Here is a 243,899-nt window from a genome sequence, read left to right as displayed (position 1 = left end):
AGCAATTTTGAGTGTGGCATGGTTTTTGGTGCCAGATGGGCCAGAACTGAGTATTTCACAATCTGCTCAGTTACTGGGATTCAAGCTGATAGAAGAGCAACTTTGACTGAAATAACCACTCGTTACAACCGAGGTATGCAGCAAAGCATTTGTGAAGCCACAACACGCACAACCTTGAGGCGGATGGGCTACAACAGCAGAAGACCCCACCAGGTACCATTCATCTCCACTACAAATAGGAAAAAAAGGCTACAATTTGCACAAGCTCACCAAAATTGGACATATGAAGACTGGAAGAATGTTGCCTGGTCTGATGAGTCTCGATTTCTGTTGAGACATTCAGAGGGTAGAGTCAGAATTTGGCGTAAACAGAATGAGAACCTGGATCCATCATGCCTTGTTACCACTGTGCAGGCTGGTGGTGGTGGTGTAATGGTGTGGGGGATGTTTTCTTCGCACACTATTAGGCCCCTTAGTGCCAATTGGGCATCGTTTAAATGTCCGGCCTACCTGAGTATTGTTTCTGACGCACGTCCATCCCTTTATGACCTCCATGTACCCCTCCTCTGATGGCTACATCCAGCAGGATAATGCACCATGTCACAAAGCTTGAATCATTTCAAATTGGTTTCTTGAACATGACAATGAGTTCACTGTACTGAAATGGCCCCCCACAGTCACTCAACCCAATAGAGCATATTTGGGATGTGTGGAACAGGAGCTTCGATGCCCTGGATGTGCATCCCAAAATCTCCATCAAACTGCGAGATGCTATCTTCCTATCAATATGGGCCAACATTTCTAAAGTATGCTTTCAGCACCTTGTTGAATCAATGCCACGTATAAATAAGGCAGTTCTGAAGGCGAAGGGGGTCATACACAGTATTAGTATGGTGTTCCTAATAATCCTTTAGGTGAGTGTATATATGTGAACTGCACTGCCTGCCTTTACAGAACTTAGGAGGCGTCCCCAAAAAGACTCACACCTTTACTTTCTGAAAAATATGTTTAAGATGTATGGACTCTTGAGACTATTATTACCGTTAGATTTTTTTTATTAATTGTTGTATTTGTCACTTTTACATTAGTTTTTTTGTTGGTATTTAACCAAGAAAAATACATTTAAAACAACTACTTTGTAGCAATAGGTAAATAAATTTCAATTTATGATATGCATTGTATTACAATATATCAAATGATAAATATTGATTGGGAATTTTTATTTTGGTACACCAAGCTCAGTTTGAGAAATCAAATAGATTTAAGTATAATCCTAGATAACCTAGGATCTAGGACTCTTGTTTTTCTTGCTTTTGACTCATGAGCTAGCAACCACATTTGTTGTGGGGCTACTCACAATTATGAATATAAAATACACAAAATTAGAAACACAAGGTGAAAAAGAATACAATCATTTATAGAATAAGCAAACCTCTTCATACCAAAGCAGTTTATAATTTATGTACCAAAGATAGGCTAACACACAAAAAGCATTCCTCAGAATTATTGCATTCAGAGGGCAAATATTTTTGGCATTGTGATGCAGTTGATGAAATATACAGCTGCCAATTGTTAAGAGTTCATTTATTAAACCAGGCCTGCGTTGAGTTTGGTTTTAAGTACATCAGATACTAAATACACTGAACAAAAATATAGATGCACTTTCAATATGCAAACACTTCTTAGATTTTACTGAGTTACAGTATATATAAAAGAAAAACAACTTACCAACAAAGATGTAAACACGTTTGAGAGAAATATGCTTTCTTTGCATATTAAAAGGTTCTGCCCTTTTATTTTAGCTCATGAAACATAGAACCAAAACATAACATGCTGCATTTATATGTTTGTTCAGTATAATGGAAATACAAGTACAATGGAATTAGTTGCCAGTTGAGAACAATGGTGGGCTGTCAATATCCCACAAACTCTTCCATTTGGATTAGAAGATTTATCTTATTTGAGTACTTGAGTAATAATGGATAAGAGGTTCACTTCAACTGACAGTATAAAATGGAGAATGAGATGCCTGGCAGGCCTTGTGAATGAAGACTGTATCTTGAATATCACCATGAGAAAACTCAGGGTTTAAAAAACTTATTAGACCAAACAAATATTTCTTTAGCCAAAATAAGAAAATATGTTCTTGAATTTTGGCAGATTTTGGGCATGGTAAACTCTCGATTTGAGTAAACAAAAAGAAAAACAGTTTTTGTGACAAATGTACACATTTCATACCTCATTGAGGTGGTAGTCTATATCCAACCAAAATACATATGCTGAAAAATGCATGTTTTTGTAATAAATGTGTATGTTGTTATTTGAGGATTACAATAGCATGCATATAGAGTAGCGTACAGCAAACATGCCAACAGAGCAAGTGTGCTTACCACTTTAAATTATTACATCACATAAATTCATTTAAAGGTGAAATCTTAGGCTTAAAAGCAATCTGGCTCAGACACTGCCACTGATCAGCGATGTGCCTTTGAGGAACAAAAGTGAACCTCAACAAACTCACTTTCAATACATGCAAAAATATATGTTTCTGATTAATGCATGGCCACTAAGTCAATATAAAGTATAATACATGTACAATTTACAATACATTTTCAACAACAAAGTCAAACAGTCTGAGTCATTAACCAACATAAGAGAAATGATCCCATCAACCCTGGTTAACAGTTACTCATACGGTTCAGTTTATACGACACAGGTGCAAAGTTAGTGGTTTCTGGGATATTAAATGCATTTCACTCCACACTAAATTATCAGAGACTTGGATAATTTGCAAGGGATATTACTCTGAAAAAGAATAGTAAAAAATATGTAATTAATGTTTTAACTTATTCCAGTTTCCAGACACTTCTGAAATCTACACTTTGGCATGTACGACAACAACTGTAGCAGCCACAAAAATATGCATTTCAGGAAAAAAATTCTGTCCATTAATGAATTTGGCATTGGCATTAAGTAATGTATTAAGATGGGTAGTATTTACTTCTAAACAGTTTAATTTTGCCATAACTCATAAACAGTCCAACATAACTGATGTCCCTAATAAAGATGAGCAAAAATGACACTATACACAATAAAATACACTATACAACTATTGAGCTAGTATCAGGTAAGTAGTAGTATTTTTTCCGCTTTATGGCATCCAAACACTACTTCACCTTCTGGGGATAATGGCACCGAGACTTTTTCTAAAATATTTCATAAGTTGGAGAACAAACTGGGAGGGAACTTAGACCACTACTCCACACACAATCTTTCCAGATATGGACACTGAGTTAGGTAAATGTTTACAATGTAGCCAGGGGTTAAATTGGGATTTGAGAAGTGGGGAGCACAACTTTCCAGTTCTATCTAACCTGTTAAATTGCTTGCCAGTGGAAGTACAGGAGCTCAGCTCCCCTTAGATCTAATTTTGACCATATGTGCAGGAGCTCAGCTCCTGCTGGCCCCTGCCCAATTTAACCTGATTGTAGGCATTTCCTTGCACATTTTAATATTTATTTTATCACTGTTGATCTGAAAGGCCATACTACGAGTGGAAGCCATAAGACCACATAACATCACTGATCCAACACCATACTGCAGGTATGGAGTTCTTTTCCACTTTCCCACTGTTGGGTTGTATATTGCCAAAGAGCCATATTTTAATGCAACTGAAAAGAATTAGCACCTTGACTGGATACCTGTACTTTGGTCAGATGACATGAAAACTGAGTCCTCTGCCACACACACAGCTGATGGGTTTGGGGTGAAAATAAGAATGAATTAGCAGAAAAGAAACCCATTTCATATCTACAGTAAAATATAGTGTATCACTGATGTTATTCATACAACCTTTACAAAATGTAAGAAATTAAGATTATGTTTGAGTTTTTTCACCATTTGAGTTTCTTTTGACCCCTAAGCTGTTTAAATTTAAGTTAAATAGCAGCTTTGAGTAATTACATTAGTATACACGTATAATGTCAAATTCTTTGAGCATACAATACTGCTCAGTATTTTACATTTTTAGACAGAAATTGTTGCAAATCTTTATCAAGGGTTTGAATTATTTTAGACCCCTCCGTATACATATTGCACACGTGACTACATTCTAGTGGCATGGCTCTCAAAGCTGTCTTGACGATTTGGCAGGAGAAGTATTATAAAAAAACAACAACTTAACAAGAGTAAATGCAAGAAATATCTGCAAATTACAAACAATATTATTAAAAGAAAATGTTGATAACATTTACGAACATAAGCAATTTTTTTGCATTTTTACCCTGCAAATGAATATCATACTACTGAATAATAGATGCCTGCATTTGATTAAGCAATTTAAAACATGTTAATACATTTCTCCCCATGGAGTATTTTAAGACCTATAAAAGCCACAGTAGAAATATCAATCACTGTAACAGTACATACCAGTATAAAACAACATTTAAACAAACCATACATTCTCCTGTGACAACATGTGGCCTAGCACCTTTGTTAGTTGTTTCAATTAATCACTTAATCAATTTACAATATGCTCTAATGGCACAATCACATACAACATCATATGAATCAAACACCAAATAATTTCAAATTAAGCCAAAAGACATTTACATTATAGTAAATGTTTAGAATTCAAAGACAAGTTTGAAGGAAAAATTATTTTCATTGTTACAAAAACATGTGCTTTTGACCTATTAACCTATGGCATTTCCTAATGAATGTTGATTGCAGAGTTTACAATCCAGACTAAATGACAATTGTTATCTCTACAGAGTTGATAACAGCGATTAGCATATGTTATAAGTGCTATGTGTTATGCATACTTTAACACACTCATACAAAGTGATTGTTCTTATAGTAAGTCAACTTTGCTGATTTGTTGTCTTGCCTCTTAAAGACCAGCTTTGCCTCCTGAGCTTGAAATAAAAGTGATTTCAACAAATTTACAATTCTACTAGCTAAGTTTCCAAGTGATGCTGATCAGGCCATCTTAGCAGCAGGGCCATTGCACACTATTATGGCCAATCACACGATAGCCCAGATCAACCCCGCCCACCCCCAACCCGGATGGCTTTTGGAATAAAGTGGAGCAAAGCCTGGGCCCTCATCATTCAAATATCAGGGTAAAACTCTGTGTTCACATCCATGCTGTGCAGAACTGACTTTTGTTCAGTAGCCGACATTCTATTCAGCATTTCAGCTGAAAGTGAATAACTGTTGCCAGACTTCTCTTCAAACCAGCTGTCCAATGGTCGTTTGCCATCAAAGTTGGCTATGGGTGGCCCGTTAACCGCAAGTGTCAGTAGGTCATTCATCTGGTCCAGCGTCAGCCTTGAGCGGTTGTTCTTCCGCACTTTCTTTAGGGATTCCCGGCCCTTGTCACAACAGGCGGTGGAAGTGGGCAAGACCCTGACAACTTGGAGGATGCGGTTAAGCATAGGGAAGCGCTGCTTGTACCTGGAGATTTGACTGACCACCTCCTTGAAGCCATTCATGCTGTAGTAGTCGGCTTTCAGGTCCCTCCACTCTACGAGTAGACTGCCCCGAGCGTCAGTTCGGTCCCGCAAAGACTCATGGCCAGCCGTAGGGATCACTTCCAGGTGATCAAAGATTTGTAGGATCTCTTCCTCACCGAAGGCTCGCATGTCTTCCCTGTTCCTTGGCCAGGTGGTCAGGTCGAGCACCCGGGACGCCTTGACCACAGTGCGGCTGTGCATGTCGAGTCGCTGGGACAAGATGCTCTGGCTCTTTTGGCAGATCTTTTCTCGGATGGATTGGAACTTTGATTCGGCAACGCGCAAGTTCTTAAGGTCTACGCCATTGAAGCTTTCACGGAAGTTTTCCTCAAACTCCTGCAGGTACTCCCCAGGGCAGTCCACCAGCTGACCGATCTCATGGATGGCCTCCTCAATTTTGGCATCTACTTGAGACACCAGCAGGTAGTCCCCCTGGAAGATGAAAGCTAGGCGTGAAAGGACAGCGATGACATCCAGGAGAAAATATATTAACTTGACAGACTGGTAGTCCATGAGGAACTGAAGCAGGGTTAAGGCGATGGCTGCTGCATCTGCCCTCTGTGTTTGGCTGCTGATTTCCTTTAGGTGAGCTACCACCTCCAGGTAATCTTTGATAAGAGCATTTAGTACATTTGGCTCTCCTATAATCCAGCGGACGGCTCGTATGTCTCCCAGAAACTCAGTCTCCTCAGACAGCGTGGGGGCAGTAGTCCTGAGCTCAGCCATCATGCGAGGGGAGTACCGGTAAAAGCTCAGGAGCTGCTTCAGGTTGTTCTCCAGGTCCTCCAAACAGGACAGTTCCTTCCCACTGATAGCATCCAGCACCTCCAGATGAGGACGATGGATCATGACTGGCAAGCAGAGGATCCAGGGTAGTGTTTTTCGTACAGCAATGTACAGATTTGCTCTTAAACTGGAGGAGATGTTAGCGCCATCGACCCCAAGACCAGCCACTAGCATGTCCTGGAGTCTAAGGCCAAGCACAGCAAAGGCCCGATCGATGGCCTGGAGGTAGCCATCCACAGTGCCAACGCTTAGCCTCTGCAAGGAGAGGAACTCTGTGGCAGGCGGTCCCTCGCTGGTAATGAACTGCACATACACAGCAACAGTGTCTGACAGCAAATCATCATTCTGCCCGTCCATGATGACACTCAGGAAGGGTGAAAGTCGAATTCTCTCTGCCAGGTCTTCCTTCAGAGCTCTGGCGATATGGTGGATAAGGATCTGGCAGTCACCTTCGTTCATGTACTGGTCAACAACCTTGAGCTCGCATTTCTTAAGCAACTCAGCTAGAGCTCGAAGGTCCGAGAAGGGTCTGCACTCAAGAGCTAGATGGTATGCAGCGTTGAACAGCAGCATCATGTTCCGGCACATCTCCTCAGTTTTCTCAGGGTGCATCCGGAGCTTGTAAAGCTGCAGGCATTTCTTGTGCAGGTTGCTTTGGCTGTGCAGCTTGATGGTGTGGATCTTAAACTGCTTGGAGCCGATGATGAAGGCGGAAGTGCGTGAGGACTGGACGGTGTACTGGCGGCAGACATGACACCACATCTCATTGAGCGTTGGCGAGTAACGCAGGAACCAGAATTTCTTGAGCCATTCCTGCTTGAAGCGGCGTATCCGTCGGCCAGGCCCAGCCAACAGCTTTGAGGCATCCTCGGGAGCCACCATGAGTTCAGCAGTGATAGACTCATCTGCAGAGTCCACGTCTTGATCATCCTCATCCAGAACCACAGGAACCGGGGTCATGGCCTCAGCTGCAGAAAAGATCATAGCAAATCAATATCATAAAAGACAACCTTAGATGCACAAAAGTGTATTTAAAAAGAACTATTGTCTTAAACACATGAGGATAAATGCATTATTTTCATCCCATTATGAATTCAACAGAATATTTGAAACTTCCAAAAAGTAGCAAGAAATTAAAAATTTTAATAATTGGATGTAAATACACAAAAAACTACATAATTCTAAACACTAAAACAGACAACTCAGTTTTTTATTGTTTTGTTGTGATTTTAATGAGACAAAGTAAAAAGACAAACTAGTGCAAAATGTTTTATTTTATACCTAAATGATATTTACAAAATCAAACAATCACCAATGCAAAATCCAAAGCAAGAAAGCACAGTGACAAATATTTGAACACGTTTCATATTAACTTTGTTGCGACTGTATCATAACCCAATTAGAAATCTGGTTTTAGTTAACCTAAGCAAAACAAAACATGCTTATCTACTGGCAAATATGAAGAAGTTATGTGGGGCAACCAACATTTGAACTGAAGGTGAATAGGGAATGTACAGCAATATCCACATTTCAAATCAAGTCACCATTCAAATGTTATGCTACATAGCAAAGGATCACAGTCACCAAATAACCATTGCCACCTTGCTTTATTTCTCTTTGTCACTTACCTTGGAGATCCTCAATTGGGGCCAGCTCTGGGTGGGGAGGTACCTCCACCTGTTCCCCTCCCCTCAGACGAAACACTTCTTCTTCAAGCTCCCGAATCCTCTTTTTTAGCTTCACACAGTTGGGGCAGAATGAAGTGGAAGGCCCATCATTAGTCTGACCAATGTCATCTTCTGAATCCTCAATCTTCAAACACCCAATGTCAAAGCCCCCCTCTAAGTGCTCTGATTGGTGATGACCAAGACCAGGCTGTTTGCATTCCTCCAGGGGTATATAATACTCCCCACTCTGGGAGGATAGCGGGGTTGAATGGCTGTAGCGGTGGCTGACCTGCTGTGCTTTGATGCGCCTCAGAGAGAAGGTACTGTTTAGGGGATTGACCTGGCTTTTTGAGGCCTCTAGAGATGCTTCCAGGACATCCTTAAATATCATATCGATCTTCTTTTTCTTTGCCTGTGGTTGGCCTTCCCCCTCCTCGCTGGTGTGCTTGCTGAGGCTGCGCCTGCCCTGCAGAGCTGACCTGAGCACAGGTCCTCTGGTGTCCTGCTGTACCTCAGATTTTCCAACAGTCGACATGCCTACCAAACAAATTCTGAGTTAGCGTGTGAGGGTACAGTTGTGTATAATATAGTCTAATGACATGATATAAAATACCAAGCAGAAAAAGAGAAGTAACCTTAAAAAAAGACAATCACTAATTCCCTGTTGTATAATTAAACATTTAGGGCCGATTTAACGGACACAGTTTAAGCCTAGTCTAGAATATATATTTTTTAATTAAAGACAATGGAGTACTCTAATAACCTTGATTTCCCTCCCTAGAATAGGCCTAATGTGTGTCCACAAAACTGTCCCATTAACAGCAAAAGAAAAATTAGAACCTACTTTGCTTACCTGCAGAACCTATGCAGGTAAATGATCAGGAACATTTTTCCTCTTGGAGAGTTTATTGTTGCTGGTTAAAAATGCCAAAGGTCTAAACAACCAAATGGACCTTAGGCCCAAAAGACACTGTTTTAAAATCCCGAAGGTCAAAGGAAATGTGAATAAAATGTAAACCAATTTGAGCCCATTGATGTTGCTTTTGCTTGTGGTCCCATTTCATGATCAGTGTCAAATCCTGTGAACATATATTTGGGTATCAAATTGAACTGAGTGTTTCAACCGTGCACAGACTTGAGAAGGCTAGAGAAGGCCTGAACCCCACTTCTCAGAATAGCAATGTCATTTTTTTCTTTTGTCAAACAGCAGACGCTTCATAAAAACAACATACACTAAAGTTTGGGGTAATTTAGAAATGTCCTTGAAAACATACATGGAATTAGTTTGAATAGGAAATACTGCAAAATGTATAGGAAATAGTAATTGACAAGGTTAAATTGATAAGGAAATAATGATTTTAAACTGAAATAATAATTGTATTCTTCAAACTTTGCTTTCATCTAAGAATCCTCCATTTGCACCAATTGCAGCCTTGCAGACCTTTGGCATTCTAGTTCTCAATTTGTTGAGGTAATCTGAAGAAACTTCACCCAATGCTTCCTGAACCACTTCCCACAAATTGGATTGGCTTGATGGGCACTTCTTAGATACAATACATCCAAGCTGCTCCCACAATAGCGCAATAGGGACCAGTTGCAGGATTTTGTTCTTGGCTTAGTTGCACTTCAGCTACACTATGGGTTTTGCTGCATCGTAGAAATTAGAAATTCTACCTGCTACATCAGAAAAACAACCAAATGATCTCTTCTCTTATTATTTCAATTCCCAAGAGAGAATAAATGCACATACAAACCAAGACTTTGCCAATTGTGGTTGATGGCAAAGCCTGAAACCACAGGTTGTAGTGATGAAAAGCCGTTAGAAATAACGAGTTGCAAAGACCACACCCTTGCAAAAGGAAACTTACGGCAACCCCCCCCTTCACTAATTTCACTGCACAAACAAAGCACACAGTTGGTATGTTTTCTCACCCATTTCCAGGTTACGGTCAATGCTGTTCTGCGAGATGCTGTGCAGTCTTTTCATATAGTCGTTGCTGTACCACACACGGAGCTTCTCTCCTGCTGACAACTGTCGGCAAACCCTGAAATAAATGTGTTCTCTGTGCTGGAAAGCTGTCAAGTTCCTCTCACTCTCATCCGACGAATTCCGGATGTACCTGGTGGCAGCATGAATCAACAAAGTTGCATAAGGTCTTAACACAACATAAACATTTATTTGCCTCCTTCCTGAATTCTTCTTTTATTGCAAATTTGTCACAACTGAATGGTATCAGATCTTAATACAACATGTAATATAAGACAAGAGAAGTTCAGTAAACACAAAATTCAGTGTTCAAATAAGTTTTTTTTTTTTTTATTAAATAAAAAGTAATCCAACACCAGATGGCTCTGTGTAAAAAAATCCACTGCCCATCTGAACTTAACTGCTTGTGTCAACTTAACATCAACAAATGCAACCGAATGCTTCCTATAACTGGAGATTGGTCTTTCACATTGTTGTGGAGTAATCTTGGCCCACTATTCTTTGCACAATTGCTGTAATTCAGTGACATTGGAGAGTTTTGCGAGCTTAACTGCTCGTTTAAGGTCCTGCCACAGAATCTCGATGGGTTTCATGTCAGGACTTTGAATAGGCCTGTCCAAAACCTTTATTTTGTTTCTTCTGAGTGGGACTTCCTCCATGTTTAAGATCACTGTCCTGCTGCATAACCCTATCATGCTTCAGAACAGACAGGTGAACAGGCATTCTCCAGGCTTTGATGCAGCAAATCACCCCCACACCATCATTCTACCACCACGTTTGACTGTTCAGATGATGTTCTTATTGTGAAATGCTGCATTTGCTTTACACCAGACATAACAGGACATGTGTCTTGCAAGAAGTTTCACTTTTGACTCCTCTGGCCACAGAACATTATCCCAAATGGCATGGGTCTATGAATGCTTTACTGCAGATGTCAGATGAGCACTTAGGTTTATCTTAGTTAGAAATGGTTTGCACCTTGCAATTCTCCCTTGAACTCCATTTTTGCCCGGTCTCTTCTTGTTAAATAATGAATGCTGACCTTAGCTGAGAATAGAGAGGCCTTAAGTTCCTTAGATGTTGCCCAGGGTGTTTTTCTCCATTTGGAGATAATGGCTCTAACTGTGATTCGCCTGAGTCCTAGAGCCTTAGAAATGGCTTTGTAATCCTTTCCAGACAAATATATCTCTATAACTTCTCATATACTTCGGGAATATCTTTCAATCACAGAACGGTGTGCTGCTTGTGGAGACCTTGTAGCCTACTTCATATTGATGGTAAGGTTCTATATAAGTCATGTTTAGAGTGAACAGGGCTGGCATTAATCAAGCCTGGGTGTGTCTGCCCTAATTCAATCCAATAATCAACTGAATTTGATTGATTGAGAAACAAAGGGGGTAGTCACTTTTTCACACAGGGGCAGTTGGTGTTGGATAATATTTTTAAATTAAGGAAAAATGATATAATTTAACACAGAATTTTGTTTAAATCAGGTTCTCTTTGTCTTATATTAAGTATGAAGATCTGAAACAATTCAGTGTGACCGATAGGAGGAAATCCAGAAGGGGACAGACGTTTTCATGGCACTGTAGATTTCAGCATCAAAATATGGAAAGACAACATGAAATTATGCCTTATCAATCCTGTATTTGGTCCCCTCACATTACTTCTAATCATTACATGCTCATTGTGGACTTCACCATTTTACAGATGATTAATAATTCATACATTTTTGGTCACTGGTTGTAAAAGTGGTGCTGGTAAGCCAAAACAGCTTGTATACTGTGCCTTGACATGTATGTGCAGATGTGCCCCATGTCATCAAATGCATTTGCTTTAAAACATGGCATTGTATGACTAAATGGAGGTACAATGGTAATTCTATAAATAGATTATGCAAATATAAACAAGATATTACAAATCCAAACAAAATGTTATTTGCAAAAGTCCCACACCGCTTGTTAGTTACTCAATTCCAGTTCAATAATAATTCATATTAATGATAAACAATATAAATAAATGATACCTCATCCAGTTGGCTTTTGTTTCATCGCTGCCATCAATGGATTTGTAAGTGTTGTTCTCATCAACAATCTAAAAACATTGAGAGGAAAGATAAAGAATAATGTTGTTGATGGATGAGTGCTAAAGGATGACATCCATGTCCTAAAGAATAATACACTGATCCTTTCTCTCACTGATTCTGGGAAAGTTCCCAACCAACATGCTGCCTCATAGCGAAGGATTCAGCTCGACTAAACTCACCATCCAGGAGAAGAACCCAGAGGAATTGTCCTTAGACACGAGCTCTCCCTGGTATGGGCCGAAGAGCGCTCCTTTAGGTATGTCCGCATCTATGCAGCACACATCAACCTCCTCCTCCTCCCGGACAATCTGTATTCCAGAGGGCACTGTGAGGGCAGCCCGGTTGGGTATACCCAGCGCCACAGGCGTGTCTGGCACAAACACCGGAGGACCATGGGCAGGGCATTTCTCCAAGAAATATTCCTTGCACTCCTCACAGACTGTAGTACAAAAAGTGGATACTTTTTTTTTAAGCATATTGCTTGTTCAGAATCAGAAGAATTTGAATAAAAATGACACTTACACCAAAAGTCTACTTTATGTGGGCTCTTTTCTGCATCCTGGTCATGATCAACCTTGAGTCTCTTGCTTGGTTCTTCCGATTCACACTCGTCTTTGATTCGGCTGTGGTTTGAAAAGATTCTCTTCAGCATTGCATGTAAAGAACAGTACAAAACAGCATAACTGGATTGTTGTCAACTTGCTTGTTTCCAATTCTCAAGACGTTTGCGATTTGCATAACTTGTGAAGTGGCTGTCAAAGGAATTGTAATGTAACTTATGAAGTGGCTGTCGATGGAATTGTAATGTACAGTTACTCAGTTTATGCTAACGGGGATAATATGAAAAACAGGATCTCTTGTACCAACAACTAAGGCTCAGGGTGCCAGTTGAAGAGCATCAGCCCATACCTGGTACTGCTGTTGGGTCCGGATTCTGAGGATGTCTCGTTTTGATAGGCAGATGACGCTGCCATATTTAAGGGAAGGAGGGGAGAGGCACTGAGTGCAGTCAGTCCAACATTATCAACCTGGGAAAAGAATAAGGAAAACATGGTAATCTACGGCTACAACATGATTTATTTTAAACCATTCAAAGGTAGTTAATGAAAATATATGATATCTTTTGGCACCTTTAGTTATCTGAGCATACTGCTGCAGAAATCTGATTTAAAGTGAGTGATATTGTACTATATGAATAAATAACAAAAGCAATCTAAGAACAATCCACACATCGGAGTATGCAGCACTTGCAAATCCAATGCAAATGTATACGCCAGTGGGGAGCGAAACTCACTTAAAATGCAGATAAAGTGTTGACAATATATTTCAATCATAGTACAATAATGCAACCTGCTCTCACAACGGCCACCAGTATTACCAACGCGTTTGCCTTGTAACATCTTATAATGCAGAGCGTATTAACTCAGACGTTAAAATGCAACCACAGGGAAAACTGGATACCAAACGTTCGAAGTGACCGCGAGAACCCCGTATCTTTCCGAGCCACATAGTTGATGACGCTTCGGGAAGAAATCCAGAATTTCAAAATATTTCGGCAACAAATCCACAGTGCTGATTGGTCAGCAAAACTGCCGATCTTAGGGCGATTGAGCCATGTCAGTAGAGACACGGAAAACAAACGGGACCACAATGACACTCAAAAAACAAACTTGCATTTCACATATCGCGAAAGTTTGCTATTCCTACAACACACAATAACAAGGTAAAACACCACAGCATAGTTCTACAATGTGACCGACTCGTGTCGTGCACTGCGTTGTTTCTAGATATTTCCTCGATTCCCGTCTGCAGGCAATTGGCAATTTGCCTAACGCTTTCGGAAGCCATTTTCATTGCATTGGCCACATTGGCTAGTAAGACATACTCACCTTCTACAGAATCTGCAGCGCTTCGAGGGTCTGCGATGATCTCCCGACCCCCACTCTAGCCTCAGTGGTCCCGGCCGTTGACACACCGCCACTCTTTTATTTCACTAGTCCTGGGCAATGCAAAGTTTTTCTATTAGAAATAATTGCTACGAGTCACCCGCTTCTCTCAGCTTTGACCACCATCTTTTTATTACAGGAAATGACATGGAAAACGGAAGAAAGCTACTTGAGTTCAGAGATGAAAGACGCAGTATAAAAATAAAAATATTCTCAGGTGAAAAATTACCATAACTCGAGCTGCTGCGGGCGCTAAAGAAACACAGAGACAAACTCAGAAAGAAACCTATAGTATATTTCCGAGTGAAAAGGGATGTTTAAAACTATTTAGGATCGATTAAAATGTTTAACATTTATGTTCCTAAAATATCAGTGTCAAAATATATTTAGTCATTTGGAAAATAGACAACTATGATATCCTCATCATTTACAGTCAAATAAACATGCACGTGTTATTATAATTGAGTAAATAGTTAAGTTGTGGAAAATGCTGCTAAAAATAAGATGATTGGTGTTAATGAGTACAGACTAAATGACAAGGCAAGCTGCTTTTGACAATTTATTAACAAAATGATAAAATAAATAAATACAAATTGATCAAATGCTCCTAATATCAACTTCTTCCCATGTTCCCTACAGTATTTTCTAAACACTGCATACAAATAATTCATCACAGAATAGGCTCAATACAGGAGAGAGGTAAGAAACCCACCGGATCACTCACAATGTCAGTCGAACAAAACAAGAGAGATCTGTAACAGAAGAGAAGTCAAAAAATAAACACACTCCTTTTAAAATTATTATGAAAAATACAAACAATTTTACAAATATTCAGATCTGTGTAATTAACAATTTACACATAATTCAGCACACCAGGTGAACCGTTTCTTTTATTCATATCGCTACAATGCATCATCTTTCACCAAAAGGAAGCTTCTTTTTTAAATGACACTTTTTGCACTCTTAAAGTACAAGCTCCTCCAATTGAATTTACAGTGGATGAGGTAAGAAGCTCAAGGTGCCACAACAACAGGGAAGTCACAACATTTGAATGATGAGGATTATGAATGATGAAATGTATCAACAATACTAGAAGGCCACAATCATGACTTGGTAACGTTATCATAAAAGAGAAATGAAAAAACCCTGACTATATTAATAAGCCATTGACAGAATATAATGCACTGGTGAGAATGTAGAAGTGAGTTACTCTACAGGGGTGTACTGTGAAGATTCAATCTGGAATGAACTGGAAATGCCATTTTTTTAATTCATAAAACAAACTACTTTCACTTTTCAACCCTTTAGCCCAATAACATACATCTGAGAGCTGCCAACTACTGTGAACACTATACTGAAGCAGAAATTAACCTAGCCTTAAAAATTATGAACTGATATGTATCAAATGCATAAAGGCTTCCAAATATAAATGCACATTTGCAATATTCTTTGGGTATATTGGTTTTAGAGCATGAGTGCTCTAACTGAATGTGTCTTTTTTTTTTTACAGGACAAAAGCACAGAACAATTTTAGACAAGACCATTTTTTACCACTTCCCACTAGCGCACCCCATGTCCAGAAGTAACAACATTCAGCATGGTGCATTAGCGAAAGGCAAAAATGTAATAAACACAACCTTGAGAAGAACGAGCCAAGAGACTCTTCTGTCTCACCTTCATATCATGTCCCCCCCTCAATTACAGAGACTTCACAGTTAATGGCATTGAAACATTGCCATTAGATAATCCAAATATACTCTAACACACTATTGCTAGAGGTGTCACATCAAATGATTTTTCATTGTATGAACCTTACATTTTTTGTTGAGATGTGTAATGTATGACTTTGACATTAATAACATTTTGAAAATAAACCCAAGATTAATGCATATTCAAAAAGACTTTTGTTGGACTGATCAGAAAGATTGTGTCGAGGGTGGGGGGGCTGTATTGTCTGTTTAACAATATGCCCAGGCCAAGGCTTGATTCACATGGCACTATTTGATCAAACTTATTGCGAGTAATAGACAAAAGAGAGGGGACGAGAAAAGAAGAAAGGTGCACAAGCAAGCAACACAAAAGGACATATAATGGTCACTGGCACTGTACTGACTTCTAATGCTGGCTAGACTACCATAAAACCCCTCTGTAGAATCTCAACAAAAGGGAGGTCAATTCAGAGCATGAGGACATAATCCAAAATGTTTATATCATATTATATACACATCACATCTTCGGGTGGGGGAGGCTGTATAAAAATAATACTTGGTGGAAATTCAACTAAAAGTGCATCACAACAAAACGTATCATGTATCAACAGTCCTGCCTGTTCAATTTCCTATACAAGAGCTTGTGAATTACACTTCACACATATATTGTACCAGTTCCTGTGGCACTTGAACAAACTACCAAGTGGTGTACCTGTATGAACAAACCACTGATAGATTTGCACAGATTTTACAGGTGATCCCCAATTAAAGACAATTCAAAAACTAAATGCACCTTTTAAGGATGCAACAAAAATGACTAAAATTAAACAATGTTAACCTCACATACATGACAACTTAAAGCCCTAGGTATTACATCTTTAGCTCCATTATTCAGATTCAATTGTGCTCTATATAATATAGTTCTGATACACCGTTCGCTGAAGATTCTGAAGCCTACACAGGGATGACGAAGGACAAAAGACTGACCAGTGTGTTTGAGTAGCAACATAATAATACAAGTCACAGTGCAAGTCAGGAGCCAAAATATGCTGTTGGAATAAAGGCACTCAAGGTACCTAAAGAAAGGGGCAAAGGTCAAGTTGCTGTGTAATGTACGTTTACATGGACAAATCAAGGTTTGAATGTCTGAATACTTTGTTCTATTCAAGAGACTCTTCTAAAAACATGGGGGGTCCAATTTATCAATGCTGTTTTCTTGATGAAGGTATGGTCGTACCATGTAGTACCATGTGAGACTTGGAAGGAAGAAATCCCTTTCAGTCAATCAAAAAGACAGTATGGCCATTACAGTGTGAGCATCGAATTCAAACTTCCCTTTTCCTTGCAAATAAAAAATGGATTAAAAAAAATTATACAAAAACAATCTGTATAACAACTCACCACTAATCATTTGTTTCTTCGTTGTCATTTGTTTTACATAGCCAAGAATAAAAAAATTCCTACATTACGAAAATTCTGTTTCTTAATGTTTTTTGTCTGTATGGAATTTTTTTGTGTGTGGAATTTATAATCCCTGTTATCAAAACCGCAAACATTCTCCAAAGATATGTAGATTGGTTATGAATTGAAGTAAACATGATATGCATGTTGCCATCTGTGCATTCTATACAATGCAACAGCCCAGCATTAAAAAATATTTGTAGTCCAGTCATGAGGCACACTGAAAACATCTACCACAGATCAAGTGCAAATGTTGACAAACAGTCTTGCAAAATTCATGATCAACTTTTTGAGAAAAAACCCCAGAAAAACCTGGGTAATTGCCTAACAAATGATAAAATGTTGGACAGATATGTTGATGTGTTTTAAAATAAATACCAGAGGAAGCACAAATCTAGAGTATTTTGGAATAAGTTTGTTAGTCAATTTTATCATCCAAGCATGTTTCTAGACTAGTAGAGGAGGAGCAATTGTTCTGCACAAGGCCTCAATCACACCCTATAATTGGGGTAATACAAAAATATTGGCAAGTTAGGGATAAATTACATGACAACCAACAAAATGCATACTCTGTTCAGTTCCCTGTGTAACATACAAAAAATGCTTCATGACTTATTGTTATGCAGCAAGCTTGTGCTTTAATCAAATAATTTGAGGCGTTTTCCTTACCACAACCTAAATGGGCTTATGCAACAAACCCTCCGGTTTCCAGAATTTTTTAAAATATCTTTACTAGATTGTTGAATAAGCACTAGTGCTTATTTACCGGGGATTGCCAAGATGGTGTTGAATATTACATTGTTTTACTTGATCTTGATACGGTAATAGGACATGTCCCTGCTATATATATTTGGATACAATAGCATTTTGGCAGTTCAGAAATAAAAATGTATTTAATAATTCACAATATGCAAAGGTCATCTCTTTTGAAGGAGAATTACTCACAAATGTACACCATTCAAACATTTAATAACAAACCACTGTTTTATGAAAGAGAAATGCACTTATTTTTGAAGACTAGGAAGACCTGAATATCTTTTCCTATAAAAAAAACACACCGTATTTATGTGTTTTCTGTTTTTTAGACATTGCAATATTATTGCAATTTCACATTTAGTGATCAGAGTTGACACACTGACTCATGAATGATTCTCAAATCACTGCACTGGACCTAAACCATTTTTGAAAACTTCAGGCATGATGACTGTCTTTGTTACCAGGTCTTCCTCAGCAAGCCCCTGACCAGTCGGTTCCATAAACAGTCTGCCTCCCCCTTCTGAAACCTGCAGACGTAGATTTATTTTTGCCTGAGGTGTAAATGGGTCCGTAGTTATTGGTCATGGATGGGGAGGAATGGAAAAGGGAAGGTATTGGGATAACTGAAGCCTCTCTCATATCACCTGTTTGACTTTGAACGACGCTCAACCAACGCCTCAGTGTTCACGAATACTGATGCTTTGGAACTTAAAGCCCTGTCCCTTCAGCTGGTTCGCCAACAGTTTGGTTCTATGTTGACTCTTGGTTAATGCCAGAGAAATGCATTCTCAGTTCAGGGAGCAGTCCTTGACCTCTAACCTGCATCCCCAGGAACAGACAACAACCTAACAAACAAGCCCTGACGTGAGGGCAGCTGCTGTAGGCACTCACTGGTTTTGATGTCACAACTATCATACTTGTACCGTTACTACCATTCTTTTCTATCCCTAATTGGCATGACACTGGTACAACAGCCAACGTTTCACCCACATTTCAGGAGTAATAGACCACAGATGCTGAAGAGCAGTCTCAGAATCGGCCTGTATATCCACTAACAGTCTGACAATACATTTGAAACAAGTAACATTTACATAGATTGGCAATGTCGGACACCTTTCAAAGGTGAAAGCAAAAATAATTTCGATGTTCTGGGGAGTGGTGGTGGTGGTGGTGGGGGGGGGGGGGGGGTTGTTTCAATAGACACAACATTACTCTCTACTGTCCAACCTGTCAAGAAGAGCTGGCAAAGATTGCTGGGGTGGTTCTGAGGTTTTGCTGTTGTTGGTGCTGATGCGGTCATTGTTCATGCTGTCTTGCTGTGGCTCTCCTACCGCCACCTCTGTGCTGTTAGTGTTGGTGACCGTGTTCTCAGGGTTGGTGTTAGTGTGGTAAATACAGCTCTCGTCCCTGTTGGAGCACCTCTCCGTCGCGCTCTCGACAGTACATGCGAGGCCGGTGGTGCCGTTTGTGGCGGCGTTCTCGGCACTGACCGTCACTGTAGACTCCGTCACGGCCTCCGTCACTTCCTCTGCATTGCCGACCTTGGCCGTGGATTGTAGACTGATGTCTGCCACAGTGCCGACCTCAGCGGTAGGCCCAGCGCTGCCGTCAACTGCGGCCTCGGTGCCGAGTCCTGCTACTGCTTCCGCGGTGACATCCTTCCTGGCTTCGATGTTGCTGCCGTCCTGCGCTATGGCCTCGGCCTTCGGCACAGCCACGGGCTTGGTAATGACTTGGGCTCCAGCCTTGGCGTTGACCGCGTCCCTGGCGGTGTCCGCGGGGACGTTTGCCTCCCTGGCCACCGTGAGGTCCGCCATGAGAGCACCTGTATCCTCTGCCTCCGCGGTCGGACTAAAACGGAATGCCTGAATGAGGCGGACCAAGTGTTTGACCTTCTCCAACGAAGCCTGCATTTCTTTCTGTCGAGACAGGATGGCATTTTTGGTCTCCATGCATTTCTGTTGGGAGGGGGCGGAAACAGGGTTAAGAACGTCCGTGTTATAGTTATTTGTTAATGACACCACAGAAATGCGTTACATGGATGGGATGCTATAGGAAGCTTCTGGCACTTTTTGGAGGTTTATTTCAATTTTGGGAAGTGTCAAAACCAACTACTTGCATCCTCTCCCTAGTCATTAAGCAGCCCAGGGGCTCAAAAAGACCACTTAAACACACCTGTGAACATGTGTCAAATCCTGAACATCGGTCAAGGTTCAGAAATCACTGAGTTATTGTTTGAATGTCTGTCCAAGCTTGGCGCTCTCAGAGAGACTGGGGGTTGAGCTAATGTGAGAGCTATGAATATAACTTTGTGGAATAACAAAAACGTACAGGAAAAACAAAAGTTCCATTATAAGTAATACATTTCAATTTCGGATCCATGCCAAGAAAAGTAGCAGACTCACAGTGGCCTTTATGTAATCTCAATTCCCACATACAGGACTATATGCAGTTTTCATGTGTTTCAATACAAATCTACTAAATCTCAGGTGTAAACACTGCAGTCTCCCAGCTACGAATTATTCAAACCCACTCTGGTTTAGACATTATTGGCTTCAAAGCAAAACACAACATTTGGCAAACATTTTCAGCACGCTGCATGTTCTGTCTGTGATGCTCAGGGTTAACCATCAGCTGAAAGGAGATACTCTGCTTGAGGCCATAGACGTTACCTCAGAGCAGTAGTTGTATCTGCTACACCGCAAACAAACAGTTAGAACCTCATTTGGATCTGTTTGTTACTGGTATAAAAGAGCAGCAGCAGTCAGCTACATTCATCAAAGCCCAACACATAGTTCTTTTAGATAGAAGCCAATGACTGGGCCAGATTCGCTATTAACGGACAATTACACTGGGAAACAAATTGACCCTATAGAGGTCATTACATTAAATAACATAATTACACGGTTATTCTACAGCCCAGTCACTTGTGTCTATTCCAGCAGGACCATAGAGAAACCACTCGTGTGTGAAACAGGACAAATAAAAACAGGGTACTAGTGAATGATCCTTTGGTGCTTACCGTTATGGAGCCGCTTAGTTGTTTAACGGTTTGCTCCAGCTGTTCCCGCTCCAGTTTCAGCTCTGCACTCCACTTCATTAGCTTTTGTTTTTCCTCCTCTTTAGCTGTCAGGGAACAGAAATAACACAGACAACAGTGAGACTTTGAAGCAATCTTTCTGTGAGACACTGGGAATGGAACTGTTCCATCTCCCACCGCCTCTGCTGACCGATGCAGAACCACACAGTTTGTGGAGACACATGGTGCTCTAGCAATACCTTCTTTATAGGCGATGTAGGAATGAACAATAGCCAGCGTTCCAGGCCATTGAATCGCATCTTCTTTTTTCAAAATCTGGAGAGGAGAGCACAACGTTGTTGTATTGGGAATAACTATTCGTAGAAAAGCACACTGCTGTGCAGTCACCCTCTGGTGACGTCACGGCGGACAAACCAAACAAATTAGATGGGAGTGTAAGATGCCATCCTCCACAGACAATGAGTGGCGAAGAATTACATAAAACAATACAGAATCACGTTCAAGCTTACAAAGGAAGGAACAGCCATATCTAAAAATCTTTGAAAAAGGGGAGAAAAAAGGGCTATCTGAGGAACGCCTACGGCAAAGATTAAGTTTCTGCGGAACCAGTGGAATATTCTGGGCCAACTGCCCTGTGCTGAATAAAGTAACCAATTGATCTAGATCATTAAAGCACTGGACTGCTGGGCCGTGCCTTCCCCCTGATCAGTACGTCGGGTGCTGCTTTTACCTGGTCTTGACATTTGGGACAGATCCACATGCCTTTAGGAATGGTTTTCAGGGGTGGGTCCAGGCAGTCCAGGTGATAGACCCGTGAGCATGTGTCACACATGAGCAACTGGCCACTGCGTCTGCACACAGTGCAGAAATCCTCATGGATGTCTCCCTGTCAGGAAGAATTGCACCAATCAGTTTCACTGCCCGTCTAGGCCTGACCAATCAGGTGTGCAGAGGCAGGGCAGAGGGGGAGGGGCAATGTTTGCTCATTTGAGGTGTATCCAATCATATTAGGGCCTTTTTTTTTTACTTACAAAAGAAAACATAAGTAGACCTTGTGTGCAATGCCTGTTTTAAAAGCAACTGGGGATGGTTGTCTCATTTACATACGTACACTACGTCTTAGACTGCAGAAACAGTGCAGCACGTTTAATGGCATTTAAAAGGAGTGCCAACCTGTCTTATCAAACTTGAAAAGAAAAGTGTTGAAGTACCAATTTGACACAGGCTGTGTCAGGGCGAGAGGGCGTTTAGGGGTACTGAATTTGAGGAGAGGGGTACTGTTCACTTTGTAAGACTGCATCAAACATGGAAATAAAAGATGGATGATGGATCAGACAGTGTGGAAGTGTCTACTCTGGTCTTTCTAGCTGAGGTACCGCAACATTAAGACCACTAAAGTACTTCTGTGTGATGGCGGGGAGGTTACAGCCTCTGGACATTACATCCGGTACAAAATAGGGAAGGCTGGAGGGGGGCGAGAGTACGTGAGGTCAGTAAAATGGAGGGGAAAACACCCCAGAAAGTCCAAGCTGCTGTTCTGCTCAACTAGCTGCTACTTACATCCCCAGAAGTGGGGTTGGGCAGGGGGAGGGTGTGGTGGGGTTGGACATGGAAGGGGAAGCTCCCCCCAGTGTTGAGCCGCTCGGGGGCCAGGGAAGCAGTGTGACAGCTGAAGGGGGGGGTCGGGGGGTGGCTGCCCAGATCCGGAACGTTGCTGTATTTGGGTGGGCGACCTGGGTTGAAATGAGACAGACGAAAAACAAAAACAAAAGAAACACAAACAAAAAAAGATGGAGGCGGGAGGAAGGAAAAAAAACACACAAACAAACCGTCTGTCCGACATACCTTTGACAGGGGGTCCTCGTTGGCTAGCGTGAAAAGGGGGGTGGGGGGTGTTGAGTTGAGGGCGGAGGAGTAGGAGAAGCACAGAAAGCGGAGTTAGTGCACTAAGAGAAAGAAGCTACATGCAAGCAGAAGAAGCAGCAGCCCAGTCAGTGGGTGGCTGGAGGCAAGAGGACAGTCAGTGGGTGGCTGGAGCCAAAAGGACAGTCAGTGGGTGGCTGGAGCCAAGAGGACAGTCAGTGGGTGGCTGGAGGCAAGAGGACAGTCAGTGGGTGGCTGGAGGCAAGAGGACAGTCAGTGGGTGGCTGGAGGCAAGAGGACAGTCAGTGGGTGGCTGGAGGCAAGAGGACAGTCAGTGGGTGGCTGGAGGCAAGAGGACAGTCAGTGGGTGGCTGGAGGCAAGAGGACAGTCAGTGGGTGGCTGGAGGCAAGAGGACAGTCAGTGGGTGGCTGGAGGCAAGAGGACAGTCAGTGGGTGGCTGGAGGCAAGAGGACAGTCAGTGGGTGGCTGGAGGCAAGAGGACAGTCAGTGGGTGGCTGGAGGCAAGAGGACAGTCAGTGGGTGGCTGGAGGCAAGAGGACAGTCAGTGGGTGGCTGGAGGCAAGAGGACAGTCAGTGGGTGGCTGGAGGCAAGAGGACAGTCGAAGGGAGAAAGCCATCCATACAGGTGCTGGTCATAAAATTAGAATATAATCAAAAAGTTGATTTGTCAGTAATTCCATTCAAAAAGTGAAACTTGTATATCATATTCATTCATTACACACACACTGATATATTTCAAATGTTTATTTCGTTTAATTGTGATGATTATAACTGACAACTAATGAAAATCCCATATTCAGTATCTCAGAAAATGTGAATATTACTTGCATGTGGCCACTCACACATTGGATAATACTGGTGTGGGGTGGGGGGGGGGGGGGGTTAGGGGGCAGACCAATACCAAAAAGGGATTTTTAGAAATGTTGGCCAACTGATAAGTATGAACATGAAAAGTATGAGCATGTACAGCACTCAATACTTAGTTGTGGCTCCTTTTGCCTGAATTACTGCAGCAACGCGGCATGGAGTCGATCAGTCTGTGGCACTGCTCAGGTGTTGTGAGAGCCCAGGTTGCTCTGATAGTGGCCTTCAGCTCTTCTGCATTGTTGGGTCTGGCATATCGCATCTTCCTCTTCACAATACCTCATAGATTTTCTATAGGGTTAAGGTCAGCCGAGTTTGCTGGCCAATTAAGAACAGGGATACCATGGTCCTTAAACCAGGTACTGGTAGCTTTGGTACTGTGTGCTGGTGCCAAGTCCTGTTGGAAAATGAAATCTGCATCTCCATAAAGTTGGTCAGCAGCAGGAAGCATGAAGTGCTCTAAAACTTCCTTGTAGATGGCTGCATTGACCTTGGACCTCAGAAAACACAGTGGACCAACACCAGTAGATGACATGGCACCTCAAACCATTACTGACTGTGGAAACTTTACACTGGACTTCAAGCAAAGTGGATTATGTGCCTCTCCTCTCTTCCTCCAGACTCTGGACATTGATTTCCAAAGGAAATGCAAAATGTACTTTCATCAGAGAACATAACTCAGCAGCAGTCCAGTCCTTTTTGTCTTTAACTCAGGCGAGACGCTTCTGGCGCTGTGTCTTGTTCAAGAGTGGCTTTACACAAGGAATGTGACAGCTGAAACCCATGTCTTGCATAAGTCTGTGCGTGGTGGTTCTTGAAGCACTGACTCCAGCTGCAGTCCACTCTTTGTGAATCTCCTCCACATTTTTGAATGGATTTTGTTTCACAATCCTCTCCAGGATGCGGTTATCCCTATTGCTTGTACGCTTGTACATCTTTTCCTTCCCTTCGCCTCTCTATTAATGTGCTTGGACACAGAGCTCTGTGAACTGCCAGCCTCTTTAGCTATGAACTTTTGTGTCTTGCCCTCCTTGTGCAAGGTGTCAATGGTCGTCTTTTGGACAGCTGTCAAGTCAGCAGTCTTCCCCATGATTGTGTTGCCTACAGAACTAGACTGAGAGACCAATTAAAGGCCTTTGCAGGTGTTTTGGGTTAATTAGCTGATTAGAGTGTGGCACCAGGTGTCTTCAATATTGAACCTTTTCACAATATAAACATTTTCTGAGATACTGTATTTGGGGCTTTCATTAGTTGTCAGTTATAATCATCAAAATTAAAAGAAATAAACACTTCAAATATATCAGTCTGCGTGGAATGAATGTATACATTATACAAGTTTTACTTTTTGAATGGAATTACTGAAATAAAAAGTTTTGATGATATTCTAATTTGATGACCAGCACCTGTACACCTGTTCACTAGGACCTCTAAAGGCTACAGTCAACCTCAGAGGAAATAACTTGTCAGATGCTTCCATTCAGCTAAAAGTTGCTGGGAAAGGGACACTAGATAAAGCCAATCTGTTTACTGCAAGGATCAACAAATGAACACAGTTTAAAAACTAATTTCAAATAAAAACATCTGCCAAAAGTTATATTGTGACACAAACTATTATTCTTTTCACCAGAATCTTGTGGTTTCCACAAAATCGTTGAAATGAATACAAAGAATTGGTAGTTAGAGAAAAGGAAGTCTTTGTCGTCAAGTCTTCAAGGTCAGAAGAGCAGTCTTCAGCCAGCAAGCACAGATGGGTCAGCAGAGCAAGTTTAGTGTGTAAGAGCCATTCACCACATTTAGTCCCATTTACATTGAGTACATTAGAACAAACAAGCATCAAATATAGACCAACTGTGCAATCTATACAGCCAGGTCCAAAAATTACTCGCACCTCACCATGAAGATAAGCAAAAATGAATCATTTTCTTTATGCTATTACAATTGCTCAGAGAAAGAGATAATTACTCCTGAATTATTATGAAACAATGTAAGTCTATTATTACCAAAACAATTCAGGCAAAAACCTGGAGGCTATACTTGGCCAGAAGTAGATCGCCCAATAAAACGACAACCCTAAGCACACATCGAAATCCACAGACTAGAATTGGCACCAACATCTAAATATCAGTCTCTCTACATGCAACCAATTGAAAATGTCTGTTGAATTGATAAGGGTAGTCTATATGGTCATTAAAAATACAGTATCAAGTGTCGAAGATCCCTCTGAGTTCTCTAATCTCAAAAAACTTCTTCAAACATGTCATCCTCACAAAAGTGTGGTGGTACATTGAAAACTGGGGTGCCAATTTGTTATTTATACTACTAAAAAAAATCTCTGTGGCCAAGAGAATTTCAAATAATATAAATTCCAGAATGTTTGAAGTTAACAACACACTGTAGCTAAGTATTTTTGATTCATTTTATACATTTTTTTATTTTTTGCTCAACTTTAAAAATGTATGCTTTTGGACCAGTCTGTAAATTTTCTGCCCCTGGGCATTGGAACAGATGTACGTGCAGGTGTTTACAGCATGTTGAGTGAATACTGGAGAACGTGTTGAGCGAATTCTGACAGTGTGTTGAGTGAATACTGACCTCTCTTCCTGGTGCCCTGGTGCAGGGGAGTGTTTAGGTAGGTCACTGCGCTCTTCTTCCTCTGCAGGCCGTATGAGCAGGAACAAGTATGGGGGGGAGAAATCCAACTGTGAATCGGCTGCCCAGTCTATTGCGTTGCTAGCTCACACAACCTACTTGTCATAAGCTCCGTTCAGACGTTCACATGCTGGCAGAACGGTGCACGCTATGGTCACGTTACACAGTGTGTTTTGTTTGATCTGCACGCCACTGAAGCGTACAGAGTAATATGAAACACTTCCGTCAGTCCATACCTCCGGCTCAAACACAGCTCCACTGTACACCGGATTCGCCGTTGTTCGTCTCTTACGCTCCTGCCTCCTGCTCTGAATTTCTATAATAAAAGAGCAGCTTTTCAACACAGGCATTGGAGAAAAAAACATCTAGGTAATGCAGGCGAAGCAGGATTTACTTCAGGCCTAACTGGCGGTGCTCACCTTCCAAATGGTCATGGGTGACAAGCCCAAGGGACACCATGAAGGCGAGTTTCTGGAGGGGACAATAAAAAGGATATTTTAGGTCCACACTCCACGGTCCACCGTCAGACAGGGTCGTTCTAACATGACAAAAGCTCCTAACCTTTGAAAGTAACTCCGCTGTCCCAAGACAACCTGTGCTAACAAACACAGACAGGTCTACTGGCTACTTTGACAAACTGCCGCGGAGGAAACTTGTTCCAAACCATGAATAAAACAGCAATAATGCTGAAGATTTACAGAGGTTTTGCACCTCTGTAATATACTGTATCTATTTATGTATTCTAGGCAAAAAGGTTTTGATGTATCCCATGAAGGTTTCAGAGTTCTCAAGACATAGCAGCACAAACAGCCCTTGCTCTCTGACTAGGCCAATGAACAAACCCTGCAGAAATGATTCCCCATGTTAGAACTCCTAACATCTTGATCAACATAAACTTTATACATCATAAACGTACATGTTCATAGTGTTTCTTCAGGTACATCTGATTATTTGACTGACACTGACAAACAGTAAAATGGTATTGTATTTGTTATGTAGGTTCAAGTCCAGGTTTGCTCTGAAGCCTGATCTTCGGCTCCCACAGTACCTGGGGATTGTCCTCTCTCTTGGGCCTTGGGGCTGGAGATGGAGGAGGAGTGCTGCTCGCCAACTTCTTCTGTCCCGACCCCCCGTGAGCTTTAACAGTCTGGAAACAAGCGGAAGGAAAACAAAGCTAATACACCCCTGACTGACAGAGTTCCCGTGTAGCATGCCACCACTTTCATTTGGAGAAAGGTCACTTTCCTAACCCCTGGAAATGAAAATCCATGAAAAGGGACAAACCACTGACCTTGGCGTCTGAGGCTAGGCCGCTGATCTGCAGTGTCTGCGTGGGGGTGGCCAGGCACGCAGAGGCCGGGGCCGTGATGACGATGCCCGTCACGGTGGCGGTGGGCTGGCCGCTCTTGGTGCCCAGGGCTGCGCAGGGCTGGCCATTGACGATGCGCACCTGGTGGATGGGCCCGGCGCTGGAGGGAAGCGAGGAGGAGCTCAGCTTGGTGGTCAGCATCACAGAGCCCCGCTGGAGCAGCTGGGGGGCCGCCATCATCGGTGGTGGGGGCGCTGGGGCAATGGCCACGTTGTTGTTGGGAGCAGTAGGCTTTGGCCGGACCTGAGTCGGGAAGGATGGGTCAGGGGTCAGACAGTCGGTCGAAAAGCCAACAGGGGGCATATTGGGGCACGGGTGTCTTGACAAGAGCATGTGAGCGGGACTGTCCAAGGAAAAGTAATGCCAATGTGGTGCTCTGAGATATCACGGTAGATGGAGGAAACTATCGTTACCGAACAAGGAACACTTAACAAGTTGCAAGTAAAAGTGACAGGTTACCAAATATTAGCCGTCATTCATTTCTTAAAAGGAACACCGGCAAAGCCAGCAAATATACTGGCGACCTAGATGGTTTTGCTGGTGTTCCTTCAGCTTTGCTGGTGTTCCCAGACTATACAAAGTATACCGCGTTCTTCGTAGCTTCCCGGGAGTACAACACACCATACCCAACCACGTGTGTTTTGGGTCGAATCCCTGGTTGGATTGACTTATAGAACTCTAAGAATGAGACCAATGTAAAGACCCGGAGCTCCCAGTGGCATTACACGCCTCATTAACAGGATCTTACTTCTCACGTTCACACCCAGGGATAAAAACAGGTGACCATACCAACAGCCAAAACAAAAAAGACTCAGAAGCTGCAGGACAACAAGTGTTTCACCACAAAGGAAAAGAAAAGCGGCAGATGACGGTATTAACACAGACAAACGCAACGACATAAGCACACATCATTCTGAAAGCGGTAGAACACGAGGAAAGGGTATGAACGGAACCACAATAGTTGAGGTCTATGTAGCCAAGACTACAACTAGCTCGTGTCCTACAACCACACTGTTGTCCTCTACTGACAGCTCAGTGGAGGCCTTCTTGCATGTGGCCACTCACACATTGGATAATACTGGTGTAGGGTGGGGGTGGGGGGTTAGGGGGCAGGTCTTACTGGGACGCACCTGTGGTTGAAAGGTGGGTCGAGGCGTCAGTCTAGGAGGAGGGACAAACTGAGGAACTTTGATTGGCTGTGCTGAGGTGGGGGTGGTGGTGGCCTGCACCTGAGACAAAACCACAGCAAATACTGTATTCTCTCTATTGAGCTGCAGACAACCGTTTTAACTGAAATTCGGACTTCGCAGAGAGAAATAACTGCAAAGGGCCACCTCGCACCACCGCCTCAAAGCGCCTCCTCATTAAGAGACACGGTTTTCAACAAAGAAAATGATAACAGTTCTACCCAGTTTGCTCTAAGACACTAGGTCAGCATTTAATCAGGCACCCCAATTCTTGCTTTATCATCTAGTTCATCTTTTGACCAATCTGATCAGCTCTTTCTCAAAGCTGATCTGATTGGTCAAAGACTAGACAGTAAAAACCTCAGAAATTGACTGCCTGTGTAAAAGCCTTGTCTTCATTTGAAGAAAAAGAAAACATGTTGGGGTTTCCTAAACCGTCATCAAGTTAAAAGAAAACAACTTGAAAGAATCACAGTGACACTACAATGTACAGGAAGTTAAACAACCCGTACCACAACAGCATTCTTCGACACCAATCGAACGGGCTCGGAAACCTGACCGGTCGACTTGATAGCCACCTGAAGGTTCACCGGGGTGTTCTGGGAGTTCGAGATGACGTCAGAGTTGACGGCGCCGGGCTTGGAGTGGCTGAGAGCAGTCACCATGGCGACAGTGGCAGGGCGTGGTGCCATGACCGAGGCAGGCATGCTGTGAGTGGCAGCTTTCAGCACTAGAGGTAGAGTCTTAGTGGTGAGGACAGGGGTGACAGCCGGTGTCTTCTGAGAGAAAGAAAGAGGAAAAGAGGAAATAGGTGATACATCGAGGCATGGAGGGAAAAGGGAGAACGGTGGAAATGTGTGTCATCGGATGGTCCAACAGTCCACAGAGCTGCATCGTGGGCCTGAATCACACCCAATGATTTTTCAGCAAAAACCTCTCTTTTCCCTGTCTCAATGCTGAATTAAATTATTAAAATGCCTGACAACATAGTTTCTTGAAAAAAAGTTTAAAAAGAGGAAAAGTAAGCATTCTGATAATAGAAAGTGAATTATTTCTACTTCTTGGTCTGTTGACCGAAATTATTCTTAAGTCTCTTTTGCATGTATTTTAGTACAGAACTTTTGTATGAGTAGATTGGTTTGGAACTATAACGATCCGGTTAATGTAATACTTGACTATAAATGTATTAGCCTATTATGCATATAAAGATGGGTGAAAAATGCAAGGAAAAACATTGTAATGAGGGGCTTATGCACTGCAATCCTACCAAAATACCCCCCTGTGTGTAGTTCTCGATGGACTGCTTTTCCTGACAGTCTGATCATGTCCTGAATTGACATTCTCAGTCACCTCGGAAAGAGTTGCTCTTCTGTTTTTCCTTAGTAATTCACGAGCATCATGGTCCTCAAATTTGTGCTTTCAACCACAATTTCCGACCCCATTTACTGATGTCTGTCCCACTGATCTAAATGTAGATGTAACTTTAGACACAGTTTCGAGTGAAACACTAGCTAATTGAGCAGTCTTTGTGACTGAAGCTCCTGCCATCCATGCCCCAACATTGAATCCTCTCTAAAAGTCAATAAGATCCTTTCCTCTTGCCATCTTGATTTCAAATCGAGGTCAACTAGGCCTGCTCAGCATTTTCAACAGGCTACAGAGCATGACAGGATGTTAAATTGCTTAGCTGTATCATGCTTACCTGTTTGGAAGCATCAGTATTCGTTATGTTTCTCCACACATTTATTCAGGTTTTTCCTTTAATTTGTGACCCGTCTTTATATTAGTCGCTTTTGATCAAGAATTTAAAATGATTAGAATTAGATGCTGGGAGATTTAGGTGCTAAGTTTCTAGGGTTGAAATCTAAAGTGATAGAATCCCCACAGTCTCCAAGCCCCTCTTTTCCAGATATCAAACAAACAGTAGGTCTGTTAGGACTTGTGCCTCAAACACACACACATCATCATCGCAGGAAATGTACATTAGTTTCCAATGGAAACGCCACGTTGCTGAGGCAGTGGCATTGCGTTTTGTGTGTTGGATTCACATGCATCAAATTCCATGCGTAAATGGCTTGACAGAAATTGTAGCAAAGGGCGAATGAACAAAGTACTACTAGGGCCAACTTCAATAAAAAGGTCCCTGGAGGATGGGGGGCATCCTCCCGTCAACAGGACCCATATGTTACCCCACTCTACTAACACACCCCTACCACAACCTCTTCCCAACTGGCAAGTAGGTCAGAAGAACAGGGCCCAGTCAGCAATTCTACCAGCCAAGTCGTTTCCAATTGCCATCAGGGCCTGGGCCAGAGAAACGCTGCAGACGTCTGTAACTCTGATTATATCAAACACCACAGGAAACCTGCCAGCCGAGCACTTCCCATCTCGCTAAGAGCTGGAGATAAATCTACAGAGCAAAGAAGGACAGAGTTAACAGGCTGTGTCCATCCGTCTGGTGAAGCCTGGGACCCGTGAGGTCTGACAACAGAGAAGTACTGCCGAGAATGACAAATAACTGGCATTGTTTAGGATTATAACGTATCTAATGCCATCTAGAAAAGAAGCAACTTCTTTTAAAACTCCCTATTTAGGATTTTAAGTTGTGCTGAACACAGGAATGCAAAAAAACACTCAAAAATATAATAATGTTTTGGGATTTGGGGAATTTTGGGAACCAAAACTACACCAAAGTACACGACAACTCTTTGGGCGGCGTGACAAATGGCTGAGAAAGGGCGGAGGACAGGATGCGTAGTGGCTTACCTGCTGCAGGGCCTGGCTGTGTGTTGTCTGATGCAGGGCCTGCAGGGTGGCGGACGAAGGAATCTGCAGAACGTGTTTGTCCACAGCCGGCACCTGCGCCTTGACTTCCGGCTCCTGCTTCACCAGCAGGTCCTTCCTCAGCTGCTCCACCACCTTTTTCTGGAGAACAGGAGGGAGAGAACCAGGGTTAGGTGATATTTGGAGACGAGGGGGAAAAGAAGGAGAGGAGTGAGGACATCTAGAGAAGGGGGAGGAGTTGTCAGTATGAGTATCTGTTTGGAATACTCCAGTCCAGTTGATAGTGTCTACGTTTTGTGTGTGTAAAACCAGAAAAATTACAATTATTTACAACAGTGTTGCAACAGGTACGCCAGCTTCACCTGGGTATCAAGGCCTTTTTTTGTGTGTGCCACGACACTGCCAACGATTCACAACGTATTATGTTAACTACATTAATCTCATGTAAAAGCTTGGGAACAACTGGGTGACAAAATCAAGACTGCAAAAAGCACATCTAGATCTTTAGTCTATCGTTGACAAAGTGTGTTAACTCAGGCTGGGAGCACTTAAGTCTAACGCCAGTTTCTTGGAGTTAAGATCAAACAGACTTCTGTGACTTCAATTTGAAGGGGCTCTGACCTTTAGATGCGACAGCTCTCACAAGTGCACAAGAGCAAATAGGAATCCGCTGCACTGCCAAGTCATTTCCATGGCTAATTCGGCTACAGCGCAGACACAAAACAGTCTTTTCCGACACAGTGAATTAGGCCTGCTCTGAAGAGGGGCAGAGACTAGGGAGCGGAGGAGCAGACCATTCTGGAGTACTGTGGCAGTGCACACTCGTTCCTTCTTGTAAATAGTTATCCAAGGAACAGAGCCATTGAATATTCATTTACTGTGTTTGCCCAGGAGCAAGCCAGTGCCCCATCTCATCCTTTGGGGGGAATTATATACTTCTAGCTTCTTAGGTTTACTTTGCTCATCATTTTACCTGCTGTCTGCATAGATCGAGCAGTCTTTCATTTTGCAAGGTCTTGCTTGAAGAAAACGAAGTGGGATATTCCTTATGAGGTTTTGCAGAGCCACTCCGACAGAAGAGGATTGTGGAATATTCTGCAGAAACTCACCATAGCCTTTCAGGCTTCAGTCCATCATTTTTTACAAGGCTTTCCTAGGGAGATATGCTTTTCTTGCCAAGAAGCCAATTTCTATGTAAATCAATCAATCCGTCGTTTTAAACAGCTGCAGAGGGAAATAAAATGAAAAGGACGATGTCCTGTTTACAGGACCAGGCGGTGGGCAGCCCTTAGTTCAGTTAATCAAACAGGGTTACACAGAAGTATAAGACTGACATCCATTGTTAACCGTGTTACCTGAATTGCCAGCAAGAGAAGTTCTAGGAGAATCATGGGAAAAGAGCATCTTTCCGATTGGCTGAGATTAAATGCTAGAACGTCAAAGAGCAAGAGGTGACATTCAAATGGACTGGTGCCATGGACACTTCAGAGCCACACTTGATCTTCTAGTACCTTTTGTTAGACCCTACAGGGAAACGAACAAGCTGAGAGGCCACAGCTGGCGGCAGATGGAGGGAAATGGGGGTAAAAACGCACAAATGGTCCAAACAGTACAGAGCTTCATCTCAGACGATAGCCCTTTTATGATGTCATGGCCTGCTCAAGTTCTCACGTTTTACAGGACTGTGTCTAAAAGGGCAGTGGGTTTAAACGGGTGTGTATTTGTGAACGTCAGTACAACACACTTCTGGACTGTAACGCATCAGAATACACCCAAGCAGTAACAGGTCAGCCGGGCCACAAGCCTTAACAGCATGCACTGACTCAGTTCTTGAAACACTGTTTGTTGCTTAGTAACAACGCATTCCAGGGCAGCGTTGGTGTAAACCGTACTGTTATTTCCCATGAGACTAAGAAAAGTTGTATGGGGAAGGTAAACTCAACAACATTTTTGAGATGAGATCCTTAACACACCAGGCAAAAGAGGAGGACAAAAGGCTTTACAGAACACAACATACCCAGCATGTATGAGAGATGCCGATTTCACCAGTTGGATGTTTGAGCATGTCTTGCGGAATTGTGAGTTGGCGTTGGCCTCTTTCTTCGCTAAACTGCCACTCCCAAGTCTCAGCAAATAACTCCAAAATCCTATCAAGTCTCACATGTCAAAACATGCCTATTTTGGGGGGTTTGTCATCAAACATCCTCAAGTCTATATGCCACTACTGCATTTGGCATGCCCTTACTGAACACCTCGGCAAACAGCTGACCAACAGAGAAGGTCAAAGCCTTGAAGCATACATGTACTAAAGATGTTTAAATTGCATACATAATTCAAAACCCGTATTTTCCGACACCCAGCTGCTCCAAAAGAACACGAAACAGGTCGTTAACCAAAACAGCAGCCACTTCCAATATCCGGAATATATCCCAGGCTCCTTGATACGTCCCGGACAACATGCCGGCAGTCAGTAACTACGCTGATTACTCAAGCTCCCTGGACTGGAAAGACAAAGCAGTGGGAGAGCGAATCCTCGTCAAAGTCACACTGGGTCTCACAGCAGGAAGAATAATGCAAAAAAAGGAGCATGCTGGGATTAGAAAAAAGGGTCTGCCTGACAGCATCCATCACAAGACATCAGAAGGGTAAACAGTGTGTGTGTTGTGTTTACATGCCCAGTCACACGGCGCAGGACAGCGGGAGAAACAAAAGACTCTTTGGCATTTATGAAGTCCTATAAGATAAAGGTAACATTCAAAGATTACATTTGTGTGCATCTGCTAAAGTGAAATTTAAAGCAAGAATTTAGTCAAAGTCAAAAACAACCACCAAGTTTTTTGATGTTTTGATCTCATGTATCCAAGCCATCAGTATTAGTAGCTGGGCGCAGTATTATGTTACTAATACGCAGTATTATGTTACTGATATAGCTGGGCGCAGTATTAGTAACTCCCCACATAACTCCCAGCAACAAGCAGATTCTGTTAAGACAGAATACGGACGCTCAAACACATTAAGCAATGTAGCACACCGTAACACGTTGAGACATACTTTAACTTTGTAACCACACGCCTTTAATATCTCATAGCAGATCTACTAAAATGGGAGTATCAATGTTATAAATTATTCTGTCACACATAGAATCTGCAGCATTTTTATTCAAAACTGTTAGGTGCTAGTGGTCTAAACACTGTTCTGGAAATGCAAAAACAGCATGTAGAAACCATTCACATGAGGAATTGACAGCCTTGAAAGCCATACTAGTGAATATTACACAAAAATAAAATATATTAGTGGGTGTTATTGTTGTGGAAGGCTTCATTTCAGATTACCTATAAATTTACCAGCCCTGAAATCATCATTTTTGACTCTGAAATGCAGTTTATCAGAAAAGGTTAATTAAAGAAAAGAAAAAAGATATTGAGATATTATGAACGTGTAAAAAAATATATATCATTTGAATTTATTTTTAAGGCCATATCACCCAGCACAAAGGACTGAGCTCCACATAGAGCAGTGTGGGAGCCTTGTGTTGTGTCAGCATACTGTCCAGATAGATACCTGCTTCTCGCTAAGGGCTGTGATCTTAGCCTGAAGTTCGTGGAGCTGCTTCTTCAGATCAGCATTCTGGAAAACAAGGCAAAGATCGACACTTTCATGTCAAATTCCAATAATTTACATCCATTGACAATGGATGTGTTTTAAAGGGTTACTGGTTTACTTCAACCATGTCAATTAAACCTAACTGAATTTCAATACTTGTCTCAGTCACTACACAGATGTTTCCTATGGACAATACATCTATAAATGAACCAATTATCTTAATGGTATTGGAATGTATTGCCTCAAAACAACCAGGTGATAAAACACCATTTAGAACTTGGAACTTATTAGTCTCCCAAAAACAAACATTTTTACCTGTGGGTCCTGCTTCATTTGGGCAACCAATTTCTGAAAAAAGGAATAGGAAATGAAAAGATTAACAGCGACACCTAAAGGTCAAATACTGAAGTGCGTTAAACCAAGAGCACCTATCCCATACCAAGTGTGACAGAGGCCACTGATCAGCCTGAGCAGGGCTAAAACCAAATTGCATAAATTAACAACCCTCTAGTACTGCCATCATTACAGTATTAAGACTATTAAGATTCAAATATGGAGATGATACACATACATACATACATACACATATATATATATATAGTGAACTGTCACACCTACCCTCATATTTACACTTAAATGTATTTGAAGACAGGGATATTCAAATTGCCTACTCATCCTGCAAAATACCTGAAAACAAATTAACAAAAACTAAAATAAGGCTTGTTCAATAAGGACTGTACTCACCATGGACCATAAAAACGGCAAAAAAAAAAAAAAGCTTAAACATCAAGGAACCATGACCTTCATATTGTTGTTAGGTGACCGGGAGAATCAAATGTAAAGAACCTTACTAAGCTGGCCTATATGAAACTGCTGAGGTCACATCCACACCTCTGGGAGATGTCTTTTCAATGTGCTGAGTGTAGCTTATAGAACACTGGGGAGTTAGCTCACTAGAAGATGCTGGCCTGTCCTCTGGTGTTCAACACCAAGGAGGCTGAAGACCTGGCCGTCTTTGCAAGTTATAGTGTAACATCTCTGAACAAAGCCTATAAAACTCCATCATTGCTTAACCCTAAAAATCACTATGCTTTTTGGCCAAGCTAAATCGAGATGTTATCAGACTGTCAAACAAAACCTAATATTAGATAAAGGGACTGTGGATATGTATGTTGCTTAAGACTTGCTTGGTGTTTTGGATAATTGTCTTCCTACATGACCTAGCTGTGCTTGGCAGACACGGCCTGACATTCTCTGTGCAATTGTCTGATACAGTACAGGATTTGTGGTTCCATTAGTGACGGCAAGGCATTCAGGTCCAGATGGTGCAAAACATCCGTAAACTATGACACTACCAACCAGGGTTGCCAGATTTTATTGACATTAGAAGGCAAAAATCACCTGCAGACTCCACAAAAATAAGCAGAATGTATTATGATTTTGGCATGGTGTGACTAGAGCTGGAAATGTCACTGATGACGAGGGCCAAAGTTACTCCCATTTATATTGGCAGGGCCAGCCCAGGTCAGGCCTGGTAGTTAAGCAAATTACTCAGCATTGAGTTAACTAGCGGGATGCAATAACGTTTTTACACCTGATGATTGCATGTTAGATTACCTTGCAAGTTGAAAAAAAACCCGAAAGAACCACCCAACCTTCACTTAATTTATTCTCTGTCTCAAAAATAAATTCAAACGGTGGGCAAATTCACTCACCTACCATTTATTAGGTACACCTACTTAGTATTAGTTTGGACTCCCTTTTGTCTCCATCCTCTTCAATTTGATGTGTTGTGCATTCAGAAATGCCCTTCAGCACACCACTATTGTAAAGCGTGTTTATTTGTGGCCTTTCTATCAGCTTGAACAACTCTGACCATTTTCTTGTGCCCTTCTTATTGACAAGGTGTTTTTTTGCCCACAAAACTACTGTTTACTATATGTTTTTTGTCAACAGCACCATTCTTTGTAAACTGTAGAGAGTGTAGTATGTAAAAATCCCAGGAGGCCAGCTGTTTCGGAGATGCTGGAACCACAACGTCTGGCACCAACAAACTTATTACAATTTTTGGTTGAACAACAACTGAGCCTCGTAACTATATCTGCCTCCTTTATATATTGCGTTATAGTCACATAATTCATTGTTTGGCTAAACTGTGTTAAATTGCAGGGGCATCTATTAACGTTTCTGCTTCGTGTACTGCAGATTGGATAGCGGTACATACATGCTGGAGCCAGCCCGTTCCACCTCATCTTAAAGATGCTCTATTTGACTGACATCCAGGCATCAAACAAACTACTTAAGTAGTTAACTTGCTGTCATGTTCCAGGAAGCATTCTGAGACAATACATGCTTTGCGTATTTATCCTTCTGGAAGTATCCATGTGATGAAGGGTAACTTGAGCCATGACGGAAAGCACCGGGTCAGCGACAGCATTCTGACACTCTGTGGCATTCAAACATTGCTCAGTTGGTATAAAAGGGAACCACTGTGGTAAAATTACCCACACATTTACACCACCGCAACCGGCATTTACCGTTGTCTAAGAGTGGTGTGGGTTCACACAACGCTTGTGTACTTCACCAGTTATCAGCGTAGGAATTTCATGACTCTGACAGTGAAGCCCCGAAAATCATTGTACGCTCTACGGCCACCGCGGCCTTGTGCCTCTGCTACTGTAAAAATCTCATGGGTCAGCAATCGGTTTGTTTGTTTCTAAGTTTGTTTGTAGTTTGCAACCACAAGAACGGACAACCACAAGAACAGACTACATGCAGGTAAGCAAGCTAGCAAGTTATCGATTGATAGATCTGTTTAGATTATTTAGGGCTTAACTGAATCAAACCTCTATGTTTTGGAAGGCGTTTTCATGAGCAACTGGGAAGTGGGATACTCTGAGTGGGAGAATACACCTGAATGCTTTTTGTGAGCTCTGAGAAGTAACGGTAGTTTGACATCACTCGACACTGCAGCGTTTGTGGTAAAAAAATGTTTATGACTTGCGGCACCCCCAAATAAGTCACTACATTTGTTTATTAGGTCGTACACATTTGCGCAGGTGATTGTGATGTAAAATGACACTTCGCAGTTTACTTTTGGGTAACTGAGGTAATGTTAGCCTTCTTGCTAGTTAGCCTTAACGTTACTTAACTGTCAATACAGTTGCCTGTTTGGTGTCGACATGTGAATGCTCTCTACTAAACCTGAAATGAAACAAATTCCAGAATCGATAAAAATGTTGAGCAAGGAGTAGATGTAATTTCAAGGATAAAAAACATGATAACTGAACTTTATATCAAATAATTATATTAAAAAAGTGAATAATGCCTCTTTTTATGTCATGTATGTTTTTTCTTTTCTTATCAGCAATTCAAATCCTCCTATTCTACTCAATGGCCTGTGTGCCCTGGCATTTGTGCCCTAAACATTTTAGTGACACTGAAGGCCAAATTGCCACGCCCCTAAAATGACGAAATTCCAAGTCTGCCTGTTATTATAACCGGGCTTGTTTGACAACCCTTCTGCTAGCTTGCACGATTCTTGCCAATCCACCTCTCATATCAACAAGCCATTTTTGCCAACAGGACTTTAAACCCTAGACACTGTTGAATGTGAAAGCCCAGGAGAGCAGCAGTTTCTCAAATACTGGAACTGGCACACTTGGGACTGACAGTCAGACACACTCTACACAAGTCTAATAGGTCACTCGTTTTGATCATTCTGCCGTTCAATCAAACAGTCACTGAATGCCATGGTGTCTGTCTGTCTGCCTGCTTTATATAGCAAACCAGGGCCACACTGTCTGTAGGAGTGAAGCATTTATATGAACGGGGTGCTGTAACCAAAACTGACCACCAAGTGAGTTTATATGTATAATGCAGAGCTCTCTCAGACCAAAAACACCACATATGCCTAGTTAAGTTACTTACAGATTAAGTCGATTTTACAGAAAGAGCTTGAGGTAAGAAAAGGTTTAAACATAACCTGTAGAATAGCCTAGCACGCCAGCTAGCGTGTGTCATGTTAAATTTGTGAAATAGGATAACCTTTAGAGTTCTTATGCAGCAGATTGGCTGATGGTGGGACATGCCTGGCATCTACTCTGCACTGCTCATACTGGGAAATGTTGGCCAGAAAGTATGAAAGATTATTAATACCAATAGGTGGGAAACACTCATACAATTACCTCAAAGTATTGTTTAACATTAAGCACGCATTATTTGTAGGCACCAACAGGAGCCTGAACAAAGAGAGATGATGAACAACGGAACAAAAACAACGGAACACTAAGGGATGTTTCCTCCTACCTGATGGACTTGTATTTCCACTTTCAGGGCTTCCTGTAATGTTTGTAATTCCATCATTGAGCCAGTTAGTGTGCCAGTCAGTCCGAGGAAACGTTCAGCCTATAGGGAGGGAGGGAGAGGAAACAGCAGACATCACCACTACCTTAAATTCTGCTACTTCGTTTAGTTACATGGTGAATATCTGAAACAGTCAATTTGGTGGTTTTAAACTGGCAGTCAAAGTAAATAAGAAAGATTAAACATGCGTAATGCAGTCACAAATTCCACACCCGCAACCGTTTTTGTTGGGGAGTACTAAGAAACACATTGTCTGATCAAGTGACACAATACTTAGGACATGGTAATCATGGCTTGGTTTTGAACTCCACATCAGGGAAGGACAATTTTGTAGGACTCGATTCATTTCCCTCAAAACATACTGAAACTCAGAATACACAGAGAGCTATTATAAAAATATGGTTGTGATTCCACAGGGTTTTTCTTGTTATGTCAGTCACTGACAATTGCTCAATTAGCCCGTCAGCTAAAATGTTTTAGATTGGTAAGTAAGTCTAGCGTCTGGTTTCTAAACGCAGTAATAATGGTTGGAATAATGACAGACGGGCCAGTGTTGGATTTGTTAGACACACTTGAATATCAAATTAGACTGCAAGCATGCAGAATTACAGGAAATTATCTGTGAAACTGAAAATGTTTTTCCCTGCCCCATGTCCAAAATGTTTGTTTGCTTAAGACAATTCCCCCATCTCCTCTATGACCCATAATGTGGAACTCCAGAAAATGTGCTTTAAAACAGCAAAAAAGTATTAGTTTGTGGAAACCAACTGAAGATTGACAAATGGCCTGAGGTGTACAAGACATCCTTACCTTCACGCCGTCACCGGGTTGAATACCATCCGACTGAAGCATTAAAGAGCCGCTGTATGGAAAACGGAAAACAACAAGGTTACTCGCTTTCCCTCCAACCGTACGGAGACAATTCAGTAGCAAAATAAATAGGTTGTTTCTATTAGGCCACTTGCAGCGATGTACCATAAGAACACAAAATAAGTGGCAAGCACAGATCGCTGTTCATGGTGACAGGTAGCCAAAAACCACATTTCATGTTTTTTTCTGCCAGAAAAAGTAGGTTAACAATTCAGCAAAATAAACAGGCCTGAAAATGCCATTGGCCCTACACGATACCATAGGGAACAACACGTCCCTGAAAAAGAGGAGTCAGTAACTTGTGTTGTGTTTACTGCTGTTCGGAGCCAGGATTTAACTGCCCTCTGATCAAAGTGGGCTGTAATGATGATATGCATCTGCGTTAAGCTCATTGATTCAAAGGCCCATATTACAAGTAGAAGGGCTGTCAGTGTATATAAGAAGTTGATCTTAATTGAACTACTTGCCAAAAGAAAAGTAAAGAAAAGGAGACCAACTCAAGAACACATATTAATAGAAACAAAGACAGTTCTGTTTCCTGAAATGGGACTTTAGTTCTAAACATGACAGGATTATTATTGTATCAACTTGGAGATGACATTTGCGCGGCACTGACTAAAGCCAAGCTCACAAAAGCATCCATTTGGCTGGTTTCATGGCACAACAATTAATAAACAGTGAGAACCGGGAAACCGGCGAGTCGGCCCGAGGCGATGTTACAGCCGTCCAGTCCGATTGATTTCCGGGCCAAGACTGCGTGCCAAGATAACAATTACAACAGGAGCGGTTTCAGGACTCACCACCTGGCAGTGTGACTGGTCTCCACTGACTCTCACTCACTCCCTGCAAGCCAGGAGAAGCAGAGCCCATCAGGCCTACATGAGAATCCCCCACAGCCACAAATGGGGCTTTGGGGATGGCTAAGTCACCACAACTTTGGAAAACGACCAGAGCAACCAAGCCAAGGTCACTTGTAAGGTGACCGCATTACAGCGATGCCGTATGTAAGACTGTCATGCTAAATATCAGCAGACAACCAGGAAAATTTACAATTAGGCTAACCTTGGTTTGACTGAACAACCAGGACAATTCACAACTAGGCTAAAATTGGTTTGACCAAACGTGAATTCTAATGTATGGTTGAGCTCATAACACGTATGATTCTGGTCAGGCCAAACAAAATTCCATAATAGCAAAAATCAACATATTATGCAAAGGCTTGCATATTGGACCAACCACAGCTCAACTTCCTCATAAACCGGTAATCTTGTTAGATTTGCATAAATCCAACACATCTCTGCAGTACAAAAATAGTGCAATTTCAGCCTATCAGTGCACATTTTCTGAAAAACACAGTTCAATCAAGCCACATGCCAACCAAGTGTTTACCACTTCAGTGCATTATGTGGTGAGAAATGGGACAAAATTAATCGCATGTTACCATGCAATGTCATAATTGCAGCAGAAAAATCATGCTTTTTAGACTGCAGATTTACAAATAAAATCTCAGGAATCCTAGAGGGACTGATCAGTAACAGCTGATAATACTGGGCATAGAGACCCTACTTCTGATCCAAACCTGCACCCATGCGTCCTAATGATTCAGATTGCTTAGAAACCTACTAGCGTTCAGTGGGTCAGTTAAAGTTACTGTACATGACACAAAGTCTTTCCTTTCCTATAGAGGTTGATCCTAGACAGCTAGAAGAGCTGAGTAAGTAACAGTGTAGGCCTATGTGTAATTTAAAGCTTGCATCACTTCATTAAAATTCCAGTGGTCAGTCTACAAGCCAAGCCAACAGAGCAGAAGACCAATGTTGATATAAAAACATAATGGAGACTAATGTTCAGAAAATGATATCTTTGAGACCATCTATATCAGAGTAATGGCATATAATTAATCAGCCCAGGCCAAACACACAGGTGGACTGCACCCTCAACTCTTGTACTGAGTGAAAGAAACAACCATGCGCTCTCCTATTCAAAACTATTTCCGTTCATTAACGCTAGAGATTACAATCTAACAGTATTGTTTTTCTGGTTTTAGGTTATTTTTAAAGACAGCATACTGTAGAGGATTGATCCAAATACAGGCAGACACACAGACCTAGGCCTACACACACCCACTCATAAAGGGACAATCCACTTTTGTTCAGTTCTGTGAGGAGAAAGGATTTGGAAGAGCCTGCCCATCTCACCCATCATCTTAGAGCTCTGATGAGGACCTCAGCATTTTTTCTGTTACTTAAAGCAGTAAAAAGGCTCCACTCCAGTGTCCACATTTTTGTGCTACCAAAAACTAAAAGATTATAAAACGTAAACTGTTGTGTCATAGATACAGCTAGACACATGCCAACAGACAAACTTGATGCAAAGGAGCATTGCGGTCTCGATTTTACAGAACCTTGAGTCAGACAATGTGGGCTAAATGTTTTATGAATATTAATATCGCGTACAGTCTATTACATTACTCCATCTGCATGACTTGATTCGTTTGTATTACATAACCATAACGGCACAAACTTAGATGTAGCACTAGCACTATTTACCCCATGCACATGATGCACGGTTTTCTTGTCTAAAAAATACTTTAACATTCTGTCTTGTTACAATACCAGACAAACTCAATAAAGACTGCTTTCAATGCGGAAAGTGTAGTCTATGGATCTGAATAAGTTCAGTTGGGTAAACTTTAGGCCTATACAACGGTATGTGAAGGTGCCTAGGTATGTTTTTTTTAAGGTAAATTACATTTGATTCTTAACGAAGACAAAGGTAATTGCAAGGTTTTCATAGAGTGCTAATGTGTTATTTAGTACATATGAGCGTCAACAATTCTATAACTTTAATTTAGCTACAAAACAAGTGCACAAATAGCCATCTTGGGCTCGCGCACGTTTAATTCGCCTTCGTAGCCAGGTAGCCAGCTAAGGGCTTGGTTATATAGCTAGCCAGTTGGTGCCAGCTAGAGAGCGCAACATCATGTTATTACCTAACTAATGGGATGGAGTAAGACTTTATTACCTAGGTAACTTTCCGGGTTTAAAACTCACTTAAAATTAAGATATCGCTACCAAGTAAGTATTACAACCTCGGCATCCTCGTCAGCGTTAGCAAGCCTCTTAGCAATCAGAAATAACCGGCTAACAGAGCGAGCTTTTACTGCAGACAGTCACTAGACTAGAGCAAGCTAGCTAAGCTAGATAGCTACGGTTAGCAACTACCGTTAGCAATAGCTAGCTCAATAAGCCACAAAACTGTCACCGCTAACTGCAGCAAACAAGCAAGCTAGCTGTCAACCTAGGTAGCTAACTAGCTAAGTAAATATAATATTAAAAAAACACTAGTAACTTAACAATAAGAACAATATTTTGAGGATAGCTTCTAAGATAACTAGAATTTTACAAAATTGTCAGAAATAGGCACGCGCTAGTGGTTACAAGTTAGAATCGGCCCCTTTCCAGCCATGTCCGCTGCCCTCCAATAGCAGTGCACTTCGCTAGCTAGAGAATATCATCCAACTCCTATAATAAGAAATAGCTATGAACAAAAACGGAATCCGTGAAATCGTCTCACCTATCCCAAAACACGATGGATTACGGGTATATGGACCTAAAGCATGTGAAAACAACCAAAGTTTATAAACAATGAAAATTAAACTTAATAATAATTTAAAAAAAGATCCCAATGTGCACTTACCCTCCCTCCACTCTACTCACTTGAGCAGCAGCAGTCCTCCTCTCCTCAGAAATTAATTAAATAAATATTTACAAACAACCCAATACCTCTCTACCGAATCTCCGACACAATTATATGATGTAAATATTCAAATATGCTCCATTGATTCGAGTCTGAGATCTCCGTAATATTTTTTAATTTGTTTAAATTCAATTTGTCCAAAAAGAGAGAAACTGAGATACAAAACAAGAACTCTTCTTCAATCTCATTCACCACAGCCTGAGCACAACAGTTATCAATGCGCTCAAGAGGAGGGAGAAGAAGGGGTAGGAAAACTATTTTTAAAAGGTGACAATTCTAGTCTTTGCATACCAAATTGCTTCATTGATGAATAGTATATTGTTAAAGTTGAACATTTCGAGTCGATGGTCGTTTCAAGTTGAAACGAAAATCTGTTTGAAAAGCGAACTACTTTTTGTCACGGTGCGGCGAATTTATTTCACTTTGCCTAAGGAACATAGGTACTACGCCTTCCATTGCCTAGGGAAAAAACCCGGATGTAAACTCGGTGAAACTCATCTGGAGAGAAGTAGCACTCGGAGCAACTCGGTGGAAAGAAATACGCGGAGCAATTTGTTGCTGATTTCGACTTGCCACTGCCCCTATCCTGAGCCCTTTACACTTACCGTATATTGCTTGAAATGCACGTCTTTCTTTGTACCATTATCTCTTTTATTCAATCTCCGTTAATTTGTAGTGTTAAGGGGGCGCTCGACATAATGAAACGGTAACGCCAAGTATCAAACATTGATGCAGTTGTAGAACCCGTTATACATGATTTCTGGTGATGGCTGGTTGTGGTAGATGTGAGCTTCGTCGTGAGGCGTGGGCAAGCGGCTCTAAACAAGTGCGCCATGTTTTTATGATACTTTGAGATAATAGTTGTTTTATGATGCGTCAAGTCACATTATACTGAGTATAACGAATTATAGATAATTGATGGTATTACTGTAAATTGGGTTTAGCAGAATGTAAGCGAGGTACTTCTAAAAATAAATAGTACTGATGTATAGTTTCTCCTTGGCCTATCACTGGTTTATAATTAAATAAATAATTAATAACTGGTTAAGCAAACAGATATAACGAGTGTAAATATTTTATGCACGAATATTCCTTAACTGTCAACTACCACACGAGGCACCATCTATTCCAGAACACAAGTGACTCCTTTACAACGTTCTAACGGGTGGGTTAAACTACTTTCATCAAGGGTTCTCAACGGTTTTGTCCCCCAGGGGGCCAACTTTTTCACATACAATATCAGCATATTTTATAGGGAACTAGGAACATTTTGTTTTTAAGTTAATTCGCTGCAATTGTACCCATTATTCATGTGATTATTTATAGACTGTCTGTTATTCCTCAACCAAATATATTTTATGATAATGTAAATGGAACCTCAATTATAGATGTTTTATTTTACACAAAGTGATTTAATAATTTATATGAAACCTCAATTTTGGTTTTATACAGATTTTCATAGAATGTGATAGGATCAATTGATATCAACAGTCACACATTGTATCAAATTTGTTTGATTCCCTTACTTAAGAATTTTTTAGCTCACTCTTAGCCTAAACCATAGCAGATAGATTAGTATATATTGCACCTTTCTACCCCACAAATCAAGGAAGGTCCCATTTCCCTCCCTGAAACTCTGGCACCCCATTTTCCTCAAAAGTTGGGAAGCCAGTTGTAGCTCTTGAACTAATGCTTTCAATTCTTTCTTGAACCATATTTTCCAGAATCTACTTAATTGACTAAGGTCTACTTACTATTCCTGAGTTTGTTGATGTGGTTATCCCACCGAGCTATCTTAAAATGTCTGCATTAACAGTCTCTTGATAAGATCGTCTGCTAAATGACTATAAATCTTAAAGTTTGTGGATTGAGCCTTCTGCGGAATATGTTTACTGCATGTTCCTAACATAACTTCATTCAATATGGCATTTATTATTTTAAAAAGTGTCTGTTTCAAGTAGCCGGTGGTGAGAAAAACTCACAGTATGCAATGGTTGAGGAGGTCTGTTAACTAATTATCTAATATCTTTGCTGAATATTTGAAAATGTATTTTAAAAAATGTAATCTATGGTTCTCCCAAACCAATTTCGTAATGTCAAATTTGTGATTTTAGCTTTACCTCACCACAACACTCAAGACATGTCCTCCAATGCACATATTACAAAGACGCTCGGTTTCATCACATTACTCACTCAAGCAGGATGTTTTTGCTGGCACACACATTCTGCTAACATGCTAATAAGCTTCTTGTGCCTTTAGTCATTACTGTCTTTAGCTCATATTATAATGATGTGCTCCTGGAAATCTCATTTGTGATTAAATAAAAAAACATCTCAATTGACAATGTAAGTCAACTAGACAGTTGTGTTTACTTACTCAACCCTATGGGAGATTGAAACACATAGTCTCCTCTATGAAAAGATAGTGGGGGTCAACTAAGATATATGTTCCTATTTAAATTGGTGTGATAGGGAGTCACTCATTTTTTCTTATTATAAATATTGAGTGGTGAATATGCTTAGAGTTGCTAGTCAAATGTTAATTATTTTTACCATTGTAAAAAATGTGGTTTTAGCTATATGTTGAACTGCTGTTGTATTGATGGGAACTGAGAAGAGAGGTGTCAAAATGGATCCCTATACTGTGTCATATTGATTAGTTGGGCAAATAACAACTCACCAATCCTAATTACATTTTTAAACACTCCCAGAAGATTCTAAGAGCAGGTCATGACCTTTGAGCCTATGGTCCCTCAATGGTCCCTCATCCAGGAAATGCATTTCAATTTGTTACAATGTTACAATACATGCATCAAGTTTATCCCAAATAATACATCTGTCATTGAAAGCACAATACTATCTGACAAAATGTTTATACACTTTGGCAGACACATTTTTTAATGTTTTGTGTGTACATACATTTTTCATGTGGGTTAGAATCAAAAGCACAGACATGATGTTACAAGTGCAATGCGTTTTAACTGAGACATACAGGAGTATTACAAGTTTAACTTCATTTTAGATGTAATCCTGCTATCTTTGAACTTTTACTGTTGAAAAGGAATATCCCAAGTTTAGTAAAGTAAAGTACACATCTTAAAGTACACTAAGTGCTAGGTTTCAATCCCTGTATAACAACCCCGTAACTCTGATCCTAACCTTAACCTGTTTACTGTCTACTACTTATTATTTCAATAAAAGTTATTCAAATGTATTTATAAAGCCCTTTTTACATTAGCAGTTGTCACAAAGTGCTTTTACAAAACACCCAGCCTTAAACCCCAAGGAGGAAACAACAGTAATGTTGAATTTCAGTGGCTAGGAAAAACTCCCCAAGAATGGTGACATTTAGAGAGGAACCAAGCTCAGAGGGGTGACCAGTCCTCTTCTGGCTGTGCCGGGTGAACAAATTAAGAGTACAAATTTTAATAATTAATAAATGCATGCGGGCTGTGTCCAGAGTGCATTTAAACATAGTCCAGGTTGGAAACATGACCAGATGGACAAGGACAGAGACAACGGGGGGGGGGGGGGGGGGGGGTATCTTGATCTGCAACACAACAAGGAGGAGTTTGGACAGGGGCAGCCACGAATCTTTCAAGCCTGGTACTCTGGAGGTGTGGGCCAATACCTCATGGTTCTAGTATAAAACAGGTGACAGAGAAAATTTTGAAAATGCATTCCTTAGATCCACAAGGATTTATAGTGGAGAAGGAGAACTGACCCTACTCCCACGGCACAATAATATAGCAGTGTAAGACCTTGGGGATGAGACAGGGGGGTCCAGTGACACTGTGGCCCTATCTGGGGGAGGCCCTGGACAGGGCCCAACAGGCAAAAAAAATTAATCCACGCATATTGCCAAGCATCAACCAAAGTGACACCCACCAACCGCAACCACACTGAATGAGGGCTGAGTATTGCCAGCAGAGTACTGCCCAATTGCAAAATTTATTTATTTGTCATCCCGTAATTCAGTGCTGTTCATACTGTATATATACAGTGGGGTGAACAAGTATTTGTTACATTGCCGATTTTGCAGGTTTTCCCACAAAGCATGTAGAGGTCTGTAATTTTTATCATAGGTACAGTTCAACTGTGAGAGATGGAATCTAAAACATAAATCCAGAAAATCACATTGTAGGATTTTTAAATAATTAATTTGCATTTTATTGCATGACAAGTATTTGATCACTTCCCAACCAGTAAGAATTCCGGCTCTCACAGACCTGTTCGTTTTTCTTTAAGAAGCCCTCCTGTTCTCCACTCATTACCTGTATTAACTGCACCTGTTTGAACTTGTTACCTGTATAAAAGACACCTGTCCACACACTCAATCAAACAGATGCCAACCTCTCAACAATGGCCAAGACCAGAGACCTGTGTAAGGACATCAGGGATAAAATTGTAGAACTGCACAAGGCTGGGATGGGCTACAGGACAATAGGCAAGCAGCTTGGTGAGAAGGCAACAACTGTTGGGACAATTATTAGAAAATGTAAGAAGGTCAGTCTCTTGGTCTGGGGCTCCATGCAAGATCTCACCTCATGGGGCATCAATGATCGTGAGGAAGGTGAGGGATCAGCCCAGAACTACACGGCAGGACCTGGTCAATGACCTGAAGAAAGCTGGCACCACAGTCTCAAAGAAAACCATTAGTAACACACTACTCCGTCATGGATTAAAATCCTGCAGCGGACACAAGGTCCCCCTGCTCAAGCCAGCGCATGTCCAGGCCCGTCTGAAGTTTGCCAATGACCATCTGGATGATCCAGAGGAGGAATGGGAGAAGGTCATGTGGTCTGATGAGAAAAAATAGAGCTTTTTGGTCTAAACTCCACTCGTGTTTGGAGGAAGAAGAAAGGTGAGTACAACCCCAAGAACACCATCCCAACTGTGAAGCATGGAGGTGGAAACATCATTCTTTGGGGATGGAGAGTCTGTATGAAGGAGTGGGCCAAAATCCCTGCTGCAGTGTGCGCAAACCTGGTCCAGAACTACAGGAAACGTATGATCTCTGTAATTGCAAACAAAGGTCTGTATTAATTTCTGCTTTTCTGATGTATCAAATACTTATGTCATGCAATAAAATGCAAATTAATTACTTAAATCATACAATGTTATTTTCTGGCTTTTTGTTTTAGATTGTCACTCACAGTTGAAGAGTACCTATGATAAAAATGACAGACTTCTACATGCTTTGTAAGTGGAAAAACCTGCAAAATCGGCAGTGTATCAAATATTTGGTCTCCCCACTGTATATACACAGTATCTCACAAAAGTGAGCACGCCCCTCACATCTTTGCAAATATTTGATTATATCTTTTCATATGACAACACTGAAGAAATGACCATTTGCTACAATGTAAAGTAGTGAGTGTACAGCTTGTATAACAGTGTAAATTTGCAGTCCCCTCAAAATAACACACACAGCCATTTATGTCTAAACCACTGGCAACAAGTGAGTACACCCCTAAGTGAAAATGTCTAAATTGGTGTGTCAATATTTTGTGTGGCCACCATTATTTTCCAGCACAGCCTTAACCCTCTTGGGCTTGGAGTTCACCAGAGCTTCAGAGGTTGCCACTGGAGTCCTCTTCCACTCCTCCATGATGACATCACAGAGCTAGTGGATGTTTTGAGATCTTCCGCTTCTCCACCTTCCGTTTGTGGATGCCCCACAGATGCTCAATAGGGTTTAGGTCTGGAGACATGCATGGCCAGTCCATCACCTTTACCCTCAGCTTCTTTACCAAGGCAGTGGTAATCTTAGAGGTGTTTTGGGGGTCGTTATCATGTTGGAATGCTGCCCTGCGGCCCAGTCTCCGAAGGGATGGGATCATGCTCTTCTTCAGTATGTCACAGTACATGTTGGCATTCATGGTTCCCTCAATGAACTGTAGCTTCCCTGTGCCGGCAGCACTCATGCAGCCCCAGACCATGACACTCCCACCACCATGCTTGACTGTAGGTTCTAGTAATCCATGTCCTTAGTCTGCTTGTCTTCAGCAAATTGTTTGCAGGCTTCCTTGTACATAATCTTTAGAAGAGTCTTCCTTCTGGGATGACAGCCATGCAGACCAATTTGATGCAGTGTGCGGCGTATGGTCTGAGTACTCACAGGCGGACCCCCCACCTCTGCAGCAATGCTGGCAGCACTCATATGTCTATTTCCCAAAGACAACCTCTGGATATGATGCTGAGCATGTGCACTCAACGTCTTTGGTCGACCATGGCAAGGTCTGTTCTAAATGGAACCTGTCCTGTTAAACCACTGTATGGTCTTGGCCACCATGCTGTAGCTAAAGGTCTTGGCAATCTTCTTATAGCTTAGACCATCTTTATGTAGAGCAACAATTCTTTTTTTCAGATCCTCAGAGAGGTCTTTGCCATGATGTGCCATGTTGAACTTCCAGTGACCAGTATGAGAGTGTGAGAGCGATAACACCAAATTTAACACACCTGCTCCCCATTCACACCTGAGACCTTGTAACACTAACGAGTCACATGACACCGGGGAGGGAAAATGGCTTATTAGTCCCAATTTGGACATTTTCACTTAGGGGTGTACTCACTTTGGTTGCCAGCGGTTTAGACATTAATAGCTGTGTGAGTTATTTTGAGGGGACAGCAAATTTACACTGTTATGCAAGCTGTACACTCACTACTTTACATTGTAGCAAAGTGTTGTCACATGAAAAGATATAATCAAATATTTGCAAAAATGTGAGGGGTGTACTCACTTATGTGGGATACTGTATATTGTCGAAGCCCCAGGATATATTTAGTGTAATGGAGCATATATACAGTGGATATAAAAAGTCTACACACCCCTGTTAAAATGCCAGGTTTATGTGATGTAAAAGAATGAGACAGATAAATCATGTCAGGAATTTTTTCACTTTTAATGTGACCTATAATGTTAACATTAACCAATTCAGAATTAACCAATCAAATTTAAACTCATGTTAAATAGAAGTCATTACACACCTGCCATCATTTAAAGTGACTCTGATTAATCACAAATGTCAGCTGTTCTAGTAGGATTTTCCTGAAATTTTCTTTGTTGCATCTCAGAGTAAAAGCCATGGTCCGCAGAGAGCTTCCAAAGCATCAGAGGGATCTCATTGTTGAAAGATATCAGTCAGGAGAAGGGTACAAAAGTATTTCCAAAGCATTAGATATACCATAGAACACAGTGAAGACAGTCATCATCAAGTGGAGAAAATATGGCACAACAGAGACATTACCAAGAACTGGATGTCCTTCCAAAATTTATGAAAAGACCAGAAGACAAATGGTCAGGGAGGCTTCCAAGAGGCCTACAGCAACATTAAAGGAACTGCCGGAATTTCTGGCAAGTACTGTCTATGTGCTACATGTGACAACAATCTCCCGTATTCTTCATATGAATGGGCTATGGGGTAGACTGGTAAAACAGAGGCCTTTTCTTACAAAGAAAAACATCCAAACCCAGCTGAAGTTTGCAAAAACAAACATCAAGTCCCCCAAAAGCACGTGGGAAAATGTGTTGTGGTCTGATGAAACCAAGGTTGAACTTTTTAGCCATAATTCCAAAAGGTATGTTTGGCGCAAAAACAACACTGCACATCACCAAAATAACACCATACCCACAGTGAAGCATGGTGGTGGCAGCATCATGCTTTTGGGCTGTTTTTCCTCTGCTGGAACCAGGGCCTTAGTCAGGGTGGAGGGAATTATGAACAGTTCCAAATACCAGGAAAGTTTGGCACAAAACTTTCAGGCGTCCGTTAGAAAGATGAAGAGGAAGTTCACCTTTCAGCATGAGAACGACCCAAAGCACACATCCAAATCCACAAAAGCATGGCTTCACCAGAAGAAGATTAATGTTTTGGAAGGGCCCAGCCAAATCCCAGACCTGAATCCAATTCTGTGGGGTGATCTGAAGAGGGCTTTGCATAGGAGATGTCCTCGCAATCTGACAGATTTGGAGTGCTTTTGCAAAGAAGAGTGGGCAAATATTGCCACATCAAGATGTGCCATGCTAATAGACTCCTGCCCAAAAAGACTGAGTGCTGTAATAAAATCAAAAGGTGCTTCAACAAAGTATTAGTTTAAGGGTGTGCACACTAATGCAACCAGGTTATTGTGAGTTTTTATTTTTCCCCCTCAAAGATTTCAGTTTGTTTTTCAATTGAATTGTTCACGTTATAGGTCATATTAAAAGTGAAAAAGTTTGGACATGATTTATCTTAGTCTCATTCTTTTACATCACAAGAACCTGGCATTTGAACAGGGGTGTGTAGACTTTTTATATCCACTGTATATCCACTGTATATACACTCACCTAAAGGATTATTAGGAACACCTGTTCAATTTCTCAGTAATGCAATTATCTAATCAACCAATCACATAGCAGTTTCTTCAATGCATTTATGGGTGTGGTCCTGGTCAAGACAATCTCCTGAACTCCAAACTGAATGTCAGAATGGGAAAGGAAGGTGATTTAAGCAATTTTGAGCGTGGCATGGTTGTTGGTACCAGACGGGCCGGTCTGAGTATTTCACAATGTGCTCAGTTACTTGGATTTTCACGCACAACCATTTCTAGGGTTTACAAAGAATGGTGTGAAAAGGGAAAAACATCCAGTATGCGGCAGTCCTGTGGGCGAAAATACCTTGTTGATGCTAGAGGTCAGAGGAGAATGGGCCGACTGATTCAAGCTGATAGAAGAGCAACTTTGACTGAAATAACCACTCGTTACAACCAAGGTATGCAGCAAAGCATTTGTGAAGCCACAACACGCACAACCTTGAGGCAGATGGGCTACAACAGCAGAAGACCCCACCGGGTACCACTCATTTCCACTACAAATAGGAAAAAGAGGCTACAATTTGCACGAGCTCACCAAAATTGGACAGTTGAAGACTGGAAGAATGTTGCCTGGTCTGATGAGTCTCGTTGAGACATTCAGATGGTAGAGTCAGAATTTGGCGTAAACAGAATGAGAACATGGATCCATCATGCCTTGTTACCACTGTGCAGGCTGGTGGTGGTGGTGTAATGGTGTGGGGGATGTTTTCTTGGCACACTTTAGGCCCCTTAGTGCCAATTGGGCATTGGTTAAATGCCACGGCCTACCTGAGCATTGTTTCTGACCATGTCCATCCCTTTATGACCACCATGTACCCATCCTCTGATGGCTACTTCCAGCAGGATAATGCACCAGGTCACAAAGCTCGAATCATTTCAAATTGGTTTCTTGAACATGACAATGAGTTCACTGTACTGAAATGGCCCCCACAGTCACCAGATCTCAACCCAATAGAGCATCTTTGGGATGTGGTGGAACGGGAGCTTTGTGCCCTGGATGTGCATCCCACAAATCTCCATCAACTGCAAGATGCTATCCTATCAATATGGGCCAACATTTCTAAAGAATGCTTTCAGCACCTTCAATGCCACGTAGAATTAAGGCAGTTCTGAAGGCAAAAGGGGGTCAAACAGTATTAGTATGGTGTTCCTAATAATCCTTTAGGTGAGTGTATATCTGCCCACTGACGAAGAATTGATCAGTCTATAATTTTAATGGTAGGTTTATTTGAACACTGATAGACAGAAAAACAACCAAAGAGTCCAGAAAAATGTTTATAAATTGATTTTAATTTTAATGAGTGAAATAGTGAACTGTATATATAAATCACATCCACCGTCATAATGTACTTAATAATACATGCACAAAAAGATTTACTCCAGCATCCTTTGCACCCTGCTCATTGCACTATTGTCTCATCTGTCTTACTATGTTGTTGTTTTGGTTTATTATGTGTATTTATGTGTACTGTATATTGCAGTCGGTGACTTTTGCTGAGTGTTCTTTGTTTACGTTTTTTTATGAGTAAGCACATCATGTGCCTGTATAATCCAGAGTCAAATTCCTCATATGGGTACACATACCTGGCAAATGAAGCTAATTCTGATCTTGAATTCGCATTATGACTTCATGATCTGGACTAAATTGCATCCCACCTAAACAAGCTCAAATGCCTTTGTTGGGCCTCAATGCTTCCTGTACTGAACTTCAGCTGTTACTCTTCTGTTCTTCAGAAATTCCTCTACTGCTCTTCTACTGTTCCTCTACTGTTCATGTACTGTCCTTTTGCTGTTCTTCTATTGATCCTGTACTGTTCTTCTGCTTATTCCTAACTGGTTCTTCTGCTGCTCCTATAATGTTCCTGTATTGTTTAACCGTTCCTCTATTTTTTTCTCTACATTTTTCTACAATGTTCCTTTATTTGTTTTTTAATTGTATTTCTACCTTTTCTCTTCTTTATTGTTTCATAAGCAAGAGTGACATCATTTCTTATGAAACATCATGGATTCCTATACAATGCCCTATACAATGAGGAAACTGTGAAAAAAATATGAATTTGGACAATGCTAAAAATTATAATTCCAGGCTAGGACAGAGGTGGATAATGGCTTGTCATGAAAAATAACTCCACAGGCTTTCAAGAATATCTCAGGGTTAGCATTATGACTTACCCTGGTCAAACTATCACTGTAAGTTCACCTAAGTGATTCTGAACACAAGTGATAAGCCATGACTTCCTGTTTCACCGGAGGTGTAAATATGAGGTGACACACTGGCCAAATTCCCAAAGTCATCCATCGCTATGATAAAGTCCAGAGAATACAGTAATGATGTTGATAGATATTGGGCATGGAAAGTAAATAAATTAAGCTTGAGACAATGTATGAGAGTACTAACTATCTCTGTACGAAGGACACTAGGTAGGACATGTGATGTCCCATTACTGATGGGTCCCAAACACCCTGTCCATACCACCTGTTAGGAACTGTGTATGTGACTGTCATAGGACTCTCTGAACAGACCCTTGGGTCATAGGTTGGAATATGCATTACACAGGTATTGTAGGAAAAATCTTTCTTATAATAGTCTGTGTAATGGTTTGCTATGAACACTGACCGCCTCCTATCTGTCCTGGCATAAAAGATAGTGTTAACTTTGTAATCATTGGAGAACATATAAGAACTATAGAAGATCAACATTTTGGACTCTTGCTAATTAAAGATTCTCCCCTGACTTGTTTGTTTAAAACATCTGTTCATGGATCAAAAGTGGACAGAAGCTAACAATATGCAACAAAAGGCTGTGACCTGCACAAATCAGGAATATAGCTTATTTTCACTATCAGGACAATAACTAAGAAAATGGGGAAGTTAACAATCAGCCTAGAAGAGGATGTGTACTGACCCACATATTGTGAGGAGGATGGTTTGAATGGCCAAAGAATCTCCTAGGATCACAGCTGGAGAATTGCAGACATTAGTTGGGTCTTGGTGTCAGAAGGTCTACAGAAGTACAAACAGATGCCACCTACATAACCACTAGTTGTTTCAAAGCGTTGCCATAAAAAAGCTTCTGTTGTCATCAAACAACAAATTAAAGTGCTTACAGTTTCTCAGATGTTACTGGAACTATCAAGGGGACAAGGTTTTATGGTAGATCAGACCCAAATTGAGCTATTTGGAGGTGGGTTTGGCATTCACAGAGTCATAGCCATGCAGAAAAGTACCTCATCCCCACTGAAGTATGGTGCTGGATCTTACATTTTGTGAGGCTGTTGATGAAACTACGATCAACCTGTACCAGAATGATGGGAAGAAAAAAAATATGTAGAAGACTTGGAACGGCTCATGATCCGAAGCATACCACATCATCTGTAAAACACGGTGGAGGCAGTGTGATGGCATGGGCAAGAATGGCTTCCAATGGCACTGGGTCACTAGTGTTTATTGATGATGTGACAGAAGACAGAAGCAGCCAGATTAATTTAGAAGTGTATAGGAACATATTTTCTCCTCAGATTCGGCCAAATTCAGCAAAGTCGATTGAATGGCGCTTCACTTTACGGATGGACAATGACCCAAAACATACTGGAAAATAGCAAAGAAGTGGAATATTCTGCAATGGTTGAGTCAATCACCTGATCTTAACCTGATTGAGCATGCACTTCTCTTGCTGAAGACAAAACTTAAGGGAGAAAGACCCACGAACAAACAACAACTGAAGACATCACAAAGGAGGGAACCCAACGTTTGGTGATGTCCATGCGTTCCAGACTTCAAGCAGTCATTGCCTGCAAAAAAATCTCTACACATTATTAAAAATGCACATTTTATCTATGATTGTGTTAATTTGTCCAATTACATTTGAGCCCCTGAAATAAGGGGACTGTGTATGAAAATGGTTGCAATTCCTAAAGGTTTCATACATTAGTCTTGTTCAACCCCTTGAATTAAAGCTGGAAGTCTGAACTTCAATTGCAACTCTGTTTCATTTAAAATCCATTCTGGTGGCGTACAGAGCCATAATTATGAAAATTATGTCAGTGTCCAAATATTTAACTTGAATAAATGGTGCTCAGCTCCCAACCATCATAGACTTCTAGGGTAAGTGGTGTCTGCGTAGTGCGTGCGGCATCATCAGAGACCCTTCACACCCATGCCACAAACTGTTTGCCCTCCTACCATCAGGCAGGCGGTACAGGTCTCTTTGTTCCCTCAGGAACATATTCTTCCCTGCTAATGCAACCCTGCTGAACTCTTTAAGCAACACTAATCATACCCACTCACCAATCGCTTAGTACTGTCTCTCAGGGATCTTGTTGCACTACTCTCCTTGTACTACTGGACTCTGACAGTGCTTTGCAAAGTAAGATAAGGACGTTTTCTGTTGCTACATGTACACATCTACCTTGGGAACCTCACTGATGCTTTCCCTGGATTTCAGTTGGACGTGCACCTTCAATTTCCTTTCTTGCACATTTAGAATTGTCATTTGTTCTTGCTTTTGCCTTCATTGCACATCTATATATCCCATTTGTAAAATACACTATACTTAATACTTGTAAATACATGTAAATTGCTGCCCTCTTCTATTTGCAATTTGGTTAGATGCTAACTGCATGTCATTGTGCTGTACTGTTCAATAACAAAAAAGTTGAATCTTATCTGTTACTCACCCATTGAGACTAAAAACTGTTTGCAACACTCTGACAAACCACAAGAGGTCTCTGTTTGATTGAAAATGTTGCTGATTGAGTGCTGAACCTAGGCCATGCTTTTTATATTAGGTAATAAGTGTAATCTTAGGAGTTGTTTTATTTATTTGGCAGCCCAATATACTTAACCCAAATGTCTAATTTGCTAAGTTTGACATATTACACATATTATGCTCTCCATTAATCAAATGTTTGTATCTAGTATATAGGACTTCATATTTGAATTTCTTCATCTTAAATGCAGGAATTTTATGAATCACTGGCCTTTGATAAATAACTGCATTGTTTTTTGGGAGTGACCTAAGTCATGGGGTTAAGTGCATGTGTGTGACTTCAAAGATCCTTCTCTCTACACCGTGACCACAATTTTCTAGACGCCAGCAGCAGTCTTCACACATAGATTTCAAAGAATAAGTGAAAGTGAATTTACTTTCTTCCTCCAAATACTATGAAGCAAAACACCTAGCAGGTTTTCCTCAGTGTCTTCCTCTAATGCTGCCATGTCTGGTATATTGTCTGTTTTGTCTGTTCTCTGTGTTAGTTTTTCTGTTTTGAGAAGCGGTCTTTATCATGTTGTACATGTTTAGTTTCGAACCCTGAATGGACAGTGCAGTTTGTTTGCAGTTTTACAACGATATAAATATTTAACATGCGGACAATTACTGTGGTATTATTGTGTACATACTTTTTCCACTATCTCGCAACTGGGGTAAAAAAAACTGGCCAGCCAGAGCTTGCATACAGAGAGCAGTATTGGTTTGGTAGTCAACAGGAGTCTAAACAGTTTTAACATGTTGGTTGCTAATTCATTAAAAATTTCACAATTTATTTTGCTGTCATATATTTTGATTATTTGACGATGTAGAATTATGTATCACTGAACGAGTCCACATTAGGATGCGCGCCCTCTACTGTTGATGTGCCTAGAGGTTGTGGTTGCCACTTTTAGAATCGTTTTTTATTGTTATCACCGAAGTGTCAGTCCACACACACTGAATGCTGAACAGATGGCGACCACGAGGTTAGAGGAGATTATCGAAGGACAGCATATTTTCCTGAACGACAAAAGCCAAATTAGTCTCTTCAATACAGAGAGTTCCGTGGAAAAGGTGTCCGAGAAAGTACGGAAGGGAATTGTCAATATGACGGAAAACCAGCTGGAGAACGAGTTCATGAACCTCGCGCTAAGAAAACAGCTATCCTACAGGTACCCGTTTATCTATAAAATAATGTATATAGCACAGCACAATCCTACCTCTTTCAATCAACTTTGGACCCGAGTGATGTCCATACTATTTTCCTCCCGTTCCTACGACTATCACGAATTCAGTTATCTACGCTGGGAAATATACAGCATTGTGAATATATTTACGTCATAAATGTGGAATACCCTAAATACGATTAGGCTAGAGAGGGCTAAATGTTAGCCTACAATATAATGCTACTTGTTGGTAATCCCAACAACCATATACTTCTCAATCATGCATACTCACACAGGTTGTCTAAAACAGAAGTTGCTATAGTCCAACTTGGCAGTTCTATTTTATAACAGTGGTACTTGCTGTTTCTCAATGCGAAATATGTTTTGAGATCCATGTACGAAAAACCGATGATCATTCCCTCCTTCCAATTCATTTCCTGAAAAGGACGGGTTAGGTATGTTTGTATATACAGTATATGTTTTATATACATTTGTTTGTATGTATATTCGTGTGCTTGGTTTTTACTGACTTGGGATGAATCTAATGAGACTTAGTGTCCTGGAAACATAACTTTGATCTGCTATAAACTGTACAAAGCGACCTGTCTCGTCTCCCCTGTCATTTCCTGTTCTTGTTCACACATTAACCCAATTAGGAGGCATCTGTCTGGGTTTTCTGTTCCATAGCTGTCATCAGGGATACAGTCCCATATCCATCATCTCCCCACTTAGCCAATAATATCCTTTGAAAGTCCTACACAGGGCTTATTTAAAAATCCTAATGATATTAAAACCGGAGTGCTCCTTTTCACAGGACTGTGACTCACCTACCTGTTTGCTTCTTAATTGTATTTATAATTGTCTTGGTGTCTTTTGAAAATGGACTGTGTTGTCAGTGCGGTCGTGTATCCTTAGATCTGATTATCAAGCGTGTGTTCTCATTTTAGGCACTCCTGGCTTCTTTCATTATGCCATCTGTGTGCTTCTTCCTGTGTTGATGGGCCTATGGGTATGTGGTAGCAGGATGTCTGGCATGCTTTGCACAGAACACACCTGGCGTGTGTTAAGACAGTGCATGGATTTAATGCCTGATTTGTGGTCAATCTTTTGTTTTGCTGAAAATATAAGGGAGAAACTGGTCAGGAGTAGGTCTCCCCCTAACAAAGACACAATACTGCTCAAAGGAGATGAGGGGTTTAACGCTCTCTCTCACGATTCTGTCATTTTGTTGCAGTGTCTGTCTGTCTGTCTGTCTGTCTCTTTCAGTCTTTGTCTGTGAGGAAGTCTCTCCTGATGACTCCTCTCCCTGTGGGAGGAAGTCATGCGTTATCATGTTTTCTGAGATTCCAACCCGAGTGTGGGGGTTATCACACTGGTGAGATACTTGATGTCAGTCAAGTGACCCATAAAGAACAATGAGACATTGTTTCCTCCCTTTTTCTTTCGATTTCTTCAAGATGTAATATTATTAATTTGGAGTTATTTACTGTAGTTTGGTTAAAATGAGTAAATGTGTGGCTTGACATCCACGTAGATTGTCATAAGTACACTAGGTGTCATGAGACAATGACCCTTCTCATTGCCATTCCTCACCTCCTCTCTCCTTGCCTTTTTCTCAAAACCAAAAAAGGCTTTTGACTTTTCTTCTACAACTGCTTATTCCACATGGTTATTGAAACTCAAGACTGGCACACTGCCTGCAAGAATGAAGGCTTACAGCTCAGAAACATCTATAGCCCAACTGGCCCCTGTTGCCTGTGGAAAGATATGCTTTAACCAGGGCCTATATGATTCCATTTCAGACACCTTAATTGAGTCAGGCAGCCTGTTTGCATGTCACCTGAACAGTAGTTTGAGTGAATCACGTCAGGGTGATGCGTTTGTTCGCAGAGAGAGGGCTGGCATTGGGCAGGACCAGCACATCAAACCATTGCCTTTAAATTAATTTAATGAATCAGAGAAATGGAGCAGTCTGGGATCCAGCAGATATAATCCTCAAAGGGCAGATTTCTCTTTCAGACATTAAAGGGAATGATGCATTAAAGGAAATAAGCTCATCACCGATGCTCCCAAGCTGGCAGGTGTCATGCTGAATTGGTGCGTTCAATCATCAAATTTTTAGACTACTTACTATAACTGGAAAACAGAGTAGTTACAATGACTGTATTGGCTGTCATCATTTTACCTAACGTTGTACTGTACTGTAAGTGATTGTTTTTTAATGCTTGTATCATAGTCAGCTAGTGTCTACCATAATGTCTATAACCCACCTGGGTTAAAATACATGCATTGTAAAATACCTATTTTCATTGTGAATATGAATAAGTGCAATCATGTGAAAAAGTAAGTACTGAGAAGTTTTCTTGATGTATTTGGATACATTGATATTTGATCTCAATTCCAACCCCATTTACTGACAAAGGTAATCCAATTGCACACAGTAAGAAGTTGCACACAGTAAGTACACTTTTAATCAATGTATGCAACTAAAATAAACTATGGAAAAATGATGTACACCGCTACCATCACAAAAAATTGCTTAAATTAAAATCAGGTGACTAGCTGACATATGCCAAGATCAAAAGACCTGTTCGAGGCTCTCAGATGAACATTTTTGATACCTGAGTCTTGGGGAGGTAACAAAGCTATTTTCAAACAATTAAAGGTACATATTTCATCTGTCCGATGGATCATATACAAATGGAGAAAATTCCAGACAACTTGACAAGCTACATTAGACAATTCAGACCAAGAGCTGACCAAAAAACTTTTAGCTGTCACCCCCAGGATAACATAGAGATCTACATGCCTCTTTTGCCACAGTCAATGTGATAGTGCATCAGTCAACTGACCCAAAAAGACTGCACAAACATGGCCTACACGGGAAGTCAGAAAGGAAGGGAAGTCTCAAAAAAGAATATCAAGACACGACTGACGTTTGTCAGACAACATCTGGCTAAAGACCAAAACTAGTAGAACAATTTGCTCTGGACAGATGATATTTGCAAAAAGACGCACTGCTATTGAAGGAAGAAGAATCTCATACCATCCATAAAGCATGGAGGTGGTGGCAATATACTGTATGGTTTGGGGCTGCTTTGCTGCCTCAGTGCCTGATCAACTTGCCATTGTTGAGTGAGCATGGATTCCATGTTACACCAGATAATTCTTGACAACGTGAGGCCATCTGTTAAAAAGCTGAAGCTGAAGTGAACATGGAACTTGCAACAGGACAATGATGCAAAACACAAGCAAAGCTAAAACAGAATGTCTCAAAAAGAAATTGAGGCTTATGGAATGGCCGAGTTCCAATCAAAGCCCAGATCTCAAACCTGTCAATGATGTAGTGTACTTGAGGCAGGCATGGAAGAAAGACCCCGAATATGACAATGTAGAAGATGTACTGTCAAGAAAAGTGAGGTAAATTTGAAAAGGCAGGCAACATCATCTATTGAAGTTAGGGGTGTACATATTTTTTCTGCCCAATGAAATTTCATTTCAGTAAATTTTTGGTGAGTAAATGTTTGCAAAATATAATCTTGTATCTGTCAATAGTGTTGAAATGAAGATTACATATCCATATGTCAAAGTATGTTAGGGTTACTTTCTAGGGGGTGTCCAAATTCACATTACTATTATCATTACAAATAAATTATTGCAAAAATAAATTTAATGCTGGATTAATGCTACTTAAATTAATATTTGAAGCCAAATCTGTTAGATTGAGATTGCCTATGAGCGTGATCAAACACAAGGCAACAGGATGTTCAATCTGCCCATTCCTGTTTGGAAACGTGCAGAGTGAGGAAATTGAAGGACCCTTTTCGATACATGAAGTAACAGATGAAATGTGAATATATTGTATGAGTACTGGTTCCGGCATATACATGTGTTTTCTACAGTGTGGCTGTGTATATCTTATGCAAATCAGCATCACGGCTCTACTGGTAGTGCAAGTAACTTCTTATCATGTCACACTACTTGTTGTGTTTACCAAGTATGAACACTTGCTTTTATACATTTTTCAGGCATCTCCTCAACCCCCTCCGCCATAACTAGGATGGCCTCTCTAGCTATCTCATTCCCTTTAGCTCTATGACAATGCTTTGAAACATAAAAAGCAAAATGGTGACTGAACTGGCATGAGAAGGATCAAAACATGGTCAGTTTGTTTGTCTGATGGAGTCTGTGTTCTCTGATGCAGGATAACTTTATAGTTGGTATCTGGACTCTTGGCTTTGCGTCAAACCTCTGGTTCATATTGCACTTTTGTTTCCTCACTGAGGCCAAGTCGGTGAACGAGGTGGTGGTGTCACGGGCAGACAGAGCCTGGTTCTAGCCCCAGCATGAGTGAGGTGGTGGTGTCACGGGCAGACAGAGCCTGGTTCTAGCCCCAGCATGAGTGAGGTGGTGGTGTCATGGGCAGACAGAGCCTGGTTCTAGCCCCAGCATGAGTGAGGTGGTGGTGTCACGGGCAGACAGAGCCTGGTTCTAGCCCCAGCATGAGTGAGGTGGTGGTGTCACAGGCAGACAGAGCCTGGTTCTAGCCCCAGCATGAGTGAGGTGGTGGTGTCACAGGCAGATAGAGCCTGGTTCTAGCCCTATACACTGCATGGTGTCAGTATCAGTCTATAGACTTGCACAAGTGTGCAAATACCACTTTGAGAAGACAAAATGTAGTTGCACTTACAGAAACTTAAGTCAAGAGAGCATTTCGAGAAGGCAAAGTCTGTACCTTTTCAAAATCCACCTGTGCTCACTTGGCAGATGTAGTTGCCTGAGCAAAAAATTGCATGTTGCTAAATACAGTGGGGCAAAACATTTATTCAGCCACTAATTGTGCAAGTTCTCCCACTTAAAAATATGAGAGAGGCCTGTAATTTTCATCATAGGTGCACTTCAACTATGAGAGACAAAATGAGAAAATCCAGAAAATCACATTGTAGGATTTTTAATGAATTAATTGGTAAATTCCTTGGTAAAATAAGTATTTGGTCACCTACAAACAAGCAAGATTTCTGGCTCTCACAGACCTGTATCTTCTTCTTTAAGAAGATACAGGTCCTCTGTCCTCCACTCGTTACCTGTATTAATGGCACCTGTTTGAACTTGTTATCAGTATAAAAGACACCTATCCACAACATCAAACAGTCACACTCCAAACTCCACTATTGCCAAGACCAAAGAGCTGTCAAAGGACACCAGAAATAAAATTGTAGACCTGCACCAGGCTTGGGAAGACTGAATCTGCAATAGGTAAGCAGCTTGGTGTGAAGAAATCAACTGTGGGAGCAATTATGAGAAAATGGAAGACATACAAGACCACTGATAATATCCCTCGATCCGGGGCTCCACGCAAGATCTCACCCCGTGGGGTCAAAATGATCACAAGAACAGTGAGCAAAAATCCCAGAACCACACGGGGAGACCTAGTGAATGACCTGCAGAGAGCTGGGACCAAAGTAACAAAGGCTACCATCAGTAACACACTACACTACCAGGGACTCAAATCCTGCAGTGCCAGACATGTCCCTCTGCTTAAGCCAGTACATGTCCAGGCCGTCTGAGGTTTGCTAGAGAGCATTTGGATGGTCCAGAAGAGGATTGGGAGAATGTGATATGGTCAGATGAAACCAAAATAGAACTTTTTGGTAAAAACTCAACTCATCGTGTTTGGAGGAGAAAGAATGCTTAGTTGCACCCAAAGAACACCATACCTACTGTGAAGCATGGGGGTGGAAACATCATGCTTTGGGGCTGTTTTTCTGCAAAGGGACCATGACGACTGATCCGTGTAAAGGAAAGAATGAATGGGGCCATGTATCGTGATATTTTGAGTGAAAACCTCCTTTCATCAGCAAGGCCATTGAAGATGAAACATGGCTGGGTCTTTCAGCATGACAGTGATCCCAAACACACCGCCCGGGCAATGAAGGAGTGGCTTCGTAAGAAGCATCTCAAGGTCCTGGAGTGGCCTAGCCAGTCACCAGATCTCAACCCCATAGAAAATCTTTGGAGGGAGTTGAAAGTCTGTATTGCCCAGCGACAGCCCCAAAACATCAAGCTCTAGAGGAGATCTGCATGGAGGAATGGGCCAAAATACCAGCAACAGTGTGTGAAAACCTTGTGAAGACTTACAGAAAACATTTGACCTCTGTCATTGCCAACAAAGTGTATATAACAAAGTTTTCAGTTGAACTTTTATTATTGACCAAATACTTATTTTCCACCAAAAATTACCAATAAAATCATAAAAAATCCTACAATGTGATTTTCTTTTCTCATTTTGTCTCTCATAGTTGAAGTGTACCTATGATGAAGATTACAGGCCTCTCTCATCTTTTTAAGTGGGAGAACTTGCACAATTGGTGGCTGACTAAATACTTTTTTGCCCCACTGTATGATTTGTAGCTCTTTTTGTGAATCACAAGTCAGCTTTTTTGGTACAATGCCGATGATTGTCTTGTTTTAAATGCCTGGGACCCATACTACGTCTCCCAGCTGACAATTGCAAATAGTGAAACCTGGCTCAAATGGTAGGAATGTTGTCACTGAGGGCATTCACGGATCAGGGTTTCTCGCCCAGTGTGGTTATGCATTTTCACAATTTTCACAATTCAGGAGTGAATTGCACAAAGCAGGTGATCTGACCACCTGTGCAGACTGAGGAGCTAATGTAACCCTGTGGTGAAGATGTCAGTGCCTTCTTGTATGTCCCAAGTCTTAGAGACCGGCAATTGAGATAAAGGTGCCAAATAATTTTTCTTGGACAGATGTATAAACACAACCTCAGCAGCTTGACCAGAACTGGAAACTTTGTAGTGTTTGTGCAACTGAAGACAGCAGTTGAAAATAAAAGCATTGTGAATGGCATTCAGGCTTTAAAACATTTAACCACGCTTGTGGGTCCACAGCATGTCTAGATTTAGTCCTAATTTTAACAAGTATAGAATATGTCCGAGAAAGATTAGTAGTATTACGTTTGCTGTGTATTTTCATGTTGTTTCCTGGAAGCTATTTTGCTTCCAGGATGTTGAATCCTACCTTAGTATCCTATTCTGTCTCAGTATCTCTGTGCTTTCATGTGTGCTAACTATCTCTGCCCTATTAGCTGCCCTTCGTCAAAGCAGTCATACCAGTCAGGCAGGCAGGAGAGAAGTTGACTGGAAGTTGCTCCACTCCAAAATAGAAACAATCAATTTTTCAAATTAATGAGCAACTAAATGTCAAACCATAACAACAACTGTGAGCACGTCCATGCACGTAACAAGGCAAACTGCATCCCTGTTGGGCAAGATATTATATTGTTGTTGATTTTAATTTTTTTCTAATCAAAAGGAAGGCACCACATGTCCTCTTTCCCTCTTTTTTTGTCTTTGTCGGTGGCTCTTTCCAATCTCCCTCTTTCTCAACCTGTCTTTTTTTCAGTCACTTTCTCACTAGTTTTCTAGTTTTCTTGCTTGCTCTCTCTCTTGCTAGCTCTCTCGCTCGCTAGCACTCTCTCGCTAGCTAGCTCACTCTCTTGCTAGCTCTCCCTTGCTAGCGCTTGCTCTTTGTCTCTCGCTCGCTAGCTAGCTCTCTCTCACTTATCTCATCTCTCCCTCATCTCTCTTGCTTCTTCCTTCTTGCTCTCTCCACTTGCTCTGTAGCCCTGGGGCTGGTAGGATTGTTCTTGCATAAATAGTAGAAAGACTGCACAGCCTGGCCAAAGGACTTGTCATGCACAAACATGCCCACATGATGGCTTGTTATAAACCCATGCCTGTATGGCCTGTGAGGGCATGCTGTAACATATCGATTCATCAACCACAAGGCTCTTGAAATAAGTGAACCCCATAATGAAAGCGAACAGCGGCTGTTAACCCAGTCATCTTGAAACCCATTGAGACCGTAAGTTCTCCTTGTATTGTATTTTGACCATGGGTTGTGAAATAAAGAGGTCTTTGGTCACATTCACAATGTTTCCTTTGCTTTTTACTGGTTTCATCTGTTGACATTCCGGTCAGTGGGACTGTAATCATTATGTTCTATTTTCTAATGACTTTGTACTGGTTTCCAAGAAGGAAAAGGAAGAACAATGCTGTGTGGAATTTTGTTAAACCCATCCATTTTATTTAACCTCTGCTGCCAAAAAATAGCTAAATGTAATAACAGAAAGAATATTCTATTGAGACAAGATTTTTCCATTCTCAAAAAATGTATTCCTTTTGGTTAAAAAAAAACCTCAATACTATGTTTTAGGATAAACATTTAAGTTAATTCTGAGACTTCTAGCACAGGCTGTCCCACCAAGTCTTGAACTTAAACTTAACTTAATAACATATGAAGTACAATCACAGGGCTGTACAGCTCCCTTGGTGACTGATAAGACCTCTTGGTAATCTAGCGTTGAGTGTCTCATCTCTCATCTTCATCCGCTTATCCGGGATCGGGTCGCAGGGGCAGCAGCTCCAGCAGGGGACCCCAAACTTCCCTTTCCCGAGCCACATTTGCCAGCACTGACTGGGGGATCCCGAGGCGTTCCCAGGCCAGTGTCGAAATATAATCTCTTCACCTAGTCCTGGGCCTAACCCGAGGTCTCCTCCCAGCTGGATGTGCCTGGAACACCTCCCAAGGGAGACGTCCTGGGGGCATCCTTACCAGATGCTCGAACCACCTCAACTGGCTCCTTTCGATGCAAAGGAGCAGCGGCTCTACTCCGAGTTCCTCACGGATGGCTGAGCTTCTCACCCTATCCCTAAGGGAGAAGCCAGCCACCCTTCTGAGAAAACCCATTTCAGCTGCTTGTACTCGTGATCTTGTTGAGTGTCTTGCCCCAAAATAGTTTCGGGTGTCACGTTTGTTTTTATACTGGTAATTCATTTTAAAATGTACTCTAGTCTGAAAATAAAATAACTACTGGTTAGAAAGTAAAGATGATAGCTTTTGTTTTACACCTATATGGTCCACAAGTATCCCCTCGACCTCAACCAGACCCACCCCTTCCCTCCTTAGATTAGTTGTCACACATACAATTGGATTCTCTGAAATATCTTTCTTCAAACTAAATATTTTCAATATAGAGCTACGTGTATAAGCATGACTATTTTCTTAGCTTGCCGATATCATCAATACAAGCAATGTGGAATTATTGACTATAGAAATAGGTGGGAATGTTTTTCCTTTGTATAATTGCTACATTTATTGAGAATTTTCCAGATAACAATTAGGCAAAACACAAACAGTAGTGCAAGTATTAGAAGGCAACTAAAATGACCTTGTTGAATTTGAACCCCTAATCAAAAGCATTTGAGAACCGCTGCAGTAGAGGACTGAAAGGATATGAAGACGTTATGAAATGGCAGTGTAAAATGCAATGCTGTTTTTATCTTACTCAAGTTGTGTTCTGAATTTGCCATCACAAAAATGATCCAGAGTCTCAAAGAGTTTGAGAACCTCTGTCCTGTTGTGTGTGGGTTGCTGTCTAGTTTTATTTTTTTGCACTAGTGCAGAGAAAGCTCAATGTTCTCTGGAGTCTCCTCTGTATGCGTGGGCTAATATGTGGGTGTTTGTAAAATAAAAAATAAAATAAAAAATAGTACATTATAAGTACATTATATAGATTTTTGTATACAGTAAAGTAGATTACCTACTTTACAGATGTTTTTGCTTGTATTCTCTGTTTTACATTTATATGTCATCTTATACTTGGCCATTAACCTCTGAGCAATGAATTTCTATCATACTGGTTTCATCACTTAAGGCTGTAACATCCATTCAGACAGAGATAATTAAATCAGGGCATCTGTCAAGAGTGCAAAATTTGTATGCACAGCGTTGATCTAAAATATTAGAATTTTTGTCTTTCATACTTTTGAACATGTTCACTTGCAATGATATGGAATTTTGGATATAGGTTTGGGCTGCGCATATTGCGAAGAGTTGTTTTATTATCTACTTTCTATTCCTAATATTGATTTGCTGGTGTTATCACACACACAATATCATTCTCAGTGATTACATTACACTGTAGCTTCACTAGATGGAGCCCCAACCCCTCCAAAATGGTCCACCTTGACTATCTGCACACATTATTAACTACACCTGCTTAATACAGTGTGAAATACAGTATGTTCTAAAGTGGAAACATTGGTGTACTCTAAACCTATTTTAATTAAGCAGATGAACTAAAACCATGTTGTGTTTGTTAGGTACAAAGCAAAATAAAAGTGGACTGCAACAGAGGACTACTTTCTTACGGTATTCTGTTGCAAAATGTTTTTTTTACAGCATGCCCAAATGAAAAACCCCAATGTCTTAAAAACTGACCTGATTCCACACACTTGCACAAAGTGTCTTTTTGTTCCCCCATGGCTTAGGGTGGTTTGGGTGTTTCCCTCATCAAAGGGACAGGCGGGCAGACATGTGACCTCTTATACTCTATGTATGTAGTTATATTTTGTAATGTATTAGTGCTCTTCAATGAATTTAAAACTCAAATGGTTCGGTGGGGCTGTAAATCTTTCCTATAAGCTGCAACAAGCTGTTTGATTTTTGATGTGGTATTCCTGCCTTCTTGGCCTGCCTTTTAAAAGAGAGTCATGGGTGGATGTTGTAGGCTTCAGTAGGTGATGTAACAACCCACAAAGCTGGTGACGTTTTTCATGGCGATCTTTCAAAGAAAATGTCCTCTGGCATTATTTGATCTTGTAACAAGTCAAAAACTGCTGTTACTTAGTAGTGGAGCCTTGTGTGAAAGTATTTGTTTTTAGTAATTTGTTTTTATTATTGACTTATGACAGGAAGTTTTTCAGAATGCAGAAAACAGAAATAGAAAGAGTGGGAGGCCCCAGTGGCCAACTGAGCAAGAGGACACATATATTGGCGTGTCTAGTTTGAGAACCAGGCGCCTCACAGGTCCTCACCTGGCAGCTTCATTAAATAATACCCACAAAACACCAGTCTCAATGTCAACAGTGAAGAGGCAACTCCAGGATGCTGGCCTTCTAGACAGAGTTGTAAAGAAAAAGACATGACATAAAAGTCATAAAAAGAAACAATTAACCCTGGCAAAAGAACACAGACACTGTGATGAAAAATAAAGATAAAAAACAAGTGTTATGGACAGACCAATCTATGTTTGAGGTTTTCGGATCACGTAGAAGAATGTTCGTGAGATGCCGACCAAATGAAAAGATGTTGGAGGAGTGCTTGATGCCATCTATCATCTAGCATGGTGGAGGCAATGTGATGGTCTGGGGTGCTTTGGTGGTGGTAAAGTGGGAGAATTGTACAAGTTAAAAGGGATATTGAAGAAGGAATCACATTTTAAAAGCCATGCCATACCCTGGAGCCAATTTCTTCCTACAAAAGGACAATGACCCAGAGCACAGCTCCAAACTATGCAAGAACTATTTATGGAAGAAGCAGCCAGCTGGTATTCTGTCTATAATGATGCACAGTCACCAGATCTCAACCCTATTGAGATGTTGTGGGAGCAGCTTTTGACCGTATGCTTCAGGAAGCATAGATAAAATCTCTTCAGATTACCTCAGCAAATAGAAAACTAGAATTCCATAGGTCTACAGGGCTGTAATTGCTGCAAATCTTTTTTAGTCTTGTCTTTTGACTAGTTTTAGTAAACATTTTATCATTTTAATAATGACTTATTAGGTTTTGTCAAAATTACGAAAACGGTGAGCCATTTTAGTCAATACTTTTCCTTCAAGCAAAGAGCGATTCTATCAACTCTACTCCGATCACATACTTTGGCTGGTACCAGGTTATATAGGCCTAATATTTCTTAAGGTCTTCAAAAATTAAATATGTTTGTATCCTTGTGCCTTGCACAAACGTGTGTGTTCTTCTTCAGTGTATGACTCTCAGACCTCAGATGAAACAAAAAAAATCAGTTGGCTTGATCAAATGTGGGCTGTGTCAAACATTTAACACCACCCACATTGGGCCCTGAACCGAACTGCACACTGCAGTTAGGGGTACTTGAGATTAGAGAACAGTCAGAGAAAAATCTTTGGAAGGACCTGGGCATGACATTTCTTTTCCTCCAATAGTACCATTGCACCATTGGGATGAGAAATAAAACGCAATTTGCTACTGCCCATTCATGCTTTTGTTTGGACAAAAAAAAACACTTAGTTGCTCTCTTTCCAAAATCCTCCTGTCCAAATATGGTAGTTATATAAGACTTCCGTCACAAACATTCTGTGTCGTCTCATTTTGGTCAACCAAAATTATATCATTTTTGTCTTTTCTGAATCTGTTTAGTCAGTAATCGTCTTGTCAAATGCCACTGGAAAATAGGTATTTAACGAATATTTTCATTTTGCTATATATATTATTCAAACTCATTTCATGTACAACCCTGTTCCCAAAAACGCTGTTGCTGACATCAAATTTAAAGTGGGCATATATTTTTCAAGAAACTGAAATGCCTCAATTTCAACATTTAATATGTTGTCTTTGTAGTATTTTCTATTGAATATAGGGCTTAAATGCAATTTGCACATCATTGCATTCTGTTTTTATCAACATTTTAAGCAGCTTTCTTTACCCAACTTTTTTGGAAATGGGGTTGTATGTTTCATGGAAAGCAAGGGCATTTTTAAGTGACTCCAAACTTTTGAATGGTTGTGTAGGTCAAAGTTCACAGACAGGAGATGTTATCATGATTGCATAGGATTTTTATAGACTTGTAACCCATAAAACACTAATGTACTTGGATCCCTAAAAGGCCTTACAATGTTGATATTTACTCATACATATCACCAATATCACATTGATTGTAGCTTTTACTTTGGGGTGCTTTGGGCTATCGACTGAGTTTCAATTCTATCTGAAAGATGGGACTTTCCACTTGGTGTAGAAACGTCCCGCTTTCTCATGGACACAGCTCCCAATCCCTTTTAACACTAGAACTGCCAAAGACGGTCAATTTGACTTCTGTACATTTTTGTAAATACAGTGCCCAAATGTTATAAACATATTGCTGTGCCTAAGCTGTTGCTTTCATCACCACCTTATTACCACTTTGCCCAACTTTTTAGCCCATTCACCACTGGTATAAAAATTACATTATACTTAATTTAACAAGTTACTTGACAATGTCTTACAATTTCATAAGGATAACACAAAAGGTTTTGATATAGTTCTAAAATCCATTCAGGTCAAAACGGATCTGTATTTTTAGTAGGGATTGCAACAATATATCAATCAGCAATCTGTATAATTGGATAGCTTTAAAATGTTTGAAAGATTGTGCTTTCTTTTGAATACCTTATATGCTACATTTACAGTACTGGTCAAAAGTTTGGACACACTGCAAATAAAAACATACAAATATCGACCCATTTTATATCTAAGCTGTGTAATCACTGCAATGGGTTACCTAAAGTACATCACTCGCATGCTCACATGCATTTGTGTATGCTTATCATGGAGCTAGAATGCATGGGAGTGAACGCAAGACAACAGGTAGGCCGCAAGCGCTATGAGTGTCATAGCATGTCTTGTTAGAGACCGTGTCTATTTTTCGAGCGTTTATGTGTAGATCTCTTATGTAAAGCACTCCAATGACTAACATTGTGAAATGGATATAGGTGATACTCAGAGCCGGCTCTAGTCTTTTCGGGGCCCTAAGCAACATTTTATTTGGGGCCTGCTCCCCTGGTGGTCCCTAGTGGTTGAGGCCCCCTAGCGGTCGGGGACCCTATGCAATTGCTTATAACACCTGTGCCTAGAACTGGCCCTGGTGATACTTAAGATTTATGCTATAAGTATTTTGTGTGGCTTATATTTGGGACAAAACAGCCCAGGTGATTTGATGATAATGGAACAGGCACTGCGTTTATTATATGCAACACAGTGTACGCTAATTATCCTAGTAATATCAACCTTGTGTAGCTGACTAATGATAATGTGATGATTGACTGTTTTCTGAAAGCGTGAAATACATTTCAAACTAGCTAACACCTTACCCTGGTTTCTCTGCAGTCACAAGGTCCTTTTGATGTTGCACCGCGTGACAGGCGATCAGTCTGCCCGTGGATTACATGATGTCATGTTCATACGTGCTTCCCGTATAAGAATTATTGGCCATAATCAGTGAACAACAACGGCAATTACCGATAGTTTTGAAAAACACAAATCATCCCTAATTAATCGGCCAGGCCGATCAATTGGTCAACTTCGAATTCTTTGCATTACAAATTCAAAGATGTGGTCAAATTAAATGAAATATTAATTTTTTAAAAGTTTGCTTTAAAAGCACAATGGGAAAAAATTAAATTTAAACATTTCCAAAATATATTCCCCACATAAACTAGTCAACGTTTTAGAAGCAGTTCCCTTATTCCACCACTTGGCACAGCGTACGTATGGTCATGACTGTATAATTTTACTACAATATGTATTGATAAATCCTACACTTTGCATGCATGGTTTCTGCATACATTTGTGTGTACGCATGTTGGATAAATCAGCCCCCAGGTGTGCAAAGCTGGTAGAGGCATACCCTAGAAGACTTAAAGCTGTGATCGATGGCAAAAGCGATTCTACAAAGTACTACTAATCCTTATGTGCATTCGATATTTCAGTTTTTTATTTGCTATAAATTAATTTTCAATACATTTCAAAATACATGTTTTTGCTTTCTCATCGGGTATTGGGTGTAGATAGAGTTTACCAACACCAATTTTCATCTGTTGACCACTTACCCAACTTTACTACACCAGGACTCTTTCTGGACATTAACAGCACCACTCACCCCTGAACACCCGACGCTAAGTATCATTAAAATGCCTTATCACTGTAATTGTTGTAGCTACAACACAGAGGAGAACTATCGTCTTCAGGTAAAGATAAGAGTTAGAGGCTCGGCTTCTGACGCAAATGTCAGGCAAGGATTATGTTAGTGTAGACATAGAAAAACTGCGTCTGTGCCACCAGGAAGAAACGATTGTCTTGTTAGCCCCCCGGCACAGCTCCTGCAGCCGGGCAAGAACTTTCTCTTGGTCACTGGGAAGAAATGCTGTCGACCAGTTAAACCTGAGTCGTTGCTAAATCCAACTCAGACTTTCAACAGGTTGAAAAACTAAAAACCTTAGTCATCTGCGATTCCGTTACCCGCAGTATTAGACTAAAGAATCAGCCGGCGATCGTACACTGTTTACCGGGGGGCAGAGCCACCGACGTAGTCGCAAATCTGGGGCTGGTGCTAGCGAAGTCTAAAACTGGCAAGTATAGAGAGTACAGAGATATTGTTATTCACGTTGGCACCAACGACATCAGGATGAAACAGTCAGAGGTTACGAAGCAGAACATATCATCAGCGTGTAAACTAGCTAGAAAGATGTCAGCATCCTGGCTATACTAGTGATCATATCCTTCGTACATCCCGAAAAGAAGGGGGTGTTGCTAATATTTATGACAGTAAATATAAATTTACTCTCAAACATATCACTGATTTTCATTCTTTTGAAGTTTTACTTATGAAAGTTAACCAGGCCGATAAATCATTTTACATAGCTACTATTTATAGGCCTCCCGGGCCATACACAATGTTCCTCTGAGTTTCCAGAATTCTTGTCTAACCTTGTAGTCATGGCAGATAGTAGTATTCAAATTTTTGGCGATTTCAATATTCATATCGAAGTCCAATGATCCTCTTCAAAAAGCCTTTGAAGCCATAATTGACTCAATGGATTTTATCAAACATTTCTCAGGTCCAACACATTGCCACAATCACACCTTAGATTTAGTCCTGTCACGAGAAATAGATATTGTAGATCTAATAATTTCCCCCCAAAATCCTGGATTATAGGATCACTGTCTTATTACATTTATGTTAAAACAAGAAATTAACTTGCTCCGCAAACAATGAGTTTCAAAAGCCGTACTATAAATTCTCGGACTACAAATAAATTCCTTGATATTCTTACAAGTTGGCTCATTAACGACAGAGTAAATGAATCTCTAAACGATCAAATCGAGGATCTAAACGCTCCATCTCATCTCATTTTCATCCGCTTATCCGGTATCAGGTCGCGGGGGCAGCAGCTCCTGCAGGGGACCCCAAACGTCCCTTTCCCGAGCCACATTTGCCAGCTCTGACTGGGGGATCCCGAGGTGTTCCCAGGCCAGTGTCGGAATATAATCTCTCCACCTAGTCCTGGGCCTACCCCGAGGTCTCCTCCCAGCTGGACGTGTCTGGAACACCTCCCTAGGGAGACGTCCTGGGGGCATCCTTACCAGATGCCCGAACCACCTCAACTGGCTCCTTTCGATGCAAAGGAGCAAGCGGCTCTACTCCGAGTTCCTCACGGATGGCTGAGCTTCTCACCCGATCCCTAAGGGAGAAGCCAGCCACCCTTCTGAGAAAACCCATTTCAACCGCTTGTACTCGTGATCTTGTTCTTTCGGTCATGACCTAGCCGTCATGACCATAGGTGAGAGTAGGTACGGAAATTGACCGGTATATCGAGAGCTTTGCCTTCTGGCTCATCTCTCTTTTCGTCACAACGGTGCGATAAAACGAATGCAATACCGCCCCCGCTGCTCCGATTCTTCGGCCAATCTCCCGCTCCATTGTCCCCTCACTAGCGAACAAGACCCTGAGATACTTGAACTCCTTTACTTGGGGTAATGCCTCATTCCCTACCCGGAGGAGGCACTCCATCGGTTTCCTGCTGAGAACCATGGCCTCAGATTTAGAGGTGCTAATCCTCATCCCAACCGCTTCGCACTCGGATCCCCAGCCCACCGAAAGGCAACCCCTCCCCACCCCGACTACGCCTCGATATCCTGTCCATAAAAGTTACAAACAGGATTGGTGACAAAGCGCAGCCCTGGCGGGGGCCAACCCACACCTGGAACGAGTCCGACTTACTACAGAGAACCCGAACACAGCTCTCACTTTGGACGTACAGGGATTGGATAGCCCTCCAAAGGGACCTCCTCACCCCATTCCCGCAGCACCTCCCACAGTATCTGCCGGGGGACCCGGTCATACGCCTTCTCCAAATCCACAAAACACTTGTAGACTGGGTGGGCATATTCCCAGGCCCCCTCCAGAATCCTTGCAAGAGTAAAGAGCTGATCGGTTGTTCCGCAACCAGGATGGAATCCACATTGTTCCATTTCTGAGGTTCGACTGTCTGCCAAACCCTCCTTTCCAGTACCTTTGAGTAGACTTTCCCAGGGAGGCTGTGAAGTGTGATACCCCTGTAATTGGCACACACCCTCTGGTCCCCCTTTTTGAACTGGGGAACCACCACCCTGGTCCGCCACCTCCTTGTGACACTCCCACGCAATGTTGAAGAGGCGTGTCATTCAAGACATCCCCTCCACACCCAAAGCTTTCAACATATCTGGACGGATCTCGTCAATCCCCGGAACTTTGCCACTGTGGAATTGTTTGACTACCTCAGTGACTTCTGCCATGGAGATTGACGATGCTTCCCCATCAGCCTCCAGCTCTGCCTCCACTAAAGAGGGTGTGTTTGTGGGATTAAGGAGTTCCTCAAAGTGTTCCTTCCATCGCCCAATTACCTCCTCAGTTGAGGTCAACAGTGTCCCATCCTTACTGTACACAGCTTGGATAGTTCCCCGTTTTCCCCTCCTGAGCTGGCGGACGGTTTTCCAGAAACACCTTGGTGCCGACCGAAAGTCCCTCTCCATGGCTTCCCCAAACTCCTCCCACACCCGCTGTTTTGCCTCTTTCACAGCAGAGGTCGCAGCCTTTCGGGTCTGTCGGTACACTGCCACCGTCTCTGGAGTCCTCCGGGATAACACATCCCAGAAGGCCTCCTTCTTCAGTCGGACGGCTTCCCTGACCACCGGTGTCCACCAGGGTGTTCGAGGTTAGTTGTAATGAATGCATGAACTACTGTGATGAAAAGACCATCACCATTAGTAAACAAATAACTGACTCCTCCTTAAGTAGATTTATGGTCCTCAAAATCTCAGTTGTCCTGAGAATGTCCTGAACCTCCTTGACCAGGTGTCATTGGAGACACTTGAATTTTTGGATACCGTATCGCTCGACACATTCACTAAATTTGTAATGAGTTCTAAACCCACAAAATTACTTAAGGAGCTATTTCCTGTGCTAGGTCAGCCAATGTTGAACATAATAAATTGCTCCCTTTCTTCCGGATGTGTACCAAACTCATTAAAAATAGATGAAATTAAGCCTCTTCTAAAAAAAATCTAATCTGGATCCCGACATATTAAACAATTGTAGGCCAATATCGAACCTCCTGTTCCTCTAAAAGTTGTTTCCCAACAACTGAATGCCTTCCTGAGGACAAATAACATTTATGAAATGCTCTAGTCCGGTTTCAGATCCCATCATAGTATTGAGACTGCACTTGTTAAGGTAACAAATGACCTTTTAATGGCTTCAGACAAAGGTTCCGCATCCATTCTGTTGCTTCTTGATCTAAGGGCTGCTTTTGACACTATTGATCACTCCCTTCTCTTAGAGAGACAGGAAACCCATATTGGGCTATGTGGACTTGTTCTAGCCTGGTTTAAATCTTATTTATCTGAAAGATATCAGTTTGTTAGTGTCGATGGCATATCCTCTGAGTCAAAGGTATGCTTTGGTGTTCCTCAAGGCTTGGTTCTGGGCCCATTATTGTTCCGAAATCACATGCTGCCTCAGGGCGGTGTAATCTGAAATCACAATGTACATTTTCACTGTTATGCTGATGACACACAGTTATATATTTCAAAGCATGGAGAAGCCCCAATATTAGCTACTTTGGAAGCATGCGTTTCAGTTATTAGGAAGTGGATGACAGAGAACATCTTGCTCTTAAACTCAAGAAAAACAGAAATGCTCATTTTAGGACTCAAGAAACAAAGAGCGTTGTTATGGTCGTATCGGACTGCTGCATGGTTGTATCCCAAAAAACTGTAAGAAACCTTAACTTAGTTAGAAACTTCAATTAGTGCTGCTCATGGCTGCAGCACTAATAATTTTTTATTACACTGGCTGCCTGTTAGGGTTAGGGCTGATTTTAAGGTTTTACTGTTAACCTATAAATTAATACATGGACTTGCTCCTACTTACCTTGCTGAAATGATCCAGCCATAAATACCTACACATAACCAACGATCGCAAAAAGCAGGCCTTTCATTTGTACCTACAATTTCTAAACAAATAGCCGGAAGGCAGGGCCTTTTCTCATAGAGCTCCACTACTGTGGAATGATCTACCAATTAAAGTTAGGAATGCAAACTCTACTAAAAACTAATCTCTACAGCACAGTTTATGATCAGGTGTAGCCTGGCCTGGGGGCGTGAAGGTGACCAGAAGGCTTGATACTGTCCACCCTTGCTGTCTTGCCAGGTGGGCTCTCGTCGCCACTGGGATGCCCTCCCTCCAATGCCTTTCGGGGGAAGCGTCACTGTCTTGTTGTTGTCTCTCTGTTGCACACTTTGCAATTGGGCTGTACTCTTGTGCTGGAAATACTCTGCCCTCATTCAGGGGGGTTGCAGTTGGTGGGTGTCCCTTTGGTTGATGCCTGGCAATGTGGGTGGATTGATTTCCTGCCTGTTGGGCCCTGTCCGGGGCCTCCCCACGGGTAGGGCCACAGTGTTGCCGGACCCCCCTGTCTCAGTCCCAAGGTCTTACACTGTTATACTATTGTGCTGGGGGAGTAGGGTCAGTTCTCCTTCCCCACTAATTTTTCCTTCTCCACTATTAATCGTTGTTAATGTGAGGAATGCATTTTCAGAATTTTCAGAAAGTTTTAAACTTTAGGAGGACCGGAATCCTTATATGCTGGAAGGATTAAACACAAAGGCCTCTACCTAAATTGAGCTCACAGTTTCTCATGCTGCCACAAAGACTTGATTTGAACCCTGGTTTCACAATTACACAGCTAATGTGAGACAGTGACTTGAAGTATATAGTATTTTCCAAGATAAACTCAAGTAGAGCACATCATTTGGAAGATTTAGACAATTGCTTCCATTATCAATCAGTTGCTTTTAGTAGTAGTGTAAATAATTAATCCCAATATCTGATCAACATAATAGATTTCATTCAACGTATCCACCTGATTTACCTAAGTTAAAAACCAGATGTGTCACCATATTCCCTGATCTGATCTATAGTAGTTCACTATGTAGGGAATACAGTATCATTTGAGACCCACAACGTCCTCCCCTGCCCAGCTCCGCAACTCTTATCTCTGTTTTGATAAGCTCTGCGGGGGCAATCTTCCATTCTTGGCCAGTAGCTGTAGCTATCATGACAACCTGGATTTGCAACACATCCCGATCCTGGGGCACCACATCACTACTGTGATGCCTTTGGGGGGGGGGGGGTTAGTCATTGTAAGGAACTCATTCATGACCCCTTTGTCCCTTTAAAAAATATTTTGCTCACCTTGTGGAGTAAGACCGTCGACCCATCCTGGAAACATCCTGGGATTGTCAGTGTCAGGCCGATCGGCGCACCACCCAATGTTTTTTTTAATTGGCTGTCAAAAATAACTTTGGCGTATTCTTCAGAGCACTGCACTGAGCTGAACTCCGGCTGGCAGCGAGAGCTCCGGGGAGGTGGCAGCCATTTGGTGAAGATCTCTGCGTGGGACTCACTACCGCAACTCTTCTGCGGCTCTCTGCTCTCACTTGCTAAAAGAGGGGTTATGTTTGTGTGAAGTTGTTTGTGGCTGATTGTGTGTATGTGTGTCAAGTTGTGTGTGTGTGTGTGTGTGTGTGTGTCAGGTTGTATGTGGGTATATGTGAGGCATTGTGAGGTTGTATGAGGTTTTATGTGTGAGAGAGAGGTTATATGTGTGTGTGTATGTGTGTGTGTGTGAAAGTGTGTGTGTAGGGGGGGTATAAAATGTGCTGGATAGATGTATAGACGGATGGATGGCGTGGGTTTGTTTCACCCATCTTTATGTAAAGCACATGTGGGAGGGAAGCCAGAGTGGAGCATGTTGCAGAGGCTTGTCGAGTATGGCCCTAGAAATATGATCCAAATGAGAGAAGCAGGACTTTGGTCAGCTAGTTGTACAGTACAGCTGGTTTTAATGAGTGTCCTGTATTGATAAAAAAAAGAAAATGACATTCATTTAATTGAATGCTCTTTTACAGGGGTGGAATGGGACCTGAAATCTCCCTTGTGTTAATATTGGGCAGTCTTTCACGATTCTGTGGTTAAACAGGATGCGTCGTAAATCAGGTTAAGAAACACTGGCTCTTGTGTGCTGTCAGCTTTTGACACACTTCTCTGTGCTATTTTTAGGATATTTGAACAGATTTAGCTAAGATTCATGCACTTTTCACAAGTAACCAATAGGTGGCGATGCGGTCATATTCTACTCTTGGCCAATGGGAGAGAACATGAGAGGGAGGGGAGGAGCAGAGAGGGTAAGCGAGAGAGATGAGTGGGTGATAAAAGTATGTGTAAGTGTGAGGGGAAGAGAGATGACACCGAGGCATGAGAGGAAAAGTGTGAGAACAAAAAGCCACAGGTAGGCAGCAAGAAGGCGAAACAGGTTCTTGTTCCCGCTTGTTGGTTTGCCTGGGATTGACACTTCCTGGATTGTTTTCAGTAGTCCTGCAGAAGGCAATCCAGCCAGTGCGTGTTGTGTGGTGGTTAGTAGTTTTAGCACCAGTGGCAGGGAGAAAGCAGACAGACCAGGAAACTGGAACAGCAGAGGGAGGAGAGAGGTTTCCTCTGACTGGGAGGCATTGGAGGAAGGAAGCCAGTGTGGAGACCAGACCAGCCTGGGAAGGAATAAGAGAAACCTTACAATTTGAATGCTGCTGCCTTCAGCTCAACAGAGCTCCACTTCCTGGTCAAGAAAGAGTCTTCTGTGTGGCGAGAGACTGGCAGAATACCCACACCTACAAACACACACAAAGGTCTCTAAAGATTTTCCCCTCCTCCGCGCATTTGTCAGACTTGACCAGTAAGAAAGTAAACAGGGGCATGTAAGATTTGCCGTGTTTCTATGTTTTCTTTTCTCCCTACTTTTGCTGGGGAAAGAAAAGCAAGAGTGTAGCTGCTGCTAAATTGCTGCTCAGGAGTTTTTTGTTGTTGTTCTCATGGCTTCTCGCTGCCTGGCCCGGGGCTGTGTGTGCTCTGTGACTCCTCGCAGAGAAAAGGGAAGGCTCAGTGTGTGAGAGAACCAACGGTCTGAGAATATCGGCCATGGAGCGGCCCGGGGGGGAACAGGGAGGAGCAGGGGTGTCCCCCGATCCTGATGAGTCCCTTCAGGATGGAGACGAACCATACACCTCAGCCTCGCCGGTCTCGTCCTCTTCTTCGTCTTCCTCCAGTCCGGTCCTGCCCTCCGCCGCCGTTGCCGCCGCCACCCGAGGCCCCCATACCACCAAGAACTTCACGCTTCGCATGTTTGGCAGGAGGTGAGTCTGCGTGCTGTTGCTTTCCCACGCCCAACGTTTCTGCAACGTCTCTAATCAACTGCAGTTTGGCAGTGTTCTGCTTTCTCTCGTCTGCTACCGCTGAGTAGTTCTGTGAATGCTCCAGCAAAATTTCTTCAAACACTTGGGTAACATTAGTAAGGCCCATTTCCAGTTGCTCTCATGATCAAACCCCACTCCCAAGATGTGTGTCTGGGTGATTTATCAGTAGCCAGGTGTTTGGTGCCATTCTTCTGCTGTCAATGTTTTTAGAAAGGTATTTAAAGGACCTATCAACTCAACTGTCTGGATAATCTGAAGTAATATGCCTGATTTATTCTTGGGCAGCATGATACAATGATAGCCTGGTCTCAGCTCTGTTTGCTCTGTCGCCATTTCCAAGAGACTTGGAACCGACCTTGAACCAAGGTAACGCAGTTATGCTATGAGGTTGGTGTGTGACTGAGAGTTGGATCCACAGCACATTGAACATCTCAGGGCTGTTGGTCTCTTGAAACCTGTTGGCCATCTCAGAATCCCAGTCCTCACACCAAATAATCACTGAGCCCCTTAACAAAGAGTCTTCAGTTGTCCTTGTGATCAAAAACAAACAGCCATTCATACTCAGTGATGTCTCTGGTCTTCTGGGTCTTCTCCACTCATTTGTTTCCTCATTTCCACTTCTGAGAGCTTCCTGTTTCATTTGACCGATGACCCTTTCATGGCCCTGAGCGGCCTGCTCAGGGGAGTTAGGGTCTTACCGGTGCATCGTCGAGTGACTTGTCCTATTGTTTTGGCATAATAGCATTTGGAATGACTGTTGTTTAGGGTGTTGTAGTTATAGAGTCATTATAGAGTCTTCTGTACCCATCTTGCACCCATTACTGTAAACGGGGACAAAGTATAACAAGTTTACAGGGTTTGTTGAGGTGGTAGGTACATTGGCATGAAGGGATGTGAAGTTTATTGGTGGAAGTATATTAATGTTCAGAATCAAGATATAACGGGGCATGTTTTGTTTCTTCAGATTAATAACAGGGAAAATCACCACCACACATCTGCCTTAGTTGAACATCTGGCTGATGTATTTATGGTTGAGTGTTCGGTATAACCGTTCTTTGTCCGGTTTGTGGAAAAGGCCAGTGGCGTTGAGTGTCATCCGCTTGGCTCAACCGTTAATAATGTATTTCATCCTCATAACTCCAGCGTAATTTAAACTTAAGGGATTTCAACTGCAGATCCTAGATACGCTCAAGCCATCGCAAAATGAAAAGGTGCCACGTGCCTATTCAAATTTAACCGTGCAGTAACTTTAATCTCGGGGCAAGATCTCCCACGGCCCACTAAATTTAGACAGCTTTAATGGATTGGCAGAACAATTAATTAAAAATGGTTGTTTTTAGACCCTATTGGGAGCCCTTTTGCCCCTTTGGAACTAAGGGAAATTCGACATGCCAATCTCCCGTGTGCTGACGATTAAGCTGGTGTCAGGTAAGAGGAAGGCCACACAGCAGCTTTCAGAACCCAATTAGAACCAGTTCAGAAGTAAGGGGTCAAAAGCCATCAATAACCCCAAGGCCTTTGCTTTTGTGTGATGAATACTCCGAAGGGCAATGCGGCCGTTGTTTTATCTGTATGTCTACTATTAAAAGGGAAAGACAAACTACTATTTGTTTTGTGCACACTAGCTAGTGACTAGGGGAGGATCATTTTCAGCAGACCGTTTTGACTTACTGATCGTTTTACATTTTCCGCTCTCTGCTCTTCTCTGGTCAACAGGAATAGATGGATAGGATTCTTAGAGGAGTGCCGATCTAGAATCAGTATAGCCATTTGCTTTGTGGTGAATACAAGGGGTGGTGGAATACTTGATCCTGTTGAAGCACTTCTACTCTGTGATGAATGAATTATGGACTTGGGTTCTGTCTGCTGTTGTTTTTTTGCAGACAAACTGTTTGGTAGTGTTGCAAGTCCTGGGATTGTGTCACTCACTTGTACTGGACATTTGAAGAGGTAAAACCAATGGGTTAGGCTATTCTGTCTTGGTCTCCTTGACAGAATGTCAAGGATTAGAGGCAAATAGCCTAGTGCAGTGGTTCCCATTCTTTTTCGGTTACTGTACCACCACTTAAATGTGCCACCACTCTGCACAGAGTACCCCAGTAGTACCCCATTGTGCATTTTACCAGTGAAGTACTAGAAAGTCTTTCAACATGGAATAGGTTTCAAGATATTTTGTGTCACAACAGCTTTCTAAGTTGTGTGGCTCAATGTGTTTCTAGTATTTGCAAAGAAGCTTGCACAACACTTTCTTCCCTGAAATATAAGTGACAGAATGGTTTTGGGTACAGGACAAGTATCAGGTACTCCGGTAAAAACTTAAAAAGAGTTTTTGCTGCTGGCAGTATAATAGGATCATGCATTCAGATTGCAATGCAGGTCTGACTGAATTGAGGCCTCAGACACTCCCTGTGCAGTCCAGTCGTCATAAGCCCAGTTGACATGTACTTTACTTTCAGGAATCATGTGTTCGACAGAAATTTGCCCCATTAACAACATGTACAGTCATGTTCTGGCTAAAGCAAACAAGACAGTCACGTGTATTAAACTGTATTTTATTTTCGGTGAAAGCTTTGTTTATAGTGGACTTTATGCTGTTTTGAATAGTGAGTGACTGTAGTCGTTCTTACTGCTCATAGTACTGGACTCTGTGGTTTGGTTGGATGGTGACCAGACATATGCTATGCTATCTCCCATTAGCAGAGATACGACTGTCCAACACCCATTAACAACACTCTTATGGTAGTGTGGCTATGTATCTTAAGACATACAGTTAGTAAGTCGCTCTGGATAAGAGCCTCTGCAAAATGTCTTAGATGTCAAATGTTATGATGTGGAAGGCCACGTGCATTCAATGGTACATTTTGACACTGCTGATGTAAGTAGAGAAAATATGATTTAGAAGTTGGGATTAAACAGTTTGCCAAATATTTGGATTGTTCGAGTGAATGTCAGATATATTTAATCCTCATTATTACATTTTTTAGTTTGTGTTCTCTTCACTTATGCTTAATGTAAATGACAGGTTATCAGATCAAACCATGAATTTGGGAGATAAGAATGATTGTTGAAAACCTACTGAATCCAGCAAGATTTTTTCATTACTTACCGCATCATAATGAAAGTGATACAGATTATTGTTATTATTAGGTTATAGACAATTTCAATTTAATTTATCAACCCCCTTCCAAAATAAATATTGAACCCAGCTCATTGCCAAAGTAGGCCTTGTTGCTTAATTGTTGTAGTCTTGTACAACACAGGAAGGTATGCTCACTACTGAGTGTCATAATTTTTGCTATAAATTATCTCCACTAACCACTCATCAGAAATTAGCATACTTTATTACTATAATTATAATACAATTTTGGAAGCTAAATATAGCAAAGTCATGATTTGATCATGATAATCCAGTAGACGGCTTATTATGCTTTCTAAAGTAGAATGTAAATACAAATATCTGTTGGCATTTTTTGTTTGATTAAAAAAAGAATCAAATTATACATTGGAAAGGGGAATATTATAGATATTGTAAACCATTCATGAGGTTCCCATCATCTACATTACATTTTCCCCTATTCATACAAGTCTGTGAAACACTTCAGTTTGGAGGGCATTGCTTGGTCCAAGGCATTACTTTTCTATTAAATTCTGGTTAGTGCAATGTTAACATACACAATTGGGTGAAGATGTATTTACAAAAATATTTTCTTTGCTATTTTATGTAGTGTTACAGGACCTATGTAGCCTTCATCCAAAATAATGTATAATTAAAATGTTTGGAGATTAAAATGAAAGTGTCTTATTTGTTATTGTACATAAAAGTAGATTCTATAAAATGAACCAAGTTTGCCTAAAGATGTGAAAAGATAAACGTTTCCACTAGACAGTATTTGGGGTTTTGTTAGTCTCTCTAGATAATTCAGTCATGTGAGGTGTTTCAGACATAATTATACAGTAGAATTTTTTACATTTCATACCGGGAAAGGTCAACCAATTTTATCTCCAATTCGTTTTATAGCATTTATTGTAGCCTTTGTGTTTTTTTGATTGGTTGATTGCATAACTAGTGTTTCCCCTCTAAAAGGTTGGCTTTTTAAAATTGAGACAGTACTAGTTTATACAGAGTATCGGGAGCGCGCTAAGTAAATCGTTTTTTTAAATGGCAAATAATTGCTGCTTGTAGTGATAGAAAATTGCAATGAAATCTCTATGAATTCTGGAGGCTGTGGTATACTTAGAACAAAAAAATTTAAATGGCTGTTTCTACTAGAAACATGCAAAAACACTATTATTTGCATTGTGTGAGGATATTCAGAATGTTGATAGCGCTTATATTAAAATTATATCAATGGACATATATAGGTCAATAAAGCGGGAGTGTCATTTCCCTTTAAATATATAATCATGTTAAATAACCACACTGGGGGACTGATTGTAAAAGCAATGTAATGGAAATGCCTTATTCTAGACATGAACACCTACTATAGAAAGGCCAAACGTTGTGCAGCCATAGTGCTAAGCTTTTATCAGATCCTTCACTTTCAACACACCTGAAAAAGGTTCCAGGTACTCCTGAATATCTGGTTTCTCAGACGAATGAGATCATTAACTTAAACAAATAGTTTTTGCGTGGCTTTACCTTTTGTGTGTGCGAACAAGTTTGCATGTGTGTTTTATAGGTGTGCGTTTTACTGGGTGAACCATGACTGTGCAATATCATTCCTGAATATGGCCTGACATCATGTGCCAAGATAATTTGCTTTTATTTGAGTGTGATGCAAATGCACTGATAGAAGCACAGATGGAACGCAGACAGGGACGTGTGTGTTTGTGTGTGTGTGTGTGTGTGTGTTCATTTGCTTTAATTTTCTTAAATTGCGCTACAAAATACTCCCTTCCAGTATTTCTGTTTGAAAAGTTGAATGAGCCTTTCTTGTGTCTTTAGCAGTGGGCTTTCCTTTGTTTACAAACTACCAAATATAGTGTTCAAAGAAAAGATCACCCTGTCTTGAATTCATTATAGACGTAATACTAATACATTGGATTTAGAAGTGCCTTTCAAGAAACCCGATTACACTGTATAGCAAGAAACACACAACAAGAACAACCAGAAATCAAGGAAAGAAAAGATAACATAACTATGAAGCACCACTGAGGTTCAAGCTACACAGAGGGAAAAGGCACCATTAACAAGTCAGTTTTAAGTCTGTTATTAAAGGTTGTGGTAGAATCAGTTGCATGTGGCTGATGGGGAAAAAGTTACATAGTTTAGGGGCCACAACACCGAATGCCTGGTTCCCCATGGTACAGACAGGGGGTGTAGCACAAAATTCTGGGCCCTGTGCATAGGTGGTCTCTGAGGGCCCCTCCACTCTTTATTCAAGATTCAAGCATTTTTTGAGGGCCCCTCTACACGTTAGGAGCCTATATACATTGGGGAGAACAAGTATTTGATACACTGCCGATTTTGCAGGTTTTCCTACATACAAAGCATGTAGATGTCTGTAATTTTTATCATAGGTACTCTTCAACTGTGAGAGACGGAATCTAAGAGAAAATCACATTGTATGATTTTTAAATAATTAATTTGCATTTTATTGCATTACATAAGTATTTGATCACCTACCAACCAGTAAGAATTCCAGCTCTCACTGTTAGTTTTTCTTTAAGAAGCCCTCCTGTTCTCCACTCATTACCTGTATTAACTGCACCTGTTTGAACTCGTTATCTGTATAAAAGACACCTGTCCACACACTCAATCAAACAGACTCCAACCTCTCCACAATGGCCAAGCCCAGAGAGCTGTGTAAGGACATCAGGGATAAAATTGTAGACCTGCACAAGGCTGGGATGGGTTACAGGACAATAGGCAAGCAGCTTGGTGTGAAGGCAACAACTGTTGGCGCAATTATTAGAAAATGGAAGAAGTTCAAGCTGATGGTCAATCTACCTCGGTCTGGGGCTCCATGCAAGATCTCACCTCGTGGGGCATCAATGATCATGAGGAAGGTGAGGGATCAGCCCAGAACTACACGGCAGGACCTGGTCAATGACCTGAAGAGAGCTGGGACCACAGTCTCAAAGAAAACCATTAGTAACACACTACTCCGTCATGGATTAAAATCCTGCAGCGCACGCAGGGTCTCCCTGCTCAAGCCAGCGCATGTCCAGGCCCGTCTGAAGTTTGCCAATGACCATCTGGATGATCCAAAGGATGAATGGGAGAAATTCATGTGGTCTGATGAGACAAAAATAGAGCTTTTTGGTTTAAACTCCACTCGCCGTGTTTGGAGGAAAAAGGATGAGTACAACCCCAAGAACACCATCCCAACCGTGAATCATGGAGGTGGAAACATCATTCTTTGGGGATGCTTTTCTGCAAAGGGGACAGGATGACTACACCGTATTGAGGGGAGGATGGGTGGGGCCATGTATCGCGGGATCTTGGCCAACAACCTCTTTCCCTCAGTAAGAGCATTGAAGATGGGTCGTGGCTGGGTCTTCCAGCATGACAATGAACCGAAACACACAGCCAGGACAACTAAGGAGTGGTTTCGTAAGAAGCATCTCAAGGTCCTGGAGGTCCTAGCCAGTCTCCAGACCTGAACCCAATAGAAAATCTTTGGAGGGAGCTGAAAGTCTGTATTGCCCAGCGACAGCCCCGAAAACTGAAGGATCTGGAGAAGGTCTGTATGGAGGAGTGGGCCAAAATCCCTGCTGCAGTGTGTGCAAGCCTGGTCAAACGTATGATCTCTGTAATTGCAAACAAAGGTTTCTGTACCAAATATTGAGTTCTGCTTTTCTGATGTATCAAATACTTATGTCATGCAATAAAATGCTAATTAATTACTTAAAAATCATACAATGTGATTTTCTGGATTTTTGTTTTAGATTCCATCACTCACAGTTGAAGAGTACCTATGATCAAAATGCTTTGTAAGTGGGAAAATCGGCAGTGTATCAAATACTTGTTCTCCCCACTGTACCTAGTACCCCTTTTCCCTCCAGCCCGACGCCACTGGGTACGGAGTCTAGTTTTTGGAATGGTGAGAAATAGTGTCAAAGGAGCAGAGACTATGAGTATGTGAAGGAGGTTGGACAGGTAAGAGGGTGCAAGGCAATGGAGGTCCTTGTAGGTGGGGAGCAGGACATCGTAAATGATGCAGAACTTGACAGAGAGCCAGTGAAGGTTGTACAGTGTGGAAGTGTTGTGTTCCCAGGGTTTTGCAGTAAGGCCACTGGCAGCTGAGTTTTGAACATACTGGAATCTGTCGCGGGCTTTGCATGGCACCTTAAACAGAACTCCATTGCAGTAGTCCAGGCGATGTTATGAAAGCATGTATGAGGGTCTCTGCTACCGGGTCTGTGAGGGGTGGGCAGAGTCAGGAGATGTTAGGGAGGTGGTATAGGGCCGATTCGGTGATGGACTTGATGTGGAGCTCAAAGGAGAGCGTGAATTCAAAGTTGACACCCGCCTTGGAGGATGCACTGATGGAATAGCTGTCAATGGATTTCATAATGTCACCCATTTTCTTAGAAGTGTTTTGGGAGCCACCAACATAACCTCTATTTTATTGCTGTTGAGTTTGAACAATTTGGATTTTCAATTTGGTTACAAAAAATGAAAGGCGACATTTTTCTAGCAGTAAAACAAAAATAACAATGGAGTTTTACGTCATGCTCAGTTTGTTTATAATATGGAGTCTCACCGCTCTGTATTGCTACTGAGTCAATGGCATCGTACCACATTCGGTCGTTCCTACTCTTTCTGTTGTGAGTCTTTGCTTCCCTGTGCTGTTGCTTTATTTTCTTTATTTTATCAAGGATCTGTTTGTTAGATTGCATGAAGCCCCGTCTCGAGAAACCTAAGACTAAGCAAATTATACACTTTGCTATTTGAATAGCACAGCATCCTATAACGCACCAACCCAAAAACCCTACCCTAAGTCCTAAAGTCTGGGTTTTGGCACCAAGTGAAAGCCGGGCTACTTGGCCATGGCCTACTGGCCAAGTGGTGCCGGTCTGTGGAAACAAGGACAAAACAGAACAAATCCAGAACAAAACAGAACAAATTCTGGGTAAAACACCAGTGTTTGGCACCAGTGGAGACAAGGCATCCATGACACTGACCTCTTACAGTTAGCCAAATAAGAACGGAACCAGTCAAGTGCTGTTCCAGTTATGCCCAGGATTGTTTCCATGTGCTTAAGGAGTGGTGTGGCAGAAAGTATCAAAGGCATTAGAAAGGTCAAGAAAGAGAAGAATGTCGACATGACGGAAGTCTGCGGCAGTGAGGATGTTGATGACTTTCACGGGGGCAGTCTCAGTCTCAGTCTCCTGGCTGGGCTTTGCTCGGCACCCCCATTGGAAAGGTTCATAAAGGTCAACCAGAGAGAATGTGGAGAAACAGCTGTTCGACGGGGTTGCTGTAGGGTTAGAATTAGTGACGTCCTGGACTGGGATAGCAACATATTCAGAGATGGCAAGATCCAGGTCACAGAGATTGGAATGGGCAAAACCTGTCGAGCGTACAAAATAATTTGCTGAGATTCAGGACCATCCATTCCAAAAGCCATCCATTCAAAGAATGTGTTAATTTAAGTAGGAATGGCCTTCACCTGAATGCCTGCACGGTGTATAACAGCAAGCCCTCGACTCCGACCCATTTAGCTGGGATTTTGTAGGTACTCATAGCCTGGTGGTGTAACTTAATTAAGTACCATATTAGTTATTTGTCTGCGGCCAAGTTTCTATTAGACAACACATTAGACGGGTAATTCCCAAGTCAGGGTGTGAAGTTGAGTGGGCAAAGTAATGTAAAACTAATAATAAGCAATCCGAAGGGCAGAAAGCTGAAAGATTGACCAGAAAATGGCAGACAAAAATCTACGTTTATGAAAAAAGGAGTGGCAGACAAAGTTTGCCACTATACTCTCACCCTTGAAGTCAGAACCAGATGTTAATCTTGGAAGTGGAGTTGTGAGAATAAAGTTGGGGCACAATGCTGCCTCTGGTATCTAGGGTATTGACTGCGTGCAAGGCTTCATGAAATCATCACATAGCCAAGGTGTTTAGAGAACAATTCTCAACTTTGGTTCTTTAGAGAAGATTGCACATCTTTCAGTAGGACCTCAACCCCAAACACATAATAAGATCCCTGGTATTGTTCCAAAGAAAGGCTGGAGTTTTCTGGAGTGTCCAAAATATATTTAAAAAATATTTATTATAGAGGCCGAGCGCGGGCCCCCCACCCACCCCAGTTCCACCAGGTAACCATTTCATTGAAATGGTGTTGCGATAGCAACAGTAGGGTGGGTTTGATGTCCATGCCCAGTTAGCTACTGAGCTGGGCGTAATCGGATAATACCATCCAGACCAGTGCTCTCTCTCCCCTTATCTGTTTCTACCTCTCTCTCTCGGCGCACCGTGACTCAAGGCCACTAGGTGTGCATGTGTGTGTGGCCAGCTGGTCATCTTTCCCACGCTCCCTCGGCCAGTGCCAGCTGATGACAAAACACAGGATGGAATAACAGTGGTGTCACACCTATAGAGGAACACAAATCGTGCTGTGTTTTTGACAATGCCGAAGCAATTACTACTAGTAGTCCGCAAAGTGAAAAACAGGATGTTCATATTTTTTCTAACTCTGATATTGTGAAAATTATGATAATGCACTAATTGTTAGAGCTTTTAAAAGACATTTTTTGGAATTTCATCCTGTTTTGGTGGTTTACTTTTGGTTAACTGCATGATGTCACTAGGCTATTTGTATTATATTAGACCAATTCAAGTGGGTAAGGGTGTTTGCTTTAGATCATCAGTGAGTCAGGTCTGTCTACATAAACACAGTATCTTCACTTTTGTTTCCTAACGCCCACGCAATCTCACTGAGCATTTTCAAAGGCTAAAAGAGGATCTGGGAAATTCATGACTAGAAATACAGATGGGTCACGAATTAATGGAAAAACCTGAATATCTGAGTGGAGGAACATAAGGAATGCAGATGCTTCCAAACAGGTGTACTGCATGTTGCAGTTAAGCAATCAACATCCTAAGATGCTCACAACATGTATAAAAATGCTTTGCAGCCCCACCTAACCTTGATTTTGGATCAAAGTGGCTAGAGGAAAGTATCTAAGTTACTGTGAAAGAGGGTTCATTATTGGGTCTCTTCCAGGATGACAATACTCACATCCACAGGGCGCGAGGGGTCACTGAATGGTTTGAAGAATATGAAAATAATGTGTATCATATACTATGGCCTTCACAGTAACCAGATGTCGACCCAACTGAACAACAATGGGAGATTTGTTATGGACAAGGTGCATTTGAGAAATGTCCGTCTTTCCATTGGCTGGTATGTAAATCGTTACTTTGATTGTGACACACGTCTGTATGATTTCAGAGGAGAGTTCTGATCTGTAAAATTGCCATCACAGATTTTAGACCAACGTGTTAGACAGCGTTCTGCGCCACCGTCATCCAAACAGCAAAACGTCTTATTGTAAGAATGCTGTTCTATCCCTCCAGTAGAGTTTCAGAGACTCGTAGCATTCATGCCAAGGCACATTCATGCTGTTCTGGTGGCTTCTGAGTGCCCACACCTTACAAAGACAATTTATGTTGGTTTTTCCTTTGTCATCTGTATGTATGTTTTTGAGTAATTCTTAGAAAAAGGGTTTGATTACTGCATCAAGGATATAAATGTTGGGTAAAGAAATAACATTTTAAAACGTTGATTACACCAGAGTTGTAAACTTATTTTCCCTTTAGTCTAAATTCCATCTTCACAGAGGTTTGGAAGGCATACTATGTAGAGCTGTCACGATTATGACATTTTAGTTGATGATTAATTGCAATTAACACTTTAATTGTCTATTTTGTAAATATGCCACTATTATAGTGTAAGCCTAATAATATTGTAAAAATACAAGTGGTGGATACAGAGAGGATTCTTTAGATTTGTGGTGTTGGTGCTTCTGAGCACCACCTTTCTGGAGCAAATCCGGCAATTTGCCTCCTCCTATTTGGCTCACCTCTTTCAATTTGTCTTAAAACCAGAGTGGTGCAGTTGTGTTCAGCTTTGGAACTACCACTAAATCAATGTTGTTAATGATTTCTGTTCACAAAACAAAACTACAAAACAATGACAGTAACATTTCACTGCTCATCCTGACGTTTCACCTCTCACTGTGCTGCAAATATTACAGCCTAGTGTCACGTCCTGGCATGGCAGGCTTGTCATGCCAGTGAGACCCAACACCCTTCACTCCCTTGTTTGGATCACGGACGCTCTTTTTGTTGTTTATCACTTTTACCTAATCACTCTTCCTACTTCCCCATCTTATTAGTCTTTGTTTGGTGTATGCCTTATATTTCAGTTGTTCTGTCCTGTCTCGTTTGTAGTGGTAATAGTTCTTTTATTAAATGTCCTCCGTTCTCCCAAGGACTCAGTGGGTGAACGGAGGACCCAGAAGGAAGGGGACATGATTTGTGGATAGTTCCCCCCTGAAGTTTTCTTTTGTGGGGGTGGGCTATGACAGTGGGTGCAGCGGCCGGGTTGGCCAGTCATGTGGGGGGCCTGTGGGTTAGGACGCAAGAGTGTGCTGGCTCCATCACGGGGTCCCCCAAGGAGACTGACCCGGGCGCAAGAGGAGAAGGGCACTCTGCTCCAGCAGCTGCTAGAGGAGTACCAGGGGTCAGGTTCGTTGGTCATGAGGGGTGGCTGTTCTGGTTGCTCTTGGAGCCCTTTCCCTATGGCTCCGTGGGCTTCGGCGATGCGCCGGGCATGTGGTTGGAAATGACAGAATTTGACTTACAATATACAACTTATACAAATATTTTACACATGCTTGAGTGTTTTTTTCTTTTGTGGATGCAACAGATAAGCGACTGAAACAGGATTGTCTATTAAATAATAATGTTGCATTACATTACTGTGCATAGCAAAACTGTTAAATTAACTAAATTAGGTTTAAACATACAACAACACGTTTCAGTAAATTATTTGGGTCTGTAGCTTTCCGCAGAGCTGTCCAACTCTCTTCTGCTCCCTATAGTAGACTTCCTAACTGATGGAAACAGACTATTTGCATGGTATTTGAGATGTTTCAAAAATTGGCCTAAAAAAACCTTATTCAGATTGGAAATATGATTTTGAAATCCAAATATTGTGCAAAAAGATTGTTGTCAATAAAATAATTGCGATCTGGCTCAAATAATCGCGATCAGGCATTTATTTAATAATTGCGAAAGCCCTAATACTGTGTAATATATTGTGTTGGCTAGGCAAAGTAACACTATTAAACTTCTTCCCTTGACTAAATTGACATTTTCTGTTTACTCAAACCACCTGTGGGCCAGATGCATGGGCATGACTGTCTGAGCCAGTTGCAAGCTGACAGAGGTTGACACGGTGTTTCCTCCAACTTGTTGGTCAGATGGGCTTCTTGACTAAGCCAGCAGTGTGCTAAGAAGCAACAGCGATTGGTGGGCATGTGTTAGAGGATGCATGCCCCAAGCGTGGACTTTCCAGAGCCGGTTGGGAGTTGCTGCATTGAAACAGGGATGTATCTACTGATTGGTTCAAATAGAATACACAGATCCGGAATGAGTTTAACATGTGACTTTTACCGTTCTCTTTTAAATAAATTGGTTGTTGCATTTAAATACATTTTACTTTTTGACGCATAATCCATTTGAATGCATCTATTTAATGGGGCTTGAATAAAAAGCCCATTACTATCCCAGCTTATCTGGGATTCCTTCTGCCAGACAGAAGGTATTGGATGAAGTAAAGTGAAACCTGATTGGAGTGACTTTTGACAGACTGCCAGCATGCATAATACACACACACCCATGCACTGGTGGATACACTGCTTACTGTGACGCTGCCAGGAACCAGGGATTACACAGACCCATTTCCTGGACTATCTTTGTCATCGCTGCGTCCTGCTTCTATTTATACTCTGGGGTCATTGTCACAGAGTGAGGCCTGGGAGTATGCCAGTGTGTTTGGGGACCAGGGCAGCATCGGTGCATGAGGGCAGTTCTGCTGTGGATGGGGGAGGGAGAGGTCAGAGTGAGGGGGAGAATAAAGAGGTGCCAGGGATAGAGTAAGAGTGTGAAAACTGATGACACATAATTTACTTTAGTGTGGACACATTTTTATATTAATAAATACATGAGATGATTATTACTTGCTGGAAGATCCAGGGCATGTATTCCCTTAGCTCAGGTCACCTACCCACATTTTTGAAGCAATACCAAAAGTCAAGACATAAGAAAACTTAATTTGACATAGAAAGGTAATGTCTTCCAGGCTAAAGGGACATTTTAATTCCATAATTCAAATGTAAGAACATCAGACAGGGCAGTATATTTTTGGTGTGTTAACTGGGTTTGTAACCAGTTTATAATCACAACAGGGCATCTCATATTTTTTAGCTGAGGTGGCTTGGGCATCTGTTTCGGATGCCTCCGGAACGCCTTTCCGGGAAGGTGTTCCGGGCCCATCCCACCAGGAGGAGACCCCGGGGAAGACCTAGGACACGCTGGAGGGACTATGTCTCCCCGCTGGCCTGGGAACGCCTCGGTGTCCCCCCGGAAGAGCTGGAGGAAGTGTCTGGGGAGAGGGAAGTCTGGGCATCTCTGCTTAGACTGCTGCCCCCGCGACCCGGCCCCGGATAAGCGGAAGAAAATGATGATGATATTTTTTAGGTGTATTACCAATAAACAATGGCCAAGTACTTTATCCAGCACTCTTCCGCTTGATGGTTTTTGAAACTTTCAAGGTTATTGAAATTTGCCAGATTCTTTGTGACCTACTGCTCAGCTCTTTGTACTGGCTTTGTTGAACATGTTTAGATCGTTCCTCTGTTAGTGCGTTCACTGTCTCACCACTGCCAGATGAAATTACTATGCAAACAGAGCTCTGTACACAGATTCATTTTAGGAAAATGTACAGATGGGCCCCTGCCAGATAAGCACACTTCACCCCAGCATTACATTACCTTGAAATTTCAAACTCTGATTCATTTCCTTCAGTTTTGTGAAAACCTTGCTGACGTCAGTAAGGCTGTGACTTTTTTATAAGATATGTGATAAATCAGCCACCAAACCATATTTATGTAAAACCAAATATGTTGTATTTGGAAACTCTGAAGAGAAATGGTTTGATGCTGAATGTGAACCCCTAAGGAAAACATTTGATATTTATAACATGCACTCAATGGAAGTAACACTGTCATCATACCTACAATTAAGATTAAAAGCATTGGTAGAAAAACCAAACATTTTATTCTGAATTCGGTATAATTATGGTAAATATCCAAAAGTACCTGATATAACTCCTGACATTCTCTCTAATTAATATACAGCTCCGGAAAAAATTAGGAGACCACTGCACCTTTTTCTTTCCTTTCCAAAAAGTCCAAAAGGAAGGTTTTGAGTGAGGAAAGGTTACAATTAAGAGACCACTGCAAATTATTTGTCTAAAGAAAAAGACACAAATGCACATTCTTTAAGAAAATGTATTCGTATTAGATATTACTATATTTATTTTAAATGTATACCCATTATACAAAAGGAAAGCCCATGTCTGAAGGATCAATGGCTCCTAATGCTCTTAAGGGTTAGGGTTACCTGCCAGTCTAAGTCTGTCTAAATAAGTAGTAACACTTGCTATTTTTGTTGTCATCATAATCATATGAGTTTTATCATTATGGTTTTTGGTAGCTGTAAAGCTAATTTATGCGAAGGAGATGTGTTGCACTGCGTGAGACAAATGGTGGTCACACCAGATACTGACTGGTTTTCGGACCCCCTCAGACCCCCCAATACAGTGAAACTGCACATTTTAGAGTGGCCTTTTATTGTGGCCAACCTAAGGCACACCTGTGCAATAATCATGCTGTCTGATCAGCATCTTGATATGCCACACCTGTCAGGTGGATGGATTATCTCGGCAAAGGAGAAGTGCTCACTTACACAGATTTAGATTGATTTTTGAACAATATTTGAGAGAAATAGGCCTTTTGTGTACATAGAGAAAGTCTTAGATCTTTGAGTTCAGCTCATGAAAAATAGGGGCAAAAACAACAGTTGCGTTTATAATTTAAGACATCTGTTATTGTCTAAAAATAGAGAAGAGGAAGTGGAGTAGAGATCACATAACTTTTAAAGCTGTTTTCCAAGAAACTTGCTCAGACATTTAACACATCAATGGAGCATTATTACGGGCCCCTAAAGGGAAACCGTTTTATCTAATGTGTATTTAAATAGTTCTTCTAGTATTTCTAGGACCCACTAGGTGGTAGCATTGCATAATCTGAACAACGTCAGAGGATTTTTAGGATTACTATGAAAACTTGGCTGTGGCATGAAGATACTCTGTATAAATTATCATATTTGGACCCCCTTTTCCCCTCCAACCATTTCTGAGAATGACAGTATGGTGGCAACCCATTAAATCACATTCACCGGATAGGGAAAGATGACACTTGCTGGCAGACGTAGTTAATCAAGGCTCTTGGTTGGTTACTCGGCTTCTATCTCTGTCCACGGTTGCCATGGCTCTTGGCACTTTTAGAGTGCCAAGAGCCATATTTAGAGCTTGACACTAACTTTTTGGCCATTGTCCTTTTCACAAGTGCATCACATTTTTTACTTGTTCAATAACAGAAAATACTTGGTCTGAAGATTCAAGTATTTGGGATTTTTGTGTGTCAGCAATAACGAGCAGTCTTTTTCTCTATCAAACTGAAACCAATTTAACTATTTAAACCATTTTCGAACTAATTTACATACTACACTGCTCAACATTTTTTATGAATATGTAATCATCACAATATAACACCAAGTCAATTAAACTTCAGGGATATCAATCTATCCAGTTAGGAAACATAAGCGATTGCGAATCAATGTCACTTGTTTTGGTGAAAATGAAAGTGACTACAGGTACACTGGAGAGGCAACAGCAAGACAACCCCCAAAAAGGGAATGGTTTTGCAGGTGGTGGCCACAGACAATTGCTCTCTCAACCTTCCTGACTAATTCTTCTGTAGTTTTGCATTATGATAGTGGCCTTTTCACTAATGGTATCATGAGGCAGTTCCTGCAGCCCATTTTAGGTTTGTACAGGTAGTCCAGTTCCTCCAGGATGGCACATCCATACGTGCTGTCGCAAGACGATTTGCTGTGTCGCCCAGTACAGTCTCAAGAGAATGGAGGAGATACCAGGGCATGGGTATCTTCTCTGGTAGATCCCACTGGACACCATCCGCCATCTTGTCAGGAGCATGCCCAGATGTTGTCAGGAGTGCATACAGGCATGTGGGGGCCATACACACTACTGAGTCACATTATGAGTTGCCGTGATGAAATTCAGCCTTTGATTGGAACAGTTGGAACAGCCTTTGATTTCAACTGTTTACTTGGATTTTCGGTGTGAGTTTGAATGCAGCCCTCAATTGGTTGGCGAGTTTGGTTTTCATTGACTGTTGTTTCGTCATTTTGTTCTCGACAAATTACACAATGTACAGTAAAGATTTTGATCTTAAATGTACAGCTCCAGAAAAAATTAAGAGCACACTGCACCTTTTTTAAAAAAGTCAAAAAGGAAGGTTTTGAGTGAGGAACAGAAGGGTTAAAATTAAGAGACCACTGCAAATTGAATGCTTCTGTTCCTCACTCAAAACTTTCCTTTTCAACCTTTTTGGCAAGGAAAAAAAAAAGGAGCAGTGGTCTCTTAATCTTTAATGGAGCTGTATTTCCTTCATCAAGGCTTGATTTAAATGTTCCCTTAATTTCGGTGAGAAGTGTAGTAAAATAAAATATGACTATTGAAAGTTTGGGCAAGATACATTTCAAAAGTTGCTTAAATTAATATAACTTAAGTCTTATCTGAGAGTAAATGAGTATTCAGTGGATGTGACTTTCTTTACTTAATGGTAAAGGATTTATTAAAAATATTTTAAAATAGGCTATTTTCATGTTCTTGAGTATTCGTAACAGGGTTGCACCAAGCATAGCACACGACAATTTATTTTAAACAAGCGGACAATAGTTCATATCAGGCCCTAGTGTGTCTACTGTAACATCATGTGGAAGGAACTGGGCTACTGTAAATCATTTATGGCCAGGATGCGTTTGTCTCCGCTCCTCATAGAAAGAAACGGTATCTCATTCTGGCTAATGCCGTAAGCGTCTCTAATGTGCGGTGGTCGTGTCAGTTTTCTAGGGTGAAATAAAATCCAATGTGACGAGGCTCTCCGGGTCTGTCGTCGCATTATCAAACTGCAACTGGATGCCTGTATTACTTACAGGAGAACCAAATACAAAATAAAAAAATAAAAAAAGTAGCTAGTTCTAACGACAGGGGACTAGAAGAAATTAGCAATGTCTCAAAGTATCTTGCTTACTGTCCAAACAGGGCTGCCTTACTTTATTTTTTACCGCATGACGCATTTGGTCGTGTCGGGCGCTTAGTTTCATGCAGTCAAATAATGATTTCTGCCCCCACTTATGTACACAACACTTACGGGGATTTTCTTTATTAAAAATACAAAATTAAGTCTCCACCCCCTTAGTCAAATGTTGGTGGAAGCTGTTAATAGTAAGTGGAAAGACCTTTAGCTGTAATAACAGCTGTGAGTTTGTTGGGATAGATCTCCCCAATTTTGCACACCTAGATTAGGCATTATTTCACCATTGTTTTTCATGCTCTGACTGGGCCACTCAATGACATTTACCTTTATATCCCTTAGAGAATCCACTATTGCTTTGGCTGCGTGCCTCACCTTTTCATCGTTCTGAAATGTAAAAAGTAATCCTTTCTTGGAGAAGGATTCAGGTTTTCCTTTCTATACATTGCTTAGATATATTATCCCTTCAATACTTACAAATGCTCAAGTCCTTGATGATGAGAAACATCTCCATAACAGGATGCTGCCACCACTATGCTTCATTTTATATATGTTCTTCTTTGGGTGGTGTTATGTTTAGAGCTGAATGTAACACATTTGTTAGGCCACAGAATATTTTTGCCACATCTCAAGTGGCTTTTTTTTTTGGCCTCCTTCGTTCCAGCCTAACATACAGGACAGATTTGTGGAGGACAGATTTGGCATTGAGTATTATGTCAAATCCACACTGACCAGTCATGGCTAACGGTGGGAGATTAGCTAGTTATTAGCCTTCACAGACTATAGACTACAGATCAAATTACATTGCTAGCAAACTCAAACATTCAACAGTATTATTGCAAAAGGTTTGTTCAGTACATTTTGAAAATTCAAATAAATCAATGTTTTAAGTAATTACCTTGTTTGCTTTGGAGCTATATGCTAAGATGCTAAGTTTCTTTCTTGGCAAACTTGTTCTCTTCACTATCTTTTGTCCACATTTGTTATAATGTCACCGTGCCAAATTGAGTAGGCAATATTGCTGCTTTCAAAATAGAAGTCACAATGAAATGTCAAGAAAACATGACCTAAAAAGTTGTAGAAAGAAAATAAAAGCACAAGTGTACAACATCTCTGACACTCTTTTTAAATTTCCTTTACACCCCACATCGTGTCTAAAGTGTGATAGCGTAATTTGAAGCCTATCTGGGCATATGCTTTGCCTAAATTAGATTCTCGTAATCCAACAGGATATTGTGTCTTTAACATGATGCTTGAGGATGTTTATTCTTTCTTTGTTTTGTTTCCAGTTATTATAATGTATTTTTTTATTTGAATTAGGGACATGGGGCACACCTTAAAAACACCTAGCCAGTTTTTTAAAGCCTTATGCTCCAAATACAATAACACATTCACTGTTGATTTAGAGCCCCTTAACTGGGTGTGCAGTTAAATCCCAATAGGCCTTTGTAAAAATTTAAAAACTCAGTAGTGTGCTCTCTATAGGGATTAGGGATGCCATTTGGTACACAGTACAAAACCTCCATGGTAACGGCCAACACAGCCAATAGCTGTCTATTATTCACCAAACCTATTAATTCGACATATTTGTAAATTCTACCTTTGTAGTTGCTAATTGGCTACGATGTAGCACTGAGTGGCAGAGGGGAAACTCAATCAAACACCATATTTGGAAGTGTCTGTTCTGCTGTGAGAAAATGATTTGATTTCTGTCAGAATACACGCCGACTCATTGTATTCTTGCAGACTTAAAATTCAAACGCCTTCCTGGTTTTAGGCCAACTGATCCATAATGCAACATTGTGAGAGGCCTTGAAGTGGTAATGATATTCGTTACATGAGAGCATTGGAGTGGCTGCAACCAGGTTTTACTCATCTGGGAAGGGATGAAGTGTGGCCCAAGAGAAAAAAGTTCACAATAAACACCCAGCTGCTGTTGTCAGGTCTGGTACAAACAGATTTAGTTTATAGAGCTAGCACTACAATAGTGTTATACCCACAACTGTTGTTTAGTTCAGATTCAGTATATAGCTGTTAGGCCCATGTCAGTATCCCAGAAGGACTGTTTACGCATTCTTGATATTTAATGTAAATATGGATATAGGATGTGGAACTGGATGGAGGTCATGTGACAAGGAATCCATTTGCATTACTAACACAGTGCCCATTTCAAAAAGTATGCCAGGTGATTGGTGTTTTTTTAGTTTTTATAGCCTTATGTTGGTGTATGTAGATCACAAGCTTACAGAGTTAGTTTATCCTGTTACTGTATCTCTCAAAGAGTTATTTTAAATCGCCAGCTTAGTGTTCCTCCCTACCTTCTCTCATGCTGACAGGACTCACGGAGGGGGCAATCGATCACACCCTCCACTCTTAGATCAGCCCTCCTCCTTAGGTCTTTCTCTGTACTGCCTTTCCATTTCTCCCACTCTATCCCTCCCCTTCCTCATATCTCCCCCTTTCTTCCCGATGTCATGGGTTTGTGTTTCTAATGCCACGTCTGACCAAAGAGAAGCTCATCCTTCCGACTGAGCGCTTTCGTCTCAGGACTCAGGTTGTATACTACTACTGCTTTTTCCTAAGACAGTCTAGAGCATTTAGTTGTTTCAAATGTAGTATTGTGATTTTTCTTTTGTAATGTTTTGATTGAAGCCTAGCTAATACAGCCTGTATGCATTTGATTAGAGTTTAAATTGTGTCTGTTTAAAAATAATTTAAATGTACTGGAAGAAAAAAATCTAAATGTAAATACTTAGTCAGTATTGTAAGTGATGCTTAGAGTATGTTTTCTTGTTACTTAATGGATGTATTGGCGGCAAATGTAATTGTTCTTAAGAGTGGGTCTATAATGTATGTTAAAGGGAAGACTTTTCAGTGTAGATTTATCAAACATTGAATAACAATCACAAATGGTAAAGTTGCGGGAAACAATGTTCGGTTATTTATCAATAGGGTATTGACAATCATAAATCACAGATGGAGATATGGGTTTTCTGCCCCTGAGATGACCCCACCAGTAATTATCCAGTGCACCAGACATAGCTTCTGGTTACAGACTAGCAAAGTATTTAGTTTTAAAGGACTCTATAAGTAAGCCTTCATTTAGATTGCTAAGTCTGAAAAACTAACTGGATGTGTGACAGGAATCTATTTTGATATTTATTTCTTTTTTGAATAATAAAATGTTTGTTAATTGTTCATTCTGGTAGATATTTACTTACACAGACCTGATTGGCTGATGGAGTAGTCTAAAGCCCAACCCCATGCCCTGATGAACACTTCACATCACAGCTGTGACATCACATATTCCACCTATTCCACCTCAACAGATCATAGTTTTTACAATTTCAGAGAATTATTTCAATCTCTATGTGAAACTATAACAGGAAAATAAATGTTTTAGCTGCACTGGCTATTCAAATCAAATTCCTCTGAATAAATATAGGCCATAGGTCTAAAGCAACTAGAGACCCCAATTAATAATATTCATATTCTTGTAAAGTACATAATGACCAATGATATACTGAAATTCTAGCTACAATAAATGTTTTCTAATGTACATTACTATTTTATATAAATGTATGCATAATTAAAATAACTGAGCACTTAAGGAGGTCTGATTATACCCAGAAATGTCTTTGATATGCCAATTTTAAGTACAATTGTACTTTTGGATACATGTCATGTAAATTAATTATGCCAAATTGCCAAACCAAGCAAATTGTGTGACTGCAGCTCAATATATAAAGCATGCAGACATGGTCAAGAGGTGTAGTTGATGTTGTAATAGGGTAGATGCATGATTTAAGAGACGTTTTTTTTGGTGCCAGACCTGGTAGTTTCAGAAACGTCTGACCTTGGATTTTCCTGCACGATGGTCTCTAGAGTTTACAGTGAATGGTGCAGTAAACCGTCCAGGGAGCACAGGTTCAGTCAGGGGGAAACACCTGAGGGAAGAAAAAAAAGTATCAGAGTGCAAAAGTGTAGTCTATGGCACTACTTTACAGAGTGGAACTACTAGTACAGCGTGGGTTTGCACCTACCTGTGTTTGACCGGGGACAGCGCATGGTTATCAGCAAGGCCTGAAGTGGACAGAGACATTGTTGGCAGTGTTTCCCTACACTCACTCAGCTCATTCAGGCAGGTTAAATTGTGGTTATTAGCATTTCTTACTTTCTGTTTGAACGAATAGTGAGAAAATAAGCTGAACAAATAGGTTTCAGATCCTGGTAGCACGTTTTTCCTGTTTTTTATTATTTAGACTGTTTGGCATTTTTTTGTTGTGTGTTCTATAGTGAACAAAGAGATGGAGAATGATAATACTGACCTATTGTCTGTCTTTTATAATCAAGATGACTGACCTTACTATGCCCTTAGTCAGTAACTCTCGTAGTTTAGTGATTTTTGTTTTTACTTACAGTATTTTAGTTACAGTACTTTACTGCGTACATAGAAATGTGCATGTAAAGTAAAATAATGTCATTTTAAATTATTGTACATGTATGTAAAGTGCATGTAAAATAATGTCATGGAAAACCTAGGCAACATAGTAACTGTTCTTACTCATTGACTCAGCAGATAAAGGGTCAATTGTGGTAAATTAAAAAATATTGTCTGTCCCTCACACTCATGTAATATGAAAGGCTAATCTGAGCACAAGACCAAACAGAGATGCTAATCATTCAGTTACCTAATTAGAGATGAAGCCAAAAAAATTTAAACCTTTCTCAGCCCTGCTCAGTTCAAACATCAAACCTCAACCTTCATGTCCAGTGGCTTTTGAGTTGAAACAGATGCAGGTGGAGCCACTATCCAGCAAATGAGAGGGAACTGAAAGAGCTAAAAATATCAGTCAGTACAGGTCAGAGAGGCCTTGTGTTAATCCCCCGTCGCCATCGTCACGACGCAACCGTGGCGATAACCAGGACTCGCTGCAGGTTTATCCGGCTTCATTTACTAGAGTGCTGCCTACCTCAAGGCTCACCACAAAGGCAGACGCGGTTGCCTAGGTGTCACCATTGATCGAATGTGAATGTTACAGCTGACCAGGGTTGATCCACGTCAATAGCCCGGAAGTCGAACTTTGGATAATTTGTTTTTGTGTCTGTTATCAAGTGCTAACAGAGTGAAGTGTGGTAGCTTGAATCCCATTTGTGAAAGAACTGAAGTGATAGATCACTCTATGTGAATGTGTGTGCTTGCCTGGGTTATAAAGCCTATTCTGGTACAGATGCATTACCTCTGAACTGGCCTAATTCCTCAGACAAATATGGTTAAATGAGTGGAAATGGTGTCTCTGATGGTGTTCTATTCTGGGTATCTATCCACTTTGACTTGGTAGCTTTCCTGGGACACTGGCATGGTGCCGGAAATAACTACTTCATCCATTGTTGTCACACGGTCCACCTGGGATTGGATCTTCTATTAAAAGGCTTTGGGTGCACAGATTCACCGGACACAGAAGGTCCACTTCCTCATTCCAAAATCAACATCATGGATTGCAGTTACCATGGGGCTAGTTGAACTAAGCTACTGACCCATCGTTATTCTATCAACTTCATCCTTCATCCGCATGCTTCCTTACTAAACCCTTCTCATGTAAATTAAGTACCACCACAACCACGAAAAGTATCAGTTACAGACACAAATTATCTCTGAGAACAGACCCACAGCAAATGAGTGAAACAATAGCCTAATGCTTTTACTAATGTAGGTGTTCAAATTGGATTACATATGAGAGAATCCACTCTATGGTGGTGTTGGAGGTGTGATTCTTATCAACTAGCCTGCTATTGTTTGTCAGTGTTTTGTTCATAGTGGTGTTGACCGCTGGGGGTGGTTCCAAGCCAGTTTATTTTTGGCCTTAACTTCCTAAGACCTGAGGTTTGATAATGTATGCATTTTTTATTTCTCTTAGCTATTTGGGATTAGTAGGACCTGATAAGTATAATATCTTGAACAGGAAGTATTTTTTGAAAAAAATCATGATGACATTGGGTTTATTTTACTACATGACACAATAAAGTCACCAATGTGTAACAAAGTAGAAAACTGTTCATTTAAACTGTTTTCATCAGAACAGAACAAATTTGCAAACAGTGTGAGTGAGTTTTATGTATGTGAGTACGTGTGTGTGCACTAAGTGTGTGTGCATTTCAGTGCCTGAACATGGCAACAAATAAGGGCACAACTGCTAATGACATATACAGTAAAAGTGTTTTATTTATATACTGTACATAGTGTACACTGCATTTGTCAGTACCAGAGAGGTAGTCAAAGATCAATAAGTAATGCATGTTACATTCACCAGCACAGCAGAATGAAGTACATGGTGCAGGAAGCCTAAACCATAGTGTCCTCATATGTGGATACAGGGTCTCAGGAGGTTGAGTACCAGCCCCTCTGGTTGGGAATGATGGCCCGCGGGTCAATGCAGGCTCAGCTGATGAACACTCGCCAAGCCAGGTTCACACTGAGGAGAGCCAGTGGTGGCTTGTTTATAATACAGGGGTCATTTGAAGGACATTTAAGAGATGTAGTTTTCTCTTTCTTCTTATTAATGACAGTGAGACAAAGCAGTCCCATGAGAGGTCCTTATCGTGCTCTATCCTTGCTGTGGCCTCCAAATGTTTCGCCTAGATTAGATCTTTAAATGTGGAGTGTTAATAGTGACGGCTGGTCAGTTGAATAGGCAGGAAGTATAGCTAGGTTTCCATCTAATTGGCCAGAGATTATCAGGGTGAATATTCTAAAGGCTGAATACAAACAATGTGCTCATCTGGCACTCTAGCCTACAGCTGGCACCGAGTTACAATGCAGGTAGGCTTGCCATCATTATTAAATATTTATGGATGAAACCCAGATAACTTTAATTTTCAACTGACAGCAAACCATTGGTCATCATGACAGAATAAGACCAATATTTATGGAAAGAGAATTAGGCTTCTCACTTTGCACAATAGTTCTGTATATCATATTTACAATTCAGTATACCAGGGCTCTACAGTCACACATGCATCAGACTGTATTTCTACTCCAAAAAGGTGTCTGCACTGCTGTTTCATATCAGTTACCCTGCGCAGCAGAAATGAATCGAAACTAAGCACTTGTCGGTGTGTTTCATTGACACTGAAGTACATGCAGTCTTCAAGTGTTCCGCGCCTAATCCTCGCATGTGTCAGGCTTCCAGCTGCTGTCATAGGAAAGATCCCACCACTGTTCAGTCACTAATGGCTTAAAAGCACAACCTACCACGATGTCCTGCGAATAATTTCAGCATGTTGCTAATGCTTCCTGATACGGTGGTACCCATCAATTGGATCATCGACTGATAGGTGCTACTGGGCTTGTCTGTGCGAAATCCGTAAACCTCAATGCAGCAATTGAACAGTACCTGCTACACAGCAAACAGAACATAATTCAGATCGAGTTATTTGCAGTAGGCTACATTTATCATTATCACATTTCCTTTCTTTAAGTAGCAGTCCAGAAAAGGTTGAAGACCGTAGTTCTCTGTTATTGTCCATAATTGTTGTGATTAGACAGTTAAAATTCCATAATTTGATTTTGGTCCTAAATGTATTTGTGTGCTTCCAGATTTTTCAAAATAGGAGCACATGTGCTCCTTGTAGAAAATACCAACTTAGAATCCTGTATACAATACAGTTATTTACATCCTGATCCTAAACTGAAGAGTTTCAAAATTATAGAGGGAGGACAACATTAGTACTTGTTGTCCATTCTATCATCATTTATGATTCATTTGTTTATTTAAACCTCTGTTTCTCACATAATGTATACAGACAGACAGAAAGAGAACTTAGGTTGTCTAGAGCATTATCATGTCAACAATTCACAAGTCTGCTGACAGATTTTCTACTGGGCCTGACATTATGACCCAACATCCTAAATCATAAAGAGGTCGAATGGAAACCAGGATCTGTATTCATAAAGTGTCTTGGAGCGCTGAACTTATTTTTTCACTTTTAAAGTCTAGCCTTATAAAAAAAAAAATGAAAGATACTCTTCTTAAAAACAGGTTTGCTCGTTTTAAGCTGTTCTTCATCTTTCTCCCTGGTGTAGGGTATGGGCGTTACGCCGACACTAGCCTAGCACCAGAATCAAAGCCAGTTTCTACTGGCTTGAAGGTAATGGAGCTAATCATAGAATTGAAAGTAGGCCAAACGTTGCAACTCCACTTCTACTGCTCTTGAGTAACACCTCTGTGATGTAACCTGGTAGCTGATGATGCAAGAAGAACCCACCAGTCGCTCCTTTTTTGGTCATACAGTTGACTGATGCCCGTGACGCCTGTTGGTCACTACTCTGACAGTGTTAACACCGCATTGGGTTTGCAGCTTAATTATTCTTTTAATGTGGTTTTTCTCAATCCGTCCGCCAACCCCAATGCCCTGTCCTCTGTCCTGGTTGCCAGTCCATTCACCCTCGCCTCACAGCGGAAATGGCTCCAGCCCACCCTCCTTTTTTCCACATTATTCACGGCTCTTGTTGTGCCTGGTCCTCATTCCCAACCCCTTCTGCCCTGGTCCTTTGTATGGGGAAAAACCTATTTAATTTAATGTGTGTACTTTTTCAATGGAGCGAGCAACGAGGTGGATCAAAGCGAGGGTTTAGCATTTGACGGGGGCCGTGTGAACACCAGGGCTTAAAGTGGCTGTGGGCTATAGCCACGGATCGCCCAGATTGTTTAACGACATGTCATATAATGTTGCTATTTCTGTTGGTTTTGTAATTTGCAGCATTTGGAACGTCCATTTGTCGGTTTACATCACATTGAATTATTCAGTTGTGTAGTTCCTCTTTTAAACTGGTAGACCTTTATTAGACAGTAGGTGTAAAGCCATTTAAGAACTTTTACGATTAAGATCACGATAATGGTCATGATGGTGCATAGTGACATTTTGACTGCCTGACCTTTTCTGACTCCATGGACATGAAGTGCCCTATAAATGTGGACACGTGTGTGAATATGAAGTGATCGTTATCCATCCTTGTCTCCTCTGGCTTCAGGAAACTAGTATTTATGACAGGTGACAAGTGGCAGGTGGACTGTAAGGTGTTGACATAACCGCCCCTTTGGTAGATGGGCCTGAAGACAGTATCCGTTTCAGTCGAGGCAAGCTGTCTGTAATGTTTTTGTTCACGTAAGATAGAATATTGAGTCACATACACTGAAAGGTCTTCATTTATCTATGATCTGTCTGTGGCCTGGTTGACATTGTTCAACTTCTGGCATTTCATATGATTATCTTTTTCTTACCGGTATTTCCAGGCCGAGAACAGTGCTTTCTCAAGATAGAAGTAGGTAGTGGTGCTTTATCCTGTAACTCAAGCTCATGGAATCCTTTCTGTGCCAACAGCTACAAAGAAGTATTTCAAAAAATAAGTTAAGGGTAGTCTTACCCTCAGGTTACCATGGATACCTTTTTCCGCCGCCATTTCAAGAGAAAGGAGACGGGTTCACGTGCTGAGGATGAGACAGAGCTGGACTACTGCCACAGTAACCGTCGCCCCAGTGTCGCTGTGCCGACCAGTAAGGCTCGCCGGCGCTCTAGCGCTGGCCTCCCGTCAGCCGCTCTAGCCCAACGGCGTCGCTCCAGTGTGCAGCTCCAGGGGCTCCCACTGGCCGGGGGGCGCTGCGCAGGTGGTGGCCGACTGGCCAAGGTGGTCGGCTACGGCAATCCGTCCTCTGGTGGCCGTGTCCGGAGACGCTCTAGCACCACCACGCCCGGCATGAACCCACGCTTTGCCGTACGCCGCCGCAAGCTGGCCGGCAATCTGCGCACAATTGACACCCACCTGCTGGGGCCCTCCATGCTGCTGGCCAGCCTCATCCAGATGACTGAGGAGGAGGAGGGCGGAGGTGGAAACCTGGGGCTGCCCACTGGTGAACAGCAGGTTGAGATTAGGGGCAGCAGCGGCGCCAGTGGGGCCCTGTCCCGCACCAGCACTCTCCACTCAGATGGTGACAGCAGCGACGACGGCCACAGCCTTTCCGAAGACAGCCAGCTCTCGAAACCCGAAGACGACATTCTGGCAGAGGAGGTGGATGTATCCGACAGAGAAATTGAGGACACTTCCTGGTGGCTCACCCAGCATTCTCCCTCCCCGCTGGAGGCAGTGGCCGAGAGGGCTTCATCGTCTCGACCCCTAATACGTGCTCCACGCTGCCTGCGGAGGAACTCATCGCGCCTCTCACAGGGCGACGCCACGCCATATGGCCGCTTCTGCGGGCGCTCCAGCCAGACAAGGCGGCGGCGAATCTCTACCATCTCCAAGGCAGGAAGCCCCTGGCCGGGTAGGGGGCCTCCGCTTCCCAACCGCCGCAGGTCAACAGTGTGCCTCAGCCACCCCGCCTTCTGCGGGTCGCTCAGCCCTAGCCTGGGAGCCTACTATGACCCCCGTCTGGAGACATGGAGTGGGTTCGTTCTGTATGTAGTCCATAACCTTCGGACAGGCTTTCATCTTTGTTGGTGTTCTTTCATCTTAACGCCTATTAGAATCTGTGGTAGCTAGCGGCTTTGTGTGGTTTGTGAGTCATTAGTAGTGTCACAGTGATTTTTTCTTGGTTGCTGCCATGAGTGTTGGTTTTTTCTTCTTTCTGTTACAAAATGTTCCATAGAACACCCAGCCTTATTCCCTTCTGATTCTAGGAATGTTCCCGATGATAATATTAGGAACATTAGGGAATTTATTTTTGAAAATGATGCAACGTGACAAAAAGCAAAACCATTTTTTTTGTGAATTCTAATATTTCCAAAGTCCTCATGCCCCAGTGAACCTGCCACAGATCAAATTTGTATTTGGATAATAACACAAGTTTTGTTGTTTTGGCTATTCTCAGCACATTGTGTTTTAAAAAAAAAAATACGAAGAGTTTAAAGTGAAGACTATAAAGGTAAATTTGAAAGTATTTACATCCATAAACCGTGTAGGAATTGCTAACTATAATTTTTTCTTAATTCTTGTCAGTGGTTTGCAACTTGTGGTAAACCCTCTAAGGATATGCTGGTGTAGTCTTAACTTTATGATACTGGTTGACACATCTATGCATACATCCCAGAGTGTTCTTGATGTGTACAAGTTGATATATTTGTTTACTAGCATTGACATTTCTTTGCTCCTCATGTTGAGAGACAACAGCAACATTCCATATGCAAATGGCACACCTATAGACGTTTTGTTAGCTCTCTTGTGAATGAACTAACGATGTGACGATACACCTGGCCAAGAAACAGCATATCAGCCAATTGTCCAATTACTTTTGGTCCCATTACATGAGATACTATATTTAAAATGAGCTGTAATTCCTACACAATCCATGGTTTATGTATGTAAATACCCTTAAATTAAAGCTGACATTCTGCATTTTACCTCTTAGTCAATGTTTAATTTTAAATCCAATATGCTGTGGTACAGAGCCTAAACAACAAAACCTGTTTTACTGTTTATTTATGGACTGCGCTGTATTCATATCAACTGTTCTATCCTTGCCATTCCCCCACCCATAGACACAACCTCCATGTATCCCTCATTAGTGAAACCGCTTACAAAGATGTGCTAACTGGTTGGAGCTGAGTAACAGATTGCTACATTATTGATCTCTCAGTTAGCGTTGCTAGGCTATCATCCAGTCTCCAAGCCTTGGGCCTGAGACGAAGGTCTCAGGCGAGGAGTGGACTGACTCACAAGTTTTAGTCGACAATGTTTGTATGGTTGCTGAGGTAGATTTTGAACACACACACACAATTACCTTGTACTATCATTGTGGGGACCTCAATCATTATTACCTCCCAAAATTAATTAACTTACTTTAAAAAAAACTAACCACAACCCTAACTCCTGAATCTAACAACCAACCCTAATTCTAACCGGGGAATCGGTTCAGGGGAAATGTCAAATGTGCCTATTTTTATTGTTCTTGTGGAAATGTTTGGTCACAACTAATATATTAAAAACTGGACATGCACAAACAAGTAAAATGTGTCCTTAATGGATTTTTTAAATGTACATGACCTGATGATTTTCAGTATTCACGGTACTTCCATGAAGTGTTCAATTTGTGTTGTATAACCTTGAGCAATATGTTTCTCTGCCGATTTGTTTTTTGAACAGATGCATTGTTGATTGGAACATACCATACTGTAGATCCTTTTAAAGGCCTGGTTATTTCTGTTTTGTATTGTTTCAGGAAAGCCATTGCTAAGTCAGGCCTCCAGCATTTGGCTGCCCAGCCCAGCTCCTCATCCCCAGGCAAGGCAGACCCGCTGCGAGAAAGCTGCAACACAGTTGACTGGAGTGTAAGTATAGCCTCTGGTACATAACAGTTTAAGGTCCCATTAAGAGCCAGAAAAAAACAGAGATACTAGATATTATGTAGTGTTATAGTCCTTATAGTACATCAAAGAACAGGTGGATCAATGTGGAACATGTGTTATTTGCTGTCCCACTCAGTCTAGGTTGAAGCCTTGACTTTGCCACTTGCTGGCATGTGACCGTGAGTTTCATCAGGTAATGCATATTGGCTGGCAACATCGGTTAACCAATATGGATTGACTTATTAAGCTGTAGCAACTCTCAGACAGGTTGGCCTCTTGCAGGCTGAACTAACATTGCTAGTCAAGAGAGCTCCACTGACTTTCTGGTTGAGCCAACACTGTTAAAAATAAGCTAAATTACTTGCCACCGGTTGTCTTGGGGGAGGCATGTTGCGATCTTCAACTCTCCCGAACGCACTGAGAATTGCTGCAATTAAACAAGGTTGTAAGTACAATTGGATACTACACAAGTTTGTGGAAAAGGGCGTGAAAACCTGAAAAACTAAAAAGTTGTGAGACATTCTCCAATGTGATTTAAGGTTTAAATCCTCCCTAAATGTGAGACTGAATCAGGGTTGTTGCCCAAGTATTTTCAGGAAATAAAAATAAAAACTAGTAACATCAGTTAAGCTTCTGATGTTGATAAATTACTTTATTTTGTTCTTGGTCCTCAGGATAATGCCCAGTTTGGGGACCATATCTGGTTTGAGACCAGTGTCTCAGGAGACATCTGTTACGTAGGGGAGCAGTACTGCGTTGCAAAGACAATGGTAAGCTTTCACCAACTCGACTCTCCTAGTTCAAAGACAATGGTAAGCTTTCACCACTCGACTCTCCTAGTTCAAAGTCAATGGTAAGCTTTCACCAACTCGACTCTCCTAGTTCAAAGACAATGGTAAGCTTTCACCAACTCGACTCTCCTAGTTCAAAGACAATGGTAAGCTTTCACCAACTCGACTCTCCTAGTTCAAAGACAATGGTAAGCTTTCACCAACTCGACTCTCCTAGTTCAAAATGCTGTGTTTCAGCACCATCTGTTGTTCAATAAAAGACTAATCCTCGTGATTCAACAGTCTTAAGTGATTTAGACATTCCTGTTAGTACATTTTTAATAGAATGCTATCCTTTTTTTTTCATATAATTAGCACTGTTCAAGTAAAAACATTGTCTATGATTCTTCCGCAGCAAAAGTCAGTGGCGAGGAAGAAATGTGCTGGCTGCAAAATTGCTGTTCACACCATGTGCATTGAGCAGCTAGAGAAGGTAAGTGTAAACATAGTCAATTATTCAACATAACTATGAATGTTTTAGTTTTTTGACCAATGTTGGATTTTCTCTCCACAGATCAATTTTAAATGTAAGCCATCATTTAGGGAACCCGGATCTCGAAGCATTCGAGAGGTCAGTGTATATTTTTTTTACCCTGGACCATGTTATTGCAGTTCGTCTTTTGTGCTCTTTTTATGGTTTGTTATATGACCCTGACTCAACGACATTTCCTGAATTCCAGCCCAGCGTGGTCCGTCACCACTGGGTCCATAGGAGGCGGGAGACAGGGAAGTGTCGACAGTGTGGGAAGGTCAGTGAGGAACATTCACCCACCATAGATTCACCTACAGACACTACCGATTAAACTTCCAATACTGAAGTCAAATATAAACAATGAACCTATGATGTTTGCATGCGTGAAACATAGAGGAGGAACAACCAAACAGGTTGGCAGAGACTACTAGCAATTTCCTGTTGGTGCATTTTAGCAAGTGTCTGGATGTTTCCTTTAAGGAAGGCCTACTCAGTGATGTTTATGTGAACAATAGGAAAACAATATTTATTTTTAGTAATTGCATTTTTTATATTTTTTATATTTTGAGAACAGACATTTTCTTTTTTGAAAGAAATCTGCAGTATGTTGCCCCAGTACAAATTTCACTCCATACTGCCCTGGTCAGCCACTAGGCTCCCTGTCCTCATCATATTCAAATGCATCCTATTCATATGGTGATGAAACATCTGGCTGCAGCTTTGTCTGAAGAATGCCTGTAAACCATTAAGACCTGGGTTAGCATCGATTTGTAACGTGTTACTTGTTCCCTTACAGGGTTTCCAGCAGAAGTTCTCATTTCATAGTAAAGATATTGTTGCAATCAGCTGTTCTTGGTGCAAACAGGCAGTAAGTACCGAGTGCTACAGCCAGTCTTGATTTGTACCCACAGTTTCCTCTTTAATGTCTGTGGATCTTAAGGGTCTGGTTAGGCATAAAGCAGTTTAATGGAGGGGTTTCCTTTGACAGATAAGTCTTTCAAACATTGACAGATATACTCACCTAAAGGATTCTTAGGAACACCTGTTCAATTTCATATTAATGCAATTATCTAATCAACCAATCACATGGCAGTTGCTTCAATGCATTTAGGGGTGTGGTCCTGGTCAAGACAATCTCCTGAACTCCAAACTGAATGTCAGAATGGGAAAGAAAGGTGATTTAAGCAATTTTGAGCGTGGCATGGTTGTTGGTGCCAGACAGGCTGGTCTGAGTATTTCACAATGTGCTCAGTTACTGGGATTTTCACGCACAACCATTTCTAGGGTTTACAAAGAATGGTGTGAAAAGGGAAAAACATCCAGTATGCGGCAGTCCTGTGGGCGAAAATTCCTTGTTGATGCTAGAGGTCAGAGGAGAATGGGCCGACTGATTCAAGCTGATACAAGAGCAACTTTGACTGAAATAACCACTCGTTACAACCGAGGTATGCAGCAAAGCATTTGTGAAGCCACAACACGCACAACCTTGAGGCGGATGGGCTGCAACAGCAGAAGACCCCATAGGTACCACTCATCTCCACTACAAATAGGAAATAGGGGCTACAATTTGCACAAGCTCACCAAAATTGGATAGTTGAAGACTGGAAGAATGTTGCCTGGTCTGATGAGTCTCGATTTCTGTTGAGACATTCAGATGGTAGAGTCAGAATTTGGCGTAAACAGAATGAGAACATGGATCCATCATGCCTTGTTACCACTGTGCAGGCTGGTGGTGGTGGTGTAATGGTGTGGGGGATGTTTTCTTGGCACACTTTAGGCCCCTTAGTGCCAATTGGGCATCATTTAAATGCCACGGCCTACCTGAGCATTGTTTCTGACCATGTCCATCCCTTTATGACCACCATGTACCCATCCTCTGATGGCTACTTCCAGCGGGATAATGCACCATGCTCGAATCATTTCAAATTGGTTTCTTGAACATGACAATGAGTTCACTGTACTGAAATGGCCCCCATAGTCACCAGATCTCAACCCAATAGAGCATCTTTGGGATGTGGTGGAACGGGAGCTTCGTGCCCTGGATGTGCATCCCACAAATCTCCATCAACTGCGAGATGCTATCCTATCAATATGGGCCAACATTTCTAAAGAATGCTTTCAGCACCTTGTTGAATCAATGCCACGTAGAATTAAGGCAGTTCTGAAGGCGAAAGGGGGTCAAACACAGCATTAGTATGGTCCATCCATCATATTCCGCTTATCCGGGGCCGGGTCGCGGGGGCAGCAGTCTAAGCAGAGATGCCCAGACTTCCCTCTCCCTAGACACTTCCTCCAGCTCTTCCGGGGGGACACAGAGGCGTTCCCAGGCCAGCCGGGAGACATAGTCCTTCCAGCGTGTCCTAGGTCTTCCCCGGGGTCTCCTCCAGGTGGGACGGGACCGGAACACCTTCCCAGGAAGGCGTTCCGGAGGCATCCGAAACAGATGCCCAAGCCACCTCAGCTGACCCCTCTCGATGTGGAGGAGCAGCGTCTCTACTCTGAGCTCCTCCCGGGTGACCGAGCTTCTCACCCTATCTCTAAGGGATCGCCCAGCCACCCTGCGGAGAAAGCTCATTTCGGCCGCCTTCATCCGGGATCTTGTCCTTTCGGTCATGACCCAAAGCTCATGACCATAGGTGAGAGTAGGAACGTAGATTGACCAGTAAATCGAGAGCTTCGTCTTGCGGCTCAGCTCTTTCTTCACCACGACAGACCGATATATCGACCGCATTACTGCAGCACCGATCCGTCTGTCAATCTCCCGTTCCATCCTTCCCTCACTCGTGAACAAGACCCCTAGATAGTTAAACTCCTCCACTTGAGGCAGGCACTCTCCACCAACCTGAAGTGGGCAAGCCACCCTTTTCCGACTGAGGACCATGGCCTCGGATTTGGAGGTACTGATTCTCATCCCCACCGCTTCACACTCGGCTGCAAACCGTCGCAGTGCATAGTGAAGGTCCTGGCTTGAAGGGGCCAACACGACAACATCATCCGCAAAAAGCAGAGACAAAATCGTGTGGTCCCCAAACCTGACACCCTCCGGCCCCTGGCTGGGCCTAGAAATTCTGTCCATAAAAATTATGAACAGAACCAGCGACAAAGGGCAGCCCTGCCGGTGTCCAACATGCACTGGGAACAAGTCTGACTTACTGCCGGCAATGCGGACCAAGCTCCTGCTTCGGTCGTACAGGGACCTGACGGCCCTTAGCAAAGGACCCAGGACCCCATATTCCCGAAGCACTCTCCACAGGATGCCGCGAGGGACACAGTCGAATGCCTTCTCCAAATCCACAATACACATGTGGATTGGTTGGGCAAACTCCCATGAACCCTCCAACACCCCGTAGAGGGTATAGAGCTGGTCCAGTGTTCCACGGCCCGGACGAAAATCACACTGTTCCTCCTGAATCCGAGGTTCTACTATCGGCCGTATTCTCCTCTCCAGAACTCTGGCACAGACTTTCCCGGGGAGGCTGAGAAGTGTGATCCCCCTATAGTTGGAACACACCCTCCGGTCCCCCTTCTTAAAAAGAGGGACCACCACCCCGGTCTGCCATCCCAGAGGCACTGTCCCCGACCACTACGCGATGTTGCACAGGCGTGTCAACCAATACAGCCCCACAACATCCAGAGACTTGAGGTACTCAGGGCGGATCTCATCCACCCCCGGTGCCTTGCCACCAAGGAGTTTCTTGACCACCTCTGTGACTTCAGCCCGGGTGATGGACGAGTCCACCTCTGAGCCCTCATCCTCTGCTTCCTCAATGGAAGGCGGTGGGATTGAGGAGATCCTCGAAGTACTCCTTCCACCGCCCGACGACATCCCCAGTTGAGGTCAACAGCTTCCCACCTCTACTGTAAACAGCGTTGGTAGGACACTGTTTCCCTCTCCTGTGGTGCCGGACGGTTTGCCAGAATCTCTTCGAGGCCAGCCGATAGTCCTTCTCCATGGCCTCACCAAACTCCTCCCAGGTCTGAGTTTTTGCCTCCACAACCACCCGGGCTGCAGTCCGCTTGGCCTGTCGGTACCCGTCAGCTGCCTCAGGAGTCCCACAAGCCAACCAGGCCTGATAGGACTCTTTCTTTACCTTGACGGCATCCCTTACTTCCGGTGTCCACCACCGGGTTCGGGGATTGCCGCATCGACAGGCACTGGAGACCTTACTGCCACAGCTCCGAGCGGCCACTTCGACAATGGCGGTGGAGAACATGGTCCACTCGGACTCAGTATCTCCAACCTCCCTCGGGATCCAGTCGAAGCTCTGCCGGTGGTGGGAGTTAAAGATATCTCTGACAGGAGACTCGGCCAGACGTTCCCAGCAGACCCTTACAGTACGCTTGGGCCTGACGAGTCTGTACAGCTTCATCCCCCGCCATCGGATCCAACTCACCACCAGGTGGTGATCAGTTGACAGCTCCGCCCCTCTCTTCACCCGAGTGTCCAAGACATACGGCCGCAGGTCAGATGAAACGACAACAAAGTCGATCATCGATCTGTGGCCTAGGGTGTCCTGGTGCCACGTGCACTGATGGACACCCTTATGCTTGAACATGGTGTTCGTTATGGACAAACTGTGACTAGCACAGAAGTCCAAAAACTGAACACCGCTCGGATTCAGATCAGGGGGGCCGTTCCTCCCAATCACACCCCTCCAGGGGTCACTGTTGTTGCCCACGTGGGCGTTGAAGTCCCCCAGTAGAACGATAGAGTCCCCAGTCGGAGCACTTTCCAGCACCCCTCCCAGAGACTCCAAGAAGGTCAGGTACTCTGCACTGCTGTTCAGCCCGTAGGCACAAACAACAGTGAGAGACAAATCCCCGACCCGTAGGCGCAGGGAAACGACCCTCTCGTTCACCGGGGTAAACTCCAGTACATGGCGGCAGAGCTGGGGAGCTATAAGCAAACCCACACTAGCCCGCCGCCTCTCACCATGGGCAACTCCAGAGTGGTGAAGAGTCCATCCTCTCTCAAGGAGTGTGGTTCCAGAGCCCAAGCCGTGCGTAGAGGTGATCCCGACTACCTCTAGTCGGAACCTCTCAACCTCATGCACAATCTCAGGCTCCTTCCCCGCCAGCGAGGTGACGTTCCACGTCCCTAGAGCTAGTTTCCGTGTCCAGGGATCGGGTTGTCTAGGCCCCCGCCTTCGACTGCCCTCCGATCCTCTCCGCACCGGCCCCTTATGGTCCCTCCTGTGGGTGGTGAGCCCACAGGAAGGCGGCCCCATGTCGCTCCTTCGGGCTGAGCCCGGCCGGGCCCCATGGGGAAAGGCCCGGCCACCAGGCGTTCGCGTACGAGCCCCAACCCCGGGCCTGGCTCCAGGGTGGGGCCCCGGCTCTGCCATACCGGGCGACGTCACGGAACTCACGGAATCATTAAGGGGGTTATTAGTATGGTGTTCCTAATAATCCTTTAGGTGAGTGTAAGTCTTTCAAACATTGACAGATAAGTCTTTCAAACATTGACAGATAAGTCTTTCAAACATTGACAGATAAGTCTTTCAAACATTGACAGGTTAAAGGTGCAGTCCAGTCACTACGTATACTTTCGGGCTTGTAAATTATACATTTATCATTTATATTTATCCACTGATTCTTGAAAAATATAAATGTGTCAAGTGGTTCTTATAACAGAATATTGTACTCAGTCAGAACCGAGTACATTAGCTTGTTTTACTCCAGTGATGGTTTTTATGATAGATGGTTTTTATCATAGATGGTTCATCTTTAAAGCCATCGCTCTGTCAATGAATTTCAGTATGGTTGCATTTCTCTTACTGTTTTACCGTTACTGTCTTCTCTGGTCAGTATCACAACAAGGTAGCGTGCTTCATGATGCAGCAGATTGAGGAGCCATGTTTGTTGGGAGCTCACGCCTCCGTCATCGTGCCGCCGACCTGGATCTTCCGGGTACGCAAACCACAGGTACTGTAATCCAGTTATGATCCATATAAACACACACATACAGACTAAGATAAATGCCCAGATAGAAAAAGTGAGTATGTGAGGGATACAAAGTATTTTCAAAGCATGTTCTCGTGTATAAAAATAGTAGGTTGCCTGATATTTTTTTATTTAAGTCATCTTGATCCCCAGTGGGAATAAACCCACAACCCTGATTTTGCTAGCGACACTGAACAAAAAGGACAGACTTCATCTGAGTTTAGAAGTAATGTCCTGTGCTCAGGTTATTCTCTCTCTCTGATCTGTTTCTTATTCTACCTAAGAATACTATCTGTGAGGAAGTACGATTTAAAGTCCACAAAAAGCTGTTCAGGTGTCTTGTAGTGGCCCAACACTTCATTAAGACTCTGTAAGACTCTAGATTCATTGAATGGCTCTGATTTTTGTCTCCTCAGACATCATTAAAATCAAGTAAAAAGAAGAAACGAACATCTCTGAAAGGCAAGCCCAGTAAGAAGGTAGAGGTAAGGAAAATCATATTGGTACACCTATTGCAATTACTATCAAATCCTCTTATATGGTCTGCTTTGAGGATGAGAACTTTGAGAGAACACCTTGGTGTCTCAACTGTTTTCTCTGCTTCAGGAGGGTCGATGGAAGCCCTTCATCGTTAAGCCTGTTCCCTCACAACTCATGAAACCTCTGCTTGTGTTCGTCAACCCCAAGAGTGGAGGCAACCAGGTAAAATTGTCAGTATCGTAAGAACACATACAGTTAGGTCTGGAAATATTTGGACACTGACACAATTTTCATAATTTGGGCTGTGTACACCACCACAATGGATTGTAAATGAAACAACCGAGATGCAATAGAAGTGCAGACTTTCAGCTTTAAAGGGGTTGAACAAAAATATTGTATGAAACGTTTAGGAATTGCAACCATTTTCATACGCAGTCCCCTTATTTCAGGGGCTCAAATGAAATTGGACAAATGAACACAATCATAAATATTTTAATGCTTTGTCAAGAATCCTTTGCAGGCAATGACCGCTTAAAGTCTGGAATGCATGGATATCTCCTAATGCTGGGTTTCCTCCTTTGTGATGCTTTGCCAGGCCTTTACTGCAGCTGTCTTCGGTTGTTTTGTTCATGGGTCTTTCAGCCTTAAGTTTGGTCTTCAGCAAGTGAAATGCAAGCTTGATTGGGTTGAGATCAGGTGATTGACTTGGCCATTGCAGAATTAAACAAAACTCCTGGGTTGCTTTCGCAGCATGTTTTGGGTCATTGCCCATCTGTAAAGTGAAGCGTTGTCCAATCAACTTCACTGAATTTGGCTGAATCTGAGGAGACAATATAATTTATCCGGCTGCTTCTGTCACATCATTAATAAACACTAGTGTCCCAGTGCCATTGGAAGCCATGCATGTCCATGCCATCACACTGTTTTACAGATGATGTGGTATGCTTTGTTTCAAGCCTTCTCCAAAATTATTTTCTTCCTATCGTTCTGGTACAGGCTGTTCTTAGTTTCTTCTGTCCAAAGAATGCTGTTTCAGAACTGGGCTGGCTTTTTTTAGATGTTTTTTGGCAAAATCTAATCTGGCCTTTCTATTATTGAGGCTTATGAATGGTTTGCACCTTGTGGTGAACCCTCTGTATTTGCTGTCATGAGGTCTTCTCTTCATGGTATACTTGGATAATGATATGCCTACCTCCTGGAGAGTGTTCTTCACTGTGCTGGATGTTATGAAGGGGTTTCTCTTTACCATGGAAAGGATCCTACTTTTGTCTTCCTCGGACGTCCATGCCTTTTTGTGCTGCAGAGCACACCAGTACGTTCTTTTTTTTCTCAGAATGTACCACACTGTTGATTTGGCCACTCCTAATGTTCCTACTGTCTTTCTGATTCATATTTTGTTTTGCAGCCTAAGGATGGCCTGTTTCAATTGCATTGAGAGCACCTTTGACCGCATGTTGTGAGTTCACAGCAACAGCTTCCAAATGCCACACCTGGAATCAAGTCCAGACCTGTTACCTGTTTAATTGATGAAGTATATATAACGAATAACGAAGGAATAGCCCACACCTGTCCATGAAACAGCTTTTGAGTCAATTTTCCAATTACTTTTGGTCCCTTGAAAAAGGAGAGGATATATATTAAAGAGCTCTAATTCATAATTCCCTTTCTCCAATTTGAATGTGAATACACTTAAATTAAAGCTGAGAGCCTACACTTTAAGGCCATATTAATTATATAACTGTAACTTGAATATATTTTGGTTAACAGCCAAAACGTGTCAGTGTCCAATTATTTCCAGACCTCACTGTAAATTTACAGCATGGGTTAGATTCCTATCTACTGCTTGTCAATATCCCAGCTTTCTTTCTTCTTTCAATACAGCAAAATATGGCCAAAACATTTATTTTAAAAAATAAGGAAAAAAGCTGTAGTGGAATTAAACTTTAGTACTTTGGAAATGTATAAAAGTGAAGTGTTGTCTGGTGTGACAAATTGAGTGTGATATTCCAACCTGGTCTCACGGCAATACAAAAACTATTTTACGTACATATTTGACAGCTGAATTCGTAAGATATATTACGTTAGGTGAGTAACGTTAGAGTAATAATAAAAAAAATAAAAAAAAGATTAGCAGGCTATATTTCGAACATGGGACCTTCAGCCTGCATACATAGGAACTTCCTGATACAGGCAGCGAGTAGTGGGGTTACAAGGTCAATATGTTACCAGTGATTTTCTTTCCAACCCTAATCGAAACCCTAAATGTAACCCATGTGCTGTGATACCTAACCCTAACCAAACATTAACCTAACCTTTTTTGTTTTCTAAACTTACCACAAACCTTAACTTTAACCTTCACCCCAGTGCTGTGATACCTAACGTTAACCTAACTGTAACGTTAAAATGCATTTATGACATATTGTAGCGACCTTGGTAATGCCAGTGCTTGTCCCTCTAAATCCATAATCCCTGTGTGGAGAAGTGGGTAGGATGCCTGCCTGCAGAGCTGAATGTCACCGGTTTGAAGCATTTCTTGGATGTTTTGTGCAGGTTCGTAATGTATGATACGTTTTAGTAGTGTTTGTAATATATAATTTGTTTTCGTACCGTTCGTAACATATACGTTTGTCTGGAATTTGTAACATATGATACGTTTTAGCCAATTCGTAATGTATTATATGTTTTGGGAGCGCATTGTAAAATATCATACGAAATCGGTGCCATGGATTCACGTAAAATAGTCTACATATTCCCCTGAAACCAGGTTGGATATTCTAATCTCACAATTATCAGGCCGTTTCCTTCCTTCGAAGGAGCAGACATATGAGGTAGAGGGTCAAAGTAGCCCCACCCACTCAGACAGTGAGACAGGTACGAAGACAGAAATCAACCACTGTGTTTACATGTGGGTCCCTTAAAGGGATGAACTCTCCAATGTTTCATTGGTTTACATATTGTGTATTGTTTGCTATTGGGTAATGTTTTTCAGATGGCAATCTAACGATATGATTAGCTTCGAATGGGGGCTAGTTGAATACATTTAATGGTGCACTATGCAAGTTTGTGCCACCTATCGGCAGCGCGTTGAATATCAGTTCTATAACTCCATTAGGATTTGAAACCATCATTACTAACTACAAGCATACTGACTTGTCTGAAGCAATGTCACTTCCAACTGTCAATACTGGAGCTATGAACATAGAGATTAGTTTTAGATGGGGTCGAAGTTGATGGGCCCTTTTCATGACTATGGAACACAGAATAAACAAAGTAAACAGCTAAACCCATCAAAACATCACATGGGCTATCTATTGTGTAGATGCATTGTCATATCTCAGAGACTAGTTGAAGGCTAGCTCAATCAATCAATCAAATGTATCTATTAAGCCCTTTTTACAACAGCAGTTGTCACAAAGTGCTTTTACAGAAACACCCGGCCTTAAACCCCAAGGAGCAAACAACAGCTGTTGGTGTCCAGGGAGAAGAGTAGGGGTGACGGGAGGCAGCCTTGAAGGAGCCGGTGCTGAGGGTCAGGGGGTCAGACAGGTGCTTCCCCAGGCTCACGTGTTGCCTCCTGTTGGACAGGAAGGCTGTGATCCACCTGCATGTGGGACAGCTTGCCCTGGAGCAAAGCGGGAATCATGGTGATGAATGCAGAACTGAAGTACACAAACAGGATTCTGGCATAGATTCCAGATGCTGGAGGATGAAATGAAAAGCCATATTGACCGTGTCATCCACAGTTTGTTGGCTCTGTAGGCAAACTGCAGTGGGTCTAGTTAAGGGTCTGTGATGGTCTTGATGGTGTCCTGGTGCAGTCAGAACAACTTGGAGCTCAAAACCCTAATGATAGTGGACTTCAGGAGTAACCAGACTTAACACTCCTGCGTCCAAATTGCTACACAAACATTGAACAGCGACATACAGGTTACAAGTCCCTACCCGGTCACAGGAAAAGTAGTTCACCTGAGCTTCACCCATATCTACTGTTTTCCAGGGGGCCAAGGTCATCCAGTCCTTTATGTGGTACTTGAACCCTCGACAAGTGTTTGACCTCACCCAGGGTGGTCCCAGGGAGGGGTAAGAGACATGCAGGAACGGAATTCACAAACCTTATAGGCATTTTATAAATTTTTATAAAATATACTTAAAGGCATAGTTCACTCAAAAACGGTCTCTCATCAATCTTTGCCCAATGTGTGTGTGTTTGTTAACTGGTGTTCCTGGTCCCCTCCTCCTTAAGGTTAGAAATGTATTCCAAAGTGCCCAACCTGCGGATTCTGGCTTGCGGAGGAGATGGAACGGTGAGTGCTAGACGTTAGAATTCAAATAGAATTATTATGTTATTAAAATATCAATACCATTTATAGTCCAGGCTTTAGAGAAAGCCAGTCATTCCATTTCCGCATCTTCACAATTAATAACATTCATTGGGGTTTGTGATCAATTGGCAACACCTTTGGTTCCACGTTCATCTGTCCAATTTTCTTCCAAATATGTCCCTCCTTTACCTGATTTCAGCTGCTCCTACACTGTCTGACAGTTAGGTAGTATGGGGAATAAATATGGAAAAATTACCTGAACATGAGTTTCAGTGTGCTTCCTCAATTGAATTGACCCCAATCATGTGGTAAAAAGAGGAATAGTAGACTTCCTCTGACTATAATATGTGCCATTCAACTCCAGGTGGGTTGGATCCTCTCAGTTCTAGACCAACTCCAGTTAAACCCTGCACCTGCTGTAGCTGTCTTGCCTCTGGGGACAGGAAATGACCTGGCCAGGACTCTCAACTGGGGTGGGGTGAGTGACTGGTTTGCTGTGTGGAACTACACCATGAACTAGGCGGCAGGGCTATTGAACTCCGGTCCTGGAGGGCCCAAACATTTCTGGTTTTCATGCTTTCGGTTAAAGGCGATATGTGTAAGTTCCACCTACTAGTGTCTGCATGGAAAATGGTAACTATTTAGCCATTTATTAGAAACATGCACAACAACAATTTTATACAGGTTTTGGCATTAGGCTCTGCTCCTGTGGAGTAACTCACTGCCATCACATGATGGTGTATACAATACTAGTAACAACGATAGCACCACCATAATATAATTATTAGCAATCCCCATAGGCAATGAACAAGGTACACAGTACCGATCCCCCAAACAGGTGGAGGCAGGGGTGGTGGGTGGTTTCAGACTCGCTTGCTAGTAAGACCAGCGCACATCAGACTGAGTGAGTAACCTGATGATTGAATAATCAGTATGAAATCTGATATCGTGATAGAAGCGATCCCAGGGGTCAGCTTATATGTCGCTGACCAATTACCTCTCAGGTTTCCTGTCTGAACAGGAACATTTTAATTTCAAAGGCAGTTAGAAATAAATGAAATAAGCATCATTGTCTCTGACCGCAGCAGTGTCTAGGGTGCTGCGTGAACATTTCAGTATTCAAACAAGAGGACACCCAGATGTGTGCTATTAATTACCAGATAGAAACAGAAGGATTTCAGCCCTTCCAGGACTAGATTTATTGCTTTGAACTAGGATGTACACAAAAAATACTATTCTATGGCACATTTCTATATTCACTGTTAGCTTAAAGGCTATCATGGGTGATTGTAGTAGGCTTATGCTACATCGTCTCAACAGAGGGGAAAATCAGTGATCGAGAGACAGTCAACCTACTAGTTCGCAGCTAACGGGTTAACATGACAGATTTAATTTTCTAAAATATAATTTCACAGGAAGGATTTCATTTAGGATTTCATCTTGTGGATTATACATCTTTTTTAATCTCATGTGTTTATGAAGTTATTGGTCCTGGTTTCTCTGCAGGGCTACACTGATGAGCCAGTGTCCAAGATCCTGTCTCATGTGGAGGATGGGATCGTGGTGCAGTTGGACCGCTGGAACCTCCAAGTGGAGCCCAACCCAGAGGCCGGTCCCGAGGAGAAGGACGAGCAACAGACAGACAAGGTTAACTCAGCTCAGCGGGGTTATTACAAATCAGGGAATTTCGGTGGGGTCCCCCAGTGCAGATTTTAGGGGCCAGTACAAATATGCAGTCTGAGACTTCTGCTAATACCAAACCTTTTTTAAGCCTCCCATTTTGTTCTAGATGTAAGAATCTTTATGAATTGCCTTCAGAAAGTATTGTTTGGCACACATTTCTAAAAACATGTTTTAGCTTTTTCATTAGGGGGTATTGTTTGTAGAGCGCCTTACCAAACGAGACCAGTATAGTACTAGTAAAGGGTGGTTTAGGGTGGGAATTTCTACTACAATTTTCTAAAGCGAGTATAAGAAGATTACAAGTCAATGCAAACTGGTAGAATGGAGAAAAGGGGCTGGACGGAACCAAAGCAAAGATAAAGTAACCCCTCACCCATCTTTCCTCCCTAACTGAGCACCCACTGGTGCGCTAACCAAAATACAGGGTTGGTCTGCCCCGATCTTATCTATTGTGTACAGACATTCAGAAAACTATGGGTAATGTATTGCCACGGGCCTCTTGCATACACACTCCCAAGGTGCGTTCCCCTTCCCCCCTTGCAACAAACAAAATCAGTGTAAAAAATCTAAACAGACCTCTAAGAACAGGTAACAAATCACTGAAGCAAAAACTCACACGGACACAGCATGCAACATCATGAATGGGCAAAGAGAGTCCAGAGTAGAAATCAACAGGGCTCTTATACAGCTGAGGGAAGAATGGGATTGGTAGACGAGAACTGGATCCAGCTGGGTGCAATAGCAGGAGGGAATGGTCATTAAAGAGTTGGAGATGAGCATGATTGGTGCCACCTGTAAAGAGCAGACACAGAACAGATCACCCACACATACAAACACACAGCAACACAGGGACTGGGAAATGTAACACAAATGGGGGGGGACGTTACAGTGAGAAAGTTTAAGTAGGGAATATGTCAGTCACTTTTGATACATTTTGTAGAAAACGATAATTGGAAACATTAACCTCCGATGTCTACTGGTCATTTTTGCTTGTTTTTATGCTATTAGTACAGTAAAAATAATACATATTGCCCCTTTGAATACATTTATGTAATCGTTCATTTTAGGAGAGATGAAAATACAATAAGTTGAAGGTTACTACTAAATTTAAACATAGCAATTTACAGATTTTAGGGGTCTGTTATTACAAACCCATTTCCAAAAAAGTTGTGACACTGCATATAATACAAATAAAACAGAATTCAATCATGTGCAAAACATTTGACTTTATGTTTACATCATATCAACATATCATGTGTTGAAAATGTTGAAAACTGTTATTGTTTTTGGAAAAATCAATTTGCCAGCAACACGTTTAAAAAAAACATTGGGACATTCTTACTTGATATAGGATTTCAGCTGCTCAACAGTTTGGGGTCTCCTTTGCTGTATTTGTCATTACATAATGAACCAGATGTTTTCAATGGGTGGCAGGTCTGGACTGCAGGCAGGGCAGTTTAGCACCCAGACTCTTTTACAACAGAGCCCTGCTGTTTGGATGTGTGCAGAATATGGTTTGGCATTGTCTTGCTGAAATAAGAAAATGATGATGTCTGGATGGCAGCATTGGTTACTCCAAAACCTGCATATATTGGTCAGCAATTATTGTGCGTTCACAGAAGTACACGTCACCCATGCCATGTGCACTAATGCACCCCCAAACCCCGTACAGATGCAGGCTTTTGCACTGTGCGCTGATAACATGACACAATGGTCTTTCTCCTCTGTAGTCCGGAGGACTCGACGTCCATGATTCCTGAAAATAATCTCACATTTTCATTTGTCAGACAACAGCACAGTTTTCCACTTCACCTGAGTCCATCTTAAATGAGATTGGTACCAGAGAAGGTGCAAGCGTTTCTGGATTTCTATATGGTTTATGTATGGTTTCTTCTTGGCTTGTAGAGTTTTAACTTGCATTTTTGGATGCAGCAACGTGCTGTGTTCACAGACAGTGGTTTTCAGAAGTGTTCCTGAGCCCATGCAGTGATGTCCACAACAAAATCGTGTTTGTTTTGATTGCATTGCTGCCTGCAGGCCCGATGATCACAGCCATCCAAAATTGGTTTTTGCCCTGGTCCCTTCCATACAGAGATTACACCAGATTCACTGATTCAATGATATTGTGTACCGTAAATTATGAGATCCCCTAACTGTTTGTAATTTTATGTTGTGATAAGTTATTCTTGAATTGTGGCACTATTTGCCTGCCCGGTCTTTCAAAGAGTGGTGAACCCCTCCTATTCCTCATATCTGACAGGCCCTTCCTCTCTGGAATGATCTTTTAAAACCCAATCTTGTTAGTGACCTGTTGCCTATTCACCAAATTAGTTGTGTGATATTCCACTAAGTTTAGTTTCTTAGCATTACAGAGCATTTCCAGTCTTTTAGTGCCTTTGTCCCAGCTTTTTAAAACATGTTGCTGGCATCAAATTCAAAGTGGGCATGTATTTTCCAAGAAACAATAACATTTCTCAGTTTCAACATTTGATGTTGGCTTTGTACAATTTTTCTATTGAATATAGGGTTTAAATGATTTGCACATCATCATTGCATTCTGTTCCTCTTTACATTTCACTCAGCGTCCCAACTTTTTGGAAAGAGGGTTGTAGAAACAGCTTCCCCAGAAATGTTATGCAAAACATAGTGTCCCTCTGAAAATATACAGGAGTCTAAATATTGTAGGCAAATTGCACTATTAGTATTTGTTTTCATATTTTGTATGTCTTTATATAGAGATGACACCTTTTTGTAGTTAATAGTGTAATTTTTAATGGCAAGATACAGACGTGCTCAAATTTGTTGGTACCCCTACAGCTCATTGAAATAATGCTTCATTCCTCCTGAAAGGTGATGAAATTGAAAGCTATTTTATCATGTATACTTGCATGCCTTTGGTATGTCATAGAATAAAGTAAAGAAGCTGTGAAAAGAGATGAATTATTGCTTATTCTACAAAGAAATTCTAAAATGGCCTGGACACATTGTTGGTACCCCTTAGAAAAGATAATAAATAACTGGATCATAGTTATATATCAAACGAATTAGTTTCTTTAATTAGTATCACACATGTCTCCAATCTTGTAATCAGTCATTCAGCCTATTTAAATGGAGAAAAGTTGTCACTGTGCTGTTTGGTATCATTGTGTGCACCATACTGAACATGGAACAGAGAAAGCAAAGGAGAGAGTTGTGTGAGGAGATCAGAAAGAAAGTAATAGACAAGCATGGTAAAGGTAAAGGCTACAAGACCATCTCCAAGCAGCTTGATGTACCTGTGACAACAGTTGCAAATATTATTAAGAAGTTTAAGGTCCATGAAACTGTAGCCAACCTCCTTGGGTGTGGCCGCAAGAGGAGAATCAACCCCAGATTGAACAGAAGGATAGTGCAAACGGTAGAAAAAGAACCAAGGAGAACTGCCTAAGAGATGCAAGCTGAACTCCAAGGTGAAGGTACGTCAGTTTCTGATCACACCATCCGTCGCTTTTTGAGCGAAAGTGGGCTCCATGGAAGAAGACCCAGGAGGACTTCATTTTTTAAAGAAAAACATAAAAAAGCCAGACTGGAATTTGCTAAAATGCATATTGACAAGCCACAATCCTTCTGGGAGAATGTCCTTTGGACAGATGAGTCAAAACTGGAGCTTTTTGGCAAGTCACATCAGCTCTATGTTCACAGACAAAAAAATTAAGCTTTCAAAGAAAAGAACACCATACCTACAGTGAAACATGGAGGAGGCTTGGTTATTATTTGGGCCTGGCACAGGGTGCCTTGAATCTGTGGAGGGTACAATGAATTCTCAAGACTATCAAGGCATTCTGGAGCGAAACGTACTGCCCAGTGTCAGAAAGCTCGGTCTCAGTCGCAGGTCATGGGTCCTCCAACAGGATAATGACCCAAAACACACAGCTAAAAGCACCCAAGAATGGATAAGAACAAAACATTGGACTATTCTGAAGTGGCCTTCTGTGAGTACTGATCTGAATCCTATCGAACATCTATGGAAAGAGCTGAAACTTGCAGTCTGGAGAAGGCACCCATCAAACCTGAGACAGCTGGAGCAGTTTGCTCGGGAGGAGTGGGCCAAACTACCTGTTAACAGGTGCAGAAGTCTCATTGAGAGCTACAGAAAATGTTTGATTGCAGTGATTGCCTCTAAAGGTTGTGCAACAGAATATTAGATTAGCGGTCCCATCATTTTTGTCCATGCCATTTTCATTTGTTTTCTTATTTACAATATTATGTTGAATAAAACATTTTAAAAGCAAAGTCTGATTTCTATTAAATATGTAATAAACAATGGTGGATGCCAATTACTTTTGTCAGTTTCAAGTTATTTCAGGGAAAATTGTGCATTCTTAATTTTTTGTGGAGGGGTACCAACAAATTTGAGCACGTCTGTATGTTTTCAAAGGTATATGCTATGGAAAGGTGGTATATGAAACACTTTCTTGGATGAACAGAGGTCCTACATATTTTTTCTGGTGACATAGTGTTTTTTGTTAGCTCCCCATTGATGTCTTCAACAATTACTTCAGCCTTGGCTTCGACGCTCACGTAACCTTGGGTTTCCACGAGTCCAGAGGTTTGTCCAAACACTTTACCATCTTATGCTGGCTGAAATTACCTTTATTAGTTGAAATTACTTTGGTTTAATGAAATATGTTTTTCTGGCTGAAATGGCTAAAGTTACAGTTACAGTATCATAGAGGTGATAGTGACTGCAGCAGAGGAACTAAAACAGTCTCTCTCACTGTCTTTCTCTCTCCCTAGAGGCCAACCCGGAGAAATTCAACAGCCGTTTGCGGAATAAGATGTTCTATGCTGGGGTGAGGACTTTGCCAATATCTATGTTTTCACCCTTCTGGTCTTCTTGTCTGCTCTCCCTTTCTGGAATGTTTATCTGGGTCAAGTTTATTAGGGAGAACTGTAAATGTTCGCAAAAAGATTTTATCTGAAAATGTGATTTCCTGTTGCAAGATACCTGTTTTTTTTACCATTTTTTAAATGAACACAAAACAAATGAATAAATCTTATTTGCAGACGGCCTTCTCTGATTTCCTTAGTGGCAGCTCCAAAGACCTGGCCAAACACATCAAAGTGGTGGTAAGTGGACCCCTACCCATAAATGACCTAGGCCAAGAAAACACTAGGAAAGAATCTGCTCTCTTGGCACCGTTAATACCTATCACATTTAGTAGAGTTGTCAAGTAGACTAACATCAGTTCTTCATTCTTTCTTATGTTATTTCATGGAGTGGGTGTGTTACCATTAGACCACAGCTCAAATGTATGCTTTGACCACACACATGATCATAGTTAATATCATAATGTCGGTATATATTAATAGACAATGTGCTTAAGATTTTCACTTAGGTGAAAATAAGATATTCCATAAATTAGCTCGCCAGGATGGCCCAGCAGTAAAACGCTGATTTGTAGTGTTGCTGCTTTATCGTGGCCTGGGTTCAAGACATTAACAGGAAGGGGCTGGGAATCCCAGAGGGACAGAAGTTATTTGCACTGTCAGGAATGTGGGAAGAATAGCCTTCTTGAACCAACTTTTCTGATGGGTCACATTCAGGGTGACAGACAAGCAAGTTTTCCCTCTGTTGGTGTGATTAAAAAATACAATGGCTTAGCAAGACATTTTCTGATCTTTGATTCTCCCGAGCCTGTCTGAGTTGCTGCATATTTATTGTCATCTGAAGCAAAAATATACCAAGGTTTTATTGAAGCTTATTTAGCCCGTTAGTAATAAGTTTCTGAGTGTTTCCAATGATTGAGGTTATATTCTATGCCTCTCTAAATCCCTCCCATTAGTGTGATGGCACAGACCTCACCTCCAAAGTCCAAGAACTGAAGTTACAGTGTCTGGTGTTCCTTAACATTCCCAGGTAAGCATTTGTAACATCTGGAATATGGCCATCATAGACAATAATATAACATTACACCTTAAAAGACATTACAAAGGCTCATACACATTTGCTACAAGTCATAAAGCATTATACCTTTATTATGCCTGTTAATTGTTATATTTGACTCTGTGTTGTAGTTACTGTGCTGGCACCAAGCCGTGGGGGAACCCCAGTGAGCACCTTGACTTCGAGCCGCAGAGACACGACGATGGCTGCATCGAGGTCATCGGATTCACCATGACCTCTCTGGTGAGCTCTCAACCTAATCTCATGGAACCCATTCATTATCATGTACATCCTAACATGATGCACTTTGATTTTCAAACCAGGGTGTGGCTCAGTATGTACAACCCTGTTTCCAGAAAAGTTGGGACACTGCGTAAAATAACATATCAAATATTGAATCTGAGACATTTTATTGTTTTTGGAAAAAAACATGCCAATTTTGAATTGGATGCCAGGCAGCAAAATGTGTCAAACAACCTGGGACAGGGGCATGTATACCACTGTGTTGCATGGCCTCTTCTTTTAACAATACTCTGTAAGCGTTTGGAAACTGAGGAGACCAATTGCTGCAGTTTTGAATGTGAAATGTTGTCCCATCCTTACTTGATATAGGATTTCTGCTGCTCAAAAGTTTGGGTTCAATTTCATAATGCGCCAAATGTTTTCAATGGGTGACAGGTCTGGACTGCAGGCAGGCCAGTTTAGCACCCGGCTATTTTACTATGGAGCCATGCTGTTGTAATACATGCAGAATGTGGTTTGATATTGTCTTGCTGAAATAAGCAAGGCCTTCCCTGAAAAAGATATTGTCTGGATGGCAGCATATGTTGCCTCAAAACCTGTATATATTGTTCAGCATTAATGGTGCCTTCACAGATGTGCAAGTGTTCCATACCATGTGCACCTATGCACCCCCATACCATCACAGATGCTGGCCTTTGAACTGTGCACTGATAAGAAGCCGGATGGTCCCTCTCCTGTTTAATCCGGAGGACGCAGCGTTCTAATTTCACATTTTGTTTCGTCAGACCTCAGGACAGTCCATCTAAAATGAGCTTAAATTGTTGCACTATTTGCCTTTGCAGTGTTGCACCACAAAATGGTGATCCCCTCCCCATCCCCACTTCTGACAGACCCATCCTCTCTGGAATGATCTTTTAATACCCAGTCATGTTACTGATCTGTTGCCAATTGACCTAATTAGTTGTGTGATATCCCACCAGAGTTAGTTTTTTAGTATTATACAACTTTTCCAGTCTTTTGTTGCCTCTGTCACAACTTTTTTGAAATGTGTTGCTGGCATCAAATTCAAAGTGTGCATATTTTTTTCAAGAAAAAATAAAATTTAATTAAATATGTTATCTATGTACTACTTTCTATTGAAAACATGTTTTAAATGATTTGCACATCATTGCATTCTGTTTTTATTTACATTAACGCAGCATCGCAACTTTTTTGGAAACAGGGTTGTACAGTATTGTTTCAATACTTGGACTGCTTTGTTAAAACTCAAACTTCTTCAATAATTTCTCATGCTCTTATGAGATAATCAAAGATATAATCTTTTGGTAATTTTAAAAGTGCATATAAACTTTTTTATATTCAGAACTATGCCTTTATGTTATTTTGGTTATGAGGTCACCATTTAACTCTTAAACTCCATTCAGTAATCTGTCATCTTCCTTCCTCTCTGCCCCTCCAGGCGACGCTGCAGGTGGGCGGTCACGGCGAGAGGCTGAACCAGTGCAAGGAGGTGACTCTGACCACGTACAAGTCCATCCCCATGCAGGTGGATGGCGAGCCCTGTAAGCTGGCCCCTTCAGTCATACACATAAACCTGAGGAACCAGGCCAACATGGTGCAAAAGATGAAGAGGAGGATCTCCATGCCCCAGCTCAATGAGTTAGTAGACCCTAAACCTTGTTTTGCCGGGGCCCAGACCCGCAAAGCGCCTTAGATCCCGGATCTCTGTGACAGTGAAGGGATGATCACTGAGGGGTGTATACCTTCTTTCAAAATAAAGCAATACGTTGGAGGTGTGTTCTACAATGCCTCATTGACCATCCCTGCCTATTTTCATATACCTGTTATTTCCCAATTTGTTGATTGCGATTATGGCCCGGCCAAAGTGCCCCCACCCCCACCCAGTGCTGGACACCCTGGGCACAACTGGCACGGTTGCGACCCATATTCACACCTGGCCGCAAGTGTGCTAGTGCCCGTTCAAGGCAGTAACTGCGTCAATGCGAAACCATTCGTTACAAACCTCCTATTTTCTAATTCCATCCGGATGTCTGGTAGTTTTCCCCCCAGCTGATTATAATCCAACTTCTTTGTGTCCTCTCAGTCAGCAGCCGGTTCCCGAGAAACTTCAGATTCGAGTGAGCAGGATCAGCATGCATGCCTACGAGGCCCTGCACTACGACAAGGACAAGCTCAAAGAGGCCTGTGAGTCATGCCCCCCCCACCCCCAGATCCACGCACACCGGTCTTTTCTCCTGCCCATTATCAAACCGCTCTTACAGAAAGCCTTCCTGGTTTTCAGCTATCCCGCTGGGCGTCATCACAGTGGCAGGAGACAGCGATTTGGAAACATGCCGTTCGCACATCGAACAGTTGCAGGACAGCCTGGAGGAGGTTTGTATGACAGGAGCTCGTAGGAGAGTATGTGGAAATTTTTGAAGTTCCACCTACATGTTGCAGCCATAGTTCTGACTGTAAGTTGATGCAACCTACCTTTTTTGGTACTCGTAACTCCAGGGAGGAGTTAATTAATTTCTATGATGTATGATCAAGAGTGAAAGAGTGTGACTGAGAGAAGGTGAAAATGTTTGTGGAGCGAAAAATGGGATCAGTCTCCAAATAGGTGAGAGGGAAACTGGAGAGTTAGAAAAGGAATGAAAATGAAGGTGAGAATTTTGTCTGATATGCCCCCTAGTGGAGCCTGAATGTACTTCAGAGACCAAACAATACCTCCCCAGCACACATACTCTTCTAAAATAAATTGGGCACGCTATAGAATCTATGTTTTTCACATCTAGACTGAAATACACCCCAAACAGAAAAAGCACACCTTTCTAATATGTATAATACAGAGTGTCAATAACTTTTTAGGGGCTTTCTAACAGAAATGTTTGGCTGTTGGTTTTTTGGAATGTGGCTGAAACTAGCTGCTTCTGTGCAATAAAGACTGGCCAGCCAGTAAGAAATGAGTTGGAGTAATCATGCTGTTCTTTTATTCCCTTCCAGGAAAGTGATGCTTTGAAATCTGAAAAACTGTTGGCACAAAAGCTTTCCCCCAAATGGTGCTTTCTTGATTGTGAGTATGGCTCCCATACTCAGAATAATTCTTTTTTTATATATATATATAAGAGAATATGCACATTTCTGTCCAGGTGTGAAATAGCAGTATTGTGTAGATTACATAGATTTAGAAAGGTCTTTACGTTTTTTTTCCAGGTACAACTGCAGACAGATTCTACAGAATAGACCGTGCTCAGGTATGCGTGCTGTTTCATTACAACAGGAAGTTCATGTAAAGGTATATTTTTACAGGCATTTTAATGCTTTATTTGACGGGCGAGTGGTGAAAGATACTCTGCTGAAAAAGCTGCGGGTCCCATTCAAACCAACGCTTCATCAGCATACTGGAGGCCTTGGCTCAGACAGCTGGATCACATTAGGGGGCACAGTTCTGGACCACATACAGGACCGTAGCTAATGCGGGGAATGGTGGATATGATTCACATAGCCCAGTCGAGCCAGGGTCCACTGATCATAATAATATTAATATCAGCTATAAGTGAAGGGGCCCAGGCATATATACAGCTCCTGAAAAAATGAAGAGACCACTGCACCTTTTTCTTTCCTTTCCAAGAAAGTCAAAAAGGAAGGTTTTGAGTGAGGAACTGAAGGGTTAAAATTAAGAGACCACTGGAAATTGAACGCTTCTGTTCCTCACTCAAACTTTCCTTTTTAACCTTTTTGGAAAGGAAAGAAAACGGTGCAGTGGTCTCTTCATTTTTTCCGGAGCTGTATTTTCAGGGGGCCCCAGATTCCTGGCGACGGCCCTCTCCACATGTAACACTACATGTTGGGTTTGACTCCGGCCCACTCCTATTTCAGCAACCTCTCTACTCCCCCTTTTCCACTGTCTCGACTCTATCCAATAAAGCATAAAATACACCAAAATATTACCCCAAAAATATCTGGGACACTATGGCAAAGCCAATATGGATGCATGGCTACAATCTATAGCACCCGTGGTCCTGGTTTTTAATGTTCCATCATGTTTTGACACTATATTCTGACTGTTATCTTCTTCATAAATACAGTTTTAAACTGTTGAACCATTTTATAACCTCAAGGAGCACCTGAACTTCGTGACGGAGATCTCTCAGGACGACCTCTACATCTTGGACCCAGAGTTGATCATCAAGGAGACGGTGGGCACCTCGCCGGGCATGCCCGACTTGGTGGACTCGTATGGGGAGTGCCAAACACCTGAGTCTTGCCAGTTTGCCTTCCCTTCCTCCTCCTCGTCACCCACCTCTTCTCCGGTACAGAGGTGAGACAACACAAAGTGTAGTGGTTCTCCAGAAACAGATTAAGCCTGATCTTAAAAGGTGTTTTTTCATTCTTTGTCTTTTCTTGGTGAAAGGACAAGCTTTGTAATTAGTAGTTAGAATATATAGGAATGATGAAATTGCACTGCATCAAAGTCCCTTCCTTGCAGTAAGGGGTTCTATCGGATGGTAGACCGCAGGGAAGAGTGCCGCCCCCGATCGCAATCCGTATCGACCTCAAACAAGCTGATCCCTGTAGTGTTTGGGCTGTTGTCCTGCTGAGAGACCCAAAGCTTTGGACACTGTGTTGAACATTAGACTCCAAAACACCTTGGTTATTTTCTGATTTCACAATTTGCTGGTCGTTCTTCATTTAGTTGTTGGTAGACTAGGAGGTCAGCGAGGAATGTGGGTCCCAGTGCATCAGAACATCTCATATGTGAGGAGGAATGTGGGTCCCAGTGTATCAGAACATCTCATATGTGAGGAGGAATGTGGGTCCCAGTGCATCAGAACATCTCATATGTGAGTAGGAATGTGGGTCCCAGTGCATCAGAACATCTCATATGTGAGGAGGAATGTGGGTCCCAGTGCATCAGAACATCTCATATGTGAGGAGGAATGTGGGTCCCAGTGCATCAGAACATCTCATATGTGAGAAGGAATGTGGGTCCCAGTGCATCAGAACATCTCATATGTGAGGAGGAATGTGGGTCCCAGTGCATCAGAACATCTCATATGTGAGGAGGAATGTGGGTCCCAGTGCATCAGAACATCTCATATGTGAGGAGGAATGTGGGTCCCAGTGCATCAGAACATCTCATATGTGAGGAGGAATGTGGGTGCCAGTGTATCAGAACATCTCATATGTGAGTAAGAGCAGTTTGAAGTTCAAATCGACTTTTTATAGAACACAAATTGCCTGGTAAAATAAGGAAAAAAAGGGGCAGTAGGCGCTAAACAGATGTGTTGGTAGTACACTGCGCTTGTTCCGTGGGTGCCTGGCACAGGGTGCCTGTTCTGATAGCGTGACATGCACAGGTAGGAAATCGCTAGCATGATAGAGGATGACGTGTAGCTAAAGGTGACTCATCAAAGTCTCATCAGGGGAAGCTGAGGATACAACATGGGGCTGCAGCACCCCGAGAACCCCTACCTCCCACATCTCTATCAATAATGCATAAATACCAGAAAAATATAGATTACATTTGAAAGAGAAAAATGAGTTCAACCAGGCCTTTTCCTCTCCCATACTGCAGGCTCGGTGAGTCCCAAAGGAAGAGGGTGTCCAGTGACAGCTCTGTGACAGAGACCTTGGCTCAGAGCAGCGACTCCCAGACCTCCTCCAAGACCGGCCTGTCCAGGTCAGACCCTGACTTGAACCTGACCTTACATACAAATTGGTGGGCTTTTCTGTTGAAGCATGGTTAAAACCATTCATTAAACCATTTGCTCTTGGGTTGTAGTTGCCCCAATGTAATTTCTCAAAAGGCTTGCTCTTGGCAAACTATGCTGTCATTTTGATGAACTTTCAAGCAGCGATGAATTCAAATTTTATTTCTACTGGTTTTAAGCAAAAGCCAGATAACCAAATGAAATGAAAACTGCGTTGATAGAATTTCGGATCTCCAAATGGTACCCATTGGGTAGTTGTAATAACTTTTTGCTTTAATTAGCTTCAGCATTCCCATATTCATGGTCAGCAATCAGCGTGTATTGTTTCCTCTTTTTTCATGTGCTGGCTCAAACTCTTTCTCACACAGCCCTTATGACGTCATCCATTCTTTGCCATGTATTTGTTTTTGAAGGAGAGGTGCTAAAATTGCGAATGTTCATCGATCCCCCACACCAAGTGCAGATGATTTCAGGCCTGTGTTTTGGTATGCTGTTTGTTTCTGTATTTATCATACTCGTTGTCATGCTTTTATTGCTATCTTGCTAGAGTCACATCATCATCGTCACCTCAATGTAATTGTCTTTAGCCATGTGTAAAATCTGTCTTTTCTCCTTTTGCCACTCACAGTCCTGGAAGTGCCCTGTTGTGTGACGCTGAAAAAGGTGAACGCCTCCTCTTCAGTTTTTCAGTGTTAGTAAATTGAATGAGTATCAGTAGTGGTTTGTTTGAACCATTTTGTAATTACGCCGATCAATGTTTCAGCATCACATTGTTTAAAGTAACTGCCTAGTGAAAATCTGACTTTTTTAAAAGTTGCTTTCTGTTAACTCCTACACAAATAATGTTGTTGACTTGTCATCTACTTGTATTGAGAAGGATGTGCTGACCAATCTACATGCATTTGTATTTTATTGACCAGAATACTCCCACATCATCTGTTGTTTTAGTATGTTCTCACCATTCCAACAGCGAAGCATTGCTTAATATTATATGCCATAACAAATAACAGTAATTGTTAAGATATTTTAGGTATAATTTCATAGAAATCTGGAAACGTTGGGCAGTTACTTTATAGTAAGTACCACTGTTTAATGATGTAATGAACTCTTATGTAAGTAATGAAAGTGAAGATCCCTAACTCTGTTTTTACAGTAACTGAATTAATTGACTGCATGAAGACAGAGGACCTTGACAGGGTGAGTCAGCTGGGTTTAGTTGGATGCCTGGTTGTCCAGGTAGCAGAAGCATATTCATGTATGGTGCTGTATATGAACTAATATACATGTGTTTTAACTTTTAATTCATATGTATTAGTTTACAATTCTACAAGTTAGTTTACAGTTCTGCAGGTTTCTCAACCATGAAGACTTCCAAAAATGCTTGAATGCAATATCATATTTTTTTAGACTGTGCTACCTGTAGCCTATGGGAAACTGATTTGTGTCGACTGACACTTTGCTTTATAATGTCGAAAAACAGTTATGTTATCTTTTATAAAAAAGTTATTTGTGTAATGAAACAATGTATTGTGTGGTGGAAAACCTACTGTAACAGTTTCACATTGGTAAAAGTAATAATATACACCTACTTCAGTTTTGAAAATGCTTAAAATGCTACAAAACTCACGTTGTATAGTGAACTGCACTGCTCAAATTATTGCAATGTGCTTTCAATAGTTTAATGTGATTCAGTAGACTACAGAATAAGCGCAGCTTACCCAAAATAGAAGCAATACAAGATAATCTACAAAATTCCATGAATGACACTCAGTGTCTATTGTGTGATGAATCATACACTGTTTAAAAAAAAGGCTCATTATATATTGGCAGTAAAAGGGAAATGATCTTGTTTCACATTTAAAAAAGAAATCTGTTTAACCGGCTGTTAAATTGGGATAGTGAGCTTCCATCAGCACCACTCTTGGACCACCAACAATGGCAGATGGGTAATAGCAAAACAGTAATTTCTAGGTTAATTAATTGCCTAATTTTCACATTGGGGATTCATTTTGCATATGGCTCCTTTAAGCGCAGGGTTATTTTCTTGTGCTTGTTTGGCTTTGACCCATCGCTTTAAGAAGTCTTGACATAGTAGGCAAGTGTAAATGTTAAACTTGAAACACTGTAAAGTTAAAGCACTGTAAAGTTGACACACATCAAAGGAACCTTCCATTTTTTCGCAGTTCACAGAGCTCCACAAACAGGAGGCTGATATTTTCATGAAAGATCCTTTGGGCTCCACTTTACTCCATTACGCAGTGGAGGTGGGCTGCAATGAAATTGTCAAGTACATCCTAGACCACGGTAAGAGATTGACCTAATCAGCATGCGCCAGATAGCCTAGTGGTTAGACCGTCATTACCAAAAAGTCTTTGGTTTGAATTCCTGAATGAAAGAAATGAACAACCTGTCAGTGTCCTTGCACAAGGCACTTAACCCTAAAGGCCCTTGTAAATGGTTTTGGATCAGAGCCTCCGCTGCTGACACATCCCTTTATGATTGGAAAGTCATTTGAAGTACAGACACAAGATTCATTTGTAGTTCGAATACAGGGCACTCGTGTTCACAATTGATACCTGTTAATCCTGTTAATTGTTTTTTACCACACAGCACCTCCATCTCTCCTGGATGCGACAGACAAAGAGACGTGAGTCATATAATCAATGTCCTTTTACAAATGTTCTGTCTCAAATCTTTCTAAGCAGAAAATAATTGAAGAGGTTTTCACAGCAGTGGTCAAGTGCTTTGGTCAACTCTACTTACTATTATTATATTATAAGTATATTATATTACTATTACAGTTTTGCTTTGCCCTTAAATCATAGAAATGTAAATGAAACTCCATCTAGGTGATTTAGTTAGTTCCTGTGAATGGTTTGCCAACTTGGTCAACCTTAAAGCTTCCAGCCTCAGCACCGGATTGACTAACTTGCTATTTGTGTGTGGTTGTGTTTGTCTCTGGGACACAGAGGGGAGACCGCTCTCCATAAAGCTGCATTCATGAGGCGCAGGACAATCTGCCACTATCTGGTGGAGGCCGGGGCTTCTCTCATGAAGACTGACCTTCGGGTAAACAATCTTAAATGGATTCTGTTCTTGTATTTCAATATTTACAGGACAATAAAAAGCAGTGGTTAGCGAAACAGGTATGTAGAGGAAGATAGAGAGGGAGGGCACAGACAGTCGGTCGAGTCGACTCACCCCAGGGGGCATGTATGGACCACTACACTAGACTCTGGGACAATGAAGCCCTTTTTCCTTCAAACCCAGTTTCAGATAAACGCATGGATACCATGTTTATGTCTGTGTGTGCAATTTGACCCAGGTTTCTTTCTTCCATTAGCGCATTGACAAGTAGTCTCCTGGAACAATTAGCCAGCTCATTTAAAAAAAAAAAATAGACCTGTTAGCCCTTTATTACATTTTTGTGAAGTTGGTTATAATCACTACACCTGCTTCCCTATATGATAATGTTATGGGGCTTTTTTAAATGGACCTTCAGGTAGTGGGCTCAATAAATTAGGTTGATGTTATCAAATCCAGGCAGTAATAACCACAGTCTCAAGGAGGCCTATTTAAGGGGGAAATTGCTGTCTATACTCTCTGGTGGTGATTAATGTTCTTTTCTCTCACTGAGAATTGTAGCCCCACAGGATTCCTGGCTGGTCTCATATAACCACAATGGTCTTAGTACACTATGCTGTCACCATGGCAAACTCACACTGCAATAGGAAAAAGCCAATTATCATGTGAGAGAATATATTCTTGCCCAAACAAGGTTGTATGTTTCTACGCAAATCTTTCTTGGCCCTAAAATCAAACCAAAACTGGTTTACACAGACTGATATCTCCTCTCTCTCTTTTTGTCTCTATCTTACTCTCTTTCCTTTTTTACCCTTTCTGCATGTCCCTCGCTATGTGTCTCTTGCTTTCTCTCATCCCCACTCCATACTCTTACCCCCCCCCCCCCTCACACTGCTCCTCCAGGGTGAGACTCCCAAGCGGCGTGCGGAGAAGGCCAATGACCAGGAGCTGGCGGAGTACTTGGAGAACCGCCAGCATTACCAGATGATCCAGCGTGAGGACCAGGAGACGGTTGTATGACCATCCTGCTATTTAACCGTGGCAGCGCCACGCTCTCGCTCTCTCCCTCGCGGTTTGCCAAAGCCCTGACAATAGGAAGCTCTGTACTGGGTTCAAAGGAGAGCAGAGGGAGGGGTCTTCCCTCTTCAATGGGCCAGGCAGGCTACGGCATAGAAATACTATAGAATAAGCGTTTCAATGGGCTACACTGCCAGTGTGGCTGGAAGTGAAGGGGTGGGCCAGCAGAGGCAGGTCTTCCTTTCTTCCTCTTGCTAGTGACGCTTCAGTTTGATTAGTGTTAAGAGCTGTGTCAAAGTGCATGTGTGAAATAAAAATAAAACGCTTTTCTCCTATCGCTGATGGGTCCGCTACTGCACAGCAAGCGAATGTAAATGAAAAGGGCACGTTAAAAATACATGCTTTTTGGGGTGTTTTCTGGGCTGGGATAACTGTATCTGAATGTGGCTTCACAAATCTTGTATCTTATTCCATATGCAATGGCCGCTGATTATTTACAGGAATGCAGAAATTTTGAGTGTGTCATTGAAATGAATGGAGGTGGCTTTAGATCAGGGATACGGTTTGTGTAAGTGTGGGCATGAGATAGGATAGAGGCTTTGCCATATTGTTTTCAAGGCCTTACTTCCCTATTGAATTCTAGTGACCTCCGGGTGTTTTTGTTTACTAGGATGGTCTGTTTGCTCTTTGCTATTTGATATTTAACTTAAAGCTAATATCTATCACAGATAAAATCATTTATATACTATATATATATATATATATATATATATATGTGTATGTATGTGAAATGTTATACTATTTATAAAGAGAGCTGTTTGCAATTTTGCTTATGATCAAATATTCTTAAAACAGGTATAGTCATTTATTATTGAAAGCTGTTTTTGCACTGCCACACTTATTGCTAAAAACAAAATGCTTTGTATTTGTAAATGTGGCTTGAATTTTCTCTTGGTGCGCTACATTTTATAGTTCTTAGATATTTATATAACACAGCTTTGGAATATTTTTCTGTTATTTGTCCATATTTGTTACATAATATGTAAATCTGATGTATGTTTCCGAATGTGTACTCTGTGATCTATAGTTTTTCTGTAAAAATTAGAAAAATTGTCATTTACTTCTTAGAGGCATCTTAAGTCCTTAAAAAAAAAAAAAGGCCAGCATCATCTGTTGTGGATGATAAGTGGACCATGTGGACCATGTGTATATTACAAAGACACTACATTTGTATTATCAGGAAGTTAACTGTCTCTCCGCCAAAGGACAGCTATAGTCCATGTGTTCGGTTACATGTTTTCTCATTAACCATGATATTTCCTACGTTTCTTGTTTTCTTTTGAGGATTTTTGCTTTAAGCGACATGGCAATAGCATACATATTTGCAATAACAATGCTTCATTAGAGAATGTAAGAATTTCTCCCTTCATCAAAGATACACTTGCCATTGCAATATAACAACAGTTTACAATTGGATAATATATGCATCATATTGTACAAGTGCAGTATTTCAACTCATAATTCAACACATTGTAGGAAACAAATTCACCAATATGATCACAAACCTCTGAATGTGTTTGTATATTTTAATAGGTCGCCATAACTCCAGTAAATAATGTACTACTAAACTACTGCACATTTATAATAAGCCACTTAAGCTAATGACATGTGAAGACCAGTTCAGTTCATTTTACTTCATGAGACATAATGTGTCGCATTCCTTTATCTTGATTCAACTTATTTAAACACTATTTTATGTGCAAACCGATGGCTCAATTTTATTTTTATTTTTGCAACAAGTATTATCAGAAACATTGTTTTGTTATAATTAATTATTGCTTTGTATTTATCCTTAGAAATCTTTACTAAAAGGGCCTAAACATTTTTTATTTCTTTTTTTGGGGCTCATAAGGGGTTTAAAATACATTTATGTATATCAGTGCTTTGTTTTGAGTTGCTGTGCAACTCAGAGTTAGAGAATTAGCATTAAACTGTTAAGGATGTCTGAAAAACTACTGCTGTTACTGTCCAGTATGCAGTCCCCTTGTATCTACAGGGAGGACTGTATATTGATACATTTTGTACTCAATAAGCAGCACCAGTAATGGACCGACCTGTATGTAAATGTATTAAATATATATATATATATTATTAGTTCATCTGTAATGTATATTTGCTCTTCACGCCTGTTTATTTGGAAATAAATAAAAGTTAAAACATTTATCACATCTTTTTCTGAGTCACTGTAGGACATCCATTTAGGTTTATTGGATTTACTAAGTTGAGACATGGGGGGTATTTGTTCACTCTGCTCTTATTTCCTGGGGTAAATAGAATGAATGAATCTGATCTACATTTTTAAAGAACATTTTCACCTTTTTTATCAAAATTATGACATTGGGCAGTTGGGCGGGACCAAATCTTAGCTCAACAGTCCACCTGTGAAAATTAAATAAACTGCTAAAGTATATAAAAACAAATTGCAGGACCTATGATTGACTGGGGAAATCCATGGCCTCAAATGTTTTCTAATAATTTCAGAGGTTGTTTCTGTGCTTTATGGGTAGACCTTTTTGGGGGCGGTTGGGTGGTTGAGCAACTTTAAAGGACTCAGCAGGGGAATACTTCCTTCCACAAGTTGGCCTTCATGTGACTTTTCCCAGCTTCCCAGCTGCAGGCTCCAATAGCAACAGGGCCACAATGTCCCCCATGCATGACTGATCCATTTCAGCAGGAGGGAATGGACAACCTTGGGTGGTGGTGGCATTAAACTCTGCCCTGAGAAGCAAAAGTACATAGCCACAAGAAAAAGCTTATTGCAGAATGAATATGATGTTTTATTACATACTCTGAAGGCTGATTGGCAAAAAGCTGCAGGGTATGGACAAAGTATATTAGAGACTGTATATTAGGGATATGACAAATATATTAGTACTTTTCTTATTGCATTGGTAGCAATAACAAAATAGCAATAACACATTTCTGAGGTTTGCGGTATATGACCAATAAAGCAATGTGTTAAGAAAAGCACTTCATCAAAGTGAAACCATTCAAACAGTAGTTCTCTAACTTGTCTTAAGGAACCCCTCCCCATTTCTGTTGTAGCCCTGAACTAGCTTATCCAGTTAACCTAATAAAAGGACAGATAATTACTTCACAAATTAAATCAGGTGTTCTATCCCTAATTGTTTTTCTTAAATGACTGCCAGTACCCAAGGAGGGGTTTGAGAACCCCTGAATTAAAGCAAACGAGTGAAAGCCAAAGCACAAAGAAGAAAAGAGCCAGTCGGGTCTGCATCGTCACATACAGAAATACAGTGAAAAACAGTCACAGCCTAGTAAATAAACTGTCAAATCAGTCTGCACATCATTACGTTTCTAATCGTTAGCACAAGAACAAAACTAACTACTAGTACAGACCAGAGCCTTCTTGATACAAGGCTGGCACCCTGTTCTGTACCTCTAGTTCTCTGTCTCCCGGACAACTCGGAAGGCAGGAGACAGTCCAGACCACTGAAGGTCAGACCTGTACACAGTATACCTACTGTACATAACTGTATCAGTTCTAATACATACATGCCTCTGATTGTCTCTAATTATAGATTAGCATTACATCTCATTGTGTGTATGTATTATGCATTCAGTCCATTCATGGGTGATGTCATAGGAAGTTGCATACTTGAGAATGTCATAATGGGTTCTGAAAACATCTAAGGGCTGAATCTTGTCCCTACATTGTGTCATGCCCAAGATCTCTATAGCTGTGGTATATTGGTGACATGCCACAACATCTTCTACCTTACTGTTTAAAAATGCATTACAGATCAAAGTTTGTGGTCACTGAAATTTTGTTGTTTTTGCTAATGTTGTAAATGACTATTGTACATTCTTTAGACTAGTTGACTTTCTGGAATATCAGCAAATGTGGGTTTGAAAATGGCCAGAAACAAATAACTTTCTTCTGAAACGTATTACTCTATACTTCTGAGAAATGAGGGCTATTCTTGTACAATGCTGTGAACTACTCCCATCACAGAACAACCCAAACAGGCTATAACCAGAATAGAAAGAGGAGTGGGAGGCCCTGGTGCACAACTGAGCAGGACGACAAATACATTAGAGTGTCTAATTTGAGAGACAGGTGCCTCACAGGTCCTCTACTGGCAGCTTCATTAAATAGTCTCCACAAAACACCAGTCTCAACATCAACAGTGAAGAAGTGACCCTGGGATTCTGGCCTTCTAGGCAGTGTTGCAAAGAAAAGGCCATATTTCAGACTGGCCAATAAAAAGAAAAGATTAAAATGAGCAAGTACATAGACACTGGAAAGAGGAAGATTGGAAAAAAGTGTTGGACAGATTAATCTAAGTTTGAGGTGTTTGGATCACAATGAAAAGGACATTCCAAAATTAGAATTAGAAAATGTCAAGCATGGCGGAGGCAATGTGATGGACTGGGGGTGCTTTGGTGGTGGTAAAGTGGGAGATTTGTACAGGGTAAAAAGGATCTTGAAGAAGGAAGGCTATCACTTAATTTTGCAATGCCATGCCATACCCTGTGGATGGTGCTTGATTGGAGCCATTTTCCTCCTACAACAGGATAATGCCCAAGAGCACAGCTCCAAACTATGCCAGAAATGTTTAGGGAAGAAGCTGTCAGCTGGTATTCTGTGTATAATAGAGTGGTCAGCTCAGTCACCGGATCTCAACCCTACTGAGTTGTTGTGGGAGCAGCTTGACCATATAGTACACAAGAAGTACATCAAGCCAATCCAACTTGTGGGAGGTACTACAGGAAGCAGGAGGTGAAATCTCTTCAGATTGCATGAAAAAAATTGACAACTAAAATGCCAAAGGTCTGCAAGGCTTTAATTGCTGCAAATGAAGGATTCTTTGACAAAAGCAAAGTTTGAAGGACACAATTATTGTTTCAATTAAAAATCATTATTTCTAACCCTGTCAATTACTATATTTCCTATTCATTTTGCTATATTTCCAATTGAAACTCATTTCATCAATGTTTTCATGGAATGCAAGGACATTTCTAAGTGACCCCAAACTTTTGAATGGTAGAGTACAAAAAAGGCATGTAGATATATTATTCTTCAAGCTATATCGTGGAACAATCATGTGAACAGAAGCAGTTTGCAAAAAGAAAAATGTTGGGATTTTCTCTCTCTATGAAACACTATTGTAATGATACACTAAGATTATAATGATAGAGTATTAATAATCATCGGTCCTTTTTACTTTTTATGGCCTAATAGACTTCACATGAATGGAGAAACAAATAGCTATTTGATCAGGGAGTAAATTACACTTGTAAAATGAATGTTTGGATTGTGTGGATGTAATTTCCGGTACAACAGGATCTATGTGACCAAACATTCCAATGATAACCCTAATAAACTGTTATTTACCCAACTGACTCACACCATGATTAAATTAAAACGTAGATAAAAGCTGTTCCCTAGAAGTCATGAGAAGTCCACAGTAACAGATGGGAGGAAGAAGATAAATTACATGTTTATGACCGTGAGGTCTGTTGTCCAATAAGGAAGGAATGAATCATTAAAGTGCAGAGCCTGACAACAAATTGCTGGTATGGATTGAAACAAAGATGTGAAATATAGGGAATAGTGGGGAAAACTAACATTGAATATTCTGCATTCCCCTTGCAGCCCCCCCTTCGTATAAACGAACACAGTGTGATGTATAATACCAAGTGGTAAAAAATATTTTAAAAGAGCATAAGCTATAATGCTATATTACATGCAACCATCTTTTGAGGCTATATTGGAAATTGATGACTACAAATGTATTTGACAGTAAGAAAACATGTTTGAATAAACAATAAAGCATAAAGCAACAGAAGGTCTCAATCATCACTACTGTCTATTATGCAAATAAGATGGGCATGTTTTGTCTCCTATGGTATGGATTAGTAATGCCACGTGAGTAAGTGATGTCACCGGGAGGCTGATTTAAACATTGTTCATATGCGACCAGCTCAAACTAGTCTCAGGAGAAGTTAGGACGACCCAGTAAACGCAGTAGTTCATGTGCAAGACAGCAATCGAAAACTCGATCGGTATATTAACTTGACTGAGAAGGTGCCCAGTTGTGAGAATAAAGTAAGTTGATACGTTTTCTTATCCCGAAATTATTTAACAAGCTTCTTTCATACTGGTTTGGTCATTGTTTTGTCTGAGTACTTCATAATGATTGACAATCATATAACATATTCATGTTATTGACATTTTTGTAAATGGATGCTCATAACAATTCCGCATTCCTTGTTAAACGGTAGTGCGCACCAGCAGTAGCTCTTAATTTGCTTTTGTGTAATCACAACCTTTTGTCGGAGTCCGGATAGTTTTTCTTTATATTCTCAGACTCTACGTTGATGTAGGCTGCCGTTCTAAAGCTAGAACAGACAAAATAACAATGTTGCTTTACTCATAAGCTTAGTTCAATTGTCATACCTCGTCAGAACCAGAAAATATACGTTGGTTTTCTATGTTGTCAACAATATCAATGTAAACAAACTCAGTTCATGCATCATCCATAACCTTTTTCTATTATTTTAGAGTGGTCATATATCCAGTCCACACCTAAGCTTTTAACAAAATATAGGAGGGTATTTTTTTTAATGAAGGATTCTTTAAGAATTCCTACAATGGGAGGAAAAAGTCTTAGATGAGTATCTAGCTCAAGGTGTTCGTTCACCAAGTCTTGTTTACGAACCCTACCATCCCAAACATTTAATAGAAAAAGTCTTAATATTTTATTCTGTTCATACATGAAATAAGGCAATTCATTGTCATCTGATTATAGCACAAAATGGACAACTATCATTAAGGAACAATTGTCAGACTGTGTTTCTTTTTTTTCTTGTCAAAAACATCACAATGCTGGAACTAATATGACCCTGTAAGAAGTCACCATGACTAGTTTATAGTTTGCACACCACATAGGTTTTTTTCAATCCACTATTAACACAACATTGCTTGTTCTTACAGGATGTCAATGCTGCCAATGATTTTCCACACTCTTGACTAATTTTGGGTTCTAGGTCATCTGACTATATAATCCAACAATACAAGGCTATAGATTCAGGCTATATATCTAAGTGGTTGAACTGGCTAAGAACCACTAGTAGATTATTGTACACCAACAAGCCCTGTAGTAGCTCGATCCTGTAAACATATTTTCTTAGGGATTATATTTTACTCACTCCTCTAGTTATGGCTTGTTTATTTTGTACATAGATGAGAAACAGTTGCTCTGATGTGTGAATTATTGTAAAAGACGGAGAATCCTTAGCTAATGTCATCTTTTATTCACTGTTCTCAATGCATGTTTGTTCCATGGTAATGACAAAGTTATGTCTTAACAAGACCTTTATTCACATTGTCTAGTCAGTGTTCAGTGCATACGAGAACTCTTTTTCATAGATGATCTGTGTTTGACATAATCTTTTAAACGATTTTCATGAAGTTTTCTTCTTGGGAGAGTGAACTCTTGGTTCATGAGGAAGTTCTCAAAATGTACTGCCTTCGCATCTACCAAAGGGAGCATCACGCTTCTTTTCTTCACTTTAAGACTGGATTGTCTTCTTATGCAAATAGGTTTACATTCAGCTGGACCGCAGAGAGGCCTTGCTCCTAAGACATGGCATGGGATCTGTGTTAGGGCTTTTGAGAGAAATGAAAACAGGCAAGAAGGCCTTTTGTTTTGGCCCAATGAATCAGTATTCCTTTGAGGGGACTCTAAAAGCCTTTCAGTGAGCGCTTGGCCTCCCCCTCCGCATGGCTGGAGCACAGGGAGGAAGAAGGAGCCTGCTGAGAGCCCGTTCTATTCAAACTAAAGCCCCGGCCCGGAGAAACCCTCCACATTTAGGGCCGCGAGACGAGCGGGATTTGCTCGGCCGGCTGACGTGTGAAAGAACAGACTTATTTAATGGAGGCCTTTCTCTTGAAACTGAACTCTGAAAGAAGAGTCTGTAATTTTTCAGCCCAGTAATGCGGGGAGGGGGGGAGTGGGGGAGAGATATATGGGTTATTGACACATTTAATATATTCAAGTGGGGGAGAGCCTGTGGCCCACATATTAAGGGGATATACTGCTGTGCTTGTTGATTGAGCACTCATCAGCACTCATCCTGTAATAGCAGAAGGCTTGAAGGCGTTCAGTTGGTTCAGCGAGACAAAGGTTAACCAGGCAAAATGTTATGATCGGATGAGAGCAACATAAGAATCCATTAGCCTACTTTTACCATTGTGAAACTGTCAACAGGAAATGCCAGTATGTGGTAGAGACTGTAGGTGAGGTTGTTTCATTTTCTGTGTATTAATAGAAACCTAAAAACAAAAGATGTTAATAGGGTAATATGTTCATAAGGTAAAACTAAACCACAACATTTAGTTAACTGAAGAGTAACTGCGGCGGTATAAATTTGACTGAGATCCAGATCCAGTAACCTGGTTTGAGAGACTATAACACTTAGCAACAGAATGAATGCAGTGCTACGTTCATGCGGTTTTAGAACTATGGCTGCAGCGATTGCAACCAAGGTGTGGAATGCATCACTGTTCATTTGTCTTGATCTGACTTGAGTGATGCTACCAAGGAATCCAGGAATTGATGTCTTGTTCTTGGAAGTAAGGACAGTTGAGTTCCTTCTAAAAAGAAAAGGTTCCGTGATCCTTTAGGGCACAAGTATCAAACTCATTCCACGGATGGATGAATGTCTATGTTTTCATCCTCCTTTGAACCAGATTGATTAGGGTCACTGATTAGTTAGGACCTCCACTAGGTCCTACCAATGCAAAATCAAAACCAGCAGAAGTACAGTAGGCCATCCTCCTTTTCAATAAAATGTGTTTGAAAGTTTTAGGAGTTCTTCACATTGAGAACGTGTACAACTCCTAGATGTTCTCAGAGAAATGCTTTAAAAGGGTTTTAAGGGATACTGGAATAATTAAAGGATTTACAATTTCAAGATCAACTAAATGATCTTCCAGGAAACCAAATTTTTGGTGGTGTAGAACACAATTTATTCTTACCAACTTCACCATTCTGTTAAGTTGCACATTACCAAGTGAATAAATTAAAACACATATAGGAAGTATGTGGGAAGTTACTGACTTGAGAAGTTCACAACGCATTGTAACAATTCCAATCAACCAACCATTCAACCACCCTAACCATTTAAGTAGATATAGCAGCATAAATCTATTTTTATAAAAGTCGATATAGCTAATTTTTTATTGTTGACACTTTTATGCTTTATTTGAAAGTAAAAGTGGAAAGGGTTTTTGCTTAAAGAGCAGTGGGCCATGCTGCATCAGTACATGACCACGGGAGGTAGCAGTGAAGATGGCTGGACCACACTAGGCCACCAGCAACATTTGGCCTTCTAATGGCAGTTCTTTTTTCTATCCACAGAATGCGAGGTGTGTTCCCAGTGACACTTGTTCTGCTTGTGGCCTTGATGGTCACAGTAGAAGCAGCTCACAAACATGGTGACAAAAAAGGTGAGGCATGTGGACAAACTCCATTTTGTATGGAGCAAGACACACGGTATGAGAAAAGGTTGACCCTGAGTGGTTTAAACTGTGTTGCAGTTTGTGGATACTAATATAATTATAGTGTTGCGTTGTGTTACAATAAATGTCAGGCCAAACAAATACAATGGCTTTCTTTGTTTTTGGGGGAGCACAGGTCAGAAGGCCAAGGAGGGGGGCAAAGTGGAGTGTGCTGAGAAGCGCTTTAGCAAATGTGTGCCCAGCGCTAGTGACTGTGGAGATGGGTTCCGTGAAGCCACCTGTGGCGAGCACACCACCAAACACAAGTGCAACATCCCTTGCAACTGGAAGAAGGCCTTTGGCGGTAAGAGGGCAAATATCAGAAATGGAGCTTTGCCCTGGGAGCAAATTGATTAGTACCACATGTATCTGCATTCGGTAATCGCTAGGGCATTTTTTTGTGGGCACTGGTCGGGTCTCATTGTGGTCTGGAAATATTGTGGGCCCTAATCATAACTGGGTTAGGGGAGAGAATTAAATTTTGGGTTTTGATAGATGTAATTTTTTTTCTAGCTGACTGCAAGTACAGGTTCACCAACTGGGGTGAGTGTGACACCAGTACCGGTACCAAGAGCCGATCAGGAACTCTAAAGAAAGACCTGTTCAAGTTAGACTGTGAAGCCACCATCAAGGTTACCAAGCCCTGCTCCTCCAAGCCCAAAGGGAAGGGAGCTAAAGGTAGGTTGGATCTTACAGTACTGTTACTTGTAATTGAGAGTGATTTACATTGATTGCATACATTCAGTATCTATGGTCATTTACCACTTTGTTCTGTTAATATGTGAGGGGGATGAATGGGCCAACTGGGATAATATGGTGGCTATGATGACATGAGGTCAGATATAACAGGTTAAAAGGATACTGGGGTTAACACCTCAGCTCTAAATAACCCAATGGGACCTTCAGTGACCAGAGAATCAGGACACCACCATAGAACAAAACCCAACGGGCAATCTGCTTGAAATTCGGTTTACAGGGATGTTTGGCATACTTCTTGGTAGGTAAAGATACATTGTTAGTCACTCAGCTGGATGAGTAGCTCCTCAAAGCAACATGAAAGCACACAGTCGTAGCCGGCCTCATCAAAACGATTTTTTGCTCTTTGCCTGAGAATGCCCTCATTGAATCCAAACCCCTGTCGTTTCATCCTTCTCTATTGTCCAGGGAAGAAGGGAAGAGGAGAAAGTGAAAACTGAAGAGAGGCCGGCTGAGACCCAGCAGGTGTGACCTATGGCTTACTTCTGCAGCACAATCGTCTCCTTCCTTTTGCCAGACACTTAGTCAGTGTCTCTGGATGGCTCCCAAATGACCCCCCCTCCCCCTATTCCCTATGTGGTGCAGTGAAAAGGTAGTGCACTATATGGGGAACAGGAGGAAATTTGGGAGGCAGCTCAGGGCTTTGCCCCTCTGCAAAAACAACAACCCAACAATCTGTCTATTCTATCCTTTCTTTTCACAAAAACCAATCTTATGGTTTGTTTACTTGTTTAATGGGGTTTGAAAACATGATATCCATCATTTTCAGTAGGCAACTTGACATCTAAGTCAATCTTCATAGTGGATAGGTCATCCCATGTGTTTTAACAGAAAATGTAAAGAACTCCATTTCTGTAGATAGTTGGAATAAAGATATAGGTACGAAATGACAAACAACTCTATGAAACACATTTTAATATTTCTTCATTGATCATGAGTGTCATTGACTATGTTTAAGGAGCTCAACAATTCTAAAATCCTATTTTTGAAAGTAAGGTTTTGTAAGTGCATAAGTATACTGTCAATATCCAAGACAACTATTAGAATTCTATGGAATAGAACTCCTTTGCGAAATCTATTTTTGAACTATAGAAGTGAATGACATTGCAGCATAATGTTTGTATAAAAGAACAAGAATAAAATACTGTATTGTTGTTTGTATTACAAAGGGAGTGCTTCGTCTGAATACTGTACATCTTACACATCTTCAATTGTTTGCGGCCACTGTTTTTCAGAAGGCCAAGCCTGAAAGCAAAAATTAACATGGAGAAAGAATGTATGCATTATATGTACATTACATAATTAGGTAAAAATCCTCAGTTATTCAAAAACAACTACAAAGTGTATATTATTTTAGCCATTAAGCAGGAGCTCATCGAGAGTGATTTACAGAATGTAAATCAGAACATACAGAACATCAGAATGAGTGATTTTCCACCTAATATGGGTAATGCATGTTCCATTTCTATACACAGTGATGATTGCTTAACTTACAGTATAAGCACAATACAAAAATGTTTTGTACAGGTTAAAAGTTGATAAACATATAAAGAAATAGAAACATTTTGAGTGGATATTCTACTTGGATATTAAAAGAATATTTGGTGGAAAACGTCAAAAGAACAATCACAAATACATTTTAATCACTATCTAGTAGTGTGAAAGGGTCTATGTTATATTATACATATTTAGTAGCCCATTCCCACATTCCATGTCAGAATCACATTAAATCTGTAAGTACATGTAAACATACTCAGAATGTACCTTATTGTAATGCTGCTGATAGTTGAACAAGATACAGCATAGAGACAGTATATGTAAATTGACACAAAGCTGACAATAATATGTTCACCAACCATTGTATAGTGCTTGTTGAAATTATTCAGATCAACTTCACTTTTTCAACATTTTGTTATGTTACAGCCTTATTCTAAAATGGGTTACATTAAAGTGTACAACAGATTGGATATGAGATTTGAGTTGAAGGTCTTTAGTTTGGTTGTAAGTCAATGTTGTTTTTTCTTTACCTGTTCTTCTGTTGACATCTTCATTTATGTAAAAAACGATTTTATTATATTCCCTTTTACTCTTGCCTCTACGACCTTAGGTAATATTGCAAGGAAATCCTTCTTGAAGTCAAGACCCGGTTTGATGTCATAAGTCTGTGCAAGGAGTTTTGTTGAAACAATGAATGACTTAACGTTTCCATCCAGCTCTGCTACCAGGGTCACTTTAGCCTTAGTGCATCCTTTGACTGATATTATTTTCATATTTAATGTTTTCATAGGAGCATCCTGAATCTTTATTACGTTGGTCGTTCCAGTTGAGTTTAAAGAAATGCTCTCGTAGTACTCGTTGATACGTAGATTGGTCACTCTCACCTTGTCCCCAACCAATGCTTTGCGGAGCTGTGCCAGTTCCCTCCAGAGAACGACATTAACTAAAGCGGTTTCGTCCTGCACGGTCAGGATGCGCTGAACGACCTGCTTATTATCCACCGTCACCTTTTTACTTTCAATTTCATTCACAAACCCCTCAATGCTCATGAGAGTTTGTTGTTTAGAACCCACGGCTTCAGCGATGGAGTATACCGGACTTTCAATGAGAATCGCAGCCTCAGCTTCAAATTTCAGAGGAACGTCAAATGGTTTCGGATCAGAAATTTGGGTTTTGCTGGTCACTTTCACTGTGTTCTCTTCATTGATGACTCTGTGTAACATGTAACAACTACCCTCTTTGAAATTCTTATACTTCTCTTTTCCATAAACTGTGATTTTGACAGAGCCTGTGTCATCAGCTACACCCATGTAGAACATAATTTTTTTCTCCCCTTCCTTTGTGTTATAAGATATCATTTGTGATATTCTTATAACCTTCACTTGTATTCCTTTATTGACAAATTTCTCACAGCTTTTCAGACTCGCAATGGGGATAATCGTGTCTAGCTTTTTTGTTGCTGGTCCTGACACCTCCGTCTCTAATTTTCCCTCATTTTTTCTCTTCCGTCGATTTGCTGCAGGCGACTCATCTTCAAAAGATTTATTTCTGGGATTCTGTTTATTCCTTTCAAGTTTCTGAACAAAGGGAATCAAAAATCCACGAATCGTAGGGTCATTCCTTGGTATTTTTTTCATAACCGTAATAATCTCAGCGATAGACCCATCCGATCCGAAGTGTTTTATAATGGTGTCAACCATTTTTAGTTTTGCAGTTTGTTTTTTCCCGCCTGGAATCCCCGGTAAAAGAGAAACCATCTTTTTATATTCTTCATTAGTTAGCTCTTCTAAAATCTTAATGAGTGTATCACGCCAATTTTCATCAGACGAATTCATTTCTGGAGAAAGGCAAACAAAGTCATACTTCACATTTATTTGAAGGGTAATGGCTAATAAAAAAGCTATTTCAGTGCAGCGCAATAATTATGTAGGCTACATGATACTATGCTACCATACTGTCGAGTACGTATACCCTGAGCGAGCAGGCAAGTGATTGAAATACTATGAAAATGTAATCCGACTGTATTTAAACGGTTAGAAATATACAGCTAACTCCTGTTCAAATTCAATGGTTGTGTAAACCTACACAATATTTTCCAAAATTGATTAGCATTACAAAACAGTAGTAGCCTAGTTCCTTTACATTTCAGTAAGTCATACATCTCAATATAACTATGATTTAATGAATTCTTTAGCTTTAAAAAAAAAAAAGGCAAACTATCACCATGTTAATAGCACAAAAAGAATCATTTCATGTCAACGTGATTGCTGGGGAAAGAAAATACAACATACTCTCTCCGTACTGATGTTTCAGAATTCCCGACCAAAATGACAAGTTTCTTTGAATGTGAGGCAACTTAGTTTCGTTTCTGCAGTCAGGGTTCTTCTAATCAGCGTCTTGTGAGCAACATTAAAGAAACACTTCCGGGTCACGAAAATCTGGAATTTTTCAAAATAAAAGAGACCAACGAATTACTTAAAAACGGAGATAAATTGAGTTTATTAATTGTTTGAAAACATGTACCTCTCAAAACATTGACAACAATTCAAATATGATCATATTTAAGAGTAATTTCGATAAAAAGTGGTTGTTAAAACACATTCAAGGGTAAAATTCAGACAATGCCAATGACAGAATATGGAATACATATTGCCTCATAGCTCATAAACTATTAATTATTCCACAGAGAAAGCAGTGTAGGAAATGTCTAGGAGAATGTGTAGAGCAAGACAAACCTGTCTAATCATGGGGAACAGTGTGCTACATCTAGCAACACAATATTTCCACACCCTCTTTTTCCACAATGTAACTTAATGGATATGAAATACATATTGACTCATACAGAAAAAAACTATTCTATACACCGCAGTGAATGTATTGTAGGGAATGTTTAGGAGACTATATAGAGTGTTTATGTGCAAAAGAATCAAGGGGCACTCTGTATTTGCAATTGTTGCTGGCATTTTACTCCACCCATCCCATTGGCCACAATGTAACTCAATGGATATGAAATACATATTGAAATACATATTGGCATATTGAATGTATTGTAGGAAATGTTCAGGAGACTCTATAGATTGATAATAGTTTTTTTTTATAGGCCAATATGTATTTCATATCCATTGAGTTGCATTGTGGCCAATGGGATGAGGGCAGTAAAATGCCAGCAACAATTGCAAATACACAGTGCCCCTTGATTTCTTTGCATATAATCAGTCTATATAGTCTCCTGAACCCTTCCTACAATACATTCACTGCGACGTATAGAACCGTTTTTTTTCTATAGAGGGCAATATATAATTCATATCCATTGAGTTACATTGTGGCCAATAGGATCTAGGATGGGTGGAGTAAAATGCCAGCAACAATTGCAAATGCACAGTGCCCCTTGATTTCTTTGCATATAATATTTATACACACTCTCCTGAACATTTCCTAGAGTACATTTTTACAATATACACTAAGTAAAGTGTCAAAATCGATACATTTAATATTATTAAAATCGCGTTTTACCGCGGACTTCTATTTTGAAGGCAAAATCCGAAAACCGGAAGTCTTATTGTTGCTAAGGAATCTCTAATGTTGCCAACATGACGCTAATTTACTTCTATCAGTTAATGCGCTTTGATACGCCGGAAGTTAATTCATTTCAAATGGAACGCTGTGATTGGCTTGCAGCAGTGCAATGCAGAAGCATATGCAGACTCTTGTTACATCAGCAGTCACAAAGTGCTTCTACAAAACACCCATACTTATGCGTTGGGTTATGTTAGCAATCTGCTAGCTAGCCAATAATTGGTAGCCTACGTGGGTAGCTACTTGACACAGTATGCTCAGCGAAAACAATTCTCTCCATTTTATAAAAAGCAGCATGCAACATCTGTGGAGAATCAATGAGTAATTGCGTAGCTGCAAAAAAAATTGTTCTGCAAGCTTTCTGCTTTGACGCCATAGGTGTGACAGACACCCGGCTCTTCAAATCTCAATAGCTCTTCAACGAAGTATTAATTTAATCCAATATTGGTCTCATTGTCATGATAAGTGTATAGGATGTTGAACAGTCCTTATTTAACCATATGTAACCTGCCCCAAACCTCTTTAGCTTCCAAAGAGGGGAGATCCTCGGGACAATATGAACAGGTCTGTCAAATGAATGACATACACAAGGTTTCCAAAGTGCCAAAGTTTCACTTAAAAGCGCGCTCAACCCCCCAAAATTAATGTTATGTAGTGGCAACCAAGCGTAACACCAGAGTAATAGCAGGGCGAGATAAACGTCGATCTCTGCAATCTGGGCACACTTCATAGCACACTGATGAAAATATAACACTCGAGATAAATAGGATATTAGAAATAAACAATAAATGTAAATGAACACGGGTGAATACCTACAACTCGCCCCTGCTATCCACCCAGTGCGTACCCTTTCCCAGATGCAGTCAATCGGGGAAGCCTGGGGAAGTGGTGACAAACATATTTTACATAAATAAGAAAATAAACTGGTCCACCCGTCAAGGCACCCCCAGATGTCTTGCCTATAATACCGCACAACTGCCCGGGTAGACGGGACAAAATTAGACCAACATTACGTCAAATAATTTGCAAGGGCAAATTCATCCTGTAGTGAGAGCAGCAATGGCTTTCCATTCGCTGCAAAACAACAACATACATTAAAACCTTATATTTTAAAACCAACTTAATTTAAAAGACGACCTTCATATCCTGGCGAACTATACTAGTTCCCAACTCCCTCGACCGACCGTCTTTCCCAGCCCCGTGGCTCTAACGCTACAAACATTCGTCCGTTACAAACTCTGTTTGACAACATAACTCCCAAATAAAAATAGTAATTTAGAGTATTTACTTGTAGAAAATAACAACTTGTCAAAATAACCAAAATAACATTGTTTTCAGACCTCAAATAATGCAAAGAAAACAAATTCATATTCATTTTTCAACAACAAAATATTAATGTTTTAACTTCAGTAATCAATATTTGGTGGAATAACCCTGATTTTTAACACATATTGGCATGCTCTCCACCAGTCTGTCACATTGCTGTTGGGTGACTTTATGCCACTCCTGACACAAAAATTCTAATAGCTCAGCTTTGTTTGATGGCTCCATCTTCCTCTTGATCAAATTCCAGAGGTTTTCAATAGGGTTCAGGTCTGGAGATTGGGCTGGCCATGACAGGGTCTTGATCTGGTGGTTCTCCATCCACATCTTGATTGACCTGGCGGTGTGGCATGGAGCATTGTCCTGCTGGAAAAAACAAGAGTCCCCAGATCATCACTGATCCTCCACCAAATTTCACAGTGGGTGCGAGACACTGTGGCTTGTAGGCCTCTCCAGCTCCATTAAGTAAAATGAGGTGTGCCTGTGTTGGAATTTAACAGACACTGGAATGGAATGGCTGCCCTACATATTGAGATGCTGGTTTAAGAAGAATTAAGAGTGGTCTGTTAATTTTTTTCAGAGCTCTCTATATACACATACACGCACATGTACAGCACATATACTTACAGGATACTCAACTTATCTCTTCAGATATGCAGGTGACATTTCGACCTGTATGACAGAACATAATGAGCAATATGGATATCTGGCAGGAATATGGCCTAGCCGAAATTACCCTCCCCCAAACTTGCTTAAAATTGTGACTAGAGTCAAATACCTTTTGTGGCACATCTGAGTTTGGCAGGCACGAATATGGCCTTATCCTAATTTGACTCTATATTTACAGTAGGATCACATTATACATATCATTCATAAAATGATACAAACATTTCAGAGCAATGATGGCTGAATTATTATCCTTTACTTATTTTAGAAAACACAGGTCGAATAAGAAATGGGAGATATGACCGATTTTGCCAACGATTTGTTTATGGTAATACACTAGAAACAAATAGCCAACCGAAAATTGCACAATGCCTTATCTGTCAATGTTTCCCTAACCGAAAATGGATAACAAGTAAAAAAAGACGATTTGTTTGCCTGTTTAGGGTAATATAATGAAGTGATCACTGATTAGGATTGGATTTAGAGTTTATGTAAATAATATACATTAGCTCAACATATGCTGACTTACTGGTTATCTAAGTACCAGTTTATTTGACTAGTTAGGTTATTCAAGCAGCTGATTTTAATTTCTGTAATGGGCAAAAGTTATATTTTACCCCACTCAGATGTAGGTAATCCCCTGGAACTACAAGTGGAGTCCCAAAGCATTGACACTGCCGGTTTAACTATTTATGCTTGTTTAGAGGACGAAGTCAACCATTGAATCAAACCAAGTGTTAAGTCACTCCATGATTTCCATATCAGCAATTTCCCAGGTTTCACATGCCCATGTGATACTGCTGAAACTAACAGTAATTGATTATTTTCAAGTAAGAGAGTGTAAGAAACTGGTGACTGACTGATATTTCGTAATTATTCAGACCACAATCCTTTATTAAAGACTGGAGTTAGGACGGTAAGTCTGAGCTGTTTATTATGTGTGATTCAGAAATGTAATGACATTATACACATTTGTGATTATTTTATATCTTAGTCCAAGTGCTCATCATACCTCTATCAAAATAATGTACAAGATCAGTTATAACTCATGAAGCGACCAAAGTCTACACACCCAAAACAACGGTTCTGTCGTTACATACTAGGATTATATAGGTACAATGCTGTGAAATATTTTTTTCTAGACTTAATTTATCCATGTTTTTGTCAATATTTTTGTCTTCAACAACCTTTTAATAAAGGGAATATGAATGATCAAAAATGTATTTTGTGTTTGAAAAAAGTTTTGCAACACAAAATACATGCTCACTTACAGGGATGTAAACATATTTGTGCAAACAATTTAATGGAGATGCACTTCATGTCTGTATAGGACATTTCCTGGACACTGATTTCAAGTCATAAACATGTTACCAACACTTGATATTTTGCACTTCTTTCAATGTAGACTAGATGTTTGCTAGTGAATCCTTATTTCATGTGGAGAGTTTCAGCAAGGGGCTGATTTGACTACAAATCGAAAAGTTCAACTATTCAACCCTTCCTTTTCTTTAGGGAACATGGTCTGAGAGACTTGTCAGCTGATTATCAAGCCCTTGATTATGGATTTGGGAGTGCCTGTTCAGGGCTACAACAAAATTGTGAAGTGTCTGGTCCTTGAAAAGGTTTGATACATCTGAAAAACGTGAACATTTGAAAACAAAATTCTCTACTTTAACTTCTGAATCCACTGTAAAGAATACACAAATCTCTTTTTTTTTATGGATGTTGTGCTCATGTAATGAATAAATGCATTGCATTGCGTTTCATAAATAAATAAACCTCAATTTTGGATCAAGTTGGCAAGAGACAAGGCTCTAAGTCACTTTGAAGGAGGGTTCATTAATTGGACGGCACAGATAGCAGGGCCTTCAGTCACAAAGACTGCTCAACTGGTTAATGTTTCAATAGGAACAGTGACAGAAGTGAATCTACATTTAGATCCATGGGACAGACATCACTAAATAGGGTTGGGAATGTGTGTCGAAAGCACACATTGAATGATTGTGATGCTCATGCATTGTTGTGATATGCAAGGAAAAACAATAGTTACTCTTTCAAAATTTACTGAGAATGTCAATGCAGGACGTGATCAGACTTTCAGGAAGAGCCTGTTGAGAACAGCACAGAGAGGTATATTATAGTAGAACTACACCGAGAGGTATATTATAGTAGGGTTGTAGTGCATAAACTCCTCATTACAGAGTTTTCCTGTAATTTGTCATCCATCTAAAAAAAACCAAATCTCATTAAGGTGTTGGGCCACCACCAGACACCAGAACGGCTTCAATGCACATTGGCATAGATTCTGCAAGTCTCTGCAACTCTACTGGAGTGATGGAACACCCTACATTCAAAAGATAAGTAGGCTGTGTCTCTACATTCAACACCTATGTGGCTTTAATGAATAATAACAATGTGACACCTACTAGTTGCTCTACTTAAACATACATTGAGCATTATGATAAAACCTTTTCAGCCCAGTTCATGGTCTTACAGATTTCCTCTTCCATCTAAAACTTGGAATTGTAATTATCTGAAAAGACACAATAAGTAAAAGCCTTTCAGGATATCATGAATTTACTGTGTATGTGCATTTGTTTATATGATTCAAAACATACTGATACAGAACATTAGTGTTTTGCCATGTAACCACTAGCATAGCTATGGGGGTTGCAGGGGGTGTGGTTGCACCAGGGCCCACAGTGGGTGGAGTGGGCCCAGGCTCTGCCTCCGTCATTAGTTATTGTTTGTATTTTCACTTTTATGTGTTTCAGTGGGACGATCGCAATGCGACATCATCTGTGCTGTTAGTGTATGGCAAGATCGCCAGAATGTTCTACAACAGCTTGCACACGGCCGGCGTCACCACGCTACGCCAGTGCATGTAACCCTGCATACATAGTCAAGTAACTATCCATCAAATACAAATTAATGACTTGTAGCTTAGAAATACATGGCCTTGTGTATTTCAGAGACAACAACATATCAACACACTTTGGATAGCCTGTGTTAGATGGCCAGATAATAATATGCTGGTAACGCACCCAATGCAACCTACAGAATTGACACACAATGTCCAGTAAAAATTATCTGCATGAATGCATTAACTACACTATGTAGACTTTAATTAAATAAACCCAATGTACACTAGGTAAGCTAGCTACCCAGCCTCTTACACCAGAGTCTAGTGCACAAACGTAGCACAAACGAACAAGACTATTTTGGGTGAATTTGGAGAATGTGGGGGGGCTGGTGACGTAATCGTCTATAATTCAATGTCGAATATTTTAAAACCCAACGCAGCACAAACGAAACTTTTACCGGCACAAACCAGCACAAACGTAGCACAAACGATCGAGACTATTTTGGGTGAATTTGGAGAATGTGGGGGGGCTGGTTGACCTCAGATTGACCTAAAAATATTATGTAAATATCTAAAATACCGAAGCAGCACAAACAAAACTTTTTACAGCACAAACCAGCACAAACGTAGCACAAACGAACGAAACTTTTACCGGCACAAACCAGCACAAACGTAGCACAAACGATCGAGACTATTTTGGGTGAATTTGGAGAATGTGGGGGGGCTGGTTGACCTCAGATTGACCTAAAAATATTATGTAAATATCTAAAATACCGAAGCAGCACAAACAAAACTTTTTACAGCACAAACCAGCACAAACGTAGCACAAACGAACGAGACTATTTTGGGTGAATTTGGAGCATGTGGGGGGGCTGGTGACGTCATCGTCTATAATTCAATGTCGAATATTTTAAAACCCAAAGCAGCACAAACGAAACTTTTACCGGCACAAACGAAGCACAAACGATCGAGACTATTTTGGGTGAATTTGGAGAATGTGGGGGGGCTGGTTGACCTCAGATTGACCTAAAAATATTATGTTAATATCTAAAAAACGGAAGCAGCACAAACGAAACTTTTTACAGCACAAACCAGCACAAACGGAGCACAAACGAACGAGCATCGTTTGACGACGTTTTGCGTTGGTGGGGGGGCCAACTTCACGCAGGTGGGAAACAACACATGCAGAAATCTGTCAATGTCTCCCTAATTGAAAATGGATAACGAGCGGGTTGAGTCAAAAAATTATGATTTGTTTGCCTGTTTTGGGTAGAATAACGATTGGCCACTCCATACACAGAACAAATCTGGCGACTGTCACTAACATCGACATAACCAATCACAGTGTGACAGACGCTTTACATATCACCAACGGCAAGTTTAATTTTAAATGAATGTAGCCTACTGGCGGACTGGCGGTCTGGCACACGTGGGTGCTCGTGCTCGGTATTTTCGTGGGTGCTCGCTATTTTCCGTGGGTGCTCAAGCCCCGGAGCACCCACGGTATCGGCGCCTATGGCTGGGGAGAGGTCCGCACCGTGGCCGTGCGCTGCACATACTGTGCCAAAGCGCACACCGTACACAAACGATGGAACCTCTCCTCCCTCAGACCCGCATGGGGAGGAGGAGAAAACGCCCACAACACCATCTGCATGGAACGAAACGACGCCTTGATCACCTTGGGCAGAAAGCCAGGTTAGGGAGCAACACAAAAACAACCTTATTAAGATAAAGCCCTCCTCCACCTCGGTCACAAATAAAAATGTCACACAGCGCCTCCAGAACCAAAGCCAAATCCCACTGAGGCAACATCCGCCGAGCCACCGGCCGAAGACGGCGGGACCCAGCCAAAAAACGTTTAACCAAGGGGTGACTAAACACAGACACTCCATTGAAACCCTCATGACACGCTGAGATTGCACATGCGTACACCTTGAGCGTGCCAGGGGACCTTTGCTGCTCAAAAAGACTCTGCAGGAATGACAGGACACTGCCCACGTCGCAACAAAGGGGGTCAACCCCGTGTCCTCACACCAGCAGGCAAAGATACCCCAACGGCTAGTATAGCTAGCCGACGTCGAGGCTTCCCTCGCGCCCTGAATTGTCGCGACCACCTCCGCAGTCAGTCCCCGGCGCAGCAGCCTGGCCCTCTCAAGAGCCAGGCCAGTAGCGGCTGACCCAGCACAGGGAACGCCCCGATCGAGCCGTTCGCCTGTGACAACGCCCCGTGGCGGTAAGAGATCGGCCACGGCGTCCCCACCACCATCTGGGCCGCCTCTGCAAACCACAGGGCACCCGGGCGAAAGGGGGCGATCAGTATGAGCGACAACCCCTCCAAATGCCCCCGAGACATGACAGGGACAATGCACTGTAGAGGGGGAAACACGTACAACAGTACTCTCGGCCACGGCTGGTGAGCCAAAGTGTCCACGCCCAATGGGGGCCTGTCTTGCGCTCTAAGAGAATACCACAGGGGGCAGTGAGAGTCCTCCCGGGACGCGAACAGATCCACCTGCGCCTTCCCGAAGTGTCTCCAGATCTCGGCCACAATGTCGGGATGAAGACGCCACTCGTCCTGAGGTGCACGTGCGCCCATTCCCAAATCTGCACCGCCAACAAGTTGAGGGGCAGAGAAACACAGGGACCCGAACTGACACCCTGCCCATGGGAACCCCACGTAGCAGAGTGTGCGGATCCCTCCAGAACGCCAAATCCCGCTCCTGAGAGCCCGGCATCTTGACCAAGATCTTGGCAGGCAAACCAGCGCTGAAGGCCTCTCATGTGTAGCAGACCCAGTGGGACCACCGCGTGGGCCGACAACATCAGGCCCAGGAGAGACATGACTGCGTACACCGACACTGTGCGTGACGGCCGGACATGAGCCAAGGCCTGCAGAGTGGCCTCTCTCCGCACCTCGGATACCCGAGCCCTCATAGAGACTGTGGATAACTGGAGCCCCAGAAATACCACAAGTTGACTGGGCTGGGGGGCACTCTTTTTCCAGTTCACCGCCAAGCCCAGAGGAGTGAGCTGAGTGAACCCTTGCCTGTTCCGCCGAGTGCGCCAGAAACAACAGGTCATCCAGGTAGGCCAGAACCCTGACCCCCTGACACCCCTATGGGCAAAGCTTCACGATATAGAACCACTGTATCCATTTTGCACATTTTACAGTGAATTGTGTTTGCTATTCTTAATGTGTAATTTTTCCTGTTTTAAATTCGTTATTTTCTATTATGTTTGATTGCTGCAGTTAAAATCAGTTGTAATGCAGGGCACCATTGAAAATGAGACCTCAGTCTGACCTTGGATATCCCTGTATAAATAATAATGCATAACTACTTAAAAGGGCTTTTCACTATAGCACAACTACTTAATGTTCCAATTACTAATTTTAACAATTATACATTTGTGTCATAAAAACACAGGTCTTTCTTAATACAATCAAGTGACTTTGAATTTCACGGTAGAAAATCTACTTCCTCTCTATTGGTCTGTCCACAAAATACTGCAAGTTCCAGAATTCATAGCAAACATATATTTTACCTCCCAAAAAAGGACCACCAGTGAACAAATGTTTAAGACAAAAAATACACTTCTAAACAATAGATATTTCACACACTACCACTGATATCATGCCAATGTGATGTTCTGTATCTGTCTGTAATAATTACAAGCCAATGCAGAAAAATAGTCATTCCATTTAATTTGCTTGGTGACACTGCCAGTAATGCACCCATAAGAAATTACAGCAGATCTCAGTGGTAAACATCACGTTTGATTTTACATTGCATACAGAACATACCAACAAACAATACCATTAACACATATTTACCATTAGAAATTACTGTTTCCATTGATAATTCGCTTTTGACAAGCTAGCTTAATTTTTTACCTTGGCGTTTTTTTGGCGGCTAAAACACAAATATACAGTACAAAAACACATTTACCAGTATAAATAGCTAAGAATTAATGCTTACTCGACTCTCCAATAAATCCGGTCGTTCTATGAAGGATGACACCGTTTGTTGCAATAACAACAAAAGTATAAAAATGGCAGGCATTGTACAGTAGATTGCTAGCATCATCTCAGCAATGTATTTCCATAGTCACGTTTTTCAAATAGCAAAACTCAATTCAATTTGTGTTGTAGATGTAAATTGGCGGCCAAAAGTTTGAAATGGAGCCTATACAATGCTTGAAATTGCCACAATTTAATTTGAAGTTGTACACTACAGTCATCAAAGAAAAAGGACAACAGGCTCTAACAAGGACAGAAAGAGATGTGGAAACCCCAGATGTACAACAAAACAAGAGGATACGTGTCTAGTTTGAGAAATAGATGGCTCACATGTCCTCTACCTGGATTCTACCTGCTCAACACCAGTTGTCCTTTGTCTTTAAAGACTGTAGTGTACACTATTGTATGAATTTCAAGCATTGTCATTCCTCCAAAACAATGAATGACTGCAGAGTTTCTAGAGAAAGTTGTTTCTTTTTTTTTGCCATTTTCAACTTAATACTGACCTTAAGACATGTCAGTCTATTGCATACTGTGGCATCTCAAAAACAAACACAAAGACAATGCTAAGCTTCATTTAACAAACCAAATTGCTTTCAGCTATGCTTTCATCAATAATGTCCTGACTATACTTTGTTATCAGCCACTTTGGTGAATAAAAGTACCAATTTCCTCCCGAAACAGCAACATTTGTACATTATCCCAAACTTTTGGCTGCCAGAGTATCTACTGTAATAAGACTAGGCAGCACCCCGACATTATATTCAGCTACAGTTATAATAAGCTGGCAAATAATTTGCTGTTATGACAGTAAATATCCATACGTATTAATAGTAGGCTAAACATTTTATAGTAGATAACTATTCAGATCTGTGGCTGGTAATCTTATTCTAGCCAAAATAAGCAGTTAATTCCCACTGTTTGTTAAGCAAACCGCAAGGCACATATCAATAGAATGAACACACTTATTTGCTGTGTTGGTCTTGTTAAACTGCTGTTGTCCAAATGGGATTAGTAAACACATTCTCCATTCCGTATTGAAGGTGTTTCACAAGGCAAGAAAAAAATCCCCTAATATCCAGTCACCACTGTTTTTATAAGATCACTTTAAAAAATGAATCCAATCAGAACACTATGGAGTATCGAATGAAACATGATTAAACACATCAGATCTTGCTCGCCCTTCGTTACACAGAGTAATAGTACTTGCTTCTTGGTGCGTAAAAAATAAACCTTGTTCCTCCTGGCCATTTATGTGTGAAACAAATCTCACTGCCTTAGAAATCTCTGTCATGATACACACCTCATAATATCCCCCGCAGGGTGAAATGCCCCTTTAAGTAAGTTTGAATATAAGTTTTCCTCTTACATAAAACAAGTTCCATTAATGTGAAAACCCTAACCCTTGTAGGCTTTCAATCTATCATACTTTCTTTTACCGGTCATGTGCTCTTAACTCTAGGCCACCTGCCTTCATTTTGACTTCTGGTAGTCAAAATGAAGCATTACATTATGTTAAATTCTTCAATAACTAATAGTTAACAATATTAAATCAATGGTTAATAAAACCATAATCCCACGCCTCCATACTTTATGGTTGTGTAGTGTCTGAAGGGTGACTAGGCTGGTCAAGGGCTCGTTCAATGTGAAGAGAGCATCAGTTCCACATGATACTGACCAGGCACTTACTCAAGGTTGTTATGAGAGTTGGCCAGTAGGTGGCAGCACTTACCCGAGCTAAGAGTACATGAGGTCTGCAGAACAGAGGCCATCATACTATACTAGAGCTGTATATGTATAACTCAGAGAAAAAGCTTTATGAACAAATTCTGTCTGATCATTTCAACAAAGGTTCCAAAAAGGTTCTGTCAACCCCAAATGAACAAACTTGAAACAAAGGCTCTACTCCCACTCGGAGTCTGAACTTCGGTTTACTCATACATACATCAAATTACACAACAACTACAGACGAATCAGGTGGTAGGTTGGTGTGCCCTCCACCTTCTCTGGAATGCTTTCTCTTGTATCCTCCCAACCAGTAGGGAGCTGCTGCTGCTACTTCCTCAGGCCACCTGCAGGTGGCGACACCAGGCCAGAACGTAGCAGCCTTCCGCCACCAAGCCACTTAGGCCACTACAGGTTGGTATGAGGTACATCTGTTCAAAGGCAGGGTTTTGTTTTCTCCAAAAATGGTTTCTGGCAATGCAACCTTTTTTTTACATCATTTTTGACTCCTGTCAAAGAGCACATTGTTTCAGTAGTGTCTGGCAATTGTCAACCGTGTCTTGATGTTATTTTTTGAAAGGAGAAGCTTCTTTCTTCCTGACCCTTCATGTAGACCAATGCACTTCAAATTTGATTGCGGTTGTTAGGTTGAATTTGGAGGGACGATCTGTCCTATGTAAATTGCCAGTGATCTTGAATTTTCTTGATTTGTTGATTCGTCCGACAGTGGAATGATGTACTTTGAATTGCTTTTAATTATTGTAAGTGATTTTAATTATTTGTTAAATTGGGTTCCTTTTATCAATGAATTTGTTAGGAATTCACCTCAAATCCATGTTCCCAAATATGTAAACAAATAAAGACAACTTTCCAGGGGTGTACTTACTTTTTTTACATGACTATATCACTATAAGTGAATAAAAATAATACAATACATGGCCAAAGGTATGTGGACACGTTGAAGCAACGTTGAATTTGGTAGGCCTCTAGAGTGTTAAATGTGTATATTTAGTGAAGGCGTGAACCATATTTCATATAATGAAGTTCTGTGTAACATTATTAACGAAGGAATTATTTTAACTATCCCTTTCTGATACTTTTTTCAAAACATTAAAGCAAATCTACTAAATAGCGATCAGATGGCTAAAAACTTCATCTGCATTTTGAGTTCTATCAATTTAGGCTCTTGGCAAAGGTCATAACAAAACTAGTGCTAGACATATAAATGTATGATGATTCATGGTTATCACAGGTTTTGAGTGCTAACATCTGTGAATCTGTGCCTTGCTCCAAATATACATATCATAACACTTTGCCCCTAAACAACATCTTTTTTGTTGAGTTATTATTACACAATACTTTTTCTGACCTTTTTGAATCTTGCCCCTGACAAATAGCCCATATTACAAAAAAAGACTAAAACTAACACAAACTAATAAAAACTAAACTTAAACTAAGCATTTTCAAAAACTAAAAACTAAACTAGCAAATCCACTTTAAAAACAAAAAGTCAAAACGAAATAAAAACTAATAAAAAATGCAAAACTATAATAACCTTGCTCCAGAGTCCAGTGCTGGCATGCTTTACACCACTCCAGGCGGCATTGCACATTTTTATATGAGGCTTTGTAAAGCTGTTTGGCCATGGAAACTCATTTCGTGAAGCTCCTGACACAGTTCTTGTGATGATGTTCAGTGCGGTGGACAGACCTTCCGAAGTGCATATGCTGAATCTAAAAAAGTGGGCGGAGTTGTCAGCTCACAGACGGATTATATTTTGGAGTGATGCGTGTAAAGAAAAAGGAAAATGGACGAGGCATACCCGTCAGTGTGCGCGACGCACGTCACCAAGGCGGACCGGCACGTCAACTAATTCCCGTCAACCTTCTATTTCTTTTGCCCACAATCCACCAGGTGTTCTCTTGAATAACTACCACTGCTCGCCAAATCCAGATTTGTAAATCGAGCGAGAGGACAAAGTGGACTTGCTCTCATTTGGCACATCAGAATTTAAGTCCCCTCTTTAATATATTCTCCATTGTTTTTATATCCCAGCATACTAAGGTTTCCGGAACTTATCTATTGTCTCGGTTACCGGTCAGCACTCATCTTTAACATCCTGCCCATTTGTGTGAATTCTAACATTTTGTGGAACCAAAACAAAAGTAATTTTAAAGAGGGTCTGTCCATTCTGATAATTCTGTGATTTATAATACATTTACAATTGTAGATGTCGTTCTATTCTGGACACACACACAGACACACACACAATATTGTAAACATATTAATCATATAAGCAGTATGCAGAATTTTTGACACATTCTTTTATTAAACAAAGAACACAAATGATAATTTTACTTAGAACAACAATAGGACAAGCATTTCAACATATGTTGGCATCTATAACAGTCACTGTATACAATTTTATATGGAATTTTGAATGTAATTCCTTTTATTGATAGCTGTTTATGTAATATGTCCTATAAAATACTATTTGACATTAACTATTACCAATATGATACCAATATTCAAATATGACTGTGGTGTTACAATAGTTTACACCATCCTCACTTTACCTCCGTGTTTTGGAACTGACACCTCAGCAAGTTCTTGAAGGTCTTTCTGAAGGTGACATTACACAGAGCATAACACACTGGGTTAACGGTGCTGTTGATATAACACAGCCAGTAGCCCATGGTCCACATGGTGCCTGGAATGCAGAAGTGACAGTAGGTGCCGATGACAGCCATGACACTGTACGGAGTCCAGGTAAGAATGAAAGCCAAAAGAACCGCAGAAATAGTCTTTGCCACTTTCCTCTCTCTCACTGCTGTCTGTCTGCTTCCTTTTACCTGGGCCTTTCCAGGCACTGGGGATTTTTTTTTTCCAGGTGCACTAGTTTCTGTGGAGTGATTGAGTATTAAGCTTTGCTGGGAGGGCTTAGTTGTGGAGTGCTCTGCACTCCATGTGTGGCTGATGATCCCCTGCTCAGGGCGGATACTGGTCTCATCTTCAATGCTAATGGTCGAGTTGTTCCTATGCTCTACACATTTTGGAGTCAAGACACCGCTCCTCTTATGGAGGCTGCTGTGTTTTGGTTGTCCACTAGAGGGCCTCGCTCTCTTCAGCTCTGCCGTGTAGTTACTGCGGCTGGCAAAAGATATACGGGCATACAGGACAATCATAATGATCGCGGGCAGGTAGAACGCAGGGACCGTCGTTACCAGTGTGACCGCAGGATTGGACAGGAGCTGGATGTAGCACTCCCCATTAGGGACTATGCGTTTGCCCACCAGGGACTGCCAAAAGAGGATGGCCGGGGCCCAGAGAAACAGAGATAAAAGCCAGGCCGCCGCAATCATCAGTCCAGCCAGTCTGGTGGTCCGCCTAGCTGGGTAGGTCAAAGGTTGGGTCACACAGAAGTAGCGGTCAAAGCTGATGATCAGGAGGTTCATAACTGATGCGTTGCTGACCACGTAGTCCAAGGCCAACCACAAGTCACAGACAACCTCGCCCAGAGGCCAGTAGCCCTTGATGATGTAGAGTGTGTAGAGGTTCATGGATAGCAGACCGATGATGAGGTCAGCGCACGCCAGGCTGAACAGGAAGTAGTTGTTGACCGTTTGGAGGCGGCGGTTGACTTTGATTGACAGCATCACCAGAATATTGCCCAGGACAGTGATAAAGCTAAGAGACCCAGTAACCACGACAATAACGATGAGCTCAACTGTGGTGTATGGGCAGCTAGGTATTTCATACTTTACAGAGGAGTTGTCATGGGAATGGACCCAGCTGACATTGTATTCCATTCCACATAAAGGAACTTTGTTGCCTGATGAAAAAAAATGAATACATGCATTTAGAATAAATCGTTGAGCCTCTAATTGCATTAAAATATACCCTTTATCAAATGCTGAAAAATATAAAAAAAAATGTATCTGCATGATAAAGGGGCATTGTTGGGCTCAATTCAATTAAAGCTACATTGCAGAATCCTAATAACAATATTTCAAATGGTCAAATAATTTGCTTTATTAAAAACCTGTAACTACTACCGGGTGACACAGGTATGCTTTTCAAGTATGTGGGCACAAAGAATATTGTTAAGTCACCTAACATTGCTATACACGTAATATTGCTGTTTGAATAAACCCCAGCCTTCAATTCATATTAAATTAAATCAGGTAAAAAGTGATTTATTGGAAAAAACTACAAACTAGTAGTGTGATACTGTCTGTATTTGACTGGAATTCATGGATAAACTTACCAATAAAATGAGAAGGAAGTCTCTGAGTCTCTTGAGTGTAATTTGTGCCATCCATATTGTATTATCTATTGGTTGTGGATATAAGCAAAAACAAACAGACCAAACATAATAAGCTGTGCACCATCCCAGTTTTGTTCCAATAAATATCTTCATAACCAACGAACAAGTGACTTACACACAGCAATAGCATCTCCTCTCTCTGAGGAGTCTGTGTCTCTGTGTGTCAGATGCCATGTGTTGTTCTGTCCCAATTAGGTCACGCCCTCCAGCAATGAAACACTGGCAACTCCTAGTGACGCTGCAGACCTCACAGATCTTGAGAGATGATAATTGAAGGGGAGTGGCATCCTTAATTTTACATTGAATTACTACAGTAAAATGCTAGTACAACTGTTTGATTGAATCATGATCTGCTGTGAATTTTAACAGCACGAGAGGATATTCCACAACATGTATAAGAATGAAACTTTTGATATCCCACAACTGCTTAAATAACAAAAAGCATTTAGAAATGCCATAAAAATCCCATAAAAAGTACATAGATTTTATAAAAACAGCCTTCTACATAAGTTTATTGGGAAAGAAATCTGTTGAGACGACATGTATATATACATAAAATGTATTTAAATCAATCAAATTTTACATCAGCAGTTGTCACATCGCGGTTTTACCAAACACCCGAAGGAGCAAACAACAGTAGTGTTTAATTTTAGTGGCTAGGAAGAAGGCAGAAATTTAGGAAGAAACCTAGAAAGGAACCAGCCTCAGAAGGGTGACCAGTCTTCTTCTGGTTGTAACAAGTGAACATACAGGTGATGGTCATAAAATTGATTCATTTCAGTAATTACATTCAAAAACTGAAACTTGCATAATGTATATATTAATTCCACACAGAATGATATATTTCAAGTGTTTATTTCTTTTAATTTTGATGATTATAACTGACAATTAATGAAAAACCCAAATTCATTATCTCAGAAATATTTTGAATATTACTTAAAGGTTCAATATTGAAGACACCTGGTGCCACACTCTAATCAGCTAATTAACCCAAAACACCTGCAAATGCCTTTAAATGGTCTCTCAGTCTAGTTTTGTAGGCAACACAATCATGGGGAAGACTGCTGACTTGACATGTCCAAAAGACGACCACTGACACCTTGCACAAGGAGGGCAAGACACAAAAGGTCATAGCTAAAGAGGCTGGCTGTTCACAGAGCATTGTGTCCAAGCACATTAATAGCGAGGTGAAGGGAAGGGAAAGATGTGGTAGAAAAAAGTGTACAAGCAATAGGGATAACCGCACCCTGGAGAGGATTGTGAAACAAAACCCATTCAAAAATGTGGGGGAGATTCACAAAGAGTGGACTGCAGCTGGAGTCAGTGCTTCAAGAACCACCATGCACAGACGTGTGCAAGACATGGGTTTCAGCTGTCGCATTCCTTGTGTCAAGCCACTCTTGAACAAGACAAAGCATCAGAAGCGTCTCGCCTGGGCTAAAGACAAAAAGGACTGGACTGCTGCTGAGTTATGTTCTCTGATGAAAGTACATTTTGCATTTCCTTTGGAAATCAAAGTCCCAGAGTCTGGAGGAAGAGAGGAGAGGCACAGAATCCACGTTGCTTGAAGTCCAGTGTAAGGTTTCCACAGTCAGTGATGGTTTGGGGTGCCATGTCATCTGTTGGTGCTGGTCCCCTTGTTTTCTGAGGTCCAAGGTCAATGCAGCCATCTACCAGGAAGTTTTAGAGCACTTCATGCTTCCTGCTGCTGACCAACTTTATGGAGATGCAGATTTCATTTTCCAACAGGACTTGGCACCTGCACACAGTGCCAAAGCTACAAGTACCTGGTTTAAGGACCATGGTATCCCTGTTCTTAATTGGCCAGCAAACTCGCCTGACCTTAACCCTATAGAAAATCTATGGGGTATTGTGAAGAGAAAGATGCGATATGCCAGACCCAACAATGCAGAAGAGCTGAAGGCCACTATCAGAGCAACCTGGGCTCTCATAACACCTGAGCAGTGCCACAGACTGATCGACTCCATGCCACGCCGCATTGCTGCAGTAATGACCGTCAACTCATTCAAATGTCACTCAACAACCATAGAATGACATCAGGTGACCTACAAAAAGAATGGAAAACCACAGCTGGGGTAAAGTGCACGGCAAGGACGGTTCGAAACAGGCTCCTAGGGGCAGGGCTGAAGTCGTGCAAAGCTAGAAAAAGCCCTTCATCAATGAGAAGCGAAGAAGAGCCAGGCTGAAGTTTGCAAAAGACCATAAGGATTGGACCGTAGAGGAATGGAGTAAGGTCACCTTCTCTGATTAGTCAAATTTTCTGCTTTTCCCAACACCTGGTCATCTAATGTTTAGACGGAGACCTGGAGAGGCCTACAAGCCACAGTGTCTCGCACCCACTGTGAAATTTGGGGGAGGATCGGTGATGATATGGGGATGCTTGAGCAAGACTGAAATCGGGCAGATTTGTCTTTGTGAAGGATGCATGAATCAAGCCAAGTACAAGGTTATCCTGGAAGAAAACCTGCTTCCTTCTGCTCTGACAATGTTCCCCAACTCTGGGAATAGTTTTTTCCAGCAGGACAATGCTCCATGCCACACAGCCAGGTCAATCAAGGTGAGGATGGAGGACCACCAGATCAAGACCCTGTCATGGCCAGCCCAATCTCCAGACCTGAACCCCATTGAGAACCTCTGGAATTTGATCAGGAGGACGATGGATGGTCACATGCCATCAAACAAAGCCGAGCTACTTGAATTTGTGCCAGGAGTGGCATAAATTCATGCAGCATGCTAAGATGCATTAAAGCGGTGATTAAAAATCAGAATTAATCCACCAAATATTGTTTTATGAACTCTTCCTAAATTAAAACATTAGTATTTTGTAGCTGAAAAATAGGATTTTTTTTCTTTGCATTATTTGAGGTCTGAAAACAACGCATATTTTTCAGGTTATTTTGACCAGTTATTTTCTACAAATATTCTAAATGACAAGGTTTTTATTTGGAATTTGGTAGTAATGTAGTCCGTAGTTAATAGAATAAATCAAAACTGTTAATTTTACTCAAACACATACCTATGAATAGTAAAAACAGAGAAACTGATAATTTTACAGTGGTCAACATTTTTGCCGGAGCACGTAATAGGTTATTACTGGCTAATACGCTGTTAAAACGGCCAGCGGCAATAAATAGCTGCTATTTCTCGTGGAGGTAAACTTAATAAGAAACATTAGTCAGTTTAACTCTATCAATATCATTCATGATTGGCCAATTAACTATTAAAACGGCCAGTGGCAATAGAGGATTTGTTCAGGATAGAGAGAAGAGTCTATACTGACACCCAGCAAACATTCAGCTCTGCTGTGTAGTGGTTAATGACATGGGTGACCGGGTTCAAATCTTGGTATGGCAACCCTATTTATTCCAGCCCAGCATAACTAGGCTTGCCTGGTTTCCTGTTTCCAGTGCTGTATAGTTGGGGTTAAGGGGCATGGCCTATTGGCCATAATAAAGCATGTCAACCTCAAGCATGGACACTGGCCGAAATGACAGGTCTTGCTGAAAAACAGACTATCCATACCCAGCGGTGTGAGGTGGCTGGCAGCACTTTCTGCAGCTATGCTGAGGGGTAATGTAATAACGCTGACCAGTTAAGCCATCAGCAAGAATAGTGTAACCACGTGAGATACTTCTGAAAAGTGAAGCGATTACTACTTTGGTTGCTTTTAAATGCAGATTAAATTAGTGAACAAAATAGACAAAATAAGAGCACTCCAATAGTTCCAAGAAATGTGTCATAACCCTATACATCATCCAGTCATCACAACACCTTACCTTACACATGAAGTAGCGCAGCTCCTATTCCAGGCACATCTGGACCACTGGCTGGTGGGCTTCTCAACCTCCCCCAGTTATCCTTCAGCCCAGCCCTCCACACACACTAGGCATCTTCCAGTTAGTTAGCAACCATTAGAAAAACTATTCCTGCCTACAAAGCAGCTTGAGGAACTCCCCCTTACTACCTTCAAGCTCAAACCCAACCTGACCTCTTAATTCTACCCAATCTGGTCTCCTGGTCGCCCCACCACTGCAGCAGAGCAACGTCCACATAGACAAATCTAAGCATTTCACTGTACTGCCACAGCAACGGTAGAACCAGCTCACCCTCAGAACTAGGACATCAAAGTCCTTGCTTATTTTCCAAAGACTTTTGAAACCCTACTTTCAAGTGTATTTAAACACCACACACTGCATACAGTGAACAATCACCCATAGTTCTGCTTAAAAAAAGAAAACATCACTAATGTGTAGTTTACACATGCTGTTCTGTAAATGCACTATTACTGCTAAACAAACATTTAAACACTTGACATGACTAAACTAACATGAACATCTAACTTTCAAAAGCATAACCAAATTACCATTATAACACAATGGCCTATAATTGTATTGAAAATACTTGAACAGTGGCTCGACCATTAGCGACCAGTTGTGTCTATTCATTTGGTCTCCCCTCTACATCCCAGGCCCTCTAGCTTCTGCTTCCTACGGCCCTGTCAGTAAGAGTAATTAAACACCTCTCCCCCAAAAAAATATTTATGAAAGTACAAGACAACTAATTTTCAGTTGTGTAGCCTATACAGTTCATGGATTCTTTTAAATGTCTCTTTGAAGACTTGATGAAGGCAACTAGCACCAATTATTCATACAATAAGTACCAGATGACAATGTGAATGAATTTACCATCCAAACAATGTGTTGAGTAGGCTGTATAGTCAGAGTAGGTTTATATAGAAAACAAGAAAAATGTCATTGTACAGAGAGACTTCTCAAATATTCTACTGTTTCCACAAATGTTAATTTTACCTTCTAGTGTTATCTTGAAAGTGTTGCAATTCCATCCAAAACATAACCCTGAAAGCCATGTTAAAAAGTTGGCCAAGGGGAGTCTAAAGATGTTTGAAATTGAGAAGAGCTGGGCAGCTGGTTATAGCACCTACTGATGGTTTACCAAGAGATTAAATATGGTTAATCTAGTAGCAAATCTCAGTACAACAGGCCTGTCAAATTTTTACATTAGTCAGTGGTGAGGATGGTAAGGAACACATGTTGACACAGCAACAACATTTGGCCAATGTGGAGTACCACAGGGATTGATTCTTGGACTTCTTATTTCTAGTTTAAATGAAGGACCTTCAAAACACAAATAAACAAGTACGGAGTGACCATTACTAAGCAGTAACTCCCTACTACACATTGAAAAGAACTGCGTACTGTGTCTGGCCAACGTGGAGTCACTTTGTTTGAAGTGTTATTAGCAGCTAAATGCATTGCAATGTATCAATCTTTCTACTACTGCTATATAAGACGGACTTTAATCTCTTTCATCCCACAGAAGTGTTAACTGCATGTAATGCATATAATAACAGTATAAATTACATTTGGTTACTTTAGTTCAGAGATTCAATAACACAGGTTCTAGCTATACAATATCTGTCAATTTCCATTAAGGACTGATACAATTGTCAACCCCTCACAAAAAACATTTTTACTTCACATTTTCACATTTATGTCAAGAAATCTCCATCTACATCACAAAAGTCAAAACCAACAAAGCCATTGATGTGAACAAACTTGATAGTTAGAGAGGCTGGTTTGTGTGAGGTGAGTGTTCATATCACTGATTTGCATTGTTAAAAGTTTTGTTGTGGAGGGTGACAGGACAAGAAAGAAGTGGTGGGGTGCAGTGTTCTTTCACACAACAAACACAAAAAGACAATTTTCTTTTTAAAATCTTCATTAAATAAAGTTAAGCAAGGAGGAGCATTCAGATAGTTCATTTCTTTTTCACCTACCAGGCATCTTGACTCTCTTCTAATTGCTAAGACAGTTTTCATACATGCAGTAAACAGCTGGCTTCGAGCCGCACACGGGACTCGTGGCATTCCATCTAAATAGCCAATAAAAGAACAACTAAAAATCGGGGCACCCGCCCCAACTGCCCACGCACTCCCGCTCGGCTCTTACTCAAAGGTCCGGAATACTCTAACCAGGAATTCCAGAAAACCAAGGAGTTGGGGGGGTAACGTTCAATGTGGCTTTGTCTGATAATTTTACAATTTTATTTAACCCAGTCTCTAAATCCCACCCAATTCCATCCAAATTAAACTATCAATATAATAATCATAACATAGCGATTGAAACATCAACAGTTAGCATTATGGGTTCTACAGTGCAGGATATTTGTCTGTTGGGTCTCTTAGCACCTGATGTTGTCCAGGGGCTTTTAGTTAAATGAAATCATGATATGCTGGAGTACATTGCCTTTCACCATAGGCACGATGCATCACTAAAGACAAGACAGACTACAAAATTCCATCTAAAAATATTGATCGTAGAATTCAAGTTTTTTGTTAAATTTTTATTCATTTCCTGGTTCAGCAGGGAAGAACAGTTCCAATTTCAATTGGGAACGGTCACGCCTGGGCACACCTCCGCTTGCCAATCCATGCCATTTGGGGCAGAGTAACTTTGACGTAGAGATGCTACATATACCAGCTTTCTGTCCTACACAAAGACACGCACACAAACCTACACACACACACACACACACACACACACACACACACACACACACACACACACACACACACACACACACACACACACACACACACACACACACACAAACCCACACACACACACACAAACCCACACACACACACACAAACCCACACACACACACACACACCTCCCTACCATATATCACGACACACACATACACAGGCACCCCTCCCATAATACATGTATCATGACAGACGCATACACCCCCCCCACCATACATGTATCACAACGTGCACGCACGCACACCCCACCATACGCGTTCCACGACACACATACACAGGCACAAAGACAAAGCTTACACTCACTGAACAGCTCCTTCGGTGCTTTCCAAGCACTGGGTGTATGACAGAGTATAGTTCACTGAAGACCCCCTCCCACTGACCCACAGTCAGGTTGGTTTCACTGAATCTGAATCCTAGTGGTAACGAAACAGCACCCCTGGAGCACCAGTAGGGAGTGCAGGCAATAGGGGGCTCTGTGCCAGTCCAAGTCAGAGAGGGGGGTCACAAACACACTTTTATGTGTGTGTGTATGGGGGGGGCTGTTCTTTTGCCTTTACCCAGATCTTGCCGTGCTTGCACCGACTAGTCATCCAGGGTACAGGAGAGCAATGATGGTTCCACTTCTGGTTGTAACAAAAGCCTGGGAACAGACCTGGCTAAAGTCCCAAGAGGTTTCTCCTCCAATTTGTCCGTAGTTTGCAAAACCTTTCTACTGATTGAGTTCCCTTTTTTCCATCGGAAACGATGCCGCGTTGTTAAAAACATGCAGTAGAATAGTACAGTACCAATACAGTCAGAAAGGATTGATTAGATATTGTAACAATACATCCACCATTTTGTATGCGTCCACTCCTGTTTGAACTTGAAGCATTAGGGGGCTCAGTCTTGTCACTTTGAACGCTCTGTACACTTGGGGACTCATGGGCAATATGGACCATGATCCTTTGGGGTTGTGGGGGTCTCTGACAAATCAGGCAGCTGCAGATTGTGGTGAAACGTGTGGTTTTGGTCATACCGCGCATCATGTCATGATTCATACGACGACAATCTGTTTCCACTAAGCATCACATTACAAATACTTGCATCCTACAACATGGTACCAGAAGGGGAGCATACGGCAGACACCGTTTCACACAATCAGATCACGTGGCACTAGAATGCTGCGCACACTGGATTAACCATCTGTGGGTTTTGACGTCGTTCACGGTTACCCTTACATGGCACTTTGAATGGAGTAATGGAGTAACCTCGCCCGTCACTCAGATGAGAAAAGAACCGAGAAGAAAACAGAAAAACAAAAACAGAAAAAAACTCATCTGCATCCCGGTACAAGCACAATTCAAGTAAAAGCCCTTTCTGACGTGGAATGATCATACAACTCAAGTCTCTTTTAAGTGCAGTGTAAGTGCACACACCAATGCAGGTGGGGGTGGGGTCACAATACAACTGAAGCAGATCAATGCAACATGGGGGGGGGCTTATGGCCTGTCAGGGCTGTAGTAACTGCTGAGTCTGAGCACCCATTCTTTGTGAGATAAGGCTTTGAGGAGAATCGCACTATTGTTACGGGGGACACACAGAGTTCCTTTAGGGGTTCCTGATGCACTGTCCATCCCCCACCCCCAAAGCATGGTCACGGCATCCGTCTGCTCTGGGGATCTTTCCTCCTCCTCTGGGGCAGTAAGAGTCGAGCCGCGCGGGACTCTACCTGCTGTAAGGGTCACCGGGGAAACCATCTCGGCTGCTACTTCCATTGTTGTTATTGTTGCCATTTCTCCCGCCTGTGGAGGAGTAGGAGCCACGAGAGGAGGGGGAGAAAAGCAGGGAGGAAGAGGGGCCTGGCTCAGAGTCGTCCATTCTACCAGCTCCTTCAAACACCTCGTCGATGTCCATGGCTGCCGACCGCCCGGCCCGTGCGCTGTCCGGGGCCAGGCCAGGGGGTTGAGCCTGGGAAAGCGAGGCCAGCCCCCACACCGGGCCGCCAGGGCGAGCCTCTGAAGGAACAGGTGGGTTCTCCAGGGTGAGACGCAGGGTCTGGGCGGTGGCAGAGGAGGTGGAAGGGGAGGCTGCCGAGGGGCCGGGGACGGCCAGTTTTGGGTCACTGGCGGTGGGCCGTCCGGCAGCAGCGCCAGCCCCGGTCTGGGAGCCGCGGTGGATGCGATGGCTGACGATGATGTTGTTGCCGAAGCCGCCCATAGAGGCCATGGTGGTGCTCTGCTCACGCTGGACCACAGCGGTCATGCCACCCTCTGCAATGAGCCGACGGATCCGTGCCAGGGCGTCCTCTCCCGGGGCGTAGTCTGGAATCTCGCCTGGAACATAGAAGGAAGATTCAAGCAAAACCTACACACTAATAACTATTGCTGGGCGATATGGCAAAATAATATCATGATATTTTCTGTAATATTTTGATATCACGATATATGCTGGGAAGGGGAACTTCCAGTAATTTAGTTACTGATTACCCTAGCAAATAAAAAAAAAGGAAACAAATTACTTGCCAGCATAGGAATTTCACAACGGCCATGGCCCTTTGCTCTGGTGGTGAAGCCCCGAAAATTATTGTATGCCCTACGACCACCATGGCCTTTGTGCCCCTGCTACTGTCAAAATCTCACGGACAGCAGTTTGTACATTTGTTTGCAGTTTGCAACTGAAAACAACCACAAGAACAGCAAGCTAGCTAGTTATCAATAGATAGCAGACTTTAGTGCTTACGTGAATCAAACCTCTCTGATTTGGAAGGTTTGTTCATGAGCAACTTGGAAGTGGGAAAGTTCCGACCTCTGAGTGGAAGAGAACACCTGAACGCCTTTTGAGAGCTCCGAGAAGTAACATTAGTTAGACATCACTCGACATGGCAGCATTTAAAAACAAAAATGCCTGGCATAAATACAATGGAGGGCCTCAAAAAACAGTGGGTTCACTGTCATTAAAAAATAAATATATATATATTTGCTTGCCCACTTGCTCTGCACAACATGCCAACTTGCTTTGCACAGAAAGTTTAGCTGTCCTTTGTCAGACTTCAAAATGTCAAACCACTAGCATATTACCAAAGTGGTACTTTTGGTTTCTTAATTTTCTTCAATTTTTTCCAATTTGCTTCCAATCAATCTGACTCATCTTAATTAAAAATGAGCTGTCAGTGATGCACAGTAATGTATTTTTTTTAAAGGAGTATTGATACCCAGCTTAGATATTTTTCTTATATTCAATACGTTTACTGAAAGTGGAAATCAAAGGGAGACAGTTGAGGAGACAGTGGAGAATGTTAGGGATGGGTATTGAACACTGGTCTCTAGCAGGGAGACACAGATGCACGTTGAGGCATGTCGGGCCTCTATCAGGGTGATTGTGGTTGGTTGATGTCCCTCTGGTTGATACTGGCCAATGTGGGTAGATTGACTTCCTGCCTGTTGGGCCCTGTGCGGGGCCTCCCCTGGATAGGGCCAGAGTGTCACTGGACCCCCCCCCGTCTCCACTCCAAGGTTTTACACAGCTATATTATTGTGCTGGGGGAGTAGGGCCAGTTCTCCATTGTAAATCCTTGTTAATGTAAGGAATGCGCTCTCAAAATTTTGCATATCCTGCTCCGTTTAAACTTAGGACATGAGGTCTTGGACCACACCTCAGGTGTACCAGGCTCGAAAGACTCAGGTATCTCTGTCCAAAATTCTTCTGTTTGTGTTGCAGATCAAAACGATACCTGACGATTCCAGCTGCCACTCCGCTGACCCCGCCCCCAGATTATCCCGTCCTTGTCCATCTGGTCATGCTTCTGACCTGGATTGTTTCACAGTCTCTGGACACAGCCCACATGCCAGGGATGGGCACATTTAGTCAAATATCCTAAATTGATTTAGTATTTGAGTACCCCTTTTTTGGGGGTTGAAATAAATAGACCTGAATATTATTTTTCTAAATACTATTAAAAGTATTTTAATAGTCACTCTTTTCTTACACGAATGGTCATTGAGACAATTTTACGAGAACGACACCCACTCCTTTGCGGGTTATGTAGCAGCACTCAAGTTGTATCAGTAGTTTTCAAAAACCTATTTCGGTTAAAAAAATACTATTTGAATAATAAAACTATTTGGATAGTAAAATCTTGTCCAAGGCACAACCCTACAACATGCATTCATTAATTACAAAAATTTGCATTCTTACAAATGTTTACCCGTCACAGACAGAAGAGGACTGGCCACCCCTCAAAGCCTGATTCCTCTCTAGATTTCTTCCTAAGTTTTAGCCCTTTTTAGGAAGTTTTTCCTAGCCACTGTGCATCAACACCTTTGGTGCATGCTCCTTGGGGTTTCAGACTGGGTGTTTTGTAAAAGCACTTTGTGACAACTGCTTATTTAAAAGGGTCTTTATAAAATATGTTTGATTGATCCAATGGACCACAGCGCCATCATTTTCGTTATATTAAGACAGGATAGAAATCTGAGGCTAGAAAAATTGGTATGAATACAGACACACGAGTCTGGAGCTTAGACTGCTACACCACACTAAAATCTTTGAGTTTTTCAATGCTTTAAAAAAACTATTTATGATGAAAACCTCTTCAGTTACCAGTTCAATCCAGCCTAACCCAACAGCTGTTGATACCCTAGGGCTAGATATCTTGTTGGGAGCTTTTGAACTCCACCTAGAGAACAAATTATAAGCTATAAAACCGTGTTGAAGGGACAATAAAACGGGATTTCCAGCATTCAAAAAGAGAAAGAAGTAGGTGGGAATGGGAGAACCTGTGTTAGCTGTGGAGGTACCGGCTTCTGTTGAGGTGTCCCCCAGGGCAACACCCTGGGTCCGACTGGTTTGAGGCTGCTCCAGGTTTCCCTGGGTCTCAAGGCTTGTGGATGGGGCCTCTTGACGTGCTTTTACTGAGGTCAGAAGTCAGAGAGAATACACAGATGTATTCACATTTACACAGCAATGGTAAATTGCAACTCTAAAATGTATATCAATTTAAATTAGACCAAAATCTATTAAAAAGTTAGCATTGACTCAAAATATGAAATATTTTCACTGTTGACCCTTGAACTGAATGGTAAAGCAGCTTTGAGCAGGGGTCTGACTCATTCTCTGGGTTGTTGTTTTTTTTTACACAGTGAGCTAATGAGAAGTCTCTTCCTACCGTAAGAAGCAGTGTTGGAGAAGCTGGGCCCAGGGAGGTCCCTCTCCGTCTGCGTCTCAGCGTTCTGCAGCTGCACGATGGGGGTCTGAGTGCCCTGTGAGGTCACAGAGGGGGCAGGGTGTCGGGGCTGGAGGCCAATGGCGTTCATCAGACCCATGTCTCTGTCTAGTCGCCAGCTGGAGCGAGTGGGGGCTCTTTAAGTGGACAAACATCACAGAATATTATTGATATTATGGATACCTAAAAACGTTAAACGTCTCTGTAAATCCACAGTTTTTACAAAAAACCTGGCAACGGTTTCAGGAATCTGATCAGGTTCAGCACACACAGTGGGCAAACCAGAAAGGTTTAAGAGAAAGATTAATCAACAGCATTTGCGGGGTCCTAAACTCCTCACCCTGGTCGTTCGGTACCACGGGTCCGGCTGGTTCCAACGCCACTATTGTTCACTGTGAATATGGGCTCAGAACTGGCTTCAGCCGGGCTCTCTCCATCACTCCGGTAGAACCTAGAAAACAGACAGTTGTTATTGGTAAATAATCAAATTTTTACTAAAGAAGGAATCATCCAAGACCATCGCAGTGCATCCTGACCTCATTAAAGACCAATAATTGACCATCTTCAATCTAGAGTCTTCCTGTTTACTGGCTATTAGAATAATACAATCAGAGAGCAATCAAATCCAATTGAGCGCCAGCATTGGAGATGGTGATAGGGAATGCGCAAAAATCTAAATAACCGGGAATGCAAATTTGCAAAGAACGTGTGCGTAGACAAAACCAGTCACCCACGGACCGTCCAGATAGAGTAAGTTAATCAGTACAGGGAGTTAGTATAAAACATATAGGCACTACTCACACCGGCCTGCAGATGACCAGGTCTCCTTTGTTGGTCCCGTAGGCCAGGCCCATCCCCGGGTCTGGAAGCCATCTGGCTGAATTGATACTGACGTGTCTCCGCTGGTCTGGAGCCATGGGGTACACCACATTGAACACCATCTAAGAAAAGAATAAACGACCCAAATATCAACCACCTTAAACACCAACCACCATAGATAATCAGACAACCCAAACATCAACCACCATAGATAAACAGACAACCCAAACACCAACCACCATAGATAGACAACCCAAACATAAATGATCAAAGACATCATCAAGCATACAAGTTGGAAATTTAAGAACCAAATACATTTTGTCAGAAAACAAAGGGCTATTTAAAAACAGTACGAACTTACGGTTTTGAAATGCCTAATTGCTTTGCAATGACTGCAATACCCAACACACAGTAAGTCAAATGCTATCAAATAATTTCAGCCCTGTTAAGTAGTGCTAAACACAATGTGATCAAATCATGCAAAAAGTCTGTCTACTAATTTGGGTTGGGTTCATTAGCCAGCCATCAGAAGATAACTGAATGAAATGGGGAGGGGCCTAAATGGGGTCATCCAGGAAGAAAGTTAAGAAATGTCACCATCAAAATTGCCAAAAAAAAAATAAATGATTGTTCTGGTCAGTTGGTGCAGCAATTTTGTAAAAAAGAAATAAAAACAAATAAGAATGGTGGACTGAGCTTAAAAACAGCAGACTGAGCATTAATAAATTAATAAAGATATTCCAACAAAATATGTACAAAAATATGTTCACATTTTGTAATGTTCTCTTCCAGTTTCCTTTTTTGGAAAAGTTGTGGCAAAAAGGGTTGTGGCAACCCTGAATACAAAAAGACATTGAACAAAGGTGTCATTCAAAATACATATTGTATATTTTTGTATACCTATTGATGAATTTAGCTAGCAATGGTCGCAAGCAAGATAACATTATGGTTTTCAAACTTATTTGTTGTAGTTAAAGTTGGTTTACATTTAGCTAATTTCTCTAGTGAAACATCAACGTAATTAATAAAAGCCTTGTTCGATGGCAAAGGGCAAAAGAAGCTCTTTCCAAGAGAAACAGCCAAGTCGACTTGGTCATGAGGAAATTACATTAACACAAGTATGTCTCAAATGTAACGATTTTCAAGTGCTCTGCATTCTCAGATGTATGCTCTGTTTGGTTTTCCCGTACATACTGAGGACACCCAAAGAGCACATTTTGAAACAGCCGCACTGTTTAAGATTATTTTTGGTTAGCAAAATTGTTTTTCTAGGCAATTACAAAATGTAATGGTTTGGCAAATCAAGGAGTTAGGGCTGATTTCATGTTATATTGTCAAAAACAAAGTGAAAAACGAGGTGAGGGTTTCCGTATTTTCTGTATAAACAGCATTTTGTTTGCAAATGCAACCAGTCGAAAATATTTATACTTTTAGTTTGGGACTGAGTCCATCTAAACAAAATCATGAAGTATGATGCCATTACCTGTCAAGACAAGGGGGCGATCTTTGGTTTTGAACAGGGGAAACTGCTTACTGTAACACTAATGTGCTTCCTTTTCCCACTACATTTACAAAATACCACAAATGCACGATGACAACACACAGTCAAGCAAGTCCATGTTACTTTTTCATGGGCGGAATTTGTCTTCACAGTCATTTAGTATGCAACAAAACATACAGGCAAAACACTTAAAATCAGATTTATTGTGCTGAACACTGAATATTCGGATGCGGAGTTCCTCTTACATCAACTTTGGCTATACGGCAACATAGTTAAAAAGATGATACTATCTTACACCTAGTCCACCACAAGCTGAGTGTTTGGATCAGAAAACATAAACGGCATCTTGTCAGTGCAATGCAAATATCGCCATTACACAGATAAGCCACATGTCTGTTGAAATTGTGGCATATATAAATATTTCAACTGTTCATAAATATTTTACATCACGATGTCAATGAAACTGTTTGAGGGTTTAGAGGATGGCAAGGTAAAAATAGTAACATAGATGTGTGTAAAAGAAATGCTCAGAATGTGATCCGGATCCTACTTCCCCAACACTACTGAATTGGGTAACAAATTAAGATTCTAGGGAGGCTGGAATGGGTCTTAAACAATATGTTCCAGCTGGACTAGTAATTTCCCTGTCTGTATGTCAATTTAAATTATTTTAGTGGTATGATGTAACCTTTCTTCCTCAAAGGAAAAACGTTATAGACTATGTAACGTGAGGTAAAAATGTGAATGCAGTTATAACCCATAGTGAGAATGAGCAGGTCAAATAAATAAAGACATCGATATGGGTAATATTGCTAATGATGTTTGTGCTTCACTTACTGTCATTTTCTTAAGACGGTGGGGCACAAATTGGGTTGCTGTGATTGCAGAATGCGATAAGTAGCCTAACAAAAATGTGTTTGTCAATGTTTGATTTGGTTTCAAACTTTTTGTAGGTGTGTAGGAAATATGGCTCTAATATATTAATACTTTTGTTTTCCCACCTGATTTTCAGGGCACTGTGCACATAGCGGCAGCCGTTTTCAACAGCAATTTTATTTATTTATTTGGGATCCATTACAGTTAGCAGTAATTCTGCCACTTGGTACTCGCTTTAGGGCAAGGTAGTATTGTAGTTAGTCATTTTCTTTTTGTTTGATCTTAATTTGGTTGGGCCTGACTGTATTGCACACGTGGGTGCTCGTATAGTGTAATCTCCAGCTACTTCAAAAACGGTGTGGGAGAGAGCAGTAATATTATCCCGGGGGATTTGCAGGTGGTAGGTACCTGTCATGAATCCCCAAATTCTCCATCCAAATGGAGAAGTGACGACAAGTAAAACAATGAACAAGGAAGGAAAGATACACATGAACTGAACAGGGTTAACTGTTGTAACAAAGACTGGACTGGTCAGAGGATGGATGTTCAGGGAACTTCTACAACTCAACACCACTATTAAATGTTTTAGCCTAAATGTTTTGGCATTATTAAGTATATCAAATAAAATAAGACAGACACAAAGAAAGATGTTCAGTGCGACCACTCGACAAAGAGCACTAGAGAGCGCAACGTTGAGATCAAAGCCATTCACCATTTGCTAATTTGAAAACACTGAATTACCAGAAAATAAGATCAAATAGGAACAAGCTCTTGCCACTCTCCCAACAGACTACCCACAGGCAAAGGGAGGTTGGAGACCTTTGGACCAATCACACTATGCACACTGACGCGTGCCAATAGAAAAGCTTGAGAGAAAGGTTTGCGCGCTTGACACTCAGACAATCCCCCTTTCAGAGCAGAGTCGCAGTCAGTCAGCTCGCCAGTCAGCCTGCCAGTCAGTCCGCCCACCCGCCAGTCCCTCCCCACCCAATCTCATGTCAAGTTAATTCAAAATATAATATAAATGCATGGTTGCCATAGCAAACATGTTAGGGCCGTAATAGAGAACATTTTAACAATTAAAATTAAATCAATTTCTCTGTCTGGCTGTTTCCCTGCCAGCCTCCCTGTGTGTCCCACTTTCTCTGTCTCTCTCAGCCTGTCCTTCAGTCTCACCCTGATGGAGGTCTCTCCTCCGTGGGGCTGTTGCAGCCGGAACACCTGCGCCACCATGTGGTCGGTGGATGGATGCAGCAGGATCCGGCGGGAGGCCAGGCCCACCATGACGTAGCAGCCCATGGGAGACAGGCTCACTGAGATGGCATTAGGACCTGGGGGGAGGGGAACAAGACAGAAAAGTTTGTGGAACAGATCAACACAAGAGTCCCTAATGTCAAAGTGAAATATTGCATAAGTATTCAACCCATTCAATGACACACCCGACTGAGTGTCTTTAAAAGTCACGTAAATAGTTGATAGTTTTTAATGCCTTCAGGGCAGACACACCTGTCTCTGGGAGGCCGCACTTGTCTACTGCATGCCTCCCGGCAAAGTCTATCCAAGATGTAATGCGTGTTTTGCCACAAACCTGGACTGTTGTTGCAGTCCCCATTAATACTGGCTTTCCCAATTGCAATGCTACCAACTGCATAAGTGGATGATGTGACTCACCAAATCTCTTGGTGTAGAGCATCTCTCCCAGGTTGTGTGGGGCCAAGGAGTACACGGCCAGGATGCCCTCGTCCGGGAAGCCCCGCTGGCTGCTGGGTATGAACACGGCCAAGAGCTGTCCATCTGCCGAAATGTCACAGCTGGCGTCGTTGTAGATCTTGCAGTTTGGCACCAGCACGTTTACAGAGGCTGGAGAGTTCGGGGGAATAACGTCCGACCGGGCATTAACACACAATCAACCAACACACACTGAACAAACACAAAAATAAGTACAAAAAAGGGGAGGCAAACACAGCTGGGCACTGGAGCCCGTTCAGGTGGATGTACCTTTCTGGAACGGTCAGATAAACACTGAGCAGGGCAGGACCGCCTGTCCGATAGAATGGGGCAACTGAAAAATGTCTCTGTTCATTCTACTACTCCTCCCTAAGATTTTGGGAAGGCTCCACGTACCGTTGCTGATCTCTGGAAGGTCAAACTTTGTGAAGTCCCACCACTGCAGGCGGTAGGTGGTGTTGGCTATGTTGCTGGCGACCGCCGACTGGCCGTCCCCGATGGAGGCACCTGAGAAGGTGGAGAAAAAGGCCTGTCGGTCAGTGGAGTAAGTACAGCAGGAGTAACTAACACAAATTACAACAATACACAATAGCCCACTTTAGACCAACAAACCTGCACGTGGGATGGAATGCATGACCAGGGCTGCCTGGGACAGCTGAGACTGGCAGGTGTTAGAGTGTCTGTGAGAGTGGTTACCTGCCAAGACCCTGTTGACGGACGAGTGGGTGGCCAGACCAGGCTGACCCCTCTCGTGGAAGATCCCGGCGTAGGGCAAGTACTCAGGCAACAGGAACCGGCGAGGAACGAAGCGTCCCAGCGAGGGGGCCGACATTCTGGCGTTTCGTGGGGTTCGGTGCCTGGTCCGGTCTCCGTTGTCACTGTTAGACACACAGACAGGTATTGGAAGAAGAAAAAAAGGGGACAACTGGGTGGCAAGGCTGGAAGTTTGAAAGAGCACAGATCACAACAGTATTTTCATTGCAAGATTAGTCCAGCGATATAACATTATCTAGAAATGAATATGCCTCTGACTTAAAACGTTTGGAAATATAGCCAGGTAGGTTATGCCAGCGAACCAAATATTCAGACCCCTTCACTTCTTCCATGTTTTTTGTTACAACCTAATAGATAGGATTGACTTATTTTCCTCATCAATATACACACAATTTCCAGTAATCAGACAAAACATCTAAAAAATGAACAGCAGACAGATAATGGGTTGCCACGAACTCACTCTAGCTCTTCAAAGTCCACGTCGCTGTTCTCCATGGCGGCTGAGGGGTTGCTGGCGGGGCTGTCCGAAGACGACGACAGTGTCCTCAAGCGGTTCTGCTGGTAGCGCAGCGAGCGCTGGCGGATACTGTCCCGCCTCGACAGGTACTGGATCATTCTCTGGGCATAATAAGCAGCTGGGGACAACCTACAGGACCAAAAGGTAGAGAGCAGACCTCAATGCGGGTTTATGGCTCATAAAATCTGAATTCCGGAAATGTCCCTAAAACATAAAATACCCAAGTTGTTCGCACATGTTTCTGAAACATTTCAACCTTAGACAATGGGTCTTATTCTATCAGAGATGTAACCATTTTATTTGAGGCAAGGCTGGTACCTGGCGGGATCTGGGTAGATGGGGTGATCTCTGGATCCGGCCATATCGTAGCGGGAGAGAGACAGGAGAGAAGACTCAAGCAGCCTCCTGTGAACAAAAAGCAAATCTCTGGATCAGCATTCTTCACTCACTGCAAATGGAGTCTGTTGTGGTTCCAAATCAGTTGACTACATAAGCATATCTTGTAACTGCTTACAACCTGTAGTCAACCATTGTAACAGCTTTTATGTCAAAGTGAATCTCTAGATGAGCCAACTTATGCTCAGCAGTAAACCTGAGTAAACGGCCAGAAACTGAGTACAGTCTACTGTACTGAACACGAAGCCTGTCTGAGTGATAAACCCCAGCACAAAGAATACCAAGACGTTTTCCAGAACTGTACCTTCTCAGGGAGTCCTCGTCTGGATTATCCACAGGCATTTCCTGGCTGAAGGCCTCTGGCGATGTGTCGGACACGGCGGAGCGGCCCGAGGCGGCCTGGCGGTAGACGCGCTCCCATTGGCCAGTCTCCTGATTGTACACCAGTCCCACAGTCTGCTCGCCTGGCTGGGCGCTTGACGACGCGATGGTGGGGAAGGGCATGGCCGCGCCATGGGGACCTGGGGATGGCTGCCTTTGGCCAGGCTCTGGGGGTTGGACCACCCTCCTCTCCCGCTCCAGGGGCTGGGAATGGGGCTCCCGGCTCCGAGGTGACGCGTGCGGCTCCTCGTAGGCAGGGCCGGAGGACTGCTGCCAGGAAGCAGAGCCCTCCTGGGCGGTGACGGTGGTGGTAGAGGAGGCTGGGCTGGTGCGCTCCCAGCGCTGGGAGTCATGGTTAAAGGTAAGTAGGTTGTGACATGCCCTGCAGCGGTTCAGGTGGCCTCGGGAGGAGTGCACGGTGCTAGGGGAGGGAGGGGGATTGTTCTCGGCCGGCGGTGGTGGTGGTGGTGGGGGCGGCGGCTGGTAGTGGGAAGAGGAGGGCCCGGGTCTCTCCGGGTCGACGTTGTTGTTGATCATCTCCTGCGTCTGCTCCCGACCGCCCTCATCCCCCGCAGCACCACCCAGCGGCGACTCAAGGTCCTGCATGCGGTCAAACTCCATGAAGTAGCGGCTCAGGTTGCACTGGAGCACGTTCCGGAACGAGGCTGGGTTGCTGCGTGCGCCATCCCAAAATGGGTGGTGCCCGCTGCTTGTGCCCGCGCCGCCTCCCCCTCCCCTCTGATTGGTCACTGGGCCGGAGCCCAGTTCTGAGCCTGGAGGCGGGGGGAAACCCCGTCCCTCTGTTGCGGAGGTGTAGACTGGCGACTGGGAGGAGCCGTCCTGCTGGCGCAGCACTGACAGCAGGCTGATGGACGACGAGCTGGTCCGTGGCGGCAGCATTCCGACACTACCCACAGCGGCGCCACCTGTGCCCTCGGAGCCTCTCATGTTGAGCAGGCTGCGCGTCCAGTCGGGCCCGGGCGGCGGGTGAGCGGGGGGTGTGTGTTGGTGGATGCCGGGCGGTGGCTGAGGCAGGCTGGCCACGTGTGCGGTAGGCACGGCGCGATGCACGGAGCTGCCGGCACTGTAGTAGACCGTGGTGAAGGCGGAGGCCCGCTGCTGGGCCCCGGTGGGATCCGAAGGCTGCCGCGGCTCCGTACGGGCCGAGGAGAAGGTGGAAGCGTGGGGCGCCGGCTGGGGGGGCTCGGGGAGGACCACGGGCCTGGAGGACGTCCCTTCACCCAGGGACGGGCTGCGGTTAGCCGTGCAGCGGTTGCAGAGGCACACCATGCCCAGGTGCTGGGTGCAGCCCGGGTAGGGAGGGCCGCGGTCCTGCGAGGCCGGGTACTGGCCCAGAGGCATGCCGTGCGGTTCGCCGCCGCCCCCCTCCCCGCCGGGGCGGGAAGCATCGCCCCCGGCCTGCGCCCCCGACGAGCGTGACGACAGGATGTGCAGGAAGTTGTGGAGGATGGGAGTGCGACGGACAGGTTGTGAGGGCAGGAAGGAGCGCTGGCGGAAGTGGGGCATCTCCACGCTGTCCATGGGGACCTCCGAGTCTTCATCATTCTACAGGACACGGTACATATTATGTTACGGATAAAATGGTTTTCTTTTTAGACAGAATACGCTTCCGTGTTCCCTAGTCAGGTAAACATTCCATTATAATGAAAAGGGTTGGTAATAAGAACGGACTCACTTGTTGGTTGGAGGGGTTCACAATAGCCGTCAGCAGATTGTGCCCCAATGGATCAAACCTCACCAATCTGAAAGAGAAACAGCCAAGCCTTAAACTCCAGCAAAGCTCGATCATTGCAGGTCCATATTATTTCCATGCAACATTTCTGCTTTACTGGGGTTTAAATGCGAAAATGGAATATAACTCCATCTAGTCTTGATTGCCCCGAGGGCCTGAGTCACCAGTACACTGTTTGAACTTAATTAATGGATTGCATATTTCATGTTTTAGGACTGATGCCCAGCAGCGCATTGCACTCAAGAGTTAAGCTCATTAAAGTGGCTTGAAAACCTGATTCCATCCCTTAAGAAGATAAATTATTAGTAGGAAAACCGTATCTTAATTTACGTAGTCAAATTAAGGACTTTAGGTGCAGTATAACATTAGCTAAGACTGAGGTGAGTACACTAAATATCAACGTTAGCGTCACTAGTGATTTCAGACTGACTACTAGCTAATAACATTACCATTTGTCTAAAACAGGATGGCATGAAGATGTCTGCTGTTTTCTAAAATATATCAGGATCTTTATTTGCTAAGAACTGTTCCACATTACCGAAATCAATACTGCTGTGGCATCTTTACAATATTGCTAACAATGGCAATGAAGTCAGAGTGAAGGGGACCAACCCATGAATACATTGTACAAATGTGACAGTAGTCTGACCCAGCGTTGTAGTACCACAGCCCAGGACGTGGACTTAAATCCGACTCAAGTCATGATTTCTGACTTTTTACTTACCAGTGGTAATTGACTTTGATCTCGCCTTCTCAAACAACGCTGAATAAGACTAATATTTTACTATAATATTATTAAGCTAAGGAAAAGTAATACTAGCAATACTAGATCCTCAGAGCTGTTGTGCTCAGCAGTGGAAAGTACAGATCACATCAGCATGTGATCTTACACATAATGCAGGCTACTTTCTTGTCTCCCAGTAACTAACCACACATGATTCTCCTAGTTAGCTACCATTTGCCTGATTAAGAAACTAGGTGCTTGACAAAATTAAACCAATAGGGAAGATTTAAATAACTGTTTACAACAGTCAAGATGTTATTCACTCCCTATAGATGAGCAGGTTTCTCTAGCAACATTTTGTTTGGTGAAATGAAGACACTACTGGTAAATTAACCACAGCTACAGAAAGGAAAGCAATAGACAATATGCACATAATGCCAGTGGAACATCCTTCACAGGAAATGAAACAGGAATGTAAAACCATTCAGTGTTTCGACTAGATCAGTGGTCTGACCTGACTCGCTCCGTTTCGCTGCCGGTTTTGACCACGGCAAAGGGCTCGGGCCGACTCCAGTCCCAGAAGTGCAGTTCGTTGTTGGTGGCTATGAGGAGCAGCTGAGCCGTGGGGTGGAAGGCCAGCGAGGCAATGGCCACGTTGCTTTCTGTGAACCAGCTCTCACTGCCACCCTGTGGAAACGTACAGAAAACGGGTCGAAATAAAGAAATAACTAGAATACGTCAATCGTGGATACAAAAGTTTAAACGTCGATCCCTGGAGGTACTTGACCCAACTAGAAGAGGTACTTTAGAAGACTGATGAAACCATTGCAAGAGGGGGTACTTCAGTGGCACTGCATGTTTTGTAAAAGCAGCTGTTTGCAATAAAGGACTATTGCTCTAGACCATCCTTAAGAAAAGGCACTACTCACATGCAGGTCCCAGATGCGAACCTCTCCATCAAGGCACCCGGAGGCCACTAGGCCGGGGATGGTGGGGTGAAAGGTCACACACCACGGAGTGCGGCGGTGGCCCACCAGCGAATGCAGGCACTTTCCAGTCTTCACCTCCGTAATGTAAATATTGTGATTGACATGAGTGGAGGCCATGAGTGTCCTATCAAGGTGGAGATGAGGGAAAGAGGGCAAAGAAAGGGGCAATGAGTGAATGGCAATGCTGTGCTGTAATATTAAAGTCAAATGCAGTTCTCAGTTTAACCTCATTTAGTTAAAATGCAACTGCCAATATGAGTCCAGGTACGACCTGGCATGGCAAAAACCTCTCCTTGCTCTACTGTTTCCTAAGCAATGGGGAAAACCAATGACATCACACTCCTTGAATGCCCTGTTCCATTAAATTATTTGAATTTATTCCAGTATAGGCATTGGTTTTGCATAGGGAAATGCCAATACTTTGCTCATTACATTCATCATGGGTTTACCCTGTGGGTGTACATTAGCATATAAATGTTTGGAGAAAAATTGTCAAGACACAAATCAATCAAGGACATCCACCAAGGAAGTCCTGCCTTTCAAAAGCTCCCCAGATTCCATTCATGCAGCCAGGTCAGTAGAGTTGAGTTCCTTACCCATCTGGGCTGAAGGCCAACAGGAATGTCGAGCGAGGGCTGTCCGGCAGCTCAACTTTCTATGAGAGGCAAAAAAAATAAACTTGCTTAATGCCATAACCTGAACTGGAAGTAGGACAGGAATAATCACAAGTAAAATTACCCCAATAATTTTACCAACAAAAAAGGGCCTGATACTTATGAATGAAGTCCAATTGCAGGACATCAACAGCATATTATTAAAACTCCCAAAATAGACTGAAGACGATGAAGATAAGCACAGAGCCATGTTTCCATGGTGACGAGTTAAAAATGACCCCCCCCCCCCCCCATCCCCAGTGAGTGGGCAGCGAAAACTGTTCCAGCTATTCCGCCTCGACTGGGTTAGAGGTCGTTACCTGACTCTGCCATTTCATCCAGCGGACCTTCTCCTCAACCAGCTGCTGCAGATGGCGCTGGGAGCCAAAGGCCTGTGAGCCGCGCTCCCGGCTGGACAGGATCCACACGGAGTTCCTCTGATGACGAGACGCCATGGTGGCTCTTCGCCCGTAAGGGGCCTCACCGCAACCACCGCTCGTCTACCTCCGGCCGCGCTGTGGACGGTCACTTCTGCGGCCGTCCGCTCGCCATACAGAGTCTAGGCTGGGGAGAAGGGGGGAGGTTGGGACCAAAATAGAAAACGGTATTTAAGTGGTGGTGGTGAGGTGGGCGTAGGTTTTGCACAGGGAAAGAGGCCAAGAAAAAGAAGAGCAAGAGAGAGAAAAGGGCATAGTACTTGACTCCACTAAAAAGTAACAGAAAATGAGAGGTTACAGATGAGAGGTTACAAAGGATCACATAAAACCATGAGGGGGCGTGTACACGTGGGAGTGAGCAGCTGAAGGCCTGAACTTTATTAGCAGCATGATTGGCCTAGATATTATGTGAACCGACAGCTAGAGGCAGCACTCCCCAATGAGTGCTGCGGAACTATTTAGGAGATTGGTGCTAAAATATGCTGCGTCCTAAAATAAGAACATGCAAGCTTGCAGCTCTCTGGCTAGCCTAAACGTGCAGCTCAAGTCAAAACCTCACATCTGGAAAGCTGTCTGAATGTTTAAAGTGTTGTCATCTTTGGGTTGCAGATTGGCAACACTACAGCTGATTAAAAACATTGATGCTTTAGCACTCCCTTAACAAGCATCTTGGAAATCACTTTTTTTTTTAACTAGGGAAAACAAATTCCAACACTGGGGTGGGAGCTTTTGCAGTAAACAAAGATGACCAACACAAGTCAGATTGGGAACACACAATCCTTGGCAGGCTGTACCACATTATTTTAAATCCATGACGGGTGGGCCTAATTGCAATTCCAGGACAGACGTCCAAACTGGGTGCACACACAGATCATCATTGTGCAATGGAATTTTCAGCAAGTTGCTTTCCAGGACACCAAAAAGAGTAGCATTTCATGAGCTTGCTCTCATGCCTTGACTTTGCTCTTTAATAACAATCCAAAATGAAACTGGGGATGCTTTTGAGGCCAGTTTGCACATTTAGAGTCAATAACTTAGGTATTTGTCCTGACACTTTGCAGTGCATTGGTATGTCTCAGAATATGCATTGTACAAGGCTTAAAAGAAACAGAAATAACAAAATATTACACTTTTCTATTATAGCATTATTACAGCTTAATGTTGGTCTGAGAATGCAAAGTAATAACCATATGTGTCATACAATACTCAATTAGGTCTTAGAGCAACATGTTTGGGGTTTTATTAAGATGACGCAAACCCTTTCACAATGACACTAAACCCTAGGTTTACAGTACATGTCCGAATTCAAGGCTTAAATTTCAAACTCTGCAGTCACTGGCTAAGAGACATGGTTCCTAGGTCCATATCTTTATTAAACTGACAACTGTACGGACAAAAGTAAACAGGTTCACACGGTTCTTAATAAAACTGGTCGGCCGAAAAATTTGAAATGAAGATTAGCAATTGCAAAAATAAAATTACGATATATTTCAATCACGTAATTACGTTATTCAGGTGGCTGTAATAGCTACAAAACGAACGATCAAACCTTAACCAACCAGGCTCTGTTCAAAATAGAGTGGATGGGTGCCAACTTTGGTCCCATGTATGTATGGTTGGGATAACTACTTAAAATAAATAGTGTTTTGGACGGTTCTCATTATTAGCTGCTACTGTAGCTATTTTGCGTCTTAATAACAGAGTTAGAATCCGCTAGCTAGTTACCTATAAAAACAGCTTATCGTTTGTATTAACGTTAGTTAATTCACGAAATGCTTTGGTTACGGGCAGTAGATGTTACTAGCAAAATAAACGGAATATAGTTAGTGTTGTAAAGGTTAGCACCTGGTAACTAACAGCTAGAACAGCCAAATAGGTAGCCACTATGTTAGCTAGCTAGTTACGTGTCATTTTCGGTAGGTGCAGAGTACACAACAAATACTTTCAAATGCAATGTAGTTAGCTTTAGCTAGCATTAGGAAGCAGAAACCCTGTGGTAAATGCTTATTATTTTCACAGTTAACGTTAGCACCTAATGTGTAACAGATAGTGTTTCGGTTCAGTAGTACCCAGTTAGAACATACACTACTAGCTAGCTTAAACCATGTTAACCCGCTAAAATAGGTAAATAGCCAAAGACGGAGTTCGACAAACGCTAGCTGGCCAACTAGCGCGACCAACTAACGCTGTTAGAGACATTTGGGTGGGGATATTTAGCTAAAGTAGCAATCCCAGTTAGTTGCCTGTTCCTGTGACATTAGCATAACTAGCGAGCTAACTAGCAATTAGCTATTTTTAAATACAATAACGCCGAGAATACAAACATACTAGATGTTAACACAACACAAACTGGTATCCATAAAATGGAAGTGGAATTGAGTAATCGTAACGACGTCAATATTTCTTGGCCTACCTTTCTTTCTGGTATTTTTGTTGAAATTTGTCATCGTAGGCGTTCCTAAACTGTGGCTAACTGGTTAGCTAACGTTAACTATTAGCGTAGCGAGCTTGCTAACTGTCGCGTTAACAAGCAAAAATTTTGAGCTATTACGGCAAGTACTTGCTGCAGTTCGCCTTGACACATGAATTAATTTACCGATATGATTGACGTTAAAAAAACGATGATAATAACAACATCTGATTACGTTCATATCCTCTGGAAAAGCAATTTCAACATAATTTTCTGTCATGGAGCTAATTCGTTGTGCTAGCTATCAGTTTACTGCGTAACTAGCTAGCAAGCTTCACAGATCAGGAAACTGTAGGAACAGGCACGCAGTCAAAATCAGCAGAGCCCAGATTACAACAAATCGAAAAGGGAGTGAATCGATAAGACTGAAATGGGAATATTATTTCCCGGTAGTGCACATTCTCATCACTGTTCTGACTTAAACATATTTTATTTTTAAGATGTTTATTTTGTATGTTAAAGACACCTTTTCTGCCCAGTAAGGTCCTTTCTTGAGATTGTAGCAAAACCTCCTTGGTTCAAGAACACCCCAGAGGCAAAAAACACGTTTTATTCAGGCTGTTAGACATGATCTCATTCCCAATAGTGTGTGACTAAACTAAAGCTACCCTTTCAAAAAATATAGTTTACTCGATGAAAATACTTCTTTAAAGATGTAAACAACTTTTCACTGCAAATGATATATTTTTATTCTACTGTAACCACAAACTAACATAAATAGTGAACTTAACAAGGATAGACTCTCTGAAGAAAGATTTTATTATTATTAAATATTATTTGTGTGATTAGACAAAACTGGTCCATGGTAGAACTTCCTGTGCTGTGCCATTCCACCAAATCGGTGCCTTTTCTGTCTCCAGGCCATTACATGCATAAAAATGTACAAACCCTAATCCAAAAAAGTTGGGACACTGTACAAATTGTGAGTAAAAAAGGAATGGAATAATTTACAAATCTAATAAACTTATATTTAATTCACAATATAATATAGATAACATTGAATGTTGAAAGTGAGACATTTTGTAATGTCAAGCCAAATATTGGCTCATTTTGGATTTCATGAGAGCTACACATTCCAAAAAAGTTGGGACAGGTAGCAATAAGAGGCCGGACAAGTTAAATGTACAGATAAGGAACAGCTGGAGGACCAATTTGCAACTTATTATGTCAATTGGCAACATGATTGGGTATAAAAAGAGCTTCTCAGAGTGGCAGTGTCTCTCAGAAGTCAAGATGGGCAGAGGATCACCAATTCCCCCAATGCTGCGGCGAAAAATGGTGGCGCAATATCGGAAAGGAGTTTCTCAGAGAAAAATTGCAAAGAGTTTGAAGTTATCATCACCTACAGTGCATAATATCATCCAAAGATTCAGAGAATCTGGAACAATCTCTGTGCGTAAGGGTCAAGGCCGGAAAACCATACTGGATGCCCATGATCTTCGGGCCCTCAGGCGGCACTGCATCACATACAGGAGTGATACTGTAATGGAAATTATAACATGGGCTCAGGAATACTTCCAGAAAACATTGTCGGTGAACACAATCCACCATGCCATTCGCCGTTGCTAAACTCTATAGGTCAAAAAAGAAGCCGTATCTAAACAGGATCCAGAAGCGCAGGCGTTTTCTCTGGGTCAAGGATCATTTAAAATGGACTGTAGCAAAGTGGAAAAGTGTTCTGTGGTCAGACAAATCAAAATTGGAAGTTCATTTTGGAAAACTGGGACGCCATGTCATCCGGACTAAAGAGGACAAGGACAACCCAAGTTATCAGCGCTCAGTTCAGAAGCCTGCATCTCTGATGGTATGGGGTTGCATGAGTGCGTGTGGCATGGGCAGCCTACACATCTGGAAAGGCACCATCAATGCTGACAGTTATATCCAAGTTCTAGAACAACATGTGCTCTCATCCAGACGTCTCTTTCAGGGAGGACCTTGCATTTTCCAACATGACAATGCCAGACCACATACTGCATCAATTACAATGTCATGGCTGCATAGAAGAAGGATCCTGGTACTGAAATGGCCAGCCTGCAGTCCAGATCTTTCACCCATAGAAAACATTTGGCACATCATAAAGAGGAAGGTGCGACAAAGAAGACCTAAGACAGTTGAGCAACTAGAAGCCTGTATTAGACAAGAATGGGACAACATTCCTATTCAAACTTGAGCAACTTGTCTCCTCAGTCCCCAGACGTTTGCAGTCTGTCATATAAAGAAGAGGGGATGCCACACAGTGGTAAACATGGCTTTGACCCAACTTTTTTGAGATGTGTTGATGCCATGAACTTTAAAATCAACTTATTTTTCCCTTAAAGTGAATTTTCTCAGTTTAAACATTTGATATATCATCTATGTTATATTCCGAATAAAATATTGAAATTTGAAACTTCCACATCATTGCGTTCTGTTTTTATTCACAATTGTACAGTGTCCCAACTTTTTTGGAATCTGGTTTGTATAAAAGGTATCTGTTTAATACATTATATAATCAAGCAATGTGTCCTGCACTTTGTCCTAATTGCAATTTGATGATACATCATGTAAATTGATAAACATTTTATAAAAACTACCTAGAACACTGAAAAAAGTATTTTAGCCCATCCCCACTCTCTAACACTACACTGCATGATTATAATCCTTCAGAAATCTTTTTGTTTTATTCTGTGACTCTTTTCAATTTAGACATAAAAACAGTTTCTCATCAGAAATTCATAATATGTTAGCTAAAATTTAATAGTTTTTATGTACCCTGTTTTTCCCTGTCCTGTCACACTGACACAGTCCCCCTTATAAAAATGTGGGACATTCCACATGTCACATAACCAACAGGAAGTAATATAATTTCTGTCTCCTGAAGGCCATGGGAAGACCAAAAATTAGTTATCACACTATTTTTCTGTATTTCATTATGATGTTCTAAGTATGACTGAGAATTTCAATCTCAATGTTCAGTCCTGTTACATAAATTATTTCTTAGATGTTATTGTGTTTTGGTTAACCACAAGGTGACAGTTTTGGTTAACCACAAGATGCTAAGTGTTCTCATGATACTATCACTGATGCCATGTGGCTACATTTCATGTATTTGTGAATGTTATGCTAAAACCTCAGTCCTGTTACTTTCAGTCCTGTTACTCAGATGAAGGGTAATAGGACTGAATGAAAGTAACAGGAGTGAGAAGTCAGACAAAATTAGCCATTTTAAATGTGTCTGATATATACACTACTATTCAAAAGTTTGGGGTCACTTAGAAATGTCCTTGTTTAGAGATGAAAATCATTTTTTGTCCATCAAAATAACATAAAATTAATCAGAAATACAGTGTAGACATTGTTAATGTTGTAAATGACTATTGTATCTGCAAATGGCTAATTATTTATGGAATATCTACACAGGCAGAAAGAGACCCATTATCAGCAACCCTCAGTCCTGTGTTCCAATGGTCTATTGTCTGCTAATCCAAGTTTATAATTTTAAAAGGCTAGTTGATCATTAGAAAACCTTTTGCAATTATGTTAGCAGTGTAGAAAACTGTTGTGCTGATTAAATATGCAATAAAACTGTCCTTCTTTAGACTTGTTGAGTGTCTGGAGTATACTCAACTAGTATTGTTATTTGTCAGATTCTGAACAGTGAAATTATTGTGACATGGCACATGACATCTACGGAGTTGGCATATATGAAGCACAAATAATAGCACAAATATACATAACAATAGAAACTAGAAATGGGAATATGGACAGTATGTATCACAGCGATGAACGGGTGGGGACCCAAATGCGGACACAGAGGCAGAGGAGGGCGGTCCAAAGTATTTATTGAACAACCAGGCAGTGGGCAGGCTCGTAGTGGTGGACAGGCAGGGTTCGTTATCGGGCGTTCAGATGGTCGAAGGTACAGGAGTGGGCAGGCAGGCTCGTGGTAGGGGACAGGCAGGGTTTGTTGTCGGGCGGTCAGATGGTCGAAGGTACAGGATAGGGCAGGCAGGCTCGTGGTGGGGGACAGGCAGTGTTCGTTCTCGGGCGTTCGGATGGTCGAAGGTACAGGAGAGGGCAGGCAGGCTCGTAATCCGGAAAACAGGCAAGGGTCGTAACCGGGGAATAGAAGGACAGGTAGACTGGCTGATGAACACATAGAACGCTGGAAACGACTGTACGGGACAAGACGATCTGGCAACTGCCAAACAGAGAACAGGGTTTAAATACACGGGGCTAATAGGGAACCGGGAACACCTTGTGAGGGGCGGGGACAAAACAACAGGTGAAACACATCAGGGTGTGACAGTATGTCTCTTAAATATTATTGAGTGTAGTAGTGCCTATAAATGGATACAATAAAATTTGTGAATATACATAGAAAGTGACCAGAGCATATGAAGTGTTCATGTGATCAATAGAACAGAGTTGCTATTTGAGAAGCCTTATGGCCTGGGAGAAAAAACTGTTTGTGAGTCTGGGAAGTACGTGCCCTGATGATCCGGTAATGTTTACCAGATGGCAGCAGTGTGAACAGACCATAACCTGGATGGCTGTAGTCTTTTATGATGTTCCACGCTTTCCTAATGCATTGTCTATGGTAGATGCCCTGCACGAAGGGAGATGGCAGCCGATGATGCGCACCGCTGACTTGCGATCAGCAGCGGAGCAGCTGCCGAACCAAGCAGTAATGCAGCCTGAGAGGAAGCTCTCAATGGTGCACCTGTAAAAGGTGGTGAGAGTTTTTTAGACATGCCAAACTTCCTGAAGGCGCTTTTGGGCAATTTTTACTGCTGCAACTGCTTGCCTGGACCAGGTGAGGTCCTCTTTGGTGAACACACCCAGGAACTTGAAGAGAGAGACTCTCCACTTCAGCTCCATCAATGTGTATGGGGGCATGATCCTCCCTCTGCCGCTTCCTGAAGTACATGATCATTTTCTTGTTGCCAAGTCACTTACCTACTCTATGTATTCAGTCTCATCATTGTTGGAGATGAGATCCAGGATGGGGGTGTCGGACGAAAACTTAAGGATGACATTGGAGCTGTGTGTGGCCATGCAGTCATGTGTGAACAGGGAGTACAGGACGGGACTGAATATGCAGCCCTGAGGGACTCCGATGCTCTGAGTCAGTGCAGAGGATGTGAGGATGCCCATTCTCACCACCTGGGGTTTGCTCATCAGGAAATACAGGATCCAGCTGCAAAGGGAGGTGTTAAGCCCCAGGGTCCTGAGCTTGGGAACAAGCAATTGTGTGTTCGATAACAAGCTCTAAATGTCCAGAAACAAAGAACTTATTTGTAAAACTATTCAGTCTATTCTCTGAGAAATGATGGCTATTCCAATGCGAGAAATTGCCAAGAAACTGAAGATCTGTGTACTTCCCCCTTCACAGAACAGCAAAAACTCTAAGCAGAATAGGAAGAGGAGTGGGAGGCCCCGGTGCACAACTGAGCAAGAGGACAAATACATTAGAGTGTCTAGTTTGAGAAACAGATACCTCACAAGTCAACCGGCAGGTTCATTAAATAGTACCCTCAAAACACCAGTCACAATGTCAACAGTGCAGAGGCACCTATGGAATGCTGGTCTTCTAGGCAGATTTACCAAGAAAAAGCCATATCTCAGACTGGCCAATAAAAAGCAAAGAAGGACAAAAGAACAAAGACACTGGACTGACAAAGATTGGAAAACGTGTTATGGACAGCCGAATCAAAGGTTTCACATTTTTAATTGTTAAGTGTGTTATTAGATAGAGTGCTGAAAATTTTTATAACATGCAAATTGGCACAGATTCAGCAGATTGGCCCTTGTAACATGATTTTCAAGATGTGGAGACAGAGCTAAATAAAATGGATTTTTTTTTTGTACTTTAAGAATGTCCTCCTCTACTCATTGGCTTTGCATCTACTAAAAACCTCTACTGGTGGGTTTTCCATTACAATTTTTGGTGTTGTTACCTGGATTGATGATGTAAAACAGAACTTAATTGAGGGCTGGGGGTCAGACAACTTCCATTGGCCATGTAACAAGAGCTCAGTGACTTTCTGAAATATCTAAGTTGTTATAAGTAATTAACTACGAGGCAAGAAAAATTACAAATTCAATTAAAAACACTCCTGGGGTTTTTAATTGAAAGGAGACCCCGGGGAAGACCTAGGACACGCTGGAGGGACTATGTCTCCCGGCTGGCCTGGGAACGCCTCGGTGTCCCCCCGGAAGAGCTGGAGGAAGTGTCTGGGGAGAGGGAAGTCTGGGCATCTCTGCTTAGACTGCTGCTTCCGCGACCCGGCCCCGGATGAAGCGGAAGAAGATGTATGTATGTATGTAACACTCCTGGTTTATAATTTAGTTTAACTACCTCCAAACTACAGCAAAAAGTAAAGAAAATGTAATTAACCACATGTAGTTCACTACTCTCCAACACTGCAAAAGATGATGTAGCAATGGAAAAGTTAAAAAAATTGAAACATACACAATGGCAAAATAGTACAAAATACTGGTTTTCTGCTTTTATAACGAGGACTCGCGTGGGAGACGCATGCCCTCCCCCCCGGCGTGGTGTTCGGCGTGCGTCATCGCCGGCCTTCTAGCCATGCCGCTCCTCCTCCCACGGCACTGTCATGTCTTGTTATTGCACACACCTGGTGTCCATTCCCTCATTAGGTTGCCTATATTAGTTCCTGTGTTTCTGGGCGTCTTTGTGAGGTATTATGTTCAATGTTTTTGGTGTTGTGGAAAGAGTGCACTATTTGGACAACCTTTTTTGTGCTGGCACGCCTTTCTGTTGGAAACGTGCAGTTACTTTTAAATAGAAACTTATTAATACCAACCTCCCTGCATTTGACTCCTTTGTACACTACAACAACACCGCTTTGACAGCTATCTATTTAATTCATTGCGTTTAGCATACCCTGCATTCCATTATACAATTAAGTAAAGAGCATACTGAAATAAGTTAATGCCAAAAAGGTGCTTTATACACAAACATATTGTTAATTGGCTTTCGGTACAACCGATAACTCATTACAACTTGAAAACACTGGTTGTATTGCAAACAACTGTGTACTACAGATCCATATTTATATACAGTAAATCTTTCTCAAACTGTATGTAAAATGTTTCTTAAAATCTGTTGAGAATCTGTTTATTTATGCTGCACAACAGTGTCAGTTAAAAGCCAATTTGCAATGCACATATGACCTAAATGAACAAACACATTATTACAATCAACAATTAGATCATAGAACATAGTTCAGAACTCTTAATTATATAATTTAGCTACCAGTAGGTAGTGTAGTGTATAACAAACAGGATGGACATCTAAAATATGTGAAATACTGATGCTGCATTATAAATCTCAGAATTATATACAATTGAATGTTGATTTTCTAAATGTGATACAATAGGTATATAGCAAAATGTAACTTCTCGTCCAAGGTGGGAGTGAATGACATGTAAACACACAAAGACAGACACACACACACACAATAAGAACATGCTATAACAAAAGCAAGAATATCCTGTCTGGTCACTCCAGAGCTATGCTGAAGAGTTGCCAACGGTAAAATTGAATCTTAATATTTTCTATAGCACAACTAGTTGGTACATTTTGAAGGATGGTCATGTTTGTTTGCTGTCAGAATATATCAGGTTTGAGCCTAGTATGTTTACAGGGATAGTAAGCAAAGTGAAGTTTTTAGCAGCAAACTGATGCCAGTTTCTCACACACTGTTGGAGGTGAAGGTATAATGCAGATTTAGAAATAACAGTGCTTGTGGACAACTAGCATGTATGGGATAGAAAACGTATTACTTAGATGAACATATAATTGAGTGGATTTAGTTGACGGTGCAGTTGTCAGGCAGGTGAAATGTTTGACAGCCGTCTCAGAAGTTCTCCTTGTAGAAGTGGAAGCCAAAGTGCTCGCATTGGGCCTTGATGAGTTTAGCTAGGGCAGGGGAGCCGCAGTAAAACACATGAACCTTCCCTTTCTTCTCCTCTGCCACTTTCTGGAAAACCTGCGATTGATAGATGTAACAAAAGAAAAGCTTTTTGGTGTACTGTGGTTGTACAACCACCCACAAATGTACATGCGGCTCATGTTTCCTCAGATCTAAACTTTTTTTCTGACCACATCACCTGACCACAGACCACAGCCCTTGTTACAGCCAACCAAAACAAAATAAAGCATAAGGCCCATGAGAAAAAGTCTAATATGGTGCACATGTATTTTCATGTTTTGATGAAAAAGAAATGGACAGGGACATACATACATTATCGGATATCCATACCTTTCCCCAATCTGGTCTCCCTGGCTGTGTGCGAGTGCGAAGGCCAGTGATGGAATCTCTCTTCTCCTTTTTGGCCAGCAGGTCTAGTGCCATCTGAAGGCCGATGGCCTTCATGTCGTTCTTGCTGAGGGCAGAGGTCATGTACATGTGCATCTCCAAGAATCGGCCTGAGGTTTCGAAATAAAATCAAACTTAATTTTAGTATTTAAAAACACTGACAATAAAGTGTATTTTAGATTGATTAACCAAGTGGCATTTGAACATGAAGCCCATGTGGAGAGACAGCAGTAGTTCAAACCCCTAAAAAAGGTTACAAGAACCTCCTTCCTTTTCTCACTTACCCTCTGGCTCTTCATCAGCCTGGTCCATCTCCAGTTTAGTCAGGAGGCTCACAAACCACTCAAAAGACTTCTGGTCTCTGTTGATCCAGATGAAGTCCACCTGTAGGAGGATCAGAAACCAAATATCTCATGTTAGCCAAATCGTATAAAGATTGGTCCCATATCTGTTTGTGCTGACTTCCTTACATGTGTAGATAAGGCTGCAAAAACAGATCTGAAAACAGGTTAATGTTAATGACTATTACCTACAGCGTGTCCTACCTTCCTCAGCTTCATCTGACTGTCTTTGATGTTCTCACACCATGAGTAGTCACAATTGGGGCAGTTCTGTTTCCTCATGCGATAGCTGCACAAAATCAGAAATCAAACCCTGACAACCAACAGCTTACCGCAATACCATACAAAGATATTTGAAAGCAAACAAAGGACCGGAAATGTAAAGCTAGGTGTTAAGTGCTTCGAAATTCTACATATCGAGTGATTTGGGGTTTTTCTTTAGCCTTCTACCCAAGCCTTACTGATACATGATGCTCTGCAGAATAGATGCAAAAGGTGTGATGCCAATGCCAGCACCAATTAATACAGCGTGTTCAGAGGCAAAGATCTGCCTGGTTGGAGTCCCATACGGCCCGTCTACAAAGCACTGATGACAGAGAGAATTCAAACACAATTTTTAAAAATTATTTACATAGCTTATGAGAGAATGGAATCAATACATCACTTCACAATTAAATATGCTTTTTATGACCTTAAGCACAATGCATTCATTACATATTATTTAAATTGCTTTGTTATCACATGAATTGCAAACAAAATAAAATACAGGTTGCGCTGTGAGAGCTTTCGTCACGCTAATGGATCTGGAATGCATCTGTTTGCAGCTACAAAGCTTCATAAGCGGTTTTAAGCTTTCAGTGTTGTCTCTGAATGTATCAACACTGACATGTCAGGGAAAAAGCTTCATCCTCATACTCACTTTAACATTGCAGAACCGGTGGTTTTCATTTAGCTTAGCTGAGATCTGATTTGACAAAAGACAGATTAATATAATAAGCTCCCCAATATGCTTTATCATGATAAATTACACCAGTGACTTAGTGAGCAAGATGCTGAACTGTCAGAGTGGCACTCACACTATATCCTGTAAGTTTTGCCTTTTAGATAATGATGAATCAAATGTCATGGGACAAGGGAGAGTTTGGCCTCTATACAGAAAGCCTCTCAAAGTATCTCATATAATCTTATTAATGTTGTCTTAAAAGGCCAAACTGATCTCAGATCAGAACTCCAGATTTAAATGACCATAGGTAGTGTTTTTAGATCAGCCACCCTGCACTAAGTTGCACTGACTGTAGATCAGTCCTTTCCTTATGGTGGCCTTAACCTTACCTCGCTGAGCGGTGGGACTTCTCTATCGGCTTGGTTCTGCTGGTCTGGGTTGTGCCCCTCTGATCCAGTACATGGCACAGATCCTGCTCTATGCCCTTTTTGTTGATACAGAGTCAGCTGGACGGCTTCGTCCTCATTGGAGGCCACTGCCCCATTGCAGCTGACACACTTAAATAGCTCCTCCTGTGAGAAGATCCAACCATTTAGCCCACTCCCACATCCCAGCATCCTATTGTTAAATAGGACTGTATTGTATTGCTGACAGGAAAGGTAAAGCGGTGGGCGAGAGAGAAGACAGAAAACCTGAGCACTCCTCTGATGGCGTCTGTCTCTCAGGCTGGCACTCAGTCTTTTGGTACTGACAACCTGACTGTCAGCCTGCCTGAAGTATTCATACAGACGGTTGGTCCACTGGCCCATGGAGCGGATGTGCAACCACAGAGTATCTGGGCAGAGAGTGATGTGAAAAATTAGACAGTATCCAGGATGTGCATCCCAGAGGAGCAGCGCTTCCCAACCATCAGGGACATTTCGTTCAGACATAGCTCTGAATTGGCACGCCTGATTCAATTCACCAAATTTTCAAAAATCTGAGAAATATTTGAGTTTTACCTGAAACATTTGAAACACATTAAATGTGTTCTACTGTGTTCCAAATATATAGCATAGCATAGCATCATCTTCCGCTTATCCGGGGCCGGGTCGCGGGGGCAGCAGTCTAAGCAGGGATGCCCAGACTTCCCTCTCCCCAGACACTTCCTCCAGCTCTTCCGGGGGGACACCGAGGCGTTCCCAGGCCAGCCGGGAGACATAGTCCCTCCAGCGTGTCTTAGGTCTTCCCTGGGGTCTCTTCCTGGTGGGACGGGACCGGAACACCTTCCCAGGAAGGCGTTCCGGAGGCATCCGAAACAGATGCCCAAGCCACCTCAGCTGACCCCTCTCGATGTGGAGGAGCAGGGGCTCTACTCTGAGCTCCTCCCGGGTGACCGAGCTTCTCACCCTATCTCTAAGGGATCGCCCAGCCACCCTGCGGAGAAAGCTCATTTCGGCCGCCTGTATCCGGGATCTTGTCCTTTCGGTCATGACCCAAAGCTCATGACCATAGGTAAGAGTAGGAACGTAGATTAACCGGTAAATCGAGAGCTTCGCCTTGCGGCTCAGCTCTTTCTTCACCACGACAGACCGATACATCGACCGCATTACTGCAGAAGCTGCACCGATCCGTCTGTCAATCTCCCGTTCCATCCTTCCCTCACTCATGAACAGGACCCCTAGATACTTAAACTCCTCCACTTGAGGCAGGCACTCTCCTCCAACCTGAAGTGGGCAAGCCACCCTTTTCCGACTGAGGACCATGGCCTCGGATTTGGAGGTACTGATTTTCATCCCCACCGCTTCACACTCGGCTGCAAACCGTCCAAGTGCATGCTGAAGGTCCTGGCTTGAAGGGGCCAACACGACAACATCATCCGCAAAGAGCAGAGACGAAATCGTGTGGTCCCCAAACCTGACACCCTCCGGCCCCTGGCTGCGCCTAGAAATTCTGTCCATAAAAATTACGAACAGAACCGGTGACAAAGGGCAGCCCTGCCGGAGTCCAACATGCACAGGGAACAAGTCTGACTTACTGCCGGCAATGCGGACCAAGCTCCTGCTTCGGTCGTACAGGGACCTGACAGCCCTTAGCAAAGGACCCAGGACCCCATATTCCCGAAGCACTCTCCACAGGATGCCGCGAGGGACACAGTCGAATGCCTTCTCCAAATCCACAAAACACATGTGGACTGGTTGGGCAAACTCCCATGAACCCTCCATCACCCTGTAGAGGGTATAGAGCTGGTCCAGTGTTCCACGGCCTGGACGAAAACCACACTGTTCCTCCTGAATCCGAGGTTCTACTATCGGCCGTATTCTCCTCTCCAGAACCCTGGCATAGACTTTCCCGGGGAGGCTGAGAAGTGTGATCCCCCTATAGTTGGAACACACCCTCCGGTCCCCCTTCTTAAAAAGAGGGACCACCACCCCGGTCTGCCATCCCAGAGGCACTGTCCCCGACTGCCACGCGATGTTGCACAGGCGTGTCAACCAAGACAGCCCCACAACATCCAGAGACTTGAGGTACTCAGGGCGGATCTCATCCACCCCCGGTGCCTTGCCACCGAGGAGTTTCTTAACCACCTCGGTGACTTCAGCCCGGGTGATGGACGAGTCCACCTCTGAGCCCTCATCCTCTGCTTCCTCAATGGAAGACGTGACGGCGGGATTGAGGAGATCCTCGAAGTACTCCTTCCACCGCCCGACGACATCCCCAGTTGAGGTCAACAGCTGCCCACCTCTACTGTAAACAGCGTTGGTAGGGCACTGTTTCCCTCTCCTGAGGCGCCGGATGGTTTGCCAGAATCTCTTCGAGGCCAGCCGATAGTCCTTCTCCATGGCCTCACCGAACTCCTCCCAGGCCCGAGTTTTTGCCTCCACAACCACCCGGGCTGCAGTCCGCTTGGCCTGTCGGTACCCGTCAGCTGCCTCTGGAGTCCCACAAGCCAACCAGGCCTGATAGGACTCCTTCTTCAGCTTGACGGCATCCCTTACTTCCGGTGTCCACCACCGGGTTCGGGGATCGCCGCCTCGACAGGCACCGGAGACCTTACGGCCACAGCTCCGAGCGGCCGCTTCGACAATGGCGGTGGAGAACATGGTCCACTCGGACTCAATATCTCCAGCCTCCCTCGGGATCCAGTCAAAGCTCTGCCGGAGGTGGGAGTTAAAGATCTCTCTGACAGGAGACTCGGCCAGACGTTCCCAGCAGACCCTTACAGTACGCTTGGGCCTGCCGAGTCTGTCCAGCTTCCTCCCCCGCCATCGGATCCAACTCACAACCAGGTGGTGATCAGTTGACAGCTCCGCCCCTCTGTTCACCCGAGTGTCCAAGACATGTGGCCGCAGGTCAGATGAAACGACAACAAAGTCGATCATCGACCTGCGGCCTAGGGTGTCCTGGTGCCACGTGCACTGATGGACACCCTTATGCTTGAACATGGTGTTCGTAATGGACAAACTGTGACTAGCACAGAAGTCCAATAACTGAACACTGGTCGGGTTCAGATCAGGGGGGCCGTTCCTCCCAATCACGCCCCTCCAGGTGTCACTGTCGTTGCCCACGTGGGCGTTGAAGTCCCCCAATAGAACGATAGAGTCCCCAGTCGGAGCACTTTCCAGCACCCCTCCCAGAGACTCCAAGAAGGTCGGGTACTCTGCACTGCCGTTCGGCCCGTAGGCACAAACAACAGTGAGAGACCTATCCCCGACCCGTAGGCGCAGGGAAACGACCCTCTCGTTCACCGGGGTAAACTCCAACACATGGCGACAGAGCTGGGGAGCTATAAGCAAACCCACACCAGCCCGCCGCCTCTCACCATGGGCAACTCCAGAGTGGTGAAGAGTCCATCCTCTCTCAAGGAGTGTGGTTCCAGAGCCCAAGCCGTGCGTAGAGGTGATCCCGACTACCTCTAGTCGGAACCTCTCAACCTCACGCACGATCTCAGGCTCCTTCCCCGCCAGCGAGGTGACATTCCACGTCCCTAGAGCTAGTTTCCGTGTCCGGGGATCGGGTTGTCTAGGCCCCCGCCTTTGACTGCCGCCCGATCCTCTCTGCACCGGCCCCTTATGGTCCCTCCTGTGGGTGGTGAGCCCATGGGAGGGCGGCCCCATGTCGCTCGTTCGGGCTGGGCCCGGCCGGGCCCCATGGGGAAAGGCCCGGCCACCAGGCGCTCGCGAACGAGCCCCAACCCCGGGCCTGGCTCCAGGGTGGGGCCCCGGCTGCGCCATGCCGGGCGACGTCACAGAACACACGATTTTTTTCTTCATTAAGGGGTTTTTGAACCCCTATATATGTATACATTCAAGTTACATATTGAAATACATTTAAAAATGCCCCCCCCCCAAAAAAAAAACAAAAAAAACAAATATATACATATTTCACCGAAAAGCATATGTATTTGACAGTTTTCATTTGGAGAAACCCTGTTCTAACCCTAACCCTTATCTATATCTTTACCCTAAATTAACCTTAGCAAGCAGTTGTTTGTCAACTGAACATTTGTTGATAGTATTACTATCTATAGAACATCTACAGACGGAAAGTGGGACTCTCAAAAAAGTTTTATCAAAGATACAAAAGTTCCTATATTTTCTATTATTTTATTTACATTTCGAGAGTGTAAAATTAGAAATAACATAGTTTTTATGTGTACCGGGCTGCTCTGGAGCACTGCTGATGGTGAATGGATGCCACTCATATTTAGCAATGTTTGGAATGTTGATGTAGACATAATCCCCTGGTTTGAAGTGGAAAAACGGGGGCCGCTTGATCACCAGATGGGTCACCTGCAAATAAAGGAACTAAGATATTTCTCAGCACACTGGAGAAATCTCAGTGAGACCCACCAAAGGGTTTAAACATAAATGTAGACCTCAGTGAGACCCACCAAAGGGTTTAAACATAAATGTAGACCTCAGTGAGACCCACCAAAGGGTTTAAACATAAATGTAGACCTCAGCGAGACCCACCAAAGGGTTTAAACATAAATGTAGACCTCAGTGAGACCCACCAAAGGGTTTAAACATAAATGTAGATCCCAGCAACTAAGCCAACCGAGCAGATCCTGATGATGTACAAAACAATACAATGATAGTGGATTATTTTCATATAGTTGGGCTGATCATTTGTAATAAAAAGTACGATGTCTGTAAAAGAGGTACGGACAAAGTTGACAGTAACTCTATCAAGTGGCATTCTAAAAATAGCTAGATACAGTATAATATAAATAAATGTTAATACAGATATACAGTACAGTGCAAATTCACTCTCCCAGCACTTATGGAACTCTGATAGTGCTCTTGTTCAGTGACTCTGTATCTCAGCATCAGAGCCAAAGTGTAACCCAAGGAATGATTCACATAGGAAGGGATCTCTGGCAGCACATTTTGGCAGCACTGCTCCATAAGTGCTGGGAGAGTGAATTTGCACTATACTGTATATCTGTATTATAATGTATTTATAAACATATACAGTTGTGCTCCTATGTTTGAATACCCTGGCAGAAATTGTCAAATTTTGGCATTGATTTAGAAAATATAACTGATCATGCAAAAAAAAAAATATTATCACGTAGTTGTTTGGCTCCTTTTTAAATCATGATGATAACAGAAATCACCCAAATGGCCCTGATCAAATGTTTACAGACCCTTGAATGTTTGGCCTTTGTTAAAGACACACAAGGTGACACACACAGGTGAAAATGGCAGTTAAAGGTACATTTCCCACACTTTTTATATTGCAGTTAGTGTCTGTGTATAAATAGTGAATGAGTTTGTTAGCTCTCATGTGGATGCACTGAGCAGGCTAGATACTGAGCCATGGGGAGCAGAAAAGAACTGTCAAAAGACCTGCGTAACAAGGTAATGGAACTTTATAAAGATGGAAAAGGACATAAAAAGATATCATAATCCATGCGAATGCCAGTCAGTACTGTTCAATCACTTACTAAGAAGTGGAAAATTCAGGGATCTATTGATTCCAAGCCAAAGTCAGGTAGACCTAAAAATATTTCAGCCAAAACATGACCTGGAGGCATTTTGCCAAGACAAATGGGCAGCTATAACACTTGCACGAATTTGGGGCCTCATTATTACAAAAGACTGCATGCTGTCATTGATGAAAGGGGGCAATACACAGTATTAAGAACTAAGGGTAGGCAGACATTTGAACAGGGGTCAGTTCTTTTTGTTTTTGTTGCCATGTTTTGTTTTATGATTTTGCCATTCTGTTATAACCTACAGTTGAATATGAATCCCATAAGAAATAAAAGACATGTTTTGCCTGCTCACTCATGTTTTCTTTACAGCTGGTACAAATATTGCCAAATACTCCAAGGGTATGCAAACCTTTGAGCACAACTGTATATGTTAAAACAACCAGAAATAAATAAATGGTGACAGTCTGTACTTTTGTCTCATATTCTTTTAAGATTCTTCATAATCTTATTTTCATATACCTTCAGTATTGAGCACTAAGAAATATTTTGACTTTATATTCCCAATGGCTACAGAGGGCACCTTATGTATGTATATATAACACTTAAATATGAAAGCTGAATTAAGGTCTTTGTTAAGAGAAAATTCTGACGTCTTTTGGATATAATCTTGATGGGCACCTTAGATGGCAGCAGGTTGACCTCCACGATGTAGAGGCCTCCCATGTGAGCCACGGCGACGCCCACTAGTTTCTCCAGCAGGAACACAACGCCGGGCACCACAAACCACTTCCAGAAGTTGGCACAATGCACCACCAGCAGAGCCAACACCCACACATAAGACAGGTGCGACCAGTAGAACACCTGAGGAACACCACCCCAAAAACGGATTCAGATTTGACTGAGCTGTAGACCAACTGTCTGTAATGATAAGAGGCACTTGTGCGCAGTGAGCATGTGAAAGAATGTGCTTGGAAACCACTGACAGGCCTTATGGCTTTATTGGAATTTGATAAATAATATTACTACTGTTTACGTTGCTGATATTACATGACTGCTTTAGTCTCAATTACATTTTCGTATTGTAAGTTATTTTATGAGCATCTGCTATAGGCTAGCTAAACTGTACCTCAAAATGACCGCTCCGACGGACAAATGTGCTGGAGCCTACCACCATGAGGCAGATCATCAGCTGCAGGACCACACCAGTGACTGAGGCGGAGCCCCACACCCAGCCAATCCCAGGGCGAGTAGTGAACAGGTACTCCCACACGGTATAGCTGCCGCTCTGAGACATCTGGACTGATGTAGGAAACATCAGATCAAGTTACTCAAAAAAATTCTGCATTGCAACAACTGGTGTTTTAAAATTTAAATACAATTGTGGTTATCAGTTCAAAGGTAGGATAACAATAGAACACGGACAGGGCTAGGTCAGTCTGAACGGGAGCATACTTTTATGTGATCCAAAGTTTATTCACATTCAGTATACTAAAACAATAAACTGAGGTTGCCGAGGTTGTATGAAAGTATAGGGGAACCACTTATTATTATACACATTTCAAATTCAAATAAAATACTGTAGGTCCTCCCAAGTGGTGTGACAGTGGTGTGACAGTGGTGTGACATTGGTGTGACAGTGGTGTGACATTGGTGTGACAGTGGTGTGACAGTGGTGTGACAGTCGTGTGACATTGGTGTGACAGTGGTGTGACATTGGTGTGACAGTGGTGTGACAGTGGTGTGACAGTGGTGTGACATTGGTGTGACAGTGGTGTGACATTGGTGTGACAGTGTAAGGCGGAGGTGTGTGTGTGTGAGTACCAAAGTTCATGAAGTGGGCGGTGGTGTGTATAATGGTGAAGACAACGATGGCGTAGCCCACCAGCTGATGCAGCAGGATGTTCTGGTCCAGAGGCAGTACCTTCACCACCCAGGTGGCCCGCAGCCAGGTCAGACAGCGCCGCAGCATCAGCACCTAGACATGCACCCACCCCAACACACACAAGCAAAACAAATGAATCCTAATAGCTTTAACAACAGGATGGTGTTTTGTTTCATGTAAGAACCGAAACCCCATTTTGTGCAAGCAAAATACATCAGTCATTCTGATTCTCATTCATATTCTAATTCTAGCACTAAGGCAATGTCACCTGTAGAATATGAATGAGTGAAGCAAACACATATTGTCATTCCAAGGGCTGTTACATGTGCCTTTATCTCTACCCCACAAACTGTGCTAACACCCAGCTCCCTCCCTCCCACCACCACAACTCCTCCCTCCCTCCCTCCCTCCCACCACCACAACTCCTCGCTCCCTCCCTCCCACCACCACAACACCCAGCTCCCTCCCTCCCACCACCACAACTCCTCCCTCCCTCCCTCCCACCACCACAACTCCTCGCTCCCTCCCTCCCTCCCACCACCACAACACCCAGCTCCCTCCCTCCCACCACCACAACTCCTCCCTCCCTCCCACCACCACAACACCCAGCTCCCTCCCTCCACCACAACACCCAGCTCCCTCCCTCCCTCCCACCACCACAACTCCTCGCTCTATCCCCCACATCTCCCCATTCCCACCATAACAAAGGTGCAGTTGAAGTTGAGGCATTGGCCACAGCCCTTGGCCACCATGAAGCAGAACCCCCCCTCCGCGTTCCGCAGCATGGCCACGGTGAACAGCAGCAGGTTGAGGAGGGCGTAAGCACAAAGGAAGAGGAGCTTCCGGCTGTTGTTGTGCCAGTAGGCCCGCGTCAGGTAGCGTGGCGTCTGCCGACTTTTCTTCTCCTCCAGGCCGGGAGGCTTTAGCCAGTTGGCAGCACTAGGTGGTTGAGGAAACAGGGAACATGTTTTCACCTAGTTTCAGAACAAGAGTGCTGATACAGGATAAGTTATGACCTCTAAGATCACAATGAATGAGGTTTTATGGACTAAAACGAACTGATCGCACGTGAGCATTTGGATAGGCTTTTTGAATGTGGGCCCAGAGCTCAGTGGGAGTGATGGAGGCAGAGAAGGGCCAAAATGTGATGCCAGAGATCACTTCCTATGTGAATCATTCCTTGGGTTACACTTTGGCTCTGATGCTGAGATACAGAGTCACTGAAAACAGAATGCCTTGAATGGCACAGGGAAAATGTGATGCATAACACTGCAAGCATGAATGCCTTCCTTTAGAACTCTTAATACAGTCCCTGACAAATACAGTCCCTGACTTTTATTGGTCCAGAGCAGGGCTTCTGCCCGATTTTGACCAAGGTTAATTAAAGAAGATCTATGCTTTGAGACCTGATGGTGAGGTTCTCCATGACCTCGGGGAAGCTCTCCAGCTCTGCCTTGAGCTCCTCGAAGGTGATGGAGCCGCTGTTGTCCTTGTCTGCCGACTCGAACAGGGCCAGGGTCAGGTCGTCCAGCTTCTCTTCTGGCAGGGAAATGGCGCTCTCGCTCAGGCACGACTTCAGCACCGTGCGTAGCTCATCTGGATCAATGGAGCCACTGCCTACAGGCCATCAGAAACCTCCTCAATAATAACGAAGCTGTTGCAATGTGATAAAACATTCACCAAAACATCTACATAGAAATATAGTCTAACTGAACATCCAAAAGGTAATATAAAACTGTTGGTGTCCTTGACTAGTCTCCATATAGAGTTATATAGAATCCCCCCAAAAAAGCTGTCTCATTACTAACCAAAGAGGCCAAAGGGCCTTACTGCTTATGGCCAATATACCATGGCTAAGAGCTCTTCTTGTACGCAACACTTACCTGTGGTATATATGCAACATATTGCAAACCCCCAAGATGCCCTGCTGCTATTATGTAGCGGTTACCAAAGCAATTATAACAGCAAAAGTTTATGTGATGTGATTCCTGCTTTTTAACCAATCAGCTTCCAGAATTTGAACCACCTGTTTCACAATGGTGGCTAATTCACACATTTGTCTTCAAATGTAATACATATTATCCTGGTGCCCAAAATGGGTGTGTTGCCTTCTCAACTCCTAGGCATTGGAAATCATCAAGACAGCACAAACAGTTCTGGAACCTGTCAAAACACATACCATCAACATCATAGACTTGGAAGAGGAATCGGAGCTTGTCCGTCTCGTTGCCATGGATGAGCAAGTCCAGAGCCTTCAGCAGCTCGTCCAGACTGATGGTTCTGCTCCCGTCAGAGTCAAACAGTGCAAAAAAACGCTCCGCAAAGAAAGACTGGACAAACACGAAACTCTTTAGAGAAACCCACACATAGTACACAACCAATAAAGCACAATCATTTAGAAAAGCATGCTCAACTCTCTACCTGTACTAAACATTATTTGATCTATGTGGTCACAAAGAAATGCCCTTGAAAATACATAAAATCTTCCTCAAAGTTTTTGGACAGTGACCTGTAAATGGGTTGACCATTGACCCCTGACTCACCTCCTTGACCTTGAGAGCAGTTTTGAACTCATCCAGGTTAATCTCTTTGTCATCTCCAGCGATGCTCTCGAACTGCTTGGTGACCCACTCCAGCCACCGAGCATCCTCATCCAGGCTCATGGTGTTGCTGGGATTGTTGACTTAGTCACTCCTGCGATCATTTTAACACATGAAAGAAAATAAGCAATGGGTGGATGCAGGCCATGTGAAAAGACAATATCCAAGTCAGCACAGTTCGGTTTAACTTAGTACAATAATGTTAAAAAGGTTATAGTCAGGGATTTTTGAATACCAACTCAAACACTTCAATTGGACTACCTGTATGTAGAATAGTAAATAACCCAAAGTATAGATTTCAATTTGAGTTTATTTAGAATTTTATTTTACTGGTCTACCAAATGTTTTTGAGTATTTATAGAAACAAATCCTCTTAGACCAAAAATCTATGTTTTTTGAGAGATTTTCATGATTCAACTTCTTATTTGAAACCTTATTTTTTTTAAAGAATACAATTTATAAAATAACTCCAACGCTCCCATTGCTGTCTGTCAAGTGATCTTTCTGCGATGTTTATTTCTTCATTCTAGCACGGACTTTACTGATAGATACTTGGTTGTGTAAGGTCTATTTACTATTATTGAGTTGTGTGCAGTAGTTGTGCCATCTAGCCTATTTCAAGATGAAAGCATTAACTGTAAGTCACTCTGGATAATAACATTAACTAAATTACAAAAATCTAAATACACAGTATAAAAAAATTATAATAATTTGAATACTTAACTTCTAGATTTGATCACAGACCAAGACATCTAATATGCTACATTAGAAAGCAAAACAATAAAATTATAATATAATTGTTTATTAAAAAAAATTAATCTACCCAACAGTCGGTCCGCTCCATAAATCTTTGCATGTAGGATCCATGTGCCCACTCTTTAAAATTGTATATTTTGGTGTACAATGATGTAAACATGCCTTTACAGTGCAATGTGAGGTCAATCTGAACATGCATGCACACATGGTGTTATCATTGTTGTGAACTTGTTCACCAAAATATTTTTGTGTTATTTTACATGTTATATCCCAACCAGATGAAAATTAATTGGTCAATAGTCGCCAGGTTTGTTGATGTTGTAACCTGAAAAATGTGGCGTTGTTAAAACCTTGTCCATGCCAAGCAACGTTAAGATCAGTTATTATTCTCAGAGAGTAGGCATTTAGGTATTTTCAAGAATATTGTAAATATCATAAAATCTATTTTTAAAGGTCCAAGAGGCAAATTGGTTCCTTGTGTGGAGGAGGACATACGTACCGAATGTTATGGATGGAGAGATGTGAGCTTTTGAAAATGTCCCAGCTTATCACTTGTTTCTGTATATCGCCACCATTCAGCCATTTGGCATTGCATTATATAGGATGGTGTAGACTAGTGCAATTTACAATTCTGCCAAGAATCACCTTTACCGTCTCACAGAAACATGCACTTTAATTTACCATCACGGAAATTGAAGATTAAGAATAACCAACGTTAACAAATACAATAATTATAAAACACAGTATTTTAACCATACAATGACTCATGCATAGTGGATCATTATATGATAAGGCATTCCTGGCTTGGTTGTTAGCAGGTACAACTATCCATTAGTATTCTAAGCCATCAGGACCACCTGAAATACTAGGGGGGCAATTCTATTCATACTCCTCACTCCCTCAAAAGAATAAATGAATAGATAAAATGATATGGTTGCCAAGGAGATGTCCAAAGAGGGACCATATTAGTGAACATGCGAGTTCTTAAATTGATTAGCACACTGGCTCATGGAGGTCAGAGGCCCCATATGAATATGTCATAATCAATGGCAAAATGTGTAGAATATCAGGAAATGTGTTTTAAAACAGCAAAATTGTCTCTTTCTTAAGGGAAAATTTGAGTAACATAGGATGAAATATAAAACATGTTCCTCTACACCAAGGCTAAATGAGTATAATTGTAAGGAATTAGCTTTAAAACTTTTAACAGTCTATGGTAATGAAAGCAGACTAGGCAGTTTAATGTTGGATTGCCACAGCCTAAATGTCTGTCCAGCCATCTGATCCATAGAATAATTGACTTTTAATACATTGATTTGATTTAGATTTATTTTTAATATACATAGAGTGTAATTCATAACATACAGTTGTGCTCATTAATTAGCATACCCTGGCAGAAATTGTGAAATATTGGCATTGATTTTGAAAAAAAACTGTCTTTTATATAAGGATAGTGATCATATGAAGCCATTTATTATCACATAGTTGTTTGGCTCCTTTTTAAATCATAATGATAACAGAATTGCAGTTAGTGTCTGTGTATAAATAGTCAATGAGTTTGTTAGATCTCACATGGATGCCCTGAGCAGGGTAGATACTGAGCCATGTGGAGCATGAAGAAGAACTGTCAAAAGGATATAAAAATATATCCAAAGCCTTGGAAATGCCAATCAGTACTGTTCAATCACTTATTAAGAAGTGTACAATTCTGGGATCTCTTGATGCTAAGCCAAGGTCAGGTAGACCAAGAAAGATTTCAGCCAAAACTGCCAGAAGAATTGTTTGGGATACAAAGAAAAACCCATAGGTAACCTCAGGAGAAATACAGGCAGCTCTGGCAAAAGACGATGTGATTGTTTCAAGTAATACAATACGACGATACTTCAACAAAAAAGAGCTGCATGGTCAAGTTGCCAGAAAGAAGCCTTTACTGCGCCAATGCCACAAAAGAACTTGGTTACAATATGCCCGACAACACCTTGACACGCCTCACAGCTTCTGGCACACTGTAATTTGTAATGACTAGACCAAAATGGAGCTTTATCGTCACAACCATAAGCGCTATGTTTGGAGAGGGGTCAACAAGGCCTATAGTGAACAGAATACCATCCCCACTGTGAAGCATGGTGGAGGCTCACTGATGTTTTAGGGGTGTGTTAGCTCTAAAGGCACAGGGAATCTTGTAAAACTTGATAGCATGATGAATGCAGCATGTTATCAGAAAATACTGGCAGACAATTTGCATTCTTCAGCACGAAAGCTGCACATGGGACGCTCTTGGACTTTCCAGCACGACAATGACTCTAAGCACAATTCCAAGTTGACCCTCCAGTTGTTACAGCAGAAACATGTGAAGGTTCTGGAGTGGCCATCACAGTCTCCTGACCTTAATATCATCGAGCCACTCTGGGGAGATCTCAAACGTGCAGTAAGTGCAAGACGACCAAAGATTTTGCATGACCTGGAGGCATTTTGCCAAAATGAATGGGCAGCTATATCACCTGCAAGAATTTGGGGTCTCATAGACAACTATTACAAAAGACTGCGCACTGTCATTGATGCTAAAGGGGGCAATACACAGTATTAAGAACTAAGGAAATGCAAACTTTTGAACAGGGTTCAGTTCATTTTTTTCTTTGTTGCCATGTTTTGTTTTATTATTGTGCAGTTCATTTAATCAGCAATTATAGTCTTACGTAGTTTAACTTTTTCATAATTTTACTAAAAAAATCTATTCTGCACATGATGGGAGCAGGGCTTCCGTATGCCTGGCTATAGCCAGCTTTTGGACACTTAAAAAATAATTGTCCAGAATGTTTCTTTTGTAAAGTTTCAAAAACTGCTTGCGAAGTCCTCATAAGGCATTTCAATTAAGTGTACTTTAACTGGTCAAACAGTCCAAGATTGCCTTAATTAACCTGCTTTACAGTGCCCACAGAGAGGGGATTCTCTCAAAACAAACCGAGTACGTTCTTAAGATCCTGTCTTTGAGAGGAAAACATAAGCAAGGCTGCTTGGATGAGTGGGGCAGTTTTGAGCGGTAACTCACATTGAGCAGGCCAAGATCAGCCGTGGACATGGACATGTTGAAAATGAAGCACTCATCTCCCCTTGAATGCGTTTCATAACAAAAACTGTTTAATGTCTAGCTTGCGACACACTCCAGGACTAATTTAAAAACCAATTGCCAAAAGTCTGGTATGGTGAAATGTTCAGCACAAATAGGCCTACTGTTATTTTCTAGGAACACATTTTCTACTTTATTTTACTGGATAAATGTCTTGGCTAACATTTTAAATCAATTACGTGGAACTAATAGTGTTTTAGTTTGTTCATTGTGCTGTAGGCTAAATGTGTTTGGTACAATTCTCCAATGTCCGGGAAAATAAAATGCTGCCAGTCACAAATGTTAAAATTTACATTTGTTCCTAAAAAATACAAAAATGTAACCATACTAAAAGACAAATTTTTGTCTATATTTTTAGTCATTGTGTTTTTTATTATTAAATGAAATGAATGAATATTTAGGCTACCTCTTACTTCCAACATGTGCATCATACTGATGAAAACTAAACTGACAAAAAGCTGCCAAAATTAACACAGCCCTTTTAGTAGCGTATTGTAATGTACCTTAACATAGTGCAGCCTATAAATGTATGTCACAAATATATGTATCAAGTTACATATTCCTATGAGACAAGGTTGTGTCTTCAGAGCTGCTGTGAGTAGACTGGGCTTGAGAATAGATGATAGATTATTTTATGAATCATATCAAGGTTTCAAGAATAAAATTTCTGTATACAAGCAGTAGTTTGAATCACTAAGACCCATTTGATTGACTCCTACCCAAAAACAATTGGAATAGGAAGATTGTCAACTTTGTCATTGTATACAGTGTTTGTTTGAACAAAAGAAAACTGTAACTGTTCTGAGATAATTTGTTTTGCAAAATGTTTTATAGTCGATGCCTACCTGTCCCTTCCCGTTCCAAAACATGGCATTTCTAATTAAGGAAAAAACAGAAAACATTCTGAACCCTGTATGAAATCCTATACCGCGATGATGACTTACATGTATTGTATTAATAGTGCGACTTCGGTTGTTTCATCGATCATAATCATGCAGCCTGTAAGTAGTTGAGCTTACCTTAAACACGGAAAGGCCTATGCATCAATACTCCAGACTCTTTTCAGAGATGATATATGTTGCAGTCAAACCCAGTCTCACTGGTCGGCAGCGTGGCTTAATGTAGCGGTGATGGAGGTGATGTAGGTGATGTAGGTGATGGAGGGGACGGAGGGGACGGAGCAGGCAGCAGTGAGGCCTGACACGCGACAGCTGGATCCGACAGCCTGGTCCCCCGCTGGGCTCTATTCAGGACAGGCCTCAGTGCTCGGGCCTAATGATGAGTAACATAAGTGGGTTGTCCTCCTGTCTCAGTGTGGATGTCATTCTGTAGGTGGGCACTGTATTCGTTTATCATACGGCCGCATCTCCAAAAATGTGAATGTCGTGGAAAAGTAATTCAAATCAAAAAGTGACACCTTCATATAATCTAGATTAATTACTCATAAAGTGAAGCAATTCAAGCCTTTTTTGTTTTGATCTTGTTGATTACGGCTTACAGCTCACGGACATCAAAATCCAGTATCTCAAAATATTAGAATAAAAAATACAGAAATGTATGAAAATGTACTCAAAACACCTGCAAAGTATTCCTTGGTATGTTTATTTATGCACTCAATGCACTTTGTCTGGGCCTATTTTGCACAGGTTACTGCACCAATGTGGCGTGGCATGGAGGCAATCAGCCTGTGGCACTGCTGAGGTGGTATGGAAGCCCTGGTTGCTTCGATAGCAGCCTTCATCTCGTCTGTGGTGTTGGGTCTGGTGTATCTCATTTTACTCTTGACAATACCACACAGATTCTCTATGGGGTTCAGGTCAGGCGAGTTGGCTGGCCAATCAAGCACAGTAATACCATGGGCAGCAAACCAGTTAAAACACGGTGCCAAGTCCTGCTGGAAAAGGAAATCAGCATCTCCATAAAGCTTGTCAGTGGAAGGAAGCATGAAGTGCTCTAAAACCTCCTGGTGGACGGCTGTGTTGACTCTGATAAAACACTGTGGACCAACACCAGCAGATGACATGGCACCCCAAACCATCACTGACTATGGATTTTTGATTTCCATGAGCTGTAAGCCACAATCATCAAGACTTAAACAAAAATGGCTTGAAATGTTTCACTTTATGTGCAATGAAACTAGAATATATGAAGGTGTCCCATTTGGATTTGAATTAAGGAAACATTTTGAATTTTCCAACAATATTACATTTTTGAGATGCACCTGTAATGTAGCCTACATCATGGGAATTAAACATGCAGTCAAATGGCACTACAGGACTGTTCTTTTTTGTTCAAGCAAGTGTAGCACACGGAGATGTTAGAAACACACTCGTCAGCACTAGGTCCCTGCGTTTGAACCACCCGACCGTTTTTTACTGGCACTTCAGTTCCTAATTAAAATTAGCCTAAATTTGATAGCAACCTCTGACAGATGACTTGTGCACATCATTTACATGCTGACCTTGACCCTGTCGCCTACCAAAGCACTCATGGCAAAGTCCACTTGTGTTTACAGCCGTCTGTGCCGACGGTTGTTTTCTCCCCACACATCCTTTTCCTTTTAATACCCAGATGTTTTTCTTCAGGCCGTAGGCCTGTGAATGTTTATTCACAGGCCGTAGGCCTGTCCTTTTCAACCCTTTTCAATCCATTAATATAATTTTTATATAAAGACCTGTATAATATTATCTATAATAATAATAATGTACTCCAAAAGAGGCTGAGTTGATGCTATCACGGTAACCACTGGAAGTAACGATTTCTACCTTAGTTGATGAGGTGGGACAGCTGCTATTTGGTATTCAGAGTGATTGGATAATGGTGTGTTGCAGTTAGGTAAGGGGCTCCACCTAGTGGAGACTCATCATGTAGAGTTCCTTTCACCAGGTTTGAAGTTGGCCCAGTTCACACTGAAATGAAAGTTGTGGACACCGCACAATACATAAAAACAGTGATTCTCTAGGGATTCATGTTAATATAATTTAAATTCCTGCTCAGTATTCTTAATCAAATCTATTTTGATGCATAGCATTAAGATGCACATGTCTCCAACACCATCATTAACTTTGCTGACGACACCACCATCATAATGACGAGTCAGCCTATAGAGACGAGGTAAGGTCACTGACATCATGGTGTCAGGGTAACAACCTCCAGCTCAATATCAGCAAAACGAAGGAGATGATTGTTGATCACAGGAAGCAGCGGCGGGGAGACCACGCCCCCATACACATCAATGGGTCTGCAGTAGAGAGAGTTCACAACATCAGGTTCCTTGGTGTCAACATCAGCGATGACTTGACCTGGTCTCATCACTCTAACGTTGTGGTGAAGGAGGCCAGGAAACAGCTCTTCTTCCTACACCGATTAAGGAGATTGACCATGGCATGGATTCCAGGATACTCACCAACTTCTACAGATGCACTATCGAGAGTATCCTGTCCGGCTGTGTCACCGCCTGGTATGGCAGCTGCACAGCCCTCGACCGTAAAGCACTTCAGAGGGTGATTAAAACAGCAGAGAGCATCACAAGGTCTGACCTTCCATCCCTGCAGGATCTCTACACAGAGAGGTCTAGGAGGAGGAGCAAACGGATCATTACAGATCCCAGCCACCCATTCCATGGACTGTTTACCAAGCTGCTGTCAGGCAGAAGGTACAGGAGTATTCAGTTCAAAACTAATAGACTACAGGACAGCTTCTTTCCACAGGTTGTAAGGCTGCTTAACTCGGGAACCCTTCTTCTCTTCCATCCATAGTCCATGCACACCTGTCACTTATATCATGCACACCTGTCACTTATATCTTGTACACCTGTCACTTATATCCTGTACACCTGTCACTTATATCTTGTACACCTGTCACTTATATCTTGTACACCTGTCACTTATATCATGCACACCTGTCACTTATATCATGTACACCTGTCACTTATATCTTGTACACCTGTCACTTATATCATGTACACCTGTCACTTATATCATGTACACCTGTCACTTATATCATGCACACCTGTCACTTATATCATGCACACCTGTCACTTATATCATGTACACCTGTCACTTATATCCTGCACACCTGTCACTTATATCATGTACACCTGTCACTTATATCATGTACACCTGTCACTTATATCTTGTACACCTGTCACTTATATCCTGTACACCTGTCACTTATATCATGTACACCTGTCACTCATATCCTGCACACCTGTCACTTATATCTTGTACACCTGTCACTCATATCCTGCACACCTGTCACTTATATCATGTACACCTGACACTTATATCATGTACACCTGTCACTTATATCATGTACACCTGTCACTCATATCCTGCACACCTGTCACTTATATCCTGTACACCTGTCACTTATATCATGCACACCTGTCACTTATATCATGTACACCTGTCACTCATATCCTGCACACCTGTCACTTATATCATGTACACCTGTCACTCATATCCTGCACACCTGTCACTTATATCATGTACACCTGTCACTCATATCCTGCACACCTGTCACTTATATCCTGTACACCTGTCACTTATATCATGCACACCTGTCACTTATATCATGTACACCTGTCACTCATATCCTGCACACCTGTCACTTATATCATGTACACCTGTCACTCATATCCTGCACACCTGTCACTTATATCATGTACACCTGTCACTCATATCCTGCACACCTGTCACTTATATCCTGTACACCTGTCACTTATATCATGCACACCTGTCACTTATATCATGTACACCTGTCACTCATATCCTGCACACCTGTCACTTATATCCTGTACACCTGTCACTTATATCATGCACACCTGTCACTTATATCATGTACACCTGTCACTCATATCATGCACACCTGTCACTTATATCATGTACACCTGACACTTATATCTTGTACACCTGTCACTTATATCATGTACACCTGTCACTTATATCATGCACACCTGTCACTTATATCATGCACACCTGTCACTTATATCATGCACACCTGTCACTTATATCATGTACACCTGTCACTTATATCATGTACACCTGTCACTTATATCATGTACACCTGTCACTTATATCATGTACACCTGTCACTTTTACATTGTACAGTTATTAATATTGATTTGTGTTTTTGTATAGTGTTATTATTGATTGATTGTGTTTCTTTTTTCTTTTTAAATTATAATTACTGTTACTTTTTAACTGCATTGTCGGGAGTAGGAAAGCATTTCACTGTCATAACTTATTGCAAATTACAAATAAACCCTTGAAAACCCATACTGATTCAATCTGCACTTAGAGTAGACAATGTTTAGGGTGTCAGAAAATGTATTTAGTGTCAGGAAGTTGTAGACAAAAGCTCCAATACATTATTTGAGATGATATTAAAGACATTAAGAAATGACATTAGCAGTCATTTGTAGTGAACTACTAACACCCACTGCTGCTTGTATTCCTAAGGAGATTATCCAGTCTCTGCATGTATAATTTTTCTTAACTTGCAATAAATACACTCTGTATCACATTATTTTGAGAGTCACAAAAGTGTGTCTGTAGAAGCTCTATATTATCTACCGACTATCAGTAATATTTGAACTAATTATCTACTAACCCTGACCTTAACCTTTATCGTAACCCTAACTTTAACCCTTACCCTAAACATTCTTATAAACGTAACCCAAACCTTAGCAAGCAGTTGCTTATCAGAAAATAGTTTGTTAAAAGGTTTTTGATAATATTACTATCTACGATAATACTTGGAATCTACAGACAGAAATTGTGACTTCAAAAATAAAGTGAAACCATACACTCTGCCATCATTCTTGAACAATATAAATATTACTTTTCATTATTGTTGTGGTTACAGGGATTTGTTTTGGTTTGTTTTTACAGTGAAATTACAAGCATTTATGGTCAGGGCTAGTTTGGTTTTACAGTCACACAAGACATGATCATACAACATGCATCATCAGCATCTCTACAGACTTCATACAGACAATAGCTGGGGATGTGCATCCCTCAGTGATTGAGATACACAAATCTCAGTTGTCCCTTCAACCTTGGGAATGCTGCAATCATTTCCTGTTGTCATTATGGCTTTGGTGTGTTGATTTGTGCTTTTTATCTAGTGTAACACATTCTTTAAATTAGCATATGGGCCTAATTTGCACCTGCAAAACTGCCAATGTAAATACTATTTTTTGTAGATACTCAAATATGTTTTATTAAATGGGATGAATAGTACCAAATGAGCCATATATCTAAATAGGCTTAGTCACCACACCTTTTTCAGCCATCTCCTTTCTCATACAAACAGTGGAGAGCCTGCAAGGTACACACTGCCCTATGAACGCTGTACAACTCTTATGTCTCACAAGTCTCACTTCAAAGTAAATAGCAAGATATGATATTTCACATCTAGTAGCAGTTCTCCCAAGGCTCCCACTCCTCCCATACGAAATACTGTTCAATTCTAAGCCAAGCTAGCATACCTCAGTGTCACATTGGCTAAATGGAGACACAGTAATGACTAACTAGGGTGCTATTGCTGAAGAGGGGGAACATCTTTGGAAAGTGGTGATTGGATGTCATAAAGCAGCCAGGTGAGGCTTTTCTAGGTATATTTTTGGCAGTGTTCGGGGTTGACTTTTTCTCTGAAGTGTGCGCCAGGTCACCAGGTTAATGTAAGCTTAGGGAGTTAACATCCGAGTGCACACTTCTGGAAGAGGTGAAGGATATCTCCGGCTCGTGGGTCGGAAGGGGGAGGTCAGCCAGGTCAAAGGTCACATGTTTTTGGCGTTTCGCAGGTTGTTGAGCTCCAGCTCCAGCTGTTGGACTCGGACGTCTTTCTGCACCAGCTCGTCCCTCAGCCTCTTCAACTCATCCTGCTGCCTGAAGAACATCCGCAGGAGCTGCGAGAGAGACATGACAGACACACAGCTTTAGGGTCTTGGCGTGAGGGTGGGAGGGTGAAGGGTCCGGGTGCTGTTTCAGTGAGACCAGTAGGGTGTCCACCCAATAAAACTCAAACTCTCAGCCAGCGTCAGACCTGTCTATGGCCCCTTAAGACATGATGTCGGTCAAAGTTATCTAGGTTTGTCATATGCATATTAACTGATAGATCTTACCACCATTAAGGTTATGTGCATCTATCCATGATAGATTCCAGCGCTTGCAATGAAGATTTAAGGTGGAAATCCGTTCACATTATTAACCCATTAAGATTACCAGGCTCCTCTATAACCCACAATGTTTTTAAAAAGTGACCTCACCCAGTCTCAGACATTCTTTATCACCACCCATCACAATAAAAATGAGGATCAAGTGTGCTGCAGGTTATTTGGGCAGAGAGATTCACTGCTTTGTTTCAATAGGTTGGAATTGGATGTTGCTCTTATTTTGTTTTCTAAATCAATGGTTTCCTTGCAAGGTGGGACTTTTCAGCTGGAAAGAGATTTGAGACGGATGATCATGTGACGGGAGCGCACCTTCAAACGTGTTGAAGTCATCTACGTCCATAGTGCCACCATTCAGGGAGGAAGAAAGGACATACCGCTGTCACACACACACACACACATCCAGTGCCTTCACCTCGTTCTCTGTCTTGGGGGGAATGCTCTCCAACAGGTCGAGGCCATTCACCATGGTCTTCCATCCCTTCCGTGGAGCCTTGAAGGCCGTCCGGCAGGGCCGCTTGTAACCAGCCTTCAGGGACATCAGCACGGGCTCTGGGCACACATACATCCATAAGCACACAGCTCTGGAAAGAATTCAGAGGCCACAGCAACTTTTTCTTTGCTTTCCAGAAAAGTCGAATAGGAAGGTTTTGAGTGGGGAACAGAAGGGTTCAAATTAAGCGACCACTGCACATTGAACGCTTCTGTTCCTCACTTAAAACGTAACTTTTCAACCTTTTTGGAAAGGAAAGGAAAAGGTGCAGTGGATATCTTTCCGGAGCTGTATGTGAGTGCACAAACACACACCAATACTATGTAATTGTATGAGTGTGTTATATGGATGGAAGCATACTGTGGGAACGTTGTTTTTCAGTGTCCTTGAATGTGTTCCATCACTTCACCCTAACCTCTGTCTATTCCGCTCAGCCACTCATCTGCAGTCACGGCTGGTTCTGTGCTGGCTGTCATTGGATAGATGTCCTCCTGGTATGTCTCAGACTGCAAAACAATTAGAGGACTTATTATTGTGTCTTTCTCGTCTGTCTGTTTAAAATTTTTATTTTGCCTCATAAAAAACAATATATGCAGGTGCTGGTCGTATAATTAGAATATCATCAAAAAGTTGATTTATTTCAGTAATTCCATTCAGAAAGTGAAACTTGTATATTATATTCATTCATTCATTGCACACAGACGGATATGTTTCAAATGTTTATTTATTTTAATTGTGATGATTATAACTGACAACTAATGAAAATCCCAAATTCAGTATCTCCCCGAAAATCTGGATATTACTTTAGACCAATACAAAAAAAGTATTTTTAGAAATGTTGGCCAACTGAAAAGTATGAACATGAAAAGTATGAGCATGTACAGCACTGAATACTTAGTTGGGGCTCCTTTTGCCTGAATTACTGCAGCAATGCGGCGTGGCATGGAGTCGATCAGTCTGTGGCACTGCTCAGGTGTTATGAGAGCCCAGGTTGCTCTGATAGTGGCCTTCAGCTCTTCTGCATTGTTGGGTCTGGCGTATCGCATCTTCCTCTTCACAATACCCCATAGATTTTCTATAGGGTTAAGGTCAGCCGAGTTTGCTGGCCAATTAAGAACAGGGACACCATGGTCCTTAAACCAGGTACTGGTAGCTTTGGCACTGTGTGCAGGTGCCAAGTCCTGTTGGAAAATGAAATCTGCATCTCCATAAAGTTGGTCAGCAGCAGGAAGCATGAAGTGCTCTAAAACTTCCTGGTAGACGGCTGCAGAAAACACAGTGGACCAACACCAGCAGATGACATGGCACCCCAAACCATCACTGATACTGGGACCTTGATTCCAAAGAAAATGCAAAATGTACTTTCATCAGAGAACATAATTTTGGACCACTCAGCAGCAGTCCAGTCCTTTTTGTCTTTAGCCCAGGTGAGACGCTTCTGACGCTGTGTCTTGTTCAAGAGTGGCTTGACACAAGGAATGCGACAGATGAAACCCATGTCTTGCATACGTCTGTGCGTGGTGGTTCTTGAAGCACTGACTCAAGCTGCAGTCTACTCTTTGTGAATCTCCCCCACATTTCTGAATGGGTTTTGTTTCACAATCCTTTCCAGGGTGCGGTTATCCCTATTGCTTGTACACTTTTTTCTACCACATCTTTTCCTTCCCTTGGCCTCTCTATTAATGTGCTTGGACACAGAGCTCTGTGAACAGCCAGCCTCTTTAGCTATGACCTTTTTTGTCTTGCCCTCCTTGTGCAAGGTGTCAATGGTCGTCTTTTGGACAGCTGTCAAGTCAGCAGTCTTCCCTATGATTGTGTTGCCTACAGAACTAGACTGAGAGACCATTTAAAGGCCTTTGCAGGTGTTTTGAGTTAATTAGCTGATTAGAGTGTGGCACCAGGTGTCTTCAATATTGAACCTTTTCACAATACTCAAATTTTCTTAGATACTGAATTTGGGATTTTCATTAGTTGTCAGTTATAATCATCAAGATTAAAAGAAATAAACACTAAATAAATATATCTGTCTGTGTGAAATGAATGAATACATTATAAAAGTTTAACTTTTTGAATGGAATTACTGAAATAAATAAACTTTTTGATTATATTCTAATTATATGACTAGCACCTGTATATATATATATATACACGTTTTTTAACTGAAAAATACATGCTAAAAAAGACTTTTTGACATGTGCAACACTCTGTTACGCCACACAACCTAAGACGCAACTCTCTGTTACGCCACACAAGCTAAGACGCAACACTCTGTTACGCCACACAAGCTAAGACGCAACACTCTGTTACGCCACACAAGCTAAGACGCAACTCTCTGTTACGCCACACAAGCTAAGACGCAACACTCTGTTATGCCACACAAGCTAAGACGCAACTCTCTGTTACGCCACACAAGCTAAGACGCAACTCTCTGTTATGCCACACAAGCTAAGACGCAACACTCTGTTATGCCACACAAGCTAAGACGCAACACTCTGTTATGCCACACAACCTAAGACGCAACTCTCTGTTACGCCACACAAGCTAAGACGCAACACTCTGTTACGCCACACAAGCTAAGACGCAACACTCTGTTACGCCACACAAGCTAAGACGCAACTCTCTGTTACGCCACACAAGCTAAGACGCCTTTCCCCACTCACCCTCCGTGGAACTATCATAGAGATGGGTTCAATAAGGCCCTTCAAAGTCACCAGCTTGTAGAAGCGGAATACCTCGCAGGTCGTCACATCCAGCCCGTGCTTCGGCATCACTCCTGTGAGGATGGGCAAAAAAAGGGGTTGAAGATGATTCTTGACATTAGAGCAGAATTTACACGGTATATACGGATCTAGGGTTTCCTGGGTTTGAGGGAAATGTAAAGTGCCAGCATGTAACCAGAAATTGTCTCTTTTTATTGGAAATGAGAGACAAGTCTAGTGTATGTGTAAAGAGTATTGTTAATTTTCCCATTGTTACAGTCAATGACTTTATCCAGCTTTGGGACTATTCCAGGGGTACTATGGAGAGTGGTGCAATTGGCCAGCACCACCTGGGTTTGGGCTTAGCATTCAAATGCAGATGCCTTGGCTCATTGCACTTTGGCAACACCTTGTGGCTTGGGTGCATATGAGCTCAATGAAGGTAGAAGACTGGATGTGTTCCTTTTGGTGAATGAGGAGACTTCCTGGGTGAGCAAACAACCCATTAAGAACCAGAATGACATTGGATGTCTAAACACTGACTATCCTGAGTCCGAGAATTGGTAGGGCCTTAATCACATACTGAACATGAAGAAATTGAGGACAAAATGGGTGAAAGTAAAAAAAACATGTATCTAATGTACTGTTTTCTCTGAGGTATCCCGGTTATTCTTGAATGTGTTCATTGATGTCAATGGGAATTCTGAGTTAACAATAGTGGTTGTTTATTTTAGGAATTTGCTGTAACAGAAAAACCACTACCTTGAAAGTTGTTACATCAGATATGTAGTTCCAAGAGGAATAACTGAATAACCTCACTGATGACTGAGGTCTGAAGGGTTGAGACAGCACATTACTTATCGATTGATGAGACAAACTTACCCAGACCTTTCTGAGGAGCCGGGGACCTGAACTCCATCAGGTACTGCAGGTAGGGCTTCTCTGTGCTGACCTCATAGTATCTGATGTTACCGTCTCCCTGGGAACCACAGACAGAGACTCTTGTGATGCGGAGGTTTCCAGTGTTACATGCTCTTTCACACAAACACTGGTACACACGCACACTCACACATCTAGTTGCATGCAAGCTTCTGCCTGCAAAAAACCCCACATAATACATTCAAAATCTTTGTGCAATGACAATAAGCTGGCCGTCCGGGGCTATAGCCCTGAATCTTTTATGAATAGCCCTGGATCTCAAATTGACCCCATAAAAAACTAATAGAAAAATAGCCCCTGATCTACTAATCTATAATTCCGTTTGCGCATTATGACAATGTAGACATGTAGGCCGCTAGTGTGTACATAGAAATGTTCCCTATGTACATTCAAAACCCTGTACTTACTGTGCCGGGGGTGGGGGGGGGGGGTCTGAGGTCACAAACCACTCTGTTCAAGATCGCTATCCAATTCAAAAACCTTTATCCCCTAACACACTAGTTGCAAGCAGCTGAGGTGAAGCGACCATTGGTGTGACCCGTCTCACCTTCCCTGCTAGGTAGAGCATGTGTGTGTCAGCATCGTAGAAAGGGAAAAGCAGCCCAGACAGGCCGTCAATCTCCTCCTCTATGATGGGCATAGACAGGTCCTCCTGAAGAGAAACGTAGTGAGCCACAGCTGAACACAAATACACCCACACAAAATAATACAACTGCTAAATCCACTTGAACAATTTCTTCGTCTGTCTGTCACACATTTCAAAATGCATCGTAAAGAACATTATTTCGGGGGGTTTCCCGTGTCCTGAAACATACGAACACTGTGGTAGAAATGTTCATATTCTATAGTACATTAATGTCATATTGCTTATTTGTAAGTATAATCCAATTTAGTAAGGCCATTATGTGTTCTGACTCTGCTCACTTGTACAGGATGTGCCTACTACAGTTTTGGTTAAACTTCTCAAGGGCTGTAAACATCTTGTTATCTTTGTAAGCTGAAGTTTGCAGAGAAGCTGGTGAGACATGTAGACTAACCATGCATAGGAGGGAGACACAGTGGGCTGTACTGAATGTATATAGACCTCTAAACATGTATAGGAGGGAGACACAGTGGGCTGTACTGAATGTATATAGACCTCTAACCATGCATAGGAGGGGGACACAGTGGGCTGTACTGAATGTATATAGACCTCTAAACATGCATAGGAGGGGGACACAGTGGGCTGTACTGAATGTATATAGACCTCTAAACATGTATAGGAGGGAGACACAGTGGGCTGTACTGAATGTATATAGACCTCTAACCATGCATAGGAGGGGGACACAGTGGGCTGTACTGAATGTACATAGACCTGAGCTCAACCTTCAACTGAGAGCTTTTGACCTGACTCTGCTGAGTGTTGTTAACTGCTCCAGGTTTGAAAATCTTGTGAAAATAATCTACAGTTTCTGCGCCTTTCCAATTTAGCAATTTCCACGACAACACTGAATGAATCTATAAGCCCACCTGATCCCACAGCGCCACCTGTCTTGTGTTCCACCGTGAGACCCCTGTTGTGGCCAGACGCTTCATGTTGCCCAGAAACACCACTCTGTTCACCCGATGGCTCTTGCAGTCAGCCTCCTGTTCACATACATGGTGATAACTCTGAAACGTTATTGAAACTGGGAGTGTTAAAGCACAGCAGTGGGTAACTCTACTGCCAAGACACTTGTGTCTGTGTGTGTGGAGTAAACAGCCGGTGTGGCTGAAGAGATAACCCAGGTCACTTTACTGGTCAATGTGGCTCAACTGGGACCCACCTGCAGAACCCTGCCCGAGCGAGGCTCAATCACACGCAGGTGTTTGTCCTTACAGCTGGTGGCCAGCAGGCTGCCGTCGGTGTTGAAGGACATGCACAGCACCACGTCTGAGTGACAGTCGATCATCTTCACCGGGGCTCCTTCTTCCAGGTTCCAGATCAAGATCTGACAGAGGGGGAGGACACGTTTTCTACACGTTTTAAAAGTGTCAGCTTAACAAAGAGAGAGAGAGTGAGAGAGAGAATGTATGCAGAGAGAGAGAAAGAAAGAAAGAAAAGAAACCAAAGACACTATGGAAACAACGTGCTGGCACCTTAAAGTCATAGCCAGCGCTGAAGAGAAGGCCACAGCAGGTGGGATGCCACTCGATGAGGCCCACCCGTCGGCTGTGTCCATAAAGCTCCAGCATCGCCTTGGACATGTTCCGTCTCAGCCCTCCCTCAGGAATCTCCCAAATCCGCACCTGTGGACAACGCTCATATCACTGTCCTTTACACGGCCGATGCAAGCATGCAGTCGCTACAACGGTGGCTGTTACTCACGGAGCAGTCCTCTGAGCAGGAAGCAATGATGTTGTCAGTGAAGGGGTTCCATTTGATGTCCAGCACGCCTCCCTGGTGGCCACATACTTTAGGGTGGTGAGGGTCGAATCGCCCAGGCTAAAGGGAAATGGGTCAAAACAAATCGTGTGAATTGCCCAAAGCCTTATTCAACCGGACGAGCAAGGTGAATCAGGAAGCTCCCATTATAACAGAATACGGTTATGAAGAAAATGCCACAAAAACGACCGCCTACTACCTGAGGATAACATCAGATGCTTTAAGTTGACACTGGTATTGATGACCAGCGATTACGCCTCATGCCCACTATGTGGTGCTACTGTTCTATGTCATAAGTTTCTCAAACATAATGAGCCTTCCCTTAGCATCGCTCAGGGACAGGCATTGGATCTTAGGTGGGGTCAATGACTGGGGTCATGTTACTGTGCCGAGGACTTATGATAAGTTCAGGGTCAATGAGCAACGGAGTAACTTTGAGAGAAACCACCATGTTTTTCAAAACGGTGGATAGAAGGAACTCCATTTGGAAGTACAAAGGAAAGAAGCCTAACTAGTGATTCAAACACTCCTGATTGCTATGTTGCTTAACAGAGCCCATTGTATGTCTAACAGTGTCACCCTTTGTCTGTACATGTTTAATACAGCAGCTAAAGGCGTGGTGCTAATTTAGTTCATGTAAACAGTGGTAAAGACCACCATTGGAGGGTCGTTGCTGAAAAACAGGATTCACCGTCCAGCTTGTCGGTCAACAAGTGAACTGGAAAGTGTGGCCTACTATGGACTAATCCCATGATCAGTTCTGTACACGCCATAATGACCTTGATTACAGTAGAGGAGCCTGTGGGTTAAGTTAACAAACCCTTGAGAACAACCACCTCTCTGGGTTACTAATTGGCTATTAAGGCCAGATTCCACAGGCTGAAATAAAAGGTTTACATTAAGCCTTCTTATCAATTCGAGTTTGAGTGTGTTGGTCCATCTGTATTAGTAAGTAAAAATAAACATATCTAAAACAATACCAATATGGTTGTCAAAATCTCATGGATTTGAACTACCACCCCATTTCCCAGTTCGGACGCTGCATAAAATGCTAATCAAAAGAGAATGCAATAATGTGCACATTTATTTATCTTTATATAATTGAAAATAGTACAAAGATAACATACGGGCCAGCCTTGGCTGCCAATGACCCTGTCGCCGGCTCACTGCTTTTCCTTCCTTGGACCACTTTTGATAGGTACTGACCACTGCAGACCGGGAACACCCCACAAGGGCTGTAGTTTTGGACATGTTCTGACCTAGTTGTCTAGCCATCACTATTTGGCCCTTGTCAAAGTTGCTCAGATCCTTACGCTTGTCAGTGTTATTCACTTCACCTGTCAGTGGTTATAATGTTATGGCTGACTGGTGTATATCCACCCAGTTTAAAGCAATATACAGTGGGGAGAACAAGTATTTGATACACTGCCGATTTAGCAGGTTTTCCCCACTTACAAAGCATGTAGAAGTCTGTAATTTTTATCATAGGTACTCTTCAACTTTGAGTGACGCAATCTAAAACAAAAATCCAGAAAATCACATTGTTTGATTTTTAAGTAATTAATTTGCATTTTATTGCATGACAGATGTATTTGATACAACAGAAAAGCAGAACTTAATATTTGGTACAGAACCTTTGTTTGCAATTACAGAGATCATACGTTTCCTGTAGTTCTTGACCAGGTTTGCACACTGCAGCAGGGATTTTGGCCCACTCCTCCATACAGACCTTCTACAGACTGAGGGAGATTGACCGTCATCTTGAGCTTCTTCCATTTTCTAATAATTGCGCCAATAGTTGTTGCCTTCTCACCAAGCTGCTTGCCTATAGCCCTTCCCAGCCTTGTGCAGGTCTACAATTCTATCCCTGATGTCCTTACACAGCTCTCTGGTCTTGGCCACTTTGGAGAGGTTGGAGTCTGTTTGATTGAGTGTGTGGACAGGTGTCTTTTATAGAGAAAACCTGCAAAATCGGCAGTGTATCAAATTCTTGTTCTCCCCACTGTAGCTACCTCAGGGACAAAGAGAAGTATCAGGGTACTCAGCCTTAGCCTGATACTGTATACTGGCCATTTACCATAGCCTTTCATGACCAAGCTTAGTGCTTATTTAAGCCCATTCAGAATTTTCAGAATTTTCAGTAAAAAGCATTACATTGTATAACCCTACATACTGGAAAATAATGATCACAATATTTGTATTTGGCAATGAAAAAAACATTTTCTGTTTTAAATTTGCAATTAATTTAGAACAATTTGCAGATTAAATTGCTTTGACATTAGGGTAGTGGCAAAAACCCCTAATTAATCAGTTTTGTTACACAATAAAATGAGATCTATGGGGGTTGAAAACTTTTGAGGAAATGTATAATATCTTAATATCATCTAACTGCGACACATTATTAATAAAAATGATACATTTTGTTAGAATGTTTATCAATTACAGTTCAAGAAGGGGATGTTGTCCTTGAGGAAATCGTAAAGCCACAGGAAACCTGCCGGACAGCTGCTCATGCTTTTTTCCAGAAAGGGACATTTAGCTCAACTAATGGAATCTTTCCAATTAAATAGTAAGCCATAGGTTAAGGCAGAAGTGACTGTCTTAACTTTTTACTGCATTCATTCAGTTTCTTTTTTTTCAGTTCAGACATTCCTGCTGTCTTTTGACACACAAGCAAATTATTTAAATTAGTCGTAATACTCTTTTTTTAACACTTCATGGTAACATCTTTTCTGGAGGACATCTTCAAGGACAGACAATAAAAATACATGAATTTCGTCTTGAGCTAGATTGCTTGTTTGCAAAATTTGGAAGCACAATGCTGGGTAGTGCTTCAGAAAACCATAAAACCAGCCTGTGTGCCAACCACCTTCCTTTATTGAACAGGTTTTTGATTCCCATCTTGGTCAGGTCAAAGGCAGGTTTTTGATTCCCATCTTGGTCAGGTCAAAGGCAGGTTTTTGATTCCCATCTTGGTCAGGTCAAAGGCAGGTTTTTGGACATTCCATTATATAAGTCCAAAAGGGTTCTTTTAATGTTTTGGGTATGACTCACCAAGTCGTATTTGAAGAAGTCAGTGAGTGGTTACCCACCCAAATGTCTGTGGCCTGGGGTTTTGACCTTCCACTAGTGAGGCTGCTGTTTGGTTATGTGGGCTATCCAGTGTAAAAATTACAGCTAGAAACCATATAATTACAGCTAGAAACCATAATTATCAACCATTAAGGAGTGAGATGCCCCAGGGGAGGATTTATCATAAGATCTTTCAAAATGGATGATTTATCTTAAGGTTCCCCATGATGTACATATCAGTGCATTCACCAAGTATTCAGACCCCTTATATTTTCAAGATCTTGTTCCATTACAGCCTCATTCTAAAGCTAATACTGATTGAAATATTTTTTATTAAGATTAAGTAAAAACAGATTTTTTGAGAGTTTTGCAAATGTTTTAATAAATAAATAGCAGAAATATTACATTTACAACTTCAGACTCTTTGCTATGACACTCAAAATTGAGCTCAGGTGCGGCCATTATGGTAGAGTGACCAGAGCAAAGTCAATACTCAGTAAAACGCACATGACAGCCTGCTTGGAGTTTACAAAAGGCGCCTAAAGGACTATCAGACCATTAGAAACAAGATTTCCTGATCTGATGTAACAGCAGTGGCTATGGGACATGACTGTGAATGTCTTTGAGGGGCCCAGCCAGAGCCTGGACATGTAACCCATTGAACATCTCTGGAGAGACCTGAAATTGGCTGTGCAGCTACATTCCCCATCCAACTTGTTAAAGCTTGAGAGGATCTGCAGAGAAGAATGGTAGAAACCCCACAAATATTGGTGTGCCAAGCTTCATGCATACGGAGACTCAAGGCTGAAACTAAAAGTAGTGAACACTTATGTAAATTTGATATTATCATGTTTTATACATTCGCCAAGATTTCTGAAAAACCAAAATGAGATCAACTTAAAGGGATCGTTTGTCCAAATATCAGGCAGGTAGTCATAAGGGTGGTCATAAGGTGGTTTATTGTGATTGGGATCTGGAGGATCTTGGGGTAAGGAGGCTATTTGTCATCCTGGTGATGTGTTTGAGAGATGGAATAGAAAGTGAAACCTCAAGTCTCCTCTCCCGCGTCCCTTGTGCCAATCTTATGAACACAGCATTTTCCACAATTACAAATACTATTCTGATGTCCAGAAAATGGGCCAGTTAGGCGAAGCAACCTATCTTCATATAGCTTTTTGAGATGAAAGTTCACGCTCACCTCGATGACATCAGTGAGGTGCGAGGGTAGCGAGTGCGTAAAAGGAGGAGGCAAAACCAAAATGTAACAACACAGAGGATGAGCAGCTTGTCTTTTAATGCAGAAACACACCACACAGTCTCAAAAGAACAACACAATAACCCATGAGGTGCAGATGAAAACCGGGAAATAAAATAGACAACGTAATGACTAACTCAAAACAGGTGTGTGTTAGGGGTGCATTTGCCATCGTCTCCGGCCAGCGGTTATTACACCGGAAAGCAGGGTTGGGTAGGTTCGTTTTTAAATGTAATCCGTTACAGTTAAGTTACCTGTCCACATTTGTAATCAGTAACGTAATCTGATTACTTTCATATTAAGAGGCATTAGAAGACAAATAGGAATAGCCAATAAACAATTGAACACCTTTTGCGGGATCTATTAATGTTAGAGTTTGAATAGCGGGCCAAAAACTGAATTTGCATTTTACCTTAAGTGCCTTAGGAAAGGGTTTCTAAACCATTGTTTTCTACTTAAATATGATAGGGCTACATATCTACATTACATGCTAAAGTTCTGTCAGATATTCAGTTATTACAATTCAGTCATAACCCTTGATCTTACAGAATCAGATTTTTGAATCTGAATGTAACCCAAAATCTAAGGATGTTAGCCTATTCTGTTTGTTTTATTCACTTTATCATTGCTTCAAAACAATGTTGAAAAATAAATGACAATTTCTCGAAAAGGGCATTGACATTATTGTATATAAAAATCAAGATATCAGTATTTTTTTGCGCTTACACTAAATCAGCCGTAGTCTGATGTTTTGCTCCAGAATCACCAACATTGTCAAAACGTTGCAGAAACCCAAGGCACGCAAAAGCATGTTCACAATCGTAATCACCCGCACAGATATAGGTTTTACCTGCGCGAAGGTAACTGGCGAATATTAGTGCCATCAGCAATGATTATCAAATCTCAAATTATAAGTATAAACTGTGATTATACACCTGCACTCTTAGCTTAAAGTCAATGTCATCAGCAGTCAATGATGAACAACAAACTAATTTTCTGAGATGCAAAACAAGCAGAATCACATGGCCCACCTGTTTGGAGCTGAGATGACTGCATTAAATGCAAATAATCATCCTTTGGCAGAGTGCTTCCCGACACACCTTTTCTCCTCAAATATCTTGATAAATTCCATGCAATTTTTTATCTTATCTGGTTGCCTGATCTTCTAAACAATTCCTGTCTGAATAAGGTATAACACCACCAGGTGGGCTAGGCCAATCACCTTTCATTGTTCTGAGGAAGATGCGTCAATAGTAGGTAACTAAATCACATTTTATATGGGTTGGCTAATATTATCATGGATATACTGTGTTTACCAGCCATCCAACCAACCAAAACCGGAGCTTCATCGTTCACTAATCGGGTTATGCGCACCAACCTTTGGACACAACTCAAGGCCTCATTATTTCACGCACCTATTATTTTTCAATTGAAGTAATTCAAGAAGTAATCATACATTTTTTCAAAAGTATCTGTAGAGCGATTATAATATTTTTATTGGTAACGTAACGGACTACTGTTACTGTTTTTTTTGCAATTCGTTACATTGAACGGATTACTTGTAATCCGTTACTCCCCAACTCGACGGGAGAGGGAGAGAGCACACAGCGCCACGCCGAGCAACCGTCACAACCGCGAAGAACAGAAGCCGTATGGTGGCTATAGGAAATAGTTCACTAGAGAGAGTTTGATTTCAGCCAATTCTGACAGCTATTTAGACAATGTACAGTTTAAAAAATATATGCTACCGCGAAAGATTACTGAATGAGGTTTGGAGTGTTTTGGAGTGGCCAGAGAAAATAAAAAGCTTACCCCATATTACCCTGTATACAGTAATTGTTCTAACATGAATTGTTTACCTATTCCTAAATGGATTAATGACATTTAACACAGTTAGTATACAATAGGCTGCTAATGTTTCAGTTTTCTTTAGTCTGCTCACTTTCAGGCCCATTCCTTCAACACATAGGCCTATACTGTTGCTATAATCTTATTTAGATCTTACAGGAGTTGAAGGATAAAGTAACATCCAGAGTAAAGGTTGAAGCAAATAGCCACCCACTGAGAGCAGATAAATATCCTGATGTAAAAGTGGTAAAACCACAAGTGACACACATTACTGTGGTGTGCATACCTTGTTGACAGGAATGACAAGAAAGGACCCTCCGCCAGCAGTCTCTGTGACAATTGCCAGGAACTTGGCGTTGACAGCACAGAAGTGGTTGTCATGGACATTTCTGGTGATGGGAATGCCATCAAAACACTGCTCTCGGTTGCCGGCCTTGCCATACACATTCCGAAACTTTGAGCTTTTGTATGTCGGATGCCATGACATCTGAGGAGGAAGCACAGAGATATACTGTATCAGTAAAACAGCAATACCTTTTGTTCTGAAAAAGGGGACAAATGATCATTGTTCATTTACTTAATTTCTTTCCTGTACATTTCCTCGGGGGGTTTTATGCTTCACAACAATATAGCGGACAACTTTCCTTTTGGTGTATTTCGTGGGACATTTACAGTCTTCAGGTGTCCCCTGCAACACATTGTTAACGCAGCCAGGCAGTAGTCCTGCTATCTACCCAAGCTGTGCTGAAAGTGTAGTCGGGATGGAAAGTGCTGTGGCTGTTTTGTTATTGTGTGTGTGTGTAATGAGCAGGCTGATGAGAGTGGTGGAAAGCCTGCAGAGTGACAGGGTCATCAGCCAAAATGATAGGGGTTGTAGCTTATTCAAAGCCAGCAAGAGTTGTACTTGGCAGCAGTGCTTGCCCAGATGAACACCAATTAGCCATAAAAAGGGTTGAGTGCATTTCCACTATCTTTCTGCTATTCAGCTCTGATTTTAGGATCCCTAGGGATATCAAGGTGATGTGAGTTAAAGACTGGTGTGGTGCATGTGAGAGGAGATGGAAACAGCAGCAGATGGCCTAGTGGTTAAAGTGCATGGCCTACAACCAAAATATCGCTTATTTGAGTGCTAACAAGGTCTGTTGTGTCTATGAGCAAGAGTGCTTTCCACTAATTGCTCCTCTAAGTCATTCTGGATGACAGTGTTAGCATAAATAGTAAAAAAACAAACAAAAAAAAACAAAGGGAGCAGACTTGCTGATTATTTGTTTGGGGACAGTGCCTGACTCCTTATCTTGATACTGCAGAGAGGATATAGACACACCTAGTTCTGCTAAGCCCATCACTTTATTAGCAGTTTTCATTTATTTTTAGAATTTTACATGCTTATGCTGTTATCCTGTAGTCTGGAGTTAATATACCGTCATAAGTTGTTTGTGTCATTTCTGCGTATTAACTTACTGACAGAGCCAGAGCGGTTTGGGTTCAGACAACATATCTTATTTGACGTCACATCATAAGCTGAGAAATGGGTCAGCTTGATGAACAGCTGTCCATGCACACACTTGTCGCCCACATGTTGTTAAACGGTTCAAATAGTCGCGGCATCAGGACTTTGACCTATTTTCACATCTTTTTTTTTCCTTCACTGAGAGGATTCCAAGGATAAATGGTAGCGAGTGTGAGAGCGTCATATTTTTTCCTACTTTAAAAAGCCCTTTCTTGGCCTGCAGTGGCCTTAAGAAGGCACGGTTCCTCTATTACAGGAAACACCTGCCTCTTGCAACAACTTGGATGTTTTATTAACCTGGACTTTTATTTAGTCCTCATATTGTTTGTTTATTTGGTACAATTAAGTCCATTGTGTTAGCCATTGCTTACTTAAAGTTTTATTTAATGTCGCTGCAGAGTCAAATAAGTCAAACTTTCCCTCTTGTACTTTACCAGCATGCATTTTCTTCTGCTGTTTTATTGTGAGGAAGATGTTGACACAGACGCTATTAATGGCTGTTGCCATGGATACCTTACTGAGGATTTCCTTAAAGGAAATCACATTCAGAGAGTTTAGGAGACAGTCCCTGAAAGTGTTCATTTTCCATAATGTTTTGCCGAATTTAATTAAATAAAAATACGGTTAACATAGGTGTCTGTGGTTGTAAATACAACATAGGATAGTATCATTTACCTAATTAGTGTTACAGTGTAGAGTAGCCATCGGTACTATGGGTTTTAATACCATTTTTTTTAAGTAGGCCTACAATATTTACAGTTGCTGGATGGCAAATTGGTTTAGACTGTAATACTGGAGCACCATGGCGTTGCTGCCAAGCGAAGCTGTCTGAAATCCCACTTGCATGGCAAAAATGTCTCCTCGCTGTGTGACATTGCTCTCCTGTCGAAATGCTGAAAGTTGCAGAAAGTGAATTCATGTCAGCAGCTGTTAATGTACGGGATGGAACCTGATATTGTATTGTGCAGTTACCATCATGATAAGGAGCTTATATATTTATAGCAGATAGATTATTGTGATCATTGTGAGACTGTGCAGTCTTAACTGTGCACAGGATTAGTTCACGTTTCGTGCATAGGTTTAGGCATTTCACAGGTGACGGAAACTAATGTTTACACTTTGGAGTGATGAGTCGGAGAAAGAGATGCATTGTAGAGCCATGACTGATCACTATGTGAGGGTGAATATCTGAAAGATTTGCCCCAGTGGAACACTAGTTGACATTGTGCACACAAAGACTCTCTGTATGAACCACAAACACAGGCCCACTGGACAAAGACTGCATAAATAGGATGCCATGCTCTGAATGCCAGGCCAATCAAGTGTTCCACAACCAAACATTTGAAGTAGCTATAATTTTTAGACCAGCACCTTGTTTAGAGTGGAGAAAAAAATTACACCGATCTAGAGCTGGGTGAGGTCCATACGTTTATAATGTTAACAAGAAGTGTTTAAAAACCTTTTGCACCACTGTTTTAATGTGTTCTTTAGCTATTAATTGTCCTATTAACAATCCTCTAGATTAGCAAACTTTTTCCATTTAAATGTATTTTTCACATGTGCTTATGATATCAACAAAACATCCCTTTGAGGAATGGTCAGTGTGGATCATTTTCGTTTTATTGTCCCAGCCCTAGTTTGGTTCATGCAGTAAGGCAGTCATTTGTTTTAAAATCAACTGAAACAGATATGCGAGTGTAAGCATGTAGTTAGCCATCATGAATGGATTATAAAGAACCTTAATCAAATAGTCCTATTCTTGTGCCTGCTTCTGCAATGTTCTTCTGCAATGTTTTGCAATGTTCTGTAATGAAAATCATCTGCCCTGCCTTGGTAACCTGACACTTCAAAAGCAGGCCAATGAGATACCATCATCAGGCTTATGAATATCACAGTACTTGAACATCAAACGCCCAGTTTTTCTTAAACATCTTTAAGATCTGATCTTCTCTTGTGCAAGCCCAC

At 41.9% G+C, this 243,899-nt stretch overlaps 9 protein-coding genes across 26 annotated transcripts in view; 2 read left to right on the top strand and 7 right to left on the bottom strand.

Annotated features, from left to right (window-relative positions):
- Positions 1 to 1,441: 1,441 nt before the first annotated feature.
- On the bottom strand, positions 1,442 to 14,129 carry prdm11 (PR domain containing 11). Of its 2 annotated transcripts, XM_013139082.3 has the most exons (8): positions 13,932 to 14,129; positions 12,952 to 13,070; positions 12,565 to 12,665; positions 12,222 to 12,481; positions 11,983 to 12,050; positions 9,902 to 10,089; positions 7,931 to 8,506; positions 1,442 to 7,270 (listed from the first exon to the last, which is right to left on the bottom strand). In XM_013139082.3, exons 2-8 carry the CDS (start codon positions 13,014 to 13,016, stop codon positions 5,112 to 5,114), a joined length of 3,417 nt encoding a protein of 1,138 aa, XP_012994536.2. In that variant the 5' UTR covers positions 13,017 to 13,070; positions 13,932 to 14,129; the 3' UTR covers positions 1,442 to 5,111. The 2 variants fall into 2 exon arrangements, with proteins under 2 accessions (XP_012994536.2, XP_012994537.1); XM_013139083.3 differs by lacking the exon at positions 7,931 to 8,506.
- Positions 14,130 to 14,534: 405 nt separating this feature from the next.
- phf21ab (PHD finger protein 21Ab) lies at positions 14,535 to 44,919 on the bottom strand. Of its 6 annotated transcripts, none has more exons than XM_010884274.5 (18): positions 44,895 to 44,919; positions 40,471 to 40,522; positions 39,604 to 39,702; positions 35,611 to 35,643; positions 35,254 to 35,319; positions 31,675 to 31,833; positions 29,421 to 29,687; positions 28,852 to 28,950; positions 27,644 to 27,964; positions 27,401 to 27,499; positions 26,772 to 26,823; positions 26,589 to 26,668; positions 26,296 to 26,356; positions 22,515 to 22,687; positions 21,685 to 21,840; positions 21,194 to 21,269; positions 20,937 to 21,040; positions 14,535 to 19,872 (listed from the first exon to the last, which is right to left on the bottom strand). In XM_010884274.5, the coding sequence occupies exons 2-18, from the start codon at positions 40,510 to 40,512 to the stop codon at positions 19,123 to 19,125; spliced, it is 2,637 nt and encodes an 878-aa protein (XP_010882576.3). In that variant the 5' UTR covers positions 40,513 to 40,522; positions 44,895 to 44,919; the 3' UTR covers positions 14,535 to 19,122. The 6 variants fall into 6 exon arrangements, with proteins under 6 accessions (XP_010882576.3, XP_034144105.1, XP_034144106.1 ...); XM_034288214.1 differs by lacking the exon at positions 44,895 to 44,919 and adding an exon at positions 44,230 to 44,484 and having other exon boundaries at positions 22,515 to 22,822; XM_034288215.1 differs by lacking the exon at positions 44,895 to 44,919 and adding an exon at positions 44,250 to 44,484 and having other exon boundaries at positions 22,515 to 22,822.
- A 13,391-nt stretch (positions 44,920 to 58,310) lies between these two features.
- On the top strand, positions 58,311 to 142,709 carry dgkzb (diacylglycerol kinase, zeta b). 5 transcript variants are annotated; one of them, XM_029115098.2, is made up of 34 exons: positions 79,633 to 80,445; positions 80,682 to 80,949; positions 110,645 to 110,753; positions 111,446 to 111,541; positions 111,957 to 112,034; positions 112,116 to 112,172; positions 112,282 to 112,350; positions 112,870 to 112,941; positions 117,882 to 117,998; positions 118,433 to 118,501; positions 118,623 to 118,718; positions 122,494 to 122,576; positions 122,740 to 122,800; positions 123,183 to 123,296; positions 124,325 to 124,465; positions 129,011 to 129,089; positions 129,278 to 129,333; positions 129,548 to 129,610; positions 130,327 to 130,400; positions 130,559 to 130,670; positions 132,130 to 132,329; positions 132,775 to 132,875; positions 132,973 to 133,064; positions 133,677 to 133,746; positions 133,887 to 133,927; positions 134,795 to 134,994; positions 136,252 to 136,356; positions 136,801 to 136,872; positions 137,016 to 137,050; positions 137,541 to 137,584; positions 138,571 to 138,691; positions 138,998 to 139,034; positions 139,357 to 139,456; positions 140,375 to 142,709. In XM_029115098.2, the coding sequence occupies exons 2-34, from the start codon at positions 80,735 to 80,737 to the stop codon at positions 140,489 to 140,491; spliced, it is 3,096 nt and encodes a 1,031-aa protein (XP_028970931.2). In that variant the 5' UTR covers positions 79,633 to 80,445; positions 80,682 to 80,734; the 3' UTR covers positions 140,492 to 142,709. The 5 variants fall into 5 exon arrangements, with proteins under 5 accessions (XP_028970932.2, XP_028970931.2, XP_012994554.3 ...); XM_029115099.2 differs by lacking the exons at positions 79,633 to 80,445; positions 80,682 to 80,949 and adding an exon at positions 58,311 to 58,566; XM_013139100.4 differs by having other exon boundaries at positions 79,634 to 80,949.
- A 3,801-nt stretch (positions 142,710 to 146,510) lies between these two features.
- On the top strand, positions 146,511 to 151,599 carry mdkb (midkine b). The gene is given in 5 exon segments (NM_001310869.1): positions 146,511 to 146,621; positions 149,938 to 150,026; positions 150,214 to 150,381; positions 150,591 to 150,755; positions 151,242 to 151,599. Coding segments are annotated over 4 exon segments (453 nt in total). The 5' UTR covers positions 146,511 to 146,621; position 149,938; the 3' UTR covers positions 151,274 to 151,599.
- Positions 151,568 to 154,697, bottom strand: LOC106024795. 2 transcript variants are annotated; one of them, XM_013139059.3, is made up of 2 exons: positions 154,622 to 154,697; positions 151,568 to 154,167 (listed from the first exon to the last, which is right to left on the bottom strand). In XM_013139059.3, exon 2 carries the CDS (start codon positions 154,163 to 154,165, stop codon positions 152,885 to 152,887), a length of 1,281 nt encoding a protein of 426 aa, XP_012994513.2. In that variant the 5' UTR covers positions 154,166 to 154,167; positions 154,622 to 154,697; the 3' UTR covers positions 151,568 to 152,884. The 2 variants fall into 2 exon arrangements, with proteins under 2 accessions (XP_012994513.2, XP_012994514.2); XM_013139060.3 differs by having other exon boundaries at positions 154,554 to 154,644.
- A 14,209-nt stretch (positions 154,698 to 168,906) lies between these two features.
- Positions 168,907 to 177,429, bottom strand: chrm4b (cholinergic receptor, muscarinic 4b). 3 transcript variants are annotated; one of them, XM_020040333.2, is made up of 4 exons: positions 174,626 to 177,429; positions 170,944 to 171,083; positions 170,769 to 170,833; positions 168,907 to 170,333 (listed from the first exon to the last, which is right to left on the bottom strand). In XM_020040333.2, exons 3-4 carry the CDS (start codon positions 170,821 to 170,823, stop codon positions 169,069 to 169,071), a joined length of 1,320 nt encoding a protein of 439 aa, XP_019895892.2. In that variant the 5' UTR covers positions 170,824 to 170,833; positions 170,944 to 171,083; positions 174,626 to 177,429; the 3' UTR covers positions 168,907 to 169,068. The 3 variants fall into 3 exon arrangements, with proteins under 3 accessions (XP_019895892.2, XP_019895894.2, XP_019895893.2); XM_020040335.2 differs by having other exon boundaries at positions 170,769 to 171,083; XM_020040334.2 differs by lacking the exon at positions 174,626 to 177,429 and having other exon boundaries at positions 170,944 to 171,199.
- An 80-nt stretch (positions 177,430 to 177,509) lies between these two features.
- On the bottom strand, positions 177,510 to 196,938 carry ambra1b (autophagy/beclin-1 regulator 1b). 2 transcript variants are annotated; one of them, XM_010884271.4, is made up of 18 exons: positions 196,579 to 196,938; positions 194,049 to 194,292; positions 193,672 to 193,730; positions 193,016 to 193,199; positions 192,601 to 192,773; positions 191,306 to 191,372; positions 189,533 to 191,175; positions 189,151 to 189,237; positions 188,776 to 188,961; positions 188,238 to 188,419; positions 187,938 to 188,048; positions 187,485 to 187,673; positions 186,990 to 187,144; positions 183,419 to 183,558; positions 182,958 to 183,068; positions 182,561 to 182,754; positions 182,172 to 182,306; positions 177,510 to 179,729 (listed from the first exon to the last, which is right to left on the bottom strand). In XM_010884271.4, the coding sequence occupies exons 2-18, from the start codon at positions 194,181 to 194,183 to the stop codon at positions 179,122 to 179,124; spliced, it is 4,359 nt and encodes a 1,452-aa protein (XP_010882573.2). In that variant the 5' UTR covers positions 194,184 to 194,292; positions 196,579 to 196,938; the 3' UTR covers positions 177,510 to 179,121. The 2 variants fall into 2 exon arrangements, with proteins under 2 accessions (XP_010882573.2, XP_019895891.2); XM_020040332.3 differs by lacking the exon at positions 196,579 to 196,938 and adding an exon at positions 196,494 to 196,550.
- A 6,634-nt stretch (positions 196,939 to 203,572) lies between these two features.
- nox5 (NADPH oxidase, EF-hand calcium binding domain 5) lies at positions 203,573 to 221,958 on the bottom strand. 4 transcript variants are annotated; one of them, XM_034288112.1, is made up of 17 exons: positions 221,383 to 221,958; positions 216,598 to 216,748; positions 216,234 to 216,384; positions 215,461 to 215,671; positions 214,753 to 214,993; positions 213,994 to 214,147; positions 213,299 to 213,471; positions 212,851 to 213,033; positions 210,889 to 211,021; positions 206,942 to 207,084; positions 206,639 to 206,821; positions 206,226 to 206,270; positions 205,768 to 205,892; positions 205,511 to 205,595; positions 205,250 to 205,349; positions 204,909 to 205,075; positions 203,573 to 204,635 (listed from the first exon to the last, which is right to left on the bottom strand). In XM_034288112.1, exons 2-17 carry the CDS (start codon positions 216,715 to 216,717, stop codon positions 204,504 to 204,506), a joined length of 2,346 nt encoding a protein of 781 aa, XP_034144003.1. In that variant the 5' UTR covers positions 216,718 to 216,748; positions 221,383 to 221,958; the 3' UTR covers positions 203,573 to 204,503. The 4 variants fall into 4 exon arrangements, with proteins under 4 accessions (XP_034144003.1, XP_034144001.1, XP_034144000.1 ...); XM_034288110.1 differs by having other exon boundaries at positions 206,639 to 207,084; positions 221,383 to 221,413; positions 221,557 to 221,958; XM_034288109.1 differs by having other exon boundaries at positions 206,639 to 207,084.
- Positions 221,959 to 225,849: 3,891 nt separating this feature from the next.
- Positions 225,850 to 243,899, bottom strand: part of coro2bb (coronin, actin binding protein, 2Bb) — a 21,119-nt gene continuing 3,069 nt past the window's right edge. The window contains exons 2-12 of the mRNA XM_010884269.5: positions 240,711 to 240,911; positions 234,193 to 234,309; positions 233,964 to 234,113; positions 233,651 to 233,815; positions 233,355 to 233,471; positions 232,393 to 232,497; positions 231,789 to 231,885; positions 230,868 to 230,980; positions 228,623 to 228,713; positions 228,130 to 228,266; positions 225,850 to 227,450 (exon numbers count right to left, since the gene is read on the bottom strand). Coding sequence (XP_010882571.1) covers positions 227,322 to 227,450; positions 228,130 to 228,266; positions 228,623 to 228,713; positions 230,868 to 230,980; positions 231,789 to 231,885; positions 232,393 to 232,497; positions 233,355 to 233,471; positions 233,651 to 233,815; positions 233,964 to 234,113; positions 234,193 to 234,309; positions 240,711 to 240,911 — 1,422 coding nt within the window. The 3' untranslated portion in view covers positions 225,850 to 227,321. The remainder of the gene's footprint in view (positions 227,451 to 228,129; positions 228,267 to 228,622; positions 228,714 to 230,867; positions 230,981 to 231,788; positions 231,886 to 232,392; positions 232,498 to 233,354; positions 233,472 to 233,650; positions 233,816 to 233,963; positions 234,114 to 234,192; positions 234,310 to 240,710; positions 240,912 to 243,899) is intronic.

The sequence above is a fragment of the Esox lucius genome, chromosome 19, assembly GCF_011004845.1.
Source record: "Esox lucius isolate fEsoLuc1 chromosome 19, fEsoLuc1.pri, whole genome shotgun sequence".
NCBI lineage: Eukaryota > Metazoa > Chordata > Actinopteri > Esociformes > Esocidae > Esox > Esox lucius.
The sequence above is the reverse complement of the archived record's forward strand: the minus strand, read 5'-3'. Positions and strand labels throughout refer to the sequence as shown.

Bases quoted from the DNA above. Each gene is read 5' to 3' on its own strand.
- prdm11 (XM_013139082.3), bottom strand. From the start codon at position 13,016: ATGGCAGCGTCATCTGCCTATCAAAACGAGACATCCTCAGAATCCGGA. The intron at 12,482-12,564 runs GTAAGTGTCATT...TTTGTACTACAG, and splicing joins ACATAAAGTAGACTTTTGGT to TCTGTGAGGAGTGCAAGGAA. The intron at 10,090-11,982 runs GTATCATTTATT...TGCTGCCACCAG, and splicing joins ACAAAAGCCAACTGGATGAG to GTACATCCGGAATTCGTCGG.
- phf21ab (XM_034288214.1), bottom strand. From the start codon at position 40,512: ATGCTTCAGTCGGATGGTATTCAACCCGGTGACGGCGTGAAG. The intron at 39,703-40,470 runs GTAAGGATGTCT...CCCTCCCTATAG, and splicing joins AACCCGGTGACGGCGTGAAG to GCTGAACGTTTCCTCGGACT. The intron at 27,965-28,851 runs GTGCGTCCCAGT...TTCCCGACTCAG, and splicing joins GACCCACCTTTCAACCACAG to GTCCGGCCAAAGCCTACTGC.
- dgkzb (XM_034288245.1), top strand. From the start codon at position 107,869: ATGGATACCTTTTTCCGCCGCCATTTCAAGAGAAAGGAGACGGGTTCA. The intron at 112,942-117,881 runs GTAAGTACCGAG...TTCTCTGGTCAG, and splicing joins GTTCTTGGTGCAAACAGGCA to TATCACAACAAGGTAGCGTG. The intron at 130,401-130,558 runs GTAAGCATTTGT...TCTGTGTTGTAG, and splicing joins GTGTTCCTTAACATTCCCAG to TTACTGTGCTGGCACCAAGC.
- LOC106024795 (XM_013139059.3), bottom strand. From the start codon at position 154,165: ATGAATTCGTCTGATGAAAATTGGCGTGATACACTCATTAAGATTTTA.
- chrm4b (XM_020040335.2), bottom strand. From the start codon at position 170,823: ATGGATGGCACAAATTACACTCAAGAGACTCAGAGACTTCCTTCTCAT. The intron at 170,334-170,768 runs GTAAGTTTATCC...TTTTTTCATCAG, and splicing joins ACTTCCTTCTCATTTTATTG to GCAACAAAGTTCCTTTATGT.
- ambra1b (XM_010884271.4), bottom strand. From the start codon at position 194,183: ATGGCGTCTCGTCATCAGAGGAACTCCGTGTGGATCCTGTCCAGCCGG. The intron at 193,731-194,048 runs GTAACGACCTCT...TGCCTCTCATAG, and splicing joins GGATGAAATGGCAGAGTCAG to AAAGTTGAGCTGCCGGACAG. The intron at 191,373-192,600 runs GTCAGACCACTG...TTTCTCTTTCAG, and splicing joins AGCGAAACGGAGCGAGTCAG to ATTGGTGAGGTTTGATCCAT.
- nox5 (XM_034288109.1), bottom strand. From the start codon at position 216,717: ATGAGCCTGGATGAGGATGCTCGGTGGCTGGAGTGGGTCACCAAGCAG. The intron at 215,672-216,233 runs GTATGTGTTTTG...GATGGCCTGTAG, and splicing joins CCAAGTCTATGATGTTGATG to GCAGTGGCTCCATTGATCCA. The intron at 205,350-205,510 runs GTAGGACACGCT...ATCCTCCTACAG, and splicing joins GTCAGATGAAGCTGAGGAAG to GTGGACTTCATCTGGATCAA.